Raw genomic sequence first — 288,358 nt, 5'->3', positions numbered from 1 at the left:
ATTGTTCTAGAACAGATGAATATAAAATATCACAATATGTGAAGATACATGCTAATGACTTCAAGAACAAATTTTGCTCAACATTGAAAAGGGACACTTTGCTAGCAACATTAGAAGTGGAAAACCAAAATTGCGGAATGTACAGCAATGGCAAAAATTAAAACAGCATCTAGAACAGAAGTTTGGCTAAAACTTAAGAAAGAATTATTTCCTTATATATTTTATGTCCTGCAATGGGGCAAATTCAGACAGAGTATGATTTTTAAGGAAGAAATAATTGATATAAAGAAAGCAATTTGAATCAATTTCAGCGTTTAGAGATATTTATCAGTCTGGTACAATGGGAAGGAAATTTATAATTATGCAGTTTCTTTTTTTATTGAAAAGTTTTATAGTACATTTTAAGCATAAACTCCTTCCCTCCCCCTCCCCCCACTTCCCCTCCCTCCTCCCCCCCCGACTTCCCAGAGCTGAATACAGGGTATTGCCTCTAACAAACCTAAGCTAAAATATGCTAACCAACTATAAATACACTTTAAATCCTATCACACTTTAACTCCACTTAAGGTAAAGGTAAAGGTTCCCCTGCATATGCGTGCTAGTCGTTTCCAACTGTAGGGGCTGGTGCTCATCTCCGTTTCAAAGCCGAAGAGCCAGCGCTTGTCCGAGGACATCTCCGTGGTCATGTGGCTGGCATGACTAGACGCCAAAGGCGCACGGAACGCTGTTACCTTCCCACCGTAGTGGTCCCTATTTTTCTACTTGCATTTTTTATGTGCTTTCAAACTGCTAGGTTGGCAGAAGCTGGGACGAGTAACAGGCGTTCACTCTGTTACGTGGCACTTGGGATTCGACCTGCCAAACTGCCAACCTTCTGATCGACAAGCTCAGCGTCCTAACCCACTGAGCCACCACGTCCCTAACTCCACTTAAACATAGGTAAATAATAATACATCTTATAACTCTAATACTCATTCATATGCTAAATGAAATTTTTTAGTCCCATATTTATTCTGAATATAATCAATCCATCTTCTCCATTCCAAAATATATCTCTGTTGCGATTGTTCTTTCAAATATGCTGAAATTTTTGCCATTTCTACCAAGTTTGAAACTTAAGTCCACTCTTCTATAGTAGGCAGTTCCTCCTTCTTCCAATATTGCGAAACCAAAAGTCTTGCTGCCGTTATTAAATTCAACATCAATTTAGTTTCTCTAGCAGTACAATCAGTAATAATACCCAGTAGAAATAACTGTGGAGAAAACCTTATCTTTTTCTTAAATATCTTCCGCATATTCCACCAAATTTTAATCCAAAAAGCTTTAACTTTTTTACAAGTCCACCACATATGGTAGTATGTTGCATCCTCACAACCACACCTCCAACATTTAGGCTGATAATTGGGATACATACATGCTAATTTTTTTAGGATCTAAATGCCATCTATAAAACATTTTATAGAAATTCTCTCTTAAATTTTGTGCCTGAGTAAATTTTACATTTCTGACCCAATTTTTCCCCCAAACATCCATCGTTATTGGCTCCTGAATATTCTAGGCCCATTTTATCATACAATCTTTAACAAGTTCCGTTTCTGAATCTATTTCTATCAATGCATTATATATCCTTCTTATATGTGCTTGACTTTGATCTCTGATTTGTTTTACCAAATTTTCATCTGTTGTTGAAATGCTAATTTTCTGATCTTCTTTCCATCTAGCTTGTATATGGCCATACTGGAACCAATTTTGTACTATTTTCCCTTCTTTTAAAATATTAAATGGCTTTAATTGCCATACATTCCTTTCCAGTCTGAGAATATCTTTATATGTAATCACATCATGTTTAAATCCCAGACTTATATTTTCTAATGCATGTTTAGGTATTGCCCAAATTGGTATTTTATAATTTAACTTGTATCGATATTTTTTCCAAACTCGCAACAGGGCATACCTTAATATATGTGTCTTAAAAACATTATCCACCTTTTTATCATACAATAAATATGCATGCCAGCAATATAATAAATCACATCCCTCAATATTCAATAGTCTTCCTTCTGTTAAATTAAACCAATTACTAATTGACGATAAAGCCGCAGCCTCATAATATAATTTAAAGTTGGGCATTTTAAGACCACCTCTTTCACGTATATCTTGCATTATCTTAAGTTTTACTCTCGGTCTTTTCCCTGTCCAAATAAATTTATTAATACCTTTCTGCCATTCCTCCTGATTTGAATCTTTTTTAAGTATAGGTATCATTTGAAACAAAAATAAAAATTTGGGTAACACATTCATTTTCACTGCTGCAATTCTTCCCAATAAAGACAGTTGTAATTTTCTCCATCTAACTCTTTTTCTATTTTTAACCATAACAATTCATAATTATTTTTGTATAATTTCACATTTGAATCTGAAAGATATAGCCCCAAATATTTAAACTTGGTTTAAATATTTGGTTCAGGATGAGCTATGTTCATTTCTGGTCCGAGATGTCTGTTCTATGAAGCAAAGCAAGAAATTCTATAAGTCAAAGTATATAAGTCCCACAGTCAATAGAGCGATTCCTGCATCCAAGACTGAAAATCTTGTATGTCAGTAAAGATGCAGCAATAACAGCTTAAATAATTTTCTGATGTTTTTGTTGACATTCCAAAGCAGCTGCCTTCCTAGCAGTAGAGCCAGCTGTTTAAAATTTGGCAAGAAAGAACTCCTTCCTATATATGTTCAGGTTGTTTTTTTTTAAAAAAATGTCATTTTGTTGCTCAAAGAAGGGGAAGAATTGCAAATTATAAGTTTCAATCTCTACTTTCCAATCTCCACTGCTGGCAGCATTTATAAAATGTGTAATAAATTTTATACTCTTCCTAAGAACTAGCCATACAAAGAATAGGAATATCACCAGATTTCTTGATGTAGATGCATATATAAGAAGCTATGCCCCCTCTTTTTTTTAATCAGCAGAAAACATGGCCTGATGATCCACTGTCTGCCTCTCTGAAGCTGTCTGACTGCATGGTTAAAATACACTCATCTTTTTTTCATTTTTCTTTTGCCAACGTGACACGCAGGGAAAAAGTAATCAAGACTGATGTCAAGAGCACAGAAAGACCAATAACCTGAATTGAATGGAAAAAAGCTAGCAAACAAGGATCCTGACTTGTGAGAAAAACTGAACGCTGATAGGAATGCTTTTTTTTGAGAGCTTTCTTTCCTTCTGCTACCCACAGAGCAGCAGGCATAGTGGGCTTTTGAAGAGTCTTCCTCCTGTAATGGAATCATTGATTAGTCAGTATGTACTCTGATGTCAGTAATGGCCATCAGAAATATTTGTAAAAGCCTGCCTGCAATTCAAACAAAGGAATGACTTCCTGCTTGCTGGAAGAAAGAAGAAAATGACCAAGTGCATATTAACAGACATTACGGAACAGAACAAACTGAGATACCATATCCAGTAGTGAAAGATTATTTCCCTCTGCTGGACATGTTTGGGAACGCATATCTCCAGTAAACAGTGTCTCATAAAAAGCGTATTTCTAAATGGCAATAAGTACTATAAAAATGAGCCCAGTTTTCCTGAGTGTGTGCATTTTGTGAGCCAACATTACAATCAGTCTAACCCATCTTAGGAGAAATCAAAGAGAAAATATAAATATTGCTGATGAACACTAAGAAAACCAATCTAGGGAGCTGAACTATAACTGTGAATACAGCATTGATTTCTCCAAGAGTTTGGTTGTATATGTAGAGAGAAAATCTGTTTTAAAGAGAAAAAGTGAGACTTTGGTCCACTCTATATTGAATTTTCTTTATGAGTACCATCTGGGCCTTTCAGGTAAGCTACTTTAGACAATTGATGGAGAAATCAAATATGAATAAGGAAAATGCATTTACATACAAACATACACTCCATAGGTGTCTGAAATTGGCCATAATTATGTGAAAATAACAAATCATCTGGTAAGACATTATCATCCAAATGAGAGCAGACATCATGTTACAATGACTGAGATAAGCACAGCTGTGTCATTCCCATGTCATGATGCAAATGTTACCATTTGTTTCTTTTGCTCCTGCAGCTGCCTGTTTTACGCATATGTGTATCTGGATGCATACCCACAAAATTGATCTTTCAAAAGGTGCATCAGAGTGCACAGGATTGGGAACATGGAATTTGTCCACATCATTTAATGCAGTGTTTTTCAAACTTGGCACTTTAAGATGTATTTTGGGAATTGAAGTTCACATATTAAAGTTGCTGAGATTGAGATACTGACCTAAATAATTATACTTAACATGGGGAAACATGTCAATATTAAATATCGGTAGCACAGGAGAATTAAACAGGTGAAAATCTGCCTTTGCTAAAAAAATACTTGAAATACATAATTTTAAAAAACTCCACAAAAACAAAAATCAGAATCAGTTTGAAATAGGGTGAACATGGTACTTGAATCTTGTGTATTACCTGGATATGCAAAATATGATACAGACACTGCAATATAGACTCTGTTGTTGCTGCTGTTAAATAAAATGGTCATAGAAACATTTGTGGAAAGTTTTGAATTGTCTATTATAATTCTAAATGTGACTCTATTGAGAGAGTTAAAAGATGTGAAGGAACAGTTTTAAATCAAGAACCTTTTGCCATTTCTGGCTCAGTTTTAGCATTTCTTAACAAAGGGCCAAGATTTCAAAAGTACTTGTTGAGTAGATTAGAATTTTAAGAGGCTTTTGGGGGATGAATGTATGAATTAAACAACTACATTTAAGACAAGGTAGTTCTGACAGGTGACAAACAAATCGATACTAATTTTGCAACAATAATGTAGATTTTTTTCTTCATTTACATCACCTTGGAGCAATTTCCAAATGCCAGGAAGTCAAGAAAATCAGTTGGTAGTTGCTGTCATCTAGGTCAGTTTACCATCCATGCTGACCATAAGGCATGCAATTGATTTGCTCCCTTTCTAAGTGAGTCAGATGCTCTCGTTCATAACACTGTAACCTCTTACTTCCATGGATGGTGCTTGTTCTATTTGTGTTTAACCTGGGACTTATCATATAAAAAGCCAGGAGAAACAAAAAGGGAACAGTGATATTCAGAGCATGTGCAATGCACATAAAAATTGGGGAGAGCTTCAATTGCTGCCATCTAGACATTTTGAAGGGACGCCTTGGCTCAGTGGGTTAGGACACTGAGCTTGTCAATCAGAAGGTCGGCAGTTTGGCGGGTCGAATCCTGAGTGCCGCATAACAGAGTGAGCGCCTGTTACTCGTCCCAGCCTCTGCCAAACTAGCAGTTCGAAAGCACGTAAAAATGCAAGTAGAAAAATAGGGACCACTACTGTGGGAAGGTAACAGCGTTCCTTGCGCCTTTGGCATCTAGTCATGCCGGCCATATGACCAGAGATGTCCTCGGACAAGCGCTGGCTCTTCGGCTTTGAAACGGAGATGAGCATCGGCCCTTAAGAGTTGGAAACGACTAGCACGCATGTGCAGGGGAACCTTTACCTTTACCTTTAGACATTTTAATGGAGGTAGTGACACATTGTATTTTCCTGGGCTCTTAAGATCACTGCAGATGGAGACTGTAGCCAAGAAATTAAAAGACGCTTGCTCCTAGGGAGGAAAGCCATGGCAAATCTAGACAGCACACTAAAAAGCAGAGACATCACCCTGTCAACAAAAGTGCGCATAGTCAAGGCTATGGTCTTCCCAGTTGCAATGTACAGCAGTGAAAGTTGGACTATAAGAAAGGCTGAGTGCCAAAGAATTGAAGCCTTTGAACTATGGTGCTGGAGAAGACTCCTGCGAGTCCCTTGGACTGCAAGGCGATCAAACCGGTCAGTCCTAGAGGAGATCAACCCTGACTGCTCTTTAGAAGGTCAGATCCTGAAGTTGAAACTCAAATACTTTGGCCACCTAATGAGAAGGACTCACTGGAGAAGAACCTAATGCTGGGAAAGATTGAGGGCAATAGAAGGGGACGACAGAGAATGAGGTGGCTGGACGGAGTCACTGAAGCAGTAGGTGTGAGCTTAAATGGATTCTAGAAGATGGTAGAGGACAGGAAGGCCTGGAGGAACATTGTCCATGGGGTTGCGATGGGTCGGACACGACTTTGTAGCTAACAACAACAGACATTTTTTATCATACTCTGTGGACACCTTTGAAAAAGAATATACAAATTAATTATTTGTGACTCATCACAATCATCAATATAATGCTAATAGAAAGTTGATAAATATAGTGAACATCAAAAGGCTGCAGTGAAGATTGTCCTTCTGGAACTTTGTCCAATCTCAACACAGGATCTCTGGAGCTCAGTCGGTGACCATCAGTTTCTTGGTCACCTCTCTTACTAAGGCCCTCCTCCCCCGATTGCTCTATTTGACTGGGTAACCAGCTCTTGGAAGAGTCCTGCTTGTGCCAAACTTCTTCCATTTGAGTATTATGGACACCACTGTGCTCTTAGGAACCTTCAGTGCAGCAGAGATTTTATGTTAGCCTTCCCCAGATCTGTCCCTTGCAAAAATCCTGCCTTTGAGCTCTGCAGGCACTTCCTTAGACCGAATGGCTTTTGCTCTGCTATGGTATGCATTGTTACCTTCTATATAGAGAGGTGTGTTCCTTTCCAAATCATGTCCAATCAATTTAATTTACCACTGATCAACTCCAGTCAAGATATAGAAATAGGTCAGTAACGATCAAGAGAAATGGGAAGCCCCTGAACTAAATTTCAAGTGTTGTTGCAAAGTGTATGAATACTTATGCCAATATAGGGTTTCAATTTTTTCTTTTTAATAAATTTACAGATATTTCTAAAATTCTGTTTTCACTTAGTCATTCTGGGGTACTGAGTGTAGATTAATGAGAAAAAAATGAATTGCAACAACTTTATTTTTTTAATATATTTTATTAATTTTTTTAACACAATAACCATTAATATTTGGTAAACATTGTGTTGTCTGGGCTTATATTTACAAACAATCAATAACAATTGGTTTCTATAATTCCATACTCCACATAGTAGCTTTCCTAGATTTTCTCTTCTTCCAATAATATTCTCTTTTATCATTCTTAAATTAATACATTTCTTAGTATTTTAGTAGATAACAATTGAATATAGACATTTTTCTAGTATTTCTACAAGTAATAACCTCAATATCAAGCTTCTTTTCTAATTATATTAATCACCTTGTTATAGATCCTGTTTTTAAAGTTCTCATTTAAATTTTTTCCCCACAACATTCAAAAACATTTTTACCTGTTAAGATTTTCTTAAGAGTTAATTACAGTTAAGTATTTAAGTCTTTTCCTCATACAAGCCATTCCAGCAATTTTACATTTCTCATATCTTAAAACAAAAACAAAAAAGAGAAGAAAAAAGGAAATAATATACTACTTGAAAAACATGTCCCTCTTAAGCTAAAATATATTTATGTTCAAAAAATTTCTATACTTTTTAAGTATATTCAAACCAATATTTAATCTTTAAGTATTCCGTCTAATAAATCTACAGCTAATATTTTAGGACTATTCAAAACATTCTTATTAATTGAAATTTTCTCAAAATCCATTACACTTAAGTATCTAAAACATTTCCCTCATATAAATCATCCCAACATTTTTATATTTCTCACATCATAAACAAAAAATACTATGTTACTTGAGGAGCCTATCCCACTTAAACTAAAATTCATTTATATCCAAAATTTTATTTCTTTAACCATATTCAAACAAGTGCTTAATCTTTAAATATTCCATCTGTTAAGTCCCATCATCTAATTTCTTTAGCCTTTTTTTTGTGCCAAACATCTTTCCTAATCAGTATGCTCCGCTGGACCAAAAGGTCTTCCCATAGTTTTGTAGATATTGTTATAGGTACAAGAGACAAGTCAAGTAAGGTGTTTTTGTGGGCACGTTTCGCCCCTTCATATTCCTTGGAAATCTTTTTCTTTCTTAGTTTCTCTTTATTATTTTTTCTCTCTCTCAAGTTCTCATAGTTCTCCTGACAGTTCTGTAATCCATTTTGTCGAATCCTTTTTCTTGTCCTTAAACTTATTTTGCAATCTTGAAGTAGAAGTTGTCTTTTCCATGTCCAATATTTCCTGCAAGTTTTTCTCTGCCTGAGTTAAATCATAGTTCCTTCCATTGTTGGATTCCATCCTTGAATCTCTTTCCTCTCATTTATGTTCAGTTATCTGCTTTACTTGATCGCTCTCTTTTTTATTTTCTGAGAGTTTTTTTTGTTGTGAAGTTAAATTGAAGGTGTGTTCATTTAAATTTTCAAAGTTATTTTTAATTTCCTCATGGTTTGAAATCATTGTCATTTGTATTAGTTGCAACATAGCATACATTTCCTCCTGGAAAGTATTTGTTTTTTCTTGATATATTTTTTCTGCAGATCTCTGATGTTCCATGATAGCCAAAAATCAAAGTTTTCCTTTCTCTGCAAAAAGCTTTAAAGTTTCAATTCAATAAGTATTTATAATCCAGGAAGGTTATTTTTTCCCTAAGTTTTATAGTTCTTGCTTTGTAGATAGCTCAAAATGTTTTATTATAGGTGTTCTTTGTTTAGTTAAAACGTTGAAGGTCACAATAACAAGTTACCTTTTCCTTTTCTTGACAGTTTCCATATTTAGAGTAGCCATAATTATATATTTTGATCCACCACTAGATGTCAGCACCAGTTCATTTTTCATTTTCCAAACAACTGCTTTCTGTTTTCATCAATAATCTTATGCCAAGAAAATCTTAACTAATTCCACCAATTTCACACTTATTCAGATTTAAGTCTTATATTCATTTCATTTCATTGTATTTCTGTCCCCCATAAAAATGGTTTCACCGCTTCTGTCTATGGGAGGGTGGAGCAAAAATCCCCCTCCTCTCTCTTTTGGAGGATTTTTACTTCTTGGGCTTTTTCCTTCTTCAGGAAATCAATCAAGTAGAAGAGAGAGAATTGGTATTCTTACCCAGTTCCAAACACATTGTTTATGATTAAACTTAGTGCTTTTTGACTTTGGCTGCTTTTAGCTTGGGCTAGACTCTGGAGTGATGCTAGCCTTTCTTCTGGTGGTTTCTGGAAGGCTTTCCTCCACGGACCGGATCAACCGCCATCTTTCCATGGTCAGGAGGGCTTCCCTCCTTCTTTGCCGCCTCTTTGGGGCAACTTTTGGCCCATTTAGGGTCCCCAGAGAAGAATTGGCCATAGGGTACAGAGCCCTGTGATCCCTCAGCTACTTGCGCTACTGCGCAAAACCAGAAGCCAAATTGCAACAACTTTAGAATCAGGCTGCAGCATAACAAAATTGAGAAAAGTGAAGGGAGTCTGAATACTTTCTGAATGCACTATAGCTGTCACTTTGCTATTGCATTCGACATCACAGCAAGTGTGGTGGTGAGGTGCAGCTGTTTCAGAATTTAACAGACAAAGCACAATGTTTAAAGTTCTTGTTCTAAAGTAGTTCAAGAGGTTGTTTGTCACGTTTCACGAAAGAAAACCATTGGTTACTCTGAGAGTTTAATCTTGGCAGCTAGCTATATCTATAAGGAACAAGTAGATACAGTAGATAAAGAAACTGTTTTCTATCACCCGGTCTGCTGCGTGTCTAGGAAACCATGAACTAAGACAGAACAAAGCATAAGCTTTCTATTCTATTCTACTGCAGCCCAAAAAAGAGAATTCATCTTGATAGAACATATCTAGTCAATCAACTGTATCTACACAGAGTTCTTCAGGAACCAGTGTTAATAGTATTCTCTAATACATGGATTAAGACTATCTTTCATAGTGTAATGCTTTCCAGATTATAGGGGTTAAAATTCCCAGAATTCCTAGCCTAACCACACTGCCTGAGAATTATGGTCCCAACATATGTTTAGGGCAATAGATTGAAAAGATGGATTAAGACACTCTCAGCAGCAGATATTTTTGATATGTATGCTTTTAAATATTGCAGTTACCACAAACAACTATTACTAGTGTTGATTAATAGACCTATTGCTTCTGTTGCCTTAAGATTTAATACATAGCAGTATTACCCCCTGCACTTTCAGACTACCTGATAAGATTTCATTCACCTTGGTGGGAATTATATTGCAAACAGTTGCTGTAATTTGCTTATATAAGATAAATGAGGACAAATGGTCTTCTGGGGAGTCATCATCCCCAGAAACAGCCTGGCCTCTGTCTCCCATCAAAATATCCCATGCCCATCACTAATCAAATATACTGACTTGCCCAAAGCCACCACCCCCAAGAGCATGCATCCCCCAATTATGGCCTCTTAGCTCCTTTATAGGAACCTCTCTGTCCTTTTGTACCAATCAGCAAATCTCCTACCAGAGGCCAGCCCCCACGATGCTTTAGCTCTCACTCAGCACCATCCAGGTGGCCCAAGCTGGCAACCCTATCCACTATTCACTATCCCACTGGCTGGCCTCTCTCATTAACTGGCCAGGTGGTGTCCAACTCACTCCTCTCATTTTACTGTTATTCAAAAAGTGGGAACCTACTGAATCATACTCACACTCATATCCAATAGTTACAAAAAACATACACACACACACACAAATTGTCCCCAACTCTCTCCCTTGCGGGGCACAGCCCTCCTCCCGTATCAGGGAGTCCACAGACTATGCCATGTTACCAAGATTTCATTGCAATTTAATTGTTGCCTACCTCTGGTATAGATGACTCATAGTAAGAATTATTTTGATTAGTTTGCTCAATATATTTATAAAGAAGCTTTATAATTCCAGTCAAAATGGCACATTTCAGCACTCCCTGTGGTTTTGTTATCCTGGTCGTTGCTTAATTCCCATCACTAGGATCTGAAACAGATCGTTATATTTTTTTCCACAAGACAACAACTGCAGGTATTAAGAAAGGGCATCAGATCTATTCTTATAAATATGGAGTTTATAAATAACATAAAAATACTAATTAGATAACAAATTAGATGGTATTTTTATGTTATTTACATAACATAAATATTTAATAATAAATGAGATGTTATTGACAATAGAATTCCCAGAAGATAGTGAGCAGTCTATGCTGTTGTATCAATTTATCTAATGTAACCTAATGAAACCACAGAAAAATGCACAAAGTATATTATTCCAGTGACATAACCTTCAGGGGAAAAGCAGAATATTCTGCTATTCTTCCATACTCTTCAAACCTAGCTGGAATATGGATCCATGTTGGAAAATTGTTGGACCATCCCTGATCTGATAAATTAAGAGATTCAGATATAACACAATTAGTTTTCAGTAATTGTTATTAGTTATTGTATTATGCCAATTATCTTGACACAAATATTTTCTGGAAGAATTTTTTTCAATTTTTTTGAATCTTAAATCTTATTTTGCCAATGATCCAGAGATCTAGTATTTCAAAGCATCTGAAATAAGATCAGTATGTTCAAAATGAACTTCTAAATTCATTTATATATTAAGAGAATTATGACACTTTTAAAAACAGCACAATAACTACTTTTCAAGAATTATATCACATATGCTAAAAAGTTTTATATAAGAAAAAACAGATTCAGTAGTTAATTCATCATTTAAAAGTTAACCAATAAGTTACTGTGTAGACATTTGGTTTACAAACTTCTCAATTTGCCTTTATGTTTACAATTCTGCTTATTTTATTTAACCAGCTTACCTTAGTGTTCTTTTTAAAAAAAGAATCCAGGGCCTAAATAAGCTCTTTAAAATACTGTATTAAAACACTTTTAAAAATTCTGAGGTAAGATAACATTTCCAGATTAATTTCTATTAATTAATTAAATATACCTTTTTCTAAGATACCTAGTTTTGACAAGATTACAGGTGAAACTTGAAAAATTAGAATATCGTGCAAAAGTTCATTTATTTCAGTAATGCAACTTAAAAGGGGAAACTAATATATGAGATACTCATTACATGCAAAGCAAGATAGTTCAAGCCGTGATTTGTCATAATTGTGATGATTATAGCGTACAGCTCATGAAAACCCCAAATCCACAATCTCAGAAAATTAGAATATTACATGCAATCAATAAAACAAGGAGTGTACATAGAACAATATTGGACCTCTGAGAAGTATAAGCATGCATATGTACTCAGTACTTGGTTTGGGCCCTTTCTGCAGCAATTACTGTCTCAATGCGGCGTGGCATGGAAGCTATCAGCCTGTGGCACTGCTGAGGTGTTATGGAAGACCACAATGCTTCAATAGTGGCCTTCAGCTCTTCTGCATTGTTCGGTCTCATGTCTCTCATCTTTCTCTTGGCAATGCCCCATAGATTCTCTATGGGGTTCAGGTCAGGCGAGTTTGCTGGCCAATCAAGCACAGTAATCCCACGGTCATTGAACCAGGTTTTGGTGCTTTTGGCAGTGTGGGCAGGTGCCAAGTCCTGCTGGAGAATGAAGTCAGCATCCCCATAAAGCTCATCTGCGGAAGGAAGCATGAAGTGCTCCAAAATCTCCTGGTAGACGGCTGCGTTGACCCTAGACTTAATGAAGCACAGTGGACCAACACCAGCAGATGACATGGCTCCCCAAATCAACAGACTGTGGAAACTTCACACTGGACTTCAAGCATTTTGCAGTGTGTGCCTCTCCATTCTTCCTCCAGACTCTGGGTCCTTGGTTTCCAAATGAGATGCAAAAGTTGCTCTCATCAGAAAAGAGGACTTTGGACCACTGAGCAACAGACAAGGTCTGTTTTTCTTTAACCCAGGTAAGATGCTTCTGATGTTGTTGTTCAGGAGCGGCTTGACAAGAGGAATACGACATTTGAAGCCCATGTCCAGAATCCGTCTGTGTGTGGCGGCTCTTGATGCACTGACTCCAGCCTCAGTCCACTCCTTGTGAAAGTCCCCAACACTTTTGAATGGCCTTTTCCTGACAATCCTCTCCAGGCTGTGGTCATCCCTGCTACTTGTGCACCTTTTTCTTCCACACTTTCCCCTTCCACATAACTTTCTATTAATGTGCTTTGATACACCACTTTGGGAACATCCAACTTCTTTTGCAATTTATTTATTTATTTATTTATTTATTTATTTATTTATTTATTTATTTCATTTTTATACCGCCCTTCTCCCGAAGGACTCAGGGCGGTGTACAGGGCAATAAATACAAACAGGATATAAAAGTTAAAAACGAATTAAATAAGTGCCCCAGGTTAAAACAATAAAACAGTAATTAAAATATATTAAAACCCCAACCCTAACCCATCAGACCAGGTCAGACTGCTCAAATAGATATGTTTTTAGATCGTGCCGGAAGGAGCGAAGGTCGGGGGCCGTCCGGAGCTCAACCGGCAAGCGGTTCCATAGGTCTGGCGCGCCCACAGAGAACGCTCTCCCCCTGGGGGCCACCAATCGACATTTCATGCTCATATAGAAGAAATGAATGAAAAAACTTTAGAAAAGCTTGATGTGCAACAAACAGAGCTAGAAGCACTTTCATCTGAGTTATCAGATGCTCTGAATAGCCGTCAAAATCTTGAACAATATATTTCTAAGTTAAAAGAGAATGCAAATAAAGCAAAGGTGGAGTTTGAAGCCAAACTTGATCAGCAAAGGAATAATCATAACGAACAAGTTGAAGCTATTTTAAAAGACCAGGAAATAATTGAGAAATCACTTAAAGAAGAAATTATTCAACTCAAACAATTCTTGGAAGCAAAAGAGAAGGGTGAAGAAGAATCAGAGCAGAAAAAAATGAAAGAAACTTTAGGAAAAGCTGAGTCACAATGTAAAAGAATGTCTGCAGAATTAGATGTTTTATGTCAGTCCAGGGAAGATAATGCAAGTATTTATGAAAACAAGTTTAAAAATTTGCAAGAGAAATTGGAAGTTATAAAGGATAAAAAGTCAAAACTTGAAGAACAGGTTGTAAAAACTGAAACCCAGCTACAGGAAGTCAAAACTGAGTTAGATTTTAAGACATCCCAGGTAAATGATCTTAAATGTGAATTAGAAGACGAAAAGAGAAAATATATAGAAAACACCTCATCTCTGACAGAAAAGTATGAATCACAGTTAAGAAACCTTGGAGGAGAGATCAGTCAGTTAAAAAGTCGTTGTTGTACTGGCAAGGAAAGTGAAATTGGACAAATAAAGCATCTCCTGAGTCAAATTGAAAAGTGTAGGCAGCAATTATCAATCACAGATGAAGCAATTAGTGCTTTAAGGGATGCATATGAGCTCAAGTTAAAGCAGCAAGAGACACAAACAGAGGAAGCTATAGAAAAAGTAAAAAATGTGCAGGAAGCATTTAAGCAAAAACTTTCAGAACGAGAAACAAAACTAAAAAGTGAGATTGAGAGCAACCAGTTGGAGTTTAGTCAGAAAGAGAAGCAGCTCACTTCAAAAATGATGGAAATGGCTCACGCCAGTTCACTTGGAATAAATGATGCTGTTTCAAAACTGGAGATGAATCAGGAGGAATGATTAAAAAGCATGGCTGAAGCTCACAAACAAGAAGTGGATGAAGTTGTACTTCTTAGGGGAAAGAAACTAAAACAGGTTGAAAAACTTCAGGAAAAACATGAAATGGAATTGCAAGAACATGAACAGAAAATAAGAGACCTGAAAGAAAGATTGGCCACCTTTGATGCTGAAAGAGAAGGGAATAATGCAGAGATTGCCTGTATAAAGGACGAACATATAAAGAAAGACAAAATTATACATGAACTTCAAGAACAACTGCAACAGACATTAGCACAAGTGAATCTTTTGACACAAAAAGAAAGTGATTTAAAGAAACAACTTGTAAAATTAAAGAATGAAGCAACTTCTAAAATAGCAGATCTGGAAAAAAAGGTTGAACACAAAATTGCTTCTATTAAAAGGCAGTTGACGACTCAGATGGAAGAGAAAGAGCAGCAAAATAAGCTACAGAAAAAATTGCAAGAAAAAGAAAAGAAAATTATGTCTTTAGAAGAAAAGAAGAAAAGATTAAATCAATAGACTCAGATTTAGAAAAAGAATTGATACAGAAAGTAGAAACAATAAAGGTTTCTGCAGAGCAAGATAAAGTCATTGCTTTAGAGAATATGCAAGTCATAATCATCACATGACAAATCACGGCTTGAACTATCTTGCTTTGCATATAATGAGTCATCTCATATATTAGTTTCCACTGTTAAGTTGCATTACTGAAATAAATGAACTTTTGCACGATATTCTAATTTTTCGAGTTTCACCTGTATATTGTTTTATAGTTAGACTGGCTCAAAATTCCAAAAACTTGTAAGAAAATACATATTCATCAAATATTACTACAGTACTTTATCCATGACCTATGTAATGATTGAATTTTAGTAGCATGTAAAAATTGAGAATCAGGCCATCAATATATCTTGCAATAATCAGTGTCAAATCCACTGTATTCTGCAACTTCTCTTTAAAAGCAAATGGAACAATATTGTTAGCTTAGAACTTAGGTGTTCTAAGGTATTAGTACCTTAGAACTTAGGACATGAAGCATTCAATCATTAGCACAGTAAACAATATTTACAAGAGCAAAAAATAAAAATCAGAATCTCCCAACTCTTCTTCCTCCTATTTGTGCTCTTTTTCCTGAGTGATCACTATTATGATTTTGGCAAATTCCACATAAAATACAATGAAATGACATCCTATATGCAGTCTTCTGACTCAATCCTCAGTAAATTTTTCATCTTCTTAAAAGGTTCAAGATAGAAGACTGCAATATATAGGTACTGCAAGAAGTAGCCAAACTGTAATTTTGCTATAGAAATTCCTACATATTAATTTTGCAAAATTCCACTTTTAAAATTCCACTTTTAAAATGTTTTCATATTGAAATATAATATTTCCCCTCAATATACAGAGATAGAATCAAACTAAAATGTACAACTATTTTTAAATCTGTCCATTACAATAAAAGGCACTGCATAGTTTTAAGTGTGAAAACATCTTAAAAGAGTGCATTAAAAAATCAGTTCTATTTTCAGCTTTTCCTTAACATTTTTATAATGTACTATAAAATATTGCTTTGAATTATATCTATAGCCTCTTTTTTCAAAAAGCAGAACCTTTCAGTCCACAAAATTGCAAATCTCATTTATTTTTTGGTTGAATTCTTCAGGTTGATCCGCATATACATAATGACCTGCACCAAGGATAGCCTGAAAATGGAAAAGAGGTGAAAAAAATCAATTTAGCGTTCAAACATCAATGTTTTATAACAATACTCACATTTACAAAAAATACGAGCAAATTTGTGTTTCTAGAGCAGTACACTATGAATTGAATTCCCTATTTTTGTAAGTTCATATTTTTCTTTTTCTCTCTGACTTTTTAAAAAGAAAGATTAAGCCTGCAGGCAAGGAAGTGTTTTGCTTTTTTATTTTCTCTGTGCTTTGAAAAAAGGGATAGTTGTGATGTATTTAGAAATAAAACAAAACGAGTATTTAACCAAGAGATTAATACAAAATTTATTCATTATTTCTTACACATTTAAAGGGTATCCATGCAAAAATAAGATTTCATATTGACTTTTATTTGCATACATTAAGATATACAGATAGTCCTCAACTTACAACAGTTAATTTAGTGACCATTCAAAGTTACAACAGCACTGGAAAAAGTGATTTATGACTGTTTTTTCATTTACAACCACTACAGCGTGTCCATGGTCCTGTAATCAAAATTCAGGTGCTTGGCAACTGACTTACTTCTATGATGGTTGCGGTGTCCTAGGGTCATATGATAACCTTTTGTAAACTTCTGACAAGCTATGTCAATGGGGAAGCCAGATTCACTTAACAATCATGTTACTACTGTATTTTTCGGACCATAAGACGCACTTTTTTCCCCCCAAAGTGGGGGGGAAAACAAGGGTGCGTCTTATGGTCCGAAGGTGATCCGTATGGCCAGCCCCAACCTCCGCAAGTGAAAGCAAGGGAGATTGCAATTGGCTCCTGCAATCTCCCTGCGGCCCAGCTTTCTCTTGCAGAAGGCAGGCTGAAACGGAGCAAGGAATGTGAATCGGCCAATCTCGCGCTCCTGCATTCTCCTCCGCATGGTTTCAGCTTCTCTTGCTACAAGAGAAAGCAGGCTGAAACAAAGCAAGGGAGATTCCCTCGCTCCGTTTCAGCCTGCTTTCTCTTGTAGCAAGAAAAGCTGAAACCGAGCGGAGGAGAATGCAGGAGCGCGAGATCGGCCGATTCGCATTCCTTGCTCTGTTTCATCCTGCCTTCTGCAAGAGAAAGCCGGGCCGCAGGGCTGCCTCCGTAGGTACTTCTCTAACACGGAGAGGGAAGGACAAAGAGGGAGGGAAGGAAGAAAGAAGGAAGGAAGGAAAGAACGAAGGGACAATGGGAGAGGGAGGGAGGGAGAGAGGGAGGGAGAAAGAGAAAAATAGAGAGAGAGAAAGAGGGAGAGAAGGAGAAAGAAAGAGGGAGGGAAACAGAGGAAGAAGGAGAAATAGAGGGAAAGAGAAAAGTAGAGATGGAGAGAAAGAGGGAGAGAGAGAAGCAGAAAGAAAGGGAGGGAAATAGAGGGAGAGAGAGAAAGAGGGAGAGGGAAAGAGGGAGAGAAAGAAAGGGAGAGAGACAAGGAGAAAGAAAGAGGGAGGGAAATAGAGGAAGAGGGAGAAATAGAGGGAAAGAGAAAAAGAGGGAGAAAGAGGGAGAGAGAGAAGGAGAAAGGGAGGGAAATAGAGGGAGAGAGAGAAAGAGGGAGAGAAAGGGAGAGAGAGACAAGGAGAAAGAAAGAGGGAGGGAAATAGAGGAAGAGGGAGAAATAGAGGGAAAGAGAAAAATAGAGAGGGAGAAGGAGAAAGAAAGGGAGGGAAACAGGGAGAGAGAGAAAGAGGGAGAAATAGAGGGAAAGAGAAAAATAGGGAAAGAAGGAAAGGGAAAGAGAGAAAGAAGGAGAGGAGAAAGAAAGAGGGAGGGGGAGAGAGGGAGAGAAAGAGAAGGAGAGAGAGAAATTAAATTAGTAACATGATTGTTAACTGAATCTGGTTTCCCCACTAACTTTGCTTGTCAGAAGGTTGCAAAAGGCAATCACATGACCCTGGAACAATGTGACCATCATAAATATGAATCGATTGCCAAGCATCAGAATGTAAATCACATGACCCTGGGGATGCTGCAACGGTCATAAGTGTGAAAAATGGTCATAAGTCACTTTTTTCAGTGTTGTAACTTTGAACGGTCACTAAGTGAATCATTGTAAGTCGAGGACTACCTGTACTTTATCATTTTTTTCCTTTTTTAGTGGGGGGTGTCAAGTTTTTGACACGTTGCTGGGTGACATTGCCTTGTCCTAAAAGTGGTACAATGGATGAAAAGGTTGAAAAGCCCTGTTTTAGTATACTGGTACTATTTGGTTCAGAATATTTTTTTTCTTGTTTTCCTGCTCTAAAAACTGGGTGCGTCTTATGGTCAGGTGTGTCTTATGGTCCGAAAAATACGGTAATTTAAGAACTGCAGTGATTCATTTAACTGTGGCAAGAAAGGTCCTGAAATGGGGCAAAACTTAATTGACAAATGTCTCACTTAGCAACAGAAATTTTGGGCTCAACTGTGGTCGTAAATCAAGAACTACCTGTATTTAACAGAAAAGCTAAACAGAATAACTGAAAAATCTGGTTTGAGTCCTTGTGAAATTCAATATATCTAAATCTGAAGGGAGAATCGGTATAGCGGATAAGGCATCAGGCTAGAAACCAGAAATTGAATTGTAATCCTGCTTTAGGCACAAATTCAGCTGGATTACCTTGGGCCAATCATTCTTTCTCAGCCATACGAAGCAGGCAATGGCAAACTACTTTCAAAAAACCTTGCCAAGAAAACTGCAGAAACTAGCTGAGGTAGTCATCAGCAGTTAACCCTGACTTGAGGGCACAGAAGAAAAAAATCTGAAGGATATAGGGAAAATCCACCTGAACACAGAACTTCCGGTTTGCTGACGCGGCTGCTATGGACACTTGGAAGATGACTATTGTCTTCCACGTCCAGTTTTGCATCGCTGGGGCCCCCAAAAAGTCACCCCGGAGAGGTGACCAGCAAGGAGTGGCTTTCGCAAGATCGCGGGAGAGCGGCAACTCTCCTTTCAGTGCCTGCGTTCCTTTCAAACCGGTGGACGAAAGACTGTGGACAGCTGAAATCACACTTACCATCAGGCAACATTAAAGCAGTGTGAAAGAGACTGGATGAGATCTACCTCTCTTAAATTCCAACTTTTTTTCCACCTAAGTAAGCTGCTAAAGTACTTTTTCTCCCTGTGGAGAGGGAAGGGGGATTTTAGCCCTTCCTCCAGAAACAGTGGCGATTGAATATACAGGAGAGATTTTAAAAAATTGAAAAAAATAATTAGATCCCAACTAGAACTTTATTTTCTAAAACTTTTGATTATCTACTTTTTACTTCCTAATTTTACTTGAAAGTTTGGGTTTTTCCTACTAAAATAGAACAAATAATTGAAAGGAATTCCCTAAACAGTTGGGGGACATCTTGTGGCCAAACCTGAAATTGCAATGTGTTATTGTTAAAGAAAAGAGTCTAGGCTGACAGTTTAGAAAACAAGATAAGATTCATGTAACTTTGAACACCAGCTGTGAGTCTTAGCTTTGTTTCTTATTTACTGAGGGGGGAAAAACAAAACTGTAAAAGTTTTCAATTCAACTCATCACTATGGAAGACCAGGAACAAGACTTTTACTATGGAAGAAATGCAAAAACAAATCTTTGCTATGATGAAAATAACTTACTAAACTCACCAAATTCTTCTTACAGCTGGTGAGAAAACAAGAGCTTTTGGAGAAAAACTAGAAAGTGTCTTAGATAAGCAAACTCAAACTTTGACTACAACTAATAAACTATCTATACAGAATACAACAGAAAAAAATTGAACAATCAAATATTTTGACAGAAGATCTAATCGCCCAACAAGTATAGACAACGGAAAATTCAGAAAAAAATCTGACAAAATGGATGGAGGAAAAAAGCTGCTATATTAATCAGAAGGAATTTGAAGATCAAAATGAGACACAGATGGAAGAAAAGATAAACAGTCCAGGACAACTACGCCAAGAGGAGAAAATAAAGAGAAGATCTGGTAGTTCTGCCAGACCCCTCAACTTTTCAAAAATGGCGACTGGATGGTCATCCCAATATGATATAATAATACAAGATTTCTTTGATGATCCTGAAACAAGGACACTGAAGATGACTTGGCAAAGGAAAAAAGCCAGAATAAGACTGAAGAAGAATGGAGTGTGGACCGCCATTGTCCAGATTGACGGGAGTGAGTCCCTCCTCTTGAGATGTGGTTCTCGGGTTCAGATGAGCTTGTTGCTTACATACCTGGCACCCAGCTGTGTGGCAACAGCTCTGCCCGAGCTACTCGACAACCTCTCAGGGTTGGCGGTGGAGTTCCCCAGACTTATAGTGCTGGGTGACTTCAACCTGCCTTCCCTGGGAGGGTCTTCGGTGTCAGCCCGGGAGTTCATGGCTTCCATGACGGCCATGGACCTGACCCAGGTAATTCAAAGCCCAACTCATGTGGGGGGTCACACTCTCGACCTGGTGTTCCTATCTGGACAGTGGTTGGATGATTTAGGAGGGGGTTTACCGGATGTTATTCCCCTATCATGGTCCGACCATCATCTCCTGCGGCTGGTCTTCCATTATGCCACCCCCCGCCGCTGGGCGGCAGAACCAACTAAATGGTTCCGCCCCAGGCACCTAATGGACCCTGAACGGTTCCAGATGGCGCTTGGGTCTGTACCTATCGCCCTCACTCACAGCCCAGTTGATGCCTTGGTGGATGCCTGGGAAAAGGCGGCCACTGAGGCACTTGACTGTGTTGTACCCTTGCGACCTCTGACCCGGCGCAGATCCCGTTGGGCTCCGGGAGATGAAGCGTCGGAGACAGGGTCTAGAGAGCGGCTGGAGGTTCCGAATCTGACCGATTGCAGCTAAGAACCTTTATAAGGTTTTATCTTGCTGCGATGAGGACGGCGAGGGCTAATTACTTCGCTGCCCTCATCGCGTCCGCAGATAATCGCCTGGCCGCCCTGTTTAGGGTGACTCGCTCCCTTCTTAACCAGGAGGTGAGGGAGGATCCCTTGCAGGGGCGGGCCGAGGAGTTTAGTCATCATCTGACGGACAAAATCGCTCAGATCCGGGCCGGCTTGGACTCTGACTGGGCAGAGTCTGACGTGGTGGAATCAGACGGTCTTGAGCATGTTATCTGGACTGAGTTTGATCCTGTTTCCCCTGATGATGTGGACAGGATCATGGGGAGGCTGAGCTCCACCACCTGTTTGTTGGATCCGTGCCCCTCCTGGCTGGTTTATGCAGCTAGGGAGGGGACACGAGGCTGGTTCCAGGCAGTAATAACTGCTTCTTTGAAGGAGGGTGTGTCTTCCCCGCCGCCTTGAAGGAGGGGGTGGTGAGACCCCTTCTCAAGAAGCCTGTCCTGGACCCGGCTGTTTTAAATAACTATCGTCCTGTCTCCAACCTTTGCTTTTTGGCGAAGGTTGTTGAGAGTGTGGTGGCGCATCAGCTTCCTCTGTTCCTGGAGGAAACTGATTATCTCGACCCGTACCAATCGGGTTTCAGGCCCGGGTACAGCACGGAGACGGCATTGGTCGCGCTGGTGAATGATCTCTGGCGGGCTCGGGACAGGGGGCATTCCTCTGTTCTGGTCCTATTAGACCTCTCAGCGGCTTTCGATACCATCGACCATGGTATCTTGCTGCGGCGTCTCAGGGGATTGGGAGTGGGTGGCACGGTTTTATGGTGGTTCTCCTCCTATCTCCTGGGCCGCTCGCAGTCGGTGTTGACTGGAGGGCAGAGATCCACCCCGAGGCCTCTTGCTTGTGGAGTTCCTCAGGGGTCAGTTCTCTCTCCCCTCCTGTTCAACATCTACATGAAGCCGCTGGGTGAGGTCATTCGTGGTTTCGGGGTGGGGTATCATCAGTACGCTGATGATACCCAACTGTTTTTCTCCACCCCGAACCAACCCAGCAATGCCCTCGCCGTGATGTCTCGTTACCTGGAGGCGGTTCAGGTCTGGATGGGGAGAAACAGGCTTCGTCTCAATCCCGCCAAGACTGAGTGGCTGTGCGTATCGGCATCTTGGGCTAACCAGATTATTCCACCTTTAACGATGGGGGGTGAGGTGTTACCCCCCGTTGATAGGGCTCGCAACTTGGGCGTCCTCCTGGATTCACGGCTCAATTTTGAAGATCATATAGGAGCCGTGGCCAGGGGGGCTTTTGCCCAGGTTCGCCTGGTGCGCCAGTTGCGACCCTATCTGGACCGAGATGCCCTACGCACAGTCACTCATGCGCTCGTGACCTCCCGTCTAGACTACTGCAACGCTCTCTACATGGGGCTGCCCTTGAGGACCACTCGGAGGCTTCAGCTGGTGCAGAATGCGGCCACGCGAGTTGTGATGGGGATTTCCCGATACTCCCATGTAACACCTCTACTCCGCGAGCTGCATTGGCTTCCGGTTGCCCTCCGGGTGAGATTCAAGGTGCTGGTGATGACCTATAAAGCCCTGAATGGCTTGGGTCCGGGATATCTGAGGGAACACCTGCTGCCGGCATCAAGCTCCTTTCGTCCAGTGCGCTCCCACAGGGTCGGTCTTCTCAGGGTGCCGCCGATAAAAGATTGTCGGCGGATAACACCCAGGGGAAGGGCCTTCTCTGTGGGTGCGCCTGCCCTCTGGAACCAGCTGCCCGTGGAGCTTAGGACTGCCCCCGACCTCCGCACATTTCGCCGGGACTTGAAAACCTGGCTCTTTGAGCTCTCCGGCTCAGGCTGAGAATTTTTAACTGGGGTTTTTAATTCTAGGGATGATTTAATCTTTTTTACTTTGTTTTTAACTTTTGTATTGGTTGTTTTAAATGCCCTGTAAACCGCCCTGAGTCCTTCGGGAAAGGGCGGTATATAAATTTAATAAAATAAATAAATAAATAAATAAATAAATAAATAAATAAATAAATAAATAAATATTTAGGAGGTCTAAAATAGAATATATTTAAGTAGACAAAGAGCCGTATTTTGGATATGAGATATTGTTATGATGTGAAGATAAAGAAAAATGTTGGCTAATTAAACCCTAGATGTATGAATGTCAATAGTTAAATTGAAATATTGAGTTTATAAAGGTTAGATAAAGGTGATTAAGACATATATGAGGAATGATGTAACGTAATTAATATATTTGGATGTAGTGATAAAAATAAAATTAATTATGAGAAAGTGGACATAAAGAAGAAGAATGTATTAAATGCTGAAATGGGAGAAATCTTGGTTATTGAATCTACAATATTTGGAAATTATAATGAAAATAAGAATATTACACTGTATTACTAATCTGTTGATATGGAAGTGAGATAGATATGTATCTGGAACACTAGATGTTGGGGGGAAGTGTGACAAAGGGAATTGGGGTCATTCAAAAATTTGGAAATGATAAATATTAAACATTTAATTTAAATATCAATGCAAAATTAAAGCTGGGAAAATTTATAAGTTATTGATGGTTCAAAAGATGGAATGTCAAAATAAATAAGATATATAAAATTATTGATAAATGTAAGAAAGCTACTAAGTAGCTGATGGATAGAATAAGAATATTAATTTAGACGAGATAGTATGTATTAAAGGAAACAAAGAGAGGAAATATTGGCTGTAATAGTTGGAGATTTGTATTAATACACATTTGTATGTAATGGAATTATTGTAACCCAGATACCACGTTGTTTTTCAAAGATATAATTGTAATATTGGAAAATTAATAAAGTTTTTTTTAACAAAAAACTGAAGTTTTGTAAATAAGTAATTCTCCAGTCCATTTACAATCTTCTTCTCATCTCTTTATCATGGAGAAGTGAGTAAGATCTATTATTATTGGTTATAGATCTGTAGTTAAATGAATGCATCCATACATCAATTCAATTCATGCTGAATTGCTTTGTCTTTCATATATATGCATAGAGGATTAAAACCAAAAATATATATCCAAAACATATTTTAAAAGACTGACAGAACAGTAATTTGAACACTTTTAGGTTTCAGTAACAGTTAGAGAAAAAGTATCTGTTACCAATTGCCAAATGTTCAAAGAAGATAAATTAGAGTGGTCACCTTGCAACAGGATGACTAAAATAAAATAAAATAATGACTAAAATGTCTCACTATTGTTTTCACATAGGAATTTGGTCGCAGGGACTGGATGGTGGCTCCAGAATTGCCATCTATACATGACCTTGCTCCATAAATCACAGTGATAGGAATGTCTTGATGCATATGAGCAATTCTCTGCAGCATTGGCCTTTTTGCCCATCCATAGGGAACTGTCATGTTCTTGAAAGCAGTTTCACCACTTAAAGACATCAATGAAAAAAACAATTTGTATTTGCTAAATATCACAAAATATCATTATTATTCCTTGTTAACATAACGTTAACATAACATCATCTAATATTGCTGGTCATACACACACACACACACACACACACAAATACATCTGTTTAATACAATCACAGATAATTTAACATAAATATCTTTATTTCTTTTTAGTTCTATAGAACGTTAATAGCATAAGCCTGATACAGCCTTTGCCACACATGACTTCATGAACAGAGTGACACCTTTTTAAAAGCCACGCTGTCCTTTGTGAATGTTGGAAGAAAAATGAGGGAATAAAAGAAAAATATTAAAACAGTTATGAAGTTGATACTTTGTTAGCAAAATGTATCAGATTTCAAAGGAACCTCACACCTGTCAGCTCTTTATTCTTCAGGTAATAACTTAAGAGGGCTTTTCTGTCATCTTTACAAACAGCTTATTAAACAATAGTGAAGGCTGAAGATTTATGGTGACTTCACATGTTAAGAAAACACAATGTAAGAAAATGATTTAGTAGAGAATTTACTTGTCCCTTTTATAATGCCCTATGTATTTTATAAAAATGATTTTCTATTTACAGCTATTTCTTTTTTTTTGAGGACTGTAGTTCTGCAAATGACATCGCCTATCTTTGCAGACTATTGTACACTGTTTTGATTATTTAAAGGTCCGTGCTTTAGAGAATAATTAATCAATATAAAGACTTTTAAAATCTTACATTTACCTTGGTGATTGTACATTACAGTGATAGATATATTCGGTGACGGTATCATCATCAAACATAGATGAATATTTTCTCTTAAAGTCTGGCCTTATACGTTGTACCAGGCTCAATCCTATCATATATCAAAATCAAGAGTTTAATACTGCTAATAGCAAACAAAAGACGGAAATTTCAAAATGTGCAGAAAATAACAATTCTATTTTTTCAAGCACTGAAATACATTGCCTGATACTATCATTATCAATCATTCATATGGGAATTAAAGAAACTATTATTTTATTTAAATACTATTTAACTAACAAAAAATAACAGATAGCATTGTAACATTTGTGATTTGACAAGCTACATTTTCTTCTAAATAAAATTATACTATTATGTTAGCATAATATCCAATATGTTATGATGTATTATAATAATTATTATACCTATAAATATTTTCAGCCACCAGTTATTTTATTTCTATTTGGTCCCTAAACATTCAACCAATTTATAAACTCTTCAGTAAAAAATTCCATTTGAAGTGTAGAGTAAAACTTCAAGAGAAAGAGAAAATTAATGCTAAACAGGAAATTTTGGCCATCGTATTCATCCTTGCCAATAAATATCTAAAGCACTTGGTTCCCAAATTACTGGACTGAATCTGGCAGAGCATTTATATTGTCCTGCAGGAGCCTGCTGTCTTTCTATGCTGGATGCAAAGGAAGATCTAAGTCAGGGGTGTCAAACTCCAGGCCCATGGCAGGATGCATCATCCGGAAGCCATGCCCACCCCATTGCCGGCAATGGCAAAACTGTCCCAATACGTTGTGAGATGTCACGTGACATCACGAGTTTGACATGTCTGATCTAAGTGCATCGTTCTTCCTCAATCACTTTGCTTAATGGCCTTAATGGGATTCCACATTCTAACCTAACCAGGTGAGTTCTTAAATATATAGATGACCTAAAGTCCACATTACTGCAATTTCAAAATTGATGTCTTTGGCAGTACAATCAAAATAAGCTAGGTTAGTACTCACCAAAAGGTCCGGCTATTCTGAGACCAGCCAATGGATTAAATGGACTCAAAATGGCTCCAAGTGCTTTGATCCATATTGGAATAGTCCTCTCATGCTCAGCATTGGAAGGCCTTTCTGGAAAACCCCATGGCTCCACTAATAGAAGATGCTTTACTCTGCAGGGATAAAAGTTAAGATATTTTGTCAGTAAGGAAACAATTTAAACAGTGCAAATCTTATTTCAGATTCAACTTTAATCACTTGGTATGTACCCAGGAAATAGATTTATATAGAATAAGAATATGTATTTTATGTTTCAAAGTTCAGTTAGAGAATTATTAACCACTTCAAACTGGATACAGGGTGGAAAATGTATGCTGGCCCTGACCTTTCTCTGTCCACACAATTATTTGAAAGTGAGTTGTCTTCATTTTTAATTAATAGTCATTCACATAATCTGAGAATTTGCTTTATCAGACTCCTGAATTATTTATTGAGCGTACTCAAGTCCAAACAAAAATGGAATTGGGCACAGACTAATTCTTTATCCAGACAGTTGAATACCTACAGAGGGTTTATGATAGTATACGATATATAGTACTATATATATACAATTACAGTGAATTGAATTTCAACCTGGATGGGCAATTCCATCAGAGGAAGAGGAAACTTTTTTTTTTACATGTACCCTCTGAGGCTTAGTCTACTGACAGCAGCCTTACCGATGAAGGAGAGATATTTGGCTCATTTCTTTTTGCTCTTTTCTTAAATTTGAGGTACGGTTTAAATATACAAAACAGATACATTGAATCCCATGGAGGCCTATATCACAACTTTTGTGAGGTAAAAACTGGGGGAAAGAAACCACACTAGTACAAAGTGAAGTTTTTCCATTACATTTAGTACTGCAATCTGGAAATAAGTTGGGCTTTGGGGGAAGTACATGCTGGACAAAGATCATCCATCTATTAAAACCATACTTCATGTTAACCACAGCCCTCAGTAGAGATGAAATAGCAAGTTGGAATCTTGCTTTACCCCAAATGCTTCTCCCAAGAATACTGGACATAGAAGAGGAGAGAGGACATATGGGCCTTTTGCACAATACTGTGATTTAACTTTACAAACAAACTAATCAATAACTGTATCACTGGTTTCCTGCATGGCCAAGGTTGCACTAGATCACAGGTCTGCAACCCGCAGCTCTGGAGCTGCATGCGGCTCTTTCAGCCGTCTCCTGCGGCTCCCAGTCCTCTGCCATGTGCAGTCCAAAAAAAAAAAAAAAGCGGGACTAAAAAAGTTCAACCAATCAATTCAAATATGCAGGGTAGGTGCATATCTCGCCTTGGCTACACTCTTCAGTCAAACCCTGTTCTGCACATGTGCGTGCATGCGCACACATTTTTTTGTGGCTCCCAGTTTTTCCTTTTGTGAGGGAACCGGTTCCGAATGGCTCTTTCACTGTTTCAGGTTGCTGACCCCTGCACTAGATGATCTCTATCCTCCAACCCTCACATTTCATGACAATAAATCACAATAAATCATATACTATTTTTTGTTCCAACTTTGCTATGTAAACTTAGATAATACAGCTTACAAATTGTGCTTTATGATTTAGATTTGGATGAATGCATATTGTAACTTTGTTGATATTATTTCTCTCCAATGTTACGGAGTTATGAAGCTAATCTCTATATTTTCACTCTAGCTGCATAACTATCAAGTCATATATCAGTATCATTCATTTAAAAAAACACTGCCAGAAAATCATTTACATTCCAAGGCAGGGGTCTTCAAACTTGGCCCTTTTATAACTTGTGGACTTCAACTCCCAGAATTCCTCAGCCAGCATGCCTGGCTGAGGAATTCTGGGGGTTGAAGTCCACAAGTCATAAAAGGGCCAAGTTTGAAGACCCCTGTTCCAAGGCATCTCAACAGCTATCTAAACTTTATGGTCTATAGCATTTCAGCATAATACGAACTGATATAACATAGCATTTTTGCATGGTGTTGGATTGCAATCCCCATAATATCTTTCCACTAATAATTCTGACTAGGACTGAGGAATTCTGAAGTTCAGTAATATCTGGGAACTCCACTTTGCCCAATCTTGAAATAAAAATTTATTTTTGTTTTTCTTTAGATATAGGCCAATCTATTCATTTCTCTTAAGGTCATCCAGTTGAAAAGGGTTCATGGGATTCAATAGTCTTGTTTGTCACCATCACCCTCACAAATAGAAAAGGGATGAGCCACAGTTCTCTACCACCTCATTGTGATTAAGATTAAGGTAAATTCTAATTCTGAGATTGTACAAATAGAGAAAACTTCAATCTCCAATTGCAAAATGGACATATCTTACGTCTGCATTCACTGGGTTCTGAATTGCCGTGTGCAGATGAGTAAGCCACCATGCTCTGCCTCGTACTTTCAGTTGAAGTAAGGAGGTGAGCTCTCTGTTCAATGCTTTTCTATCTTTTCTTACAATATTGGATTGAGAAGTAAACTGTCCAAAATTAGAATGCTATATTACCTTTACAAGTTGAGAAGGCCCCACTCTCTGATCTTATACTATATTTTGGAGATATACAAAGTAGTTAAGAACAATATCTTGAGTGAGGAAAGGTTCTGGCAATACTAATTGCTTTGTCAATAAGCCAGCAACATTGGATTTCTTTTTCAACAATGCAACTCATGTTATGAGTATCTGTGTATTTCCATACTCCAATTCTTTATTATTATCAACATTTAAATCTTACATAATTGAGTAGATGCATTTGTTTTCTTACTATATGACAGAAATAAAACATTTATCACTTCTCACTTTAATTTCAAAATAATTGCTTATGTATTAAAATCAGTATTACTAGAAAATGGAACTTTAATCACAGTTCCAATAATTCTATTCGTTTTTAAGTAATAATACCAATCTAAAATTTCTTCGGTAGCTCAGTGAAAGAATGCATGATTTACGTACAAAAATTCTAAAATTCATCTTCTTGCATCTCTGGGATAAATACTGTAATATGCTACTGGATATCTATAGTTGATAAATTATGGCTACTACTGTGCCAGATGAATCAATCAAAAAGATTTTTTGAAGAATAGCTATGTTCACAGAACATAAACTACCATTAAATAAAAATGAATGAAAACCTTTATTTTTTTTTCTAATGCAAATACTATTAGCTTTTTCCTGAAGAATACCATTTCTTCATTACTCATGATTTTCGGTAATTGCATTCCCTCCCACTTTCCTCCCCCCTCCAAGTTTTTGTTCTTTAATTATTCTGAAATCAAATTCATGAATATGACACATGAGGAACAGTATTTTGTGATTCCCTTAAATGTCCTCCATGCATTAGATATTTAAAAGCAACCCAAAAAAGTTGTTCGGTGCAAATTCACTTAGAAGATAACATGGAAGTTAAATGCAACAAAGTCTAAATTCTATATTTAAAACTATTAAATTGAAGCTAAGCAGAGAATTTAGCCATTTGGTTCCAGATTGCACACATACTATATCGTATTATTCTGCCAACCTATCATCTCATAGAAATTATTTTCCTTTATCCATTGCTTGTCAGTTTGGTGTAATAGTTAAGATATAAGACTAGAACCTAGGAGGCCATTATGTTCTAGACTTGCTTTAGACACAAAACCAGCTGGGTAACTTTGAGCTAATCACTTTCTCTCAGCCTGAGGAAGGAAGCAATAGCAAACCACTTCTGAAAAACCTGACAAAGAAAACTGCAGGGATTTTTCTGGGTAGTCTACAAGAATCTGATACAATTGAACAAAAGAAAAAAAAATATTTCATATACCTTGATGGGTATTTTAGTGAATAAGCAGCTGCCAGGAAGCCACCCAAGTTGTGTCCAAGTAAAATCATTCTATCCAATCCTATTTTCCGTCTCCATTCTTCAATAGACTCTACAAATTGATTTTCTGCCACCTCTGCATCAGTGTCAAACTGGGGTCTACTACTGCGACCAAATCCCAAGAAATCAAATGCATATACAGTCCTATTTTCACAAAGATCTTCAAAGTTGAGAGCCCAGAGTCCAATACCACCTCCAAACCCATGAAGAAGAACAAGTGGAGTTTTCTGTGAAAGGTTCTGAGAGAATGTAAGTGTCCATATTTTATTTCCATTGGATAGGTATACATATTGTTTACTGTAGGTACTTGTAATACCTGAAGGAAGAAATACAAGCCTTATTATTGTCTATACTGAAATAATTCTACAAACACAATGAACACATTTTGACATCAGATCCACTGAGAAAACCCTTATTTTCACTATTGTACCTTATAACACAGTCCAGAATGACTTGTGAAATAAGAAAGCAAAACTTTACTTTATTCACTTACATTATTCCCAATTTTCACCTGTGAACTTGTTTGAACCTTCCAGTCTCTGAAATGCAACAAATTATGGTCATGCTATATTCCATTTTGTTTAATATACTAGCTACCCAATTAAAATCTTTCTTTTCTTGGTGGGACCAGTTGCTCAATTGCACCAAAGCTTATTTCTTAATTATTATTGTTCTTCCAACTTTTTTCTCCACTAAAAAAGGGAGGGGGAAAGAGTCAGTCATAAAACCTGAGATGAATGCTGCTGGAGATTTCTTACCACAAAGTGCTTACATTTCAAAATTTTCTCTTCAGCATCTTTAAGGTGTACAAGTGATGTAGGACACCATGCAGGGAGCCAACTAGATAGCCATCCTGACCTAGATGGAATACAAGAGTTTAGAATAATTTAAATAGTATGCTATTATTATAATTATTTAGTGATCAGGTGATAGACGTCTTTGATTAGACATTGGAGATAATAATAATAACCTGAGATGTGGTAATCTTGCATTTAATTATTTCCAATCCAATCATCAAAATATGAAATATTTGTCATGCTGTGAAAAATTGCTGATGCTCAAAATCACTGTAGCCATCCTAACTTTGATCTGTCAATGTAATTTATTCATTAAATATGTAAATGTAACCTTGTTACAAAAATAAAGGGATACTCTGAATCCTAAGAAAAAGTACAGGTCTGATTATTGCAAAATTTGGGGTATACTATATAGTATATTATATGCTAAAATAATACTTTTGAGATTCCAAATTTATTATAGTTTATGCTAACTTTTCAAAAAAGGACAAAAAACCTAGTAAGATGCTGTTTTCTACATACATAGTATCTTGTATGTGCATAGGAGACCAGGAAGAATACATTTATGGCCTAAGTGGACTTTGTTTTTTCTGTTCCAACACGCTAGTTAGTGCATTAAGCATTGCTTTGAGTTTTCTTTGTGTGGTTAAGTGTTGTTACCTATAGTGCATTAAATGATAATATATATAACTTACATAGCATATAAACATTTATACAATTAACACTTTAAGAGTTTAATGACAATTAAGGTCTGAATCTCATCATGTGTGCATGATATACTTGGTTCTATGCAGAATACATTTTTAGTAACATAATTTGCTAAAGGGCTATATATCTAAAGAGGCCATACAATATATCTAAAATGGAAATCTATTCAAAAATGCAATGTCCTGGATTTTTTTTTTAAATAACAGGGTCAAGCAGGTAGTTGTAACTGAGATTTTAGTGTATGTTTAGTTCAAGGAGATATACTTAAAAAAAAGATGAGGTGTGAAATTTTCAGGCTAGAGAACTGAAAACATCTGTATTATCCTCTACAAGCTGAAGATTTGTTTGGCCTAAATATCTTACCACAATCATATAGAACAGTGATGGCAAACCTTTTAGAGACTGAGTGCAAAACCCACCCCCCGCCCCCACTCCACCTCTCGTCCTGCCTGCTCTGCCCCCGCCTGCCTCATGCTCGCAGGGCCACACATCGCCTCCATGGCCTGCTGCAGATTGCCCAGGCAGCCCTGCAGCGCCATGGCAGCCACGCCCTCCGCCCACACCCCGCAGCATCATCTGCATGCTATGGGGTGCGAGAGCAGAGTCTTGGCCCTGCTACCTAACTATCTCGTTGGCTGTGCTGCTCCGTGCGGGCCGCGCCCGGGGGAGACTCTCCTCCAGGGGGCCTGCTGGTGAGGGGGCCACAGGGAAAGGTAGGACTGGGGCGATGGCGCATGTGCCCACAGAGAGGGCTCTGAGTGCTGCCTCTGGCACACGTGCCATAGGTTTGCCACCACTGATATAGAACATTTTGTGTTCAAGTTACTTGGTAATCATGCGGGCCGCATCCAATATATCTAGAGGGTCCATAATTACACTGATTAATCTGCATAATATCTACCACATCAGTGTAGCGTAGACTCTACAAATTAGTAGAGTCCAACAAAGGACTCATGACTCTTCCCAACTCACTAAGATACAGCGTAATATATAACTCAAGTAGAAAACTTCTATTCCAAGTAGAAAAATGTAGTTAATTATTCTATTTATTAGATAGGAAGAATGATAAATAAATATTCTGGGAACTCTGTTTTAGGTCAGTTAATTTCAGGTAATTTATCTGATTGCCTAGAGGAAAAAAATACAACTAATGGATTATTTTTTTGGTACAGGCACTGGATAATTTAAACACAAATTCAGAAAGAAAAACTAAACAACTTTATATAAAATTCTCTAAAGATATCCAGCATTCAGATTAATTTTTAAAGTATGAATAAATAAAGTAGGACTGAAAAATAGGTTAATGTACTGCAAAATATATTTTTTTATTCATTCATATATATTCCAATGAAGAGATTAATTTTGCTTAATATTTGAAAAATAAGCATCTATTTTACAAGAGAATTCTACAATTCAGATCCTATAAAAGAAAATAGCCAGCCATCTAGTCTCTGTACATCATGTTGAAGTGGTCCAAAGAAAGGCCACCAAACAGTAACTAATTGATGGATAAGTACAAGATACAAATACCGATTTTGAGTGATTTACCTGTCCAGATATATGGACTTTTATTTTTTTTCTAAATGGACAGTCTTCCTCCCAAAAATAAGACTGGAATCTGGGTACACTTTTGTCACAAGTAGTTCAGTTGGTACTGTGGCTCAAGGTGCTATCTTATAATCAAACAGCAATGTATTATAATAACATTCACATCTAATCTTATTAATACAAAACAGCTTTGCATTAGTTACACATGTTCTGATAACTTCCCTTTTAAATTATCCCAGTATGTTTTATGATGGCCTGTGTTTGAAAACAGTCCAATAACGTTAACTAGTCCAAAGAGGGCAGCTAAACTGATAAATGGGACTAAATGATAGAAGTATATTAAAAGGATGCTTTGTTATCTGCATATGGTTCCAGTCCACTTCTGAATGCAATTCACCTGTAGTCAGTTTCCTCTCACATTTACCTAAGATTCAGCTAAATCTCTTTCTCATATTTGTCTGCCCAAAAAAAGCAAAGTAGGAAGGAACCAGAGAAAAGGAATAACGATGATGTCCCTCACCCATGAAGTAAGAAGTGAGCACCTGGTGTGTATATATAATGTTTTTTTGGCATCAGGTGAAAATTTTATTTTCCCAAGAACTTTAAGAAATCTTTGTCGTTTAAATTAGAAACATCTACATTGCCTAAGTCATGGCAATATATTGGTTTATTTGCATGAAGAACTAATTAGAAGGAAGTAAATCGAATTTAATTTCCCTTCATTCTGAAGCTTTACCTAATAAAGCTTCCTAATTTCCATACAGAATACAATGACTGCCTTGCCAAAGAAAGGAATTAATAAAATTCATTTTTAAAGCAAACCATTCATTATTGTAAATGGAGGCAGTGATTTACAATGAACTGAGGAGATGACTGTGGTAATCTTCACAATTTATGTGAGAAAATCAAGATTTTAAAATTACAACTTATTTTCTCCAAGAGGGTTGGACTTAATCCATTTGTGGTATGTAGAGACTTGTCCAGGCTGATTCCTTTGCTGAGTCCACTTCCACATTCTGCCACACCTTTTCCTATAATAGTGTAACTAATCACATCACTACAAACAAATTGAAAAATATGGTACCTTAGGAAAAAAAGAATAAGAATGTAACTACAGGTAGTCCTCAATTTACAACAACTGGGACTGGAATTTTGGTCACTAAGCAATGTGGTCATTAAGGAAGTCATATGACTGGACCTGATGTTACAACCATTTTTATTGTCCATTAAGTGAATCACGCAGTAGCTAAGCGAACTGAGTTTCCTCAACTGATTTTGCTTGTCGAAAGCTCACAATTTTTTTTGACAAGCCGCCAAATTGTAACCAGATGACTACAGGGGTGTTGCGATGGTTGTAAATTTGAAGACACATCATAAGTCATTTTTTCCAAGGCCATTGTAACTTTGAACCATTGTTAAATGAATGGTCATAAGTCAAAGACTACCTGTATGCTTTAGATACAATACTGTATTAAATGTTATTGCTGAATTTTTTAAAAAAGAAATATTGCATAAAGCCTCGTATTTTTTAAAAAAAACATGGGCAGCAAGCCTAAGACTCTGAAGAATACAAAGAACACTGTAAAGTACACTTCCAAGGGGCAGAGAACCCTTGGCCATAGAACCTTGTACCTTTTGAACCAGTATCAGGTCACTTCCTAGTTTCAGATTAAAAGTACAAATGAGACACACTGCAGGACAATTTAAACTGCTTTCATTATTTTTTTAGTTATTCAGTCACAAATGGTGCATACATTTAGTATCATAATGGCTTTCAATGCAAGGTAGCTATCTGAAGCTGTCTCAGAATAGTCTTCTTTTCCCGTTTACATGCACTTTCCTTTTTTAAATGTAAAACTATCTCTAATATAAAGTAGTGGGTCATAGTTCCCTGTATTAGAGAGGAAGATCTAGGAGAGGAAGAAAAATCCTACACAATATTTCTAGGAAGCCTACTGTACATCTGTTCCAAGAGGCCTTGGCATTAATACAATTTGTTGCTACATTAGGTGAGAGGGAAAATAACAAGTTCCTTATAGAATTATTGCTTTTTTAAAAAGCATTCAGAAATAAGAATTCAAGAATTAAACTAAAAATAATACAATTTATTCTACTCAGGAGCTACTATGCATAAAACTGGATAGTTACATTGGCCCTTGATTTGCCAAATATGATGGATTATAATAAGTACTTTTCTACACTTTTAAAGCAGTTCTATATGTAACAATGACACTTTAGGTTGAAGGTTGTTATAGAATGTATGTTAAGAATTTTGTTATGCTTTCTTCAAATTCAGGCATTCTGAACGTCACCTTGTAAGAAGGTTAATGTTGAATGCCTGAAAGACTGAAATTATACAATCAATTTGTGAGAAATGCTGACTGAAAGGAATTCTGACTAATAATTCAAATTGGGATTGAGAACTCTTTCTGATTTATCAGACGACACCAATTGTTCTCATGAAATTTCCAGCTGAAATAAATTTTGCATAATTGATTATATATAAATACTATTGGTAAGACTGCATTGAAGGTTTTGGAGATTTTGCATTATTTATTTATTTATTTAATACTATTTCTATACCGCCCTTCTCCCGAAGGACTCAGGGCGGTGAACAGGGCAAGAATAAAAATACAGATTACAAAAGTTAAAACAAGATTAAATAAATGCCCACATACTAAAATACATCTTTAAAACTCAATAAAATAACCATAACAACCCCCCCAATCCCTTCATCAGGCCAGGCCAGCTTGTTCAAAAAAGTATGTTTTTAGCTCGCGGCGAAAGGAGCGAAGGTCGGGCGCCGTCCGGAGCTCAACCGGTACCTGATTCCATAGCTCCGGGGCGCCCACAGAGAAGGCCCTCCCCCTGGGGGCCACCAGTCGACATTCTCTGACCGGTGGCACCCTGAGGAGGCCCTCTCTGTGGGAACGCACAGGGCGGAGGGAAGTCGATGCCGGCAGCAGGTGTTCCCTCAGGTACTCCGGGCCCCTGCCATGTAGGGCTTTGAATACCATTACTAGTACCTTGAATCTCACCCGGAAGGCAACCGGTAACCAATGCAGCTCGCGGAGCAGAGGTGTAACGTGGGAGTATCGGGAGACTCCCAACACAACTCTCGCGGCTGCATTCTGTACCAGTTGGAGCTTCCGGGTGGTCCTCAAGGGCAGCCCCATGTAGAGAGCGTTGCAGTAGTCTAGTCGAGAGGTCACGAGCGCATGAGTGACCGTGCATAGATCATCCCGGCTTAGATAGGGCCGCAACTGGCGCACCAGGCGAACCTGGGCGAAAGCCCCCCTAGTCACAGCTCCTATGTGGTCTTCCAGGGTGAGCCGTGAATATAGGAGGACTCCCAAGTTGCGAGCCCTATCTACGGGGGGTAATAATTCGCCCCCCATAGCGAGAGGTGGAATGTCCGAATAAACCCGGGATGAAGGTATGCAAAGCCACTCGGTCTTGTCGGGGTTGAGTTGAAGTCTGTTCCTCCCCATCCAGACCCGAACCGCCTCCAGGCAACGGGACATCACGGTGAGGGCATCACTGGGGTGGTTTGGGGTCGAAAGGAAAAGCTGGGTATCATCAGCATACTGATGATACCCAACTCCAAAACCACGAATGATCTCACCCAGCGGTTTCATATAGATGTTGAACAGGAGAGGCGAGAGGACCGACCCCTGAGGGACTCCACAAATGAGAGACCTCGCGGTCGACCTCTGCCCTCCTGCCAACACCGACTGCGAGCGTCCCTGGAGATAGGAGGAGAACCACTGTAAAACCGTGCCACCCACTCCCAATCCCCTGAGACGCCGCAGCAAGATACCATGGTCGATGGTATCGAAAGCCGCTGAGAGGTCTAATAGGACCAGAACAGAGGAATGCCCCCTGTCCCGAGCCCTCCAGAGATCATTCACCAGCGCGACCAATGCCGTCTCCGTGCTGTACCCGGGCCTGAAACCCGATTGGTACGGGTCTAGATAATCCGCTTCATCCAGGACCAGAGGGAGCTGATGTGCCACCACACTCTCAACAACCTTCGCAAGTGTTATAGGATTTGGTTACAACTGCGCCTCTTTTCTGTTTTGTCCTAAAAAATAATTAAAAGAGCCTAATAATAATAATAATAATAATAATAATAATAATAATAATAATAACAACAACAACAATAATAATGATAATAATAAAGGGACGCGGTGGCTCAGTGTGTTAGGATGCTGAGCTTGTCGATCAGAAGGTCGGCAGTTTGGCAGGTCGAATCCCGAGTGCCGTGTAACAGAGTGAGCGCCTGTTACTTGTCCCAGCTTCTGCCAACCTAGCAGTTCGAAAGCACGTAAAAATGCAAGTAGAAAAATAGAGACCACTACGGTGGGAAGGTAACAGCGCTCCGTGCGCCTTTGGCGTCTAGTCATGCCGGCCACATGACCACGGAGATGTCCTCGGACAAGCGCTGGCTCTTCGGCTTTGAAACGGAGATGAGCACCAGCCCCTAGAGTCGGAAACGACTAGCATTCTGAACGTCACCTTGTAAGAAGGTTAATGTTGAATGCCTGAAAGACTGAAATTATACAATCAATTTGTGAGAAATGCTGACTGAAAGGAATTCTGACTAATAATTCAAATTGGGATTGAGAACTCTTCCTGATTTATCAGACAACACCAATTGTTCTCATGAAATTTCCAGCTGAAATAAATTTTGCATAATTGATTATATATAAATACTATTGGTAAGACTGCATTGAAGGTTTTGGAGATTTTGCATGAGTTCAGTGTTATAGGATTTGGTTACAACTGCGCCTCTTTTCTGTTTTGTCCTAAAAAATAATTAAAAGAGCCTAATAATAATAATAATAATAATAATAATAATAATAATAATAATAATAATAATAATAAGACGCGGTGGCTCAGTGTGTTAGGATGCTGAGCTTGTCGATCAGAAGGTCGGCAGTTTGGCGGGTCGAATCCCGAGTGCCGTGTAATAAGAGTGAGCGCCTGTTACTCGTCCCAGCTTCTGCCAACCTAGCAGTTCGAAAGCACGTAAAAATGCAAGTAGAAAAATAGGGACCACTACGGTGGGAAGGTAACAACGCTCCGTGCGCCTTTGGCGTCTAGTCATGCTGGCCACATGACCACGGAGACGTCCTCGGACAAGCGCTGGCTCTTCGGCTTTGAAACAGAGATGAGCACCAGCCCCTAGAGTCGGAAACGACTAGCACGCATGTGCGGGGGAACCTTTTACTGATAATAAACAATGTTGTTAGTTATAGAAAGCAGTAGGAAATGATTTTTTTCTTAACAAGTAATATATAGCTGTATACTGTACAGATTTATTGTATGCAACTACATTTACAATTCAATTTCCTTAAGCTTGTTTAAAAATATTTAACTATTTTGGTGTCACTGCATAATACACTTAAAACTTTTAAATGATTTTTCATGAATTTCCTATCATCCAACATTCTTCAAAATTCTGTAAACAAAGATGCCAAAGTGAACCCCTTTGATTCTGAAATGTTTTGTTAATCTCACAGAAAATAGTAAAATCATCATCCAAAAAAATTTGCTGTAAACTTCAGCTAAAAGCTCCTAAAATTTCTGTTTTAAAACAGGGCTTTTCAACCTTTTCACCCACTGTACCACTTTTAGGATATGGCAACATTCGAGTACTACCAGTTGCCTAGCAAGGTGTCAAAAACTTGATGACCCCCAAAAAAAGGAAAAAAGTGATGAAGTACAAGTAGTCCTCGACTTACAACAGTTTGCTTAGTGACTGTTCAAAGTTACAATGGCACCGAAAAAAGTGTCCCCCAAGCCACAGCCGAGCAAGACACCTGCCTGCCTGCCCGGCAGCGCTCTTCCTCCTGTCAGAGGTTTTCATTTTGTAAGCATTTCTGTTGAGGATTGGCAGCAGGGGTGGGGGGGTTGGTTTTTATTCCCCCAATCTGCTGGGTAGTTGCAGCAGGGTTTGGTCACTTCACATGACCCTGGGACACTGTGACCGTCATAAATATGAATCATTTGCCAAGCATCTGAATGTAAATCACAAGACTCTGGAGATGCTGCAACATTCCAGCTGATCGACGCTTCTTCTAGGCTCAGAAACGCCAGGATCAGCGCCAAGCTCCAGCTGGAGCCTGGCGCTCTCACTGAGCCCTGACAGCACTGCAGCTCTAGCTATCTCTCACTCAGGCTTGCGCGGTGCTGCCACTGGTTCAGCTCCTTCCCCGCCCGTTACCACTTTTCTAGGATGGTCGCGTACCACCTGCCAGGTGCCAATGTACCACAGGTGGTACCTGTACCACTGGTTGAAAAGTCCTGCCCTACAAGACTAATTCCAAGTATCACATCTCTACCTAACCTGCTTCACTGATGAAGTGAGAGCAATATACAGAACAGTTGGGTATACTATGAACATCATTAGGAAAAAGTGGACCTCAGAGGACTGCTGCATCTATTTCTTAATTTTTCAAGGCCCAACCTCTGTCTGCTTTCTGTGCCACCTTTTTTTAAAGCCATTTAAGCAATCAATTCATTAAGAAACTATCAGACTTTCACAAAAGCCTAATATTGTTCTTCTGAATAATTTCTGAAGCATATACATTATTTTTCCTCCAAAAGAAGTATAAACATATAGTAGCAGTAGATTTTTCAGTTAAATGCAGTTAAATATAGCAAGACTTCTCTTGCCATTCTGTTGTAAGAGAACTGCAATCTTTGTAATAAAAAAGGAGAGGGAAATTTTCTTAAGAAAACTAGTAGATCTAGAAGGTCATATTAAAAAAGTGTCTTACTCAAAGAGACAAAAGGAAGAAATATGTCTGCTAAATAAAAGACCAAGAACACAAAAGACACATCAGAAAAGTAACAAGAATGGTCAAAGTCTAATCCAGGGGTTGGAAATAGCAGAAGCAGGATAACTATCAAGAACAGCCTAAATGTCTGATTAAGAAAAATTGATCAGATTTTCTAGGTTTGAGGTGTAAAAATTGAGTTTAGCATCACATCTGATATGATCATCGTTATCTGATATCTTTTTGGCATGCTAATATATAAGTAGATTTATGGAAAATCTTTAAATATTAAAGGTATTAATATGATGTTGAATTACTATATATATATATATATATATATATCAAAGCTTCAAAATCTGACTTTTTACTAGAAAAGGTGGTTATACTGAAGGATAAGTGAGTACACGAATTAGGTTAAGGAAAGACTTTCAGAAAAGGTGGTTATACTGAAGCATGGGTGATTAAAAGAATTAGGTTAAGGAAAGACTTTCAGAAATGTGTACCGTTAAATATTGCCTTTAATATTGTTAAAGGCAATATTTATTACTAATCAAAACGAAAGAAATATGTACTACTATGGAAGAGATTTTGTGATATTGTATAATAATTGTACAATAATATTTTGTAATAATCAGAATACAAAAATGATTTATGACCATTTTTCTCACAACCATTGCAGTATCCCCATGATGACATAATTAAAATTCAGATGATTGGCAACTGGTTCATATTTATGAAGGTTGCAGTGTCCTGGGGTCATGTGATCAGCTTTTGTGACTTTTTGACAAGCAAAATCAATTGGGAAGCTAGATCCACTTAACAACCTTGTTACTAACATAACAATTGCAATGTCCACTTAACAACAGTGGCAAGAAAAATAATAAATTGGGGCAAAACTCAATGTTTCACTTAGCAACATAAATTTTGGGCTCAATTGTAAGTTGAGGACTACCTGTTCATAAGTTTTGACTTTTTTCCTGTTTCTATTTTTTTGGAGGATTATAAGTGTCTTTCCATTTCTATTATTTTTTCTCTAAGTTTAAAGTTAGTTAAGTTAATTGTGTGGGGGTTTTTTTAGTGCATTTAGGTGTTTTGTCATTTTTTTATAATTTATGTAAAATGTAAAAATAAGTAAAAAATAAAATTTTACCTGAGTCTGGGCAATTCCATATAAAGAAAAAATATAAATGATGTTGTCTTCAACATTTAATTGTCTTTGCCCAAGACTTTTATGCAAAGGTAGCAATGGACTCCACCCAACTTCAATTGACATTCATTAGGCCTCAGGAAGCAAGGTCTAATTGGAGAAATTCCTGATTCATGAATAAGCCTTTATTCCTAGACCTGGACTTCTGCATTGGTTTGGAGCTGTTCTATCACTCAGTGGTCTGTGAGTTATGGGGTATTTTCAGGACAAATGCTGGGGGTAAAAGTTCTAAATAATGAAAGAAATATAGTTCTATCCCAGTATCACTGGCAGACTCAGATTTCATCAACTGTCATCCCCTAGTCTTATTGTCCCTTCTTCCTGATGAAAATTCATCTAAGAGGATCATAATAAAACTTCACTGAGGTTATAAAAAAAGTGTACATATGGATTGGAATTGCTGTTACCCAGAATATCTTTATAAAGATATTAGACCATTTGCTAGGAATATCTGCCACTTAGGACCCTCTCCTACAAATGTACTTGTCATCTGCCACTGACCTAAAGTCACCCATGTGAAGTACCGAAGTCTAGCTCCCATCTGGAATTTTGGGAATTGCATTCCCAGCGCATTTGGGACCAGTAGATTTGGGAGGCTACACTTTGCTATGAGGGTCTCTGGGACCCAAAATTACTGCCAAGCACCTTGGAAATACTGTTATTTTTATTGTAATACTGTCACCAAAGCAGTTATCATGCACTTGTCACTAAGGCAACATCAGAATTATGCATCCTAGAGAAGGCTACACGCGTGCCGGCGTCGGAAACAGGCAAGTTTCCATTTCTAGGACGGCAAGCCGGGCCAGCGAGCATCTGGGAACACCGGCGCGTCAGACGGAGCAGACGAGGGAGGGCCTCTCAATAGCGCGCTGGGTGACACCGCTGGCCAACCGGCTTGCAGCCTCACTTCCCCCTCCTTAACTCACCGTTCGTCGGAGAACTCGGCGGACTCGTCGTCAACCATGTTAGCACTGCTGCGGCGGCCGAGAACGGCTCTTGAAGCAGTCGCCGGGAGCGCAGCAAGCCACAGAGCAACCGCGGCAGCGGCGCCAACGCCAGCCATCACGGGACCCGCCCGATGGCAATCGCGTCAGCGCCTCACCCTTCAGTCCCGCCCCACTATAGAGCGACCGGCCGGCTGCCTAGAGAGGCTTCATCTCTGAAAACACCGAAAAATGCGTGGCGTCAGTTCGGCGTTCTCCATTGGACGGCTGCAGTTAGTTTTGGTCCGTTGGGGGAGGAGCTGACGCGTGTTCTACTCTTTTCCTTAGGTTTCGCAATCGCTTCTTACACAATTCGAGGGGGCGCCGAGAATTCTTGTGCAAATTGCACAGAAGGAAACTTTCTTGACAGTTTTCTCCAAATCGTGTTTTCTCTCTAGGAGAGGTTCAAATATACGATCGTTCTATCGTCGCCAACTATTAATCGATCGATTTTAGGCTTGCTAATAGCGATAATTCCTAAAATACGGGATCCGCTTTTCTATGTTTACATGTTTTTGCATTTCTGCTCTGGCCAAGGATCAATGTACAAAGGTCGGGTAAGTTCGCATTAGACCGCGGCTTCACACATAAGGTCGCTGGCTCAGTACTCCATCCGTTTGGTACACTGCTCGTCGGGTTTTTTTGCACCTAAAATACCAGTAGTGCACTGAACGTGCAGCTTTGTCCTGGACTGCACCGTCCTCAACCGTTAACGAGATCAGATCAGTTTAAAAGCCGTTCATTTTTTTCAAGGTAACCCGCTTTACAACGAGTTGTGAATACAACTTAGAAAAAACTGGGATTGAAAAACCATGTATTCCTGACCATATGTGTATTTTTATGATTTATTTGTTGTTAGTTGCGAAGTCGTGTCCGACCCATCGCGACTCCATGGACAACGTTCCTCCAGGTCTTCCTGTCCTCTACCATCTTCTGGAGTCCATTTAAGATCACGCCTACTGCTTCAGTGACTCCATCCAGCCACCTCATTCTCTGTCGTCCCTTTCTTCTATTGCCCTCAATCTTTCCCAGCATTAGGTTCTTCTCCAGGGAGTCCTTCCTTCTCATTAGGTGGCCAAAGTATTTGAGTTTCAACTTCAGGATCTGGCCTTCTAAAGAGCAGTCGGTTGATCTCCTCTAGGACTGACCGGTTTGATTGCCTTGTAGTCCAAGGTACTCACAGGAGTCTTCTCCAGCACCATAGTTCAAAGGCTTCAATTCTTTGGCGCTCAGCCTTTCTTATGGCCCAACTTTCACTGCCATACATTGCAACTGGGAAGACCATAGCCTTGACTATACACACTTTTGTTGACAGGGTGATGTCTCTGCTTTTTAGTTTGCTGATTTATACTTTAGGCTAACTGTTTAGCCTTAGATGATTTGCTTCCCATATCACACAAGTTATGAATGATGGTTTAAAAACCATGACGGTTAGAGTCACACCACATGCTAAATCCAAATTATACTTAATTATGTTTTGCAAGATATGGAGAAAAGAAGCTACTGGTTTACAGTCAAAAAGGTATGAAAGAAAAAGAACAGATGAGTATAAAAAGGGAAAAGCAATTTGAGATACAATTTTTAAAATAATTCTGTAAAGATCAGCTGGATACTGTACAGTAGACTAATGGAGCTGGCACTTCAGCAGGAGAGATGGAATGGTCCAGCTTTCCAGCTTTTTTCTTCTGAAATGTGCTGATAAAATTCTGAAAGAACGTTAGCTTTTGTTATTCCAAACATGATAGTTGTTATACTAGTTGTTGTTATAGATCAGTGGCTCCCAACCTTTTCTATACCCCGCATCCCTAGAACGCTTCTGATATATTCTCATACCCCTTACAAAAGTTAAAAATAAGGGTGAATTATGCATATACACTTTAATTTTGAAAATCCAAGTTTTCGCACCCTCTAGAATATCACCTTGCACCTCTAGGGTGCCAGCACCCCTGGTTGGGAATCCCTGTTATAGATGATTCTTATAACCAAAGGCAGATGTTGGGGAGAGAATTTGGTGACAAGCATATAATGTGTCACACATCTTCCAGGATTTTTTTAATATTTCATTTTTATAAAATCTTAGCCCTGAATCTAACTTAGCTGAGCAATGAACATTCTGATAACTTTTCATTTGACATTGTAGTATAAACGTGCTTGGGAGAATAGTAAATGTCATTTTTCTTTTTTTATTGTTTGCTCCCTGTAGCCAGAGGCCTCACAGAAAGAAGCAGCAAGTTCCAGCCTCAGACAATTGAGAAAGCAGAGAAAGAATTTAAAAGTGAACACTTCATTTGTTGCAGTGAACAGACTAATAAACCAAACTTTTAGGAGGTAATAATTGTGACACGTCTATTCTGAAAAAAAAGATGATAAGGTGGAAGGATCTATTGACAAGTGGTGGGCTGAATGTTTTCTTGCCTGAAGACCAAATTTCACAATTCACTGGCAAATTCTAGGATTTTTAAAAATGTATTTGCGTTGTTTTTTAATTAATAAAAAGGAGGGAAAAGCAAAACACAAAGGTAACAGTGATGATGATATACTGTTAGAGAGGAAAAAAGAATATATAAAAAATAACAAAGTGAAATACAAAAAAGAAATAAGATATAGCAAACAGTTCTATATATACTTGTGTAATATTTAAGTGTGTATATATTTCTAATTCATCTATCCAACTTTTTTAACCCACTGTATTCTGTATAAATAAGTCCAATATTTATTTATACTTATCTATACAAAGGTGGTGTCTGTAGGCCAGGGGTGTCAAACTGCTGGCCCGCGGGCCGGACGCATCATCGGGAAGCCACGCCCACCCCATTGCCGGCCATGGCGAAAAAGCTCTGATACATTGTGTGACGTCATGAGTTTGACATGTCTGCTGTAGGCAATCCACTTATTAGTGGCAAGTGCAATCCATTGAATAAATGGAGCCATACACTTATTTTTCCAGTACGTTACCACTATTACTACTACTACTATTGAGCTGTGATGCAGTAGTTAGAATGTAATATTGCTGGCTAATTCTGCCCACTGCCAGGGGTTCGATCCTGGCCAGCTGAAAATTGATTGAGTCTTCCATCCTTCTGAGCTTGTAAAATGAGGAGCCAGTTGTTGGGGGCAATATGCTGACACTGTGTAAACCACTTAGAGAGGGCTGTAAACCACTATAAAGTAGTATATAAGTCTAAGTGCTATTGTTCTATTACTTCTCAATAGTATCAGTCTTTTAGCCTTTGTATATATTACAAAATGCTGTTTTAGACTATGCCTTTCTATACAAGCATAATGGAGTCCAATACATTTTAGATATATTTTTGTTGTGTAAGTCATAATTTGTAGTCCATTGTCACTCTATAGAGATTCATTATGCAAGCACTGTGTTTCTTAAATTCCAGGATATATGAATTGCACAACAGAATCATTTTAATTATGGAGTTCTTGGTCTCTCTAAGTTTGGGTGTTTCCTCCCTGTGGTGTTTTGTTACCCAACTGGGTACTATCGTCAGTTCAAACCTGAGTACATATGTTCTCTTGTATTGTGACTTTAATCAAATAACATCAAATACTAGCAAAGGTGATATTAGCATCTGGCATTTTCAACTGAGTAGGGCCCACTGCTGATGCCTACCCTGCTTCCCTCTTACATTTAACATTTTTCTACAATCTAAGCAATGTCCTTGCTTACTTATTTATTGTCACTTATCCACCCACTCAGATATAGGCACATCATGGTGTGGGAGGCATGATTATCTGATTCATCATTTGATCCAACTCTTATGTGATAAAAAAGGATTGTTAGTAGGCAGACTTGCCAATTTCCACTACTGTTTCTTACTAGATTTTAGAGACTTCAGTAAAATAATTACTGTTTCTTTTTGAATGAATATTTTCAGTAATGCAAATCAGCATAGTGCTGTTTCTATGGTGGTTCACTCAAGCTGGTGAAAACTGGCTTTGGTAGTTGATTGTCAGCACTGTCAACACATGACTGACCCATATCCATCTCCTAGATAGTCACCACTTTACATTTTCTGTGGGCCTCTTCATTTCAAATCATTAATTCGAACTTTGATATTAAGGATGCAAAATAGACAGCAATGATAAAAAGGTTGTAGTTTGTTAACATTCTTCAATTCTAGAAGGTCAGTTTTCATAACCATAGAGAGTTGGTCACACTGTCTAACACAGACATGTCAAACACAAGGCCCGGGGGCCGGATCCGGCCCGCGAAGTGGTTTCATGTGGCCCGCGAAGCCATCCTGGAAACAGTGAGGGAACGGCCCCCTCTGCCTTGGCCCTGGCCCAGAGACCCTCCTTCTGTCAGAGACCCTCAGATCTGTCCCACTCCTGCCCAGGCCCCCATAGGCACCCTTGATGCGAACAATGTAGAGCTGGCCACGCCCACCCAGTAGGCCATACGCACTCTAGCCACACCCACACAGTAGGCCACGCCCACCCTGGCCATACCCACCCGACCCCCTGAGGGCAACCGCAATGCTGATGCGGCCCTCAATGAAATTGAGTTTGACACCCCTGGTCTAACATGTATTCTTATGTTAGATAGCATTAGGTACCTTAACACGAATACAATTGAGCCCAAAATTGTGTAGAATGTATAAAGGTACTACAGTTCAATAGTGAAAATGAGAAATTTGGACAACATAAAAGGATAATTTGTCATGCTTGGTGAACTTGTAAAAAAGTCATAAATTTATGGGTTCAAAAACATAACGATAAAAGAATTTTAAAGAGCAACATTCAATTGAAACCAGAACTTTTCTTGCTGAGATTAATGAACAGTCAATCAGAAAAGAGCCATGGAAGATTTTTTTATGTATTATTTCTGCTTCAAGAATTATATGTGGAAAACTTAAAAAATGGAAAAATTCTGAATTACTCATAATGGAGAAATGATTGGTGAAAATAACAAATACAGAGATGGCAAAAACAACTAGTTTGATTACAGAAAGATCATCAACTATGTCAGTGGCTAGAAACCCCTTATGAAATTTTTGCTAAAAAAAAGAGCAAAATGAACTTGTGATTTATAGGTTTAAGGATTAGAAATTGTAGCTCAGGGGAGTCAAACTGCTGGCAGGATGCGTCAGCGGAAGCTGCGCTCACCCCATTGCCGGCAATGGGAAAATTCCCAATACATTGTGCGATGTCACGTGACATCACGAGTTTGACATGTCTGATGTAGCTTATGGGAAGAAGAAAATTATGATGTAGCATAAGAGAGAGAGGACAAAACATTTTTTAAAAAGTGCAAAAAGTGAACCCCAGGAGATTTGGAACTATTCGCTAGAAATAATATGTGACAAATTCTGGAACAGTTAATCGCGGTAGGTTTGCAAGCACTTAGAAACAATAAGGTTGGATTTTCTCTTTAAAACTTCCACCTATTGGCTCTTATAACAAATGTTATCTAGAACATTGCTAGAAGCCAGCGTGCAGGTATTATAAACAGATTGTGGTAGGAAAATCTTACTATTAATAGTGCTCAACTTACGAATACAATTGAGCCCAAAATTTCCATTGTTAAGTAAGACAGTTGTTAAGTTTTGCCCCATTTTATGACCTTTTCTGCCACAGTCAAGTGAATCACTGAAATTATTAAATTAGTAATATATTTGTTAAGTAAGTTATTCTGGCTTCCCCATTGACTTGTTGCAAATGGTGATTATATGACCCCAGGATACTACAACTGTCATAAATATGAGCCAGTTGCCAAGCATCCGAATTTTGATCGTGTGACTATGAGGATGCTGTTATAAGGGAGAAAACTGATCACAAGTTACTTTTTTCAGTGCCATTGTAACGTAAAATGATCATTAAATAAATCGTTGTAAATCAAAGACCATCTGTATTTTCTTTGACCATTTATTTAAATTAGTGGGCTAAGGGAATGCTGTGGATGTTGTGTACATTGTACCATCACCAGTGGTGAATGGTTGTTAGAGGATGCATTCTACATAGCACATAGACAAGAGCCAATGGGTGAAAGTTTTACAGAGAAAAGACCAAACTGGAAATATGAAGAATCTTCCTGACCCTGAGAACTATTAAGCCGTAGAGCAGCCTGCCTCCTGTATTCATGGGTGTCCAATCATTGAAGTATTAAAGAAAAGATTGGACAGCCATTTGTCTGGGATAATACAATAATTATAGATATTCCTTGAGTTATGACCACAATTGAGCCCAATTTTTTTGCTGCTAAGCAAGGCAGTCATTAAGTGAGTTTTGCTCCACTTTGTGACCTTTTTGCTACAGTTGTTGAGCAAATCACTACAGTTGTTAAGTGAATTGTGGGTGTTAAGCAAATCTGGCTTCTTCCATTGACTGCTTGTCTGAAGCCAGCTGGGCAGGTTACAAATGGTGATCACATGACCCTGATACAGTACAACTATCATAAATACATGTTGCTAAGTGCCCAAATTTTGATCATGTGAGTATGGGATGTTGCAAAGACAGAAATGTGAAAATGGGTCATACATTACTTTTTTCAGTGACATTGTAACTTTGAACGGTCACTAAACAACTGATTGTAAGTCAAGGATTATCTGTAATGCAGTGGACAGGGTGTTGAACTATAAGACTTCTAAGCAACCTTCCAAATCTATTATTCTATAAAATCTCTTTCCAGTTCCATGCAAAACTACGGTAAATTGTTCTCTATATTTTTCAATGCATATTTTTGTTCCTTTGGTAATTTGAAAAACACAAGAAAATATGTCTTACGGGCTAGGAAGCAATGTGAAAAAATATGATTGTAAAATATGTATATAAACAATGGGATCAAATTCCTCCAAATTTATCAACCATCTTGCTACCACTCTCCTAATTCAAATAAAAAATTCCTATAAATCATGAATAAGAAGCAGTAATACATTTCCCATTAACTGTAACCATGGCTGCGTGTTGCTGTGGCAGCTAGATGAGGGAGAAGCAGATATCAGTTTTAACCCATGTATAATATCTAAGAACAGGATTCTATAGAGGGGCAAATAACAACAGTCTTGAATCTGAGAGCCAGAAAATGGGCAAAATGAATTGTCTACAAAGTATACAAACACAGAACAATTAAAGGAAAATATTAGTTTTGCTATTATATCCAGTAAATTACAGCACAATAAAAAAATATCAACTCATTTATCAAAAACAGACAATAATGAGGTCATCTACATGTAGCCGTGATCCTGAATTCCTAATACAGAAGTCTTGACGGTTATGAATTTAGATCTGATACTAAATCACTCTTAGAAAAATATACACTTCATTACTTCTTTTCTTGGCAAGGAAGACTCCATAGTAGCAACAATAATCCCAAGTGGACTTCTCAGTGCTATATGCCAGGCTCAGTACATTTTTGCTTTTACCAAACATCTCTTTCTCTAACTAAAGAAATAGCCAAGAGTAATGAAATGATGCTACTGCTGTTACTGTTCCCTTGTGTCTAACCAGAACAAGTAGTAGTATCAGTGCTTTTTTTGTAAAAGAAAAAGGTGCCGGAACTCACACATGTCATACAACCTGCCTTGCCTACCCTACAAGGTTCCATCCAAAAAAGGTGCCGGAACTCCGTTCTGAGCGTTCTATGAGAAAAAAAGCCCTGAGTAGTATAATTTAGGCATCCCGGAAATATTTTGAGATGGGAAAGCAGTTTACTTTCCTAACTGGCTTTCAGCATTGGCTATTGAACATTCATAGATAATCTGATAAATAGAGAAGTTTGCTTATCCCTTAATTTTGTCAGCACAATATCTAGACGTGTCATTAAATGCATTTGTGATCTACTTAATTTCAGCCTAGAAGTTAGCAATCAAAAGAGCTATTTTTGAAACATGGAAGCAATATTCAAAACAGCAGGAAAACAAAGCAGCTATGTAGTCAGCCTGCAGCTTACTTAAGATTTCAAAAGCTGTTACTGCAAGATGTTCTCTTCTAATTACTTACCCTGACTCAATTAAATTTATTCTCATTGCAAACTGTCTCTTTCTACTGCTTGGTGTCCAAGAAGATTCAAGTGTTGCAAGAAAAAGACTGAACAAGTGAGTAGGTGTTGGCTACAAGAGAAAATTGAAGAATGCTTCATTGAAGTGGCTCTTGATATTCTTAACTGCAATACTCAGTTGATTTCTCATCTAAATGAGTCCATGTGTGGATTCAAGCCACTTTAAAACTATTCCTTTCAAAAATCCTTCCTATGGGAAAATGCTTTTGTTCTGAATTATTTTTTAAAAAAAAGATAAGATGAGGCTTTGAAAGTTGGACACTAGAGGGAACCAGAAAGAAGTAAAGATCACAATTAAGGGAGAACAACAATTTAATTTGACTTACTAATACAGATTGGAGCAACGTATTTTAATATTGGACATACTTTTGAAGTTAATTTTAAGAATGTTTGCCTCTGTTTTATTTATTTGTTAAATTTATTTGCTGCCTGGCTTACCATGGGGCTACTCTAGGCAGCTTATTTTATTTATTTATTTATTTATTTAGTTATATTTATATACCGCCCTATTCCCTGAGGACTCAGGGCGGTTTACAGGAAATTAAAAAATCCCCCATACAAAAGTTAAAAAACCAAATTAAAAAATATTAAATTGAACCCTGTATACTTAAAACCCCAATTAAAAATTTCTCCTCAGCGGGCTTCCGGTGGCTCCGAGGCGCCGGAGACAGCCTTCCCGGGCTGCCCGCCGCCCAGCTGTGTGATTTTTCGCCCGAAACAGCGCCGATCAGCTGTTCGGGCGAATTTGAAGCCCCCTCCTCGGGAGAAGAGGAGGGGGTGAGGCCCCAGGTAGGGGTAGAGTTCTCCGAGGCCGCCTGAGCTTGGAGCTTGGGCGGCTGAAGGATTGAACTCCCCCGTAGCCTGGGCTGCTCCCAGCTGGCTAGCGTCTCTGCTTCGGAATGGAGCAGAGCCAGGCGTCTGCGACCATCCCTGCTTGAAGGAGAGACTATGAAAGGAAAAGAGCAGGCAGAGCAGTACAAGAGGGAAAGATGAAGAGATGAAGAGGATTATTTTATTTTACTCTCGAGCTTGATGGACTTTGCTTAAAACTTAAAGTGAAAGTGCGACACAATTGTAAGTAAAAGATGGCGTCTAAACCTCCCCCTAGAACTTTTCGGAGTGCTGGAAATTCTCCAGTGCAACAACAATCACTACTGCAGGCGTTGCATTCTCCAGATGTAGTGACATCGAAGGATCTTGAAAAACATACCCAGTTAATTTTGGAGTCAATGGGTGTTAAATTTGCACAGATGGAGGAGAAATTGGAGAAATTGGAGCAGAGAATGGAAGAAAGGATGGAACAGAAACTTAGAGAGATAAAGGTAGACATTTTGTCCTCAGTGCATAAAGTAGCTAAATGTGTGGAGGTGCTGGATGACAAAGTGGAAGAACTGACTCAAAAGAATGCTATATTAGAAGCAAAAGTATTGGAAATTGAAGATTTAAAAGACAAAATGGATAGCGAACTGAGTCTGGCTCAATTTTATCAGATGCAGTTTGCTGTTAGAATTAGAGGCCTAAAAGAGAATATTAAGGAAGATTTAAAGCAGCTGGTTTCTGAGGCTTTTGAGGTGGTATTGAACCATCCAGCATCTGAAATAAAACAAGGCATGGACAAAGTGTTTCGTGTGAACTCGTGGATTGCTAAACAGAGAAAGTTGCCTAGAGATGTGGTGGTTTATTTTGTAAAAAGGGAAATTAGAGATGAAGTTATACAAACTGCCTATGATACTAAAGTTGTGATTGCTGGTCAAGAAGTTTTGGTTCTAAAAGAAATTCCTCCAAAGATTTTAAAGAGAAGGAAGGACTTTATATTTCTTGTGCAAGAGCTCAAGCAAAGGGATATAAGGTTCAGATGGGAGATCCCAGCTGGGTTGAGCTTCTTGTATGAAGGCAAAAGGTACTGTTTGGGTACTGTGAAGCAAGCGCATGATTTTTACAACAATGTCTTAAAAGTAACCCCATCAACACTTTTGGAAGCTGCAGAGGGATCTGGAGAAGGAGAACATCAAGAGGATGAAGATGGACAGATAGACGAGAATGGTACAGGAGGAGATCAAGATGCAACTCTTTTGGATGATCCTAGAGAACAGAGGGTGACGCGTGCTGCCTTAAAACGCTCAAAAAAGAAAAGAAAATAGGTCTAGTAGAAATCTATGGAACTTCCACAACATACTGATAGTCAAGTGGTAGTTGTGTTTTTAAGAGTTTTGGGATGATATGTATGGTAACAGAATCTTTAATTTGGAATTAATGGACAATTTATTACAGAGGAAGAGGAAGAAAGTTTTGTGGGTTAATGTGGGTTAATTTGTGTAAGAACTATCTATTATAGCCTATTTTGGCTAGAGAGGTTAATAGGGATAGGTGTTTGTGATGTGTAAATGAGAATATGTTTAGGAAATAGTGAATTGTGGAAGAACATAGATGGGAATGACGCTAGTTTTATTTTAGTTCTTTATACACATTTAGTATTATTAAGGATTGGTTTACTCTATATAAGCTAGAGAGTGATGGATTTTAGAGTTTATAATTGTTAGTATATGATTGTTCATGATTGCTTTTTAGATATATACCTTGTATTTTGCTCTGGGAAGTCGGGGGGGGGGAGGGGGGGAGGAGGGGAAGTAGGGGGGGGGAGGCAGGGGAGGGAGGAGGGAGAGGGGGAGGGGGGGGATAGGGGGGAGGTAGGGAGGGGAGGAGGGAGGGGGAAGGGGGGGGGTTTAAAGGAAAACTGTATTTTAAAACTTTTCAATTAAAAAAAAAAAAAATTTCTCCTCAGCCTGGGCCTGAGAGCTCAAAGAGCCAGGTCTTCAGGCCCCGGCGGAATGATCGGAGGTCGGGGGCAGTCCTCAGCTCCACCGGCAGCTGGTTCCAGAGGGCAGGCGCTCCCACTGAGAAGGCCCTATCCCTGGGTGTCACCCGCCGGCAATCTCTCACCGGCGGCACCCTGAGCAGACCCTCCCTGTGGGAGCGCACTGGGCGAAGGGCGTTTGATGCCGGCAGCAGGTGTTCCCTCAAATAGCCCGGACCCAGGCCATGTAGGGCTTTATAGGTAATAACCAGCACCTTGAATTTCACCCGGAGGGCAACCGGAAGCCAATGCAGCTCGCGGAGTAGAGGTGTTACATGGGAGTATCGGGAGACCCCCATTACAACTCGCGCGGCCGCATTCTGCACCAGTTGAAGCCTCCGAGTGGTCTTCAAGGGCAGCCCCATGTAGAGAGCGTTACAGTAGTCCAAACGGGAGGTAACAAGCGCATGAGTAACTGTGCGTAGGGCGTCTCGGTCCAGATAGGGACGCAACTGGTGCACCAGGCAAACCTGTGCAAAAGCCCCCCTGGTCACGGCTCCTATGTGGTCTTCAAAATTGAGCCGTGAGTCCAGGAGGACGCCCAGGTTGCGAGCCCTATCAACGGGGGGTAACACCTCACCCCCCATCGTTAGAGGTGGAATAAGTTGGTTAACCTGAGATGCCGATATGCACAGCCACTCAGTCTTGGCGGGATTGAGACGAAGCCTGTTTCTCCCCATCCAGACCTGAACCGCCTCCAGGCACCGGGACATCACGGAGAGGGCATCGCTGGGTTGGTTCGGGGTGGAAAGAAAAAGTTGGGTATCATCAGCGTACTGGTGATACCCCACCCCGAAACCACGAATGATCTCGCCCAGCGGCTTCATATAGATGTTGAACAGGAGAGGCGAGAGGACCGACCCCTGAGGAACTCCACAAATGAGAGACCTCGGGGCGGATCTCTGCCCTCCTGTCAACACCGACTGCGAGCGGCCCTGGAGGTAGGAGGAGAACCACCGTAGAACGGTGCCTCCCACTCCCAACCAATGAAAAGTGTAAGAAGAACAGAAGTAAAATAATAAAGCAATAACATAATGAAAAAGAATGCAATGGGAAATACAAATACATGATTACCAAAAAAGAAAGATGGACAGGTAGAGAGGACATATAAATGAAACTGGCTGATGTCTTAATAGTTAAAAGATACAAATAAGAAAACAAAGAATGAACAAAATAACTTTCCTATATTGGATTTACGGAAGAGATCTGTTAAAGCTTTGAAGCACTTTGTGAGAAAGGACAAAGAAAAATTAAAAGAAATCAAATTCTAGGACATTACAATATTTAAAAGGACTAAATACCATGATTTAAAAAATAAAAGAATATATGACCCAGGTTAAAATAGATATACGGTTATCTGATATCATTTGCTTATCAGGACTGAGTAAGCAAATTTCAAAGATTTATTTATAGATAAAGAATGTATATGGGAAGAAAAATTGAATTTTAAAAGAAGGCGATAAACGATTATATTTGTAATGAAGGGAAAAATCATTTCTATTATATATTTGTTTTCTTTTTGTTTACTACCTTATTTTTTTCTGCATTTTTATTTTTTATTCTTTTACTTAGTTTATGTTCTTTGTTATACAAATATACATATTTGGTGACCAGAGTATTTTGTTTTAAAGTACTTAAAATACTTTAGTATTTAAAATAAAATACTTCAAATCTATTCCCAAATGATAGGAATTGACTAGTGATATTTGATATCATCCTTGTATATCTAAGTAATTTTTCTTTTTTAAATAGCAAGTCTACATCTGAATATATTTTAGTCAGATTTGTCTGATTTGATAATTTGCTTTTGGGAAGGTGTTGGTAGAAAATCCTAGATTAAATAAAATGAAATATATTTATTTTGTTTAATGTATGGTCACATTTAGGTCGTTTGGATCCTAATGTGGAGCCTATGGTGGGCCTCCTTGTTTTATTTTCAATATAATATTATTGTAAAGTCAACTGTATGAAGAAATGGCAAGATCAATTAATGAACTCTGTGGTAAAGGATTTATGTAAACCTAGTTCTCCATGAGAACTGAACCCTTTAAACACTTATGTCTCACTGGCTGTTCCTAAGCTTTGCATAGTTTTACTTCTTATTTCTCTGAAAAGGTATATTTATTTATAGTTAAATTATTAAGGCTCACCCAACACACTATTAAATTTACACATTCAATCACAGTGTGATATATTTCACAGATGTGTGTCAAAAATGCTTGTGTGAAGCATAAAACTGTATTTGAATTGGCAGAAACAGAAATATTAAGTAAGTCTTAAAATACTATTGGAGAACTATTATTTTATTTCATGTTTATTTTATTAATCTAATTTATAAGCCCACCTATCTATCAAGCACAACTCTGGGTGGTGAGAAAAACATGGAATAAAACACAAAAACTCAGGTTGACCGTCCTCATTAAAACCTCAAAAAACATCATGCCTTACATCCATGCCAGAGATCCAGTAAAAAATAGTTACTGGCCTAGTACCTAGTCCAGGGGTAGGCAACCTCGGCTCTTTTATGACTCATGGACTTCAACTCCCAGAATTCCTGAGTGAGCTGACTCAGGAATTCTGGGAGTTGAAGTCCCTGAGTCATAAAAGAGCCGAGGTTGCCTACCCCTGACCTAGTCAAACAACCAGGCCTTCATAGCCTTCTCCAAGGCTGGAAGGGTCAGAATCGTCCCTATCTCTGCAGAGGAGGCTGTTACATAGGGAAGGTATAATGACAGAGCAGGGACACTTTCTAGAACTCCTTTCTCAATTAGGGAATCCAGAGTATGCATACTCTGCCAAATCTGGTAGAAAAAATAGAACCCATTGGGGGGAGGCAGGACCACAAGGCAGAATTCAGAAATGCTAAGGGTGGATCTTTCTTCCACTGCCTCGCATGCTATTGTTCCTACTTTTTTGTCTCAAAGTGGTTATGAAGATTGGCATGAATGGTCATTTCATAAAGAAGAGGACGGATAAGGAACTACATGGTCTGCAAATACATTTGGCTATAATTCCAAGAGTCCCCACCAGTAACTGGCTGGGAATTGTAGTCCAAAACATCTGAGGGCATCAGTTTGGAGAAGGATGACCTAAACGTTTTCCAGAAGACTAAGCAGAGACTGCTGACCTTGTCATATTCCCAAAATATGGGAACATCTGCTTCTTGCTGTAGTGATGTAAACCACTACTTGCCATTGCTTTTATAAAGTTTGTCTGTAGGGTAGAGGAAATGGAAATAAAAATCTTACAGGTAAAAGTGGATTCCATTGAAGCCACACTTTTAAATGCAATGTAAATGCAACTTAAATTATTTTGCAAGATGAAATCTGATACTACTCAATAAATTATGCAAGGTTTTTTTTTTCTGTCTCTGAATATAAAACTTATTTTTCCTCTTTCATTTGACCTAAAACTTGTTTGTTTTGAGGCCATCTTCTTTGATCATAGATACTTCCTTTTCTTATCTGTATCTTTCTATTGTTAGTTATGTCAGAACCCTTAACTGTCCTTGTCATTCAGATTAGGTGATTAGCAACCTGCATTAGTTTTCCATCACCTCCTAATCTAGGATGAATTACTTTCCTGATGCTTTGTCTCATTCTATATTTTTTTCTTCTTTTCTGATGTTTTCATCACTACTTGTGACTTCACTTCTTTAATAGTAGCAATCCAGGCAAATAAAAAATCTAAGCAAAATTGAAAAAGTATAAGGCAGAAATAGGTTGTCTCACTCACAGGTTGGGGATCAGATGAAGACAATATCAAGGGGACACAGTAGGAAAAAAGGGCAAGTATGTATCATAGGAAGGGTAAATTCAGCAGAATTTGTTCCCAGGGAATGCTGAAATATTATAGGGAGGATACCAGACTGAGAATGTTTGCTACCATGGGTCTTTCCCTGCTGTGAATTTAAGGAGCTGTCATCATTAAGTTAGCATAATCTTTACTGTCCCCTTTGCTAGTCTTTTATCTTAACTGTCATGGCTGAAAGGCTTCCTGATTTGTTTGTGTACTACAATACTTGTTATAGATAACATGAATTCCTCTGATTTCATTGCTGTTCTCCTTCAGCATGACAGCTGCCAGCTGGAAAAACAACTGGCAATCAAGAGATAGCAGGAAAAGATGGCTCTCTGGTTTCTTTAGGTTGGTTAATACACCCTGCCTCTCAAATCCATTTGGGCGTATCCCAAGTTAAAATAAAATGAAATTAAAAACATATGGGAAGATAATAGGACAGAAATAGACTTAAAAGAAGGGACAGAAGTCTTGCTGTGAAACTTGATAGTTCCTATATTGCTGGTGACTCGAAACTGACTGGGTGTTTCTGGGGCAGGGAGGACTGCCTTCCAAGCTAACTAACAAAAGGCAAACGGACAAATAAATAATAAAAATCCAGTTCCCCAAATTACTGTTTTCTCAGACTAAAAAGAAAAAGTAAAGTTGCTGCATTTTGGAGTATATATAGTTTTCACAAAATATTAAAATCAATTTATTTTTTTTATTTTTTTTCTGAACAATATATAGTAGTGGAACTCTGCTGTACTCTCCCTTTTCGAAAACCTAGAGAAAACATTTTACTGTACGGCTTCAGCTTTTCCACTCATGGTCTAGGGACAATGTGGGAAAATTGGTGATTCTTTTTGCTTCCTCATTCATAAAAAATTCTGATCTATGGAAAACTCAACTGAATCCTTTTTATAGTCTAGCATTCTTTTCTTTTCCCCTTTTTGCTTTTGTCACTTTCTAAAGAGCCCAAAATGAGAACTGCATTTAAGAAAATATAATAATTTTAATATGAGGAAAATGTTTGCATATTTTTGGGAATACTATTTATTTTTTCTTTGTGGGGAAAAAAAAACCAGAGCATTGCTTTTGTAGCCATTAATCTGATATCAGCATTCCTAATGCTGAGTCCTCTGGAAATACAGGATATTATCTTGCATAATTTCTAGTTATAATCCACAAAGATATGGAAACTCCTACATATAAGGTACGGAAAGATCTGGAGAAGAAAATGAAAGAAGTACCACTAAAGAAACAAATTTGAAATAGCTGGAACTGATTATTGATTCTTGTGTTTGCAGAATTGCTGCATTGATATAACCATATTATATCATAATAGGACACATTATAAAACTTGTTATTGTTAATGTCAACATTGTGAATTCTGTGATCTTTGTTGATCATATCACTTTAACTTTGTTTAGTAATGGGATAGCCTTTAATAATGTGTTATTTTTTCATGCAGCTATTGCCTATTTCTGTCTAAAACATGCAAGTTTGCAACATTGTCCAACATTTACAGAATATATGTGTGATGGAAAGAGATTGAAGTTTAAACCGGTTAATCCACACATGTCAAACGTGCGACGTCATGTGACATCACGTAATGTATCGGGACAGTTTTGCCATTGCTGGCAATCGGGTGGGCATGGCTTCTGGATGACTTGTCCGGCCTGCGGGCTGGCAGTTTGACACCCCTGAGTTAATCAATGTTCTTCTAAACTATAATTTAAAGCTTTCCGATCAAAGGTCAGTCAGACAAAAAGCTCTGTGCTTACTTGGTGGAGGCTATGTTTCAAACAAAAAACAGTAAGAGTCCACCTCCACAAGTCTAAGCCAAATTCATCTCCAGCTGTTTCAGGTTTTTATCTTAATGCCAAGGTCAGTCCAAAATGTAAGCAAGCTTGTTTGCCAATAGTATTCACTAGATATCCCCGGAATACCTCAAACCCTTTTCAGACAGTATCTTTTTATTTATTTCTCTTTTTTTGTCCCCTTGTTTAGACTAATAGGTAGAATAGTCAATTTATGTAAATATAGGAACTTTGGGCCAAAAGTAGAAAGGCAGTAAGTCCAATAAATCAGTATAATTTAGTAGAAGGCTGTTTCTTTTCTCTCCCAATGTAGACAAAGGCCGCTTTTAAGGAGGGTGGGGGGGAGAGAAAAACCCCTTCCCTCTGTCCTCACAGGGGAAGCAAATTCAAGAAGCTTTTGACAGGGAAAGTGCACAATTAGGAAAACAAGAAGGCAATTCTCACCCAGTTTGCTTTCAAGTGCTTTGTTGTTTTTTGTCTTCTTCGGCAGGAAACAGCTAAATAATGGACCATGGCAGTGGCTGATCCTTTCTTCTTTGGTTTGGAGAGTAGCCGCCGCCCTTCTACCGCCAACTGGAGAGACCTCTCCCCCGCTCATTGCCTCTCCAGGGCAACTTTTGACGCCTTTACAGGCCCCCCCCCCCGATGAAGAAATCCAGACAACATGAGGAGCGATTCCCTTGCACGTCTGGGAGCACCGAAAATCCGCAACCGGATTTTAAAGGACTATTTATAATTATTACAAAATGGAGAAGGATCAACCACAAACCTTGCTTGATTATAACCTTATACTTGAAACAATCTACAGAGTCACTGAAATGTCTATCTACAGATTTAATAATTTACATGCCAACCGTAAGTCACAAATTGAAACCCAGACTGCAACTAAAAAATTTATACTCCAGAATATAAAAAAATTGGAAGATATTACTATTGAGACAGAAGAATATAAGCAACAACTATCTAAAGAACCGACAACTCTAAAAGTACAAGGAACTATCACTATGGCAAATAACCTTAAGGGCCAACAACAAACTATGAGAAAACTTAATACTCAACTTTTGACTCCATCAAAAGAGCCTATAACTTTAGAAGTATACTATGTACAAGATAGTGATGCTAACATAGAGGATGTGGAAGATCAACAAAGACAGTTTCCTGAAAGCCTGGATAGCCAAGCATTAATTACAAAATTGGATAAGACTCTTTACTTAAAGCAGATGAACCCAGATGGAAGAAGAATCCAGACTGAACTGAAGATAAAGTTTTTAGAGCAAATACAGAGACTAGAACTAACAGGGCAACAACATAATGATTACAAATGGTTTGGTTTTTGTGGATCACTGATGGCTAGATGGCCTCCTTCGATTCAAATAATATGTATTGGAGCGAAGGGAGACCTATCTTGCAATTCAAAGGCCTTGGTTTGGAAACCTGATTGGCAAAAAAAGAAACCCAGAATTAGATTTTAAAAGTGAATTCTTAGAGAACCATTAAAGGTTACCCTTTTAGTAATCAGTGATCTATCAGGATCTAAAATAGATCCTAGGTAGAACTAGAATATGTTTATGTATCTATTGGGCTTATTTTAGACATTATAATTTGTGCACTGACATAATGGAAATTTGGTTTATAGATCCCACTTTTGATGTTAAAAGATGTTTGATTATTCTATTTAAGAATTAGCTAAAATTTAAAACAGAATCTGGTTGTGTATAAATAGTTGTTGACAGTGCTTTTTTTGTAAAAGAAAAAGGTGCCGGAACTCACACATGTCATCAGGGCTTTTTTTCTCATAGAACGCTCAGAACGGAGTTCCAGCACCTTTTTTGGATGGAACCTTGTAGGGTAGGCAAGGCCTGTGTGAGTTCCGGCACCTTTTTCTTTTACAAAAAAAGCACTGCATGTCATACAACCCACCATGCCTACCCTACAAGGTTCCATCCAAAAAAGGTGCCGGAACTCCGTTCTGAGCGTTCTATGAGAAAAAAAGCCCTGGTTGTAGATTGATAAACATAGGCTGTGGTCCTGTCAGTAACGTGTGATGTATTAGGATGTGAAATAGACAATGTTTATTAGGTAGAACATAGCTACTCAGCCACTGTGTACATGTTAGATGCTATAGTTTTTGCTGTAATGAAATAAGGGAAATTTGGGTTGTGAATATTATTTGGGATGTTAAAGGCTAAATTTGAATAATATAATTAAAATTAAAATTAGGTAAACTTTAATAACAGGACATAGATATATCTCAATGAAATTGAATTGACAAATTTTTCAACTGACCATGCTATTTCTAGAAATTTATTAGTTTAAACTGGTTGTATGAAATGTTAAGGGAAATTGAGAAGGATGTTTTGATAATGTAACCTGAATTATGTACTGAAAACTCTTATTGAATCTCTGATTACACAGTCATCATGATGCTTTCTAAATATGTAGATTTTAACTGAAAAACCAATAAAACTTGTTTTGTTTTTTTTAAAAAAAAGCTCTGTGCTTACTTTACTAAAATGAATAGCAGTGTGCTTTAAAAAAAACAATTTTGTGTTTGGCAACTATAATAGTACTACAGCTACCACTATGCAGCAAATTAGTATGGATACATCCATTATATAATGAGGCAGTTATGAATAGTACCATTAATGGATCAGTCACTGAATGTCACTAAATAGTCCTCTGCTGTTTATGCAATACATCAGAGGTCTCCAACCTTTTGGTCACCAGGGACCAGTTACGTGGAGAGAGGTTTTTCCGTGGACCAGAAGGGGCCTGGTTTTGTGTACTGCCTGTGGATGGAGCTTTCCTTGCTTGTGCGGACCAGTTGCTGGCATGCTGCAGCCCAGTAGAGGACAGGAAGGCCTGGAGGAACGTTGTTCATGGGGTCGTGATGGGTCGGACACGACTTTGCAACTAACAACACTGGTCCACGGACTGGGGATTGGGGACCCCTGCAATACATTATAATCTAGCTTTAAATAGCTCTTACCTACCTGTCAATTCTGTTAATCATTAATTTTGGAGGTAATTGTTTGACCAGGTGATCATCTCCAGTATATCTGGATATTGTGTGTATATGTACTTTTATTATTCTGCAATATCTTCCATATGTTTAGAAACTCTTTTACCAGGAATTAATTTATTGGTCTATAAGTATAATATATTATTATCTATAAATAATAGTTGAGTTTTTGTAAACTCTCCTGTCTTGCTAAAATAATATGTTAAAAGCTATTACCAGTTTGATATATACTGTAGTTATTAAATAAAGAATTAAAGAGCCAGTTTGTTGTAGCAGCTATAGCAAACTGGCTCTTTATTTCTTTATTTAATAACTACAGGTAGTCCTTGACTTACAACAATTCATTTAGTGACCGTCCAAAGTTACAATGTCACTGAAAAAAGTGACCTATGACTATTTTTCACACTTATGACCGTTGTAGTGTTTCCATGGTCACATGATCAAAATTCACAGAGTTGGCAACTGCCTTATGTTTAGGATGGTTGCAGTGTTGATTATTGTGATCACCTTTTGCAACTTTCTGATGGGAAAACCAGTTTCATTTAACAATCATGTTACTAACTTATTAACTTTGCTTAACAACTGTGGCAAGAAAGTTTTTAAAATTGGCAAAGCTAACTTAACAAATGTCTCGCTTAGCAACATAAATTTTGGACTCAGTTGTGTCATAAGGACTAACCATATATATCAAACTTGTGATAGCTTTTAACATATTATTTTAGCAGCACAGGAAAGTTTACTACAATATAGCCAGATAAAGATGCTAGACTAAAACTGGGAGACTGTGCTTAGTCCTTTAAGGAAATTGGTTAGATGAATCTGGCCAATTCACTCTGTCTCATACCAGGATTAGGGAGTTAAAAACTTCTATCTACAGTACTAACTCAATAGGTCCACTATGGCAGAAGGTGGCCCATATCCTTCAAAGAAGAGGTTTTCAGCCTGTAATGCATTGATGCCAGCAGATACTGGTAGTAAAAGAGAAAGAAATAGTGCCATAAATTGTTTCCAATTGATAGCAATTTTTAAAAGTGGAGAAAATATGTAGTTCAGGGTTGAATTGTTGCATTCTTGCTTTATCTGAGCTTATTTTTCTCCTTGCATATGTTTCATTACCAGGCTAGACAAGAATATCAAGAATCCAGCAAAGAAAGAAATGTCATATTTTAAATCTAAGCAATGCACTCTATACACATTTATTTAGTACTGGGATACAACATTTGTCACAGATAATGGACAATTGCTAATAGCCAAATTTGTGTTTAATCCATTTCAGGTTTATAGGAAAGATACTTATCTTTCTTATATAACTATTATTGTTTTATTATGTATAAAATTCAAAGAAAAAGAAAAATAGGAAATTAAGGGAAGAAAAAAGAAAGGGGGGGGGAATATGAGGTACAATGGAAGAAAGAAAAAGGCGTTAACTTCCAACTCTTTTTAGCACAGTACAAGAGAACATTACAACCTCAACTTTTTACTTTTACACATTAGTAAAATGTGTGTTGGGGGGAGAGAGCACGGGGGGGGGGGAGGCTCAGCTAATCTCAATGTACACATGTTGTACTTTGACAATAAAGGTTTATTATTATAACTAGCCATTTTTATAACAAATCTAATTGCCAAAAACAAGTTTCATTTTTTTCATCACAAGCACAAAATCTTAAAGTAGTATACAAATTAAAAAACATAAATATATTGTCCTCTTTGAATAGAATAATCAGTTCAACCATTACTGCTTTATCTTCCTTGCTGTTGAAATAATATGTATTTCTATTTGCACTTAATAATCTTTATAAACTACCACCATTTATATTAACAAAATTCACTGTATTCTTTCAGATTCTTTAACCTTAAAGGAAAAAATATTTTTTCATCCATTTTAAAACACTAAGCTTTTTTTAATTTTTTCCCCTAAAATTAAAATATTGTAATACATCTTTTTTAAAACTTCATTTTAGCATACATACTTTAAATTTTCAGATCAATACAACTCTAATTAACTCATTAAATTTAGATCACTCCCTCCAAGTTGCCTTCATAGAATATGTCTAAATGTAGAACCTTACTTTTCTCACCATTAAATTACATTTTGTTAGATCAGGCCCAATATTCAAGTCTATTGAGATCTTCTGTATCTGGAGTGTTGGCTATTCCTGCCATCTTGGTGTAATCCGCAAATTTGATGAGTTCCCTTTCTATCTCTTCATCTAATTCATTGACAAGGATATTGAAAAGTACTGGGCCTAAGTCAGATATCCCAGATGCACCAGGGGTGCCAAACTGCCGGCCCAAGGGCCGGACGCATCACACAGAAACCATGCGCACCCATTGCCGGCAATGGCAAAACTGTCCCGATATGTTGCGCGATGTCACGTGACATCGCGAGTTTGACATGTCTGCACTGCATGCTTCCCTCCATACAGAAGCAGTTCTCTTAAAGAATACACATTGAGTGCAGTTATCAGCCAGTTATAAATCCATCTGGTAGTGATGCTATCTACCTTACATTTTTCTATATAATCAAGTTACTAAGTTGTGGTCTGCTTTATCAAATGCCTTGCTGAGGCCTTACTTTGACAAAACCTTGGAAATCTAAGAGGTAAAAAACTTCTCTCTTTGCTGCCTCTCTTGGATAGCAGGTCAATGTAGGCTTTTTTGATAGATGACTAAACACATTAGTCTAGCTATCTATCAGAACTATCATACCCAGTGCTTTTTTTGTAAAAGAAAAAGGTGCCGGAACTCACACATGTCATACAACCCGCCTTGCCTACCCTACAAGGTTCCATCCAAAAAAGGTGCCGGAACTCCGTTCTGAGCGTTCTATGAGAAAAAAAGCCCTGATCATACCAGATTTTTCCTGCCAGCTGATGAGATATAGAAAGTGTGGGAGGAACGACTTGCCTGAATGAGAAATGAGGTCACCATCCTCCAGGCAGAAGCCAGCACAGAAGTAATTGAGATTACAGAAGGACACAAAGTCCATTCCATTTTAGTTTTCTTTTTTTTTAGTTTCCAGTCTTGTAGAAGAATCTTTGGTAACGACATAAGTCTGATTCACAAGTGGGAACAAAATGAAGCTAAAATACAATCAAAAGGAAAATGGGAAATGTCGGGGCAAAATGGAGGCACAGTAAACTATTAGTGGGGATAGAACTACAGATTCTCTATTTAAAATCTATTCTTTTGGTAACAGTTGTTATTTTATTGAAGAGAGTTTGCCAGTTAGTTTCATTGTTAACCTATAGCTTACCTTTTACTGTTTTAGATTTGCTGCAGTGAAGTGCCTTGAGATTATTGCAAATAGATAAGGCTGAACCCATATGCAAGAATAAAATAACAAACAATAAAACATTTAAATAGCCAAGCTATTTCCAAGGAATGGAAAGCACTGAGGTAACACATTTTCTGTGTAACCACTGATTCCCCCTGGGGGATTGGGGGGTCGATCCAGGCAGAGACAATGAAAGAAAACAGTTTTTTTATATACAATTACGCAGCAGCCAGTTAGTATTAACTTCTGTATTAAAATATAACAAAATGTACAACTGAGTAGGTCAGTCTTCCACTATATTTCATGATTCCAGCCATTAAGGATCAGACTTGTTCCAACTGACATGGTCTTTTCTGGACTGAAGTATCACTGTTACCAAATCACCAAAGTGTTAAGAGGCATGGTAGCTCAGTGGCTTAAAGATGCTAGAGATAGTCTCTGCTTCAGCAGTTTAAGCATCACATGTTGAAGTGAGCTCCCGTCACTTGCCTCAGTTTCTGCCTACCTAGCAGTTTGAAAGCATGCTACCTACAATTAGATAAATAAATACTATTTTAGTGGGAAACAAGGCGGTGTTTCATGAGAACAGTTGGCCCCATGCCAGTGCAGTACCTGCCCAGATGTGATACCAAGGCATCACAATGAGAGGCAACATTGGTGATAAGAGAAGGTCCTGGCTGACACCACAGGATGCTACTCGTCTTTCTGGTATGAAGCTAGTTCGCCTCCTGTGGTGCACCCCAGATATACACAAATGTGAATTAAACAAATTAGCACTCTTCAGCAGCCAAATAACTACCATTGCCATACATTAAATAAACAACCAAAATGTCCTTTTCCCTGATATAAAATGTTACATACCCAAACTGTGGTTCACGATGTTTTTCTTTTGCTTTGTTTATTACAGTTAAATTTGTGCCCTACCTAGTTGCTTTGGCAATTGATGTGGTAAATATATTGTTTTAATTATATTAATTAAAATGTCTGTAATGTTGCATCAATGCTTTGGACATAGGGTTTGGCCAGAACTTTGTTGTCATCTAATCCTATGGATGCCTGCACAGCCTGCTTTACTCTAGAATATTCATCAAAACAATATGTAGCACTCTTATTTTGAAGTGATATAATTCTGCAGCTCTTGGTTGAGTAATTCAACATTATGTTTATCCTTTTGTGTGCCTAGAGTCTTAGTACAGTTTTAATCTGTGTTTCTTCATAGGGAGGTAAAGGCTCTTGAAACAGTAATATCAAGCTTAAGGTGGCCTCGTTCCTTCATTTCTTCAAAGATGGATGACTTAACTTGCATGTTTTATCAAATGCTTGTTCAAATGCTTTGCAGTGACTTACCAATTTTTTTTTAACTTGGTCCCTTTCTTCCTTGTTCAGACATATCTACCAGATTTAGCTTCTATTTTTAAAACTGTATAAACAATTGTAAAGAATATATTGTGTCTATCTTGTCCTTATCAGCTCTATCTCTCTATATCTTTTTGTCCCTATGAATTTGAGAGCTTTTCTGGTAGCATATTAAGCAATGTCTCCAAAGAGTTTGAGTTTTGTTGGACAGAAGTCTCACTTAAATTTTAGTGGAAAACGTTTACTGGAACATTATGAAAATGAGCTGAGCAAGTAATATCATCTAAGTATATAAGGTGAACATTTTTGCACTGATTTGTATAAGATTTGAGGGATTTCATCCCTTTATAATGCCCTAATTTACACTGGAGTACAACAAAATCTTCTGAATGAAAACAGAATGACCAAATATGCTTCCAGGCTTTTGTCATGTAAAGAAAACAAATATTATCAGAATATATATTCAGGAATATCAATTCTGAAGCAACTTTTTACTGCTTGAGAACTAAAGAAGCATCTTGGATGAGAATCGAAAAGTTTTCAAAGAAAAAACCAAGAAAGGTCACTTGCCTTTTGGAAAAGCACCTTTGGGACAACCATTATCTGGATGATTGAGAATCTCCATAGATGACTACAGTTTTATAATTTTTCCTTTCACAAAACAAAAAATGCCCCATCCTTGCACTGTTACATCACTGAGCTTGTAAAAAAGAAAAAGTAAAAAACTTGCAAGCTATTCCACTGACTGATCGTGATAATGAGCCATAATATATATATATATCAGCTCTTAGCAACCATAACCTGCTAACCATAATTGCTAAGCACATTGGTTTGTGCTTAAATTGTAAGCCGCCCTGAGTCTTCGGAGAAAGGCGGGATATAAATGGGATTAAAATAATAAATAAATAAATAACCTGGTCCTTCAAGTCTTGCAATCACTACTGTAATTGAATCCATCCGCTCTGCTGCTAGTTGCCTTCTTCTCTCTTCCCACCCCCTTTCCAGCATTACAGGCTTATCATGAAATCTAGGTCTTCACATAATATGCTTCTAGTGAGAATTCTGGATTAACTTGTTTTATGATTTATTTGTATGTTTTCTTGCCTGTCCATGGTATGGACAGGAGTCTTCTGCAAGCAAAGTTCAAAAACATCAATATTTTCTTTACATTGCTTCTTTATAGATTTAATTGGTGTCACAACTATTATATGTTTGATTCTGATTTTTCTAGATTTAGAGACATTACATCTCAGTATCTTTTCCAAGGTCTTCATTGAATGAAGATGTTCAGTATTTAATATCTTCTAAGTATTTTTCATAGCTTGACAAAATCTATAATTAATAAAGAGCATATCAACTTTTTTGGCTTTTTCAACTATCCTGTGTAGTAATAATATCTTGTGTTCCTTAGCCTTTTCTAAAACCAGCTTGAAACATGGCTTTTCCTTTTCCATGTAGGATTCCAATCTGTGCTGGATACGTAGACAGTATTGCTAGCATGTGAAATTAAGCAATCTATGATAGTTTACAAATTTTGTTATTCTCCTTTTTTATAGACTGACCTCTGTTGGCCACTATGCCATTCTTCAGGTTACTGGCATAGTTTGATTAGAACCTTCACGATTAAGTTGCTTGCTACATTCCTGTAGGCATTCCATTAGTTCTTATAGGCTTCCAACATGGTAATGCCTGGTGTGCTGATTATCTTCATTTTCTAGCACAAGAGGTTCTTGTAACTAGGAAATATTGCCTGAAGTGTATTTCATCTGCACTGTACAGAATTTCAGTTCACCCCTTTCAGTACAGCCCTTTCACCTCTTGTTTGATTTTCTTTGATCAGTTATTATCTGCCAATTGGTGTTCTATGGCCTAACAATTTAAGTTGGAACATTCTTTTGGATTTGGAAATCCTTTGGAAGACTGTCCTTGGTTTTTTTGTATCTATTTCCATCTTTGATGTCTTTACAGAAGACATAATACTGATTTTTGTCTCTTGTAAAATTTCTTTGAATTTTTTTTTTTGTTAATTTGCTTCCTGAGATCTTTGACTTGCTTAGCTTTTGGTTCTCTTCCTGACAATTTCTACAATTAATTGTTTCTCGGTCCTTGAAAAATGTCTTTTCACATTAATCCTTAGAAAATAATAATAATAATAATAATAATAATAATAATAATAATAATAATAATAATAAGTAGTAGTAGTAGTAGTAGTAGTAGTAGTAGTAGTAATAGTAGTTGGAAGGGACCTTGGAGGTCATCTAGTCCAACCCCCTGCTCAGGCAGGAAACCATACCATTTCAGACAAATGGCTGGCCAGTCTCTTCTTAAAAACTTCCAGGAGTATTCATCACTTCTGGAGGCAGATTGTTCCACTGGTTAATTGTTCTAACTGTCAGGAAGTTTCTCCTTAGTTCTAGGTTGCTTCTCTCCTTGACTAGTTTCCATCCGTTGCTTCTTGTCCTGCTTTCAGGTGCTTTGGAGAATAGCTTGAGTCCCTCTTCTTTGTGGCAGCCCCTGAGATATTGGAACACTGCTATCATGTCACCCCACACCTCTTCGTTAAACTACACATACCCAATTCCAGCAACCGTTCCCTATATGTTTTAGCCTCCAGTCCCCCAATCATCTTTGTTGCTCTTCTCTGTACTCTTTCTAGAGTCTCGACATCTGTTTTACATTGTGGTGACCAAAACTGGATACAGTAATCCAGGTGTGGCCTTACCAAGGCCTTGTAAAGTGGTATTAGTACTTCACGTGATCTTGATTCTATCCCTCTGTTAATGCAACCTAGCACTGTGTTGGCTTTTTTGGCAGCTGCAGCACACTGCTGGCTCATATTTAAGTGATTGTCCACTAGGACTCCGAGATCTCTCTCACAGTTACTACTATTGAGCAAGGTACCACCTATACTATACCTGTGCATTTAGATTTTCCCTGCCTAAATGTAGAACCTTACTTTTTTCACAATTGAATTTCATCTTGTTAGATAGTGCCCAGTGTTCGAGTGTGTCCAGATCCTCCTGTATCTTAAGCCTATCTTCTGGAGTATTGGCTATTCCTGCCAGCTTGGTGTAGTCTGCAAATTTGATGATTTCCCCATCTATCCCCTCATCCAAATCGTTGATGAAGATGTTGAAGAGCACTGGGCCTAGAACAGAGCAAGCCCTAGTGCACCCCACTACACACTTCTCTCCATGTAGATGTAGTTCCACTGAGGACCACACGCTGAGTACGGCCGGTCAGCCAGCTATGAATCCATCTGGTGGTGATGCTGTCTAACCCACATTTTTCTATCTTATCAAGTAGTAGGTTGTGATCTACTTTATCAAATGCCTTACTGAAGTCCAAGTAAATTATATGTACAGCATTCCTCTGGTCCACTAGTTTTGTCACTTGGTCAAAGAATGCAATAAGATTTGTCTGGCATGATCTGTTTTTGACAAACTCTGTTGGCTTTTAGTGATAACTTTGTTTGCATCAAGGTGTTCGCTGATTTGTTGTTTGATTATCTTTTCCAGAATCTTCCCAGGTATTGAGTCAGGCTGATAGGTCTGTAGTTTCCTGGATCTATTTTTTCCCCTTTTTTGAAGATGGGAACTACATCAGCTCTCTTCCAGTCCTCTGGTAGTTCCCCAGTGCTCCAGGATCTTTGAAAAATATAGTTCAGTGGTTCTGAGATCACGTCTGCCAATTCCTTGAGAACCTTGGGATGTAATCCATCTGGTCCTGGTGACTTGAATTTGTCTAGGCTGGACAGGTGCTCACTTACCATTTTCTTGCCTATCTTAACTTGCCTATCTATTCTGTTTTTTATGGCACTGGTTTTGGTAGGTTGGACTGTTTTTTCCCTTCTTTGATTTTATTCCACCATTTCTCTGATTCTCTATCAATGACATTATTCTTCCTGTTTTCCTTGAGAGTGATAAGTATATGCTCAAAATCCTATTGAGAAAAGTGGTTAACTTTTTTCTTTCACTTTAGCCTGGCTTGGAATTTGCATATGATTAATTTCTGATGCGTGGGGGTCCTTGGTGCTGTCTGAGCTTGAGGTTGAGGTTGTTTTCTTGCAGACATTAGCAAACTAGGTAACATCATCAGTGCTAGAAGGGAGTGTGGTTTGCTTTCTTTATAGTAGCTTGCTCTGTCATTGTTGGTGGGAGTGTTCTTTGTGATTTCTTGATTAAGCTGTTGTTTATTGTTAGCCTGAGTCGATAGTTCCTTGATTGGGGCATTATCTATTTCTTGATTGTTGGTCTAGTATTAATCCTGGTGTTAATCTTTGTTTATCTAGTGTTGATTGCTGGTGAAGAGGTGTTTTGGTCTTTTGGTTTCCTTTTTGGATTTTTGATTGTTTCTTTTGATGATAGATGTTGTTTATTTATCTTTATGTGCCTGTGGGGATGAGACAGCATATAGGGCGGAGGTACAAAAACTATCCATATGGTGTAGTAACAACAACCTGCACCTAAACATTGGCAAGACGAAAGAGATGGTGTTAGACTTCCGGAGAAAAAAGGAGGAACCTGCCCCACTTTACATCGGGGAGGACTGTGTAGAGAGAGTTTCCTCCTTTAAATTTCTGGGAGTCTACCTCTGTGAAGATCTGACCTGGAAAGTTAACACAACCCAGGTGGCTAGAAAGGCCCAACAGAGGCTTCACTTTCTTAGGGTCTTGCGGAAGAACAGGGTAGAACAACGGCTAATGACCCTCTTTTACTGGTCTACTATAGAGAGCGTCCTCTCGTATGGTATTGTGGTTTGGTATGCTGGTCTGACAGCCGCAGACAGGAAAGTATTACAGAGGGTAGTGAGCACAGCACAAGACATTGTGGGCTGTTCCCTGACACCACTGGATGACCTCGCCAGGGCTCGTTGCCTTGGAAGAGTGAGGAAGATTCTCAGGGATGACTCACACCCTGGACGGTATCTCTTTACTCTCCTACCATCCGGTAGGAGATATAGGAATATAGCCAGCCGTACCAACAGGCTGAAAAATAGCTTTTATCCGTGGGCTGTTAGGCTTTTAAATGGGACATAATCTTATGCAGAATTGACTTGGGAGGCCGGTGTGTGGTGTAGTTGGTTCACATGGTGTGGTAGGATGGAGGGTTTGTTGTCACTGTGTGTTGGGGGGAGAGAGCAGGGGGGGGAGGGAGGCTCAGCTAATCTCAATGTACACATGTTGTACTTTGACAATAAAGGTTTATTATTATTATGACTGGCTGCAGAATATCCAAATATTGTTCTTGCTTGTCCTTCCTGATTAAGAAAATAATCTCATTCCTTTTTAGCTTTTTGTGTCCAGAGTAATAGAGAATGTTATTCTGTATGGAAGTATCCAATTTCAATCCATTTCAATTTGTTGATACCTAATTTAATAATATAAAGTCTAACCTTCCACTGCATTGAGCTTTCTCATATTCATGCTTTTTTACTTTTCATGTTTCAGCTCTAATACTGTTATTGCTGCTTTGTATGTTCTTTTCCTGCATGGCAATATTAGCAACTAGACATCTAAAATTGAGCTATGTCAAAAACACCATTAGTGTTCAAGAAGATCCTTAGCTCTTCCTCAGTAACATGTTGAGTGGTTACCAATTGAGGGGCCCATTGGCAGTACATTGCCTATCCACGTAGTTTTCTTGGTAAAATACATGAGTACTTTACATTGTCTCTTCTGCATAGTAGAAGGGATCATCCACTTCCAGAATGTTCTTGTATTGCTGTTTCTTGTTATATTTAGCTTGCTTACTTGCTTTAGCTGCTGCCTGGGATCATTCGATCTTATACTCTGGGCATGCATTCCTGGCATTTTTTGCTGATCCCTCCCAAGGACAACACCCTTCCTCCGCCACTGAGACAGCCCAGGAGGAGTGGAATGGGATATTGTGAAATTGTTAAAAAAATTAAAAGGGCAGTAAAAAGCAGTGACTAGTTCCCCACACAGGCTATTGCAGCCAATAGGAATGGTGGAGGGGCTTATAGGTTATTAAAACACAGCATACTAACTAGAAGCCAAGGTTTGATCTGTCACATGTCAGAAAACAGCAGTTCTGATATGGAGCTAGAGGTAGAGATTATGTTACTAGCCAATTGAGGGTGAATTGACAATTGACATCATCATCATCAACCATCTAGCATTGTTCCAGGCCTCAAGAAATGATGGGTGTCTTGCATTGAGGTACACTGGAAGTGTAAATGTGCCCTAAGTTACAAAGATATACAGGATCATGTTAGATTTGCAATAATAAAGTATTTACTGTTTGTGATGGGTTATGTACTTATACACAAAGTATAGCTATACTCTCAAATTCTGCCTCAGTAATTATCCAAAAGAAGATAACTGGAACAAGATGGGCTATAAATAATAAATGTTTTTGGTGTTTTATGTATGCAACGGAACATTTCAAAAAACGCCAATTAATTATACATTTGCTCATCATACATTTAAGTGCCCAGGAAAAGGAAGAATAAGTCAGAGCCATTAGACAAGGAAATAGAATACAGATAAATCTAAATCTAAATCCACGCACAAACAACTAACACACACCTCCACGGCCAAAACCATTTCTCCCCTCGCAAGAAATAGAGAGGTGCGCGCGCATCTCCCTACAAGCGCACGGCAGGGTGTTTGCGGAGAAGCTTGCTCTGCTGAGAGAACCAATAAAACTTTCTTTCTCGCCACAGAGGCGGGGCGAGTGAGAGTCCCCGCCCCTCCAAGCAGGCGCAGATCGCCTGGAGTGGTTCCGCCCGTTGGCGGCTGTCATGATGTGTTGCGGAGCCGCGGCGTAGCCTTCCCTCCCCCTGGCGGCCGTTGAGAAGACAGGTTGAGGGTGAGTGAATGGATGAGGGCGTATGCAGGGAAAGAAGCTCCGTTCTTCCTCCGGATGAAAAAGGCCGGAGTCTTCTTCCTCATTCCCTAAAAGAGGGAAGGATAAGTGGTGGTGGTGAGGTCGGGGAAAAGTACGCTCCGGGAAGGGACGCAAAGGTGGGGGTTCTTGTTTGCTGCTCGTGTCACATTCTTCGCTTCACCCGCTATTACTTCTGGGATCTCACACATTTTGCACTTCAGACTTTCCCGAAACTTAGTACCACCATCCTTCTTGCTTGGACCTTGCCCTTTCTCTCTCTTGGCGCGTGTTTTTCCTTTGGCACTCCCTGCTCGCCTCAAGAGGCTCAGCCGGATTGGGGGGGGGGCGGGTAAATTTGCAGGAGGCGAACTCTCTTTACTGTGCCATGGGAAGAAAAGGAACTCTTGCATTTCTCCAGATCAGTCATTTCCCCGTCCGGAGCTCTGCTCCTGCCTTTAAGAGAAGATAGCAGGGCCTGGCGGGGGGAGGGAGGGGAGAGGAGGGTAGGAATAAAATGCAGGTCTCGGTTGCTCCAGCCTAACTTCTCGCACGTGGTATGGGTGTAGAATGACAGCCTTAAATGGGAATCTTTGCTAGAGTGTAAATCTTAAAGAATCCCCAAAGAAGCCAACAGCGCAAAATGAAATCACGGAGGAAGAGAGCAAAATGGATTAAAGAACAAGTTAAACGTTGATAACGTGACAGATTCCTGACTGAACAATACGCTATTTGTGGTATACGAGGCACCCTTGGGATGGTGCCGGGAGGGAGGGGCAAATGGAAACGTTTGCCTAATAACGTCGTTGCAGTGATGCAACTTGTGTATTTGCATCAAACATTATGACGCCAGAATGCAATTACCACGTCACCCTGCATATGTTGTCTTTTGACATAATGGAAGTTTGCTACAGTTGTCACTGTTCCAATGCAGTGCTCTTGAGACATATTATTTTGTACATTTACCTTCAATATTAAAATAAATGTTAATACAGTTTTAAAAGTTTATGAAATATTTCAAATAGTTACAAAAAAATAACTACTGTTATAAACTGTTAAAAAAACTATAATATTATGTATTACTATAAAATATCAAAGGCACTAAATGATTAAAATGCATGGATATAATAAATATATAGTCCAAAAATCAATATAACACAATAAATATTAAAATTAACCTAAAATAGTGGCTAAATTAAATTAGTAATTATATATAATTTTAAAATAGTATCTAACTTTTCCAAACTACTATTAAATAAATTTATTTCTTCAAATTGGTTTGAAGAATCATTGAATTAAATAATAAAAGGCTAAAAATACAAAAATAAAGATTTCTGTTGTAATTAATGCTAACTCTATATTAGATCTATCAAATATTACACGCTACCCTTGAGAACCTGGCTGTTTTATAAATTACAAGTGAATAATTATTTTGAAGTGATAAATATAATAAAATTAGACTTAATGGATAGATAAGAAGATATATGTTCTTTAATAGATAAGATAGATGTACTCTTTATAAAACATAAAAATAATGTAGAAGAACATACACCACAGTTTTAAAATGCCTATTATTTTATGGGCACAGGCATTCTATGTAGGACTCTTCTTTTATCGTTCTTCTAATCCCTCGGGTCTCACCCCTTTTTATTTAGAATAATATGTAAGTGCCTTTGAAGTTTGCATCTATTTTTCAGCTAATATTGGTAGGTGAATTCTGAAGACTCTTAACTTCCTTCATAATTTTATTTGAGAAATAAAATGAAAATGTTGAGCTTAATTCTACAAAATCTACCTTTGGGTTGGTGGATTAATGCAAGGCCGCAAGGAAACAAGCTTTTTTTTAAAAAAAATTATATGTGCCTTCTTATGTGCTCAAAATGAAAAGCTGATTCTTTAACACTGGCCCATTGCGTTGAGAGAAGCATAGAAACTGGAAGGCCAAAATAATCAAACAGTTGGGTTGAAGCATTGCCATTACTAAATTGCAGTGGGAGAGCTATTGTCCAGGGCAGAGTAGAAAGAACAAGAAGAAAAAGTGCCAAGAAAGGGGAAGGACTGTCTGTGAGAACAGCCAGACATTCAGGATATGTGGCAATGATAGCAAAGTGCAGCAATGAGTAGAGATGATAGCTGTAGGCCGAAGATTGATGAGAGTCACAGCAGAGAGAATCCCTTGCTAACACCAACTGGTCTCTGTTGGGCTGAGTTCCTTGAGACTATTGTGAGGGACCAAGTATAGACACTATTCTGTAAACTCAGAAGCTGGCAGCCTGGACACTAGCAGATGCAGACGCTAGCAATTAAGAGGTACAAGTACAGGACATGACCAGTCTGGAAAACAGTGAACAAAGCAGTGGAAGCAGTGGAACAGCCAAAAAGGGCACTTGAATTATCTCAGCAATGCTGCTGTTTGAAGAGGCCAGGGTAGGCCAACAACATCCCACTGCAGCAGACTGGGTGGGGTGAAGCAGGATCTGACTGAACAGTACCAGAGTATAGAAACCTAGATAAAAGAAAGCTCGTAGCAAGGGTTGATGAGAGACCCTAGGAATTGGCAGTAGTCAGAAGTAGCAGAGGTCCATACGAGTTCCAGAGCAAGAAACTGGGAACTCTCAGTGGATAGAAAGAGACTCATTGGCACAGTGGCAGAGCATAATACTGCAGCCTGGCAATGAGTCCTTGTATCAACTCTACCTTTTAGAAACTGTGTTGGATTAAGAGCAAAATCAGCTGAAATGGCCAAATTTACTATAGGCAAGAAACCTCAAATTAAGAAAGAGGAAAATTAAATCTAAGAAAAGGTAGAAAGTAAGGGGGAATGGTATAACCTAAGCAACAAAAAATAAGATAAGCATTATAGTACAGAACTAAATTAAATAATATAGAAATGTTATAACAAGGAAGCTACAGAAAGATAAAGCACTGTAAAGCAATGTAGGGATAATCTTGGGAAAGGAATGGCTAAATGGTTGAAGAGAAACAGCAACTCAGTCCAGGGAAAACGGAGAGCATGAGAAAGAAACACAGAACAATCACATCTTGTTTTGGGGTGGGGAAATATGAGATAGGTCAGAAAGAAATTCTTTTTTTTTATTAAAGAGTTTTACAAAAACAAGATTTTACAATATATCCCCAAATCCCCCCCACCCAAACCCGCCCACTTCCCCCCCCCCACTTCCCAGAGCTAAATACAGGATTATAGTTATAATAATCATATTCTAAATAAAAATTATACATAATATACAATTAACCAAATTCATAATGTGCTTTAACTCCCCTTTAACATAAATACATACAAAGTACCAACAATCAATAACAATATCCCTTTAAAATCTACTCATAAGCTAAATGGAACTTTTTAGTCCCATATTTATTCTGAATATAATCTATCCATCTCCTCCAAACTGAAATATAACTTTCCTGTGAATGATCTTTCAAGTAAGCAGAAATCTTAGACATTTCTGCAAAATTCGAAACTTTAAGCACCCATTCTTCTATAGTAGGCAAACTATCTTTCTTCCAATATTGTCCCACCAGTAACCGTGCTGCTATCATATTCAACATCAAATTGGTTTCTTTAACATCACAATCTACAACAATACCCAATAAAAACAATTGCGGAGAAAACTTTATCTTTCTCTTAAAAATCTTTTGAATGTTCCACCAAATTTTAATCCAAAAAGCTTTTACATTTCTACAAGTCCACCACATATGAAAATAGGTGGCTTCTAAACTACCACATCTCCAACATTTAGACTGTAAGTTAGGATACATGTTAGACAACTTCTTGGGATCCAGATGCCATCTATAAAACATTTTATAAAAATTTTCTCTTAAGTTTTGAGCCTGAGTAAATTTAACATTTCTGACCCAAATTATCTCCCAAGTGTCCAACGAAATTGGTTCCTGAATATTTTGTGCCCACTTTATCATACAATCTTTAACTAATTCCGTTTCCGAATCCAATTCAATTAAAGCATTATATATCCTCTTTATATGTGCACAATTTAAGTCTCTAATTTGTTTTACTAAATTTTGATCTATAATTGTGATGCCAACCTTTTGATCTAACTTCCACCTAGCTTTCAATTGGGTATATTGAAACCAAGAGTGACTTATGTTTTCTTGTCTTAACTCATCTAATGATTTAAGTTGCCAATCATTCCCTTCCAATGTAAGTAATTCCTTATAAGAAACCATATCCAAACTCACTCCCATAGATACACCCTCTATCGCGTGAAAGAAATTCTTGACAGGTTTTCCAATAAAATGGCATGTGTCTTGTTTCTTGACTAGAAACTAAATCATTGAGATAAACTTCTATTTTAACATATCTAACATATTTGATACAAGGATTAACATACATTATGTTTCTCCAGTTAGGTACCTTGCAAATATTTTTATTTCAGGGTAATCTGCTGATAATTAGTGTAAAAATCTCAAAGCCTTAAAAGTCTGTAGCTCAGAGAATACCAGAATGAAGAGGGAAATAGGGTTCTTTGAAACAGCAGAGCTTGACTGAGAATATGTGGATAAACTGGAAGTGTCTTTTTTAAATTGATGGTAAAATTTTGCTGTTGCTGTACCCAAAAAAGAATGAAAGCAGACAAAAAGTAGTTGTTTTGTAGCAGTGTTGCCGTGAATATTACCATCTTTCACAACCACAAAACCTTTTTATTATTTTCTATTTATTTGATAAGTTGGTTGTCAAAAAGATGAAGATAAGCTGGTCTGCATATGATACATTTGAGGATAATTTCAAGCCTTTGGTGGTGGTTGAGCTTGCACAAAATACCAAAGATGAAACCAAAGAGTGGCTGATGCAGAAGATTGTAGGGAAGAAGAAGAATGGAGGTGAGTGCCCTTAGTTTTATAAGACAATTTATAAGCATTTTTTGTGAACATTGATTTATAATACACAATAGAAAAGTATGCATATGTGTAGGCAAAGAGATTTTTCAGGGTACTTTTAAACTTTTTTTTTTTTTTGCAGAGAGACTGTTCTATTTTGGAAATGTGAATCAGAGATGAATAAAAATAGTTTTGTACCTAACAGGAGAAGCAGTCCAAATGTTACAAATATATGGCACATGTGCCAGGATATGTGTTTTAAGTTATTCAGTTTGTCTGTTTCTCTGTAATACAAGAATTTATGCAGTCAAGGAATAAGTTTCAACTCCTGAAAAAATTAACTTCATATTTAGGAATTTACTTACAGTACAAACCCTTAGATTACGCAAGAAGCAACGGATTGAAACTAATCAGGGAGAGAAGCAACCTAGAACTAAGGAGAAATTTCCTGACAGTTGGAACAGTTAATCAGTGGAACAACCTGCCTCCAGAAGTTGTGAATGCTCCAACACTGGAAGTTTTTAAGAAGAGATTGGACAGCTATTTGTTGTCTGAAATGGTATAATTTTTCCTGCCTGAGCAGAGGGGTGGACTAGAAGACCTCCAAAGTCCCTTCCAATTCTGTTATTCTGTATGGCTTGATAAATTGCTTTATTGCAGATGACAGAAGATACATGCATATTGACACACACATACAGACACACACACATACACACACACACACACACACCGATTTAGGCTTTTTAAAAAATTAGAAATTCCACCTTTTGGAATCAAAAGAAATGTTATTTTTTTTCCTGGACCTAAGTTTAGAGATATTTATTAAACAATGCTTCCATCTAGTCTGAGGTTTCCATCTTGCCACCTTTAGACCTTTTTTTAGCTAAATTACATTTTTGAAAACCTTTTAAGAGCAACATCTAATTTTGAATGGTTGCTGAACAGAATTATAAGTCAGGGGCTACCTTCATAGAAACTGTGTGGGGAATCTTAAATGGGGAATGTTTTGCAAATAAGTGAAAATAGGGAAGAAATGGCTATCTTACCCATTTGCCTAGAACTTATATTTTCCTATTTTTTTAATATAATTGCAGCAACCAAATCAAATAAAAGAGTTAGTTTCCCTAATTCAGACCTCCTTTAATCCAAGAATTTCATAACAGAAATGACCCAATAAATGAAATGACTGTGTAATTAGTTTAATTTTATCCAAACATGTCTTGTGAACATAACTGTCATTCCCATTTTTAGGACTTTATATTGGTTAGACTTTAGGTTGGACTTTATATTGTTATCTTAGGTATCAACAAATTGAAATGGATTGAAATTGGATACTTCCATACAGAATATCATTCTCTATTACTCTGGACAGAAAAAGCTAAAAAGGAATGAGATTATTTTCTTAATCAGGAAGGACAAGCAAGAACAATATTTGGATATTCTGCAGCCAGTCATAATAATAATAAACCTTTATTGTCAAAGTACAACATGTGTACATTGAGATTAGCTGAGCCTCCCTCCCCGCCCCCCGTGCTCTCTCCCCCCAACACACAGTGACAACAAACCCTCCATCCTACCACACCATGTGAACCAACTACACCACACACCGGCCTCCCAAGTCAATTCTGCATAAGATTATGTCCCATTTAAAAGCCTAACAGCCCACGGATAAAAGCTATTTTTCAGCCTGTTGGTACGGCTGGCTATATTCCTATATCTCCTACCGGATGGTAGGAGAGTAAAGAGATACCGTCCAGGGTGTGAGTCATCCCTGAGAATCTTCCTCACTCTTCCAAGGCAACGAGCCCTGGCGAGGTCATCCAGTGGTGTCAGGGAACAGCCCACAATGTCTTGTGCTGTGCTCACTACCCTCTGTAATACTTTCCTATCCGCGGCTGTCAGACCAGCATACCAAACCACAATACCATACGAGAGGACGCTCTCTATAGTAGACCAGTAAAAGAGGGTCATTAGCCGTTGTTCTACCCTGTTCTTCCGCAAGACCCTAAGAAAGTGAAGCCTCTGTTGGGCCTTTCTAGCCACCTGGGTTGTGTTAACTTTCCAGGTCAGATCTTCACAGAGGTAGACTCCCAGAAATTTAAAGGAGGAAACTCTCTCTACACAGTTCTCTCCGATGTAAAGTGGGGCAGGTTCCTCCTTTTTTCTCCGGAAGTCTAACACCATCTCTTTCGTCTTGCCAATGTTTAGGTGCAAGTTGTTGTTACTACACCATATGGATAGTTTTTGTACCTCCGCCCTATATGCTGTCTCATCCCCACAGGCACATAAAGATAAACAACATCTATCATCAAAAGAAACAATCAAAAATCCAAAAAGGAAACCAAAAGACCAAAACACCTCTTCACCAGCAATCAACACTAGATAAACAAAGATTAACACCAGGATTAATACTAGACCAACAATCAAGAAATGACTATCTTACCCATTTGCCTAGAACTTATATTTTCCTATTTTTTTTAATATAATTGCAGCAACCAAATCAAATAAAAGAGTTAGTTTCCCTAATTCAGACCTCCTTTAATCCAAGAATTTCATAACAGAAATGACCCAATAAATGAAATGACTGTGTAATTAGTTTAATTTTATCCAAACATGTCTTGTGAACATAACTGTCATTCCCATTTTTAGGACTTAGCATAAGCTGTGTACATAATACACACAGTACATCCTCTTCACTATGACCTTAAATAATTAACTTGACTTGTTTTCCTTTTTTGAAGGAGCCCAACTTTTAGTTAAACCCTTGGTGGAGAAAGGAAAAGAGATTGAAGAAAGCAAGAACATATATCTTGTTGGAGCATCTTATTTAAGGCTGCTTCTAGGAGCGGAAACTGTAGGGTTGGTTAAAGAATGTAATGATAATTCAATGAGAGTGTTTTCATATACATCTAGAAAAAATTTTAAAGATTTTGCAGGTAAAAATAAAACAATTGTGAAATAATTTCAAGTTTCTTGCTATTTAGGAATCACACTGTTAACCATTTCAGGAAATATTGTGAAATAAATAAGCATAATGTTATTGGATAAATTTTGCTCAGAATACTAGCATTTTGTTAATGTTAATAATTAACAGTTTTAGAAAAGTGGAGAATATTTCCATTGCATATAGGATATAAGATTTTAGAATCCTCATGCAATTACTTTTGCTTGGAACTTGTCAAAATAAGAATGTACTTTTCAGCAATGCATTTCTTTTTTGTTTAGAGGACAATCATGATTTCCTTACAATGGCAGAATGTCAATATATTATCAAACATGAACTTGAAAATTTAAGAGCTAAAAATGAAAAGATGATCCCTGGCTATCCTCAGGCAAAGCTTTATCCAGGAAAGTCAATTAGTGAGTAATTTGTTCCTTTTGCATTGCATATATAATTACATTTTAAAATTAGAATATAAAAATCTTTGGTTCTTCATTTTAGAACATTGTATAATGTTGTAATGGTAAATACTGTCTGCACAACTCCCATAGCTTCAGTTATTTATTTATTGATCATCACATAGTCAGTCAGATATTCAGACTAGGTTTGGCATTTTTGTCTATCAAGTCCTTACCAAGGACCTGGGATAGGCAGATGTGGATATTTGATGGTATTATAGATATTGTTGCAGGATGGAAGCTGTTCCCAGGCCACCTTTTGCAGTTGACTTAATGGAGAATTTGTCAATTCCAATAGTGTTCAAGTGGTGCTCCAATTGTTTTGGGATGCAGCCAAGGTTCCTATTACTATGGGTATTACCTTTCCTTGCTTTTGCTACAGTCGTTCTGTTTCTATTTGTGGTCTTTGTATTTTGTTATCTTCTCCAGATTTTCTACTGAATCTACTATCCAGACTTTTTTGTTTTTCTTATTGACAATTGGGATGTTATGGATGTATTATGTATTCAAGATGAACAATGATTAATATTTATATGTTACTTATATGTAAGGTTGTAGGTCTATACATATATTGTATATAGTATGTTTAAATGTGTGTTATGTATGTGTACACTTTGAGAGCAAGCAACTTAATTTCATTTTTAATGTGTGCCATTGTGCCCACAGTAAAAAATGACAATAAAGGTTTATCTATCTATCTATCTATCTATCTATCTATCTATCTATCTATCTATCTATCTATCTATCTATCTATCTACCTACCTACCTACCTACCTACCTACCTACCTACCTACCTACCTATCTGGCAGGTGCCTGTTTGAATTCTAAAATCCCAGAGCAATTTGATTTCTTCATTTTCTATGACTTTCTTTATTTTATGGTCCCACCAGTATTTGCTTTCAGGCAAATGATACGTCTTACAGATCTTCCAATGCACCATTGTTGCTACTTTGTCATGCCGCTGCTATAGTTAGTTTGTGCAATCTTCTTGCAGCAACGTACCAGGTGGTCCACTGTTTCTTCAGCTTCTTTGCATAGATGGCACTTACTGTCTGTTGCTATCTTCTCAATTCTGGCTTTGTATACGTTTGTCCTTAAGGCTTGGTCTTGTGCAGCCAGAATTAGTCCCTCGGTCTCTTTCTTCAACTTTCCTGCTCTTAGCCATTGCCAGGCCTTGTTATTATCTGCTTTCTCTGTTGTTTTTTTTAATGTACTGGCCATATAGTCCTTTGTCTTCTCACGCCTCCATTCTGTTCTGCATTTGGTCTTTCTTGTAGTCCAGTTTGGTCAATAAGCCTTCCTGGCATACTAACATTAGTGCATCTTCTTCATTGTTCTTCAGTTATTCTTCCAAAACCCTTTTTTCTTCTTTTTCAGCTATCTAATGTACTTGCAATATTCCATGCCCACCTATTTGCCTTGGTAGGTAGAGTCTGTCAATGTTGCTGCAAGAATGAAAGGCATGATTCATTGTCGTTATTTTTCTGGTCTTCCTATCCATTGCTTTTAGTTCTGCTTGAGTCCAGTTCACTATTCCAGCTGTGTATCTAATGACTGGAACTGTCCAGGTGTTGATAGCTTTGATGATATTTTCTTCCCTTAGTTTGGACTTTTAACATCTTTATTCTCTTGATATTAAAGATTCACCTTTAATCTTTTTCTTGACTTCAGTGAGGTTGATGTTGTCAGATTGAAGGATTCTGAGGTATTTGTACTAATCATCACGCAGACTCTTAATTTTCATGGGGCATCTTGATTCCTTCAGTTTTTACTATTTTTCATTATTTGATAGTAAGTATGGCACATTTGTCCAATCCAAACTCCATTACAATATTTTGGTTATATATATGGGCAGTGTTGAGCAGCAATTCTATTGCAGGTGATGTTTTTCTATACAGCTTCAAGTTGTCCATATAAAGAAGGTAGGATAGTCTGACAGATGTTTTTGATGTTTGATAGCCATGGCCTGAGTTATTCAGTATTGTTGAGAGAGAAAACAGTGCGGTGACAAATACTAGTGGTGACAGTATATCTCTTTGGAAATATTCCTCTCTTGATATTAACCTCTCCCAGTCACTCACCATTGACCTGCAACAGTATCTTCCATTGTGCCATCGATCTTTGCATAAAGCTTCTGATGTTTTGACTGACTTCTGTTATCTCTAGACACTTGATTATCCAGTCATGTGGCAGAGAGTCGAATGCCTTTTTGTAGTCAATCCATGCTACACTCAGGTTGGTTTTCCTTCTTTTGCAATTTTCCCAAAATCATTTTGTCAATTAGGAGTTGATCTTTTGTTTGTCTGCTATTGGGTGTTTACTTTCTGCTCAGGTGGAAAGAGACTGTTTTCAACTAAATGCTGTTGGACAGAATCAGCTATCACACCAGTTAGCAATTTGAAAATTTTTGGTAAAGAGGTAATTGGCCTGTAGTTGCTTGGTGCTGCCCCTTTTGTTTGATCTTTCGTTATCAGTTAGGTTTTCCCGGAGGTTAGCCACTCTTCAATTTCACCTCCTTGTAGTATGTTGTTAAATTGTTTGGCAGTGAGTGGGTGTAGACTAGTTAGATGTTTCAAACAAAAACTATGCAATTCATCTTCACCTGGTGCTGACCAATTCTTGATCTTCCTTGCTCTTTTCTCTATTGTTTCTGCTGTTATTACTAGTTCTTTCATTTCAGCTTCTTTTTATTCTTATTCATCTCCTTTAACCAGGCTGTATTCTTGTTGTATTTCTTTGGGTTATTCCATACCTGTGCTCAGAACTGTACTACTTCTTCCTTGTCAGGTACTGACTGATTCGCTGCAGTCCCTCGATGGATTGTAGAAACATTTCTGGTTGGACTGAAATTGGAGGTTCTGTCTATAATTTGCAATTCGAGCTTCATATCTGCAGATTGCCTTGGCTATAGCTGTTATTTCTGCTTTATTACTTCCATACCTGCTCTTTCAATAGAATTTGCAGATCTAGGAAAACCCCCAGTTATGCACCAAGTCTCTCTGAGGTAATACTACCCCATCCAGAACTAAAGACGATAAATCTCCAGATCCCAGATCTCCACATCCTCTAAATATTATGAAAGGGAAGCCACAGCAGCACGGGTTATGAGGAATGGAGATGTAAAGCTGATTATCCTCAGCATACTGGTAATATCCTATCTTGTTGGGCCAGATGATATCATATAGTGATTTCATGTAGATATTAAAAAGGAGCAGAGAGAATGCTGTGTTCTGCAGCAGTGGCCATGGGCACCTGTCACACCAATTGGAACTGGCCATGGAGAAAGGAACTGAATTAGTGCAACACTGCACCACCCAATCTCAAATCCTGCAACCATTCCAAAAGGATACCTTGGTTAATGGTATTGAAAGTCACCTAGAAGTCAAGGAGAGCGAGGATGGATGCACTATCTCTATCCTGCTCTTGCCAGAGATCATGAACAAGCATGACAATCCTTTCTGTCCCATAACCTGAAACTCAACTGAAAGGGGTCCAGATAATCCATTTCATCCAGGACCTTCTGAAGCTGCAGCATAACCATTTCCTCCACTATCTTGCCTAGAAAGGGAAGATGGGAAAAATTGACTCAAGGTGGGGATCTAATTATGTCTTTTTAAGGAGGAGAAGCACAGCTTCCTTAAAAAGTGTCAGGTATACCCTGTCCCACAATGATGCATTAATCATTGTATGCAACTACCCAGAAGTCACCTTCCTGGGGGCTTTCAATGACAAGGATCTAATAAGTAATAAACACTACCTCAGGTCCAACAGGATCAAACTATTTCCAGATATCAACAGGGTAAGTCCATTCCCAGGGCTTCTGTAATGGACTTTCACCATGCTTGGACTCAGACCAAATCTGAGTGATTTTATATGTTAGGTATTGCACAAACTCCTTCGTGCAGTTCTGAAGAAAATATCTAAGCCTGCCTTGAGGAGGAATTGGATGACTTTGAACAGGGCCATCAGGTGACACTCTGTGAATGCAATAAGTGTGGAGAACTACTGGCATTTAATGCTCTTACTGCCACAAGTTTGGCCTTAATGGCACCTCTGATCTATGTTCGGTTGGATTTGTTCTTTGTTTTCCTCCAGCAGTGCTCTGGCTTCTGAGGCCATCCCAAAGGACAACAGATTGAAGTCCCTAGGACCATAAGCCTGGAAAACTCTGCTACCAAACCTGAGATGACCTCATGCAGGGAGGTTGCTAAAAAGGAGGATGGTTGGTACAGCAATTAGTCCCAATTGATCCTGCAAAATCCAGTCTCAAAAACATGGTCTTACATGCGGAAACTTGGAAAGCATGGCTCCTCATGGCTAAAAAAAGCTCCTGAATTACAACTGCCACCCCTCTATCCTGTGGCCTCAGTTGGTGCCAAACTAATATGAACAATATTGCCTGAGGCTGGATTAAAGCCCGATAAACTGGGAGCCAGTTTGGTCTAAGACACCAGACTTGAAAGTGGGAGACATTAGCTCTAGTCCCGCCTCACTCATGAAAACTGGTTGGTGAGCTTGGCCCACTTTTTCTCAGCCCAACTCACATCACAGGGTTACTATGGGAAAAAAAAGTAACAGTATTGTGTAACACCATTAATACGTATTCATATGCTTCCCCGTATTTCACTGATAGTATTGATACAATTTTTCTGTTTTTGATGAAATGATAAATGTCATCTGATTTTTGAAAAAAATTGCATCATGGGAGAAACTTTTAAAAATATGAAACATAGAACTTTAAATGCTTGCAGAACTTATTTTGTGAACTAATCAATCACTATAAAGAGACTTCCAATTTAAATTTAGAGGGATAAAATGCAGTACAGATGATCATCAACATATAACCATTTGTTTAGCAACCATTGGAAGTTACAGCAGCACTGAAAAATTACTTACAACCAGTTGAATGCTTGGCAACCAGCATGTATTTATGATGGTTGCAGCCTCTTGGCACCCTTTCCAGTTGGCTTCATGTCAATGTGGGAAGCCAGATTTGCTTAATGACCCCATGAATCACTGAAGAACTACAGTGATTCACTTAACAACCATAGCAAAAATATAAAATTGGGTACGAATTACTTAATTTTCTTCCTTGGGAAAGGAAATTTTAATTCCAACTATAGTTGTAAATTGAGGACTAATTATATACAGTATAAGATCTGACTTGTCAATACGTCATTATGATGCATGACATTTTGGATGTGGTTCTAAAATATTTATGGTTTCTTTACAATCATTGAATTAGAAGAAGTCGTTTAAGTCATCAATCCCCTACACTCCAGTCAATGCAAGAGTTCAAATTAGAACAATCATGACTAATTTCTATATACCATCTCTGTCTGAAGATATTCAATGAAAGGGGAGTTCTTCCCCACTCTCTAATCACTGGGCTAAATGTTATGTTAAGATGATGTGGTGGAATGTAGTCTAGATTCTCAGGAAGGAGTGTGTTCTAGAGAAGCAAAGGGGAAGGTTAGATAGTTTGTGTGGAGGAAGAGAGTTAAAATGGCTCCTCCCTCGGAATTCTCAAAGTATATATTTAATGGTGTGAATGGTCTGCTTTAGTTTGGCAAGATTTCTAACAATACATGAGGATCAATAAAGGAAACTGCTTGGAAGAACTTCAGTGTGTCTTTCTAGGCTTTTGGAGCATGACAGATAACTATTACTGGAATGGGCAGTATTGGGCTTCAGGATTTAGTGATTGTGGTGTAGAGCAGGGCTTTTCAACTTTTCCACCCATTGTACCCCTTTTAGGATATAGCAACATCCGAGTACCACCAGTCACCTAGCAAGGTATCAAAAACTCGATGACCCCCCCAAAAAGTAAAAAAGTGATGAAGTACAGGTAGTCCTCGACTTACAACAGTTCACTTAGTGACTGTTCGAAGTTACAATGGCCCTGAAAAAATTGCCTCCCAAGCCACAGCCGAGCAAGACAACTGCCTGCCTGCCTGCCCGGTGGCGCTCTTCCTCCTGTCCGAGGTTTTCATTGTTGTGAGCATTTTTGTTGCGGATTGGCAGTGTGGGGGGGTGTTTGGTTTTTATTCCCCCCCTCTGCTGGGTGGTTGCAGCAGTTTTTGGTCACTTCACATGACCCTGGGACACTGTGACCGTCATAAATATGAATCAGTTGCCAAGCATCTGAATGTAAATCACAAGACCCTGGAGATGGTGCAACATTCCACCTGATCAGCGCTTCTTCTGGGCTCAGCAGAAGTACCAGGATCAGCACCGAGCTCCAGCTGGAGCCTGGCGCTGATCCTGGTGTGTCCACTCAGCCCTGACAGCCCTGCAGCTCCAGCCGTCTCTCACTCCGGCTTTTGCGGTGTTGCCACTGGTTCAGCTCATTTCCCTCCCCGCTACCACTTTTCTAGGATGGTCGCGTACCACCTGCTACCTGTACCACTGGTTGAAAAGCCCTGGTGTAGAGAACAGTTTTCCTGACATTTCATTGACAATTGTGGCTGGCATTTTCAGAGGCAAAGATAGGCAACAAAATGGAATGACTGGGCTTCTGTCTTTACAGCCACATGTCTAATATCTGATTGGCATTTCAGAACTATACAGAGCACACAGTGGTGACTCTAGACCACAATCACTAAACTCTGAAACCAAACACTGCCTAACAGATAGATACCAACTGTGAAAGCCTACATCTGTATATTACTAGTAGAATCTATAGATTAGAATGTAGAATGTAGAATGTAGAATGTAGAATGTAGAATAGAATAGAATAGAATAGAATAGAATAGAATAGAATAGAATAGAATAGAATAGAGCTGGAAGGGACCATGGAGGTCTTCTATTCAGAAGGCAAGTTGTTCTACTGGTTGATTGTCCTCACTGTCAGGAAGTTTCTCCTTAATTCCAGGTTGCTTCTCGCTTTGATCGGTTTCCAACCATTATTTCTCGTCCTTCCATCTGTTGCTTTGGTGAACAACCTGGCCCTCTCTGCCTTGTGGCAGCCCCTTAGATACTGGAATACTGTTATCATGTCTCCCCTATTTCTTCTTTTTTTTTAGACTAGCCAAACCCAAGTCCTGCAGCCGTCCTTCGTATGTTTTAGTCTCTAGGCCTTTGATCATCTTAGTTGCTCTTCTTTGAATTTTTTTCCAAACTCTCAACATCTTTTTTGTGATATAGTGACTAAAACTGGTTGCAGTAATCCAGGTGTGGTCTTACTAGGGTTTTATAAAGCAGAACAAATACCTCGTGTGATCTTGATTCTATGCCTCTGTTTATATACAATCCAGGATTGTATTAGCTTTTTTGGTTGCTGCTGCACACTGCTAGCTCATAGTCAAGTGATCGGCTACTAGGACTCCAAGGTCCCTCTCACTGTTACTGTTTTTAAGCCAGATCTTACCCAATGTTTGGTTTTTCCTGCCTAAATGTAAAACTTTGCTTTTCTCCACATTGAAACTCATTTTGTTGGATAGGGCCCATTGTTCAAGTTTGTAAAGATCTTTTTGGATCCTGAGTTTCTCTTCTGGGGTATTGGCTACTCCTGTCAGTTTGGTGTCATCTTCAAATTTGATGAGTTTCCCCTTCAAGTTTGTATGTGGTCTTGTATGAGATTGGAAAAATGGGCTTTAATTATAAATAAGATCTTAAAACTCTTCAGAATTTAACAAATTTTTTATTTATTTCAGTGCGAAGGTTAACAACTAGTGGCATTCTGCTTCAGGTTTTTCCACTTCATGACCCAGACCATTTAAAGAAACTTGGACAAATATGGTATGAACAACTGAAAATTAGATACCAACCTTTAGGTAAGTTTACTGATTCTGGAAAAGAACAGACTCAGATTTGCATAGATTATGTAATTGTTAGGGGCTTCAGATTCACAAAGACTGTATGTTGAGTGAAAATTCAAGACCATATACGGCCTGTGTGCAAGAAGCAATATCAGAGAATACTGGCCTTTTTATTTGATTTTATTCTTTTCTGATACCATGTATGGGTATAGATATATTTTTTAGTGTGATGAACTGATACAAAATTGACATTCACAAAGGGAATTGAAGATTTTTTTTTTGCTTCCCAAAGGTGTTTTTTCAAGAGGCAACTGGACTTTCTTGTTTTTCTTTGAAGCCATTTCACTTCTCATCCAAGAAGCTTATTCAGCTCTGACTGGATGGTGGGGAATGGAAGGATTTATATTCCTTGCAGACAGCTGGTCATTTGCATTCTTTTAGAGAGTTGTTGAGACCATTTGGAGGTTTATCTGTGTCCTCAGAGTCACCTGAGTAATGCAAATGGCTGTGAAGCCTTCTTGGAACTGCTGAAAGGACTCTGTTGTAGTCTGGTGATAGATGATATCTTATCTCTCCCCTTTGGGACACCTTTGGGACAACCATGATCTGGATGACTGAGAATCTCCATAGACATTTTGCTATAAATATTAAATAGTTAGAAAATGCTTGAAATTGTATATAGCTGATAACTGCAATACAGTACTTACTAGGAACAGAGCAGTATGTAAAAGGACCCCATTTCCATTTCAGGAGATAAGGGCTTGGCTTGGCTTGACTTGATAAGTTAGGGAAATAGTAAGATGAAGATTTATAAATAGATTCATTATATAATATATTCATTATATAAATCCACTGAAGGCTAACCCCCATTTAGCTTCTGCTTTTGAACCAGGTTACTTAGGTATTGCTACCTAATGAATATGACTTTTTTTTTCCCCTCCCACAGATGAAATTCGCTGTTATTTTGGTGAAACACTTGCTTTCTATTTTGCCTTTTTGGAATATATCACATTTGCTTTAATTCCAATGGCAGTCATTGGGATCCCTTATTATGTTTTTGATTGGGAAGATTATGACAAGTATGTGCTGTTTGCAGCATTCAATCTGCTATGGTCTACCGTTATCCTTGAACTCTGGAAACGATCTTGTGCTGTCATGGCTTACAGATGGGGAACACTGATGATGAAGCGGCAATTTGAGGAACCGAGACCAGGATTTCATGGGGTTTTAGGTATTAATCCTGTCACTGGAAGAGAGGAACCCATATACTCCAGTTTCAAAAGACAGTTACGGATTTATTTTGTTTCACTTCCATTTGTGTGCCTTTGTCTCTGCCTTTCACTTCAAATAATGATGATTTATTTTGACTTGGAATTCCAAGCACGTTTATATTATGAAGAGAACCAAAATGAATTAAGCGCCTTGATATTATACATGCCCAGCATAATTTATGCTGTTGTGATTGAAATTCTAAATCGAATTTATAGATATGCTGCAGAATTCCTGACCTCATGGGGTAAGATTATTCCATCTTTTTCATGTATCTTGTTTACTGTTACTATTATATTAACATGTATTTATAATGCAATTACTTCCACTCTTGTATGATAGTAAAACTATCACAATTTAGATGCCAAGATAAAACCTGCAATGAAATAATTAGCGTGAAGGTATCTTGAAAGCATAACAACAGAGGATTCTCATTATTGGCAGTAGTTATCTTCAATAAAGTCACTGTGAACAATGAATTAGCAACTACTGTAACATCTGCTGGGAATATGTGTGTTGCTCCAAAGATGTTTGTTTTGTTTTGTTTTTGCTGCCCTCTGCATGTCCACGGATGACTGTGAAAGCACAATATCTATTAATTTTTTAGTTACAAATAAAATTTAACAAGTAGGCAAATTCACAAATACAGAATTTGTGAATAAGAAGAATCAACTGTATGGTTTCATGTGTTTTTTTAAAGAGCTGATAAAAAAATTACTAAGCCTAAAACAGGGGTGTCAAACTCAATTTCATTGAAGGCCGCATTAGCATTGCGGTTGCCCTCAAGGGGCCGGGTGGGTATGGCCAGGGTGGGCGTGGCCTACTGGGTGGGTGTGGCTAGAGTGCGTATGGCCTACTGGGTGGGCGTGGCCAGCTCTACATCGTTCGCATCAAGGGTGCCTATGGGGGCCTGGGCAGGAGTGGGACAGATCTGAGGGTCTCTGGCAGAAGGTGGGTCTCTGGGCCAGGGCCAAGGCAGTGGGGGCCGTTCCCTCACTGTTTCCAAGATGGCTTTGCGGGCCACATGAAACCACTTCATGGGCCGGATCCGGCCCCCGGGCCTTGTGTTTGACATGTCTGGCCTAAAACATTGAAATTCAATGTTCTTGTTTTGTGATAGCTAAAATATCCATCTTGTTTGGATTTTTTTTTTTAGGGAGTTGATATCTATGAAACCAACACTGCCCTATTAGTTTCAACAATTTAAAGGCAATACAGACTCTTAATTATCTGGAAATGAAAGTTCTGTTATTTTATAATAATCACTATAAAATAAAATTTGGATAGATTTGTGGGAATTGAAACTTGCCTTATAACGGATGATGCAGAGTTTGAATCTAGAATGGTAGAGAACTGAAGTTCAAATACCTTTTCAGTTATGAAGCAAATTGCCTTTGGCAAGTTACAATTTAATTCTAATCATTCTAGATTGGGCAAGGTAAAAAGTTATTTGAGTCCATTAAAGTTTTGGAATAAAATATAACTTTGAATTTAACAAAGTTGATAGTGAAAGCTTTGCTACCAGGGTAATTGCCCTATTCTTGCTAATTCCCTCCTACCTAATTTTATTTTAAAAGGCTTTTCTTCTAAAATAGCTTGATCTAAAATTATTTTAGTCACACTTTATTTAGTTCAAGGCTCACATATGGATTGTCAGACTATTTTAAAACTCAATGTAGTTTTTCTTTCTAGTAGTATGGACTCTAGATTACCGAAGTTGATAATGCATCTTCTTAAAATCTCATGTTTAAAATCATTCTCTATAATAAGAAAAAGAAGAAGAAGTTTTCTTTATTAGGAAATAGTTATTGCTTCACTATTTTTAGAAAGATTCCTTGATTAAGACTTTCTGGGCTATTGAATAAAAGTCAGATTGTTAATACTCTTTAATAATTGACAGCCTCAGTAAAAAAGATGTTAACTTTGAATGTACTGTTTTTAATGTTTTGTTTAAATATTTAATGCATACTGTAAATTTGTAAACCTCACAGTAATATGAATAGAAAACCTTAGTGAAAAAAACACTCACCTCCTTATTTTGATAGACCTATAGTAACCTTTACTGTATTTAGTTGTACTATTTTATTTTCATGTTTTTGTTTCAGTGTAATCAAGTTGCCTTGGTGTAATCAAGTACACACATGATATAAATATTATATTTTTAATATACATTCTGCAGTTTCTCATACTTTTCATTTTTACATTCATTCTTACCTTTATTTAAAGACAAAATGTTTCACTTACTATAAATAGTCTAATATTTTCACTAATTGCAATTTTTTATTAAATTTCAGAAAACCATAGATTGGAGTCTTCATATCAGAATCATTTAATTTTGAAAGTCTTGGTGGTAAGTATAATTGAGGCATTTTGCTTCTGTTTAATAATACCCCTGAGAAAGCCAACTGAAATGAGTTTGACTCCAGAGATTACTGTTTTTGGTCAGAAAAGGCTTTTGTGTATTGTGGTTACTTGATTGGAGTAGCATTGTAAATCTTGGGAACCACATTTAGTTCATACAAATATTTTCTGCATTAAACTTCTTTCTCCAACTAATTAAAATTAATTATACACAGGGTTATATGTATGTATGTGTTGTCATATGAATCATACATTACTATTTCTGGATAACTGATAGAATGCCTTTTTAATTAATTTTCTATTTTTTTTGCAGTTCAACTTTTTAAATTGCTTTGCCTCTTTATTCTACATTGCATTTATCTTAGTTGACATGAAACTTCTGAGACAGGTAAGTTTTGTGGACAAATGTTCTAAAAATCAACTTAGATGATTTTCCTTTGTAAATATAAACTATTGCTCAATCTTGAATGGTTTGGGTTAAGAAATTCGAAGAACTATTTTCCTGTCATAAAAAAATCTTATGTTTACATTTGCACTGATTTATTTGCTCACTGAAAGAACTACTGAAGTGTGTTGTTATAAAGGCTGTTTTAGTTTGTGTTCGCTTGTATCAAATTTGTAAGAATGCTCTTAATTTACTAAACAATGTTCCATGAAAGTAACACAATTTTGCCAACACTTCTCTTTGTAAATTAAGATTTGCTAAGATCATTTCTGTCATAGAACATTAATCTGCATATAGAACATTTGCAGAGTTCAGTGCCTTCATAAAATATAAACTTTTAAAATATATGCACATGTCAGGCTTCATGAATGGGGGAGAAGCAGTAAAAGTGTTGTAATGGAATTTAAAATAAGCTCTATTTACAATGGAATTTTACAATAATAATAGTTGAACTTGAGGCATTTTTTTAAATTATCTACTAATATATTTTTCTTCAGAGAATGATTAATTCAGTAAGGCTCCTGAAAGGTAATTGATACCAGGTCTGCAAATGAGTTATTTATATTATTATTGCTACACACATCTCTTATATCAACCTCAATACAAAACCTGGATTAATTCAATATATTTTTAAATGTTTATATCAGCACTGTTTGCTGGAATTCACTTGATCCTTTCATTGGCTGTAAATATCGTTGCTAAAAATCAATACATATGGCCACCCACCTGGCAAATGTGATTTTGGGTTGTTAACAACACTATAAAGCAATAGAAAAAGCAGTATCAATCACACAAAAGATGTTGAACACTGTTTAATTTTGATTTTTTAAATTTTCTTAAAGAGCTTGGCAACTTTACTAATAACTTCACAAGTCCTTAATCAGTTTGTGGAAGCTGCACTGCCTTATTGGCTCCAAAAAAGAAGGAATAAAACAGTAGAGAAAAAGGTGAAAGCCCTGGAAATAGATACTGATATGTCTTTATTTGAACAAGTTAATCTGGAAAAGGGGATGGATACTTACTTGGTAAGCTATGCTCTCTCCTTTCTTTGAATCCTATTAGATTTAATTCAAGTTTATTCAGTCAGTGTTTGTCAAAATTGCATAAACATGTAGCTTTATAAAACATTGCTTGGCCATATTTATATTAGTTGTGCCTAAAGCTAATCTGATTTATGAATTGTAGATTATAAAAACACTTGGATTTTGATATGCCAGGAGAATTCAGTTGGAATATAATGTACACTGATTTAATCCAAAATTCCATCTTGTTTACCTGCTTTTGTAAGTTTAGATGTCTATGTCAGAATCCATTTATATCACATTCATAAATGTATGTTTAAAACATTATCCCCGCCCCATGGATTCTGCCATCTCCCGAGGAAGGAGGAGCGCATGTGGATTCAGCCTGCCTTAGGTTATTTCAAAGACCAAGGGAAACCTTTTGAACTGGGGGAACAAAGGGGAGGGTTAGGGAAGAAGGCATCTGGCCTGTGTCTCCATTTGAATCTGTAAAGGAAGAAGGCAATAACCATAAAGATTCGAAGTTCCCTTTTTCCTACGAAAGGGATGACACGAAGTAAAATGATGGGGGGCTGACCAAATGGGGTTGAGGGAAGGAGGGTTGAACCGGGAACTCTTTATAAAGTTTCAATCTGTAAAACAATACCAAGTCCTGTCTTGTATTTCCACAACCAAGCATGTCCTAGTAAAAATTCCTTTTGGACTAGAACTGACTCCAAGAGTTTTTGTTTTCCTAAGACATGGATTGGGGTGGCTCCTGACAGTCTAGTCTATACCTGGCAAGTAAATTTTAATGTTTGCCCTCATGAATCCAGACATGAATATTCCACTAGTAATATTTGGGGTTTTTTTCTTCATTTTTTCCCTTTGGACACAAACAGAGAAAGACTTGTCCCAATGGCTTTCATTAATGGGAAAAGTTAATTTTGGGGGGGGGGGTGTTAGGTCATTTTTGTCACTCACTTTTTAAGAGTGTTTAATTTAGGGTTGTATTTAATAATAATGATAGTAATATAATATAAGAAAAAACCTCAAGGAAACTGTAGGCCCGCTAAAGGGAGAAGATGGTAAGGAAATTACAGGTAACAGGGAGAAAGCAGAGCTGCTTAACTCATATTTTGTATCAGTCTTCACACAAAAAGAAACTACAGCCCAACATATCAAAAAAATCCACTACAAAAGACATATCAGAAACAAAAATTAAAATAAGCAAGAAAATGGTAAGGGAGCACCTATCCAACCTTGATGAATATAAATCACCGGGACTAAACAGGCTACATTCCAGAGTTCTGAAAGAACTGGCAGAAGTTATCTCAGAACCGTTGCATCACATTCTCCATAAATCCTGGAGCACTTTGGAAGTACCAGAGGATTGGAAAAGAGCTGATGTGGTCTCCACCTTCAAGAAAGGAAGGGGAAAAAAACAGACCCAAGAAACTACAGACATCAATACCTGGGAAAATCCTAGAAAAGATGATCAGAAAATAGATCTGCAAACAACTAGAAGCAAACAAAGTCATAACTAGTAGCCAGCACAGGTTTGTCAAAAAAGAGATCATGCCAAACCAATCTCATCTCATTCTTAGATAAACTAGTAGACCAGCGAAACTCAGTGGACACAGTAAACTTAGACTTCAGTAAGGCATTTGACAAGGTAGACCACAACCTACTCCTTGGTAAAGAAAAGGTGGAATAGACAATATCACTACCAGATGGATCTGTAACTGGCTAACAAACTGTACCCAATGAGTAATCCTCAATGGTACTACATCCAGATGGAGAGAAGTAAGTAGTGGTGTACCACAAAGTACCATTCAATATCTTCATCAATGACTTAGATGAGAGAATAGAAGGGCAACTCATCAAATTTGCAGATGATACCAAACTAGCAGGAGTAGCCAACACCCCAGAAGACAAACTCAGTGAGGACAATCAACCATTGGAATAGCTTGCCCCCAGAAATCGTGGGTGTCCCATCACTGGAGATTTTTAAGAAGAGGCTAGACATCCACCTGTCTGAGACATTATAGGTTCTCCTGCTTGAGCAGGGGGCTGGACTAGAAGACCTCCAAGGTCCCTTCCAGCTTTATTCTATTATTATCATTGAATGTTGCTGTACTTTAGGGAAGGAAATTAATTGGATGACTCCTAGTGTTAGATGTAATACATTCTCTCATGCAGCAGTGTCTTGGTACTTTTGTTTCATGTGAAATGAATGCTTAAATAAGATTAATTGGACTTCAAATAGCAGTAATTTAGAATGGATAATCTTTTAATCTTATTCTCCACTTCCATCTTTGTAATTAGTTAGCCATGTACATAAATTTTGCCAAGTGTTATAAAGCTGCTTCTAATCTGAAAATTATTGTCTTTCTTTTCAGGGTACTTTTGATGATTATTTGGAGTTGTTCTTACAGTTTGGTTATGTGAGCCTTTTTTCATGCGTCTATCCTTTGGCTGCTGTTTTTGCTGTGCTAAACAACATCACTGAGATGTATTCTGATGCCTTAAAAATGTGCAGTGTTTTTAAACGCCCATTTTCAGAGCCTGCTGCAAATATAGGTGTATGGCAGGTAATCCATGTAAATAATTATGCTTTCTAGACTTCATAGATGTTATTAGCATCGAGAAGATTAGGTCAAGTATAAGTCAAGGTTGACCATAGTTTGTTTCCCCCAAAGCTAATTTTCTTTCCCTCTTTTTTCCCCTTTAGCTTCTGAGGTCCTGGGGAACTGTGGCAAATAACACAGTGATTTCATTGCATGGGTGGGACAATTTCTCATCCCTTTTTAAAAAATCTGGAGACCTACAAATAAAAGAAAGTAGATAAGCAAATCACTTTTCCATTGCCCTCAGTTGAACAAATGTCTTGGATCTCAGCTGTCATAGTTAGGATATCTCTGTTTCTATTTTGTTTTATTATTTATTCTCTATGTTATAAAATAGAATGTCTCTCTATTACATTTTGATCCCACCCTCTCATCTGCAAAAAAGCTGGAAACCTGATGCTTTAATAAAAAAACAACACTGTAAATAAGATTGAAAAAAGATGCAAATAAATCAGCATTACAGGGCCATGACACGTTTTCATATTTCAGATGCTCTACTAATGACTCAGATCCTCATGGCATTATGGAAAAATAAGACACTAAGAAGACTTAAGATGTTGGGAGGAATATATTTCACAGAATGTGGGCTACCATTGAATAAACCTAGTAACCTGCCAGGGAAGATGAATCTAAAACATTCTTTCGGATCATTTAAATATGAGAAATAGATTCCTTCTGGAGAAAATGGTTCTTTAGCTAATTTAGCTTAGGCTTCATAGGTTATAACCATCACTTCGAATTGCATAGAGAAGCCACCTGGCAACCAAAGCAACACAGACAATATAAGTGTAGCAATGCCGTAATTATGCAGATTCTTATCTAGTTGTAGGTAATTATACCAATATTAAACAAAATATTAAACAAATAATAATTATACAAATATTAAACAAAAGAGTATCAGAAAATAATGTGATCGTAGTTAATACATTCTATTTTTTTTATTTCCTTATTTCTTTTAGATGGCTTTTCAAACTATGACTGTAATCTCAGTTATTACCAACTGTATCCTAATTGGCATGTCACCTCAAGTAAATGCACTCTTCCCAGATTCAAAATCTGAACTTATCATAATTGTAGTTTTGGCAGAGGTAAGTCAAGGTTTAAATATTTCTTATATTTCGGAAAAAGTGACTATGGATTACATATACTTTCTTGATAGGTTATAGGTGACTGCAAAAGCGGTATTATTGAAAACATCATTTCTTGCTGTTTAATATATCCAACTAGGAAAAGACAAGAAAGCAAGGCTGAGAGCAACTGTTGGAAGAGTTAAGAGTTTATATCCACAAATTCACTATAAGTAGTCATCAACTTACTACCAGTCACCTAGCGATTGTTCAAAGTTATGAAAAATTAAGAAAACATTTCTTTACAAGACCATCAATTGTGTAGCCCATGAATAAAAATAAATTATTTTGTTTTGTTTTATTTATATGATTTATATAGCCATCCATTTCTCACAAGTCACTCTTGGCATCTTACAAGATTAAAACCCACCAAATATAACTCTCTGGTTAAAGAAAAGCCACATGAGTATTTATGAAAATAGAAAATAACTAGTTTTCTAGTTCAAGATGGCTGCATAAGATAACTGCCATTACTTGTCCAAACTTGAATCAAAATCATTAATTATATATGCTTCTTGAGTAAAGCCTAATTAAAAGTATTTTGTAAATTCTTCTAAAACTTGTACTGAACTGAATTGTTGATCTGTTATGTTTAGATAACATATGTATAAATTGTTCTTACAAAATGTTTGTTATAAAATGATTAATCTTAACTTCATAATTATTGTTACAATATATTTGCATAAAATAATTTCATAAATGCACTCACTAGCATTGTCCTTGGCTCATTCATTTTAATAAATTGATTGAGTTCTACCATAAGGGGGCGTGTGAATATACTGTACAAGCTGTTACTTAATTGAATTCTTGTTTTCCATGAACTCGTAATACTATGAATGTCAAATGAAAACATTAATAGAATTAGGAAAAATAGTCTCAAGTAAAAGAACTTAATAAAAAATTGAGTAATACAATTCTGTCCATATTTACTCAGAAGTAAACAATGCAATCAGTGAAATGTAACTACTTAGTAAAGTCAAACTTTAAGTACACTAATTAGTCATTAATAAGCTAATTTAATCTACATTTATCATAAATCCCATAGCCTAGAGTAGTGGTTCTCAACTTTTTCTTCACTTTAAATACCTTTTGTGACCGCTGCCATGGACTCCCAAGACTTAACTCAAGATTTAAATCATAACATTTTTTTCAAGCCTTCGTATCCTGCCAGGGGTCTGTGGACCACGGGTTGAGAACCAATGGCCTAGAGATTTCTATAAGTGCCTTTGGAAATGTGATTTTTTTCAAAAAATGTATTGGAATATAATTCATAATATATTCATTATTAAGAAAAGAAAGAATGAAATCAATTCAGCTGTTACTTTTAAAAATGACTAACTGTAGCTCCTTTACTTTTCAGCTCCTATACTTGTAATATTCATTTTCCATTTCTCTAGACCCTTCCCATTCTTACTTCACTTCAAAGCTATTTTCCTTTTCATAATAATTAGAATTTCCACTGGCATTTGATGAGTGTGCTGTCATCACGTATCTCTGTATCATTCCACTAGTTCATTTTGACAAAGAACTATAGATGAAAAATAAATATGAGAGGTTTTCTCTGAAAAAGAAAGCCATATTTAATGTTAACTATAATATCTCATTCTATTACGCTTTAAAAGGGACGTGGTGGCTCAGTGGGTTAGGACGCTGAGCTTGTCGATCAGAAGGTCGGCAGTTTGGCGGGTCGAATCCCGAGTGCCGCGTAGCAGAGTGAGCACCTGTTACTCGTCCCAGCTTCTGCCAACCTAGCAGTTCGAAAGCACATAAAAATGCAAGTAGAAAAATAGGGACCACTGTGGTGGGAAGGTAACAGCGTTCCGTGCGACTTTGGCATCTAGTCATGCCAGCCACATGACCACGGAGACGTCCTCGGACAAGCGCTGGCTCTTTGGCTTTGAAACGAAGATGAGCACCGGCCCCTAGCGTCAGAATTGACTAGCACGTATGTGCGGGGGAACCTTTACCTTTTTATTACGCTTTAGTCTTTCCTATCTTTTATTATACTGGAGACCTTGCAATAAGCAAGGACTTTGAAGGACTTTGCTCCTGCAATGATGAACCATCAGGATTCTCATAAAGAGTTATTTTAATTAATGAAACTGATTTATAGCTGATACGTTTTCTACTTCAAATAGTTTCATGTTTTCCTCTTTTTATACTAATATAACTTCTTGTTTTGTCAAAAGGTTTTGTTTTATTTTTCTGTCCTTTTTCTAACTATCTTACAACTGTCTTAGGCAAAAAAATCTGTGAAATGTTTTCTCTATACATTCTTAAAATATTTTTAGAAGTTGAATGCATTATATTAAAATTTTATGCATCCCCCCACTTTCTTTTTTTTATTCAGGAAATTATTTAGAAAAGCATTGTTTTCCTGGAACTTGTTTTCATGGGCCTTCCTGGAATCAGCATGTTTGATACCAATTACAAATGTAGGATTTCCCTTCTCCATCCATTAGCTAATAGAGAAAGACAATTTGCAGTATATTTAATTCCTCCAGTCATACTAATTAATATTGAAGATGAAATTGGCAAAGCATTTCTTTTGTTGGCAGATCTAGCACAGGATAGAATATAGAAAAATTGATAAGATTAAGAAAAGGATTTTTTGTTGTTTGAGGAGCCACAGTGTACTATTTGCCCCAAAGTGCAGTGTTTTCCGTTAAAATACTTGCTGATATGAAAGTGTAGACTGTAAACATAAGTATTTTGGCTGTCTCTAGCATTAAAGGATTTAAGAAGTCTATAATAAAATTGTTGTAAGAATACACTAAATTAGATATCCAAGGTAATAGAGAAGCATGGAATAAGAGATGTGTGGTATCAAACATTAATAGATGAGCATTTTGGTATTTGTTATATTTCTTCATAAAACAAAAATTGTTGGGTTCAAATAATAGTTGACAATGTGGCACTCAATATAAAGCATTGGCTCAATGATTGTTTATGTGTGGCTTCCTTTGAGGCAGATGTTATTTCATTTATTAATTTTCCCCAGGAATACTGTTGTTGTTTTTTTCAAACATTTAAACCTGAAAATTACCTGGAGGTCAGTAAAAATGGATATTGCATCTATTTATGACTGCAGCAAGGGACGTGGTGGCTCAGTGGGTTAGAACACTGAGCTTGTCCATCAGAAGGTCGGCAGTTTGGCGGGTCGAATCCCGAGTGCTGCATAGCATAGTGAGCGCCTGTTACTCGTCCCAGCTTCTGCCAACCTAGCAGTCCAAAAGCAAGTAGAAAAATAGGGACCACTACGGTGGGAAGGTAACATCATTCCGTGCGCCTTTGGCATCTAGTCATGCCGGCCACATGATCACGGAGATGTCCTCGGACAAGCGCTGGCTCTTTGGCTTTGAAACGGAGATGAACACCGGCCCCTAGAGTTGGAAACGACTAGCACGCATGGGCGGGGGAACCTTTACCTTTACCTTTATGACTGCAGCAGCAGCAGCAACAACAACAATAATAAATACAAATATATAGGAACACATTCTCCATCAGTTATAAAATGCACACATTTTCCAACAATTGTTACGTGATTAAAATAAGCTACTTATACTTCAAGTGCTACTTGTAGTATAATTAGAGATTTAAATTGCATGCACAGTTTACATGCTTAAAGTCACAGTTCACACTAAGTATTCATATGCTGATTTGATTTTAAACAATTTACTGGAAAATAGCAAGTAGTCATACACAAAGGCAAGCTGATTATTCAACAATTGCATACATATTCTGGAAATGCCTTGTTTGAAAACCAGGTTGTTAAAGAACTCAATCCAGAATAAAAAACTGGGTCCAGAGATACAGATAATCCTTGATTTATGACCATAGTGAAGTTTATTCATTACAGTTGGACTTCAGGATGGCCGTTAAGTAAACATGTGGTTCCTCAGGCAGGGGAGACTCTGGGATCCTAGTGCAGGGACAAGCCTACCTGCCTCACTCCTCCCAAGGCCTTTCCCCTACCCCCTGATATATCCCATGTTCTTCTTGTCCCTCGAGATCCCCAGAGCAGCTTGGACCTCCTCTCCACCCCTGTCACAGTCACACATTTACCTTTCAAAGCACCCAGGAAGTAGGAGAGGAAAGGAGGGCAGGCTGTTCCATTGCTAGGCCACATGGCACAATCCCACAAGTGGTTGTCTTTTTCTGAGTGCGGCTGCAAACTCCTGCCACCCAGTGACCCATGCAACCTAGCAACTAAGGAGTTTGTAACTGTGCAGCATGATCATGGAAGCACTGGTTGAAGAAATGACAGTGACTTGTGGAATCCCAGCCACAGAGAGGTTGCTTTGCTTCTCTGAGGTTGGGATCCTACAAGTAGCTGTCATTTTCCAAGCAACAGAGAGCTTTGCTTTTAAAAGCTTTCCAAGCTTATGGAGAACTTTGTTTTTCTTTATGAAAGAAACCAAACCTGTCAACTTTCCAAGCAACAGAAAGCTTTGGTTTTCTTCACAAAGATAACCAAGGCTCTCTGCTTTCCAGAAATGGAGAGCTTTACTTTTTCCTAATTTAATCATATATTTCAGATACAAAGTATATTTCAGAGACTGAATACATATTTTACTAGGTTGACATGCAGTAGTTTGTTTCTATAGACTTTTAAAATGTTTAAATTAAATCCTAATTGATTTACTTGTGAATTTGTTGCTTCTGAATTTCCTGACGGCTCTAGTGATGTTCCTGTTTTAATCATTTTGAGAAATACATACTTATTGCAGGGAAGTATGTATTTTTGTATTTTCCTCTATTGTAATCTGAATTAGAACAGGATTTCATCCAGTTACAAGGAAATGTTAGAGTTAAAAACAACTAACGGTAGTGGAGAAACTACTGAGAATTGCAAAGTGTTCTATATTCTTACATTCATTCTTTTAAGTGCTACAGGAGGGATGAAGATGGACCTGACTTTTCTCCTGGTTTGGGGGCTGAGAGTAGGAAAGAACCCCATTCACATCTGTTGACTGTAATGTTTTCTTGGCTACTGTGAATATTAGTGTTTGTAATTGTTTTTATTTAATATTGCTTGCCATCTAGTGTTATTTGTTGAGAAGGTAACTTTACAAATTAATTAAATACTACTTATTTATTTATACTGTAATTATTCATAATGCTTCCATAGTATCATTACACCATATTTATCTTACTGTAGCTTTATATTCTGGCAATGGTAAGGGGAAATGAAAGCTCAAAATCCTTGACATATGTGAATTGTGTTTCATGCAGCTTGAACCCACAAGCCAGGTCCACCATGCCAGATTTTTACAATTTGATTTTGAATACATATACTTTAAAAGTTGTCTGCTTTTAAGACTACAATTGTAAAATAATTATTTCAAATTTTCTGCCCTTATGTGAAAACTTTGCTATCTTCACAGCCTAATTGAGCAAATTTATTATTTATTATAAATAATTATATTATTTCAGAGCCAGTTTGATGTATCGGTTAAGGATAAAAACTGGGAATGTGTGAGTTCTAATTCTATCTTAAGTCACAAAGACAGCTGGGTAACTTTGGGCTGGTCACTTTCTCAGCCCTGGGGAGGAGGAAAGGCAAACTACTTCTGCAAAAGCCTTGCCAAGAAAATTGCAAGGACTTATCCAGGCAGTCTCCAATTGAACAGACCAATTGAAGAGAAGAAAATAATAAGTATATAGACTTCTATATGAATATCCAGAGGAATCTGCCATAGAGATTTTTTTTCTTCTTTCTGCAAGTAGTTCAGAAACATGGTTCTTCAAATTATGATGGTTCAATTAGGCTTATTATTAGCTGCTGAACTAAAGAGTGAATATTTCAGCACAGTATCAATATACGAAGATCTCAACCCTGAATGCTATTTTATTCTACTTTTTCCCCAGCATTTAGCCTTAGCAGTGAAGTTTCTTATGTCCTATGTGATTGCTGACAAACCCCGAGATATTCAGATAAAGGTGGCAAGGCTAGAATTTGAATCTTTGGAAGCACTGAAACAACAGGTAAGGACTCTAATACGGGCAAGACAAATGCGGAAAACTATATTGCTTTTCTTAACTAATTAATTAATTAAATTATGTGACAATTACTCATTTGTTTAAAAAATGTATGATGGTCGCAGCTGTTCAATTTTTAATTTTTAAATAATAATCTATAATATGTATCTGCATATGTGTCTGTAAGTCTACATGCATATGTCTCTATTATAACCCTTACATGACAGTAACAGGGAATACTAAGAGTGTTAAGGTTAATTAATAGGAGCTGTGGTGACGCAGTGATTAGAATGCAGTATTGCAGGCTGACTGCCCACAGCCACAACCTGTGACGTGCAACTGTTTTAAATACATGCCAGTTGCCAAGTGCTGAATTCTGATCATGTGACCATGGGATACTGCAATAGTTGTAAGTGTAAAAACTGGTCGTAAGTCACTTTTCAGTCATTTAATATTTTTTGTTGAACTAACACTTCCCATTTATTCACTCTTGAAGTACGCTTGAAATAATTAAGGATGTAATATAAAATAATTCTGCATTCTAAACTATGCTAAACCATCCAGGGCCAAACAAGGAGCTTAACAAATGTTTTAACTGAATATAGTCAGCTATTTTAGTTTTCAAAATATCATTACATATTAATTAGCCAATATTTTAATTATTAATTTTCATCTCAAGATTTTAAAAAAAATATCTCGCTTTGGATAAGTAGTTCCTCTGTCAAACAGTTATTATTTCTGAAAAACTTTTTCTAGGATACAATAGGAATCTGTTATTTTGTAACATAAATATGTATTCTTGGATAATATGTAATAATTTAACTTTTCATACATGTGAAATATTGGTTCTGATTGATTCTGATCAGCTTTCTCACCTAGGATTGTAAGATACAACGGCTTCTTAAAAAATATTGGAGAGCTTTGAGGGAATCTGACTTTTTGCTATCTAATCATTTGTTTCAGCCTTTAAAATTTCCTCTTTTCTTTTTTATTACTCTATTGTTGGAAGAGGGAAGGGATTTTTGTTTATTTGTTTGTTTGAAAACAACACTTTTTTAACACATTCATTCACGTGATAAATGATGTGTGGGAATAATATGTGGAACACAGAGCAACAAGAACAATCAATGGAAGTAAAAGGCAACATGGCCCACAACAGGAATCTGGGCAGAGCAAGAGGTTCAGAAGAGATTCTCTCTATTTGGAATGGAGGGGAAGGAGAAGTACTTTTAGATTTGCAAGATTCTGTTAATATAACTTTATAATAAAGTAGAATTAGTTGACCTGTCTTCATATATCAAATTTTATTAATTTTATCAAGATATAAGATACAAAGGAAAATAAAAAGTAATGGAAAACTAGGGGAAAGGAAAAAGGAAAAATGTGGGGTGGAAAGAAAGTAAAAAAAAGTGTTGACTTCCAACACACTTTTGACACAGTAGAAAAAAATAACAATAACCTCAGCTTTTTACTTTTATACAATATATTGGCCATTTCTATACTAACAAATGTGTCTAATCAACAAAAGCAAAAGCAAATTTTCATTTTTCCCCATCACAAGCGCACAGTCCAGAAGCAGTTTCCAAATAGTAACAAAATTAAATATATTCTCTTCTTTGGATAAAAGAATCAATTTAACAATCTCTGCTTTTTCTTGCTGTGGGAAATAATATATATTACTATTTTCTCATTAATAGTTATAGATTGTCATAATTTATATTAATAAAATGTAATATATTCTTTCAAACGTTTTAACCCTAAAGGAAAAAAATACTTTTTCTAAATTTTGAAACATTAATCTTTTCCTTAAAATCATTTCTAAAATCGATAAGTTATAACACATCTTTTTTAATTTTACTCTTTGTTTAGCTTCCGCTTAACATACATACATTAAAATTCATTTTCAATAATATTTTACAAATTTAAAGATAACTCAAACATTATATATAAAGGAGAAAATACGCTTTATTTTTAAACCCACTTTATAAACCCAGAACCCAAATCAAAAAACTAAATTAAAACTTTCTTTGATATATCTATCTATCTCTCTATATATATCTATATCTATCTATATCTATATCTATATCTATATCTATATCTATATCTATATCTATATCTATCTATCTATCTATCTATCTATCTATCTATCTATCTATCTATCTATCTATCTATCTATCTATCTGTATCCAATAAAATCCCAACTAACTACAATTAACTCATTAAGTTTAAACCTCTCCCTCCAATTTATACTCATGCAATAGGATTTTTTTCTTCTCTTTGTTGTTAGTTGCGAAGTCATGTCCGACCCATCGCAACCCCATGGACAACGTTCCTCCAGGCCTTCCTGTCCTCTACCATCTTCTGGAGTCCATTTAGGCTCACGCCTACTGCTTCAGTAACTCCATCCAGCCACCTCATTCTCTGTCGTCCCTTCTTCTCTTGCCCTCAACCTTTCCCAGCATTAGGCTCTTCTCTAGGGAGTCCTTCCTTCTCATTAGGTGGCCAAAGTATTTGAGTTTCAACTTCAGGATCTGGCCTTCTAAAGAGCAGTCAGGGTTGATCTCCTCTAGGACTGACCGGTTTGATTGCTTTGCAGCCCAAGGGACTTGCAGGAGTCTTCTCCAGCACCATAGTTCAAAGGCTTCAATTCTTTGGCGCTCAGCCTTTCTTATGGTCCAACTTTCACAGCCATACGTTGCAACTGGGAAGACCATAGCCTTGACTATGTGCACTTTTGTTGGCAGGGTGATGTCTCTGCTTTTTAGTGTGCTGTCTAGATTTGTCATGGCTTTCCTCCCCAGGAGCACGCGTCTTTTAATTTCTTGGCTGCAGTCCCCATCTGCAGTGATCTTGGAGCCCAGGAAAATAAAATCTGTCACTACCTCCATTTCCTCCCCATCGATTTGCCAGGAATTGAGAGGGCCGGATGCCATGATCTTGGTTTTCTTAATGTTTAGTTTCAACCCAACTTTTGCACTCTCCTTCTTCACCTGCAGCAAGAGGCTCTTTAGTTCCTCTTCACTTTCTGTCATTAGAGTGGTATCTGCATATCTTAGGTTGTTGATATTTCTTAATTTCTTAATCTTAATTCCAACTTTTGATTCATCTAGCCCTGCCTTTCTCATGATGTGCTCTGCATATAAGTTAAACAAGCAGGGTGACAGTATACAGCCTTGCCGGACTCCTTTCCCAATTTTGAACCAATCAGTGGTTCCATGTCCAGTTCTCACTGTTGCTTCTTGACCCACATATAGGTTTCTCAAGAGACAAATTTATTTATTTATTTATTTATTTATTTATTTATTTATTTATTTATTTATTTATTTATTTATTTATTTATTTATTTATTATTGGGATTTATATGCCGCCCTATCTCCCAAAGGACTCAGGGCAGCTAACAACAATAACATATAATAATGCAGAAGTTAAAAGAAAAATTAAATTAATGGCCCTGTAGAATAAATGATGGTCTGGTACTCCCATCTCTTTAAGAACTTGCCACAGTTTGTTGTGATCCACACAATCAAAGACCTTAGCATAGTCAATGAAGCAGAAGTAGATGTTTTTCTGGAACTCCCTAGCTTTCTCCATGATTCAGCGTATGTTGGGAAATTGATCTCTAGTTCCTCTGCCTCTTCGAAATCCTGCCTGTACTTCTGGTAGTTCTCGATCCACATACTACTGGAGTCTAGCTTGTAGGACTTTAAGCATAACTTTAGTAGGATGTGAAATGAGTGTAATGGTGTAATAGTTTGAACATTCTTTGGCACTGCCTTTCTTTGGAATTGGAATGTAAACTGATCTTTTCCAATCCTGTGGCCACTGTTGAGTTTTCCAAATTTGCTGGCAAATTGAGTGTAGCACTTTTACTGCATCGTCTTTTAAGATTTTGAATAGTTCATCTGGAATACTGTCACCTCCACTAGCTTTGTTGTTGCTCAGCTCGAGATCAGTGACCACTTCATCGTGGTTATCAGGGACGTTAAGCTCGTTCTTGTATAGTTCTTCTGTGTAATTTTGCCACCTCTTCTTAATCTCTTCTTCCTCTGTTAGTTCTTCTCTTTAAAAGTATTTAAAGTAGTAACCATTCATATTTTTGAATTTGATTTCAATAATATTTTACAAACTTTGGGATTTATTCATACATATAAAAAGACAGAATACAAACATTTACAAACCCATTTTATAAATAAAATTACATTAAAACGTTCCTTCCATACATATGTCAGACTTGTAAAGATCCATCCTAACTCTGATGAATTCATTTTATTTAAGTCACTCCCTCTAGCTTATCCTTCTCAGGAATGTCTTTTAAGTCCCATTTCCTGAAGAAATTCTCAAGTTTGTTAATATCCAGGAAAAAAAACCCCAAAGTTCTATTAAAAATTGTAGATTAACCTGAAGCTCTTCCACATAGAATAAAAGTTTTTTCTTCTCTGAAATGTCTATAAGATCTCTTTTTCTGAAAGAATTCTCAATTCTCTATGAAGAAAAAGTCTCTAACTTGTCCTCTTAAGAGTTGTAAATTTTCTCGAAAGTCTTATTTCAGTTGTGCTAAGAGGGTTGTATTCAAACCATTGTTGTAATAGAAGTTGGTGTCAGATTTGTATTTCAAAATTGCAGTTAAGTTATTTGTATTGTCAAATATTTGTGAAGTTATCTCATTGGATTGATAATTTTCAACACCTAATTACACCTCTTGCTCTATTTTATATTATCTTTAATACCAATTTGATTTACAAAATAAGTTATTCTTTGTAAAGACATTTGAAAGACTTCCATAAAAACAAACTCAAGCTCAGGTTTAAATATATTCGTAGTGGTCAAAAAGTTATTTTTATTTATTTTTTCTTTTTCTAGCCAATCACAGTTGGCTAGAGCTACAGATTATTTTAAAAGTAGTGTAATAGAACTACAATTTTCTATCCTTATACTTCATCAAAATTAAGAAGAAACTACTCCACACTTCCTTACTTTAGCTTTCATCCAGCAACCCTTTTCCTTGTTCTTTAACAATAAAGAAGTTTTAAAATGATGCAGAGCTTCAAAAGGGAGTAACAGGCTGTGACTAAAGAGAGCTTCTTTTAGCTAATAAAAATAATAGTCTCATAAATTGCTTAAGAAATGAAAGGCATGGCTTATCATCCATTTGAAAAATAAATTTTGAAACAGCTGTTTTGTCCAATAATAAAGTGATCACAGCCCACCCAGCTATTGGCTCACCAGCTGCTTTGAAGCACAACTCCTAAAGCTATTTGCAGACTGTTGCTGTACGGAGGATCTAGTGGGATGATTCTAGGTCTCTCCCTAACCTAGGAGAGTCAAAGACGAAAGGGAAATCTATTCCTTTTGTTAGTGAGTTGAAAAAAAAAAACAATTCAGAGAGAGAGATTCTCTCTGGGTGTGTCATATCACAGGAAATCAAATTAGTTCACCTGTCATATTTCCCATTTGACCTTCCTCATAAGGCTGACATGTATCCATGTTTTTCACATGATCTCCCATGGGGAGAGCATATTCTACTGTTGAAAACTATTAGTTTGGGATAATATCTATTTTTCAAACATAAGTTCATGTTTCCCTTTAATATTTATGATGTTCACCTTAATCAGTGGTGTACAGGCACAGAAATGTCCAACATATACATTGCCTATCAGTTCTAGGCTTTTTTAAAAAAATACATATTTCAATCTGATCCTTCGTTTGTGTTTCTATTTCAAAGTTTTTATTAGTTTCTCAGAATATAAAATACTAAGAAAAATGAAAATAATAGGAAACTAGGGAAGGGAAAAGGGGAGAGGAGAGAGTGTGGAGTAGAGGGGAGAAAAAAAACCTGTTTTCTATTTTTAGCAAACTACAAAATAATAACATTACAGCCTCAATTTTTTACTTTTATAGAGTAATATATACTTCTACAACAGCAAACCTATCTAATCAATAAAACCAAAGTTTCATTTTTTTCCATTTCAAGCACAAAATCCAGAAGCGGTTTCCAAGTGGAAACAAAATTAGATAAAATTGAATAAAACAATCAATTTAACCATCTCTACTTTTTTCCATGCTGTGGGATGTAATATATATTTGTATTTGCACTTATTAATCTTTATAAATTATCATCATTTATATTAATAAAACGCACTATGCTCTTTCAGATCCTTTAACTTTAAAGGAAAAAAACTTTTTAAATCTCCATTTTAAAACTTTAAACCAGGTGTCCCTAACCCCTGTTCCGTGGACCAGTACTGGGCTGTGGCATGCCAGCAATCGGTCCGCACACACAAGCAAAGCCCCGTCTATGGGATGCAAGCAGCACACAAAACCACGCCCCTTCCAGTCCATGGGAAAACATCTCTCCATGGAACCAGTCCCTGGTGCCCAAAAGGTTGGGGATCTCTGCTCTAAACTATTCTTTGAAAATATTTCTAAAATCAATATATTTTAGCACATCCTTTTAACTTCATCTTAGCATATATACTTTCATATTCTCTTTCAATATTATTTTATAAGTTTTAGTAATTACGGTACTCAAACTTTATATATAAAGGGGGAAAAAAGAGAAAAGACCCTTTCCAAAACAATTTTATAAACACAAAACTACATTAGAGCTTTCTTTCAATTACGTATATTAGACCAGTAAAAATCCATCCTAACTGCAATAAGGTCATTAAATTTAAGTCACCCCTTCAGCTTATCCTCATAAAATAAAATTTCTTCTCTGGAATGTTTCTCAAGTAATTATAAACTTCTTTTCTTTTCCAAGAGATTCTCAACCTTATCAGTATCTATAAAGAAAACGTCCCAAACTTGTTCTCTCGAGAGTTGTAGATTTTCTTGGAACTCTTCTTTCAACTGCACTGGAAAGTTTGTATTTAAACCATCGTCATAATAAAGACTGGTATCAGGTTTACATTCCAAAATTGCTGTTAAGTCCTTAAAACCGTTACATACTTATGAAGTTGTCTCAGTGATTTGGTCACTTTTTTACACATAATTGCATCTCTGAATTACTCATCTTTCTTCCAATTACTTAACTAGTTTGTTCCTCTTGCTCTTATTTTATAACATCTTTAGAACATAATTGATCTATAAAGTGAATCATTGGCCCTATCTTATAGAATCCAGGTTTCTTCATTTTCTTAACTCCCTCTTATGGTCAAAGAGTAGATTTTTTAAAAAATAAATCAATTAATCTAGCTAATTCAGAATTCATAAAAATTTGAAAGTTTCAGCCACTCACAAGAAAACAGTCCAGAGCTACAGATTACTTAATAATAATAAAACAATGCCACAACTTTGTATCCTTATGTTTCTCCATCAAAGTTTTAAAAAATGACACTCCACGCTTCCTTATTGTAGCTTGCCTCCAGCAACCCTCTTTCTTGTTGTTTAGCAATAAAGGAAGTCTCAAAAGTGGTGCAGATTTTCAAAAAGGGTCATAGATTATGGCTAAAAAGAGTCTCTTTTAGTTCAATAAAGATAATAATCCCATAAAATGAGTAAGAAATGAAAGGTATGATTTACTGTCCATTTGAAAACTAAATTTCAAAATAGCTGCTTTTTCAATAGCAAAATGATTGCAACCTCCCCCCCCCCCCAGCTGAATGGCTCAATGGCTGCTCTGAAGTACAGCAACCAATACTTCCTGCAGACTGTGGCTGTATGAAGGAGTTGTGGGTGATTCTGTGACTCTCCCTAACCCAAGAAAGTCCTATAAACAAAGGGAACATGCTTTCCTTTTTATTACTTGAAGAAGCTTCAATCCGGAGGAAACTCCCTCCAGATTGGTTGGCCATGTTCATTGGAAGCTGCGCCTCCTTGGTTTATGTTTGTTACTTGCAATAACGTAATGCTCTATGTCTACTTTAGACAATGCTTAAAAAATTATTGTGAAGTGGCTAGGGAATAAAAAAATTACTATTAAAACATCTTAATACTATCAAAAATCTTATTATTAATTTGAAGAATTTAAACCTATTGCAATAGGTAGAAGTAGTGCTCAGTTAACAGTTGTTAAGTAAGACATCAAATGACTCAAACAGGCTTACGACCTTATTTCTGCCACTGTCACTAAGCAAGACATCATGTAACCATGAATTGCAATTTACATGTTTTACTATTAGTTCCTCAGTTGACTGCTTGCAGGAAGTTCCCTCTGAAGTGCACAAGTAGCAATCCTGTGACTGCAAGCTGCGGCAACAGAGATAAATACCTGTAGGTTACAAATCACCCGAATCTTGATCATGTGACTGTGGAGATTCTGTAATGGTTGTAAGTTGAACTGATCAAGAGGTTACTTTTTCAGCACCATTGTAATTTTAAATGGTCACTAAACAAGGCAGTCATTAAATGAACACTATCTCTACACATAAACCCACTTGATTTTGCTTTGGTTTGTAGCATGTTATTTAAAGAATACAATATTTGGATGTTAAATTGTTCCTTGTTAAGATTTAATAACTAATGAATAGAACAGGGCTTTTCAACCAGTGGTACGGGTACCACCTGTGGTACATTGGCACCTGGCAGGTGGTACGCGGCCATCCTAGAAAAGTGGTAATGGGGGAGGGGAATGAGCTGAACCGGTGGCAGGACCGCACAAGCCTGAACAAGAGATGGCTGGAGGTGCAGGGCTATCAGGGCTCAGTGGAAGCGCTAGGATCAGTGCTGCTTTCCAGCTGATTGGCACCTCTTCGGGGCTGTCAGGGCTCAGTGGAAGTGCAAGGATCAGCACCAGGATCCAGCTGGAGATAGGGGCTGATCCTGGCACTTCTGCTGAGCCCAGAAGCTCCAATCAGCTGAAATGTTGCAGCATCTCCAGAGTCTTGTGATTTACATTCAGATGCTTGGCAACTGATTCATATTTATGATGGTCACAGTGTCCCAGGGTCATGTGAAGTGACCAAAACCTGCTGCAATGACCCAGCAGATGAGGGGAAATAAAAACCACCCCACTGTACTCCCGCTGCCAATCCTCAACAGAAATGTTCACAACAATGAAAACCTTGGACAGGAGGAAGAGCATGCCGGGCAGGCAGGCAGGTGTTTTGCTTGGCTGTGGCTTGGGGGGCACTTTTTTCAGTGCCATTGTAACTTCGAACAGTCACTAAGCAAACTGTTGTAAGTTGAGGACTACCTGTAGTTTATCACTTTTTTCTTTTCTTTTTTTGGTCATCAAGTTTTTGACACCTTGTTAGGCAACTGTTGGTACTCAGATATTGCCATATCCTAAAAGTGGTACAGTGGCTGAAAAGGTTGAAAAGCCCTGGAATAGAAGGCATGTAAAAGAATAATATTTGTTCACCACACGTTTGGGACAAACTATCTTACTCCACAATATTAAAGCAAAAATATCCCCAGATATTTTATAATTCTTTTTATAATATTTGAGTACTACATTATCACTTCATTGTCTTTCTGCTATTATTGAATCATCCCACTGATACCAACATTATTTTCACTCATCAAGTAGACTGCACCAGGTATTCGTAATCTTTCATAACAGCTCTCTGACCCAGGCTATTAATATCTATGCCTGAGAGATGAATAAAGTAGCTGAGAATAATAATGGCCAAGGTCATCTGGAAAGTTCTCAGGCTGTTAATAAGATACCACAGTTCTTTATCATTTAAAATGATAAATATTGTGAAAATAATATTGTTAAAAACAAGCAACTCTTCAGTGCAGTTGTAACTTGTTTTTAACTTGCTTAGGTCTTACATTAATACATTACATTTGCAACATTGTACAATAATTTGTGTTAAAGAAACAACCAATATTGACCAGAGGTTTTATAATTGCTTCTTTTTTGATGGAAGGAGAGACATCCTGCATAGAATGAAGTGCTTGCCATAATTTGTATTGTAAAGCTAATAATTAAAATCTGATTTTTAAAAAGATGAAATAATTTGTTGAGGCATGCTTATCATATATAGGGTTGAAGATTCACTCACTAATATTAACTGAAATCTTTGAAAACTTGGTAAACCAATGCAAGTCAAGATTACCAATACTAGGTTTCAGCTATGCTTAACAAAAATAAAATCTTAGCATACAGTCATGTAAAAAAGTCACCCCATCTCCTATAACCACCATCACCAGGGGGTGAGGGGATGAGTTAATTTTCTATGGAAGTCAAAGAGGATTTTTTCCTTGTTTATTATTGGTTTTATGAGGGTATAGTATGTTAGTTTTATGCATAGTATTTTAATCATTAATACGGTTAATACTTTTTGGTACTTACATAGTATTTTTTGTGTATTAGTAAGGTTAATATTACTAATGTATTAGTAAGGTTAATAATGGTCTTAAAGATGGTTTGTTTGTTATGGATTCTATAGGTAAGTATATTATAATAAAACCTTTTAGATGATTAGGTTGAGGATACTGAGCCAATATAAAGGTTAAGGTTATTTAAAGTAATAAATACAAAACTGATGTTATATATGTACAATGCTCTTATTGGAGAGGATGAAAAATCTGTCTGAAATTGGATGGCAGGTTTTCTTACATTAGAGGGAAAAGTTCTAACACAATTATGCTATTGGGAAAGAGATTAATATAGTAACAATGCAAGTGTCAACTCTACAATGAGTGTAGCTCCAGCCATCTTTCTTGTCGCATTCTAGGTTGCCACATGCAAAGGAGGGAGGGAGGTTTCACAGACTCTTCGCGAGGCTAAACAATATTCTGTTCTGTGGGAACCAAGGTCATCTCTTACTCCTGGGACTAGGGACAGGGCGGTGTATTAGAAAGCACGCCAAACATTTCTATTAGGAAACATAGTAAAATACATATTCTCAAGGGTGGCCCATTGTACATTGTAACTGGCTAATTTTTAGTGGGAAATTCAGACATGGTTTCACTTTTGACCGTGCCAATACTTTGTAACCAATAAACATGTTGTTTGAGGAATTCACAAGCCTCAGAGTTCTGCTTTATTCGTCTCTGTCTATTGCAGGGGTTCCCAACCAGGGGTGCGAGATGATATTCCAAGGGGTGCAAAAACTTGGGTTTTCAAAATTATACTGTATATGCATAATTTGTTGCTGTTATTTTGAATTTTTGTAAGGGGTGCGAAAATATATCAGAAGTGTTCTAGGGGTGCGGGGTATAGAAAAGGTTGGGAACTACTGGTCTATCGGAACCATAACAGCAAGTACCATATATACTTGAGTATAAGCCGAATTTTTCAGTCCACTTTTTTGGGCTGAAAACTCCACTTCGGCTTATACTCCAGTCAACAAAAAAAAAGAACTGTCCCTTCGTTTGGAACAGGCTGCTGAGAGAAGGGAGGGCTGGGCTCCGCACGGGCCGTGGGTCCGGCGTTCGCCCGCCGAACAGCTGATGGGCGCGGGCGTGGCCGGGCTGTCTCCGGAGCCGGGTTCCACCGGCGTTCAGCGTTCGCCCGCCAAACAGCTGATGGGCGCGGGCGTGGCCGGGCTGTCTCCGGAGCCGGGCGGGTTCCACCGGCTGGGCTCCCCACGGCTGCCTCAGCAGTTGGCGCGGCCGCGGGTCCGGCGGGCGTGGCCGGGCTGTCCCCAGAGCTGGGCGGGATCCACCGGCATTGGGTGTTCGCCCGCCGAACAGCTGACGGGCGCGGGCGTGGCCGGGCTGTCCCCGGAGCCGGGCGGAATCCACCGGCATTGGGTGTTCGCCCGCCGAACAGCTGACGGGCGCGGGCGTGGCTGGGCTGTCCCCGGAGCCGGGCGCCTTCCACCGGCGTTCAGCGTTCGCCCGCCGAACAGCTGACGGGCGCGGGCGTGGCCGGGCTGTCCCCAGAGCCGGGCGCCTTCCACCGGCATTCGGCGTTCGTCCGCCGAACAGCTGATGGGCGCGGGCGTGGCCGGGCTGTCCCCAGAGGTAAACTTCGTGACCCACCCAGCCCATGCATAAAACAGAAATGAAAAGTCTTAAAAAAGTTTTGCGCGGTTAAATAAACAGCATTTGCATATTGTTTCTCCACGGAGCACCGACAAAATTCGCTCGAATTAAGGAACGTGGGGAGCTAAAGAATCGGGCTATAGGGAATGTCTGGCATGACGGGCAACCCTGGGAAACACGAGGACTGTAGTGCAGTGGCGTAGCGTGGGGGGTGCAGGGGGGGGCCGGCCGCACCGGGCGCAACATCTGGGGGGGCACGACCGGCGGGCTAGGGCAAGGCTGCTCGCGAGCGAGGGGTATCTGTCCCTGCGCCGACACAGAAACGCTTCTCTCTCCGGGTGGGGGAAGGCTCGGCGGCTCCCTGGGTCTATATACGCCTCTGTATGCGCACGCCGCCTCGCGCTCCCGCGAACGAGAAAGAAAGAACGGCAGCGTCTGTGAGCCTCGCCAGCGGCGGCGTTCCTCGGTGTGGGCGTGCCTGCGTCTTTGGGTGTGAGGCTTTTGGAGAGGCTGCCTTTGGCTCCTGGTACTTGCAGCCGGTTTAAAAGAAATGAATTCTCGCCCGCTTTCACAGACTTGTTCTTTTACACCGGCTGCAAGTACCAGGAGCCAAAGGCAGCCTCTCCGAAAGCCTCACACCCAAAGACGCAGGCACGCCCACACCGAGGAACGCCGCAGCTGGCAAGGCTCGCAACATTTGGGGGGGGCGCGACCGGCGGGCTAGGGCAAGGCTGCTCGCGAGCGAGGGGTATCTGTGCCTGCGCCGACACAGAAACACTTCTCTCTCCGGGTGGGGGAAGGCTCGGCGGCTCCCTCTGTATGCGCACGCCGCCTCGCGCTCCCGCGAACGAGAAAGAAAGAACGGCAGCGGCGGCGCCCCCGGAGAAGCCTACCCCGAGGCTGCGGCCGATTTTTCCTTCTCCAGGCCTCTGCCGCCCGTTTCTGTCTGACACACACACACACACACACGCACGCACGAGGGGGAGAAACAACGCTCTGGGCGGCAGAGGCCTGGAGAAGGAAAAATCAGATTACCCCTTCCACACGTAAAACTTCCAGTTTAATTACAAAGGAAGAAGAGAGAAACTTAGATCAACAGCTCACCTTCATTTCCTCTAGGTCGCAAGGGGAAAAATAAAAATCAAAGATCCTTGGAAGTAATGGTTGGAAAAGTTTGCAAGTCTTTGGGAAAGTTCAAGAAGTGAAAGGAATACCCTCCTCTTGAAAGACCAGATAAGGCAGACAGGGAGATGAAGAGTTCAACCGAGTTTCCTCTTTTGTTCAGGCATCTGCACCCGCTGCTTTTAAACTCGCCGGGCGCTGCAACGGCACCCGTTTTCCCCGGCGAGTTTTCCCTACCTGGCCCCTGCAGAATCGCGGCGGCGCCCCCGGAGAAGCCTACCCCGAGGCTGCGGCCGATTTTTCCTTCTCCAGGCCTCTGCCGCCCAGAGCGTTGTTTCTCCCCCTCGTGCGTGCGTGGGATGAGGCGAGAAACCAACAGCCTGCGTCCGTCTCTCTTTATGTATATTTCTGTATATATCTTATCTCGGGATCTAGACCTTTCGAAGGAGAAGGGGCGGCTGGAGTTCGTGAGTTGCTGTGGGACCCAAGGGTTGGGGGAAGAGAGATGGGAGGGAAAAGGGGAGAAACCTGCCGCTGGCTAGTTCTTTGTCTGATCGGGGAGCCTGAACAAAAGAGGAAACTCGGTTGAACTCTTCATCTCCCTGTCTGCCTTATCTGGCTTTTTGAAACGCACCACCGGCTGCTCCGTCCAGAAGCCCAGATTCGGGAGGGCTGCTTGGCTTCCACTTGAGCCCATCTATGTCCGCGAGCCCCCCCCCCACTACCCCTAGACCTCCGCCGCCGCCGGAGGCTGGATCCGCGCTCCGCAGCGGCAGGGCGTGGATCCAGCCGGCGGCAGAGGCTTGTGGAGCACGGATCCAGCCTCCGCCGGCATGCAGGCAAATCCTGCTAAAGGGCTTTCCCCCCCCCACTGGATCCGCGCTCCGCAAGCCTCTGCCGGCGGCAGGGCGCGGATCCAGCCGGCGGCAGAGGCTTGCGGAGCACGGATCCAGCCTCCGCCGGCATGCAGGCAAATCCTGCTAAAGGGCTTTCCCCCCCCCCACTGGATCCGCGCTCCGCAAGCCTCTGCCGGCGGCAGGGCGCGGATCCAGCCGCCGGCGACAGAGGCCTGCCTGCTTCTTTCCGCCGCGGAACGAAGCAGCCTGCCTGCTTCTTTCCGCAGCGGAACGAAGCAGCCTGCCTCCCCAAACCTCCCCAAAAGAAGCAGGCAGGCAAGGCACGGAGATCCGGAGACCTGCCGACGTTTGGGGAGGTTTGGGGAGGTGCCCAAACCTCCCCAAACGTCAGCAGGTCTCCGGATCTCCTCCCCAAACCTCCCCAATCATCAGCAGGTCTCCGGATCTCCGTGCCTTGCCTGCCTGCTTCTTTCCGCAGCGGAAAGAAGCAGGCAGGCAAGGCACGGAGATCCGGAGACCTGCCGACGTTTGGGGAGGTTTGGGGAGGTGCCCAAACCTCCCCAAACGTCAGCAGGTCTCCGGATCTCCTCCCCAAACCTCCCCAAACGTTGGCAGGTCTCCGGATCTCCGTGCCTTGCCTGCCTGCTTCTTTCCGCTGCGGAAAGAAGCAGGCAGGCAGGTCACGGAGATCCGGAGACCTGCCGACATTTGGGGAGGTTTGGGGAGGTGCCCAAACCTCCCCAAACGTCAGCAGGTCTCCGGATCTCCGTGACCTGCCTGCCTGCCTCTTTCCGCAGCGGAAAGAAGCAGGCAGGCAAGGCACGGAGATCCGGAGACCTGCTGACGTTTGGGGAGGTTTGGGGAGGTGCGCGCGCACCTCCCCAAATCTCCCCAAACTTCGGCAGGTCTCCGGACGGCGGCGGCTTGGGAGAGGTGCGCGCGATCCTGGAAGCACCGAAGCCTCGGCCGCGCGCAAGTCCTCGGTAAGCTCCGGGCGGTCACTTGCTTCGCGTCTCCTGAGGGAAGGGGGGGCGACTGGAGCGGGCGTGTTTCCTCGCCTGCTGGGCGCCGCGATTTGCCCGGGGAACGCGCGGGCCCCGAATGGCAGCGTGGAGCAAGGAAGCGGACAGCCAGGGCTTCCCCGAGAGCCGCGGCCACACAGGGTATTCCTGTGTATTCAGGCTTGCAAAATGGCGGATCGAGCCTCTGCTGGCGGCGGAGGCTTGCAGAACGGCGGATCGGCTTATACTCGAGTCACGAACTTTTTCCAGTTTTTGGGGGTGAAAATGGGGGTCTCGGCTTATACTCGAGTCAGCTTATACTCAAGTATATACGGTATATATTTAATGGGCATTTTATTAAATTGAGGATTTTTGAATTTGATATTGCTCTTATTAATTTATATGGGCCTATAAAATGATCTGGAATTATTTGATGTGACTGTGTGTGGCAAGAGGATATGATGTAGCATTTATTCATTTGCTTTTTCGTTTGTTTGTTAAATTTATTTGTCTTTTATCTTGCATTGGGCTACTCTAGGCAGCTTACAATAATAAAAAGGAAGAAAATGAAAGAGTCTAATTGAAAAGTTGTTTTGACAGCATAGAAGATCTTGTCCACTTCCTTAGATTCAACAGGGTCAAATTGCTCCGAAATTGCTGGGCAAGACATCTTTTGATTGATAGGTTATTTAGGAAATTTAGTTTGTATAATGGCCTACCATGTTTTTCCTTAGCTAAATCAGATTACCATTTGAAGAAGGTTGTTTTAAGTATCTGATTTGCAAAAAAAAAACCAAAACATTGGACCAATATTTTATTAGCCACTATTGGCAGAATGAAAACATAATTGAATATTACCTCTTATATGCTAAGTTGGAAAGTTACTATATATTTCCATTGCAATGAGGGCAAGTGCTTGGAACAACATTTAGCAGGAAAGTTATTTTATTTTTTCAGCCATTCCTTAAGGGATTTATTGGAAAATTGAGAGTCATTGCCATGTCCACTTTTGGTTGAGGTTCAATCTTCTGAGATGGTCTCATATTATACTCAAGCTCCTTATAGTACAATTAAGACTAGATAGTAGATTTTAGGATAATTTTTCTACCTAAATCCTGAAGCAGCAAAGCAGGCCCAAACCATAACATTTCCACCATGATGCTTTACCATTGGTATCAGATTCTTCTGGTAACATGTCTCTTGATACTATGGACAAATAACTATTTTTTCCTCATATTTCCCTTATGTTCTTTCTTGGCAGCAGAGGTTTCCTCCTGGCACACTTTCCATGTACTGTAGATTTAATTTGTGCAGCTTTTTTCTAATGGTAGAGTCATGCATTTTGACATCAGTCATAGTGAGAGGTACCTGTAAATAACATGATGAAATTCTGAGGTTTTTAGAGACTCATTTCAGCATCTTGCATTTTGTGCTTAGGCTGACCTTGTTGGGATGGCCAGGGCCTGGGCAACATGACAACTGTTTGAAATCTTCTCCACTTGTAGGTGATCTTCCCAACAGTTGAAAAATTGATGTCCAGTTGCTTGGTGATCTTTTAAATCTCTTCTCAGACTCAAAGGCATCTTTAAACTTTCTGAAGGCCTCAAAGAGGCCATCATACTTTTCTATCTAAACATGATGGTACCACTTCAACAACAAAGAGGCAATCAAACTAAAAGTCTTAATTATAACAGGTTCCTCCCAGGTACTTTCTAGTGATGTCCTAATTATTTGTACATTATCTAGTGCATCTGATTCTAATTTTTGAAGTAGTGATAAATGTATTTATGCATTTATTTTTTCCATATGAGAAATTTGTGTTTATGTTTATTTAACTTGAGCAATAGACTACAAAATGTAAATTATGTATGATATCTATCAATCAATTTGTTGGAACTGAAGATCAAATATCTGCATATCTTGAAGTCAAAAATGTCAATGATTTACTTACTTTTTCACATGATGGTATGTAACCTATTTCTTTTTTGAGCTTTGTGCAACTTGAGAGTAATAACAGGAAATGTGCGATAACACCAAGTGTATTTTTTAGTTATAAATATAGCTTTATAATGAGGGATAATTGAGTATTAACATCATAAGCAAAAGGGTTTCAAATATGTGAGAATGTTACACAATCAGCTATTTGCTCTTGAAGGAAAGAAAGGCTTTAAGGAAATTGGGGTATATTTTTAGATTGTTTGGCTTCTTTTGTTAAGCTGAAGCTGAACAGATCATTGTAGGTATATCCTAAAGCAGATGATCATCTTTGATTGATTAGTATCTGACAGAATTTGATTTTTAAGTTAGTTTAAAATTAATAGCTATCACAAGTTGTAATGCTGTGAAAAACATGAACAGTAAACAACAAAATGATAAAGATGTTACAGTTGGTGAGTCTAGAACTAGTGGGGCTCAGACCAGTTATAATAATTATGTAAACATTCAGTAGATATATCTAACTTTCATAACCAGGAAAAGTAAAGCAGAAGTCTCATTAGACTTTTCAGAGTAATGAGTAATGATATGAGGAAATGAATATTTAAATTCTGGAGCAATCATCTAAATTGGGCACCAGGGACTGCTTCCATGGAGAGAGGTTTTTCCACAGACCGGAGGTGGCGTGGCTTCACCTGCTGCCTGCATCCTGTGGGTGGGGCTCTGCTTGTTTGTGTGGCCTGGTTTCTGGCATGCTGTGGATCGGTGCCAGTCCACGGACCAGGGGTTGAGGACCCCTGATCTAAAGAGAGAGCTTTATGCTGTATTTTGCTGTAGGCAGTTTTTCTTGCTTCTTTACAATAAAGCAAATCCCCATTATAAGCAAGTTTGAATATCTGGTGAGTTGTGGGTTGTTGTATTGTCTGATGTCTGAGCCTTGTCTGAAGGCCTTGTCTGAAAGTCAGAGCCTCTATAACAAGTTGTTTCTATTTCACCAGTACTGGTAATCATTTAGCAGCTTTCACCTAGTGAGCACACTGGGAGAAAGACTGCTGAAGAAAGTTCCATGAGTTTTTGAATGATAAGAAGGATAGGTTTCAAGCTTTCTCTCATAGTGACCAGTTAGATTAGTTATATGACAAACCCGGAGAAGAATCATGCAAAAGGGGAGGATTCTAGATGCTAATTTGTGAATTTGCCATTAATCATATGGAGGAAGTACTGATTCAACATTTTGCTGTTGTGAGAATACTGGAGATGCTTGCAAGGTAACTTAAATGCATCCTGGAAGGTCTGGAAAATACACATGTAGTTACATAGAAGCGTCTTGAAATAATCACTTTTCAGAGAAATTTGTAGTTACTATCAGAATAGCTGTTGATTTGCATTCTGAGCTGTAGAGGTTGATTTTACTATTATTCTCAAGCACTAGACACCACTGTATAAATTACAAATCTCTTCTTTTAAAACATACTGAACATAGGCAGTTGAGGCATCCACTAAAAATACCTCTTTCAACTTGCCTGGATTGAGTTTTATTTTGATTTGACACGTTTTTTTTCAAGGAAGGCAGACCTCTGATTCAATCTGAAGAATAGCATGACTTTCAGTGCTTATTATGTATCCCAATTGGGGAAGAAACAGAGTGAAAGATTTACAAAAAGAGAAAAAAAATAGTGCCTACAACCATTTAGTTCACCTAATCCAGTGAAGTAGTAACTACTGTACTAAATGCTGCCCAGAGCTCTGGTTGTTTAGATTGGAGGAGAGGAATTCAAAACTTAAGGATAACTGCATTGGTGTGTTGGACTGTTGCTGACCTCTAATGGAAACATGCTTAGCTGTTAGCTCCAGCTAAATTCATTTCCACTGAATGATATGCCAATTTATGTGGTAAAATGTAATTCAAAATTTAACAACTTCAGTGTGTGACAGATGGCAAAAGGGATTTTTTGTGGTAGCATTAGATCTCAGATAAATATCTTTAACCTATGTCCATGCCATGAGACTTTTTAAATTTTAAAACCCACAGAGAATCATATGGCCACCTGTTCTGCATGACTAGTAATACATCAAAGTCTTAATTGTAGGATATGCTAGAGAGAAAAGTTATATATCTGTTCAGTTGACACTGCATGACTTTAGCCCTTATATAATGTAATAATATATTCACTGTTGTGGTCACACCGCTGCATCCTACACTGTCTGAATAGTGTTATTTCTTTGTGCGGTTAGAACTGTTTCTTTCAGTACGAAAATATTTCCTTTTTATTCACAGTAAGCTCATCTGACTGTAAACAGCAACTTTGCCTCAGGCAGTCAAAATAATCCACTTGTGTATGCGGTATTTTTAAGCAGATCTTAAATATGTAGGCTAGTTCTCATGTTAAGGATATTCTTGATAACTTGTTTGAAGATAACTTGCCAAGTTTTTTAAGTACTTGGATTTTTGTTGTAAATCAATAATAACATGGGTAAAAAGGACTTACTACTACATGGGTAGAAAGCATCCATGCGTGTTTTTTTGTTAAGCTTAGAAATTTTTGAAAGCTTTTTTACTATAGTTTAGTTCTCTCTCTTTCTGTTTTATACTACTTTTAAACAAACCTGGTTCTTGTGAGAAGACAGGCATTTCTGCTGCTTGATAAGTGTTGACTGTTTGGATAAATTTATGGAACCATCCAACCTGGTGCCCTCCTACTCAAATATTGAATTATGATTTCCATTATCCCTGACCATTTCTCTTTATTTTCTGGGTGTGCTGAGAATTGTTCTAAACAAATGAATTGTTCAAGCCAAATGATTTTAGAAAAGACAGCCTTAATCTTTTCATTTCTTTGCAGCGTTGGCAGTTGAACTGCCACCTTTATATATAAAAAACTAGATAAGGGCTGACACATTTTTTACATATGTATCAGGGAATAAGGCTTTGAAGCTGTCAAAAAAGATTTTTACCTTTGGGATAATATATACAATACTTGAGGAGCAAGCAGTTGCAACCATGCACAGAAATAATTAAAAGAAGTATACAGGGAGTGCAGAATTATTAGGCAAATGAGTATTTTGACCACATCATCCTCTTTATGCATGTTGTCTTACTCCAAGCTGTATAGGCTCGAAAGCCTACTACCAATTAAGCATATTAGGTGATGTGCATCTCTGTAATGAGAAGGGGTGTGGTCCAATGACATCAACACCCTGTATCAGGTGTGCATAATTATTAGGCAACTTCCTTTCCTTTGGCAAAATGGGTCAAAAGAAGGACTTGACAGGCTCAGAAAAGTAAAAAATAGTGAGATATCTTGCAGAGGGATGCAGCACTCTTAAAATTGCAAAGCTTCTAAAGCGTGATCATCGAACAATCAAGCGTTTCATTCAAAATAGTCAACAGGGTCGCAAGAAGCGTGTGGAGAAACCAAGGCGCAAAATAACTGCCCATGAACTGAGAAAAGTCAAGCGTGCAGCTGCCAAGATGCCACTTGCCACCAGTTTGGCCATATTTCAGAGCTGCAACATCACTGGAGTGCCCAAAAGCACAAGGTGTGCAATACTCAGAGACATGGCCAAGGTAAGAAAGGCTGAAAGACGACCACCACTGAACAAGACACACAAGCTGAAACGTCAAGACTGGGCCAAGAAATATCTCAAGACTGATTTTTCTAAGGTTTTATGGACTGATGAAATGAGAGTGAGTCTTGATGGGCCAGATGGATGGGCCCGTGGCTGGATTGGTAAAGGGCAGAGAGCTCCAGTCCGACCCAGACGCCAGCAAGGTGGAGGTGGAGTACTGGTTTGGGCTGGTATCATCAAAGATGAGCTTGTGGGGCCTTTTCGGGTTGAGGATGGAGTCAAGCTCAACTCCCAGTCCTACTGCCAGTTTCTGGAAGACACCTTCTTCAAGCAGTGGTACAGGAAGAAGTCTGCATCCTTCAAGAAAAACATGATTTTCATGCAGGACAATGCTCCATCACACACGTCCAAGTACTCCACAGCGTGGCTGGCAAGAAAGGGTATAAAAGAAGACAATCTAATGACATGGCCTCCTTGTTCACCTGATCTGAACCCCATTGAGAACCTGTGGTCCATCATCAAATGTGAGATTTACAAGGAGGGAAAACAGTACACCTCTCTGAACAGTGTCTGGGAGGCTGTGGTTGCTGCTGCACGCAATGTTGATGGTGAACAGATCAAAACACTGACAGAATCCATGGATGGCAGGCTTTTGAGTGTCCTTGCAAAGAAAGGTGGCTATATTGGTCACTGATTTGTTTTTGTTATGTTTTTGAATGTCAGAAATGTATATTTGTGAATGTTGAGATGTTATATTGGTTTCACTGGTAAAAATAAATACTTGAAATGGGTATATATTTGTTTTTTGTTAAGTTGCCTAATAATTATGCACAGTAATAGTCACCTGCACACACAGATATCCCCCTAAAATAGCTATAACTAAAAACAAACTAAAAACTACTTCCAAAAATATTCAGCTTTGATATTAATGAGTTTTTTGGGTTCATTGAGAACATGGTTGTTGTTCAATAATAAAATTAATCCTCAAAAATACAACTTGCCTAATAATTCTGCACTCCCTGTAATTCCTGATACAAAAGTTTTTCTCATTCTCAAATAAAAGTTGTAACCGGCTATAGCTGCAGTGAAGAAATTCATAAGCTTCCAGTATATTTCAGTTTACTTGGTTATCTTCTCATTTGGAAGATATCTAAGAATGCTCTCCATTAGGTAAAGGTAAAGGTTCCCCCGCACATGTGTGCTAGTCGTTTCCGACTTTAGGGGCCGGTGCTCATCTCCGTTTCAAAGCTGAAGAGCCAGCGCTTGTCCGAGGACGTCTCCGTGGTCATGTGGCCGGCATGACTGGACGCCAAAGGCGCACGGAACGCTGTTACCTTCCCACCGTAGTGGTCCCTATTTTTCTACTTGCATTTTTACGTGCTTTCGAACTGCTAGGTTGGCAGAAGCTGGGACGAGTAACAGGCGCTCACTCTGCTACGCGGCACTCGGGATTCGACCTGCCAAACTGCCGACCTTCTGATCGACAAGCTCAGCGTCCTAACCCACTGAGCCACCGCGTCCCTTGCTCTCCATTATATAAATATAAATACTCTACTTCTGATATAAACTGTAGATTGCAGAATGAAATACGGTATTATGATAATCTCCCATTTTGAAAGAATGGTGCAGAATGCATGTATAAAGGGAACCACAGTATCTGAATATGACAGTGCATTAAAATTCCAGCCAAACCCAGTACACCTCAAATAACTCTTGATAGTATTTTTTTTAAAAAAATATTTCATAATATGCTAAAAGGACTAAACTTAAAAATATTTTGGAAACATATATACACTGAAACATATTTCTGTTATAAATAATATGTCAGCTCTACAAATGAGCATGGCTGCAGCCATTTTCCTTCTCATTCTAGGTTGCCACATAGAATGGAGGGAAGGGGGTTGCCCAGGTGCTTCGTTAGTCAAAATAATATTCAGTCCCGTGGGAAGCAAGGTCATCGGCTGATCTTGAGACTAGGGACTGGGTGTTGCATAAAAAGCTAGCCAAATAATTATATTAGGGAACATAGTTGCTTGCATAGCTTTTATGGGTGGGACATCTAAATTTGTATTGGAAAATTGTTACTTGTGTATCCAGACTTGGTCTCACTCTTGACATGCCCGATACTTTGTAACTAATAAACATGTTCTTTGAGGAATTTGGAAGCCTCAGAGTTCTGTTTTATTTCTCTCTGTCGGAATCATGATATAATATTTAGTATCATGACTAGATTTCTCCAATATGCAAATAGCAATAATTCCCAACTTCAGAGATTAGAATACCGAATCTGTGTACTTCTTACCTTCTTGAATGAAAGCAGATACCCACAGGCAAATCTCATACGTGTATGTGAAATGGGCAGCTATATAAATGGTCCAAACAAAGAAATTGCTATCCACAGGAGTTTGTGAATTCAGTAACAGTTTCAAAACTTAATTTATATGCCACTGTAAGGTACTTTTATTATACACTAGAATATTGGATATAATAAAGGAATTGATTTAACGTGCTCATTCTTATCAGAGAACACATTCAATTTGATTTAATTATACATATATAAAGAATTCAAATTGTTTGGAAATATGCTATTTTTTAATGAACATCATTCTTTAAATAGTCATAGACTTCTAACTAAATTGAATAACTTACATCGCTCATTTTAGTTATAACATTCAAAATGCCTGGCTCTCAGGGATTTTTATGTAATAGGTAGAAAATGTATTGTATTTTAGAGGAACGCCCAAAGCATACTAAAACAAAAAGAGAAAGCTCTCAAAATAGCAAGACTGTTTGGTGAAATGTGTAGGTGAGCTGAATTTAGGGGACCTTTGCTGTTATTTGTACTTATGTTGGATTGATGATAAATTCAGTTTGCACTTGGAGTAAAGAAACTTCTTTCTGTAATATTTTTAATACTCTTTACCTAAGATGATGTTAATATTCTTCCTTATAAAATTGATATTTGACACATTTGTTTCCTATCTTAGCTCTCTGTACAATTGTACGATTAAATTATTTTCCTCTAATTTTTCTAGTCTGTTCAATCAAAATAGGAGTGAAAATGATGTGAAGTCAGAAACCTCCTTTTTTGTTTCTATATTTATACTAGACTAGGCTAGGTTAAGGTAGGCTGGAATGGAATGGAATGGAATGGAATAGAATAGAATAGAATAGAATAGAATAGAATAGAATAGAATAGAATAGAATAGAATAGAATAGAATAGAAGAATAGAATAGAATAGAATAGAATAGAATAGAATAGAATAGAATAGAATAGAATAGAATAGAATAGAATAGAATAGAATAGAATAACAGAGTTGGAAGGGACCTTGGAGATCTTATAGTCCAACCCCTTGCACTGGCAGGAAACTCTACCATTTCAGACAAATGGTTCTCCAATCTCTTCTTAAAAACTTCCAGTGTTGGAGCATTCACAACTTCTGAAGACAAATTGTTCCACTGATTAATTGTTCTAACTGTCAGAATATTTCTCCTAGGTTGCTTCCCCTCCGTCCATTGCTTCTTGTCTTGCCCTCAGGTGCTTTGGAGAATAGCTTGACTCACTCTTCTTTGTGGCAGCCCCTGAGATATTAGAACACTTCTATCATGTCACCCCTCGTCCTTCTCTTCATTAAACTAGACACTTCCAATTCCAGCAACTGTTCCTTGTATGTTTTAGCCTCCAGTCCCCTGATCATCTTTGTTGCTCTTCTCTGCACTCTTTCTTGAGCCTCAACACCTTTTTTACATCATGGTGACCAAAATTGGATGCAGTATTTATGAAGAGAGTTTTACCATACAGGCAATGGAAGCATGCTTTGTATCATACCTAACAGACTTAAAGCCACTGAAGGCTTTTTTATAGCATTACTAGAAGAAACAAGTCTCTGTTCTTTTTTCATACCCATACCACTTTCTATTCCTTGATAAAGTTGAATGAGATGTAGTAAAGCAGTAGCTCTTAAAGGACTGAGCCCATTTAAGCTGCAGTGGGATAATTTTAGTAAAGGCTATCATGACTAGAAAGCATTTACGCTACTGTTTCCTGAAATAATAAAATATAAACAATATCCCGGTAAACACAATATATTTTTATAATTTATTTTATCTCTACTAAATTATGATTTTTATTATTACCAGTCCAAATAAACCCCTGCAGATTGAAGTTTGTATATTGTAATCTACCTTAGTAGTACAGTGTAAGATGGTAGATTGATTTTTTACATTTCCCAGTCTAGCGTGAGATTGGTCCAGAGTTACTCAGATGGCTTACATGCCTAAGGGAGGATTGAATCTGTTCCTAGTCCCATCATTGACTACCACGATTTAGATGCATGGTAGAGTAAAGAGTATGGAATATTAAATTTTCAAAGTAGTTTTTCAGATGATTCAGGTTGTATGAACATGACTCTCCAGGTTAGTGTTGAGCAGGCTCGGTTTCCAAGGAAACAATCTGTTATCATCATGAGAAATTAGAGAGTGTTAAAAAGACAAGATTGCCTTCTGAAAGCACATGATTATATTTAACATTTTATGACCATAGTCATTGAAAAAATTATTTTAGATACAGAAAAGCTCTGAGCTTTGGCAGTATGAAAAGCTCTGAGCTTTGGCAGTATGATGCTGTAATATATGTATGTTCAGAAATAGCTAATTGTAAGAAGTAATACAGAATAAAACTATAATTGAAGATACAACTGTTGCTGTAAAATTGGTTAAAATTAATGAATTCATGTAAACTTTATAATGTGGCAAGATCTCTCACAATTCTGTATAAACCAACAATAATCCTAACTCCAGATTTTTGCTATATATTTTACTATTTTATCATTTATAGTAGAATTTATAGTTATCCCCTATTATTTGGATGTCACTCACTGTCATTAGATGGAGAAAAACGGGTAAAGGAAAACTCCTTGTGTAACAGACAATAGCCTTGAAGGACAGTGGGAAGGCAATGATCAGAAAAAGCAGCTTAAATTCATTTCAAGAAACTAACTGGATAAAATGTCTCAGGCAGACTTCTCTCTAATTCACATGAAGATTAAGGACTACACTTTATTTTCATGTGTACTATAGTTCTTCTAATAAAAGTAGCTCAACACCTATACAGCATTGATTTCTTAGCCTGATTTACTCTATAAATATAATAACTTTAGCCCACCTCAGCGGCAGGCTGCTATCCAACAGAGCCTATTATGAGGAAATATTCTCAGTTGTAAAGAAGTTCAGAGGTGGCCTTGGAGAAGGAATTCAACAATTCCTTAGGTAAACACCGTCATAATCCTGGAAAGAATCAGTAAAATAGAATGATAATAGAAGAGTCAGGGGAATTCCACTGCCAACCCTGAAACAGCATCAAGGAGCTCACGCAGGGAGATTGTTAAATAACAATCAGGCTGGTGTACTATCCAATTCCAATTGATCTGTAGAACCCAACTTAGGGAAAAAGATCTCACATCTATCAATTTGTGGAACAGCATTTCTGAAAGATGTAAGATTTCCAAATGACAATGGTCAGATCCCACCCTTGCCAGGAGTCTCACCTGATGCTAGGCACATTTTTGAGAGGGGAACCCCCTCTCCCTGGTCCAGGCCAGGTCTCAGAAATACATGCCAGACCAGCCCACCCATCTGAGATTAAATCACAGGCTGACTAGCAGTGGCCAACTTGCTGCAACCAACTTGCATCAGGACAACTTGCTGCACAACAAGACTTAAACTAATATCGAACAAATAGAATAGAATGATTAAAGAAAGGATGCCAAGGGAGGGACAAGATAAAATGTGAATGACAAAAATTAAAATACTTTTTAATTATTTTAAATAATTAAATTGAATTGTTGAATTGTCCTGCAGTGAGTTCTCCCTCAGTGAATTGGCAATGGTGAATTGGCTGCAGTGAGTTGTCGCATGCCAGACATAGCAGAGCCTCCAAAAGCCTGATAACTAGATACTGGGATAGAGACCAGAACATAAGTTCAAAACAATGCACCAGCCCCCTGTTCCTCAAAGTGGCGTATCCCTGACCTCCCCTTATATCTTCCATATCCATCACTACTGTGATATTATACCGCATCCCTTTTAATATTATTTTCTGGAGATATAATTGTAAATACTTTTTTCTGTATAATTTTGGTGGATTTCAAACTTACTTATTCTATACATCAGTTTGTTTTCAAATAAAGCTCTTAAAAGTATGCAATACCTTTTTATGAAATGCTCATTCTGTAAAATGGAACAAGAGGATAAGATGCATCATATACGTTTAACTGATTTATATCCATTTGCTTTGTCAATATGTTTTGAACAGCCAATTGTACAATAAGTGTAATATATGAGAGACATAATAATTTTGGATAAGTTAGGAGACTTTTTAATCAAGCATATATTCAATTTATCTTATCAAAAAGCTCATTCAAAGTGTACTAGAAGAGAATTTTGATAAATTGCCATGTCGTATATTATTTTTTGGTCTCCTTTGGTGAGAAGAGAGAGGTAATTAAGAGGTAATTTTATAACAGATCGACTAAATCTTTCAAATATGTGCATATAAAAAACTAGAACCATTAGAAGCTGTACAACAAACCTTCTGTCCTGGTTGTGATAGATAGAACCAAATAAATCAGAACTCTGAGAACATGTTTATTGGATACAAAATATTAGCATGATCAAAAGTCTGAAATTCTCTCCCAAGAGTTACACTATTACAAAGTCAAACTTCCCACCCCAGTGCTATGCAATCATTATGTTCCCCAATAGAATAATTTGGCGAGCTTTCTAACAAAAAGTTTCAACCCAGGTTTTGCACTCTCCTTCTTCACCCGCAACAAGAGGCTCTTTAGTTCTTCTTCACTTTCTGCCATTAGAGTGGTATCATCTGCATATCTTAGATTGTTGATATTTCTTCTGGCAATCTTAATTCCAACTTTTGATTCATCTACCCCTGCCTTTCTCATGATGTGCTCTGCATATAAGTTAAATAGACAGGGTGACACTATACAGGCTTGCCGGACTCCTTTCCCAATTTTGAACCAATCAGTGGTTCCGTGTCCATTTCTCACTGTTGCTTCTTGGCCCACATATAGGTTTCTCAAGAGACAAATAAGATGGTCTGGTACGCCCATCTCTTAAGAACTTTCCACAGTTTGTTATGATCCACACAATCAAAGGCTTTAGCATAGTCAATGAAGCAGAAGTAAATGTTTTTCTGGAACTCTCTAGCTTTCTCCATGATCCAGCGTATGTTGGCAATTTCATCTCTAGTTCCTCTGCCTCTTCAAAATCCTGCCTGTACTTCTGGTAGTTCTTGTTCCACATACTGCTGGAGTCTAGCTTGTAGGATTTTAAGCATAACTTTACTAGCATGAGAAATGAGTGTAATGGTGCGATAATTTGAACATTCTTTGGCACTGCCTTTCTTTGGAATTGGAATGTAAACTGATCTTTTCTAATCCTGTGGCCACTGTTGAGTTTTCCAAATTTGCTGGCAAATTGAGTGTAGCACTTTTACTGCATCGTCTTTTAAGATTTTGAATAGCTCAGCTGGAATACTGTCACCTCCACTAGCTTTGTTGTTACTCAGCTTTTCTAAGGCCCACTTTACTTCACATTCTAGGATGTCTGGCTCGAGGTCAGTGACCATCTCATTGTGATTATCAGGGACATTAAGCTCATTCTTGTATAGTTCTTCTGTGTAATTTTGCCACCCCTTCTTAATCTCTTCTGCCTCTGTTAGGTCCCTGCCATTTTGGTCCTTTATCATGCCCATTTTTGCATTAAACATTTCCTTCATCTCTCCAGTTTTCTTGAAAAGATCTCTGGTCCTTCCTATTCTATTGTTTTCTTCTATTTCTTTGCACTGTTCATTTAAGAAGGCATTCTTATCTCTTCTAGCTATTCTCTGGAATTCTGCATTCAATTGGGCGTATCTTTCTTTTTCTCCCTTGCCTTTCGCTTCCCTCCTTTCCTCAGCTATTTGCAAAGCTTCCTCAGACAGCCATTTTGCTTTCTTGCATTTCTTTTTCTTTGGGATGGTTTTGGTTGCTACCTGTTCTACAATGTTGCGAACCTCTGTCCATAGTTCTTCAGGCACTCTGTCTATCAGATCTAATTCCTTAAATCTATTTGTCACTTGTACTGTATATTCAACAGGGATATGATTTAATTCATACCTGAGTGGCCTAGTGCTTTTCCCTACTTTCTTCAGTTTAAGCCTAAACTTTGCAATGAGAAGTTCATGGTCTGAGCCACAGTCAGCTCCTGGTCTTGTTTTTACTGACTGTATAGAGCTTCTCCATCTTTGGCTGCAGAGCATATAGTCAATCTGAGTTCTGTGTTGACCGTCTGGTGATGTCCATGTGTAGAGCCGTCTCTTGGGTTGTTGGAAAAGAGTGTTTGCTATGACCATCGTATTCTCTTGACAAAATTCTATCAGCCTGTGCCCTGCTTCATTTTGTACTCCAAGGCCAAACTTGCCTGTTATTCCAGTTATCTTTTGGCTTCCTACTTTAGCATTCCAATCCCCCATGATGATAAGGACATCATTTTTTGGTGTTAGTTGTATAAGGTGCTGTAGGGCTTCATAGAACTGGTCAATTTCATCCTCTTCAGCACTGGTGGTTGGGGCATAGACTTGGACTACTGTGATATTGAATGGTTTGCCTTGGATTCGAACTGAGATCATTCTGTCATTTTGAGGATTGTATCCCAGTATTGCTTTTCCTACTCTTTTATTGACTATGAAGGCTACTCCATTTCTTCTGAGAGATTCTTGCCCGCAGTAGTATACCTGATGGTCATCTGAATTAAATTCACCCATTCCTGTCCATTTTAGTTCGCTGATACCTAAGATGTCGATGTTCAGTCTTGTCATCTTTTGTTTGACCACGTCCAGCTTTCTTTGATTCATGGATCTTACATTCCAGGTTCCTATGGAGAAAAAATCTTTACAGCATTGGACTTTCCTTTCACCACGACACATCCACAGCTGAGCGTCCTTTTGGCTTTGGCCCAGTTGTTTCATTGTTTCTGGTGCTAGTAGTACTAGCCCTCTGCTCTTCCCCAGTAGCATATTGGATGCCTTCCAACCTGAGGGGCTCAACTTCCAGCGTCATATCGTTTTGCCTTTCGGTACTGTCCATGGGGTTTTCATGGCAAAGATACTGGAGTGGGTTGCCATTTCCTTCTCCAGTGGATCACGTTTTGTCAGAACTCTCTGCTAGGACCTGTCCGTCTTGGGTGGCCCTGCACAGCATAGCTCATAGCTTCATTGAATTACGCAAGCCCCTTCGCCACGACAGGGCAGTAATCCATGAAGGGTAACCTACTCAGAAACATTTGTAGATTCTTCCACCAATAATTAAAGGCTTTTATTAGGACATGATATTATATAGAACTGGTTACAGATACCATTATTCAAATCTGAGAAAACTACTCTTTAGAACTTGGAACATCCTAACTAAATTAGTTTTCTTTTTCTTCCATGAATTAGTTATTCCATAACAATCAAAAATAAAAGTAAAAGTGTACTTTGGACATTTTGCAATCTCGCAGTCTTCTGAATTTACTTCTAATTGTCTTCTCAGAAATTAAATTGTGTACATACTGTATATGGAAACTTAATTATTTATGTAATAAATTTATATGACCACCTATCTCATATACATGTGTCTGGATGGATAACAATTAAAAACAAAGCAGTAATCAACAGTTTAAATAGCAGCTTAGAACACTCACCACATCTGCTTTCCATCACCATTGTGTTGAGCCCTCTATTATGAAATTTTATTTATTTTATAGCCACCCATTTCACAAGAAGTGACTATGAGCAGTGTACAGCAGATGTGTTCAGTATGTTCAGAGCAAGAACTATGTTGTACCAGTTTCTTAGAAAAATAGAGCATAGAATAATAAGGTTGGAAGGTCTTGAAGATTTTCTAGGCCAACCCGCTGCTCATGTTAGGGGATCCTATACCATTTCAGACAAATGGCTGTCCAGTCTTTTGAACACCGACAACCTCCGGAGGAAAGCTGTTCCACTGATTAAGTCTTCTCACTGTCAGGAAATTACTCCTTAATTCTAGGCTGAATCTCTCTTTAATGATATTCTTCCCATTATTTGTCCTGCCCTTTTTATTAATAGTTGATGGTCCACATGTAGAAAGGAGCATTTATCATTGAAACTGTTTCTGTTTTAAACAAGAAACAGAGATGCCTAGTGATTCAAGCACATATCAGATGATTTCTATACTGGGAAGAGGCTGCTAAGAACTTGTTCTATATACATGAATGATTCCCATATATACCTTAAGATTGGAGATTCACATATTTCAGGCAAGCTGGGAAGTGAGCTGGTAAAAAAAATGTAAATACAATAAAGTGCGCTTGGCTAGCAAAACTATTTCTTAAAATATATGACTTTTACTTTCTTCACTTTTTGTCAATAATGGGAGATTGAGGAGTTAGCTGGGCTTGGTTCCTTTTGAAAAATGTCACAGGTTTATGTTATACAAAAGTTATGAATTATCTAAAATACACAGATGGATCATAAATTATTAGCTTAATCTCACTACACTTGTATGTATGGACTACTTAAGAAAGGCTGGTATACAGCAAATTTTTAGGCTTGATAATTTGAGCTGCATTTGTGAAATTGTGATTTAGAAAATGATATTCATTTCCGGTCTTCCATATCAGAGCAGTTGTGGCACTGTGGTTAAAATGCAGTACTGCAGGCTACTATTGCTGCTTGCCACTGCCAGCAGTTTGGCAGTTCACTTCTCATCAGCTGAAGGTTGGTGAGCCTTCCATCCTTCTGAGGCTGGTAAAATGAGGACCTTGGGGGCAATATGCCGACTCTGTAAACCGCTTAGAGAGGGCTGTAAAGCACTGTGAAGCGGCATATAAGTCTAAGTGCTATTGCTATTCCTGACTATAATGAAATAATAGACAATAACACACATCTGAAAATTGACTAGAAAACTATAACAGAGCAGTTACATTTCAGACGTACAATCAAACATGATTGTCCATATATTAAATATGTAGAAAGCTATTCTGACTGCTTGTCTAATACTGCGTCATGTTCACACTGCTAGCACCCATATATACATTCTTAAATGTGCCATTTACCCTTGTCTCAGCCATCTATGACCTCTCCATTTATATTGGAGCAGAATGGAGAATGATGCATTTTTTTTCATTGATCTCAAAGTATAATTTGTGGCAATATTGATGAAGCAACTCTTTTTTTTTCATTCTGTGCATAAATGGATGATGTTTCTAATGTTTATGTCTTATGATTTCCTTTCAGCAAATGAAACTGGCTGCAGAGTCTCTGAAAGAATCCTAGGATAATAAACTGAACAGTTGCAGAAGTATATTCTATACTCTATACAATAGTAAGAACAAGAAATACATGCTTTTGTATGATTTCAAATTGTGATATCAAGGATTTTATCTTTATTCATCATAAAAATCTCAATGTAACTGTATTGCATATTACAATATACTCCATAGAAACTGATTAAAGCGATTCTTGTTAGAACTCATAGCCGCTACTCTGGTTTGCAATTTCTTAAGATTCTTATGCTAATTCAGTAAGCATAACCATAAATCTGAGCTGTAGCTTTGGAATGTAACAGCAATATGTAAATTCATATTCCTATGGCATCTTCATGTTTTTGTCTCTTTGTAGAAGGCTTACTACACACTCTGCTACTGAAGAAATTTTGTTTTCTGTAAAATATAATACATAAATTTCAAGTTAGGATCCAGAGTTAAGTACTTTGTGTCAATATATTACTGTAAAACATGTATGGTGTTTTAACTTGAATGATTATTCTCAATTAAAATGATTAATAATTGAATCGAATTATTAATTATTAATAATTGAAATTATTAATTTAAAAGAACTGGAAAATATTTTTTGCAGGAAGCTCAGTAAACTTGATTCATTGCCAAGCTACGCCCTGCTTATATAATCTCTCTTCTCAGCATTTATTTTCCTGGATCATTAAAAATAGGCTGTGGGGGAGGATAATTTAATCTACTAGCAGAATTATATTAAACTGTTCATTGTAATTCCCATTTCCCCCTTGTGCATACAGGAACATTTCTGTCTCAAATGCTTTTTTTTAATTTTAGAGTAACTTTTAAACAATGATAGTCTTTATGGCCAACATTTCTTTCCATAGCATTATGACATGGCAAATAATAAAACATTTTGCAGACAAATTGTAGTGCATTAACATTTCCTTCCATTTCTGTTGAACAATGGAAGGCTAAAGTACAAGAGCTCCTCAGGTTATGACCATTTGTTCAGTGACTGTTCAAAGTTATGACAAAGGGAGTTAAGAATGGCATTCAGAGTTCTGGCCATTGCAGCACCCTTGTAGTCACATGAACACAATTTGAGCACTTAGCAACCAGCTCTCACTTATGATCAGTTGCAGTGTCTTATCATCATGTGATTGCAATTGTATATGTCCCTTGGGAAGTTTTCCTGCCTCCTGGCTTTTCCAAACTTGCATGCACATGTCCTTCTTCCTCCTTCACTTACATACACCTTGTGCCCTTTTGGCCTCCCTGCATTTGCCTGCACTCACCTCATGTCCTCTTTTCCTGGTCTCCCTGCACTAGCATACACACATTTTGTGCCCTCTTCCCCTGCACTCAGCAAAGATACACACCTCATGCCTTTTCCTTGGCATCCCTGGGGCTGCACACATGCACACAACCATGTCCACTTTCCTGGCCTCCCTGTACTTGCACACATATACTCACCCCATGCCCCTTTCCCCAGGCTGTGTACTTGGCACTTTTTTCCAGCTTTCCTAAGCTCATATTAAACGGCACCCACCCATCCCAACTCTGGGTGTCCTCCAATTTCCTGTGGCACCTCTGCATTCTTTACCTAGGATTTCTTCCTCTTTCCATCTAATGACCTGCATGTCTGGAGTTATAACAACTAGGAGTGTCTAGATTGTTGCTGCTAAACGATGTAGATGTGATAATGCACTTTATGATCATCTCTTAGTGATGACAGATCTGATTCCAATTACTGTCATAACGACTAACTGTATTAATAATGTCTGAAGTCCAATATATATAGCAATTTCTCCAGCAGTCTTGTATTAGCCACTGTTTTCTTAATGTGGAAAAGAGATTGTGAATTTGTTTAAATTTTGTATTAAGTTGCCAGAAGAGCCCATATGCAGTCACTAGGAATCAAGACTGAATAGAAGATACAAAACTTAAATTAACTTTTAAAGTTAAAAAAATAAGCTGGTGGATATGCATCATGCATTATAAAAAGATTACGTGTGGAAAAACTCAACAACCTAAACTTCATTATGACTATATTGCTGTGAGTTTCAATTATTTTTATGGTAGGACTACTGAAAATACCATCAACATATCACACTGCAAGATGTTTGCATCAATTTTAGCTGATTCCTATTCCCCATGTAAGAATTCCCTTAGGATTTGTCTTCTGCTACACTTGTATCTGCAAAGAAAAAAAAATAGGTTCTCATACTCTTGGAAATATATTCCAGTACAATACAAATACAATTGCTGTTTTATTTATTGAATTTTCTATATTATAATTTGTGCATCCCAAATGTGCTTTTTCAAAAGCAAATTAGATGTTGTTTTTCCTTGAAAACATTTAGTTCTTATCCAAGAAGCTTTTTCAATTCTGATTGAATTGTGGAAAATGGAAGGACTTATATTTATTGGAATTTATATTCCATCCTCTACTATTCAGAATAATTCAGAATGTTATGCAATGTTCTCTGGCAGAATAGGTGTTCTTTCCCTACATTATTTTTTAAAATTAAAATTTCCATGCAGCAAGTTAATACAAATTGGAGATCTAGGGAAACTACAGTATAGGAAGCATACTCATACAAATTAAGTTTTCTAGTGTATCTTAATTTCAAGTCATGTTCCTGTCTGGCTATTTTTTTCATAGTTTGGATTTCATAGTATTAAATAACCTTTTTCAACATTATGGTGATTATAGAGTCTACCTTTACTGCAAAAATCCAAATAACTGCTAGATGGCAATAGCAAGATACAACAAAGTGAATATTTTCCTGTCAACTGATTTTTTGCAGCCAAAATATGGCAATTTTTGTGGAAAGAATCACAGAATAAATATATTGCATGTTTATAGATCACCATGAAAAATTGAAAACTATTTCAACATTTACACATGCTTTCTAAATCTATTCTCAATAGACTTATTTTCTGTTTTCTATTTTAGACATTAAACGAGAACAAGTATATATAGTTACTGTTGCACTTACAGAAGAAACATGTTAAAGAGGGAAAAATGGTACAAGTAAGCTTACAAAGAACTTGGTATATGGTATTACATATGCCTACCTTTATTAGTAAGGTTTTTTTAGAAGTGATTTGCCATTACCTCCTTACAGTTGAGAAAAAGTTACTAGCCCAAGATCACTCAGTTGGCTTTGTGCCTAGGGCACAACTAGAATTTGGTTTCCTCCTTTCCATCAAAGTGCCTTAACCACTATCAAACTGGATCTCAAAATGTAATAAGAAAATTTCCTATATTGTATTTTCAGTTAAATCAATTTATAGAAGTGGTCCATACCAAGAAAAGCAGCCAGTAGTAAGAGAACATAAGTAGAAGACAATTGCTATTTGAGGCTTTCCCCACTAATCTTTATTGAGGATCATCATCAATATGTAACAAATATCAAATTTGGTATATGGTGTTCAGTCTCCCATAGATTCTAGACATCTTTCTACACTAACAAGAACAAATTGTTCTTTACTATATTGTACAATTCAATTCAAAAATTGCATAATAGAATATTTATAGAAGCTGCACCTATTTTAACCCATATATCATGGACAGGGTAGATTTGATTTAAATCGAGTTGATTTAAATCACGATTTAAATCACTATTAAAAAGGCTTGATTTAAATCTACTCGATTTAAATCATAATTTTAAAAGAGCGACTGTCATCTCTGTCCCGCAGCGGCTTCTCCTCTGACCTGCTGTTGACTCATCGACAGTCCCATTCACTTTTAATGGGATGGCTGGTGATGTGGCAGTGACATAACAAGGTGAGGGATGTGGCTGGCAGCAGGTGAGTGGATGCCCTCTAACAGGCAATGCCATGATGGATTTGAAATGACGTGCTTTTTAAATGTTAGAATCTTTAATATTATTATTTGCAAACAAAATGAAGGTTTCCTATTTAGAATAATAAGCTGTCAGGTTAGTAAAACAGCGATATCAGAAGTGATTTTAGGTTAATAGGTTAATCATATATAGTTGGAGAACTACTCAAATTGTTTTATTTAATTAAAACAGTTAGATCCTGGTACATATGCATTTCTCTTCCAATAATCATACAATTTGTAGTGTACGTAGATTTGCAAAACAATAGGATAAAGGAATAATCCTGAACTTTGTTTTATGATTTATCTCATGGTTACTCTGAAATTGTGTGAATGCATCAATGCAGTGCATGTTATCTCAGCTTGCAGAGCTTAGATTCATTGAAAGAGTTGACCAAAAATGTAAATAGTGCAGAATAGTCTCATGCTACATAACTAAGCTCCATTTTATGCTGAATAAACTAAATTATTATCTTAAATAGAAAACTATAGATATTTTTGCTCCAAAAGCATTTTATTAAAATAAATTTGATAAAAATAAAAAAATCCAATTTAAATAAAAAAAATCCATTTTATTATTTTTTTAAAAATCATCTATTATTATCCACCCTGATCATGGACTGCATTTCCTACACGAAGGATTCTTGGGAAGGAATGGGCTGCATCTCACTAAAACAGGGAAAAATGTACATGGAAAAAGACTGGCCCAACTCATCAGGAGGGCTTTAAACTAAAATCTAGGGGGAAGGGTGACCAATCTCTAGAAACTCTAGAACCCAAAACCAATCACAAATCCCAAGAAAACATATCAAATAATAAAGTAGGCATTGATGAGAAAAAAGAAAAACTCAACAATCAGGAGATGCAGGAAACATACTCACAGACAGGCATAAAAGTCTTAAATGCTTAAATACAAATGCTCAAAGCTTGGGGAACAAACAGGGCAAACTAGAAGCAATAGTATATGAGTGAGGGTATGACGTAATTGGCATTACAGAAACCTGGTGGGATGAAACCCATGAATGGAATGGACTGATGGATGGATACAAATTGTTCAAAAGAAACAGGTCTACAAAAAGAGGAGGGAGAGTTGCACTATATGTAAGAGAACACTACATTTTTACAGAAATGCACATGATCAAAGATAAAATCTTTCCAGAATGTATATGGGTCAATATAAAACAGAAAAAAGTGACATTTCCATAGGTGTATATTACAGGCCACCCAACCAATCAGAAGAAATAGATGAATTCTTTGCCAACCAGTTAACAAATATATGTAGGAAGTATACCACAGTAGTAATGAGAGACTTCAACTATCCAGATATCAACTGGGAGACAAACTGCAGTGAGCAGGAGATCAAACAGATTCCTAACCAATCCAGCTGACAACTAGTAGTCCTCAATGGCACCACATCCACATGGAGAGAAGTAAGCAGTGGGGTACCACAAGCTTCTATTTTAGGCCCAGTACTCTTCAATATCTTCATAAATGAATTAGATGAGGGAATTGAAGGGGAACTCATCAAATTTGCAGATGACACCAAACTGACAGGAGTAGCCAACACCCCAGAAGAGAAACTCAGGATCCAAAAAGACCTTGACAAGCTTGAAACAATGGGCCCTATTCAACAAAATAAGTTTCAATGTGGAAAAAAGCAAAGTTTTTCATTTAGGCAGGAAAAACCAGGTACAAGTACAGATTGGGCGAGACCTGGTTTAAAAACAGTACCTGTGACCTTTGAGTCCTAGTGGACGATCACTTGACTATGAGCCAGCAGTGTGCAGCAGCAGCCAAAAAAGCTAACAATCCTGGGTTGTTTAAACAGGCATAGACTCAAGATCACGCGAAGTATTAATACCGCTTTATAAAACGCTAGTAAGACCACACCTGGAATACTGCAGCCAATTTTGATCACCATATCACAAAAAAGATGTTGAGAGTTTGGAAAAAATTCATAGAGCTACTAAGATGATCAAAAGTCTGGAGACTAAAACGTGAGCTGTGGGATTTGAGTTTGGCTAAAGAAAATAGGGGAGACATGATAGCAGTATTCCAGTACTTGAGGGGCTGCTACAAAGAACAGGGGGTCACATTATTCGCCATAGCACCAGAGGAAAGGACGAGAAACAAACTGATCCAAAAGAGAAGCAACCTGGAATTAAGGAGAAACTTCCTAACATTGAGTTCAATTAACCAAGGGAACAGCTTGCCTTTAGAAATCGTGGGCGCTCCATTACTGGAGATTTTTAAGAAGAGACTAGACAGCCACTTGTCTGAGATGGTATAGGTTCTCCTGCTTGAGCAAGGGGCTGGACTAGAAGACCTCCAAGGTCCCTTCCAGTTCTACTCTATTCTATTCTATTTAGTACAGCAAAGTCATAAACAAGTATGGAAGCCAGTTAACTTTTTTCCTGCTCTTGAATTTACCACTGAATCTTCATATAAACAAAGCGTTCATTTTGGGCACATATTTACACTACGCTATAAGGTGGATCCCCTTCATGGATTACTGCCTTGTCGTGGCGAAGGGGCTTGCGTAATTCAATGAAGCTATGAGCTATGCCGTGCAGGGCCACCCAAGACGGACAGGTCATAGCAGAGAGTTCTGACAAAACGTGATCCACTGGAGAAGGAAATGGCAACCCACTCCAGTATCTTTGCCATGAAAACCCTATGGACAGTACCAAAAGGCAAAACGATATGACGCTGGAAGATGAGCCCCTCAGGTCGGAAGGCATCCAATATGCTACTGGGGAAGAGCAGAGGGCTAGTACTAGTAGCGCCAGAAAGAATGAAGCGACTGGGCCAAAGCCGAAAGGACGCTCAGCTGTGGATGTGTCTGGTGGTGAAAGGAAAGTCCAATGCTGTAAAGATTTTTTTCTCCATAGGAACCTGGAATGTAAGATCCATGAATCAAGGAAAGCTGGACGTGGTCAAACAAGAGATGACAAGACTGAACATTGACATCTTAGGTATCAGTGAACTAAAATGGACAGGAATGGGTGAATTTAATTCAGATGACCATCAGGTATACTACTGTGGGCAAGAATCCTTCAGAAGAAATGGAGTAGCCTTCATAGTCAATAAAAGAGTAGGAAAAGCAATACTGGGATACAATCCTCAAAATGACAGAATGATCTCAGTTCGAATCCAAGGCAAACCATTCAATATCACAGTAGTCCAAGTCTATGCCCCAACCACCAGTGCTGAAGAGGATGAAATTGACCAGTTCTATGAAGCACTACAGCACCTTATAGAACTAACACCAAAAAATGATGTTCTTATCATCATGGGGGATTGGAATGCTAAAGTAGGAAGCCAAAAGATAACTGGAATAACAGGCAAGTTTGGCCTTGGAGTGCAAAATGAAGCAGGGCACAGGCTGATAGAATTCTGTCAAGAGAATGCGATGGTCATAGCAAACACTCTTTTCCAACAACCCAAGAGACGGCTCTACACATGGACATCACCAGACGGTCAACACAGAAATCAGATTGACTATATGCTCTGCAGCCAAAGATGGAGAAGCTCTATACAGTCAGTAAAAACAAGACCAGGAGCTGACTGTGGCTCAGACCATGAGCTTCTCCTTGCAAAGTTTAGGCTTAAACTGAAGAAAGTAGGGAAAAGCACTAGGCCACTCAGGTATGAATTAAATCATATCCCTGTTGAATATACAGTTGTTGTTGTTGTTGTTGTTAGCTGCGAAGTCGTGTCCGACCCATCGCGACCCTATGGACAACATTCCTCCAGGCCTTCCTGTCCTCCACCATCTTCTGGAGTCCATTCAAGCTCACGCCCACTGCTTCAGTGACTCCATCCAGCCACCTCATTCTCTGGAATATACAGTAGAGGTGACAAATAGATTTAAGGAATTAGATCTGATAGACAGAGTGCCTGAAGAACTATGGACAGAGGTTTGCGACATTGTACAAGAGGTAGCAACCAAAACCATCCCAAAGAAAAAGAAATGCAAGAAAGCAAAATGGCTGTCTGAGGAAGCTTTGCAAATAGCTGAGGAAAGGAGGGAAGCGAAAGGCAAGGGAGAAAAAGAAAGATACGCCCAATTGAATGCAGAATTCCAGAGAATAGCTAGAAGAGATAAGAATGCCTTCTTAAATGAACAGTGCAAAGAAATAGAAGAAAACAATAGAATAGGGAGGACCAGAGATCTTTTCAAGAAAATTGGAGAAATGAAGGGAACGTTTAATGCAAAAATGGGCATGATAAAGGACCAAAATGGCAGGGACCTAACAGAGGCAGAAGAGATTAAGAAGGGGTGGCAAAATTACACAGAAGAACTATACAAGAATGAGCTTAACGTCCCTGATAATCACAATGAGGTGGTCACTGACCTCGAGCCAGACATCCTAGAATGTGAAGTGAAGTGGGACTTAGAAAAGCTGAGCAACAACAAAGCTAGTGGAAGTGACAGTATTCCAGCTGAGCTATTCAAAATCTTAAAAGACGATGCAGTAAAAGTGCTACACTCAATTTGCCAGCAAATTTGGAAAACTCAACAGTGGCCACAGGATTGGAAAAGATCAGTTTACATTCCAATTCCAAAGAAAGGCAGTGCCAAAGAATGTTCAAACTATCGCACCATTGCACTCATTTCTCATGCTAGTAAAGTCATGCTTAAAATCCTACAAGCTAGACTTCAGCAGTATGTGGATCGAGAACTACCAGAAGTACAGGCAGGATTTCGAAGAGGCAGAGGAACTAGAGATCAAATTGCCAACATACGCTGGATCATGGAGAAAGCTAGGGAGTTCCAGAAAAACATCTACTTCTGCTTCATTGACTATGCTAAAGCCTTTGATTGTGTGGATCACAACAAACTGTGGCAAGTTCTTAAAGAGATGGGAGTACCAGACCATCTTATTTGTCTCTTGAGAAACCTATATGCGGGTCAAGAAGCAACAGTGAGAACTGGACACGGAACCACTGATTGGTTCAAAATTGGTAAAGGAGTCCGGCAAGGCTGTATACTGTCGCCCTGCCTATTTAACTTATATGCAGAGCACATCATGAGAAAGGCAGGGCTAGATGAATCAAAAGTTGGAATTAAGATTGCCGGAAGAAATATCAACAACCTAAGATACGCAGATGATACCACTCTAATGGCAGAAAGTGAAGAAGAACTAAAGAGCCTCTTGTTGCAGGTGAAGAAGGAGAGTGCAAAACTTGGGTTGAAACTTAACATTAAGAAAACCAAGATCATGGCATCTGGCCCTCTCAATTCCTGGCAAATAGATGGGGAAGAAATGGAGGTAGTGACAGATTTTATTTTCCTGGGCTCCAAGATCACTGCAGACGGGGACTGTAGCCAAGAAATTAAAAGACGCTTGCTCCTGGGGAGGAAAGCCATGGCAAATCTAGACAGCACACTAAAAAGCAGAGACATCACCCTGTCAACAAAAGTGCGTATAGTCAAGGCTATGGTCTTCCCAGTTGCAATGTATGGCAGTGAAAGTTGGACTATAAGAAAGGCTGAGCGCCAAAGAATTGAGGCCTTTGAACTGTGGTGCTGGAGAAGACTCCTGCGAGTCCCTTGGACTGCAAGGTGATCAAACCGGTCAGTCCTAGAGGAGATCAATCCTGACTGCTCTTTAGAAGGCCAGATTCTGAAGCTAAAACTCAAGTACTTTGGCCACCTAATGAGAAGGAAGGACTCACTGGAGAAGAGCCTAATGCTGGGAAAGATCGAGGGCAATAGAAGAAGCCTAATGCTGGGAAAGGTTGAGGGCAAGAGAAGAAGGGGATGACAGAGAATGAGGTGGCTGGATGGAGTCACTGAAGCAGTAGGCGCGAGCTTAAATGGACTCCAGAAGATGGTAGAGGACAGGAAGGCCTGGAGGAATGTTGTCCATAGGGTCGCGATGGGTCGGACACGACTTCGCAGCTAACAACAACAAATAAGGTGGATCTGGCAATTCCCCAAACATTGTTAGTGCTATGGCAGCCAAATACTACTAGAGGTGAGGTCTTATAAAAGGAAGGGTTCCCTTGGCATTTAAAACTGCTCTAGACAGCTTTCCAGTGTTGACTCATTTGTACCCTTCTGAAATGCAGATTCTGTGAACATGAATGCTATTCACAATAAATGAAATGAACAATTTTTGATATGTGGAGCCTTACTTTGCCAGTCTTTATTTTCACATGCTGGAATACTGCATGTATTATTCTCATATTGAGGCAGTCTTATCAGAGGACTAATTATATTTATTTTTTTATTCCATTTTATTACCTTATAAATAACTCAAAGCCACAAACACACCTAACACTTTCTCCTATTTTCCCCACAAAAACCACCTTGTCTATTGGGTTGAGAGTGAGTGACTGGTGAAATACCCAACCAGCTTTCAGGGTTAAGGCAGGAGTAGAACGTAATAGTCTTCTGGGTTTCTAGCCTGTTTAACTGTATACAATCAACATTTCTTATGATACATGCATACATAGCCAGCATTTAAGAGTATGATTTCTTCAGTTGTCCATTAATTTATGCCATTAAAAGGGTTCTTTTGTTTTAAGGTGTTTCAAAGGATCAAAAACAAAACAAATGTCCCTGGCTGCTTTTGGAGCTGAGGTCAAAGTCTGAATTGCCAACATACAAGCTTCTGCAGTATTGTTTGAGGTAGTAGACATGTTTTGGAATGCATGCATGCAGACTTCTTTCCTGATTTTAAAGAAGTACATTCTTAATACTAGAGTGCCAGATTGTTTCAACAAGAATCAAAAGGAACTTCAGTCCTGATTTTTTTTTTCCGTAGCAGCCTCAGGATGTTGAGCTGCTTTTCTGATTATGTGACTGTTAATACAGATTGTCTCTCTCAGAACATTTCATAATCTGATCAAACCTGAAGTACATTTTAAATTGTTAGCTTTTTCTTTGCACTTTTTAAAGCTATGATCAATATTTATGAACCACATTTCAAATTTCAGCATTGATATTAATAACTACATTACCAGATGTATTCATCCAACAATTTGGTTTACATGCACTCCTACACATCTGTGGCTATTGTAAAATGGTGGGCTTTGGACATGGTTTGTTAATAAATTGAACACAGATGGTAGGTAAAATGAGGACCCAGATTGTTGCTGACTTTGTAAAAATGCCGCTGGGGGGGGGGGGGGGCGAAAGCCCTATAAGCAGGCATATACATAGAATGAAGGCTATTGTTAAGCACATTGGTTTGTGCTTCTTAAACTGTAAGCCGCCCTGAGTCTTCGGAGAAGGGCGGGATATAAATGGGATAAAAAAACAAAAACAAATGGAATAGTCATTTGTAGTTTTAAACTTATTATTTTGTACTGTTAAAAGACATACAACATATTGAACAGATTAAAAAAAATTCACAAGAGGAATACTTTGCTTTGTATTTTTAGTTCTGCTAAGATACGAATAAATCTCAAAATACAATGTAATTTAAAGAGTGCAGCACTTCTAAAAAAATATTATCTTCATAGTGGATATCTGTACTGAGGTGACATAAGAGCAGAGGGAAGAAGGAAAGCTTAATGCTGCACATGTGTAGCAGGCAGAAAGCAAATGCATAGACCAGACATGTCAAACTGCCAGCCGCAGGCTAGATGCATCATACTGAAACCGCACCCACCCCACTGCTGGCAATGAGGAAAAAGTCGCAACATGTCATGCAATGTCATGTTACGTCACGAGTTTGACATGCCTAGCATAGACAATCACTCATAGAGTAATAGTTATAGATAAATATAATCATAATTTACCTATTACAACAGGGCCAATATGTCAGCTTTTCAGTACTGAAACAGAAGCCACACTAGTGAGTATATAAAGTTGACATAGAAATCTTTTTTTCACTGATCAAGAGAACATTTTATTAATTGAATTTTTGTCACACACCATGAATAGTTACATAGTGAAGAAAGCCAAACATTGCTGGAAGCAATTGACAAAGATCAACTGATATTTCTGTACCCTCTCTTAAAAGGCTTAACTTTTCTGCATTCAGTTTTGCTTAATTTAACTGCTGCTTGCAAAATTAATTCTCTGTCAAGATTGTCACATTTTAAATACAGATAAATTGCTAGAGGTACATTATATATTCATACAGAAAAATACAAGACTAGTTGCTTTCCACAATATTTATATGCTACAGTAACTATAAGCAATTTGTAAAGACAAATTTAAGGGGTACAGAAAACTGTTACTTGTTCTATATAATTTGGTCCAATATATTTTAATGTAGTGGTTATTCTCTCCCTCCTTTAACAGAACATAATACAACATACAATACATGCACAGCCATTCACTTGTGAACAGATGAATAAAAGACAACATTCAAGCAAACATCTGAACACCCAAGTAGTTCACCCAACCATACATAACTAAAGGCTATTTTACAGCTATGCAGCATAATGGTCAACACCGCTGATCTAAAGTGAGCACCATATATATTTACACATATACATATATACACACCATTGTTTATAAAAATGGAAGAAACAAAAACTCCTGGGGTTGGTCAAAAAGGTGCCTTTCCTAGGCTGTACATAATGTGTGATATTTACAGCAACTTGAAAATAAAAGCTGCAACAAAGTTTATTGCCAATGCCCTTTATAAATTTCTCCTACTTTTTATATAGATGCCCTATTTACTGATATCTATGAACTGTCCATATTTCTGGCCTTTATAAGATCCCTGCCCAAGAAAATTTCAAGCAAATATTTTCTATGGCTTCACCCATACATCAGTTCTTTCAGCTCTGTGCATGTATATATATACATACACAATGTTACACAGAGTACTTATGTCATACTGGTAAAGATCCAAGCAGTATAAAATTAGATTGCAACAAGAGTCTGTAAAACAAAAGTGAAATATTTCATTTATAACTTGCTATACTTGGGACATAAAAATTATAAACCCTGAACTAGGCTAGATATTAAAATACACTGCATGATTCAGAACTATAATGAATCCGTATTTATTTGGAAATAACCCATAATGAACTCAAGTGGCTTTCTAATAAAATGTTTTAGACTGTACCTTCAGACAGATTTACCATACTAAAAAAGGAAGCATAAAATCATAATCCAATGTAACAATTCTTTGGTGCTCTACAATCTATAACGTAAATGAAATGCATTGTACTTGACCATTTTGCTAGCGTCACAATACTACTGAGCTATAGAAAGTATTCAGACCCCCTTCACTTTTGTTAATTTTGTTATGCTGCAGCCTGTTTCTTCAGTTGTTTAAATTCATTTTTCTCATTAATCTACACTCAGTACCCCATAATGATGAAGTGAAAACAGAACTTTAGAAATATCTGTAAATTTATTAAAAAGAAAAAATTGAAATATTACATTAGCATAAGTGTTCAGACCCGTTGCAACAATTCTTGAAATTTAGCTCAGATGCTTCTGTTCTCTTGATCATTGCTGACATGTTTCTACACTTTGATTGGAGTCAACCTATGGTAAAGTGGTTGGACATGATTAGAAAAGGCACACACCACTCTATAGGAGGCCTCACAGCTGACAATGCATGCTACCACAGAGCAAAAGTCATGAGGTCAAAGGAAGTGCCTGCAGAGCTCACAGAGGCACAGATCTGAGGAAGGCTACAATAAAATTTCTGCTGCACTGAAGGTTGCAGGGAGTGGCCTCCATAATTCTCAAATGAAAGACATTTTGGCACAAGCAGTACTCTTCCAAGAGCTGGTTACCCAAACTGAGCAAACAGGGGAGAAGGGCCTAAGTAAGAGAGGTGACCAAGAACCTGGCAGTCAGTCTGACTGAGCTCCAGAAATCCTGTGTAGAGAGTCTGAGAGTCCTTCAGGTGCTTTTTTGCAAACTCCCAAGTGGACTTTCATATATTTGTATAGGAGAGGCTTCTGTCTAGCCACTGTGCCATAAAGGCCAGATCAGTAGGGGGCTGCAGTGATAGTTGGCCTTCTGACTGAGCTTGAAAAGATTTGCAAAGAAGAATGGCAAAAAAAAATCCCCCAGTGAGGTGTGCAAAGCTTGTCGTGTCATACCCAAAAAGAGGCTGTAATTGCTGCCAAAGGTGCTTCAACAAAGTACTGAGTGAAGGGTCTGAATACTTGTGCCAATGTGATATTTCCCCTTTTTATTAAATTTACAGACATTTTTAAACTTCTGTTTTTACTTTGTCATTTATGGGGTACTGAATGTAGATTAATGAGAAAAAAATGAATTTCAACAAGCATAGAATCAGTAGCATAATAAAATTGAGAAAAGTGAAGGCGGTCTGAATATTTTCTGAATGCACTGAATGTAAACTCTCTCAGACAACTGTCTGAGTTGCTGCTACATAATACCATCAGTTCTTATAGCATTGCTTTAAAGACCCAGTGCACAGAGCAAGAAAATAATATTCTTACATTTCCCCAAATTGGGTATATTTTATTCTAGATACATATTCAGAAAAGTTAATTCATCTAGTCAAAACTATTTTTAACATAAAAAAGTGCCCAAACATTCATTTGCTGGCATTTCAGTAGTAAGGGATTTTAAAAAAGCAAATACGTCAAGAATGAAAGAAAATTGTTCCATGCCAACTTGTGTTACTGATTTGATTTGGAGAATTTTTAAAGCAAATTAAATACCACATCCAAAACTAAATGTCCATTTAAATTTATTTTCCAGTAAAATAATCTATGGTGCATTTTAAATCCATGGAGAGAACTTGAAGATATATTATTATCAATTTTATTTGCCACCTATCTTGTCATGGGGCATATTAATGTATTCCAATTAGGCTCTGATAATCTGAACAGACTCTTCTTTTATTCAGATTAAAAAAAAATCTTTTACTAGAAATGACTGGCTGAATTGACTATATGCCTTACAGTGTTCTGAAGCATTTCTGATAAAATTAACACTATACAAAAGTGACAATTACCTATTTTGTCTCATTTATCTGCATGCTCAAATTACTTTATTATGTCCTTAGTCAACTCTTTATGACAATTCCATTAATAGTAAAATATTGAAGGGCATAATGGAAAGTACATTTGGAAAAAAACAAACTGCTTTTTCGGTATCAACAGTTACTATTATGAAATGATTTATTGGAAAAGATATCAACTAGAGATCTATTTATTGAAACAGATCTCAGCTACCACAAATTGGTCCATTTTAAATATTTTGCACAATACTTTACAACCAATTATATATACCAGTAATGAATGCTTTCCCCTGGATGGGGGAAAAACTTAAAATTATACTATTCCTTTGTTAGATATTTCTTTTTAAAAAAGATTGTCTGCATTTAATTATGGGGAAAGCTGCCTTAGAGATTTTTTTTTAAAAAAATCTTGTCTATATCAAATCAAGATCTTCGTTTCAGCTATCACTCATGCATTTAAGACAAAGATGTGGGTTAAAAATCAAGATTTCAAGATAACTTTTCAGTGCACTTTTGCTTTGTACAAGCCTTGAAATTCTGAAAGCTCCAGAAGAGATTTAAGTATCAAAGTTTTATTGCTTTGGTTCTGTTGCAAACACAGATAATTATGCCACATCTTATGTATTTTAAGTAACACAGAAGATCCAAACAAAATTTGACGTCTTACAAAGAAACAAAAAAATCTGTTTCTAATTAAGTGCAGAATGTGAAACTACCAAGTGCTTAATTTATACTGGATTTGGACACAAGCCTTACTATAATCCAGATTTTCTAGAGTAAAATTAGAAAGAAAATTATACAAATCTTGGGTTTGTTTGGAACAAAAGAAATTACTGGCTAGCAACATGCACAGTATCATGCATTGTCATAACAAGCAAAACTAAACTGTAATAAATTACTGCTTAAAGCCTATGTTAACATAATAAGACAAAGATAACAAAAGGTTCAGTGAAATAAAGTATTCACAGCTCTGAACAGGAAGATTGGTGATGTCAAGTAGAATGGGTTAAATGTGATTATTGTCAAACAACATGACAACAAGTTGTCTGACCTGATGTACATAATAGTCCCTCCTTCGGGTTTCGCTGAATATTCACAGATATTGTTTTTTCACATAGAGGTAGTTGTAGCACATTATTTTTCAAGTTCTTGTTCTTTATTCGTTCTAATTCATTTGCTGCATCTGACATTTGGTCAGAAAACAATTTTATGCTGCTCAAAGATGAAACTGGATTTACACTCCCAGAACTTATGCACATTTTCCATGTTGATTTCTCCTGCACCTTCACACTGGAAAATGAAATGTTGCTTTGGGGATCAATTATGTACTTAGTGCTACTGTGAATCTGAGAACCTAAACAAATGCTCATCAACTTGAGACTTTCAACCAGATCACCTGCACTTCTTGATGCCAACTGCACTGAATTACCAGATCCTGCACATCTGCGAGTGGAACCTGAATTATTATTCGTGCTTCCACTAGAACTACTGGAAGGACTTCCACCCTCTTTATGATTATCACCAGGACTTGTTTTGTCAATCCCTCCATTTCCATTGCTTGGTTTTCCTTGTCCACTTCCATCTCCTTGATTTCCTGGAGGACCTTCACTACTATCTCTTCTATGCCAGGAATAAGTAAATCCACTGTCTTTATCTAGACGTCGCCTACTTTCTGAGTCATCATCACTTGTTTCTGAGCTACTGCAACTAGATCCACGACCCTGACTTTTCCTTCTGTGATAACGTTTATGCACAGTGCTGGGTGAAGCAATATTCATTTTTAGCCGACTAAGTTTGGGAGGCAAATTCTCATCCATATCAAATTCATCATCAGATTCCCCTTCTTCAAAAATCTGATTAAGAACTGGGGCACTTTTTCGTGAAGTAAGACGATTTGTAACAGAAGACTTACGACGCAGAACAACTTGATTTGACAGAGAAACAGTTTTTTTATCTTCTTCATCCTCCTCCTCATCTTCTTCCACTCTAAACAAGCACTTCCGACTACTAGTTGTAGGTTTTAAATTCACTGACGGAACAACTGAAAGTGCTGGTCCAGCTAATTCAGGAATATCTTCTTTCTTGGCTGACTCATTAAGTGTCTTATTTCTGTGTCCATTAAGAACATTTTCAGCACTACGAGCAGGAGATTGGGGAACAGCTCCATGAGACAATGGAGAAGCTGTAAGATCATCATCTAAATCTTGGGGAACATCAATTTTTGTTGGCCATGATTGTCTAAAATAAACATAAAACAAAGAAAACATGAAAATGCAAATTTATTTAAAAATAAAAAGCAAAAATATTTCAAAGCAAAATCTTTATTTCATGTTAATTGCTTCTCATTTTAATAAATATATTATTACTGAAAGTAATATAAAAAGTGAGAAATAATCAATATACATTTTAAAATTAATCACATTTTTTTCTCATTAGCTTGAGATCAAATATTTGAACAATTAATTCTGTCTGGTTACACTTTAAATTTTAATTTCTTAAATCATTCCAGGCTATCTTTTGAAAAGGAAGAGACAAATTAAGGCATCTTATATCAACATATAAACAAAATGGAAATTCCACTTTATCTCAAACCAATCTTTGGATCCATTTTTTTCTCTTAATGGCTTTAATTGTTTAGTCTTTTTTTAGTAACTAAAGTGATACTAATGTACTGATATGTAGTGCAATTTATTAGAACTTTAAGAATGCCACAAAAGTAATAATGGAAGAGGCAGGTCCAACAGATATTTTGGTACTTCCAGAATAGTCTTTTATAATCTAGCCAATATTGATTCCAATCCTTGTATATTCCTGTGGCTCTCAAAAGAACTGCTGGAACCTTCCCATGTGTAAGTGGGACAGGTGACTGATAATTCATCTTGGAGGCAGGCAAATAAAAGAGAAAAAATTAGACACAAGAGAGCCATCTGTTCACTTTCTCAAAGAAAAAGTTAATGAGGACCATGTTAAAGCAAATAGGTGAAAGAAAAATAATTGTATTGGTTTTCATGGAACCAACAGGTAACCCATAATACCCTCTGAATATTTTTTCATCAATGAGGAATCAGACCAATTTGGAACTAGACTGAGAATGAGACTTCAAGTATCAATTACTTTTTATGACTAGTAGATTTCTAGCCGAAATTTCAGGTACAGAAATATTTTTTATTAACATTTTTATCTCCTCTGCCCTAGTCATGTTTGATATCTATTACAACTCTGGCAGACTTTACTGCTTCAGAGCTAGATAGTTTAGGACTGTTTCCATTGATTGCCTTGGTGCTAATTTTAAATTTGAGTTTTTAGGAAATCCATTCAACCAGTCTTATGCCTATATTTCAGAAGTTCAGTCCTGCTCAGATTAACATATTTCCAAGTGCATGCAGATTTTTACTCTTAAAATACTCCTAATTTTAAGTTTTAATCCCATCCTCAGACTGGGCATCTCCCCATTCCTAATTTTCCCTATGAAAATCACCCTCTCCAAAACCACTAAACCTTTTATATATACGTGGGCCGTATCGTGATATATCGGGGTGTGTTTTGCCCTTGTGGGGCTGGAGTGGGTGTGGCTTGCTTGGGCCACATGTCTGACATACCTGAAATATTGGATTTAATGATATAATTGGACTAGTATCTAACTTGTTAAATTTTTTTAATTTACTAAAATAAGATTTCTTGCTTCATATAGTCTGTTTGACGGAGCTTTTTAAATACAGTGCCATTTTCCTGAACTTGTTTGGGCTTTTTCTATATCGTAATATATAATTTATTTTAGCCTCTATTATAGTGATTTTAAATACACTTCCTGAAGAGACTCTCTTAATTATAACTTCAAGTTGTTTATTCCATTTCTACATTTAAATTAGTTTGATATTTTTAGAGTTTATTTATTTTTCTACCTCCTGCTTTTTCATACAATCGTTCTTTAGAAAAGGCTGCAATAAGATTTAAGCATTATCATTTTACAGTATTTTTAAAATCTACATTTAAAATAAAAAGGTTGTGAGTCCCCATAAAGAATTTAGATACAAGTAATAATAGTTGGGAGGGATAGATAGATAGATAGATAGATAGATAGATAGATAGATAGATAGATAGATATAGAGATAGATAGATAGATAGATAGATAGATAGATAGATAGATAGATAGATAGATAGATAGATAGGAAGAAGGAAGCATAAGCCACCAGCCTGATGATGACGGATGGGATTCCGTCGAAACGTCGCTCCTACACCTTTAGTTCTACGCGGGGAAAAACCCGAATAACCAAAGATCCACATAGATAGACGTATATACTACAGACACACATATATACATATAGAGTGATACATACGCACACTGTCTGTCTGTCTGACTGTCTGTCTGTCTGCCTGCCTGCCTGTCTGTCTCTCTCTCTCTGTCTCTCTCTCTCTCTCTCTCTCTCTTACATTAAATCTTAAATCTTACCTAAACTGCGCTTTTATATTGCTTGGACTTGCTGATCTGGTTTGTATTTCTTTTTCTTGTTTTTCTCTTAAAATCCGCTCTGCTAGTAAAAAATAGGTGGCAGTGATGTGATTGTATTTGTTTGTTTCCAAAGCCCTGAAGAAATAAAATATGTATTAATGGTTTTCTCAAACTGTACATATTGCCAACATATGTACAAGAAAAAAGTTGAAGAGTACCTCATAACAGAAATTTGTACTTTAGACATCTTTACAAATGGCCACTGCATTACAAAAAACTGGGAAATTAATGCAGCACGTTTAATAATTACAAAATACCTGGGGTGGTACAGTGGTTAGAATGCATTATTGCCGGCTGACTCTGCTCGTTGCCAGGAGCTCGATCCTGACTGGCTCAAGGTTGACTCAGCCTTCCATCCTTCCAAGGTTGGTAAAATGAGGACCCAGATTTTTGGGGGCAATATGCTGACTCTGTAAACCACTTAGAGATGGCTGTAAAGCACTATGAAGCAGTATATAAGCCTAAGTGCTATTGCTAGTCCTTGACTTATGATCTATTGCTTACCAATCGTTTGAAGTTACACTGCTCCCCCTACCAGGGTACTTACTTACAACCCGGTTATGAAGTTCAGAAGGATCTCTCTCCCCCCCGCCCCCCAGGGTCACTTGACCATATGTCAGGCGCTCAGCAACCAGCTTGCATTTAGGGCTGTTTGCAGGGTCCTGCAGAAAATGACCACATTTTATGACATTTTTGTCTAAAACCAGCATTTTTACTTCTTCTTTCTTCTCTTTATCTTTTTGCAAAACCAGCCTTTACCAAACCATTCGTTCACTTAATCTCTGTGGCATTTGCTTAACGACCTCCATAACAAAGGTTGGTTTGGTCAAGTGGATGATTCAATTTACAGCTGCCATAATGTACGACTATTAGTCATAAGTTGAGGACTACCTGTATATGGAAAAAAAAATTTAACAGCTGAAAAAATGTTCTGGATGACAACTTATTGAATGTGAGTCAACAGTATTTCCAATTGCCAGATACAGTATATGATCACTTCCCTATATTTCATGCAGGTGCAACAGAATTTCTGACACATATGGCTATACTACTGTAACAAATCTAGTTGTAACTAGGATTACTGAGAACTAGTTTATTTTCAATGACTCCTGAGGATGGTCTATAATTGCTAAAAGAAGCAACTTCAGGGACACACTCCCAGTTTGGAGAAGTGGCACTTCAAGTCCAATGGATGGCCTATTCTTCCACACTCCTTCAGAGTTTGGGTGATTTATCACTATTCAGTAGACACCAGGAAGCAAACTGAAGAAAGAAATCAGTCAAGAAACACACTACATGTTATCTTTAAACTTTCAATACTAAAGAATGCTTCTGTGTCCTCTGCCATCAAATAAAATTAAAAGCTAATTTAAAACAAATGAGCAATACTTTTCCTCATATTGCTTCAACTAACTTGAAGTGAACTTTCTCAGTTCAGAGCCTTCTTTGTAATTGTTCATACAAATATAAACGTCACACGAGCAGCAAATCACTGACTCAATACATGATAGATTATTGTTAGATGTCAAATTCAAGCAACCTACTGCTCAAATGCTTAAAGGGATTTACCAGACACTTGAAACACTTATTACATGAGACCTAAATCAAGCTATTTGATGCTTATTTCATTTGCACTAACAGATATATTTTATCAAAATAAATGTGCATTTACTAACAACAGATTTTATATAGAAAGTGAGCTAATTATTATTAGCTCTAAATTTTAGAGCTAAATATTCTCAAAAGTTCAACAGCTTTTAAATAGATTATTTATTTATTATTTAAACTTGTATACCGCCCTATTCCCATAGGACTCAGGCCGGTTTACAGGGAAAAATTAAAAATACATAACATACAAAGTTAAAATTGATTAAAACTAAGATTAAATTAAGTCCCTGAATTTAAACTAAAACTCCATTAATAAATAATTAAAATCCCTCAGTCTGCGCCAGACAGCTCAAAAAACCAGGTTTTCAAGTCCCTGCGAAATGAGCGAAGGTCGGGGGCAATCCTAAGCTCCGTGGAAAGTTGGTTCCAAAGGGCCGGCGCACCCACAAAGAACGCCCTTCCCCTGGGAATAACCCGCCGGCATTCCTTGACCGGCGGTACGCTAAGAAGGCCCTCCCTGTGGGAGCGCACAGGACGATGGGAAGTTGATGCCGGCAGCAGGTATTCCCTTAGATCAGGGGTCGGCAACCCAAAAAAGGAAAAGAGCCACTGGGAACCGGTTCCATCACACATAAAAAAAAGTGGGAGCCGCGTGCGTGCGTCCATGCACGTGCATACACAAAAAACGGTTTGCGCATGCGCAAAATGGGTTTTTCTTGCGCATGCGCGGACGCCTTTTTTTAAAATGTGTGATGGAACCGGTTCCCGGTTGCGCGACGGCAACGGCCCATCTGCAAAGCTGCCGCTTTCGGCAGCCTGCAAACGTGCCGCGGCAGCTTTCGCAAGAAGCGGGGCCGCTACCCATTCTGAGAGGTGCGCGCGCACCTCTCCGAACGACCGTAGGTGCGCGCGCACCTCCCCAAACCTCCCCAAACGTCGGCAGGTCTCCGTACCTCCGCGCGAACAGGCAGCGGCCTCGCTTCTTGCGAAAGCTGCCGCGGCCCATCTGCAAAGCTGCTGAAAGCGGCAGCTTTGCAGATGGGCCGCGGCAGCTTTCGCAAGAAGCGGGGCCGCTACACATTCCGAGAGGTGCGCATGCACCTCTCCAAACGACCATAGGTGCGCGCGCACCTCCCCAAACCTCGGCAGGTCTCCGGACGGCAGCGGCTTGGGAGAGGTGCGCGCGCACTCTTCAAACCGCCGCCATCCCGTTTGCACAGCTGCCGTGTTTGTCAATGTTTGACGAACGCGGCAGGTCTCCGGACGGGATGGCGGCGGTTTGGCGAGTGCGCGCGCACTCTCCAAACCGCCGCCATCCCGTTTGCACAGCTGCCGTGTTTGTCAATGTTTGACGAACGCGGCAGGTCTCCGGACGGGATGGCGGCGGTTTGGAGAGTGCGCGCGCACTCTCCAAACCGCCGCCATCCCGTTTGCACAGCTGCCGTGTTTGTCAATGTTTGACGAACGCGGCAGGTCTCCGGACGGGATGGCGGCGGTTTGGCGAGTGCGCGCGCACTCTCCAAACCGCCGCCATCCCGTTTGCACAGCTGCCGTGTTCGTCAATGTTTGACGAACGCGGCAGGTCTCCGGACGGGATGGCGGCGGTTTGGCGAGTGCACGCGCACTCTCCAAACCGCCGCCATCCCGTTTGCACAGCTGCCGTGTTCGTCAATGTTTGACGAACGCGGCAGGTCTCCGGACGGGACGGCGGCGGCTTGGAGAGGTGCACGCGCACCTCCGCCCTTCGGAAAGGTGCGCACGCACCTCTTGGAACGGGCGGTGCCACTCTCCATTTGGAGAGGTGCGCGCGCACCACTGCCCGTTCGAAGAGGTGCACACGTACTGGCCGGCTGGGAGCCGCAGGAGACGGCTCAAAGAGCCGCATGCGGCTCCGGAGCCGCGGGTTGCCGACCCGTGCCTTAGATTATAAGCAGATACATAATATAAATACAGGAATTATTTTCATATGAAAAGAATTAGGCGGTCAAATGACAGAACTACCTGCCTTCAAAACCAATCAACAAACACACATGCACAGAGAGGCAGTGAAGAAGGTGTACTACATATCAGGGTATTTTACATGTCTTGAAGTCATTTTAGCTACAGCATCTTGCCTATGCTTTTGCCATCTATCTAATTACAGTTAGAAGAGTATATTAGTATAGCTGCTGTCCCATAGATTCTAGAAGCAATTTTAAAAAAAACCCATAAAACTAAATAGATTACAACTGGTTATATAGTTATGTTTTCTTTATTTATTTAACTAGTCAATTTTTGCTTAAGTTGTAGCTGTCTTACTATGGAATTGTTTTAAGGACCAAATTTTTTAAAAAAATAATAATAAAGAAATAACATATTACTTTATTTGTTCTAAATAACTTCAAATTAAAGTAGAAAAGTGCAAAATAAACATTTGACATGAAGGAATTTCTCTGAAAACCAGAAATTAAGGACATACACAACCTGATTATGATGCCAGAGAAGTTCTTGTGCTTCTGAATGTGCTTTTCCAATTGCATCTTCTGGACTAAATATTTATAATTACCACATAAAATGGCTGTTGACTATGACAGCTGTTAATGCTGGGGCTGAAATCCAAATATCTATGGAGGGCATCAGACTGAGAAACAGTATAAGAACAGCTACATACTGAATTATAAAACTGTATAAAATGTTACTTACTCCACAATAGTATCTCGATCTGCAATATCTCCAAGAACCATGCGCTGTATGATACTATTGTGCTCTTCCTCTGAAAGATTTTTATATGAAACCAAAGGAATATTATATTTTGTTGCAGGTGATGGATCAACTCCTTGTAGCCAAGGGTGATTTTCAATTTCTTCCAAAGATGCCCTTCGTTTCGGATCTCTTTGCAACATTCGTGTAATTAAACTGGCAAGAAAAATACAAGCATATATTACAATCAATCTATAAGGGTATATTCCATAAAGCTGGTTTTCTTTTATAATACAACTGGTTCTTGCCCAGGATATAACTGACTATTTCATTTCTAGAATGCTTCTTATTCAAATTTATTTTACTGAGATACTAGATCTCCTTCAAGTTTTAAAATTATTACACAGGCCTATGAGATATTTTCCAAATCCATCAGCATATAAATTTATTCATTTGAGATTAAAAGATTTTAAGTCACAGCAGATGATAGCACTTATCTAGCCTTATTTTTATCTTGATAGGTAAGCTGGATCTGACTGGTTAGGGTTTCTACGGAAAACAATCAGGAAACCCATCACTGTAACTAAACTAGAAAGCACATAAGCATGTTTTGTTTAATGCTGTGTTTTGCTTTGCCTTTTAGTACATTTTAGAAGGTTTTACACATATATAAGTATAAAAGTAGCTTGAAAACTGAAGATCACAGCATTAAGTGAGAATTCTCTGGGCAGTTTAGAATGTCAGTATATTGCCCCCAACAATCTGGGTCCTCATTTTACCAACCTCAGATGGGTGGAACGTTGAGTCAATCCAGCCCCCATCAGGATTGAACTCCAGACTATGGGCAGACTTTGACTGCAATATTGCATGGAAATAACTGTGCCACCAGGGCTCCATTTATATAAATAGATGATTTAAAACCTACAAGTTCTGATTATATTTGTCTTTATAACATACACATGAGCTGCATTGGTTCCCGGTTTGCTTCTGGGTCCAATTGAAAGTGCGGGTTATCAACTTAAAACTCTTCATGGCATGGGACCAGGTTCTCTTGAGGAACTGTCTCATTCCAATGATTTTATCCAACAAAAGGGATATGCTGTGGGCCCCAAAGGTCAAAGAATTTTGGGGGTCTAGAAGGAAAACCTTTTCTGCTGTGACTCCTGCTCTCTGGAACACCTTGCCACCTGAGGTGAGGTCTGCCTCTACCCTTTTGCTTTCCCAAAGGGAAAATCTAGCTCTACTGATTGGCTTGGGATCCTGATGTGGACACTCCACACTAAAGGTTGCTTGCTGGTGGACAAAGATGCCACCCACTGTACTGACCTTTCCTTTTATTTCTTATCTTTGTGTCTAATGTTTTAAATATTTTTGTATTTATAATTTTAGTTGTAAGTCCCCCAGGTTCGCTTGGCAAAGGGGTGAGCAGCATATAAATGTAATAAATAAATACTGTTATTGAAAAATTCACATTCTCAGTAATTTTTTAAAGCACTCTTTAAAAATAGGCATGGAAATGCAATATGATATCATACTGTCATTAAAAATCAGTTTCTTAAACAAAAGCAGAATAGTTATAACATTACAGCTTAAAATAAAACAACAATAATGTTGGAAGGGACCTTGGAGGTCATCTAGTCCAACCGCTGCTCAGGCAGGAAACCCTATACCATTTAGGACAAATGGTTGTCCAATTTCTTCTTAAAAACTTCCAGTGTTGGGAGTATTTATCGCTTCTGGAGGCAGGATGTTCCACTGATTAGTTGTTCTGTCAGGAAGTTTCTCCTTAGTTCTAGGTTGCTTCTCTCTTTGGTTAATTTCCATCTGTTGCTTCTTGTCCTGCCTTCAGGTGCTTTGGAGAATAGCTTGACTCCCTCTTCTTTGTGGCAATCCCTGAGATATTGGAACACTGCTATCATGCCACCCCTCGTCCTTCTCTTGATTAAACTAGACATACCCAATTGCCAACATACGCTGGATCATGGAGAAAGCTAGAGAGTTCCAGAAAAACATCTACTTCTGCTTCATTGACTATGCTAAAGCCTTTGATTGTGTGGATCATAACAAACTGTGGCAAGTTCTTAAAGAGATGGGAGAACCAGACCATCTTATATGTCTCTTGAGAAACCAATATGTGGGCCAAAAAGCAACAGTAAAAACTGGACACGGAACCACTGATTGGTTCAAAATTGGGAAAGGAGTCCGGCAAGGCTGTATACTGTCGCCTTGCCTACTGTATTTAACTTATATGCAGAGCACATCATGAGAAAGGCAGGGGTAGATGAATCAAAAGTTGGAATTAAGATTGCCGGAAGAAATATCAACAACCTAAGATATTTATTTTTATTTTTTATTTATTTTAATTCCATTTATATCCCACCCTTTTCCGAAGACTCAGGGCGGCTTACAAGCTTAGCAGTAAGCATATGCAGATGATACAACTCTAATGGCAGAAAGTGAAGAAGAACTAAAGAGCCTCTTGCTGCAGGTGAAGAAGGAGAGTGCAAAAGTTGGGTTGAAACTTAACATTAAGAAAACCAAGATCATGGCATCCGGCCCTTTCAATTCCTGGCAAATAGATGGGGAAGAAATGGAGGTAGTGACATTTTATTTCCCTGGGCTCAAAGATCATTGCAGATGGGGACTGTAGCCAAGAAATTAAAAGACGCTTGCTCCTTGGGTGGAAAGCCATGGCAAATCTAGACAGCACACTAAAAAGCAGAGATATCACTCTGTCAACAAAAGTGCATATAGTCAAGGCTATGGTCTTCCCAGTTGCAATGTATGGCAGTGAAAGTTGGACCATAAAAAAGGCTGAGCGCCAAAGAATTGAGGCCTTTGAACTGTGGTGCTGGAGAAGACTCCTGCGAGTCCCTTGGACTGCAAGGTGATCAAACCAGTCAGTCCTAGAGGAGATCAACCCTGACTGCTCTTTAGAAGGCCAGATCCTGAAGCTAAAACTCAAATACTTTGGCCACCTAATGAGAAGGAAGGACTCACTGGAGAAGAGCCTAATGCTGGGAAAGATTGAGGGCAATAGAAGAAGGGGACAACAGAGAATGAGGTGGCTGGATGGAGTCACTGAAGCAGTAGGCGTGAGCTTAAATGGACTCCAGAAGATGGCAGAGGACAGGAAGGCCTGGAGGAACGTTGTCCATAGGGTTGCGATGGGTCGGACACACCTTCGCAGCTAACAACAACAACAACAACCCAATTGCAGCAACCGTTCCTTATATGTTTTAGCCTCCAGTCCCCTAATCGTCTTTGTTGCTCTTCTCTGTACCCTTTCTAGAGTCTCAACATCTTTTTTACATTGTGGTGACCAAAACTGGATGCAGTATTCCAAGTGTGGTGTTACCAAGGCATTGTAAAATGGTATTAATACTTCACGTGATCTTGATTCTATCCCTCCGTTAATGCAGCCTAGCACTGTGTTGGCTTTTTTGGCAGCTGCAGCACACTGCTGGCTCATATTTAAGTGATTGTCCATTAGGACTCCGAGATCCCTCACAGTTACTACTATTGAGCAAAGTACCACCTATGCTATACCTGTACATTTGTTTTTTCTTGCCTAAAGGTAGAACCTTGCTTTTTTCACCACTGAATTTCATTTTGTTAGATAGTGCCCAGTATCCCTGTCTGTCCAGATCCTCCTGTACCTTAAGCCTATCTTCTGGAGTATTGGCTATTCCTGCTTGGTGTCGTATGCAAATTTGATGAGTATCCCCTCGTCCAAATCTTTGATATGTTGAAGAGCACTGGGCCTAGAACAGAGCAAGCCCTAGTGCACCCCACTACACACTTCCCTCCATGTAGATGTAGTTCCACTGAGGACCACATGCTGAGTACGGCCGGTCAGCCAGCTATGAATCCATCTGGTGGTGATGCTGTCTAACCCACATTTTTCTATGTTTTCAAGTAGTAGGTTGTGATCTACTATATCAAATGCCGTATTGAAGTCCAAGTAAAGTATATCCACAGCATTCCTCTGGTCCACTAATTTTGTCACTTGGTCAAAGAATGCAATAAGATTTGTCTGGCATAATCTGTTTTTGACAAACCCATGTTGGCTTTTAGTAATGACTTTGTTTGCATCAAGGTGTTCGCTGATTCATTGTTTGATTATCTTTTCCAGAATCTTCCCAGGTATTGAGGTCAGGCTGATAGGTCTGTAGTTTCCTGGATCTATTTTTTCCCCTTTTTTGAAGATGGGAACTACATCAGCTCTTTTCCAGTCCTCTGGTAGTTCCCCAGTGCTCCAGGATCTTTGAAAAATATAGTTCAGTGGTTCTGAGATCACGTCTGCCAGTTCCTTGAGAATTTTGGGGTGTAATCCATCTGGTCCTGGTGATTTGAACTCATCTAGGCTGGACAGGTGTTCACTTACCATTTTCTTGCCTATCTTAACTTGCCTTTCTATTCTGTTTTTTATGGCACTTTTTTGATAGGTTGGATTGTTTTTCCCTTTGTCTAAAGATAGAGGCAAAAAATGAATTAAATAGTTCTGCTTTCTCCCTGTTGTCACTTTCTTGCCACTTACCACCAGTTATGGACCAATCATTTCTTTAACTTTTTTCTTGTTTTTTACATGTTGAAAGAAGCTTTTGTTGTTGTTGTTTTTATTTTTGACTTTGGTCGCAAGCTTTAGTTCATTTTGAGCTTTAGCTTTCCTCACTTCATCTTTGCAGGCACGGGCTATTTGCTGATATTCTGCCTTAAGCTATGTGCCCCTCTTTCCACTTTTTATACTTGTCCTTTTTATCTTTCAATTTATAAGAGAGTTCTTTATGCAGCCATGCTGGTTTGTTTTGAGAGCTGTTATTTTTCTTCTTTGTTGGTATTGTGCTAGACTGGGCTTTTATTATCTCACTTTTCAAAATTTCCCAAGCTTCTTGAGTTGTTTTCCCCTTTAGGATTCTCATCCATGGAATCCTTTCCAAGGTCTCTCTAAGTTTATTGAAATTAGCTCTTTTAAAGTCCAAGACTCTAGTTTGACTATGTTCTATTGCTTGCACTTCCAGAATTTTGAATTCCAATATTGCACAATCACTTCCCCCCAAGGTTCCTGTGGCTTCAACACTTTCTATCATTTCATCTCTGTTATTGAAGATTAGATCCAATATGGCTAATCTCCTACTTCCCTTCTCTACTTTTTGGGAGACAAAATTGTCTGCTAGGTTTGTCAGGAATCTGTTTGATCTTCCACTTGGTGCAGAGTTTGTCTTCCCATTGATGTCAGGGTAATTAAAGTCCCCCATTACTATTGTGATGTGCTTCCTTCATACCTTAGTTAGCTGACTAGCAAAACGTTCATCTATTTCCTCTGTTTGGTTGGGTGGCCTATAGTATACACCTATGGCAATATCATTCCCCCCTCCTTTTATATTAACCCAAATGCATTCAAGTTCCTCTCCAAGTCATCTTTATTGGGTTATGGTCTGACCAACCATTAGTTTCTATCTCAACTTCTTGTATCATCGTTTTAAGTTCCAAAGATGTCCATATCATATCAATTCTAGACCATGATTTATGTCTATTTGAGTAAGATATATTTTGTAATTTCTTTGAATTTTTCTCTCTCCATATATCTTGGATACAGAGATCTGTCATTTTTAAAAACGCTTTAGGTAATATATTTCCTCCTTTTCTCCCTTGTTTGGCACTTTTGTAGTCCAAAGTTCCATCTATTATTGCATTAAAGTCTCCCATTATACAAAGATTTTGATAGTTTAAATCCCCCCCTTTTATATTAACCCAAATGCATTCAAGATAGTTTTCATCACTGTTGTGCTCTATTTCTGTAGAGATGTAGTTATTTCTTGTATAGAGCAACTCTACCTCCCCTTTTGTTTGGTCTACTTCTTTTAAATAGTTTAAATCCCTCTAGCTCTGTGTTCCATTTGTGTGTTTCATCCCACCATGTTTCCGTAATGGCAATAATATCGTATCTGTCCTCATTTACCTGAATTTCTAGTTCACCCTGCTTACTGTTCATACTCTGTGTATTGGTGTATAGACATTTGACTCCTTTATGACTAACCCTGTGTTTACTTTCTACATAACCTGTGTGGTGCCTGAGTTCCCCTATTTTCTTACTACCTGTTTGGTTAGTGCACTTTGTGTGGCACTAGCTCCTAAAAGCCTGATTTTGCTTGATAGCAAGGTTGATATTCTTGTCCACACACACATCTATGTTACATGCACTCATAATCCTATAATTTTTAGATTGCCGGGGACAGGGATGTTCTGTATCAATTAACTCACTGTCCCCGTTGTTTAAATATTCCTCCAGAAAATCTGTGAATTTATTGCCAAGTAACTCAGTCCCCTTCTTGGATGGATACAAACCATTTCTTTTGTACATTTTTTCATTGGACCAGCTACAGCTGCTCTACAGCTATTCTATGACAGGATTTTAATCTACAATGTCTTCTAGAACCAGAACCAATCACAGAATGCAAACAAAGGGGGGAAAACGTATTAAATAGAAAAAAGGATGTTCAAAAATATGTGGATATTTTGAAGAATGAGGATAAATTACTTCATTCTTTAACATATATATCCTGCCTCTCCTTTAAGAAATTGAACATAGCATATAGAATTCTTCCATATCCTTGAAGAAATCTTGATATAGATTAAATTGAAAGAAAGGAAGGAGGGGTTGTGATTTTTTTCATTGTGGTGAAATGAGAATATAAACTGAGTTGCCCAGTCTTCACCACTATATTTACTGCCCATATATTGAAGAACTGGCATTATGTTTTTAATTATAAGGCATTTTATAGAATAATTTACTTACTCTTTACATTCTTTGGACACCCGAGATGGTACTGTGTATTTACAATCCATTATCATGGTCAAAGTTTCACTATCATTTGCTTCTTGAAAAGGCGGTTGACCACATACCAACATGTAAAGAATAACTCCCAGACTCCATATATCTAGGAAAAGATAATGAATTTTAAACTTCAAGACAGAAAATATTTATATACTATTTGACCAAACATTTTAATTAGTCAGAATTTACAAGATCATAACTAACTAGATAAGGACTGGAACACTTACATGAAATATTTTAATTTTTATACTTCACTTTTTCTTTTTATAATTTTTAACATAATTCACTTTGAATTTTTCAGGTTTGGTGATCCTATCAGTCAAAACAAATAATAAAACAACTGCTCTGACTGCCAAGCAGCTACCAAGCCAAATTTAAGTTTTGCTTATATTTAAATTTCTAAACATCAAGAAACAAAGAAGCCAAAAATGAGGACAGGTAGTCCTCATTTAGCAACTGCAATTGGTTCCAATGACATAATCCCTTAACAAACCATGTGAAAGAAAGAGAAGGAGGGAGGGAGGGAGGGAGAGAGAGAGAGAGAGGTGTTACAAAGACTGCTAGTAGCTACCAGCTTATCTAGATTAAAAACTTCTATCATGCAAAAATGCCACTGTTACTCTCATTACAACATGTGTTCTCAGGTGCAGAAATTTGAGCATAAGATACTCATAACTCAGAAAATTATTTTTATTATTGTTTAGTACTATTGATACCATTATATTTGTGAATGGTTATTTACTGAGACAGTTGCTAAATGAGAACTACATGTTCATTATTTAGTTAAGCATTGACAACAGGGACAGTCTTACTGCATAGAGAACTAGAGATCCTGAAATTGCTTGTGTACGAACTTTTCCTACGGGAGACTACATTTAGGAATGTTTTCTTAAATTCTGTAGATGCCTACAAAACGTTAAATGTTATAGCATTGAAGACCTCTATCAAGCCTTTTTGTATGAATACTGAATAAACACTTCTTGTTTATCTTTGTTTTCCTTTTCCCTTTTTCTGTATTTTCTTAATTGGGTATTTTATATTTTGTAGGCTATGTATTGTGCATTTGAATAGAATTAAAATGCCATTTTTTAAAAAATATCTTCCTGTCATAAAGCACAAGTCAACAGAACCCACATTTGAATAAAAAAGTCTAGGTCAGATGGATTAGCAGTCTAACCTGTTAACAGGCAGGTCCATTTATTCATTAAAATGCAGGGCAAAACTCCTTAAAATATCTAAAGTGAAAGTCTTTCCTATTAATTCAGGGGTCCCCAACACCCAGTCCATCGACCAATACTGGGCCGCAGCATGCTAGCAATCAGTACGCACAAACAAGCAAAGCCCCATCCACGGGATGCAACTAGCACACAAAACCACACATCTCCGGTCTGTGGAAAAACCTCTCTCCACGGAACCGGTCCCTGGTGTCCAAAACATTAAGGACCTCTGTATTAATTGGACCTCTATGATTTTTTTTCAGATTATGATTAAAAAGATAAATGGCAAGAGCTTTGCTGCTGGGCTTTAACTAAAACAATTGTGACCATTTGGAAATACAATTTTACATTAATCAAAGCAATCAAAACTTATACAGAAGAAAAAATATTTGTGTATTTGTTACTAAGTAGGAAACCAAAAATTATTTAACTTAAAAGTTTTCTCAATATTTCTCTACCTCGCTTAGCATTCACTTAAAAAACTTTCACTACCATGATTTTAGTTATTTTTAGATTGGTTGCTCCCATTAGCAAACAGTCAGGCAACAAAACTTCATGAAAACTCTGGAGCAGTATCGGGAATCCAAGTATTTATCAAAAACAAATTAAAAATTCTATTAAATACCCTTAAACAATGGATCTGATTGAGTCTACAAAAATATTAGGAACATCAGTGATTTAAAACATAATGCTTCATTTAAGGAAAGTCTTAACTCTTAAATATATAATTACACAGTATGTAATTTGGAATTGTAATGTATTAAATTTATAGCTTCTGGTTAGCATTTGCTGTTTTTCAAATGCTTCTGAAACACCCCAATTGTGAAAGTTGTTCCAGCCAGATTCTCAAAGCCATGACAACCAGGCAAATACATGCAATTTCCTTACTCCTTACATAACATTAAGTCACTGCTATGGAAACCAAACTTCGTCACTGACTACCTCTTTCATGCTTGTCACAAATCTAGTAAGTAGAGGGCTCCAAAATTTACTGTGGATTTTGTTGTGCAGATTATTAAAAATGCAATTGTTTTATTTTGAAAAGAATGCCAAACAAAACTGACAACTAATGTATTTTACATTGAATCCTTAAAGAATTAATAAATTGTTCTTTAATGAAAGAAAATGTTAATCAGTAAAAAACCCTGTCTTTTTAATATAATTGCATCATGACAAAGGAGGCATACTATACTTTGTTACTAATTTCTAAAAACATATAAATAAAAAACGATTATACATCTTTAGTCATATTAGTGGCCATGAGCAGAATCTTTTAATAGCCTTAGAAATTAATTACCTGTAACATTCATCAGATATACCTGTTGGACTAACTACAAAGATATTTTGTCAGCATAAAGGAGTAAGCATTACTATGATATAATAAGAACTCCAGGTGCCTGGGAGTGGTATTACAGAAACGTTATGTGAATAAATGTTTTGTGGGATTCTCATATTAATCTTTATTTTCATTAAAATATCACAGAAAAATTATTTGTGAATAATTTACTATAACATAATGCAATCTCCAGATGGCAGGGAGTGGTACTGCAGGAAAAATCAGTGAATAACACACTTTCATGGGACTCTCCTGTAAATCCACATTTTTTTAAAAAAATACCATGAAAAAATTATCTGCAAAGTAAGATTAATTATATAAGATACTATTAATATTATGTAGCTTGAAACTATTAGTGCAGGCCAATCTCATCCAAATGATTTATCACCAGATCATCATTTCCTAATGATCTTCCAGAAAAGTAAGATTTTTGACAGTAACAGACATGACAAATACTAAAAAGGAAATTCACATGAAACATTTCAAACAAGTAGCATTTTTTAAATCACTGACAGATATGCATACCACAAATTTATCTTTCCAACTATATACAATTTACTTAGTAATTTATTATTCAAAATGCCTACTTTCCATTTGAATAGGACTTCCTAATAATGTATTACAAAAACTTTAAGCAACTAATTCAAAGACCATATAATTAGTATTATGTTCTAACAAAATTACAGATTTTTAACTTTTTTATATTGCCCTATTTCTGCTTCTAATCATGGGAAAAAATTGGAACTCTTGTGTCCATGAAGATTCTCAATCATCCCAAGTCACGGGGGCCCTAAAGGTTTTTTTTTTCCCCAAAAGGCAACTGGACTTTTTTTTTTACCTAGAAACATTCCAATTCTCATCCAAAAAGCTTCTTCAATTCAGTTTTAGAGCCCTTCAAAGAGGAGCAATTTTGGCCTGATTTATACAATATTTAATAGATTTGGGAAAGATTTGATGAACATTCATTAAATGTTCTGAACCTTTTATTAAATAATACTCCATTCATTTTATTTGAGTTTAATGTATTCTAACATATTTTATGGTTAACATTTATCTTAACTGCTGTATTGTTATGACCTGCAGTCGAAAAGTAGACCAAATTGAAATGGATAGGTTAAGGTAGCTGTATGAAACTGTGTGGATATCCTAATATACATGGTCAAAAAATCTCAAGAACATACCAATTTCTTCACCTCCATATTTATTGCTACCATTAGAAGTGTCAAACAAATTTTTATTTGTTTTACTCAGTATCTTAACTTTTGACTATATTAGTCTCAGACTTTTGTCAGGGCATTTTCAGGACAAATTTATCTTTTTTATGTTACCCTTTAGACCCCAGTTACCTTTCTACTTATAAAAGGAGAACTTTGAAGTCACATATCCAACTGAAATACTTCTCACACAATGGCCACATGAAAGCAAAAAAGACTTTCAATTGTAAATCAATTTCAGTTATTACTAAACTTTCATGTAACATTTTCCCAGCAACTATTTCTTTTCTATCTACTTTGATTATATATACTATGTGCTCACTCTTTCCTGCCCATTTCCTTTTTTGTGTGGGGGAATTACTATTTTAGTAAAGGATTTCCTGTTTAACTGTTGTACAATACTTGGCTTGTAAGAATTAAGCCTAATGTTGTTTCACTGATAATACTACATGTATAATAAAGGAAATTAGCAACATTAGAAAAACCACAGAAATTCAAGAAATCCAAGTATCCAAAATATGTGGTTGAGAGGAAAAAACAATAGATTCATACATTTAGAGAGGAAATATCTGTCACCATAGTGCAATTAAAGTAAGTAAACATTTTAGCTGCCTACTGAAGCAAATTATTATATCCATCCTTTTTTCATGTTCAGTAAATCAAATTTATACAATATGGATTTGAACAATTGTGAACCATAGGCCTTTGATATAAACTTGAAGATGGTCGTAACTGGTTATGTGTTTTGTTATTTGAAACATGGATCCTATCTGGAACCCTTGAATGAAGTTATAATTTCATGAAGCAGTTACAATTCCCAATGGATGAAGGTTTGATAATGAAAAAGTTGCATTACAGCTTTTAAACTAAATTCTGGGGAAAGAAGACAAGAGCTGGGAGCCAACTATTTTAAGATGAATTATCTCAATAGCATATGGATTACAATATTTTTAATTATCAAATAGAAATGTGACCACAACTAGGCTCTGTGTGTTTGTATGTAATAAAATGAAGTACCCCAGGATTTTTAAATTAAATTAAACAAACCAATCCTGATTCATAAAACTGCAGACATGTTTTTTCATGAGAACAAGCCCATTTAACTTTGGAAAGGTAGCTGTATACACCCCTTTTTTGCCTTAGTTTCTCTTGTTCAAAGTTGGGGGCACAATTTGGGGGCACAGTTTGAAAACTCAACAATAGTCAATGACAACGGCAAGAGTCACAATGAAAGAATACATGATTGAAACAACTGAAGATTTTTTGCTGAAAATTAGAGGCTACTTCCACATAAATGCAACTATAAGAGAAGTCAGTAACCAGAACACTTATGTTGTACTCCTAAATCAGAGAGGTAATGCAAGTATTTGAACTGTACTTGTGAGTGCAAAATTGGTTATTTGTTCATAAGTTAAGATCAGTGGTGGGATTCAAATATGTGAACAACTGGTTCTCCGTGTGGATGCTGCTTCCAGAAGTCCATTCTGGGCCTGGTCAACAAAGAAAATTAGCTACCGGTTCTGCCAAAGTGATGTGAACCGGCTGAATTCTACCACTGGTTAAGATGCTATTAAATACATACTGAACTATATTATATATGAAGTGAACATTATCTAGCACCCATTGTAAATTGCACAGTATATTTGAGATAATATAATCATAGAATGTGTCAGCTTTTAACCATGATTACAGGTAGTCCTCGGCTTACAACAGTTTTAGTGACCATTCAAAATTACGACCTTGAAAAAAAATGACTTATGACCATTTTTCTCATGACTGTTGCAGCATCCACATGGTCATGTGATCAAAATTTAGATGGTTGGCAATTGGGTCAAATTTATGACAGCTGCAATGTCCTGGGGTCATGTGAACAGCTTCTGACAAGCAAAGTCAATGGGAAAACCAGATTTACTTAACAACCTTGTTATTAACTTAACAACTGCAGTGATTTACTTAACAACTATGGCTAGAAAGGTCGCAAATGGGGCAAAATTCCCTTTAACAAATGTCTCACTTAACATAAATTTTGGGCTAAATTGTGGTCATAAGTCGAGGACTAACTAACTGTAGTTAACTTTAACTGTACTAGGAGTTAACTGTAGTTAACTTTAGGAGTCACCCTTAAAATAACAGAAATAGGCTATAGTCTCCAGTTGTTTGAAATTTGCTGATCATATAGTTGAAGCTTAAATGAATTTGCAGTTCCAAAATATCTGGAGGATACCTGATTACTTGCCTCTAACACTAGATTAATACAATGAAAGGACACAAATATCTTTTAAAATGTACGCTTCGAATAATTAAATCCACCCCTTTCATAACAAGGTATCCTCAAAATGTCTTAGAATTGCAACTTTCAGAATTCTTTTTTAGCCTATTAGCTGTGAATTCTGGAAACTGCAGTTCTTGGATGACATAAAATTGGGAAACACTGAATAATTTTTCAAGAATAGCTCATCTGAACACAAAAATGTAGCAATTAAGATTTTGTTTAATAGTCCATTAACTTACCTACTGCAGGTGCATCATATTCATCACCAAGTAAAATTTCAGGAGCAGAATATGCAAGAGAGCCACAGCTTGTTGTAAGTTTTTTCCCAGGTTGAAATTTGTTGCTAAACCCAAAATCAGTTAATTTCACAAGTCCTTGTTTTTCAAAAAAGACAACATTTTCTGGTTTTAAGTCTCTGTGAACAACATGCAGTTTATGGCAGTAGGATATAGCATGAACAATCTGAGCAAAATATTTTTTTGCCAGATCTTCATTAAGACCTTCTTCATGTTTCATGATATAATCAAACATATCTCCTCCATCACCAAGTTCTAAGATCAGATAAAGTTTGGTCTGGGTGTCAATAACTTCATACAGACGAACAATATTAGGATGTTGCACTAGTTTCATACATCTGACTTCTTGGAAAAGATGTCCAGTGGCAAGAGTATCTAACTTGGTCTTGTCAATTACTTTTACTGCCACTTTTTCACCTGTAAATACATGTCGGGCAAGCTTCACCACAGCAAAATGCCCTCTGCCTAAGGTTTTATCCAAATCATACAATCCAGCAATTTTTCCATCATATCCTCGTTTAAAACCCGCCATACTCTCCAAGTAGTAATGCCGACACTTTATAAAACTTGTTTTTTTTCATATAAGGATCTCTGAAATAGACATACAAGTCATCTTCGCTGCCAGACACACCTAAAAAATCAGAAATAAAATTATTATAAATGTACATTTAAAAAAACATTTCTGCTATGTATAAGCGTTGTACTTTTTTTAATGAAAGAGCCCAGTATAAAAGAATTTTCTTGAAAGAAATTTGAATAATTTAGATTGGTCAGTTTAGAAATATCATAGACACAGACAAGGTTTATCTAACACTCCAAGTAGTTGAATCATTAAATTATGCAGTTTAGAAGGAAAAAAATGGGGGGGGGGGGGAAAGAAAGCTAATTCCACAAAAATTTTAACAGATGACTGCTATTTCCTGAACTTAAAACATATTAAGAAATCTGAAAACTGCTGAAAAGATTGCCAAATGTTACACCTCTGCTCCGTGAGCTGCATTGGCTTCCAGTTGTCTTCTGGGTGAGATTCAAGGTGTTGGTAATGACCTACAAAGCCCTACATGGCATGTGTCCGGAATACCTTGGGGAGCACCTGCGGCCGGCGTCAACGTCCCTCCGCCCAGTACGCTCCCACAGAGAGGGCCTCCTCAGGGTGCCACCGGTCAAAGAATGCCGACTGGTGGCCCCCAGGGGGAGGGCGTTCTCTGTGGGCGCGCCGGATTTATGGAACCATCTTCCGGTCGAGCTCCAGATGGCACTTGACCTCCGCTCCTTCTGGCGCGATCTCAAAACCTACCTTTTCGAACAAGCTGGCCTGGCCTGATGGGATGGGGTTGGGTTTTATTAATGTGTTTTAACCTATTTTTAATGTGTTTTAACTTATTCGTGGGCATTTTGTTTAATCGTTTTTAATTTTTGTATCTTGTTTTTGATATGTATTGCCCTGTTCACCGCCCTGAGTCCTTCGGGAAAAGGGCGGTATACAAATTTAATAAATAAATAAATAAATAAATAAATAAATAAATAAATAAATACTAGTCAATAAAATTTCAGGATGAATATCTGACATATTTTCTAATAAAATCAGATAATTTTATACTTATCTATTTATTTTATATTACAAAACTCTTTTATAGGAACAGAGTAGAGCGAGAGAATAACAAAGCATCTATCATACAGGTAATTCTCAACTTACAACCACAATTAAGCCCAAATTTCTGTGGCTGAGCAAGACAGTTAAGAGAATTTTGCCCCATTTTATGATCATTCTTGCCACCACTGTTAAGTGAATCACTCCAGTTGTTAAGTAAGTAACACAGTTGTTAAGTGAAGGTTTCCCAATTGACTTTGCTTGTCAGAAGGTTGCAAAAGAAAATCAGATGACCCTGGGACACTGCAATAATTATAAATATGAACCAATTGCCAAATATTCAAATTTTGATTACGTGATCACAGAGATGCTGAAAGGGTTATAAGTGTGAAAAATGTTTTTCCCAGTGCTGTTATAATGTTGAACAGTCACTAAATGAATGGATGTAAATCAAGGATTATCTGTAATTGTCTGTACTTTTTGCTTATTTCTATATTTTCTCTTCACTATAGGTAATTTCTCTAAACCCCAACCATTTGCATGTGTATTCTTGTGTCTCTCTTTGTGCATCTCTCTCTGTGTATACAGAGAGGATGGGGTCATAATATAAAACTATGCAATTTACACAAATTACTAGAAAGACGGATTCATGAGACAAATGTTATATTTAGATTTCAATGCTTATCATAGTCAATTATGTATTAATTATTTTTTTAAAAAATGGAAAAATAAACTATCAGGAATAATACAGTCAAATTGTACAGCCAAGGCCTTTCCAAGAAAAATGTGCAGCATATTATCAACTATGATTAAAGTAAAACAAAATTAAAACATTTTTTTAAAAAAATGTAGATCCTGCTAATCCCAGGTTAGAAAAAGTCATCTCAACAGCTTGACCTGGCCCATCTCTTTTTTCTCACTTTAATCCTGTCCTTCCTAAAAGAGAACTGCAATAGATCATAATCTTTTGTCATTGCATATACATTTGTAATGAGAAGAAAATAAATATTTTAATGGTCCATTGTCAGATGACGATCCATATTAGAATTGTATACATTTTTTTATATCATTGTGACAACTAAGACAAATCTCCAAGTGAAATAAAATCTATATTGAATAAGTTGGGGTCTACTAACCTTGGAAATGCTCTTCTCAAAGGTAACATCTTAGTTATGCTTTGATCATCCAGTTGCAAGGTTTCTTCATATTTTTAGAAGATTCATCTGCTGACATTTCTATATCCAGTACCAAGACCAGTTTCACATCTTCCACTGTTATTTCCTACATAAAAATATTTACTTAGCCGCCATAATTGTTTTATATTTAAAGGAGTTATATAAATCTCACAAAAAACCACTATATGAATATATACATAAACTGTCATCCTAAAATTCATTTGGAAGGACATATAAACTGTCAAGAAAAATATATTGCTTTCTATTAAAAAAAATCTTAAATCATAAACATTACTGTGTAGCCTTAGAGCAGGGGTGTCAAACTGCCGGCCCACAGGCCGGATGCGATATGCTGAAACTGCACCCACCCCATTGCCAGCAATGGAAAAAAAGTCATGATACATCGTGACACATGACGTGACATTGCGAGTTTGATACTCCGCCTTAGAACATATATAAAAACTGAATTGAATACATGGAAGGAAAAAAATGGAGGCTTTTAATACTTCATTCTTTTCTATACCCAAACAGGAACTTTCTCTCTAGTAATCACTATATTTTAATTCTAATAGTTATGTTCTAATTCTACAACAAACTTTCCTTATTTTTAAAAAATATTTGGAGACTGGATGTTTAATTGCATCATCCTGCACATTTGCCATTAGTATATAATGCTCTACAATGAAGGACACACAGGACATATACATTATGGGAATATATTCTTGGAGACTTGGTTTTATCACTGATATCTTTTCCAAATGTACCTTTTTAGGAAATCCTCGAAGCCAAGGGTCACAGATATTTTTGATAATATCTCTGAATGGGACCAATTTCTTTCTTATTCCCAATCTTTTCTATTTCTGATTTTGTCTTTTATATACTTTTTATCAGAATCAAGAAAATATATAACATATTACAAATAAAGAACATATCTGCCAAAGAGAAATTCTGGTATTATCCTCATAGTAACAATTCAGCCTGTACAAATTTTGAAGGTTAAGATCTTCAGAAATTCTTTGTAATGATAACTTCCAGGAAAATTCTAAGTAGTAAAGTTTTAGAATTTCTTGGAGCATGGTCAATTATTTAATTCATTGTTAGTTTTGGGATAAGTTATTTGCCAATATATTAAAATCATGGAAACAGACCAAAAAAAAGAATTCTGCATGAGACTACTTGAAATACTGGAATGCTTGCAGTAAGTTTTATGCTTCCAATCCCCCCCCCCAAAAAAAAAGCTGGTTAGTGGACATTCATTATCTAAAAGATGGGGAATTGTTTTACAGAGTTGTAGGAACCATTAATTAATAAAACACAGATTAATAAATATGTGGTCCAACTATAATTGAAATTACTTACAAATCTGTATTAGAGGTACACTTCACAATCCCTTTACAAATATGCATATCCTTTTTAATTACATTGTTTAAGTTATTTACATAACTATTCCATTATTTTTAATTAATCTTCTAAGCAGTCAAAGATTTAAATATGCCTCTAAGACAATATCAAATCAGCTAAAAGAAGCAATCAACAAATTTAATAATTTCCTCATAGCATATAGTAAGAACTACATGCCTGATGTCCACAGCACATTCCAGTACAGGTGTTTTACCAGAAATCCATGATGCCAAAAATATATATGTATATGTGTCTTTACAGAAACAACACATAGACAAATATACATATGCACACAGAGAGATATAACTGAGGTTAGGGAAGGATATACACTTGGGTCATGATTATGACATTGGCTAGCTAGAGCTTAAGTCCTTCCTGATCTGGCTTTCTTGCACACTTTCCAAAGCTACTTCCCATTAAGGATGAGCAACCCACCCCCATAGGCCAGGACATTAATTACTGCAAAATGACCAATGAAGTTAACCTTTTCAGTGCTACAATTCTGACCCTTCTCCCCATTAATATTTTAAAAATACAAAAATCTAGAGTTGTGGAAACAATGTTCTCTTTTAAAGCAAGATGGAATAGATTATCTATTTACTCAATATTATGGCATTTTCTAGAAAGACTGTGCTATCTCTACTACAAAAACCATTATATTTCTCTATGGCTCGACTCAGTTGAAAGTGTTTTTCATCTATACTGAAAGTGAATTTTCTACATTCAAATTTTTAAAATTTTATTTTGTTAATTAAAATACTGCTACAAACTGCACAGAACATCAATGAAATCATGTTATAATGCATATTATACTCTTGTATATGTAGGAAAATTGTTTGAAGGAGAACAGGAGGCCACTTCAGTGAAACACTGAGTATATTACAAAAAATAAAATACTATATTACTTTACTATTTTATTAAATAGTACTGAACTTTATATTAGTGCTCAGAGAAAAGTGCTCGCACTTGCAAGTTCAAGTGCAAGTGCTCACACTTGCAATAACCTAATAAAACTAAATAAATTCTATTCTAGAACAGGACAATAAAATGGGAAAACAATATTATGAAAGAATTTGTCAAGCAAGAATGATCAAACAATTGCTACATCTATTTGGTATCTGTCTAAATATATTAAATGCAACTGAAATGGCATCCAGAAAATGTTGCCAGTGCACCAGAAGGGCAATTGATGAATTAAATGAAGTTAGACAAACTTGTCATAAAGTGTTCTCTGAATAACAAACTACATAAAAGAGAAATAAATTGTGATTGTTTACACTGAATAATAAAAATGTCTATCCTATTTAACAAACAAAAAAGTATTTTATATCATCTGGTCACCTAGATATTTCAGTAAATACTCTTGACAATCACCATGTATCAAATTAACTCTAATTTTTCTATTTTTAAAAAAAATCCAAAACATTAGTATTATAATTACATATAGTACAGGACAAATGAATAGAAACTTTTCAGCTTTATGGATTTCATTAGAGTACACATATATGCATACACACATTATACACACACATATTCATTACATACTATAGTCTAGAAAATTAAACATTGTAAAAATGTTCAGTTAGGTCTTCTATATAGTCCCTAATTATACTATCTAAATAAGCTAAGCCAAATTGTGTATTTCTGATGAGAAGTTATCAGTGTGAAAGGCCATACAACATAATCACTACAGCTGGCAGTAACAGAAAAAAAAATCAGTTATATTTTTTGGTTCTGAGAGTAAGCCTTACATTCCTAAGAGTATCATTTTCCAAGCAGGTTTATCTGTTTCAGAGACCATATGTACTGTGCCAAATCCTTATTTTGTCCCACTTCCCTACATCAAAATGCTGACTCTTGTGATTCCCCATAAATGATACATAAAAATAATCTTATATAGGTAAGTACAATTGCACTAGAGGGCAGGCTTTAAACAGTTGTCTCATATCTTTCTGAAGGATTCATATTGATATTAGCCAATTGTGGGAGAACAATAGTTAATCAAACTACCTTTTGTTAAAAAAATGTATTTTAACTTCTAAAAGAGTAAGCTTTAAAATCTAAGCTACAAAAATATTTTCAAGAAATATTTCAAGCATTTGTTCAAAGAATGAGACTTTAATATATGCACAATTCATTGTACATTGCACTTTAAAATAAGGATATTAAATAATTATAAACAATAACATTCCAATTAATATAATTTTCTTTTCAATCAATAAGATATAGTCTAAACTATAAAAAAACCTGTTCCATGCTCTTTCATCTGCTTCAATTAAGTAGAAGAAAGTGAATAAACAAATAAAGACGTTCCACAGGTCTGATGCCTGTGTCAAAGATGGCAAATAAAACATAAATTGATGCAGCTTAGAAAAATGGCTGTTTGCCAAAGAAATCATCAAGCCATAATGTGTTTTTGGCATGACAACGCTATGTAAGCACTTTCACAGAAGACAGCTCTGTGCACAAAAAAATAAAGACTGCTATGCTCATTCTGAACAAACCTGTTGGCTCCCTATCCAGCTTGCAGAAATAAGATGCACTGTCATCACCCAAACAGATCTGCAGTTCGAATATACGAATTTCTTATCTGCCACCTAAGCCGGACGAATGCATAGCGGGGTGGGTGGGTGAAGGGGAGCAAGAATGCTGTTCCTCGGACTGCTGAGGATTGGGGGAAGAAAATGGAAACAAAAACGCTAGCGATGCCAAGGGGACAAGAAGAGGTTAAACTCAATTTCACCTTCCCCTTGTAATTGCTGACAATCACAAACAATAAACGAATTGTAACCCACCAGGCGTGCTCTCGGGGACACTATAATTACACGCAAAGAGCCTCCCCATTCCGTCTCTCTCCGTGTCTCGTAGATATACGTATTTCCTCGCCTCGCCCATCTACTGCAAAAGGGGAACGCGAGAGGAGAAGCACATGAACCGTACCTATACGGTTCCTTCTGGGCGCCTTCGGGAATGACGGCGAGAATCTGGGGAACTCATGTCCTCCCATCCCCAATAGCTGCTCGTTCCTTACAGGAACCTGCCCCGGTAGGCCTCAGAAAGAGAAGGCCAAACTGGGTCTGTCTCGTACCCCGCCCTTAGCAACTTACTCTCGCCACTGGTGACGGCGGCAGGCTTTCCTTTTGTCGCGGCCTCGACTTTCTAACCGCCGCTCCCTGCATGGAAAGCGGAGGTTCCACTTCAGCGTTCGCCGCCTACAAACGCACCGGACAGAGGAACGCAGACCGGCCTCTTTAGCGAAGAAGCGCCAACCAGCCACTACGGAGGACAGCCGATCGCTATGCGTCTCGTGGCCCGCACCCCTTTCCTGTAAGTTCCGAAGAATCTGCGCCCAACGGACTAGGCTCGCGCTTCATCCGTCCCACGGCGGGCGACGAAACGTACTGACAACAACAGCCCGTAGTCCGAGGACGACAGCGGGAAAGGAAACGCAGGATAAGGAGGGGCCTCGGCAGAGAAAAGGAAATGCGCGTGCGTCCTAGGAGGGAAGCGCCATCCAAGAGTAGCCAATGGGAGAGTTCGATTTCTGCGGCTTGTCTTCCCGCACCTTCGCCGCGTGAGGTAAGCTGCTGGTCATAAGCGCCTGGGCTGATATAGTTGGTGCAGACCTGTGACTCCCGACTGTTGAAAAATGCTTCATAAGATAACGTCTAGAGTGGCTTAGTTGGTTAATAGCGAAAAGGGTTTCTTTTCTCCTTCATTGAGCTCTTAATTTTTAATGTCTCCGCATCTCATCAGCAAAGCTCAAGATCATAAAGTTTTAAGGCCACGGTCTATTTAGTGTTATGTATGTACTGAGGAAGTTATAGATAGACCAGAAATCAGGCTGCACGATTATCGGTGAAACGTTAAATTTCAGTGTTCATTAATGAGGGATACAGTGTCATCAGTGGCAGTTTATTACGGATTAATTAATTAGATATGGTGTGCCAGAGCTTTTTTGTTTTTTATAAAATGTGGCAGAAGGCTGGTTGCTGGTCCATCCCTTTTAAAACATTTAAATATCTAAAATACTTGTAACCGTAGCATAGTTATATATTAGAATGGTTTTTGTATTTGCTTTTTGTATGTCGTCCAAATATTTTATTTACTTGTTAAATTTATCTCCACTGCAATAAAGACTAGATGGTTTACAGAGCAACATAAAAAGAATATAATAAAATGTCCATGGAACAATTAAATCAATAACTAAAAATAAAAACAAAACTCTCAACATATATAGACCAATAAATCAGTGGCATTACTTCAAACTACATAGTCTTTTTGAAATATTTTAGTTTTTGGCTAACTAATGAGTAGTTTGGAGGTTAAATGAATTTCCAGGAAGAGGCTCAGAGGGATCCCATCTGAAAAACAGAACTTGTAAACTTTCACCTCTCTTGCTCCTGAAAATGGAAATCACAGACCTTTCTTCCATGATATATCTAATATATTAGCTTTTTGCATATGTGTAAGTGTTTGCTTATGTTGCACTGCTTGCTAATTGCTTGAATTCAATTGCTAAGTGCTAGTTCACATGTATGCTTATAACGGTTGCTAGTTGGCCCAGACTGGTTGTCTCTAGCCGGCTAAGTAGGTCTTTGGGCGGGAAACTTCTGCTTCATACCTATTGGTCACCGCTTATTGGCCAACCGTATAAATAGCTGCACAGCAGCTCACTTGTTGCTTCTGTTATGTTTGACCTTCAATAAAGCCTGTTGCTGTTTTGGACCTTCTGTCTCGCTCAATATCTGCAAAGAACCGGCTACACAACACTGGCGATGAGGGAGGGATGTGCTGCTTCATCGTATGAGCCTGAAGTCACTAGGGGGTGGGACAGCAGAGAGTCTGGTAGGGAACAGCGTTCCCCCCCCCTCCGTCTGCCTAGCAAGCCACGCTGGAGACCACCCCACCCTGAGGATCAGTCCCAGGGCCAACACAGAAGCCAGCAGCACAAGGCAACGTGAGACACGAGCCGCAAAGACTTCTTACCATGGCGAAGGTTGGAAAGCTTGAAGAATTTGACGTGACGCACCCAGAGAGATGGTCGTCCTACATTTCCCAGGTAGAGAACTACCTGCGTGCAAATCAAGTCAGTGAAGATGTGTTGAAGGCCGCGACCCTCCTCTGCGTGTGTGGCCCAGTCATCTTCAATATCACTGAGAACTTGGTAACCCCAGCACTTCTAGAAACCATCACGTATGCTGACCTCAAGAAGAAACTCCACAACCATTTTGAGCCTAAGCTATCAGTGATAGCATGGAGGCACGCCTTCGAACAACGCGAACAACAACCCGTCGAGATGGCGACAGAATTCATCGCAGCACTTCATCAAGCTTCGCGACTCGCAATTTCTCCGACCTAGAGGAGCGACTAAGAGACCGTTTAGTCTGTGGAGTCAGGAACAGAGAGCTCCAACAAAAACTTTTTGTGAAGGAGACTCTCACTTCAAGAGGCCTTAAAGGAAGTTATGGTGGACGAAGCCGCTGGAGGAGCCATGAAGGCATTGCGGCCCTCCAAAAGTGTGCCATCTACAGAAACCGTCCACCACGAGGACGGTGAACACACCACGAGGACGGTGAACATGTGGAAGACACCGGCTCCGATCACGAAGTCGACAACATTCAGCGGCATCATGAAAGAGGAAAAAGGCCAGCTGTCAAGGCAGTTCTGTTCCCAAGGTATTTGGGCTGCGGAGGCTGTCATCAACGCGCAGATTGCCGTTTCAGGACAGCCACGTGCCGGGCATGTGGAAAACCAGGCCACATCGCTGTTGAGGTCGCCAGAGGGACCGCCAACCGGACGAGACTTTCAGGAGAGGTACCAGGGCCCGATGGCAACACTGAGTAGGGTTCTGCTCCAGCCGCCGGAGCATTTTTCATACGGGTGCCCATCGACCTCTTAAACAGAAGTTGCAACTGCAGGTCGAACTTCAAGTAGTTCCATGTAAAATGGAACTGGACACAGGCTCTGCTGTGTCCATCATTTCCATCGGAACTTTTTGGCATGTTTACAGCCGTAGTAACTGATGGGTCAAGCTACGACCATCTAATATCCTACTTGCCGACTTCCAGAATTCCAGAGTGGCGGTCAAGGGCAAGGCCACACTTGTGATGAAGTTCAAGGGGTTTTCAGGCCCATTAGATGTTATTGTGGTAGATGGCCAACGTACGAGCCTCATAGGGCTCGATTGGTTCAATACATTGGGCATCCAGGTCACCGGCATTCACCAGACTCAAACAACAGATTTGTCTTCTGGAATTCATAGATGTTTTCAGCCCAAATTTGGGAGAGTACAAGGGCCCTCCGATGGCTTTTAAACTTAATTCCCAGGTTGCGCTAATTCAGGTCAAGCCCCGCTGTGTGCCATTTGCATTAAGGCATAAAATTGATGCAGAGCTGGACAAGCTTGTTAGTCAAGGGGTTTTACAGCCTGTAGTCAGTGGGGAGTGGGAGACCCCCCCCCCATTGTAACACCACTCAAGGCGAATGGAGAGGTACGAATATGTGCTGACTACAAGTGTACCATTAACCGGGCACTGCAGCAGCACACGTACCCCATCCCAGTTGTCAGCCATATTCTGGTGTTGTTGCAAGGAGGCTGCATGTTTGTTAAATTAGATTCATCGCAGGCCTACCAACAGCTGCCAGTGGACGAGGCCACGGCAGCTGCACAAATGATTGTTACGGGGGGGCCTTCAAGGTAAAGCTCCTTCAATTCGCGGTAAGTGTAGCCCAAGGGATTTTTCAGGGGATTATGGAGCGCATGCTCAAGGGCATTCCGGGAGTCTGCCCCTACTTCGATGATGTACTCATCGCCAGGGAGTCCACAGAAGTTCTGGCTGAATGGCTTAGAGCCATCCTTCAGCGGTTCTGCACCATAGGACTTAGATTAAGGAGAGACAAATGTAAGATTGGAGTTCCGTCCACAGAATTCCTTGGGTTTCGAATTGATGCCAAGGGCATGCATCCTGCAGAGTCAAACCTGAAAGCGATTCAGCTGGCACCAAGCACTAGGTCCAAGGGAGAGCTTCAAGCCTTCCTGGGCCTCCTGAATTTTTAACATTCATTCCTCCCCAAAAAGGCACAGTGGCAGAGCCACTACACTGGCTTTTAGACAAAAATTCCCCATGGCAGTGGACCAAGCTCCACAAAAGAGAGTTTTCAGGCAGTCAAGGCGCTGTTGTCCTCGAACTCAGTGCTCACACACTTTAATGAAAAGCTGCTAGTTTGCATCATGTGTGATGCATCCCCATACGGGGTTGGAGCTGTGCTGAGTCACTTGTCAGATGGGAAACAGTCACCCATCGTCTATTACTCGAGGACCTTGTCCTCAGCGGAACGTAATTATGCGCAAATTGACAAAGAGGCCTTGGCCATCGTGGCCAGGGTTAAGAAGTTCCATGACTATTTATATGGGAGGCAGTTCACGGTCTTTACTGACCATAAGCCCTTACTAGGCTTGTTCACAATGGACAAGCAGACACCTCAAATTCTGTCGCCACGAATGTTGAGGTGGTGTATCTTCCTTTTGGCCTACGACTACAGGCTGGTTCACAAACCCAGCAAAGAAATGGGCCACGCAGAAGGCCTTAGTAGATTGCCCTTGTTGCATGTGGAGCCCGATCTGGCTCCAGCTGCATGCATTTTAGCAATTCAAGACTTGCCAGAGTTTCCCCTATATGTGGGAGATGTCGCTGCAGAAACGGCAGCTGACAAAATCCTAGGTTGCGTGTTGGCTTGGATTCACACAGGATGACTGGAAAATAGTGGGCCCCCGAGTTCCAGAGTCTTTTCAGTCGAAAAAATGAACTTTCGGCTCACAAGGGGTGCTGTCGGGCCCGGCACGCCCGACATTCAGTGGGGCCGCGGAGCGACCCGTCGGGCCCCGAAATCTACCGCCGGCGCCCGCGGTCTCTCAGAGGGCCGGGACAGTGCACGGCCTTCGCGACACCCCAGCAACCGCCCGCCCAACGCCCGGGGAGGCCACGGGGCGACCTACCGGCCTCCAGGGACTTCCGCCAGCGTCCTCACCTCTCCAACAAGCTACCGGGCTCCGAAAACGGCCGCCAGCGCCCACGCCGTCCCGACAAACCAGGAAGAAGAGTAGCCGAGGGGACAGCGCAGCGGCGGCCCGCCCGTCAGCTGGGGAGGCCGCGGACCAACCCGCCGGCTCCCGGAAGCAGCCGACGAGCCGGAAAGGAGTGCGGCCGCCGAGTCGGCTTAGCGGCCACCCGCCTGGCACCTGGAGAGGCCACAGGGCGTCTCGCCGGGTCCCGGGAACAAGCCGGAAAAGGGCGCAGACGCCGACGCAGCCCAGCAGCCTCCGGGGCCGACCAGAAGGCCGGGGAGCATCCGTACGGTGGAGCGGCCGGTGGTTGCCCAGCGCCCGAGCGGCAGAACAAGGACGGGCGCCAGGGTGACTCAGGGGGTGGCGGGGACTACCGGCGGGTCGGGGAGGGGCTCAGGACACAACTCGCGGCGGTCTGGGGACCTGAGGGGGAAGACGAAGATATGCGGAGCTCTGGGGGACAGGAGGGTGGTTTGGGCTGGGGGGTGGCTTACCGGCTGCAATGGTGGTGGGACGGGTGCCAAAGGGTGGGAACCATGGGAGGCGGTAGTTAAGTAGGGTGAGGGCGTGGTGGAGCAATTAAGGGTGTGGTGGTGGGTGTCGGCTTTGCCAGCTATTTAACAGCGTTGATTGTGCTGTGGAATCAACGCTGACTTTGTCTGTCTTCGAGCAACTGTTTGTGAGGATAATAAACGTGGCTCAGGAGAACCAGCTCCCGTTCCGGATTCATTCTTTTTGGTGGCTCGTCGGACGGGGGGCTGAAAGGTGCATCCTTTGGGGTAGCAGGGTTGTAGTCCCCAGTTCACTCAGGCCCAGGGTTCTCCAGTCTCTGCACGAATGCCATCCGGGCATCTTTGGGATGAAGGCACTGGCGAGGAGCTACCTCTGGTGGCCAGGGCTAGATAAAGCTATCGAGGCCCAAGTACATGGGTGTTACACATGTCAACAGTCCAGACCAGAGATGCCACAGGCCCCTGTCCACTGATGGGAGGAAATACACACACCGTGGTCAAGAATCCATGTAGATTTTGCAGGGCCCTTTCAGGGACGGTTGTTTTTAATAGTGGTCAATAGCCACTCTAAATAGTTGGAGGTGGTTCCAATTCCCAATATGACTACTGCAAGGACCATCCAGATGTTGCAGTCACTGTTTGCAACGCATGGGCTTCCGGATGTCTTATTCTCCGACAACAGAGCCCGCGTCAGAATTCCAGGCCTTCCTCCAGGCAGTTGTGGGTGGCAGCAGAAGTTATTAAAGTGTCAGGACCACTCTCCTACGAGGTTCACTGCGTCAGAATTCCAGGCCTTCCTCAGGGCCAATCTCATTAGGCACACCACATCGGCTCCTTTTCACCCGTTGTCAAATGGGCAAGCAGAATGGAAGGTTTGCACAACCAAAGAGTCCCTTAAATGCATTACTACAGGGGACTGGCACCACAGGCTGGCCAACTTCTTGTTATGCCACCATACAGCGCCTTGTATGGCTACAGGCAAGAGCCCCGCAAAGCTGCGTTGGGGCAAGAGACTAATAACAAAATTGGACAGACTGCACCCCGATAGTGGCCTCTGACACGGCATGCCCGAAGGCACCTAGGCATTTACAGGTGGGGGACCGGGTTTGGACTCGGAACTACGGGCAAGGGCAGTTGTGGGTGGCAGCAGAAGTTGTTAAAGTGTCAGGACCACTCTCCTACGAGGTGGTCCTGGAAGATGGGTGAGTCATTCACCGACATGTAGGTCAGTTGCGCCGGCGACTAATGGAACAGTCGTTGGCTCTGGACATCCAGGGGGAGTAGACCTGGAGTCCACAACCTCACACATCAGCAGAGCAGTTTGGATGCTCTGAGACATTTTCCGCGAAAGAGAATGGGGACGGGGACGTAACAGTGCTCCCCCGACCGGACCACAGGAGCCAGGCAGTCACCCGACACCCAGCAGCAGCTATGCCAATTTAGTGGCACTGTTAGACTTTGGACTGGGCCAACTGGGACAGGCCAGCCAAAGGGACTCGAGTTGTTTTGACTCCATTGAACCACAGAACCCGGGTCTACCCAGCACAGCAGATGAACCAGGAGATTCCAGCAACCCCTCGACGCTCTGAACGAGCCCGAAGACCCCCCAAATATCTTCAAGATTGTAACCAAATGAATGTGTGTTCCATCCATGTAGAAGCTGAACTGGGCTAGAGAAGTTGGTCCTGCAACTACAACAGTGCCAAACCATATAGGGCATTGTACGTTAAAACCAACCCTTTGAACTGCAATCAGAAGCCTATAAGAAAGCAATGCAGGACTTGGAGCTACATATGTCAGCCAGCAAGCACCTGGGCTGCTTTATTCAAAAATTTAAAAAAATATTAAAATTTTAAATGGTAATAATAAATATACTTAAATGTAAAAACATCAAGTTCAGCTATCTAAAACTTTCCAGAAATAATACACCAGACATAGATGTCTAAGAAAGTGACAATACACTGTAATATTTCACCTACCAAAGTTTGTTTTATTCTTCAAAGAAAATTCAGGAAACAGAAAAAAGACAACAGAACAATGAGATATTGACATCATGTTGATATCTGATAAAATAGAAATAAGCAAAGAAGAGCCATTCCTGAGTAACAATATATTGTGAAATAGATCTGTACCAAGTCCCAAAGTGTTCGCTTCAGGAGAAAGATATAGAACAGGCAATATGTGAACTTAAGGGTTGATTGATAATAACAAAAGGTACTTGGTGTAGCATACTGCTACTGCTTAGTAAAACTTGAAAAAATGTTCATTGATTGCTTTGATTTCAGTGTCTTTTGATTAGCAGGAAGAATATTTTAGTTCCATAATTGCCTTCACCTATAAACAAAGCATCACAAATAAAGATAGAACAATATATTGGATGGATTATTAGGAAACCTGAACTCAAATTTCCCATATGGCCATGAAACTCATTAGAAATCCCTTGTTGTATCAATAACATCAAGGAGGAAAGAAGCACTTCTATTGTCCTGAAAAGTAAGGCAAGATAAAACTGCCTTATGACATAGAAACGGTGATGTAGAAATCAGCTATGTTTCTTTTATATTTTCAAAATATGAAATTTTTTAAAAAGTAGATGGGCTTAAGAAATAAGGACTCAAAACATGTAACTCATAGACATGTAATTGGAATGCACCATCTAATTTGCTTCTGCTAATAGATTTCCTCTTATCCTCTGGACTTACTCAATATGCTAGTTATATTACATGACACTGTTCTGCTATTGAAATATTTTCATTTTTTATTTTTTTTGGTTTGTATTGTTGCAACTGACAGACTATATCTGAAAAATGAGTACGAAGCATATATTGAATGGGCTTGTAACTTTTAATTTGGTTTAGAATCCCAAATATTGTTTCTATTAGCATCTGAATAAGAAAATTTATATTATTCAAGTGTGAAGTTGATATCAACCAATGTTTTCTTTCACCAGAATATTCAAGTTAAGTACTAGAGATAATAGCAGATTGTGAACAGAATAAATATAAACATATAACCAAAAGCCAACATGGGTTTGTTAAAAACAAATCATGCCAGACAAATCTTATTGCATCCTTTGACCAGGTAACAAAATTAGTGGTCCAGAGGAATGCTGTGGAAATAATAATAATAATAATGATGATGATGATGATGATAATGATAATGATAATAATAAGAAGTAGTAGTAGTAGCAGTAGTAGTAGTTGGAAGCAATTTTGGAGGTCATTTAGTCCAACCTCCCTATACCATTTCATACAAATGGCTGTCTAGTCTCTTCTTAAAAACTTCCAGTCTTGGAGCATTCACCGCTTCTGGAGGCAGGTTGTTCCACTGGTGAATTGTTCTAACTGTCAGGAAGTTTCTCTTTAGTTCTAGGTTGCTTCTTTCTTTGATTAGTTTCCATTCGTTGCTTCTTGTCCTGCTTTCAGGACAAGAGAATAGCTTTACTCCCTTTTTTTTTGTGGCAGCCCCTGAGATATTGGAACACTGCTATCATGTCCCCGCTTGTCCTTCTCTTCATTAAACTAGACATATCTAATTCCAGCAATGTTCCTTATATGTTTTAGCTTCCAGACCTCTAATCATCTTTGTTGGTCTTCTCTGTACTCTTTCTAGAGTCTCAACATCTTTTTTACATCGTGGTGACCAAAACTGGATGCAGTATTCCAAGTGTGGCGTTACCAAGGCATTGTAAAGTGGTATTAATACTTCACGTGATCTTGATTCAATCCTTCTGTTAATGCAGCCTAACACTGTGTTGGCTTTTTTGGCAGCCGCAGCACACTGCTGGCTCATAACTAAGTGATTGTCCACTCCAAGATCCCTCTCACAGCTGCTACTATTGAGCAAGGTACCACCTATACTATACCTATACATTTGGTTTTTCTTGCCTAAATGTAGAACTTTACTTTTTTCACCATTGAATCTCATTTTGTTAGATAGCTGCCCAGTCTTCCAGTTTGTTTAGATCCTCCTGTATCTTAAGCCTATCTTCTGGAGTGTTGGCTATTCCTGCCAGCTTGGTGTCATCTGCAAATTTGATGAGTTCCCCATCTATCCCCTCATCCAAATCATTGATGAAGATATGAAGAGCACTGGGCCTAGAACAGCCCTAGTGTACCCCACTACACACTTCTCTCCATGTAGATGTAGTTTTTTTTTCCCCATTTATATCCCGCCCTTCTCCGAAGACTCAGGGCGGCTTACAAGCTTAGCAGTAGTCTTCATTCTATGTATATGCCTGCTTATTAGGGCTTTCACACACACCCCAAGCGGCATTATTACAAAGTCAGCTTAATTGCCCCCAACAATCTGGGTCCTCATTTTACCTACCTCGGAAGGATGGAAGGCTGAGTCAACCTTGAGCCTGGTGGGACGCGAACCTGCACTAATTGCAGGCAGCTGGTGTTACTTAAGGAGGCATTAGCCCACTGCTCCACCAAGGCTCCTTGGTCCATTGAGGACCAAATGCTGAGTACATCCGGTCAGCCAGCTACGAATCCATCTGTTGGTGATGCTGTCTAACCCAGTTTTCTAATTTTTCAAGCAGTAGGTTGTGATCTACTTTATCAAATGCCTTACTGAAGTCCAAGTAAAGTATATCCCCAGCATTCCTCTGGTCCACTAATTTTGTCACTTGGTCAAAGAATGCAATAAGATTTGTCTGGCATGATCTGTTTTTGACAAACCCATGTTGGCTTTTAGTAATGACTTTGTTTGCCTCTAGGTGTTCGCTGATTTGTTGTTTGATTATCTTTTCCAGAATCTTCCCAGGTATTGGCTGATAGGTCTGTAGTTTCCTGGATCTATTTTTTCCCCTTTTTTGAAGATGGGAACTACATCAGCTCTCTTCCAGTCCTCTGGTAGTTCCCCAGTGCTCCAGGATCTTTGAAAAATATAGTTCAGTGGTTCTGAGATCACGTCTGCCAGTTCCTTGAGAATTTTGGGGTGTAATCCATCTGGTCCTGGTGATTTGAACTCGTCTAGGCTGGACAGGTGCTCACTTACCATTTTCTTGCCTATCTTAACTTGTGTTTCTATTCTGTTTTTTATGGCACTGGTTTTGGTAGGTTGGACTGTTTTTTCCCTTTGTGTAAAGACAGATGCAAAAAATGAGTTAAATAGTTCTGCTTTCTCCCTGTTGTTTGTCACCTTGGCAGTTTCCCCCACTAATGGTCCAATCATTTCCTTAACTTTTTTCTTGTTTTTTATATGTTGAAAGAAGCTTTTTTTGTTATTTTTGACTTTGGTCGCAAGCTTTAGTTCATTTTGAGCTTTAGCTTTCCTCACTTCATCTTTGCAGGCACGGGCTATTTGCTGATATTCTGCGTTAAGCTATGTGCCCCTCTTTCCACTTTTTATACTTGTCCTTTTTATCTTTCAATTTATCAGAGAGTTCTTTATGCAGCCATGCTAGTTTCTTTTGAGAGCTGTTACATCATCATCATCATCATGTAAAATTAACAACTGTCAATGACTTTTTAAAAAAAAATAGGTCAAGACTTGGAGAAACAGGGATACATTGACTATTTTCATATAACATGTTAAACAATCATTTACTTAACCATGATATAATTAAACCAGTGTTATGGATCCACACAGTATGTTAGAGTAGTCAACCAGATTTTAATTTGAGTGGTCTTTAGTGCTCTTTGAACTTGGTTGTTTTATTACATAGGTTTCATTACTCATCAATGCTGTTACATCATCAATGCTGTTAAGTTTGGTTTGCTCTCAATTTAAATTCTATAGAATATAATGTATTCTTGCCCTGTCTATGTTGGTGGGGGTCATCTTAGAGATTCTTTGATTGGGCTGTTTACTCTGGGCTTCCTTGACAGTTCCTTGATTGGGATATTGTTTACTTGATTGTTGGTCTGATGTTAATCTCAGAGTTAATCTAGGCTCATCTGTGTACTGATTGCTGGTGGGAAGGTATTTTGATCTTTTTGATCCCTTTTGGCTTGTTGATTGTTTCTTTTGCATAGTATGTAAATATTGTTTAAGTCTGTGTATTAATGACTAATTTGTCAGTGTGCCATGTTTCTAGAAATTCCCTAATGTTTTCAGACTTGGCTTGGTCTAGGATGGTCAGGTTTCCCAAATGAAACTATGGTTAAGTCTCTCCATATATTGTGAAATTAAAGAGGTTTCATCATGCCTTCTGACTGCTAGTGGATATGTTCTACCAGTCTTCTGCCTGTTTGTCCTACACAGTGGCTCATGCAGTCATTACACTGTATGTTGTAGATGACTACTATTTTTTCTTCTGTGGCTGCTGGTCTTTTGGTTTACTTAGGATGTTTTGAAGGGCTTTAGTTAGCTTTGTGCATTGTAGTACTCTGTGGTTGTTATAGTCTCTTGGTGGTTTCTGAGATGTTCTTGAAGTATGGCAGTTCATTGTTTTTAGGGCTTGTGTTGGTTGTGCTGTATTGGGTTGAGTGGTCAGGCACTTTTGTTAAAGTTGCATGCATATCCATTTTGTTAGATATCAAGAGAAAACCCCACTCACTTCTAGCACTGATGATGTTACCTAGTTGGGCAATGAAATGACTGCAAGAAAACATCCAAGCTCAGAAAGCACCAAGGACCCCTAATTTCAACCCTGAGCTACATATATTCTCCATTATTGGTCCTTTTTAGTTTGGCATGTTGTGTCCATCTATTCTTGTGCAAGGTTTGAACATGTTACTTAGAAGGCCACCATTTGCTATATACTACATAAACAAGGTTATAGTTAAGTTTATGGCAACAACCAGCAGCTTTAATCCTAAGTGTAGTTGAGAAACCAGAAATTAAAATCAAAGCAGACAACCATGTCACTTGAGAACTACATTTCACTGTGGTAACTTGTTTACAATTGTATAAGTTGGGCAATGGCCAGAAATGGGTGAGACCAGAGGGCCCGTCTGTTTCCTCCACTTGCATCCATTCACTTCCCCTGCTTTGCTGTGCACGTATATTAGGCGGACAGGCAGAAAAGGAGGGGATGATTTTATCTTTCCTTTTCCTGCTACAAAAGAAGACTGGAACAAAGCCAGTTGGAAGGGGAAATTTGTGGATTTTTTTTTAAATATCCCAATTCCTGCCTTCTGGAATAATACTTTTGTTTTATTAATGTTTTTGTGAAAAAGGGATTATTAGAATCTGAAATTCATTTTGCTTTCATGGGTAGGGTTAGAGTTAGGTAGATTTCAATTTTAAACACGCTCCAAATCATATGACTGACTGATATTTGACTTAGTTCTTGCTGAGCTCCCCCCAAAAAAGGTGACATTCCTTTCTATAAGCATTCATGTTAATCTAGTGTTAGATAATAATGCTTCTTTATTATGTCTGTATGAACTGTATGAATTTTTACATAGAATAATGAAAGGCATTACAAAGCATACTGGAACAGAAATGTGAAGTAGTTTAATTCTTCATAACTATATTCTACTCAAACTCTGATTTCTGAAATCTTTAATTGAGTGAAACAGAACATCATAAAGGAAAATGTTTTGAACCAAGGTACCTCAAATTGATTAATTTACAGAATACATCCAAAACCTGGGACCCATGACTCCCATAAAATTGATTTTGACAAATTTTATGAATCATTTTATGACATAAAAATGATCATAAAACAGTTTATACCAAAGTATAAAATGTCATAAAATAGTTCCTGTGTTATACAGTTTCATGGGCTATTATCGTGACATATATATATATATATCTGAATGTATCCCAAGTTTTCCAGTAAAGACAGTACATTAGAAACTCTGACATTGTTGAAGGCATTGAAGAATCTGGTAAGGAAATATCTCTGAAAGGATGCCTACTCTAAAGGTATACTAGTTGTAATTAATTATATTTTATAATTAAATGTTGCTCCGTAATGTCCTCCTTATTTGTAAATAAGAATAGAAAAGATGATATGTGATGATAGAAGAATGCTATTGGTCTTACTATCAAGGCATTTGGTTTATAAAGTTAGTGACTTAGAGACATGTTACTTGATGTGAACTGGAAGGAAAAATATAATGCTTTCGAACTATGACACTTTTGACCTGATAATTCTGGAGAAATTGGCATTTGTCATTGAATTTAAGATATTTTCTCCCTTCCGTCTCTTACTGAATGTGCTGCTAAAGTTTTTTTATTTGGATTTGTAACATAATATGGTTTTGATGCCACTATACAAATAATAATAATTAAGGAAATTATCTAAGAAAAGAAACTTAAAAAGTATTTCAAAGCATGACATAGTGAAATCTTGTACATGGGAGAATATCTAGTTTATAATCTTATTTAGATGTTCCAGTATTTCAGACTTTGAATTATTTACATTAAACCTTTGTTTACAAAAAAAGCAATATTGCAAATACTAAATAAAAAGTAGAGGATGAAAAAGCTCAAATCTGTAGCATCACATTTTCATAGAAAATACCATATTTGAGTGGCATTATATTCATATAACATAATATAAATTTATCCAAACTCTTTTCCTTAATGTGAAAGGAAGATTATTCTTGATGGCAATTTATCATTCAGACTAAACAACCCAAGAGTAATTAGTCTGACTCTGTCTTTAACTATCTAACATATGTGGTAGTTCCCATTGTAAGCACATTAGTTCAGTCATGGCTCTATGCAATCTTGTTTCTCTTTACATTTTGGAAAAATAGTTTAGCTTCCCTCTATTCAATATAATTTAAAAAAAGAAAAAAATGAGATATTTTTTTTCAAATGCCAGAATATGCAAGTGACCCAGTAGGTACATCAAGGATAGGTTGACTCAGGTTTGCAGGCTGAGGATGTGTGTAGTATTTGGCATAATTTGACTGTCTGATAAATTTAAGATATGGTATTGGCAGATGATGATACGGTAGTAACATCCAAAATATATTTGTGGACCATTGCACTGCTAGAATCATTTTAGTGGCAAGTAACATCAACAACCTTAGCAATATTAATTATTCCCAAGAGGTTACCTGTAGTGTATTAGTGTTTTACTTTCTCACTGTTTCTCTCAAGTTCCCATATTCATTAGTAGGCCATTTCAGAATGTATTCACAACAGAGGTGATTGCTGCCAACAAGGTATGTGGAACAGTTGGGGATTAAGAGTGTTTGGCAGTTGTCAGTGTAGTTACTGAGCAAAATATAGTTAATTTTGCAGCCGCGCGAGTCGTGATGGGGGTCTCCCGATACTCCCATGTAACACCTCTACTCTGCGAGCTGCATTGGTTTCCGGTTGCCCTTCGGGTGAGATTCAAGGTGCTGGTGATGACCTATAAAGCCCTAAATGGCGAGGGTCCGGGATATTTGAGGGAACACCTGCTGCCAGCATCAAGCTCCCTTCGTCCAGTGCGCTCCCACAGGGAGGGTCTCCTCAGGGTGCCGCCGGTTAAAGATTGCCGGCGGGTAACACCCAGGGGTAGGGCCTTCTCAGTGGGTGCGCCTGCCCTGTGGAACCAGCGGCCTGCGGAGCTTAGGACTGCCCCCAACCTCCGTTCATTCCACCGGGACCTGAAGACCTGGCTCTTTGAGCTCTCTGGCCCAGGCTGAGATTTTTTTAAAAAATTTTTTAATTTTAACTGGGTTTTTAATTTTTTCAGGGTTTTATTTAATCTTTTTAAATTTGTTTTTAACATTTGTATTGACTTTCTTTTAAATGCCCTGTAAACCGCCCTGAGTCCTTCGGGAAAGGGCGGTATATAAATCTAAATAAATAAATAAATAAATAAATTGTGTTAATTACAAAAAGGAGTTGTTGATTAGTCTTTTCAGGCTTTTAGATAGTAAGATTTTTTTGAATAGTTCTTTTCCTTTTCTTCATCTGGAAATGTAGGCTATATTCACACCAATTTCCTCTAGTAAAATGGTCTGAATTGTTCCATAAGGGCAACACTGGGAGATATTTCAGAAAAAGAATCGTTTTCTTTCTCCAGCACAATCCTAATTCTTTCTTAACAACAAAACCTCACTAGTTTCTTGAAAGAAATGAAAGAAGTGTGCAAGTAGAGTTTTGGGAAGAGAAAGTAAGTACAAAATACAAAGATCTTTTCTAATGACTGCCAGAATCCTTGAATTTTTAGCATTTATAACTGGCCTTGAGACAAATAGCCCATGATATATGATTTATTGTTGCAAGGGCTAAGTGGTTAAAGAATTCTTATGTGAGTTCTTATCTGAGTTCCATGGATTTTCTATCTTTCTTCCTATAATATGATTCTGTCTATGAATTTTAATTAAAATACAGACTTGTTCTGTAAGTGAGAGAATTACAATAGTAGCTTTCCATTTCTAAAAAAATATACTCTATTCATACTTTCCCTTAGTGCTAAATATGAGCAGTAATAAAAATGTACATTCAAATGTATTTTGTTATTTATTGCATATTATAAAAAACAAAATTTTGATATGGAAAATGATTTCTAAAATTCTGATTTGAAGTACATGTAGATCCAGCTGAGGTTTAGCAAACTAGATGTTAAACAATGTGATATATTTAGATTCATAAAATTCACATTTATCTGAACAGTCAAAAGGAAACTAATGTTTGTGCTTCAAACACTACCAAAGGTCTGGAATGCACTGTTTGCTTCCTGAACAATTACAGAAAACAATGAGTTTGGAAAGCTGTTTAGGTTTGTTGTAAGCTTCTGAGGTTGTTTTTTTTAAGGAACAATAAAACTAGATTAAAAGATATGGCAAAGGAAACTCCATAAATTCTGCTTCTGGCTTTCTAATTGTTTATTATAAATAAACTTAGCTTAACTCAGTATTGATATTTGGAGATTTATATAAAGTCCAAAACTAAAAGTATCAAAATAATCAAATACAATTGATATGGGCATTCATACAGTTAACAGTTAAAATCAATTCCCAAATGGCTGTTCAAACAAGATACAGATAATCCTTAAGATACAACCATAATGGAACCTACCCATTACAGTTTCATGTTGTGACAGCTGTTAAACGAAATGGCTTCACTCAACGACTCTCATCCTCTGTTCTTCCTGATGTTGCCATTAAATGAACGTGTAAGTTTGTTAAGCAGAGAATGGGATGCCTTAGGAATGGGGTGGGGGGGGAGGCTGAGAGGCCTAGCGTTGGCCCAGACCTGTCTGTCCCAATCTCCCAATGTCTCTTTTACCTCTTGAGACACTTCATGCTCTGTACCCAGCCTCTTGGGATTCCCCTAGGCCTCAGTCTGCTCCCAACCTGGCTACTTAGCCACCCAAGCCAACCTAAAATCAGGCAGCAGAAGCTTCTGGCATCCAGGGGTTATTAAATCCTATAGGCCAAGACCTATTTCCCATTTAATCACCCAAAAGACTTGCAGGACTCTGCCTGCTCTTCAATTATCTCCAGGGCCCAACAACAACAATTTACATTTCTGTTTTTTTCAGAGACTCCCATTCTATGTGATGCAAAGCTCAGCTTCCCTATGTATTCTTAGGAGTGTATAAGGAGCTCCATTTTTAAAGAGGATCCATTTGTTTATGAGAATGTTGGCTGAGGAACAGGTCGACTCCTGCAAGTCCTTTAGGTAACTGGTTATGGGAAGTAGGCGGAGGCCTGCAGACTATAACAGCTCCTTAGGCATTGATAGCTTCCACTGCCGGATTTATGTTGCCTTGAGTGGCTGGAGGGCTGGGTTGGGAGCAGGCCAAGGTCCTGCAGGGATCCGTTGGGTAGGTATGGAAGATAGATGTGTGGAGGGATGCTACAGCATCCCTGTGGTCAATTGTGTGAACAACCATGAGGGTGCTATAACAGATATAACTTCAAAACAGGGTTGCAAATAGGTTTCTGGGTATCTGTTGTAAATATGAATAGCCATTAGGTGACCAGTTGTATCTCAAGGACTACCTGCAGTCTTAACTAGATTCTGGAGGACCAATAAGGGATGGACCAATGTTGAGTGCATCTCTGAGGGAAAGATTTTCCATAACATGGGCCCATAAGAGATTATATGCCTTTGTGTTAGGGAAATAGTAATTCCACCTTAATTAACTTTAAATTGGTTTCTACCCATCCAGATCTCACAAATATCAGTTATGACTTCCACAACATCTCAGTCCAGCTTAGAGTAATAATGTAAAGTTGCATATTGCTAGCATAGTGATAATACCTCACTCTAAACCAGTGATTAAATTCTACAAGTGATTTTATATGGATATAAGAAGGTAGTGAAGAAAGAGTTGAGATTTGCAGTATCTCATGCTAGACAATCCACCAGCTTGACTACTACTCTCCAGCCATTTCTGATTTGTTCAGTAGGTAGCAGAACTACTGCAAATGATGCCTCCTCTACCTAACTCCCATAGGCAGTCCACTAAGATACCAAAGAATCAAATCTAGAAGGATGCATTCCTACTCTATCATGCTTGAAGTAGATAATCTACCACAGTACCAAATGTTGTTTCCATCCCATGTCAAGGTCTAAATCCGGATTGTAAAAATCATCCATTGCGTCAAAGATCCTCTGTAGTTGATCTGCCATTATTTTCTCTAGAATCTTCTCCAGAAGTGGAAAAGTGGAGATTAAAGACTAATAGTTCTGTTACAAAAAATTAGAGAGGATTTTCAAAGAGGCTTTGAGAAGTTTTGATACTACCTGCCTTGAAAAAGTGGATAGTGTACTGTTTCTTTTTTTTCTTAATTTATTTTCTTTTATCAACAATAATAAAATACAAAACAGAAAAATGAACATCCAACACTAAGGAGAAAAATATTATATTAAATAAACAAATATTCCAGATGAGGAAATCTCTGCTCAATAATCAAATCAACATAACTTCTAATAATATATATGTAAAAAAAAAATTAAAAGTCAACAGATTAGCCCAAACACTACACTAATCTTCAAATCCTTCTGTTAACATCTGTTATTGTATTTAACAGGTAGAAAGTCCACAAATGGCTTCCAGCTTTTATAAAGTTGTCTAGTATATTGTCCCTTATCAAAACAGTTAATTTTGCCATATCTGCCGATTTAGTCAATTTTAAAATCTACTCTTCAGTAGGCAGTATCTCTTTTTCTTTCCAATGTCTAGCAAGTATACTCCTTGCAGCAGTTACCATGTAAAGAAATAGATCCCAAACTGTTTTTCTCCTCCTCCCCACGCTATGGCAGAGTCTGCATGTCAGCAAAGCCAGCTCCATTTGGGTTGATCCAGGGTGTCTTTCAAGTCCTCCTTGATGCAATCCATCCATCTTTTCTTGGGTCTGCCATGGGGTGGCTGGCTCCAGGGTCCAGAAACATTGCTGTCCTTGCCATCCAGTTTTCTTTATCACGTACAATGTGTCCGTAGTCTTCCTTCCCACATTTTTGCTACAATTGGCACAATTCCCAGTCGACATCAGATGTCGTTAATAGTGTGGTTGAATTGTGTTAGTCCAAGGCACCATCGGAGCATTTCCATCACATGTTGCTCATGGTTTGCCATCACTTGTCAGCACTCTGATCCATACAAGGTGACTAGGTGTACTACTGTTCTGTGAATCTTTGACTTGAGGCGTACGGGTAACTGAGGATTGCACAGGACTCCAGTCAAAAAACTATTTTTCGAGTGGTTTATCCATAATATCTAAAAAAAAGCTTCAGGTTTCATTAATACTTGTATCTTAACTATTTTTGAATTACCATTCTTATGCTTATCCAGTATGATTTAATATGTTTACAAGACCATCACACATGATAAAATTGCCTGAATTTTGTTTACGTTTCCAACATTGTTAAAAATTGCTTTATACATTTTTGCTAGACTGTAAAAATGATAGTACACTGTTTCTTGAAGAAACTTTGAGATTTACATTTATACTACTCCAAATCTTCTCTGATATGATTTACTTGATGTTATGCCTTATAACTGCATTGCTTAGCTACAGAAATGTCGGTTCCAATTTATGTTGTTAATTAGGGACTACCTGTAAAGTGACATGTCTAGAAAAACCCAAGGTGGAATATTGTTACACAGTTAGTCCTTCACTTATAACCACAATTGAGCCCCACATTTCCATTGCTAAGCAAGAAAGTTATTGAGTTTTCCCCCATTTTACAATCTTTCTTCCACAGTTTCGTGCTTAGTACCATTATTTTCCGGTGTATAAGACGACCCCCTACTTTTCCTGTTAAATTACCATATTTTTCGGACCATAAGACGCACCTGACCATAAGACGCACCCAGTTTTTAGAGCAGGAAAATAAGAAAAAAAATATTCTGAACCAAATAGTACCAGTATACTAAAACAGGGCTTTTCAACCTTTTCATCCATTGTACCACTTTTAGGACAAGGCAATGTCCGAGTACCACCAGTCGCCCAGCAAGTTGTCAAAAACTTGACACCCCCCCAAAAAGGAAAAAAAATGATAAAGTACAGGTAGTCCTCGGCTTACAATGATTCACTTAGTGACCATTCAAAGTTATGACGGCACTGAAAAAAGTGACTTATGACCATTTTTCACACTTATGACCCTTACAGCATCCCCAGGGTCATGTGATTTACATTCGGATGCTTGGCAATCGATTCATATTTATGATGGTCACATTGTTCCAGGGTCATGTGATCGCCTTTGGCAACCTTCTGACAAGCAAAGTTAGTGGGGAAACCAGATTCACTTAACAATCATGTTACTAATTTAATTTCTCTCTCTCCTTCTCTTTCTCTCCCTCTCTTCCCCTCCCTCTTTCTTTCTCTCTCCCTTTCTTTCCCTCTCCCTCTTTCTCTCCCTATTTTTCTCTTTCCCTCTATTTCTACCTCTTTCTCTCTCCCTCTATTTCCCTCTCTTTCTTTCTCCTTGTCTCTCTCCCTCTTTCTCTGCCTCTCTATTTTTCTCTTTCCCTCTATTTCTCTCTCTTTCTCTCTCTATTTCCCTCCCTTTCTTTCTCCTTCTCTTTCTCTCCCTCTCCCTCTCTATTTTTCTCTTTCCCTCTATTTCTTCCTTTCTCTCTCTCCCTCTATTTCCCTCCCTCTTTTTCTCCTTGTCTCTCTCCCTCTTTCTCTCCCTCTCTCTTTCACTCTCCCTCTTTCTTTCTCTCCCTCTATTTCCCTCCCTTTCTTTCTCCTCTCTCTCCCTCTTTCTCTCCCTCTCTATTTTTCTCTTTCCCTCTATTTCTCCCTTTCTCTCTCCCCCTCTATTTCCCACCCTTTCTTTCTTCTTGTCTCTCTCTCCCTCTTTCTCTCTCTCCCTTTCTTTCTCTCCCTCTTTCCCTCTCCCTCTTTCTCTCTCTCCCTCTATTTCTCTCCCTTTCTTTCTCCTCTCTCTCTCTCTTTCTCTCCCTATTTCTTTCTCCTTCTCTCTCTCTCTCTTTCTCTCTCTCTTTCTATTTCTCTCCCATTGTCCCTTCTTTCCTTCCTTCCTTTCTTCCTTCCCTCCCTCTTTGTCCTTCCCTCTCCTTGCTTTCCACTTGCGGAGGTTGGGGCTGGCCATACGGATCAGCTTCAGACCAGAAGACGCACCCTCGTTTTCCCCCCCTACTTTTGGGGGGAAAAGTGCATCTTATGGTCCGAAAAATACGGGTATAGGGTTTGGGCTATACTCGCCGTATAAGACTACTGTATTTTCTGGCATATAGGATGACTGGGCATATAAGACGACCCCCGACTTTTGAGATTTTCATGGGTTAAAAAGTCGTCTTATATGCCGGAAAATACGGTAACTGCATTTCACTGCATTTGTTAAGTTAGTAACATGGTTGTTAAGTGAATCTCACTTCCACATTGATTTTGCTTGTCAAAACATCATAAAAGGTGATCACATGACCCTAGGACATTGCCAACTGTCATAAATACATGGCAGTTGCCAAGTGTCTGAATTTTGATCACGAGACCATGGGGATGCTGTAACAGTTGTAAGCATGAAAAATGATCATGTCTCTTTTTTCAGTGTCCTAATTTTAAATGGTCACTAAATGCACGGTTATAAGTCAAATACTATCTGTACTGATGCTAGGCAATAATCTCTCTTACAAGGTAATAAAAAATGGAAATACTTGCTTTTCTGAAATCTATATATCACTGACATCTCAAAAATGATGCTGACATTTGAATGGCCAGGCAGAATCTTGTAAACTCAATCTCATGTTGATGCTCAACCCAAAATCAAAGAAAAATATTTCTTTGAGGGTTTAAATGAACAGGATAAGGCATGAAGAAACTCCTCCTGCCTTTGATCCAGAGAAACTTTAAAACTGGAGGGAGAAAAAAAATCTGCAAATCTTACTTTCTCTTGTAAATTTCGCAGTACACAAGGATGAAGCTTGGCCCTTTGTTTCTAACTTTGATTTCTCTTGGGTAAAGTAGGCTGCTCATTTCAGAAATATTTTATTACAATGCCTTTTTCCTCAGCAGTGCTGCTTGTATTTTTGTTGATAAGAGGCAGTGATAATTTATATAGTAGTAGTAGTAGAGTTGGAAGGGGCCTTGGAGATCATCTAATCCAACCCCCTGCTCAGGCAGGAAACCTAGACCATTTCAGGCAAATTGTTGTCCAGTCTCTTCTTTAAAACTTCCAGTATTGGAGCATTCACAGCTTCTGGAGGCAGGTTGTTCTACTGATTAATTGTTCTAACTGTCAGGAAATTTCTCCTTAGTTCTAGGTTGCTTCTCTCTTTGGTTAGTTTCCATCTGTTGCTTCTTGTCCTGCCTTCAGGTGCTTTGGAGAATAGCTTGGCTCCCTCTTCTTTGTGGCAGCCCCTGAGATATTGGAACACTGCTATGATGTTACCCCTCGTCCTTCTCTTCATTAAGCTACACATACCCAATTCCAGCAACTGTTCCTTGTATGATTTAGCCTCCAGTCCCCTGATCATCTTTGTTGCTCTTCTCTGTACTCTTTCTAGAGTATCAACATCTTTTTTACATTGTGGTGACCAAAACTGGATGCAGTATTCCAAGTGTGGCCTTACCAAGGTCATTGTAAAGTGATATTAACACTTCACGTGATCTTGATTCTGTCCCTCTGTTAATGCAGCCTAGCACTGTGTTGGCTAGTTATTTCAAGGGAGACACTTTTTTATATCACAGTAATTCAACATATTTAAACTGTTTGTAAATCAGTTTAGGAGAGATGAACTTTTGGGAGGCAAGAAAGTTAATTTATTCAATTTTATTCAATTATTCAATTTTTGATATAGGCACGAAGCTACTTTCAAAGTTTTTACTATAAGTCTGAATAGGGAAATATCCTTTCCTTATAGCAACAGACATTATTTGTAACACCACATTTAAAAAAAAGCTTTAGCCTCAATTATAGTTTATCAATACTCAAAAGGAATCCTCTGTCTCATCACTTAGTGCAATCCATATCACTTGAGAAATAATAGACACCAGGGCTTTTTTTCTCATAGAACGCTCAGAACGGAGTTCCGGCACCTTTTTTGGATGGAACCTTGTAGGGTAGGCAAGGCGGGTTGTATGGCATGTGTGAGTTCCGGCACCTTTTTCTTTTACAAAAAAAGCACTGATAGACACATTCCTTCATGCTTATATAGCTATAAATGTCTGAGAAAGGACTCCACCCAATTATAAATGCAAATGCTTTCATTCTGAGTCACACCTTAATGTAGTTGGAAGAGTAGGTTTAGAAATTAAGGGAGTAACTCTTGAAGTAAAAATAAATAGTGGCAATAGTGGCAAGAGTATTTTGTTAATTCTGAAATAAATATCTAATGCATGACTTTTTGAGAAGAACAAATGTGATACAGGAAGCTCTTACTTTGTCCGCTTCAAATGTAGCACTGAAAAGAATTTCAATTAATAATTGTTCTAGATCTTTCTATATGCCAGAGGTATTGAGCTTTGAGATTTTTTCTTTTTTAATTTTCAGCTTATTTCTAGAACATGCAAAATAAGAAGACATGCTTTTTGAGCATGCACAAATTGATGATTCCTTAGATAAACAATTTGAGTACTATTCTAATTTTCTTTTTTAAGATGCTATTATTCCATTAGGAATAATATATCTTCTGACCTCAGAATATGTGTAATACATATTCAAAGTAAACATATAATGCCTTGTCTGACTCTCAGTACACACACTGAGCTTTAATATGGTGGAACATAGCACTTTCTACAGTCTGAAACTTCTAGAAAATACTTGTTGAATGTAATGTGATGAGAATTAAAGTCAAACACGTCTGAATGAAATGTAATTGGAATTGATTTAATAATACTAATACTAATACTACTAATAATGATGATGATGATGATGATGATGATGATGATGATGATGATGATGATGATGATGATGATGATGTTGGAAGGGACCTTGGAGGTCATCTAGTCCAACCCCCTGCTCAGGCAGGAAACCTTATACCATTTCAGGCAAATGGCTGTCCAGTCTCTTCTTAAAAACCTCCAGTGTTGGAGCATTCACCACCTCTGGAGGCAGGTTGTTCCACTGGTTAATTGTTCTAACTGTCAGGGAGTTTCTCCTTAGTTTCTAGGTTGCTTCTCTCCTTGACTACTTTCCATCCATTGCTTCTTGTCCTGCTTTCAGGTGCTTTGGAGAATAGCTTGACTTGATTTATTTAGTACCTCTTAGTAAGACCTCTTATTAAAAGAATCCACTGTGACAAAAAGACTATTGAATATCTGCTCCCATTGCCAGGGTCAAAAAAAGACAAGATCACCTCTGGCAGTCAACACTAATAAACTGCAAGCATGTTGTAGTATTGGGGGGGAGGGGTTGTATTTGTTTTGTTGCACTTTGCTGTTAATTCTGTTTTTATTATGTATGACAATGAGTATAGTAGAGGACATAATGGCTCAGTGGTTAAAGATGCTGAGCTTGACAGCTGAAAAAGTGACAACCCAGGTTCAAAATCTAAGATCTGCAGAAGACTGAGTTCCTGTTACTGGCCCCAGTTCTCTTAACAGTTTGAAAACATGAAAATGCGAATAGAGAAATAGGTACCACTTCAGTGGGAAGGTAACAGCATTCTGGGTGCCTCAGCATATAGTCATGCTGGCCACCTGACTACAAGAAATGTCTTTGGACAATGCTGACTTCCTTGGCTAAGAAACAGAGATGAGCTCCACACCCTAGAATCAGACATGACTGAACAGTGGAAACCTTTACCTTTATCTTTATGGGTATAATGACTTGCTTGCTTCAGTTTTTTTATTTTCTAATATTCAATGTACTTAATTTGTCTGGCTGAGATTCATAACCAAGTTTGCTTTGTTCATACTTGGAGAATAGGAGAATGTCCCTAATGCCTGTTCATGATTTCCAAATTATGGTTTTTAATAATTCATTAACTAATGTATTGTCTTAACAGCAACCCAAATTCAATAAATATTACATAAAGAAAGTAATTGATTATGTTTATATCTGAATAATTGTAATAAGAAGAATTCCTTGAAAATAGATATGAACCTTAGATAGTGAAGAAACTAAAAGCATTTCCTTAATGTAGAAGGGAGAAAAATCTTTCAACACATCTGTAAACTTAAACTTAGCCCTCAAAGCATAAAACTTTTCAGAGGGGATCTATGTATTTCTTCATTTGCTTTGTATTATTTGCTGTGCATATTAATCATTTGTAGCTTGCATTAATATAAGTGTCATCAGCTTTTTAATCATATGTCTTGAAGAAACAAGTATGTACATGTAATAAGATTCTATAGCACATATGTTTTTCATACTACCAGGTAGAATAATCTCTTTTACTAATCAAGCTATTAAATTGTTTTTTATGCTTGAGTTATTTTTATTTAATTAATTAATTAATTAAATTTTTATACTGTCCTATTCCCGAAGGACTCAGGGCGGTTTACAGGGCAACATAAAATACAATATAAAAATAATATAAAATTAAAATAGATTAAATTAATTAAGCCCAACAATTAAAACAATATTAAAAGCTAAAACCCCTTCAGTCCAGGCCTGATAGATCAAAAAACCAGGTTTTCAGGTCCTGGCGAAATGAACGCAGATCAGGGGCGGTCCGAAGTTCCACCAGTAATTCATTCCAAAGGGCAGGCGCGCCCACAGAGAATGCCCTCCCCCTGGGGATCACCCGCCGGCACTCCTTAACCGCCGGCACCCTGAGAAGGCCCTCCCTGTGGGAGCGCACAGGACGATGGGAAGTTGATGCCGGCAGCAGGTGTTCCCTGGAAGTTGATGCAGCAGTCTTATTGATTAGCAACAACTCATGTTCACACATGCACATTCTTCATCTAAGCTGCCATGACTTGGCGGTTGGCAAATCAGTGTATGAATTGCCCTTGGGGTGATTTTTTGGGGATTTTATTGTTATATTTACATTTCTGATTTTGTTTATTATAAAACTATGTGAATCTGTACAATTATGGATACATTTAATTTCAAGGGAATGAAGAAATGAATAATTCTTCCTGCATTTTTTTCAAGTGGGTTCAAATGCAATCCATACAGTAAGAATGGCATAGAAAGAAATTTTATTTATATATTCCCAAGAACAACTCTCCATCTTCTACCTTGCTTTTGAAAAGACACTTCTGTGTGAATTAGGAGTTTGTTTCTAAATGAGAAACCATGTAGGAAGCAAACCATAGAGAATACAGTACAGAAATCCTACTGTCCAAATTGCACACATATATGTTTATATTTGTGGTGTTGGCAGATCTTTATTATAGTATGATTTTAAAACTTCAGCTTTGTCAAATTTCTTGCAGTCTATATTTCCACATATTCCAAAAATTCACTTGGCGTTGAAGCACATTGTCTAGCATCAGTGATACTTACAATTCAAGAAATAGAAGAGCTATCTGTCTATATTCAAGTCAGTACGTGGAACATCATCATCATTTTCCAAACAGAGCAAGCATGTCAAACTGCCGGCCCACGGGCCAGATGCATCACACCAAAACCATGCCCATCCCATTGCCGGCAATGGGGAAAAAGTCCCAATACGTCATGCGACATCACGCAACGTCGTGAATTTAACATGCCTGCCTTAGAAGGAATTTCATCTTTGTGTTCATTTTGAAAACGACTGCCTGTAATCTCAAATGGCACAGTCAATTAACATCGTTGTCTCACTGTTCTTTATATGTAAACCAGATTTGAGTTTGATGATCTTACAGAGAGCTTTTAGGTACTAATTTGGTCTTCCATGGTGTTTATATGGTATTTGTTATATATTATGTATTTATGCTTTGAAGTTGCCTCACATGTGAATTATTAATAAATTATGTTATTACTCTTTCTGCTAAATCCTGTTACGCTATCTTATTGTGGTACGAGATATTCCTGGAAGGGATAAATAAAGAATAAAAGAATGTTGTTCAACAGCACATATTCCTAGCTGGTCATACAAGATGTTAACATTATCTCAGCTGCCCAACTAATGCAAGTAAGCAACATAGGATGCTGAAGGCAGATGCTCACTTTAATGCCAAAAAAGACACCTTTTCATATTGGGTAGGAGAAAGCAATAGTAAACAGCTTCTATATTTTGCCATGAAACATATGGATAGAGAAGATAAAATGATTGATGATATACTGCCAGATGATAAGCCCTACAAGTTGGATAGCACTCACCTTGCAATGGAATAAAAGCTAAGAAATTTTAAACTAATGGCATTTATGACATGGGTAGATTAAAGATTTTAGGGTATCTAGTTACTGATGTGTCACATATGAAAAGTAAATACAACAGTGCAATGATGGAATTATAATGCTAACATGGAATACACAATACAAATATGGGAAAGCTCAACATGGTAAAATAGGAAATGAATCAATTACACACTGACATCTTAGGCATCAGTCAACTGAACATTGAGTCATATTAGTAATTTTCAACTAAAAGATCATACTATTTACTACTATGGATATGAAAAACACAGAACAGCATTGTGTTTGTATTTAGGAAAGTTATAGCAAAGGCGGTACTTGGATACAGTGCAAACAATAACCAAATAATATCAGTTAAACCTCACAGACATTTTATGATGATTATCCAAATGTGTGGTCTAACTGCTGATGCAAAAGTAGAGTTAGACAAGTTCAGTCTTATGGTTGGAGACCGGCATATCAAGGTTAGAAATATAAGGAGAAAATGTAGTTGGACTGTATGGTCTAGGAAATAAAATAGGAGAATGGCTTATCAATTTCTGCTAATCCAATTATTTCTTCATGGCTAGCATATTCTTCAAATAATTAAAATGATGCCAATATAAGTGGGCATCACCAGGCAGAGGACCACAGGAATCAAATTAGCTGTACTATTAATACAAGAAAATGGAAGTTATAATAGGAAAAATCTGGTCAGAAGATGACTGGAACAGATCATAAACTACTTATATTCGAGTTCCAAGTCAAGTTAAAAGTGGAAGTACAATACCAATTAATTTCCATAATATGATCTTGAGCATATACACAACATTTTCAAGGAGAGTGTCAGAAATCTGGAATACTGGAATTCATAAATATGGAAGCAGAGGAACATGGAAACAGAAATGTATTTTAGTTGACTTTAGAAAAAGCTGAGGAATAAGAAATATTATTGCTAGTGTACATTGATTAATTGAGGAATCCAAATAATACTCTTGTCAATATGACCTTCATTAACTCTAAAGAAATTTTAATTGTGCCAAAGATGTCAAGCTGTATAATATTTTTAGAAAAATGGGAGTCCCAGAATATCTCATTATCGTTGTACTGTTTGTATAATGGATGAAACATGGTGAAACAGGCGGGTTCCAGATCAACAGTGGAATGAGAGAAGCTTATACTGTATATATTCTCTTTTGGGATGCCTTGGGATTGGCCTTTCAAGACAACTAACTTGAAATCCATGCAAGCTGGTTCTGCAAATAGGTAGCCTTTCTGAAGCCTAGATATCAGTCCAAATGGCTTATAGTAATAGGACACAGTACTGATTTTAAAGGTTGCGTACAGGGTCTAGAATAGTTTATGCAGAAATTTCTAAATTTCCGTCCTCTCTTCAACTAGTAGGCAGAACAATTCATTTCTAAAAGATGTGTAAATATAATCAGTAAAAATAATTAAGAACTTGATGATTATTTGTTCTCATGAGGTGTTCTCTGATGTGATCAGAATTTCAAAATATGCTTTCCCCATAGGAGGAAGGAATTTTAAATTACCAAGATCGGCAATTGGGAAAAAGTTTTAGCAAGAATCACTTCTCAGATAAATCTCATTAGCTACAGTACTGCCACTGAATAAAGTTAGCTGAGTGTGTAATATTGCATATTGGTTGGATATCTACAAATAAAAGGATGATAGATTTAAGATTTTAAAAAAGAGATTCTTGTTAACTCAGTTACACCAGGTCCCATTGCTTTTCTTTCCATTCTTCTGATTCACGTTTAATGTTTCACAGAAACAATTTAGAATCTCACTATTGATTCCCAAACATCTACAGCAGGGGTGTCAAACTCAATTTCATTGAGGGCCGCATCAGCATTGCGGTTGCCCTCAAGGGGCCGGGTGGGTGTGGCCTGGGTGGGCGTGGCTAGAGTGCGTATGGCCTACTGGGTGGGCGTGGCCAGCTCTACATCGTTGGCATCAAGGGTGCCTATGGGGGCCTGGGCAGGAGTGGGACAGATCTGAGGGTCTCTGGCAGAAGGAGGGTCTCTGGGCCAGGGCCAAGGCAGTGGGGGCCGTTCCCTCACTGTTTCCAGGATGGCTTCGCAGGCCACATGAAACCACTTTGCGGGCCGGATCTGGCCCCCGGGCCTTGTGTTTGAGATGTCTGATCTACAGTATCTTATGGCCTATAATTTTTCTATAATAATTCGGTCCAGTTTTTTAAACTGTGTTTTCATAATTTCAGTAAAATGCCCATTAATTGCAGTGTGTAAAATGATTTACACTTTTCTTTTTATTTTGTGCTGAAAGGAAGCATCATTTTTAAAATAATTTTATTAAAAGTTATCAAAATATAAATTATAAGTGGAAAGGGAAAGGAGAGAGGTGTAGAGTAAAGGGGGAAAAAAGAACAAGAGCATTAACTTCCAACTCTTTTCAACTTAGTAGAATAAAGGTAATATTATAGTCTCCAATTTTTACTTAGCAGACACTAGCCATTTATATAACAACAAACATCTAATAAGCAAAATCCAAAGCCAGAATTTTTTTTTTGTCTCTAGCACAAAATCTAGAAGCGGTTTCCAACTGGAAACTAAACTGAATGTGTTCTTTTCTTTAACTACTGTAGCTAATTTGACTATCTCTATTAGCTCCATCAATTTTACTAGCCATTCTTCATAGGAAATATCTTTTTTTCTACATTGGCAAGTCAGGATGATTGTGTTCTGCCCCAGTTTGTTCTTAAAAGCACAAAAATATATTATTAGAATATCATAAATATGGGACATGGATTGGTAAATGGACACAAAATCCAGAAGTAACACTGTTCATATTTTCATAGAATCATAGACTATAAGGAATGGAAATTATCTGAGAGACCATCTCATCCAGCCCCTTTTCCAATGCCTAATCCATTATTAGACAGCCACCCAGCCTCTTTAAATAACTCCAGTAAAAGAAACTTCAACTTTTCCCTGATATCTACTCAAAATCTACTTCCTTGACATTTCAAATCGTTGTTTTATACCCTAATTTAGCAAAAACTCAGAGCTATTATCCCCCATCTTCTATATGACACTCTCTTATATATTAGAAGAGAGCTATCACTTAACCACAAAGTTTTCTGTTTTCTGGGCAAAACATATCAGCTTTTGACACTTGTTTCTCATAAGTTTTTTTCTTCCAGTCTTTATAACCCTGAGTGTAGTTTGTCTTTCTAAGATGTACCCAGAATTGAATGGAATATTCTAGGTACAGTCTGATCAGTGCAGAATGAATAATGGGCTTTTGATGTTGACTGTATTTCTGTGATGCATTCTAGTATTGCATTTGTGGTTTTTTGCAATTATTGTATATCACACTGTTCACTTGTGTTCAGTTTGTCATCAATCAAGACACCCTGATTGTTTCTACATGTACTGGTGCCCAGAAAGTTGTTCTCCCCAATCCTATACTTAAGCCTTTGATATTTCTATTGAAATGTAGAATATTGCATTTGTTCCTTTGAAATCCATTTTACTGTTTTCTGCCCTGTGTTCCAGCTAGCCAAGATCCTCCTCTTATTCTAATGTTTTGGTACAGTCCTGAAAACAAAAATAGGAGTATAAAAATGTGTAAATTAGATCAAGGTATACACAAAATGCATATATTAGTAAAAATAATATACAAAGGTAGCATGCTATAAAAATATACTTGGAAAATGTGCTTACCAAGATATTTTTATCCCCTCCCCAGCATTAAGTAACTGAAACAGAAGGAGGGTCTCTGGGCCAGGGCCAAGGCAGTGGGGGCCGTTCCCTCACTGTTTCCAGGATGGTTTTGCGGGCCACATGAAACCACTTCACGGGCCGGATCCGGCCCCCGGGCCTTGTGTTTGACGTGTCTGCTCTATATCATGAAGCAGGAGGTAAAGAGAAGTAGCATTTCTGTCCCCTTGCTATCAAAGCATGGTTTTAAGAAGAGTTCTTTCTTTGGGTCATGATTGGAATGTTTATGCCCTTGCTATTTCCTCTGGGTAATGCAGTGGCTTCAGTTTCAATTTATATGAAATTGATTGTCCTCCCCTGCTCCCCAAGAAAATTATTAGAATATCCCTTTTCAGGGTTTTTATTTGCTGTAATAATTTTCCGCCTATATAGACACACAAGGAGACTATTGCTAATAGAAAGCATTACCAGATGGAAAATTCCTTTGCTGCCTCTTATTCTCTACTGCCAACAAGGGGATATTAGAACTGGTTTCAGTTTAGGAATATGCATTTTCAAATCTGGAAATAACAGACTGTTCATGCAAAGTCTTTTCATTTGCACAAAGCAATAACAATGATAGTGAGTGGGTTCACATATACTAATTAATGATTTGCTGAAATATGATCTGTTAACTCACAATTGGCTAGTTTCACACATAACGGTAAACCTTAAACCCTAGTTTACAAACTATGATGGGGTCACATATCACATTATTGTATAACTAAATGAGATGGCCTCAGTCATTTCTTCATTCAAGCATCCACTATTGGAATCTTGAGAAAAGGTAATCTCAATCCTCTCCTAATTGCATATTTGGAAATCTCAATATGCATATGAGTTTAGTGTAGATCTACCATAGTCAATATTGCTTAAAATCAGCTCATCAAGATCAATCATGTCAACACTGTGCATAAATACTCAAGTATGTCTACCATAATATGCCTTACATATCGGGAGCTGGCAATCAGGAGCCTTCCAGATGCTTTGGACTTACAACTCTATTTTCATTGGCATGACTGATGAGAGTTACTGCAAAGTACCAACAGGACATCAAGTTATCTGTGATCAGTGTACCTCTTGATATTCTATAAAATTTAATTCCCTAGTATAATATTTATTTATAACTAATATGAAAAATTTAACTCTACTCCGCGAGCTGCATTGGCTTCCGGTTGCCCTCCGGGTGAGATTCAAGGTGCTGGTGATGACCTATAAAGCCCTAAATGGCTTGGGTCCGGGATATCTGAGGGAACACCTGCTGCCGGCATCAAGTTCCCTTCGTCCAGTGCGCTCCCACAGGGAGGGCCTTCTCAGGGTGCCACCGGTAAGAGATTGCCGGCGGACGACACCCAGGGATAGGGCCTTCTCAGTGGGGGCGCCTGCCCTTTGGAACCAGCTGCCAGTGGAGCTTAGGACTGCCCCCGACCTCCGTTCATTCCGCCGGGACCTGAAGACCTGGCTCTTCGAGCTCTCTGGCCCAGGCTGAGGATTAATCTTATTTTAACTGGGGTTTTATTTATACAGGGACAAATATAATTTTTTTAAATTTGTTTTTAACTTTTGTATCTTGGTTTGTTTTTTTTTTAATTACCCTGTAAACCGCCCTGAGTCCTTCGGGAAAGGGCGGTATATAAATGTAATAAAATAAATAAAAATATCTTTGGAACATACAAAACTAGTATTGTTGATGCTTATGCTTAGCTGCTACACAATTTCCTCTTTCAAATAGTATTACAATCTACATAGATGCAAGGCTATAAGAGACAGCTGGGATGTGCTGATATAACAGTCTTCTCAGCTGTTGGATTTGTGCTGCCAGATTCATTCCTGACACAAGCTGAGACAAACCATTGGTCTGACCCTGAAGATTGATATTGAAACATGTCAAAATTCATGGGAGAATAAAAATAAAAGGAGGTGCCACATGAGATACACATGGACGCTGCTAAGACTGCTGGGTAGCTTAGGGACAGAGTGGACAAAACAGGAACATACAAGGCAGCGTGAAGAGTAAAGGGTTGGTTATGGTCAAGAGCGTGAATGGGCAACAAACAGGGATTAGTCACAATAAAGGGAACATGATAGCAATAGAAAATATTTGCTCGTTCCATTCACTATGAGAGAGAAACAGTAGTTTTAACAAAGAAGATGGAAGGAGAAACTAACCCAAACAGACTTATATTGTTCCATATCCTTAGTCAGCTCAGTATTCTTTCCATCTCATTTTACCCCAAGCAATGAAGTATCACAACCGTCCAGTGTGAGTTCCCACACAAACATGTAATGTTTTGTATGGATCATGGACCCCTTGTGTTAATTCTGTGGTCAGCTAAGGGTTCATGGCTCACAGGATGGGAACCACCACCATACAGAAAATAAAGGGTAAAGTCGGCTGAATATTACTGTTATAAGACAATTTTTATTTACATATGATATGTTTTTAATGGTAAAGATATTGGAGAATTCCATTTGTTTCACATGTTTAAACAATCTATACTAATCTGTCCATCCCAACTATTATGTGGGTCAGAATACCCAGCTATGTTTTAGATCCCATAATTCTCTGGATTTTGTAATGCAATGATTGGCTTAAATGTTCTGTATAGAAAATGCATAGAAAAGCTGTGTGCAAATCATGTTTATGTCAATTACAAAGTACACGTATTGCAGAAAGTTGTATATGAAAATAATTATTTTCTTACCTTTTAAAAATTTTCAGAATGATATTGATACTTGAAGAAACTGACCTATTTCTGATTAACCACACAATAAATTCATATTCATAAATTATAATATCCTTATTGTTACCCCAAGTCAACCTATTCATTTTAAAATGGGGAGATATTAGATCTCTTTCTTGACTTTCCTTGAGACTTCTTGAACATCTGAGCATAAGGGGTGTTTAACAAATCTATAACCGCTTAAATAATAGGGTTGCAGTCACCAAATAAATGTTTGTTTCCATCTGTCAGAATAGCAGAAGAAATATGGGATTTAAAATAAGTGGGCTCTAACACCCCTCCTCAGGGGAAGCATCTACCTCCCAAGAAAAACCAGTATAATTGCCTAATTTTATGGCAGATGTTGTAGATCACAGCATGAGGTCACTCCTCACCCTGTATTTGGCCAGGAGACAACTTCATTTTGCTACCAATTTAATGCTGTTCTATCTTGCCAAATAAATTGTTGCCATCCTCCTCCTTACTAGACAAGTGCTGGCAACAGTGCCAGCCAAACCATCTTGCTTATTTGTGGGCTTTGTCTGAAAGATGCCAAATCCTTCCTTAATCCTTATTAAATGCAGCATAGCTCAAAAGTTCTTATACTGGGTGCCTAACAACAATGGGGGGAAAAAAGCTACGTATTGATTTGCTCCCTAATCCTTTTTCACTCATTATGTGACAAATTATGTTTTCTTCTGATATTACATTTTCCCTTCGTAAAATGCTTTCCATGAAAAAAAAGCAGGTAGCTGAATTTTCAGCATCCAGAAATGCCGAGAAAGGGAAAAATGAGAAGCATATCTTGTCATCCTTATTTTGGGCTAGGGCTTGAGAAACCATGCCTATGGAAAAAAAAACCCTTCAGGTTCTAAATCTTAAATTCCCTAGCTAAGAAAAGTCACCTACACCCCTATAATTTTGAATAATAAACTATGTATTGTTCTTCCTTGCTTTTCATATATGCTAAGTTTTGCTTACATACACTTTTATCTCATAATAGTGAGTTCGACCAAATACCGATATATTATTTCACATACAGAATGGCTTATCCAATCATATTGCATGTTTTTTGGCTTCCCAGTACAGTGAAACGCCCAGGGATAACAGTTCTGGGTTTTATTATTTTGAAGCATGAAGGTGCTACACATTGATGATATTTTCTTTAATTTACAAATACACACCTAGCAAATCTGCTGTTGAGTTATTTATAAGATCTTAGTTAGAGACTTTATCATAAGACAACACAGCTTAAAGGTATCTCAAATTATATACAAAATTGCTTCAGTTTTTCTCTGCTGATTCCTTGATTTGTGGGAGATATTATCTTTCCAGATTACATTGATTGTTACAATCTTAACAGATACAGAGATCCTTCACTACTATGATAATGAGTTATTAAGATTCTATTCGTTTATTGGTTGAAAATGATTAAGGTGGCCAAATCATTCTGGGTAGCAGACGTGTGGATAATTTTCTATGGGAAAAGGCAATTGTATAAACTAATATACATACATTATGACCCACTTAGCTAGGTATGTGTTACAAAAACAATAAATGTCCTTTACAAACAATATATGTAAATCTCAGTAACACAAAACAGTGAAAACTAAACAAAAAAAATCCTATCCTTTTAGACAACTGTATCTGGAAGGCTGCCACTTTTTAGACATTCCACTCACAGGCAAAGCAATCTCATGGTGTGTATTTCTGCTCCATGTTTCCATGTTGTGACAATTTGAATGCTTCTGTCTGGAATATGCGTTTCATTTTGTGCCTGGCCTCAGCAGTTTGTTGGATACTTTGCAAAAGAAGGAATGCTTCTTCAGCTAGGTCAATTTGACTGCAGTTTATCTTCTAAAGATAATACAGTGCATAGCACAATGATTGTAATTTTTGCATTGCAAATAGAACATTACTAGTTGAATGCATGCCAGTTGCAAAGTGCCCAAATTTTGATATTGTGATTGTGAGGATGCTGCTATGGTCATGTGAAAACCTGTCATAAGTCATTTTCAGTGCCATTGTAATTTTGAATGGTCACTATACAAATGAGATACTGAAACATAAACTAACTACTGTGTTTCCCTGAAAATAATACCCAGTCTAATATATTTTTTGCCTCCAAAAGAGGTATTAGGATTTATTTTTGGAAGATGTCTTATTTTTTTTTTCTTCCATGTACGGGAGGCCCACTTCTGCTTGATTGGAACTGCTTGTGGCAGGTGGCCGCACAGCGTGCCGGTGCTGCTGCCAAGAGGTGAGGCGGGTGGGGGGGTGAAGCTGTCCCACACACCCTACACTGACTTACCTCAGGGCCCCTGCAGCCAGGCCTCCCACACCCCAACACTTGCTTCGCCTTGCAGTGGTGGCACCAACAACCCCATCCAGCAGGAGCCTGCATGGCCGCCACTGGCCTACTTCTGCTTACTCACTACTTCTTACTCACTACTTACTACTACTTCTGCTTACTCTTGGCCACTCATGGCAGGTGGCTGTTCAGCATGCCAGTGCTGCTGCCATGAGTTGAGGCAAGTGGGGGTGAAGTTGTCCCACATGACCTGCGCCTGCTCACTTCAGGGCCCCCACTGCCAGGTCTCCCACACCCCAACATCTGCCTTGCCTTGCGGTGGCACACAGCTTATTGCCACAGCGGCCATGAACAAGCAGAAGTGGGTCGATGGCAGCCACGCATGGTACTGCTGGACGGGACTGTCGGTGCCACCATGGTGAGGCAGATGTCAGGATGTGGGAGGCCTGGCTACAGAAGCCCTAAGATAAGTGGGTGCGGGACACATGGGACAGCTACACACACACACACACACACACACACAAACCACCTGCCTCGTCTCATCTTGTGGCAGAGGCACCGTGAGCAACCAGATGTAATGGGTGAGCGGCCAGCTGTGCAGGATCTTAACTAGGGCTTATTTTGGCGGTTGGGTTTATATTAGGTGCAAGCATAAAAATCAAGCTAGGACTTATTTTCTGGGAAACACGGTAGGTAGAAGAATCAGGTTAACCTAACTTATTAAAAATATGGAGACCTTAGATTTTTGTTTAGTTTGTCATGCAAACACAGCCAATGTGGGTTGTAAACTATGATTTATGCCATAACATGTTTGCCAGTTATCTTGTGTGTTTAACAAACCATGGTTAACAAATGATTCAGTATAAAGTTTTACTAGGGTGAATCTCTGGACAAAGATACAGCCTGGCATATTGTTTGTCTTCAAAGCCAGGCAAAGATGTTTTATTCCTTGGCTCTTTCATTATACTAATACATTAATTTTACATTTGTCAGCTCTCTCTCTAAGTGCATTAATGAAGCTTTTTCATTAATCATCTGCTATTATTTTTTTATTGTTTATATATTGTAGCAGGTCTGTTAAAAATATTATAGCTTAAGAAATTAGAAATGCCTGAAAAAGAAATAATTTTTTTAGGAAGAATAATCATTCTAATTGTAGCTGTTCTTCCAAGCAGTGATTTAAAAAAAAGGTGTTGCTATAACATAAAACTTTCAATAGATGGGATGGTAATTCCTTCCTTAATAGCTGCCAATCCTTTGTAATAAAAGTACACCAGAATATCTAAATCCATCTGGGTGTTGTAAAGATTAGTATATTCTTGACAACATTTTTTTCAACTCTTTATTCATGTTGATAGTCAACATGAATAACAGACAGTTTTATCAATCAAAATTGTTTTCTAGGCCTGTTACTGTCCAAAATTTGTTCAGTTGAAATTATTTAAGTATCTTTGCTAAGAGTTCTGTAGAAAAATGTACAGTAAACGATTTATTGCATGATACTTCATTTTTATTTTAACACTTGGAGTATTCATATTCCTCCAAATATTCTATACTAGTCCTCGATTTAACAACCATTCATTTAATCACGATTTAAAGTTACAGCGACATTGGAAAAAGTAACTTATGACTGGTTTTCATACAACCATTGCAGCATCCTTATGGTCATTTGGTCAAAAGTTGGACATTTGGTAACTGGCATGTATCTATGACAGTTGCACTGTCCTGGGTCATGTGATCACTATTTGTAACCTTCGAGCCAGCTTCTGACAAGCAAAGTAAATGAGAGAAGCCAGATTTGCTTAATGGCTCTATAATTCACTTAACAACTGCAGTGATTCGCTTAATCACTGTGACAAAAGTTGTAAAATGGGGCAAAACAATTGCCTTGCTGAGCAACGGAAATCTTGGGCTCCAGTTGAAGACTACCTGTATTAATACTTCCATGATAAAATCAGGTAAATAGGATACTTTCTTACTATAGCTCTTTACTGGAATTTATTATTTGCATCCATTCCATCAATGCTGATTAATCATTATGCTAGTGAGTACCACTAATTGATTATAACAATAAAATCATGTCAAAAATAATTTCCAATAACATACAGTACTTTTTAAAAAATGCATTACATATATTAAATGCTTTAAAACATTAAAGATAACAAAGTTAATGGATTACAATCATTTTTGGAGAGTATGCTAATCAGAAGTATCTTTCTGTAGAGGTCAAAAGATGATGATCAGAGCCCCTAATCTTTTCTTTATGCATAGAGGTCACATGCACAAAAGGGTAGGGCTTCAGTTACATGTCACACCTGCCTGCAACCTTGGCCCTCTTCCCCCATGGGTACTCCTGATAGATTTCACTCAGTAATCCCCTCTATATCAATTTGAAATATGTCAACACCAATATGAATCTGTATTTCATTTGGGTTATGCAATACTTAAAAACTACAGTTGATATATTCAGATTATAAATCATTAGACAAGATGAAGAAATTGTCATAATTGTTGCCTAATCTACAAAGTTTAACAAATGTAGCAATCATAATAAAATTACAACCATACATTAAGGAAAAGTCTGATAAAAATTGACACAATGGCTTTGATATTGTGTTAAATTCTTACCATATTAGTTTTGCAGATATAAAGTTAATTATGATATTGAATCATATTCCCATAACCTGGTTTGCCAGACTACTAGGACAGAAACTGTTCGTCATTTCCATTGGTATCATTAAACATTATTGCAGCTGTTACCATGTACAAAGCCAATTCAGTATATTTTATGGGAACATGATGTTTAGTAATATTTAATTAAAAATGACAGGCTGAAGAAAAAATTGCCTTTAAAATTTGTTTCATGCTATTAGACATAATTTTACAGAATTATTATCCTTTACAATATTTCTACCTTATATGAAAAATTATCCAGATTAATTATTGCATTTCCAACCATTTTTAGAGAATAAATGCATTCAGCTCTGGAGTATTATACTATCTTTGGAACATATTATGACAATTATCTCTAAGTGCAATGTTGATCATAAATTTAATATTTTTTCTTCCATTGACATTTTTATTGTTGCTTATTGATTGTTCAATTTAAATACTGCATTCACTTCACAATCTCTGATTTGTCTACTTACTAAATTATACTTTCACCAACAATTTATAGGTAAACCTCAATTAACTATATTAATTTAGTAGGGTAAATTTTTCAAATTTAGTCAGATCTACTCCATTTTGGAACTTCTTTTCAATAATATATTTGAGAACCTCAAAGAATTTCATCCATATTATCTTAATAATTAGGTTTTATGTCTATACAGATAATTCTTCTAGTGATCAAATTTCTTTGTATATGCTCCTTCTGGAAAATAAATTACTTAAAAATTAGGGGAAAATGATGGGTCTCAACCAATGCTTTTTGTCTTTGTCCTATACTTTTAAGCATGGGGTTTATTATTGAATAATCCCTTATGGATTTTATCTATACACAGCTTGTGTTGGTAACATTGGTATACATCAAAAACATCTCTGAAACAGACTATTACAATCACACTGCATTACCTTAACACAGTAACCATCCATCAACAGGCACATAAACAATATTTACATACCATTCAAAGAAACAATCTAAAAGCTAAAAAGGAAACAAAAAGACTTGCTTACCAGTAATCAGCATCTAGTTAAGCAGAGATTAACTCCAGCATTAACTCTAGATCAGTAATCCAGAAATAATACCACAAACAAAGAACTACAAAAAAACCTCTTCCATTTTATGACCCTGTAATCCAGGAGTGTCCAACCGCCGGCCCACAGGCCGGATGCATCATAATGAAACCGCACCCACCCTATTGCTGGCAATGGCAAAAAAAATCACGACATGTCACGACACATCATGTGACGCGCGTGTGACACCCTTGCTGTAGTCCATTAATCTTGGGTAGACTCAGGAGCTGAGTGTTTACTGGCTGGATGCCCTTCCTGACACCAGCTAGAGTTCAGAGCAGATATATTTTCTTTATGCCCTAAGAGAGAAACATCTGTGCTACCTAGGATTGAATTCTCAACCTTCTGAGTAGGAGGTGAGCATCTTCACCACTAGGCTACCATGCTGCTCCAATCAAAGAAATACTAATCAAAAGTGTAAGAATATTCCCACCAACTCTGGCAGGGCAAGCCACCTGTATATAGAGAGCAAACCCCACTCCCTTTTAACGATGATATTATCTACGTGGGTAATGAAATATCTGCAAAAAAATGAAATTGACACTTACATCTGATGACAACACCCGTTTGGACAACTTATTGGGCTGCAAGTGAAAAACCATGAAGAATGTTCTAACTAGATTATTTTGTTCACATATAGTCTCCATTTGTATCCACAAAGTATTTCCCAAATGCCTTTTTTCTATAAAATTGTTTTATTTATTTTACTATTGAATATGAATACTTTAGCTTTGCACCTCACATTAAGATTTCGGAGGTATTCCCACATCCGTTGATGCTGGGTTTTTAAATTTGGGGTGGGAGGTTTGCTTTTGAATAATTATTGTTTTATGTTTTTTATATTTCCTTTCTTACATATCTCTTTTCAGGGTCTCGTTGATAATTGCATGTTTAAACATTTTGATAGATTTGATTGTATAAACAATTGAACCTGGAATGACTATATTTAAAGGGTGGCATACTTTTTTAAAAAATACATTGAACAAAGTCTGTACCAATTAAAAGTAGAACAAAATTTACATGAATGCATCTACTTAGGGTGACCTCTCTGATTACTCAACTTTACTCTAAATATAAGAATCACCTGGAGAACATGTGATCCAATCATCTATGGTAACTTTGAATTAGCCAATATTATTTCCCTCTTTTCTCTTGCTTCTTGGACCCACAAAAGCCTCTGCAAGAAAAAGTGTTACTCTTCAAAGTACCCTAGGGCTTTGCTTTTACTGCAAAGGATTAAGATATTCTTCTGAAAATGCCAACCCCTAGAAATATCCATGTCTGGTAAAACCTTGCCTTTGTCATTAAGCTACTTAAAAGCTTAAATGCCAGCTCCAGGAAGGACTGTCAAGAGTCTAGTGTGGCAAGATATAAACGTGTTCAGGCTGCAAGATATGTGATATCTTACAAATAAAGGCAAATGTACTTCTGAACTATCCAACAAAAGTGGCCTTGCAATTCCATCCTGACTTCATAGGATGGAATTTCAAACTCCCATTGAAAAACACACTTATTGCATGATTAATGTCAGCTCAACAAGATAAACTAGACTAAAAAACTAATGCCATAAAAAAAGGTGTAATTTTATTGTAATAGTTAGAATATTCCAAGTCTGAATGTGCTTCTCCTCTCCATCACCTTATTTTCTTGTGTACTAGACAGGAGCTTGTCTGAAGTGTTTTCTCAAGTTATTTTCTTGGCATGGCTCCAGCCCCTTTAATCTGGCTACTGCCTTGATCATGGCACTTCCTCCTGTCTTTCAAATCCATTCCTTATGCCTTTTACTGAGAAGCAGAGGCAAACTTCTTTTTACTATCTCCTCCTTTGAAACAGCACCTTCCCTCTCCCCCATACCCCATTTCCAAATGCTCCTGGTGGCGCTGAAAAAGTATAAAAAGACTTGACTGTTCAAATAAGCCCTAGGAGGTTGAATGGAATAGAATGGATAGAAATTGTTTTAATTAATGGTTCGATTGCAGCTGTTCCCATGATTTATACTGTGATTTTACAGTTTGATGTATTGATTGTATTTTATATTGTTATTATGAAATAGAATGGAATCCCCATTATACTGCAACTTAGAATTATCAAATTAAGGTAAATAGTGGGGTTACAGGAATCCCAGATGAACTACTTTTTCAAACAGCACATACTAAATCAGTGTAATTTTATTCCTCATAATAAAGTGATAAAACTTTGAAAGATTTTAAGAGAATTAGATAAAACCATTAGATAATACATTTTAGCAGCTGTTAGTCATTGTGGCTATTTGATATCTCCAAAATCAAGATAGAACGTCTTTGAATAGTGGACTGTCAATGGGAAGTTACTTTAAGTTATAGTTTAATTTATAGACTTTTCATAGGCAAGTTTTAACTACTTGAAAAAATATTATTTAAGATTTAGTCTTCAATTCACAGTCTGGGACTGGTAAAAATTTAAGAGTTCAAGTCCTAACAGGGACCTAAGAGCTCTTATAACATCTGAGTATATAGGAAGTTCCAAGTAAGGTCAGGTTGTTGTTTTTTTTGCAAAGTCAGAATATTTAGGTCTGATAAGTTCAAAATTCCCATGTATCTAGACACCCCTTTGGGTATTGCTCCAAGGGCTCCTATTACTATTGGTACAACCATTGATTTCTTCCTCCACAATTGCTCAACTTCAATTTGTACATCGTGGTATTTTGTTATTTTTTTTAGTTGTTTCTCTTTAATTTGTGCATCACCTGGTACTGCAAAATCAATGAACCAGACTTTTTTTTCCACAATAGTGATGTCAGGCGTGTTGTGGGCAGTTGTCTGTCTGTCTGGATTTGAAAGTCCCACAAGATCTTGACCTGTTCATTTTCAACAACTTTGTCAATTTGGTGTTCCCAGTATTTTTTACTGCCTTTGAACCCAAACTTCTGGCAAAGCTTCCAGTGTATGATTTTGGCAACTTAATCATGACATTGTAGATAATCATTTTGTGAGATTTTGCTGCAGCCACTGATAAGGTGATCCACTGTTTCATTTTTCTTTTTGCATAAGCAACATTTGCTGTTGTTATTGACATGTTGAATTTTTGCTTTCAATGCAATTGGTCTGCAGAGCTTGTTCTTGGTCAGTCAAAATGAAGCCTTCAGTTTCTTTCTTCAGCACCCCTGATCTCAACTATCTCCATGTTAGCTTTGTATCTACCTTTTTTTCAGTGTCCTTCAGGTACTGACTGTGCATAGGCTTCTTTTTCCAATTAGAAACCTGATGCTCAATTGTTTCCTTTCATTATTCTGCTTTCAATCTCATTGTTTTCAAGAGATTTTCATTGTTCACCTCCTTCGGCAAAAGCTCTTTGCTTTTTTCTGTAGACTTTTAAGCCACATTTTTCCTCTTCTGCAGTTTGTTTCACCTGTAAGAGTCCTCTGCCATCCTGAGATATCTTGGTAAGTACAATTGATCAACCTCACTTTTTGGGTACAGAGCATGGTGCATTGTCATTAGTTTTCTTGTCTTTCTATATTATTATTATTATTACTACTACTACTACTATTATTATTATTATTATTATTATTATTATTATTATTATTATTATTATTATTATTTCAGCTTTATGGTGAGAACAAACATTCTTGAGGATATGCAAGAACAAAACCTTATTGAAAGATGGCAAAGGAGACCATCAAGCAAGGAATAACATTAAAGGAACATATGGCTGAAGGATGTGACCTCCCTTATACCACTTGGAGGATCCTGAATAAATTGAAGGAGTGCTTAAATGTAAGACTAATATACTCAAGTGGAAGCTTTTAGTGGATAACAACATGATGTGTGAATGCAGAACAGAGCTAAGCCCATCTGCTGGTATGTCGGCAACTACCAGAAACATGTACTGATAATGACTTATATTTGGCCAACGAAAGAGCCAAGAAGGTGGTTTCATTCTGGAATTCTAAAGTTTGATCAAGACAAAGAAGAAGATTATTTGTTAAATTTATTTGTTGCTTGTCTCATCATGGGGCTACTAAATAGTCCTTGTAGGTTCTTAAAATATTCTGCAATTTACATGATATTGCTAAATATTTTAATTGCAGAGCCCAGAAAAAAAACCAAGAGAGTTGCCAGATGGCCTTCATTTGTGTATTGCTAAACCATAATTATACAATGATGTATTTTGTAGCAATTGTGACAGAGATTGGAGAAATCATGACTCAGCAGCTCTTAAGAAAGGGTTACTAAATGACAAAGCTGTGCAAGACTATCTTCAAAGATTTTAATCATGGTTTGAATCAATGTATACACATTTTAGTATACTCTCTTCTAAGGTCTTTAACATAATAATATAAAGCTGTGGAAACAATTGTCCAAAACAAATACACTTGCATATTCAGGGAATGTGCCAATAACAATGCATTCTGTAATGTCAATATCATGCTTGTAAGAACATGCAGTTTATAGCATTCATGCACTGCAAGATTTGACATGCCTGCTCTGATGACTATTGGAAGATGAATCACAAATGGAAAATTCATAGAGATAAGAGGCTTTCCTTTTTTTCATGAGTACAAAATTATCTCACATTTTGATTACGTGATTGCCTTAAAAATGCTTTATTCTCTTTCCCCTTGGGAATATGTACAATTCAGTAGAAATACAGATGTTTTGCATGCAGTTTTCCAGCATCTCCAAGGAAAATTCCTGTTGGAAATCCTGGAGAGTCATTGTACAGAGAAGAGGGAAGCCTCCTGGTGCCGTCCAAATATTTTAGACTTCAATTCCCAATGGACCTAGCTAACATAATTAGTGAGATAGGATTATGGGAATTATAATCAAAATGCTGGAGGACCCTAGGTTGCTTCCCTTTAGTATCAAATGGAACTAGATGCATCAATGATTTGACTTGGTGTAAGATAATTTCCTACCCTTCTTATATAAATAAACAAGGTCCATGCAAGTTTGCAAATCAGAAGTGTAAATAAGCAAATGATTTTATCAATTAAATATAAGTTAATTTAATTAATTGGATTGGCAGAAGATCTTACCCTGAAAAAATTATTATGCAACAATAGCAGAGCAAAAGAAATGAGCAAGGTGCAAGTCAACTTGTTCCTCTGAGCTACTCTTGTAGAGTAAATCATTTTCTAAGAAAGCAGACAGAATCATAGAAGGAATTCTAGATGCATTTTCTAGTTAGAGGTGTACGACTTATTTTAGATCCTACCATCTTAAATATAGTAGGCTCATAAATGATAAATGTTTTGTTGCCCAAAAGCAAGCAAAAAATTATGGAGTTAACATAAATACTCTTTAATAAGCATGTGTACACACATACAAAGACATACACATCCCAGTTTAGTGACTAAGGCATCAAGCTAGAAAGCTGGAGACTGTGAGTTCAAGTCCCTTGTTAGCCATGAAAGCCAACTGGTTAACTGGGCCAGTCACTGTCTCTCAGCCCAATCCACCTCATAGGGTTGTTATTATGGGGAAAATAGGAGGAGGAAGATGTCTTGAATATGTTTGCTGTCTTGAATTTTATAAAAATAATAAAGGCAGTATACAAGCAAATAAAATAATAAATTTCCATTGCATGGACTGCTTTCTTTAGAAAAATTGTATCCCCAGTAATAGTAATATTATAGAAGGCTCTTTAAATACCATTGTTTTCAGTCGATAAGATATTAAGTACTTGTTCAGCTTGTCATAATTCTGAACCACCTCCAAACCATTTTTATCTGAACATTGGCTGGCATGTATAATTTTCAAAGAAATCTTCAGGCTAACTTTATGCACATTTGCTCTGAAATATTTTCCACAGATTAAGCAACCCTATTTAGATTTGCTGCTATAAAAATGCAAAGTAACATGCTCCAAAGCTACATTGTCTTTCCTCTATACTAACAGGTTAGATCATTTCAAGGATCAAGGCTTTTTGGAGAACAAAAACAATTGCCAATATCTTCCTATACCTGAATCAATAAAGGGACTATTTTTTTCCATTCATTAAAAGCCAGTTGCAATATGGAGAAGAACAAACTGAAATCTATGAAGGGGAGGGATAAAATGTTTTCCTTCATTTCATTTTGCCTGAACTATCTTTTTGCTTGCAATAATAGAAAGGCAACTGTTTTGTTACCTTTCATCTGTTGCATAATTCATTTACTGAGATGGGCTGGAGTCATCCATAGCTCATGGAACATATCTGTTAATGGGACAAACTTTCCACTGCTCACTACAATTCTCACAGAACTGTTTGAAAGTCACCTACCATTGTCTTTCTTTTGGTTGACCTTGAAATGTAGAGAATATTATCTAATCAGCATTCACTCTCTTTCCCTCTAGTTGTCAACAACAAGTTCAAAAAATAACTGAGTTATCAACAGACATGGAATGATAAAAATTCTAACATTCCAATTCCACAAAAACAAAATACGATTGCTAGTATTCCTGTCCTTGTTTGTGTTTTTTTTTAGAATATGTAACTTAGAGGATGTTATGACAGAAAATTATTTAAGGAAAGATAGATTACAAAAATGTGAACAATAATATTGAAATCCTTCAAGGCTTTTCAGTCCATGTCATTTGTGAAGATTAAATGGTACCATGTCAACAACTGTGCAGCAGGCACTTTTCCCATTAGTTTGACCATAGCTGCATGTTATCATGTCAACTAGATTTGGGAGTGGGTAGACTATATTCTAAACAATGCATGTAAGAAAAGACCATTTCTAGAAAGATGATACTAAACTATTAAAGGGAAGAGTATAGAGGGTAGAAAGTAGCCAGGATTGTGAGCAAGAGTTCCCACCATTCAAAATGTAGACGACTCATTAAACTTGTAGAGTTGAAACAATTCAGAGGAAAATACTAGTTTTGTTGTAGTATTTATATACAGAATAAAATGTAGCTCTCCAAAACAGATGATGGGATATGATCAATTAGATCTGGAATCAACTCTTAATCAACTCTGCACTGGCATCGATGTGTTCTTGGTGATATATTCAAAAAACCCACAATTTATTTTTTTAAAAAATAACAGGGTATGCTGAATAATAGAATATTCTGAAGTATTTCATGTGACCTCTTACAAAATGGATCAAAATGAAGGCATAGATGTAGAAAACAAAAAGAGTGTACCTATAAACCACACCTACAGTCTCCAGAAATTGGTTAATTGATACACAGAAATGTATGAATATATACAAGGCTGTGCCTAGAAGTTTACTGCTCAATCTGCATATTCATAAAATAGAAGATAGAAATATTGAATCTAGTATTCAAATTCAGAATTATAACCTTCAATTAACATAGTAGTATATTGTAGTAGAAGTTTGCATATATGTTTTAATATTATTTATTCATCTTAACTCACTATTCTACAAAAGCCATTTTAAACATTTTTTTAATCCCATTTATATTTTTATTTTTTAATCCCATTTATATCCCGCCCTTCTCCGAAGACTCAGGGCGGCTTACAATCTAAGCACAAATCAATGTGCTTAGCAATAGCCTTCATTCTATGTATATGCCTGCTTATTAGGGCTTTCACCCCCCCCAAGCGGCATTATTACAAAGTCAGCTTATTTATTTGTTTGTTTGTTTGTTTGTTTGTTTGTTTGTTTGTTTGTTTGTTTTATATACCGCCCTTCTCCTGAAGGACTCGGGGCGGTGTACAGAGCAAGGTAAATATACAATAAAGCAATAGTAAAACAAATGAAACCCCAAAATCTATCAGGCCAGGACGGCTTGCTGGAATAGGTAGGTTTTTAAGTCACGCCGGAAGGTGCGGAGGTCGGGGGCCATCCGGATTTCGGCTGGCAAGCAATTCCAAAGGGTTGGCGCACCCACCGAGAATGCTCTCCCCCTGGGGGCCACCAGCCGGCATTCTCTGACCGGTGGCACCCTGAGGAGGCCCTCTCTGTGGGAGCGCACAGGACGGAGGGGTGTTGACGCTGGCAGTAGGTGCTCCCGTAGGTAATCCGGACCCATGCCATGTAGGGCTTTGTATGTCATCACTAGCACCTTGAATTTCACTCGGAAGGCAACTGGAAGCCAGTGCAGCTCACGGAGGAGAGGTGTAATATGGGAGTATCGGGAAGCCCCCAAAAGTGTTCGTGCAGCTGCACTCTGTACCAGCTGAAGCTTCCGAGTGGTTCTCAAGGGCAGCCCCATGTAAAGAGCGTTGCAGTAGTCAAGACGAGAGGTCACAAGTGCATGGGTGACTGTACGCAAGGCATCCAGGACCAGATGGGGTCGTAGCTGGCGCACCAGGTGAACCCGAGTGAAAGCCCCCCTGGTCACAGCTCCTATGTGATCTTCTAAGGAGAGCTGTGAATCTAGGAGGACACCCAGGTTGCGGGCCCTATCTATGGGGGGCAATAACTCACCCCCAATATTAAGGGATGGAATACTCTGAATATCCTGGCATGCCGGTATGTACAGCCATTCAGTCTTGTCTGGGTTGAGTTGAAGCCTGTTCCTCCCCATCCATTCCCGGACCGCTTCCAGGCAACGGGACATCACGTCGAGGGCATCACTGATGTGGTTTGGAGTCGAGATGAAAAGCTGGGTGTCATCAGCATACTGATGGTAACCTACTCCAAAACCACGAATGATCTCACCCAGCGGTTTCATGTAGATGTTGAACAGGAGAGGCGAGAGGACTGACCCCTGAGGAACTCCACAAACGAGAGACCTTGGGGTCGACCTTTGTCCCCCTGCCAACACTGACTGCAAGCGTCCCAGGAGAAAGGAGGAGAACCACCGAAGAACTGTGCCTCCCACTCCTGGTCCCCTGAGGCGCCGCAGCAGGATACCATGGTCGATGGTATCGAAAGCCGCCGAGAGATCTAATAAGACTAGGACAGAGGAATATCCCTTGTCCTGGGCCCTCCAGAGATCATTCACCAGAGCGACCAATGCCGTCTCCGTGCTGTAGCTGGGCCTGAAACCCGATTGGCACGGGTCTAGATAATCCGCTTCATCCAGGACCTGAGGAAGCTGATGAGCCACCACACTCTCAACAACCTTTGCAAGAAAGCGAAGGTTGGAGACCGGACGAAAGTTATTCAATGTAGCTGGGTCCAAGGTGGGCTTCTTGAGGAGAGGTCTCACCACCGCCTCCTTCAAGGAGGCGGGGAAGTGACCCTCACTCAAAGAAGCAGATATGACCGCTTGGAACCAGCCTCGTGTCCCCTCCCGAGCTGCATAAACCAGCCAAGAAGGGCACGGGTCCAATAAGCATGTGGAGGAGCTCAACCTCCTCATAATCCTGCCCACTTCCTTCGGAGTCACAGGATCAAACTCCTCCCAGATGACGTCGACAAGACCGCCCGTGTCCTGTTCGTCAGACTCTGCCCAGTTGGAGTCCAGGCCAGTTCGAATTATTGCCTCCAACAATCTGGGTCCTCATTTTACCTACCTCGGAAGGATGGAAGGCTGAGTCAACCTTGACTGGTAGGATGCGAACCTGCACTAATTGCAGGCAGCTGCTGTTACTTAAGGAGGCATTAGCCCACTGCTCCACTAGTTAAAATCCTAACAAACATTTAGAAAAATGTTTATTTTAATTTTATAATAGCCATAAAAAACACTATTCAAAAAGTAAGCCAATCAATGATTCATGAAAACATCCAAACCGGAATAAAGATTATGATTGTTGAAAAGTGATTTATTGAAAGGAATTTACCAGAAGTTTGGGTTAATGGCTGTATAACATATGTTATTCAATATAAGACCATTATAATTAATACAGGTAGTCCTTGACTTATAACCATTCATTTAATGACCATTTGAAGTTATAACAGTACTGAAAAAGTGACTTATGACCGTTTTTCACATTTATGTTTGTTGTAGCATCCACATGCACATGCTTTGCAATTCTTTCAACTTATGATGGTTGCAGTGTCCCAGGATCATATGATCACCTTTTGCAACCTCTGATAAACAAAGTCAATGGAGAAGCTAGATTCACTGAACAATTGTCATAACAACAACAATAATAATAATAAAGTTGGAAGGGACCTTGGAGGTCATCTAGTCCAACTCCCTGCTCAGGCAGGAAACCCTATTACATTTCAGACAAATGGCTGTCCAGTCTCTTCTTAAAAACTTCCAGTGTTGGAGCATTCACAGCTTCTGAAGGCAGGTTAATTGTTCTAACTGTCAGGAAATTTCTCCTTAGTTCTAGGTTGCTTCTCTCTTTGCTTAATTTCCATCCGTTGCTTCTTGTCCTGCCTTCAGGTGCTTTGGAGAATAGAGTACTGGGCCCAGAATAGAGCCCTGGGGCACCCCACTACACACTTCCCTCCATGTAGATGCAGTTCCATTGAGGACCACACGCTGAGTATGGCCAGTCAGCCACCTACAAATCCATTTGGTGGTGATGCTGTCTAACCCACAGTTTTCTATTTTATCAAGTAGTAGGTTGTGATCTACTTTATCAAATGCCTTACTGAAGTCCAAGTAAAGTATATCCACAGCATTCCTCTGGTCCACTAATTTTGTCACTTGGTCAAAGAATGCAATAAGATTTGTCTGACATGATCTGTTTTTGACAAACCCATGTTGGCTGTTAGTAATGGCTTTGTTTGTCTCTAGGTGTTCACTGATTCGTTGCTTGATTATCTTTTCCAAGATCTTCCCAGGTTGAGTTCAGGCTGATAGGTCTGTAGTTTCCTGGATTCACTTTTTCCCCCCTTTTTTGAAGATGGGAACTACATCAGAAATTGAAATAATTTGTCAAATTCACCTGCCACTTTTTCACTAATTTTGTCAGTGAAACCAGAATCAGTTTTAATATTTATTTTTATTATTTGGATTTATATGACAAACATTTGGTTAGTCAAACTTTCATTTTTAAAAAAGAAAAAGACAAAAGCATTTTTGTTGTTGTTGTCTAAACATGGACCACTTTCTGTCTTCAGTCTCCTGGCCAGAAGGAACTTAAGCACTATACTGTTGTAATAGTTTTTGCCTTGGTTTAAGCCAGACCTGTCAAACTCGTGATGTCATATGACGTCGCGAGACATATCGGGAATGTTTTGCCATTGCCAGCAATGGGGTGGGCACAGCTTCTGGATGATGTGTCTGGCCCGTGGGCCAGCAGTTTGACACCACTGGTTTAAGCAAAGCTCAAGCAGCTTCATCATGCCAAAGAGGAGGCCTACAGGAAAAGAGATAATTTCTCAGCTAATAAACCTGCAACTGAGTGGAGAAGCCTGGAAAACATCATTGACTACAGCAGACTTCCCTCCCTTACTGAAGAGAATTGCCAAATGGCAAATCGCCTGAACATGTTCTACTGTAAGTTTGAGAGGAGATCACTGTCATCTACTGCTACCTTCCCCACCTCAGATACATTGACAATAGCTAATCTTCCTACACCTATCTCCACCCCTCTAGGCTCCCCACCTCTGGTGATCTTAGAAAAAGTTGTGCAAGTTCTATTTTAAAGATAACACCATTTCACTACATCTTGCAACGTCTTGAGTCACCAGGGAGCTGTGCATGGATCCTTTTTGTGGACTTCAACTCAGCATTCAATATCATCATTCAGAAATCCTTCACTTCAAACTGATTCAGCTCATTGTAAATGTTCATGCTTGTAGGTGAATCATCAGCTTTTTAACAGATAGAAAGCAACAGCTGAGGCTAGGGAAAATTATATCTAGTATATGCACAATTAGCACAGGCACCCTTCAGGGCTGAGCGCTATCTCCATTGCTCTTATCCTCCTATATCAATGACTGCACCTCAAGGGAACTGTCTGTTAAAATTCTGAAGTTTGGAGATGATAACAACAGTTATTGGTCTCATTCAAAACAGTGATGAGTCTGTATATAGATGGGAGGTTGAACACCCAGCCCTGTGGTGCAGCTGTAACAATCTGGAGCTGAACAGGGTTAAAACTTTAGAGATGAGAGTGGATTTTAGGAGAAGCCCTTCTATTCTACCAACTTACCATATTCAGTAGCATAGTATCCACAGAACAGGTCATCCCTGACTTGTAACAGTTCATTTAATGACCATTTGAAGTTACAATGGCACTGAAGAAAGTGAGTTATGACAGTTTTTCACATTTGCAACCATGGTCCCATGCTCAAAATTTGGACACTTGGCAACTGACTCATATTTATGATGGTTGCAGTGTCACAGGGTCATGTGACACCTTTTGCGACTTTATGACAAATTCAATGGGGAAACCAATTCACTTAACAACCATGGTACTAATTTAACAACTGCAGAGATTCACTTAAGAACTGTGGCAAGAAAGGTCATAAAATGGGGCAAAACTCACTTAACAAATTTCTCACTTAGCAACAGAAATTATAGGCTCAATTGTGGTTATAAATTGAAGACTACCCGTAGAGTCCTTCAAGGTTTTGGATTCTATAAACTCCCAGAACTTGAAATGGATGCTCAATATTAGAACCATCATTTAAAAAGAACAAGAAAGAACATTCTTCCTGTGTCATCACCTCAAGAAGTTCAGACTGCCCCAGGAGCTGTTGATACAGTTTTACAAAGGAATTATTGAGTCTTTGTACCTTGTACTTCTATAACTGTCTGGTTTGGTACAACAACCTGAAGAAATGTACTCTCAGGCTGATAAGATTCTAGTTAATGTAACCTTACAATAGAATAGAATTAGTTCATCAGGGCGTGACACCTGAATGGACTATTTCAGAAATTGGCAATAAGTCTAGTTCTAGTATGCTTGTTCCCAATCCTGGTCCCCAACAATGATCTGAAGAGGGAGTGAGATCATTACCTGCCCCAACGTATTTACCTTGCCATAGATATTGAAAGTCTTCATCTAACATCTGGTCTAGTCTAGTGGACCTAAATATTTCATCGCACCACATTGTCACAGTGATTATAATACTCTTACCAGCCTTGCTGTATGAAGCCAGGTCTATCACTTTTATCGTGAGCATTAATTACCATAAGAAAGTACAATGGGGCCTAGTGACTAGGCCTGTTATAACTTGGGTTGATCTCTTGTATCAACTTTTTGTGGCATAATATTGGAAGTAGGAAAACTCATTATCCTCAAGCTAATACAGTTTCCAGCAGGACAACAGTTGCCACTGCACTTAACATTGGACAGTTATTTTTATTAGAGGCATCTAAAACACACCCAAAGCATGTCAAATGACTAATACAGTCAAGCCCTTAGTTATATACCCGTGGTGGCGAACCTATGGCATGCGTGCCACAGGTGGCACACAGAGTCCTCTCTGTGGGCACACGCGCCATCGCCCCAGTCCTAGGCCTTCAGCTGGGTTTTATAAAACCTTTTTGCTTTAGGCCTCCGCCACTGTGTGCAAAAAAAGAAAAGGTTCATGAAGGAGAGGGTATTTATTTTGAACCCTGCTGATAAAAAAGTGAAAGAAACAATTAACATTGAGAGGGCAGTTCAATATGTTGATGGCAGATGAAGTGGCAACTAACTTACGATACACCAAACATAATACTTTTTATAATGCTAATAAACCAGGTAGATGGTTAGCTTACATGTTAAGGAAAAAAGAAAAATCTCGGATTATAGAGAAAATAGAATATAAAGGTAAAAAGGTGTATCAACAAGATATTATTAAAAAGGTATTTTTAGAATTTTACTCTAAATTATATGCAAGTGATACAATTTAAGGTATAAAAGGTTCCCCCGCACATGCATGCTAGTCGTTTCCGACTCTAGGGGCCGGTGCTCATCTCCGTTTCAAAGCTGAAGAGCCAGCGCTTGTCCGAGGACGTCTCCGTGGTCATGTGGCCGGCATGACTAGATGCCAAAGGCACACGGAACGCTGTTACCTTCCCACCGTAGTGGTCCCTATTTTTCTACTTGCATTTTTACGTGCTTTCGAATTGCTAGGTTGGCAGAAGCTGGGACGAGTAACAGGCGCTCACTCTGCTACACGGCACTCGGGATTCGACCCGCCAAACTGCCGACCTTCCAATCGACAAGCTCAGCGTCCTAACCCACTGAGCCACCGCGGCCCTTAATTCAAGGTATAGATATAGATAAATACTTACAAGAGGTGAATATCCCTAAGATCACCCAAGAGCAACGGGATGGTGTGAATCAGTTAATAACTTCTGAAGAGATTGTCTTAGCAATTAAACAGTTGAAAATGGGTAAATCGCCAGGAATAGATGGACTGACAGCTAGTTATTATAAAAATTTACAGTCAGAAATGGTGGAGTCTTTAAGGGATTTATTTAGAGCAATTCAAATTGGGGGAGTAGTGCCCCCATCATGGAGAACAGCTTTTATAACATTGATTCCAAAGGAAGATCAAGATCTTAGTCAACCAAAGAATTATAGACCAATATCTCTTTTAAATATTGATTACAAGATTTTTGCTAAAATATTGGCAAATAGAGTAATGCACTTAATGCAACAAGTGATACATAATGACCAATCAGGGTTTATAACTGTTAGACAAATGAAATATAATGTAAGACAAATTGTCAACTTACTGGAATATTTGGAAAGAAATAACCAAGTCTCTGCAGCATTGATATTCTTGGATGCAGAGAAGGCTTCTGATCAATTGAACTGGCAATTTTTATTTAAAGTAGTAGAGAAGATGGAATTCAGGGATTATTTTCTACAGACTATCAAAGCAATATATCAAAAACAAATGGCACAAATAATCATTAATGGTAATTTAACAGAAATTTGTAAAATTGAAAAAGGAACAAGGCAGGGGTGTCCCCTATCACCATTATTGTTTGTTTTAACACTGGAAGTATTATTGATTAAAATACGTGAATCAAATAAGATAAAGGGAATTAAAATTAGGCATCAAGATTATAGATTGAGAGCGTTTGCAGATGACTTGGTTGTTACTTTGAGTCAACCTAACCAATTGGTTTTAGAATTATTGGATGTAATAATGCAATATGGGCTAGTTTCTGGATTTAAAATTAATAAGCAAAAAAACCAAAATATTAACAAAAAATATGACTATAAAACAAAGAGAAGTGTTAGAAAAATTAACAGGATTTGAAATAGTTGAGAAGGTTAAATATTGAGGTATATATCACAGCTTCGAATGTGAAATTATATAAAAACAATTATGGATTGTTATGGCAAAATGTACAAAAGGAGATTGACAGCTGGAGAAAATTACAATTGTCTTGTTTGGGGAGAATTGCAGCTGTGAAGATGAATGTTTTACCAAAATTTTTATTTTTGTTTCAAATGATACCAATACTTAAGAAAGATGCAAATTTAAATGAGTGGCAAAAAGGTATTAATAGATTTATTTGGGCAGGGAAAAGACCAAGAGTAAAGCTTAAAATAATGCAAGATGCATGTGAAAGAGGAGGTCTTAAGATGCCCAATTTGAGATTATATTATGATGCAGTTGTATTATCAACAATTAGTGACTGGTTTAATTTAACAGGAGAGAATATTCAATATTGAGGGGTTCGACCTACTGTATGGATGGCATGCGTATTTATTATATGATAAAAAGGAAGATAATGTCTTTAAGACTCATATTTTAAGGAATGCTCTGTTACAAGTTTGGAAAAAATATCAATATTTATTAAACAACAGAATACCTATATGGGCAATACGCAGACATGCAATAGGAAATATAAATGTGGAGCAGAAACAAGATGTGTTTACTTATAAAGAGCTTCTTAGAATGGAAGGGAACATTTTGCAACTGAAACCTTTAAATGTATTAAAAAAAGAAAAGATAGTACAGACTTGGTTTCAGTTCATACAATTACAAGCTAGATGGAAAGAAGATCAGAAAATTGGTATAACAAGAGTTGATGAAAATTTGATAAAACAAATTAGAGATCAAAGTCAATCGCATATAAAAAGGCTATATAATGCATTGATTGAGATTGATTCTGAAACGGAGCTAGTTAAAGATTGTATGATAAAATGGGCTCAGAATATTCAAGAACCTATAATGATGGACACTTGGGAAAAAATCTGGGTTAGAAATGTAAAATTTACACAAGCACAAAACTTAAGAGAGAATTTCTATAAAATGTTTTATAGATGGCATTTAGATCCAAAAAAATAGCATGTATGTATCCAAATCAACCACCTAAGTGTTGGAGATGTGGTAGTGAAGAGGCAACTTATTATCATATATGGTGGACATGTAAAAATGTTAAAGCTTTTTGGATAAAAATATGGTGGATTCTTCAAAAGGTTTTTAAGAAAAAGATAAGATTTACTCCACAATTATTTTTACTGGGTATTATCTTGGACTGTTCTGTTATAGAAACTAAATTGATGTTACATTTAATAACGGCAGCCAGACTTCTGGTGGTGCAATATTGGAAGACAGAAGACTTACCAACAATAGAACAATGGACACTTAAAGTAATGGACATGGCTGAAATGGCAAAATTTTCAGCATACTTGAAAGAGCAATCGCAAGGAAAATATATTTTGGAATGGAGAAGATGGATTGATTATATTCAAAATAAATATGGAACTAAAAAGTTTCAAATAGCTTATGAATAATCTCTAGCAATTAAAAAGATGTGTTATTATAGTTATTATAGTTTTGTTATAAGGGAGTTAAAGAGTGGAAGGTTTGTTAATGTTTTAACAGATATTTAGCATATGTTTGTATAAGATTGTTATACATAATACCCTGTATTCTGCTTTGGGAAGTCGGGGGGGAGGGAAGGGGGGTGGGGTGATGGGGAGGGGGGGTTCAATTTATATGTTTCTTAAACTTTGTAAAACTTTTCAATAAAAAAAAAGTTCAATCAAACAATTTCAACTTCTCGCAGGGAAAAAAAGAATATAATTTTTTTAAATTTGTTTTTAACTTTTGTATCTTGGTTTTTTTAATTACCCTGTAAACCGCCCTGAGTCCTTCGGGAAAGGGCGGTATATAAATGTAATAAAATAAATAAATAAATCTTGCAAAGTTGGAATTGATTGATTGAACTTTTTAGTCCCACCCAGTCTGCCGTTACCATCGCAGCCATGCCCACCCAATGGGCCACACCCACCCAATGGGCTACGCCCACTGGGCACCCAACGATACCGGGGTTTGGGGTTTGGATTGCAGTTTGGGCAGTCTCTAAAAGGTTCACCATCACTGTTATATACCGTATTAATTGAAACTAGATGAGTCACTGAGGGCTTCCCTGGTTTTAATGAACGCTTTGTGGTAGTTCAGTTTTACTTTCACTGGCATTGTCAATTCTCCAAGGTGATCCAGCCTCATTAGAGTCTCCTTAAGGTCTTGATTTCTTCCCCCAGTGGTAATAAGAGAGCACCCTTTCTTTTCAGGCAGAGCTGGGGACATAGGGGACTGATGACATCCCATCTGGAGCCTGTCAATGGCACTACTTTCATCAGCCAAAGAAGTTGCTAAAAATAGAGCTTTCATTTTCATCGGTCTTTACAGGATTTCCCCAGTTACCAAGGTATGGAGTTGTTGTTTTCTCCATAAATGAATTTCACAATCCCAGGAAGACAGAATGCAGGACTTATTTGCTATTTCAAAAAAGTTAGCAAGGCAGTTCTTCCATTTATAGATGCTGAAATCTTTTACATTGTTGAACATTGCCTGACTTTTCTAACAACTTCATGCTTAAGGAAGAGTAATAATTAAACAAAAAACAGAGGACTTCCAGTTCCGTCCTGTAGTGATCCGGCCGAGGGATCACAGAGCTCTGCACCCCATGGCTGATTTTGCCCTGCCAGAAATTAGAATTAGAAAATTTTTCCTACGTTATACATTTGTGTATGTACATTTTGGCAAGTTGCAGGATCACAGGTAGATCTCATGTCTCCTTGAACAAGGAATTGTTTCAAAACAAGCTACATGCACCTTCAGAGGGAATGCTACTATCCTGTAAATAGCCAAGATTGAAAACTGGATCCTCCATCTTATATTGAATCAGCTTCAGTTTTTTTGGCCCTCATCCAGTCATTACTGCTTCCAAGCATCTGTCAAGTACTTTGCACAGCCTCTCCTGAATACTATGGAAAAGAAAGATGTAAATTATTTTTATCTGTGTTGTTAATAATGCAAGTGCCACGGGGCAATACAGAATATTTCACTTGCAATCCTGCAAGTGAGAATAAAATTGACATAACATTGTATCTTCAATTCTTAATATACCAATCTGCTCTAGAGATAACCTAAGACAAGTGTTGTCACAACTAGCCCCTCTCTTGATAAATGATTTGCCCTTGGTTCTGTTTTAGTAACAATAGTAAACATAGTTGGGGAAAAATACTTCCAAGAGAAGTTTGTGTAGAAGTACACAGTAAGCAAAATGTAATGATCCTGCAGGCCTTTTCTTTAGTGCGGATAGCATTCAGTCTGAGCCCTGGATTTGAAAAGATATTTCATTGAAGAGGAAAACTACCTGAGGCTTCATTGTATACCTCTAAATTCAGGATAGGTTTTCTCATCAGGAATCTAATAACAACTTACCTGACCCGACAGCTTTCTAAAACCAGAAACAGGAATTCTAATGATTTATTCTTTATGTGTGTGATGAAAAAAATATGACCATTCCCCATGTGTTTAGTTTTCTGCTGTGTGGCAACACAAAGCATCATCTGCATATGTACACCAATAAGAGAAGGAATTGGATAGCGCAAAATGCTTTCATAAAAATTAAAATAGTCTGGCTCTATATGTGAAGTCTATTCATATACCTAACCAGGAATCTTCAGGCTTCCAGGCAACATTTTCCTAGTGTGTCAGACTACCAACTCCACCATTTCTATCCAGCAGACAATTTGTCTAGAAATGTAGTGATTTCTATATCTCTATCTATCTATCTATCTATCTATCTATCTATCTATCTATCTATCTATCTATCTAGAGACAAAGACAGAGAGAAACAGAGAGGTTAGATAGATAGATGATAGGTAGATAGATAGATAGTTTAAATATATAGATATAGTTAAACATAGTTTAACTCACCTGGAGAACACTGACTAAACGAGACTTCCTTTTTTATAATAATAATTTTATTAAAAATTTACAACAATAAAAGCTAATGCAAATTTAAAAAGAATAGAGAGAGGAAAATAGAAGTTGCCTGCTCCCCAAAAAGAAAACAGAATGAAAAACTAGAAAAAAAATAAAAAATAGAATATAGTAAAGAAAAAGAAAAGAAATATGTAAAGAAATTACTTCACCCTTTGTTACAAGTATAAACAATTTTAGTAATTTAAACAGCTTTTGCTAAATACAAGAAATGATCCCATATCTCATCCTTTATCTATAAACAAACCCTTAAAACCTCATCATTTCAGTCGTAATCAGCAAAAACCCATTAAGGGGTTACCAGAGATTTTTAAAAAATTTAATCTTGGAACAAATAATCCAACATAATATTTCTTCCTTTTACTTTTAACATCCTTGATTTTCTTTAACAACCTTGAGAACCATGGTAGGCAGTGGTTAGAATGCAATATTGCAGGCCTAAAACTTAATTTCTTTTTTTCCCCTTTTCCAAAGCTTTAAGAAGCCTCTTTTATAAATCCAAAGAAAAATTATCCAGGCCACTTTCTTGGTTTATTTGTATATCTCTTTTAATTATTAAGTCAGTTTCTTTTGTATGTCTAGTGTTGCATTTTTTTCTGTATTGTCCTTGCAGCCTGTCATTTTTAATCCAGTTTGAGATCACAATAATTGTCTGGTAAAACTTGTTCTTCTTTCATAACATCTTTTAAACACTGTGTTAAAATATTTTGTTGCATTATGAATTAGCATTAGTATTTAACTGTAATTTTTAGTGCCTTCTAGTTCTCTCTAGTGACCAATTTTTAAGTCTTATTATGTTGTAGAAAGAGAAATCTTTATCAGAGTCCAGTCCAAGCTGGGAATAATCAAAATAGAGACTGCTTTAGAAACAAGGTTACAGTTTATTGAAGAGGAGAGCCAGCTAGAAAGATGTCTCTGGGAAAGCTGACCACATGTAGCACAGAGTGGTGGGCTTTTCTATACCTCCTTTGGGTTTTATATTTGGAGTTTTTTCTGTCTGAGGCTTTGTATTTCCTGTGTCATGTTCTTTGACCTGAATCTGAGTGTGTCCTTTTGGTATTGGTGGGTTAATCCTATTATGTTTCCTGTCCTTAGAATTTGGGTGGGTTATGTAGATTTAAGGGACACGGTGGCTCAGTGGGTTAGGACACTGAGCTTGTTGATCAGAAGGTCGGCAGTTTGGTGGGTCGAATCCCGAGTGCCGCGTAGCAGAGTGAGTGCCTGTTACTCGTCCCAGCTTCTGCCCACCTAGCAGTTCGAAAGCACATAAAAATGCAAGTAGAAAAATAGGGACCACTACGGTGGGAAGGTAACAGCGTTCCATGCGCCTTTGGCATCTAGTCATGCTGTAGAAATTGTGCTTCTTTTCAGATTTGTGCCACTGGCTCAGCCTCTCGGCGCTGTGAGGAGAGGGCCATGTGCTGGCCACTTCCAGGCGATGGTGCATTACTTCATTCCTCATGAAGGATGACACTTCTCCAGCTGCGTTTCTTTCCTCTTTTTCTCCTTCCCTCATCTCAAATATTTTCCCATCACTGTTCTTAGGAAGGAAGGAAGGAAGGAAGGAAGGAAGGAAGGAAGGAAGGAAGGAAGGAAGGAAGGAAGGAAGGAAGGAAGGAAGGAGAGGGAGGGTCTGAGGGAAGTCCTGCCTTAGTCCTTCCCTGCTGCCCTTTCACCATCCCCTTGCCCCCTCCTCCTGGCCTAACCTGGGTGGTCTCCCATCCTATTGCTAAGGAAGCTTTGGAGACAAAGCCAGGTCTCCTCACATGGAGAGGAAGTGGGCCTCCCTCTTGACATTGCTCTCATACCCATCATGAGCAACCTGGCTAAGGAGAGCAAGCACAGCAGCTGGGCACCCTCTTGGGGAAGTGGGGGTGGGCTTAGTGCTGCGGGTGCTTGAGGGCTAGGCTGGGCATTTGACCTCCGCACCACCGTCCAGCCCCCCCCCCACACACGCAAGGCTTGAGAGGATCAGTGAGGCTCCTCCAGTGGACCATGCCTTGGTACTTGCCCCTGTCCCATCTCCTTCTGCCCGAGACCCTCAGATCTGTCCCACTCCTGCCCAGCCCCCATAAGCACCCTTGACACGAACGATGTAGAGCTGGCCATGCCCACCCAGTAGGCCACACCCACTCTAGCCACCCCCACCCAGTAGGCCACACCCACCTGGCCACACCCACCTGGCTCCTCAAGGGTAACTGCAATGCTGATGCGGCCCTCAATGAAATTGAGTTTGACACCCCTGGTCCAAAGGTTCCTTATAGCTGAAAAGGAGTTAACAAGTTATTTCTAAAAGTAATTAAAAATGGAAGTATGAGAATCCAGTGTCCTTTTAAAGGCACTAACTGTGGTTTGAGCAAGATGACTATCTGTTCATCTCCCTGAGTACTAAACCAGCAGTTGGAGACTGCTGTCTTGCTATCTTTCACGAGGGGCAAGTTTTTTGGTGAATTTGTGGGAAATCTCAAGTTTTCTCCTTGTGTGGAGAGAAATTGTGAATAGCCAGTCTATTTCCTGGCTTTTCATTCCACTGTGGTCATTGAGTCTGCTTTTAGCAGAGCTGTTTTCATCTTGCTGTTTCTTCTCTGGAAGTTGAGGCTTCCTTTTGGGAGATTTTAACATTTCAAAAGCAGCAACATGAAAAGTGGACACCTTCAACATTAGTTGGTAAGCTTTGGCAACTGGAGTTATAGAATTAATTCACTCTTATCATAAGGGAGTAGAAGCCAGGCTTTGGAACAACTGTTCCACTCTGTTCTTTTTTTTTTAGCTGGAGAAATTCAGAGCTGATACTTTTCAGAGAATGAAATTGTTGATTCTGTAAATGAGCCAAGAAGGGATTGGAGAATTTATTCTCTTTTCACAAAGCCTAGAACATTCCAAGATAAAAATATCTTGATCTGGGAATTTAGATTGCAACAAACTATTTATTCTCTCCTCTTTTTATGGAGATATGAATTGAAGGGGTAGTTTTGAGAGCAGCAATCTCACTAAAGGCTAACAGACCTTATACTTTGATACCAGTTTGCATTATGGCCTTGTAAAAAGACTAAAGAAGCAAAAAAAATTAAAAAAAAACCTTCTGAGGGGAAATAGATAGTGTACTAGACTCAGTTTACAAGGTGTGCATTCTCGGCAGCTGCCTTTCTCAAAGCTAAAACTCCTGAAATACAACTAGCATGCCTAGAAGCAGTGGCGTAGCGTGGGTTGTCAGCACCCGGGGCAAGGCAAGTAATTTGCGCCCCCTAACCCGTGGATTTTAGCACTCGAGTCTCTTCCACTAGCTCAGGAATTCTGGGAGTTGAAGTCCATGAGTCCTAAAAGAGCCAAGGTTGCCTACCCTTGAGTTAGGTTCAAGGCAAAAAAGGGTCTCTGGAGAAGAGGGAAAATGCTAGTTTAAAACTGAAACAAGGCAACTTTAAGGTGCCTCAGCTGTGATTTAGGATGAGACAAAGAGAGGACATGGCGTTGAAAATGGTTAATGGGGCATGTTTGTTCCACTCTTAGTGGATGTCAAGATAAACCCCACGAGAGAATGACCTTACAACAGATGTGAATAGGCTTGGACTACGTTTGTAGATTGAGTGCATACATCACATGGAGCGATGATGGGCTTCATCAAGATTTATGATCCCACAATTGGCTAGTTTTCTCCATCTTGTCCTAAACCCTGGATACCAACCACGGTTTATGGCTTAGCATGTGGTGTGGGGTGACCCAACATGTTAGGCGACAAACAATGACTTCCAACTTACAATGCCTCAGCTTCCCAAGGTTATTCCAAAGCCGGAAAAGCCAACCAACCCACCCTGCAGCTTTGCCTGCTTAGACTGAACCCCAGGAATTCATACTTGCTGCGGCGCCCGACCTATTTTCTGCCCAGACGCTGCTTATCCAAGCCAAGCCGCCTCCTTCTCTTTGGCACCTCGCCCCAAAGATTCGCCGGACTGGCTCGAAACTCTCGCTGCTGGCGACGTGTGTTGGGGGGGCGTCCTGATCGCCTCCTGCAGGGGCAACCGAGTGGCCACAGAGAGTCAATACGGCAGGAGGAGGAGGAGAAGGAGGAGGAGGAGGAGCAGCAAGCAGCCGCAGGTGCGGCGGCTGCAGTTGTTACCTTTACCTCCGGGAAAGGAGACGGGGGCGGGAGCTGGGTCGGGGGGGGCCGGGCTTGCAGGTTGAGAGCCAAGCGGAGGAGAGCCGCGGCGGGAGAAAGAGAGGGAGGCGAGACGCCGCCAAGCCTCCCCACCCCCACCCGAGAAAGGAGGCGATCCGCAGCCGCGAGAGGACGGGATCCCGCTCTGGCTGGGCGCAGCGAATGCGGTTGCTTTCTATGCTCCGCCCACTCGCTCGCTCCTCCGACCCTCGGTGAAGCAGAATCATCCCCCTCCGGCGAGCTTAATGGGCGCCCCCCCAGATGTTGCGCCCGGTGCGGCCGGCCCCCCCTGCACCCCACACGCTACGCCACTGCCTAGAAGAAACCCAGGCAGAATTTTCTTCCTTAATATCTTAGTGCTGTATCTGGGCTGCCAAAATCTTGATTGGAGCAAAGAGCTGGGATTGCTTACCTGATTGTTTCTCTCTAGTGATCATCTGAATTCATACAACCAAAACCTGGCAGCCTTATTTTAGAGATAGATGTAAAGCCAAAAAGAAATGACTAATACAAAGAGTTAAAATTACACTGTCTTTCTTCTAAGGGTAATCAAATGGATCTTTCAAGACTTGTAGGATATTCTCTCTTTCTAATTATAAGTTCATTTTTCTTATTTGAAAATCAGATAGTGAATAATTAAATCCACAGAATCCAGTTTTTGTGTATACTTTTCTTTGATAGGTCAATTTTTGCAAGCACCTATTCCTAATAAACTTTTTTTATGCCCAACCCCTCGCATTCTTCGATGACAACAATATCTGGAAAATGAGTCTTGATTAGGCAAGTGCGAGTCTGGCATTTCTTCCAGTACTTTTGGATTCAAGCCATGAAATGACTTTGGAGGTCAAAATCAGCATGTTAAGGTTGAAAAAAGACTGGGAGCCACCCTATTGAGAGAGTAATTGTATGAAATCAGTGAAGAGTGAGAATGTTATTCATTTTTAAAAATAATAACTTGCTATATTCATAATTATGAACTATGAAATTGGTGTATTAAAAATGTGGATGTAAAACATGCGAATCCAGCAAATTTGTCAATACTTAGAGCTTAGTTGCAACATATTGGCTAATTATTTTTGGTAGAAGCAAACAAATCAATAATATACAACACTACCACTATCAGACAAGCACATCCAGACTATACAAGGAAATTTAACGAAATATTCCAGATCAGAAATTACCAGGAAATTAAGTCCAAAGAAGCTTTGCAGGCTTTAATTATTTCATTTTTGCTATAGCTACTTAAATAATGAAGCTAGATCAAGCACTCCAGTAGTTTAAAAATGATCTCTTGAAATAATGAGATATCATATGAGGAAAATGTAAATTGTTAAAGAGTGAAATGAAAAATGTTTTCCATGCCTTCCTTTTTTAGAATGCAGTCTATATTTAACATTTGGTGGGAGGAATCATTTTGCCTATTCAGTCATTCATTTCTGAGTAGAACTGAGTACACAGAGCCTCTTGCTATCTGCCTTCATCTCCAACTTTAGTTATCATTTCTTATAATGTAGAACTCTGTTGTCTACTTTAAATCCAATAACTTAATTTCCTTTTTAGAACTAAAAACTATAAATAAAAAAACCATTGACAACCATATCCCTTTGCCACCAGTTCTCTTGATTTTATTTTACAATCCACTTAACAGAATTTTAATATAATAATTTAGTCATTTGTGTTTGCCTATTATTTCTCATCTATTAAATATTGTTGAAAGGCACAAAGGTGTTTTCATCAACAACCTGGGTTGGTATTTATTCAAAATTCTCAGTGTGGCACCTCTAAAATGATGATTTATTTAGCATTTTCAACTTGGTATTCTCACTTATCTTATCACAATTTGAAATTAGCATGCCATTTACATGTTTATTCCTAAAATGAATGGTTGCATATGATTATATGCAGTTATTAATGACAATACTGGAATTATGGAGGGACAAAAATTATTTATTTGTTTGTTTTACAGAAATGATATGGCTGTGCATCTCATATGATTTGCGGCAGCTAACAATAGTCAATAAAAATATATAAAAATCAAATGATCTTTATCCTCAAGTGCCAAATCAGTTTCCCAGCTCAGCACTCATCACCACCCAATGCTTGGAGGAAGAAACAGGTTTTTATGGCAATTAGTCAAATCCTCAAATGGCAAATGGATTTAACTATTTTGCAAAAGTCAATTATTTCCTGGATAGAGTATAGAGACTGGAATATTTTTTCAGGTTTCCCATCTGATTTGTTTTTAAAAAATATTGTTTGTGTTTTTATCCATCTTTAAACTATATACTTCACAAATCAGCTCAATTTGAGGATAACTCTTAAATCGATCTTAGAGTTTTTAGAAAGATTGGACAGAATTCATTTTTCTGTTCCAAAGCAACTTGTTGAGCAATTTTGTATCTAATAAGGCTGAACTACTTTATTATAGAACAGCTTTCTAAAACCAGAAAAAGCTTTTCATAGACTAAGTATGTTGTATGTTCTAAGTACTGCATTCTCTGAAGATATTTGTTCCAACTTCATGCTGACTGCAGAAAAGGGTAATGAAGATAAAAGGCTGAACTTAGTACCCTGGAGGTGTATTAAACCTAGAAAACCTATCCCATGTAGGTTGCTATTTTTTTGTGTATTGCAAGGATAAAACGTATATCTAATCCTGTGCTGATTAAAGCTGGTACTGGTTCAAAAATCCTTGAGTGTCTGGTTTCACTTATCACTTGAAATCTTTCAACTGCTAATATTCAGCATCAGATCTCAGACAATTCATAGAACAAATTTAGGCAGTACTTTCAATCAGATTTTTAACTGACTTCTATCCTGTAACTTTCTGCTGGATTGCCCAAAATGTGGGGGTTCAAGCCAGTTTAGTCAAAGGGAACACGTGTTTTTTGCTCATAGGAAATGGTTCATGTTCCTGACTCAGCGGCAATAATTACTCACAATGAGCTCCTGTACTATATTACTAGACTTTCTACAGACTGGCATCCTCCACATGAATTAAAATTAAGAGTTAATATAATGTAGTAGTTATATTGTTAAGGGACGCGGTGGCTCAGTGGGTTAGGACGCTGAGCTTGTCGATTGGAAGGTCGGCAGTTTGGCGGGTCGAATCCCGAGTGCTGCGTAGCAGAGTGAGCGCCTGTTACTCGTCCCAGCTTCTGCCAACCTAGCAGTTCGAAAGCATGTAAAAATGCGAGTAGAAAAATAGGAACCACTACGGTGGGAAGGTAACAGCGTTCCGTGCGCCTTTGGCGTCTAGTCATGCCGGCCACATGACCACGGAGACGTCCTCGGACAAGCGCTGGCTCTTCGGCTTTGAAACGGAGATGAGCACCGGCCCCTAGAGTCGGAAACGACTAGCACGCATGTGCGGGGGAAACTTTACCTTTACTTTACCTAGTTATATTGTTATGCTGCTAAATGTCCATGTCAGTCCTAATTACTTTTTGAGAGTTCAGAATATCAGTTGGGAAATGAAATAAAGTAAAATAATGAATGTGGACTTTTCTAAATGAGCAGACTTTCTTTCTCTCTTCCTTCTATATCCATTTTAAAATATGAATCATTTTAATTGATAACAGGGCAGTATATTCGGTTATTGCTGTTACTGATTGAATTCACACACAAAAATCCTGTATGTGGCTTACTTATCGTCACCAGCTTCTGTAAGTTGTAATCCTGACAGCACCCAAATGTCTTTTCTCTAGATAGGAAGCAATCAATGTCTGCTTTTTCTAGCTAGAGGTCATGCCTGGAGAACTGTCAGTCAATCAGTGCTTACTTGCCATCTATGATAGTATTTTATCTCTTCATCTCTGCTTAGCTCACCCATCCATTCCTCCATTTCTTTTTTTTTAAAAAAAGAATGAACTGTTGACTTTCCCAAGGATTCCTCTCTATTGTTTTTCCAAATTTTATTGCTGATCTGTTGGCACTGCTGCACGTGGACTCCATCATCTAATTACAGTCCTATACTATTGTGACAGGATCCCAGGAGCTAAAAGACGAGCAAACCAGAAGTATTTTCCAATAAAATACTCATTCTCTTTCAGACTTATGGCAATGGCACATACTTGTTTCTCAGGAACCATTTACTGCCTTGTATCAAGGCCATAGCAAAATTGCTACTCTTGTAACCCTCCAGTTTTGACATGGTTGATCACTCATGGGACAAGAGGAGGGGCTTACCTCAGCCCAATACTGGAACTTTATCAGCAAGTCATCAGCAAGAAGCCATGTGCCTTGGGAACATTATGGAACGATCCACAGTAACAAAAATAACAGCCAGTCTTTGAGTGTGAAACTATTCTGCCATAACTAATTTAAGACTTCTAATATAGATCCATGAATGAGGCCTCTACCAGGTTCCAGGAACAACTTTTAAATGCATGAAGGAAATTGACACTGTGAATATTGGCTGCTGGACTATACCATTACTATCTCCTCCAGCCTAGGGGAGGCAAACTGGCCAAAGCTGGTTAAGTTCAGGGTTCCAATATGTCTGTGCAACATTCCCAGGAAGTGGCAACAAGTCTATATCCTTCTGTGTGCAGTTCTGCCTTCCCTCACATACAGATAATTTGCTTGCCTACCACTTTATTGCTGCAGCTGCCACTGCTAACTGTCTACCTGCTGTTGAATTCCTGATATAAAATGTCCCAGCCTTAGAAAACATGCTTCAGAACATCTAGAATATGAAGTGAACATCCTGCTATTAACCAGTCAAGATCCATGACTTTGTGGAATTTTGAACACAAGTAGAACATCATTCTATTAAGGAATGTTTTTGTGCTAAATCCTGCTGCAGGTGAAGGTTGGAGCCTATGCCTTTTGCTTTCACATATAGCTTACTAATGATTCAGTGACCTGATGAAGGAGGAATAACTATTCTCAGCTCCAGCTCATGTAATTCTGTTTCAATGTTCAGCCTCTGATTTGCATTCCTATCACCCATATTGGGTATGCATCTCCATCAAGAGTTCCTTGAATGCTTTTTATAGACTGTTCTGGATCACATTCTCATTACATTTGTTTTCTCTATGGGGTAATATTTTCCATTAAGTATATCCCCAAAAATATGAACTGATGCAACCAAAAAGAATTTAGCTGCTAATTTATTTAATGCTAAACACTTGAGTTCAATTATGATTAATGCTTGCTGTTTTAGTTGTGACATGAGGACTCAATAACACATTAGTGTCATAATTATGCAATTGCCCTGCATAGCTTTTAATGACTGTTTTATATTTTGTTTTTTATTTTGTTTTTGTTTTGCATAAATGGACTTATAGGCCTGTATTTTCTCAACCTCAGCAACTTTAAGATGTGTGGCCTTCAACTCCCATGTTATCTGAAGAATTTGGAGACCTTATTATTCCTAGGAGTTCTGATCCTACAAGAAAATGACACTCCAGTAGAACTGGAGGTCAGGCACTTGTAATAATAAATCAGATATAGGCCCTTCTGTATTCAGTGGGTATTATCATACCCCAATACAAATTTACAGAAACCAAATCTTATCCAGAGAATCTTATGCTAGGAGAAATAATGAATAGGATTATACCAGCAATCATCTGTTAGGACAACAGCAAAATATCCATCATAGACCAATTGTGAATAGTTCTGTAGCATTTAATATTTGCCCCTTCAGCTATGAAAGAAATATTCCCTGCTTCTACATTTTTATTTAATGAAGAATAGGAACGTTGCAAACCATATGTCTGCTTTTCTCCATTGCTGTATTAGTTTGCAGAGTCAAAGAAGAATGGTTTTTTTTCATATGATTTCATATCCTAGGTTCTTATGAACATGTCCATGTAGTTTTCTTGTCAATAAATTTGCCATTGCTTGTATGAGGGTACTAATCTTTTGATACTTAGGACATTGGCTGGCATAGGTTTTTGATGTTTGCCTGCTCAAATGAAAGATGGGCTATGCTTTGAGGGCAATGGATATGGTTCACACATTCTGTTGACTTCTCAGTTGGAACATCAACTGCAAAGGAGGGATCCTGGTGAATTGTTACTCCTTCCACAGAAGAAGCCACTGCACATATTTCCATAGAGAGAAAGGAAATTCGTGGTTGCCTCATGACCCTTCACAATGGATCATTTTGATCTTGTCTAATTTATTGTATTTCATATTAACTGTGAACTCAAGGTGGTTTAGAAGAATTCTTTTTTAGTTTTATCTCCAAAATATTGTCTGTTGATTGGGCTATAAGAGTATAACAAATTGCCATAGCATAAAGAGTAGAAGAGTGAAGATTTGCACCTGGGATTTTCTGGTCAAGGCCCTTCCCATTGCTGGCTCATATACTTAATCGACTCAGCCACTAACACCCATAGCTTCTTATCTCTGGATTTGATAAAAGGATCATTTATTGCATGCAGTAGATGCTGACTGAGCACACAGTGCAAAAGGGCAATTGAACATGTATTAAACTTAGGGATTTTGGAAGATAATGTTTTGGTAGATTGGGACATGCATAAAAAAGGGCTGGGGCTTTGGTTTTACAGAAATGAACCATTGTGACTTTTTTGTTCCCTCCTCTGCAGACACTATAATTGGGTGTTGTCAACGGGGTTGGTTCAACCTTCTTGTACCTACTCCATGATATATCATAATGCAAAGTCCAGATCTGAGTGTTTGAGAAACTAATTGAACATCTGTCTGATTCCCACCTAAGGTCCACATTCCACTTTATTACATGAAGGCAATAGTATGTATACATGTATCAATGAGAAAAAGAAAGAAACTCAGAAGCAGAGGACAGCTTTAAACTCATTAGAGGAAATGCTACTTTGCACAATTTACTGGGAGATATCAGTGAAGCAATGAGCAAAGGAGGATTCAAGAAATGACTAAACACGTGGATGGCTATTAGCTACAATCTAAGTTATCATGATTTTTTTTTTAAAAAAATACATTTTTGCAAAACTAGGAAGCTGTCATGTGTGGCATTGTCAAGTTAAGAAGCTTTTAAATCTGTCTTTGTGGTAAAAATCCATTAACTTCTAGAATTATACCTTCTGACCCAGACAAAAACTGAAGCTAATAGTAGTATAAAATAATAATTTTTGCATGGATATCCTCCACATGAACATAAATCTGATTCAGGCTAGATCTGCAATCTTCTCCTTTGTTTCTAGAGTAGATTTCACCAACCAGACTTTTTATTGCTTCTAGCTACTTCACTTTATCTTCTTGCAAAACTTGGTTTAGATATGTAGGAGCCAAAAAGCATAGTAAGGAGATACATTGGCTGTCAATTTCAGCCCTTTTAACTGTGGGAGAGAATAGAAATAATTTCTTCTGTGACAGAATATTGGCTACATATTTCTGTGCAGTTGTATAAAGTATAAACTGATGATGGAACTTCAAAAGGTGACAAAGATTAGAATGGCTGCGGAAGTGAATGGACATGATATTTGAAAACATTACGGCAGACTAGCACTCAAGAGACGCCTTGGGAATATTTGCAGAGTACACTGGATATACATGTAAAGCAATTGCTATACCTTTCCTGTCTGTCATCAGCATGAAAAGAAAGGAGTAATTTAAAGGCAGTATCATGAGGTCACCCACTCAAAAATAACATTTTGATCTAATTAATACTGTATTTTCTGTTTGATGTTTGTTCCCATGATCACAACTACAATTGCATATAGTAAATATTAATCTATCTTGCAACTACAATTGCATATAGTAAATATTAATCTATCTTGCATTAGCCCATCTTGTTAAGTCTATTTTAAATTGACAACAGCGTTCCCAGATTTTATATAGAAATCTCTCCCAGCCCAGTATTTGAGAAGATGTAGTGTCAGGTATAAAATCTGAATGCAGAGATCATTGTCATCCTTATTGCTAATGGTCACTTCATAGAACAAGAAAAATTAAAAAGATAGATAAATCTGAACTGCATATGAAGTTATGTTCTGGAGATGACCACCTGATTGCTAACGTCTATAAAATGTTACTTAAGATGAATCTGGAAGATAAATATGTTAAAGATTATATGATAAATTAGGCAGTTATAACATAATGTTAGATCAATGAGAGAATGCATGGACCAATGGTCTAAAATTTACTTTAAATTACAGTTTTAAAGAAAACTTGAATAAGTATCGCTGGTATTGGACTCTGGACAAACTGGTGAAAATATATACAAGATTTCCAACAAGCACTGGAAATGCAATCAGATTCCAGGTACATTTTACTATCTGTAGTATGCTAAATCATATTAGGTAAATATAATAATGACAATGCAAAAAATATTTAAAATACAAATACTGGTGAAATCTGAAGCCTGTCTTTTAGGTGGATAAATCAACAGAAAAATAATTTAGGACATAATTTCTTCACATGGTAACTGCTGCAGGGATTATGCTAAATATTGGAAAGAAAAATGGATGCTCAGTATTGAAGAATGGACTTAAAATGGACTGAATTGGCAGAAATGGCGAAATTAACTGGATTGATAAAAGTCAATGGATTAGATAAGTTTATAAGAGATTGGAAGTTGTTTGTCGACATTCTCTATGTTAAATAGAATAACAGATAACCGAGGGCTTAGAAGATTAGTTTTATTCTTAGGATTATACTTATTTACTACTTATTTTATACACGCACGCGCGCACACACACACACACACACACACACTGAACAGATGGTGAGTCCATGGATTGATAAATACATTGATTTTCACATTGGTGCCATTTTTATGCAACATAGTATTTTTGTTAAATATTGATGGCAAAGTTTCTAATTACTTGTAGTGCTGTATAGGTGGGGGGAGAAAGTACCAGATATTTTAGGTAATATTGTCCAGCATTCAACCAGGGTGGATAATTTATCTTTAATGTTAGTGCTAATGATATACTTATTATTTGTTACATCCTGTACATGTTTTTTATTTTTATTGTCAGCGTTTGATGGTTGTTTTTTCTTCATTTTTCTTTTTTTTTCTTTTTCCCAATTTTATATTTTAACTTTGAAGATAAGTAAGAAAATTAAAATGGTGATTCAGGAAGGAGGAATAGAAAAAGCTAAAAAAGCAGCAGTCCCTAATAGAACGTCTGTTGAGCATGCAAAAAAAAATTTGTCAAATCTCACCCCACAGGGCACAATCAAGGAAGAAAGAATCACATGGACTTTAGTAGGCCTGCAAGTATTGGGGGTAAAGTACATATTCTTGGAAGCTTTGCCCTGTTTTTATTAATGGACTCTAATATTAAAGTGGAGTCTCTGATATTTTGAGTATCTTCTACCCAGGCTCTTTGCAGCCAAACTGAGTGGCTGTTTATGAACTAATAACAAATTCCTCTCCCAGTGGTTGTTTATCTCTAGGATTCATAGTTTATTTCTCAGCCTCACAATCTTGCAGACTCAATCTAAACTTTCAATAGCAGTGTGTGAGAAAATAGTGGCCTTCATGGGACCCACAATGTAATTTCATATTTTGGCAGAGAGGAAGAGATTCAGAACTATGCCATGCTGCTCTGTCCAATTTAGCTACAATTCATCAACCCTTCATTTTAAAAAAGGAAAACAACATCATTGGTATAAATTGTACTAAATGGACCAACAATCTGACTTAGTGTAAAGCAGCTTCCACAATTGCTATGTACTGGAAGCTCTTCTTTTTAGAGACCATCTTTTTCACGATCAGGTGGTGTTCTGCAATCACATATTAAAGAAGATAGGGATGTACGTGTTGCATTTATAATGTGATCAAATGCCATTACAAATGCACAGTGTTGTGTTGTCTGCTATATTTACAGAGGGAATTATAGTATCATTCTGTGACTTGAAGCAGAAGACATGATCACCGAAGCTGTTTAGGGATCCTTTTTTTAAAGGTCACCACATGTCTTAAAAACATGTAGCTGAACAGCTGTGGCAGGAGTACAAGTATCAAAAGCAGAGGCTTTTGTTGATATTTGCAGCTGTATAAATCTGCAGTCGGGGTGCAATGGCTCAGCAGTTAAAGATGCTGAGCTTGTCAGCTGGAGAGCTAACAGCGTGAGTTCAAGACCTGAGCTCTGCACAACAGGGTGAGCTCCCGTTACTTGCTCCAGCTCCTGCCCATCTAGCAGTTCGAAATCTACATGCAAATACAAATAGATCAATAGGTACCACTTCAGTGGAAAAGTAACAGCATCCATGCACTTTTTGCATATAGCCATGGTGACCACATAATCACAGAAATTTTCTTCAGACAGTGCTGGCTCCCCCAACCAAGGAACAGAGATGAGCACTGTGCCCTAGAATCAGACATGATTGATAGGATAATTTTTATCTTTATATCTGCAGTGTGAATTAAGCTTTGTCCCATCCACTGCCTAGGAAGGTCATTCTGCTCGAAGTCAAAGGTGAAAGATGGGGAAAACGTGGCAACTCTAGCTTTATAGTTTTTAAGACATTTTCACCTCACAGGTAAGACTGGAGCTAACAAAAGCCAATGGATTGGAATACCCATAACTGCTGGATTAGAATACCAATAACAAAAGCTACCACTAGCAAATGGATTGGATTGGAACACCCATAACAGAAGCTGCCACCAACAAATGGCCTCAAAGAAATCTAGCACAGCCATTACAGGAGAAATTTATTTATTTATTTATTTATTTATTTTATTGGATTTGTATACCGCCCTATTCCCGTAGGACTCAGGGCAGTTATAATACAAAAAATTAAAAACAAATAAAACAATTAAATTAAATTCAAGCCCCAAGAGTAAATCTAAAACCCAGTTAAATTAACAATCCCACAGTCTGGACCAAACAGATCGAAGAGCCAAGTTTTCAGGTCCCGGCGAAATGAGCGAAGGTCGGGGGCAGTCCTAAGTTCTGTGGGTAGTTGGTTCCATAGGGCAGGCGCACCCACAGAGAACGCCCTTCCCCTGGGAATAACCCGCCGGCATTCATTAACCGGCGGTACCCTGAGAAGGCCCTCCCTGTGGGGGCGCACAGGACGATGGGAAGATGATGCCGGCAGCAGGTGTTCCCTTAGATAGTCCGGACCCAAGCCATTTAGGGCTTTATAGGTCATTACCAGCACCTTGAATCTCACCCGGAGGGCAACCGGAAGCCAATGCAGCTCATGGAGAAGAGGTGTTACACGGGAGTATTGGGAAGCTCCCATCAAAACTCGCGCGGCTGAATTCTGCACCAGTTGAAGCCTTCGGGTGGTCCTCAAGGGCAGCCCCATGTAGAGGGCATTGCAGTAGTCTAACCGGGAGGTCACGAGCGCATGAGTGACTGTACGTAGAGCATCTCGGTCCAGATAGGGACGCAATTGGCGCACCAGGCGAATCTGGGCAAAAGCCCCCCTGGTCACGGCTCCTATATGATCTTCCAAACTGAGCCGTGAATCCAGGAAGACTCCCAAGTTGCGAGCCCTATCAACGGGGGGGGGGTAATACCTCATCCCCTATTGTTAATGATGGAGAAGGCTGGTCAGCCTGAGATGCCAGTATGAACAGCCACTCAGTCTTCTCAGGATTGAGACGAAGCCTCAATAGCATCAGGCAAGAGATCAGAATGGATGCCACTTGCTGTACTAGCGAAGCAAATGTTTTATATCATGAAAACGTCTCAAGTGGGTTTTTTTCAGGTAATATAAAGCAGAGTTGGCATCTCAAGGTGGCACCTTTGGAACCCATCTATGTGACACTATAGTCATACTTGCCCCATTGCAATGCTTTTTTAAGTGCCAGCCAATTGCTGTTTTAATTTGCCCTAAGAGCTATGCTTGTTTTTCCAAGGTATTCTGGGCAGCATAAATGCAGATGCTTGGAACATCCCAATTTTCACTAAAAGGCTTGTTCAGCCATTTCTTCATCGTATTATGCTGTGCATAATACAAGAGCCTACAGGAACCCATAAATGTATTACAATGATGCATGTTCAGAAAAGTACATTCTGTGCTGTTTAAAACTAAGTGGGAGGGAATTCTTTGAACAAATCTCTAAAAGAGATCTTCATCTAACTCCTCAGTGTGCAGATCAGATCAGCAAGTTACTTAGAATAGCTTGACCAGAATGTCCTGCATCTGCTGCTGACCAGTGATGGACTGCACAGTGGAAAACTTTCAGCGGATGCCAAAGACAGTTTGGGCAATAGAATGAGGGAGACTTTTGGATTTTAGCTGATTAAAAAAGGAAAATCCAGCATCACTGTCGCTTTTCCTCATCATTTTTCAATTAGCTTTCTGCAGAGGGTGGAATCTCAGATTGCTTATGCTTGCATCTTCCTTATATTTAAAGAATGTTCAAAGTCATTTGTGCAGAATGATACCTTGTCTAAGGGGGATGTTAACAGTACTGTCCATTCAAACTGAATCCCAGCTAGCAACTTAGTTTAGGATTGCAGTGTTAACTGTATTTGCATGTATCTGCAACATTGTCTAGCCTCATCACACTACAGTACTGAGGCTGATTGGGGTAGCTTAGAGTTGTAAGGAGGATAGTAGTAAGATATTATATATTTTTTGTCTAATTTCTCCTGGGGGGTGGAAATGATTCCAGAAATGTTTAAGCCCATGATAAGCTTATCACACTTGTACTATGTTTCATAATTTCTCATCAAATCCCAGCATGCGTGGCCTTTATTTGATAATTTGGTGCTGAATTTTAACAGTGAGTTTCTTGGGGAAATTGTGAGGCTGGAAAGGGTGCTCTAAGGACAACCAAAAATGCTTAGGGCAGAGGAAGAGAGAACAGCTGTATTTGCATGGCTTGTTTATCCATGACTTTTTCATTTAACCCAATTTTTCAAGTTCTAAGCACATGAGTTGGATTTACACAACAGGCAAGACTTTAAAAAAATAAGATTGGTTAGGTTGTGTCTCAAAGTGTCACATAACCATAATAAAGGATGTGACCTATAACTGCAAAGAGAATATCAGTTCAAAGAATCAAGGACTCTACACAGAAGCATAATTTACTTAGAATTTTCCACTTCATTAGTAATTTTTCTTACTCTGTAATTTAAAAAGTTTAGAAAACTGACTATATTTCTGAGGGTGAGATGGGAAAACCAAAGAAATATTTCTTTTAACATTTATGTGATTTGGTTGATAAATAGCTGGAAAACATTGTTTTGCTGGGAATCTTAAAATGAATAAATTTGCTTTTAAAAAAACTACTGAATTGATAATAGCTTTAAATATAGGACCCTACAGATCTAGTATAACACCACTACATTGCACACAATTTTCCGCTTCCAAGCACTTCCCACCACCTGCTTTTCATATCCCCTCTGTGAATGTTGTCAGTAATGTTTTATCTCATTTTTATTACAGTTGCTCACACAGTTAGCCAGATTTTAGACTAAATGTTGCTTTTTTAAATAATATTTTATTAATTTTCCAATTTTGCATTTATGTATTTAAAAAGCAACGTGGTGGCTGGGTTAATCAATAGTTCAATATAAAATATATAAAAATATAAAATATAAAAATCTTTAGTACAAATCCCAAGATACAACATCAAATATTTCCTCTCTTTTTTCCTTAATATCTACTATCTCATGTTTAAGCTAATCAGTTCTTATTATATCAACTCAGTAAAAATATCATTATTACATTTATCAATAAATTTTTAGCTTATACATATCTTAATTACATTTACATTCAATCTTCATAAACAATCCATGTCCTGTTATTATTTTTTTCCAATTTTTAATTTCCCATCAATATTCCAATTTAACATTTGATAGTTATAATTTTCAGGCTTTGGGTAACCAAAATTTCCCTTATCTCAATTCATAACAGGATCTAATATTCAAAATACACATTTTATCTATTTGAATATAGTCTTGTTCTATTTCCTACTAAACAGATAAAATCCTTATTTTCAACTAATTTCCAAATATTTTAAATCTAATGACCAAAATTCCCTTTATCTCAACTTTCTCCTTTAACCCTCTAATTAATAATATGAAATCCCCTCTAATAAATCAAAACCCCAATTTTCTTCAGCCTTATTCTGGCTTTCTTCATTTGCCATCTAGCCTTCCATATCAGTGCTTTTAAATCATCAAATAGATCTCCCTCTATTATTATACATGTTATTTGAAATAAGAGAGAGCATTTAGTTGCCATTTTTTTTGGAAGGGCTAGCCCATTTGTATTCATTAAATTGTCTCCCTATTATTCCAATTCCCCATAATTGCCTTGATATGTTTATCTTCCATTCAATCTGTTCTTCTTCTTCTTTTTCTGATTTATATAGAAAGTCTTTTCCATTTTTTTTATTGAAAAGTTTTAACATACAATTTTCCTTTAAAAACCCCCCTCCCCCTCCCTTCTCCCTCCCCCCCTACCTCTCCCCCCTCCCCCCCTCCCCCCCCCGACTTCCCAGAGCTAAATACAAGGTATATATAAAAAAACAATCATAAACAACCATATACTAACAACTATAAATTCTAAAATCCATCACTCTCTAGCTTATATAGGATAAAACAAACCTTAGTAATATTGAATATATATAAAAAAACTAAAAGAAAAAAAGAAAAAAAGAAAGAAGACTTATTCAAATGCTACATAAAACCTCTTAACCCTATACTTGTTCTGGATAAACTCAATCCATTTTCTCCATTCCATAATATAGCGTTCTTGCGAGTGATCTTTCAAATAGGCCGAAATCTTCGCCATTTCTGCCAGGTCGGAAACCTTTAAAGTCCACTCTTCTATGGTCGGCAGTTCCTCTTTCTTCCAATACTGACCTATCAAAAGTCTTGCTGCCGTAATAAAATTCAACATCAACTTAGTGTCCACAACTGTAGCATCTGTAATTATTCCCAACAAAAAAAGTTGCGGACAAAACTTTATCCTCTGTTTAAAAATCTTCTGCATGTTCCACCAGACTTTTATCCAAAAAGCCTTAACCTTTTTACAAGTCCACCATATGTGAAAATATGTTGCGTCTTCATCACCGCACCTCCAACATTTAGGCTGATAATTCGGATACATACTTGCAAGCTTTTTAGGATCTAGATGCCATCTATAAAACATTTTGTAAAAGTTCTCTCTTAAATTTTGAGCTTGTGTGAATTTTACGTTCCTCACCCAAATCTTTTCCCACGTGTCCATTGTGATAACTTCCTGGATGTTTTGGGCCCATTTTATCATACAATCCTTAACAAGTTCTGTTTCCGAATCAATCTCTATCAACGCAAGATATATCCGTTTAATATGTGCGGGTCCCTGATTTCTAATTTGCTTTATCAAATTTTCATCAGTCATTGTAAAACCATTTTTCTGGTCTTCTTTCCACCTGGCCCGTAACTGAGTATATTGAAACCAGTTTTGAACAACCTTCTCTTCTCGCAAGAGGCTATATGATTTCAAACACCAAACATTTCTTTCCAAACTTAGGATCTCCTTGTACGTAGTCACATCATGTTTGAAACCAGCATGTATATTTTCTATTGCGTGTTTTGGAATTGCCCACAGTGGTATCTTGCAATCTAATTTATGTCTATACTTCTTCCAGACTCTCAGCAATGCCTGTCTTAAAATATGCACTCTAAACACATTGTCTACCTTCTTATCATACAACAAATATGCATGCCAGCCAAACAACAAGTCATGGCCCTCAAGATTTAATAATCTCTCTTGTGTCAAATTAATCCAATCACTTATTCCTACTAATGCAGCAGCTTCATAATATAATTTAAAATTGGGCATTTTAAGCCCACCTCTCTCACGAGTATCCTGCATAATCTTAAGTTTAACTCGTGGCTTTTTCCCTGCCCACACAAATTTATTGATACCTCGCTGCCATTCCTCCAAATTAGAATCTTTCTTAAGAATCGGTATCATTTGAAATAAAAATAAAAATTTAGGCAGGACATTCATTTTCACTGCTGCAATCCGTCCCAACAAAGACAATTGCAATTTTTCCCAACTCTCCAATTCTTTTTGAATTCTCCCCCATAGTTTTTCATAATTATTTTTATATAACTTTGTATTAGAGGGCGACAAAAGCACCCCCAAATATTTAACCCTTTTAACAATCTCAAATCCAGTTAGTCCTTCTAAGAGAGCCTTTTGCGAAACTGTCATATTTCTGGCCAAAATCTTGGTTTTCTGTATATTAACTTTAAATCCAGAAAGTCTTTTCCATTTTCAGTGTTGTCACTCCCTCTTCTGGATTTTCCATTAACTGTATTTGTTGGTCAATTGAGTCCTCTGTCTTAATATTTGATTGTTCCACTTCTTCTGTTATCTTCTGTATTGTTAGTTCTTTGGTTGTAGTCAAAGTTTGGGTTTGTGAATCTAAGCTGGCATCTTGTTCTTTTATGTTAGGTCTTATTTTATCATAAGCTGAAATAATTGTTTCATGTATTACTTTCAACATGGAAAGGATCTTTTCCTGGTCTTCATCCATATTCCTTTAATAATGTGTTAAGTTGAGGACTTTAAAATCAGACGTTAAATTTTTTTAACTAGGTATGGGACCTCTCTTTCACGTGTTTATAGATAGTCTTTATAATAGAGTTCGTTTGTCAAGCAAGATTTTATAGTCCAAGGTCTTTCATCATATAGTAACCAATGTTCCTAAATAAAGAGATAGGAAGGCAATTCCCCACATATAACTCTACAAGTCAGTAAAGGTTTACATTCATAGTTCAAGTAGGCCAGTTATGTCACCCTGCCATTCTCTTTACAGCTGAGTTTCTCACAGGTGGCACCAAGGGCAAAAGAGTCTTATCTAAAGTCTGGGCTTCGAGCCAAGTCTCTTTTAAGAAATAACAAGTTGTAATACCAAACATCACCACAAGATGTCACCAATGCCAATTAAAGTTTTTTAAGTCCAAAATTTTTATAATCCTTTTTCCAATTTTGTTTCTTTTTTGTAGATAAAAACAAAAGTCTCCAATAAAAATAAGTGCTTTAATTCCCCTGGGTAGTCAGTCGCCGCTATTCTTAGAGGGTGAGATAGAAATTCCATTACCTCTCTCCTTACAGGGGGAAAATACTTTGGGCAGCTTTTACAGGAAAAGAAAATACTTTGGATAAAGAGAAGATTGGATCACACCCAGTTTCATCTGCGTTGTTTTAGAAGTGCTTGGTGGTGAGTTTGACTTCGGCTGTCTGCAGCTTTGTGACGAGCCATATTGCTATGGCCGATCTTTCCTTTGCCAGTTTGGAGGGCTACCCTGGATTGAGAGAAAGAGCTGTCACCTTCCCGTGATCAAGCGGGGGTCCCCTCCTTGCTTGTTGCCCCTACAGGGCGATTTTCGACCCTTTCCAGGATCCTCCAGCAGAACGAAACCAAACATGGAAGACAGAGCTCACCTTCTAGCGTCCGCAGTGGTAATTTTGTCAACTCTATGGCATTCCAGTGGTGCTCCAATTGTTTTGTGATTGCACCAAAGGTGTCCATTACTTACTGGTACTATCTGCCTTTTTTTTGCCAAAATCATTCTGTTTCTATTTGCAGGTCTTTGTATTTTGTTCTCTTCTCCAGTTCTTTTTTTTCTATGCTGCTGTCTCCACTGGCCTGGCCACTATTCAGACTTTAACAATTGTTAAATCTGGGATATTATGTGGAAGGTGCCTGTCAGTTTGAATTCTAAAATCCCAGAGCATCTTAGCTTCTTCATTTTCTATGACTTTCTCTATTTTATGGTCCCTTATTTGCAGGCAAATTGTATTTCTTGCAGATCTTCCAATGCACCATTGTTGCTAGTTTATCATGCTGTTTGTAGTCAGTTTGTAGTCTGTGCAGTCTTCTTGCAGCTGCTAACCAGATGATCCACTTTTTGTCTATTGATTTCTTCTCAATTCTGGCTTTGTATGCATTACTTATAAAGCTTGGTCTTGTGCAGCCACAATTAGCCCATCTGTCTCTTATTATTAAATGTATTTGCTACTCATCTAAGGTTCAAGGAAATTCTGAGCATCTTACGGTATGATAAATATACAGATATCAAAATAATTATAAATGTAAAAACAGATCAGAATTACAAAAAATTAAAATAAACTAAAAAAATCATGGGTTTGGAGCAGGGAAATGGGGGCATGTTCTCTGTTACTGCATCAGCTACCTTCAACCAACAGCTTCACCTTCAGGACTCCAAGCCAACCTACATAGCCACGTTTTAAGGCTTTTCCTGAAGGCTAAAGGCTAAAAGCAATGGGGGGTGGGGGGAATCTTACAAGATGTTCTGAAAAGGCTCTTCTCCTAGATTCCACCAGGCAAAATTCCTTGGCTGATGGGTGCACAGTAGGCCTCTTTTGCCAGCGTAAGGAATGTAGGCCAGTTCCACTGAGGAAAGATGGTTTCACCCATATCTTGTACTCATGCCGTACAGAGTTTTAAAGACAATGACCAACATGTTGAATTGCACTTGGAAGCAGATCTGCAGCCAGTGCAGCTTGCATGACAGTGATATTACATGTGCCACCCTAGGGACCTCCAAAACTGTCAACACTGCTACAGTCTGGACCAATTTATAGCTTCTGAATACTTTCCAAGAATAGCCCCAGGTACAAGCACATTGCAATAATTCAAGCAGGAGATGACCAGGGTGTGAGTGAGTTCAGGGCCTCATGATCCAGAAAAGGGCACAGTTAACACACAATGCAAGGTTGTGCAAAAGCTCTTCTAGCCACAACTGCCACCTGCTCTTTGAGCAGAAGTCATGAATCTAGGAGAACCTCCAAGTTGAGCACTAGGTCTGTCTGAGATATTGCAATCCCATCCAAGCTAAAGGTAGTAAGTGTCTGGATTCTGAAAGCTCTGCGTACCCACAGCCACTCCATCTTACCAGAGTTCAGCTGAAATCTGGTATCCCCATCCAGGTTCCTCAGCCTCTACAGCCTTTTTAACACAATAGGTAGCAGAGTTTCTCTTTCAAGAAAAATATTGTATCTTCTTCCATTTTTCTGAGAATTAAAAACGCTAGTGGGTTCAAAGGCAGGACTGGGCCTGATACTTTCCATACAGCTTTGGAGGAGGTAGCAAAGTGATAAAATAAGTGGTGGATTCAGCCGGTTCGCACCACTTTGGCAGAACCGATAGCTATTTTTTTGTTGCTCAGGCCCAGAATGGACTTCTGGAAGCAGCATCCACACAGAGAATCGGTTGTTCACATATTTGAATCCCACCACTGGATAAAATAATACCTTGAAGTAAGACTATAGGTCTGAATAAATCCATAATTCCCCAGTTTGTAATACTAATAAATATAAGTAGAGTTTCTGTTTCTTCTTTCCTGGGAGATCATGTTTGCAACTGAGCTCCTACCACCACCACCTGCTATTTAGATGTTTGCAAATTATTACCAGGTTAACATCTGCAGCAAGCTAAGTCCACCATCTTAATAATTCAAAAGCTGTAACAACATTTATTGGAAAACAAGCACGTTTCCTTTGTGCAAACAGGTTATTTCTTCCTATGAGATTTGTTTACCCTACAGACTACATCTTCATATTATAGTCTTTGTTAACTATAATGCCTGTCCTCATTACTATTACACTAGTACAGTATATATTAGCACTATGGCAATAGTTGGATGACTTTAGAAGTTGTTACAAGTTGCTTATGGAGAAATCACCTATTAGGCCTAAGTTCATACTATGATTACCTATTATAGAGTGTGATAGTATTTTTTACACACTTTGACCTTTTATCTATAAAGCAAAACAACATAGTTCAGATAGCACCAAGGTTGGGTGAGATGAGGAGTTTTAACTCCTTTGGTAACCGTCCTCTGAAGAATGGCTTGGATTATAATTCTGGACAATAAGGATTCTGGCTCATATATCCTCATTTGGGCTGGTGTTTTTTTTCTTCCTGCCAGAACTAGCAATAGACAATGACAAGATTGGCTATTCCTCAGAATCAATCCTTGACAATCCTGCTATTTGTATTTTGCAGTGTTCCAAATTAAAAAGATATTCATTTCAATGTTGCCATTCTGCAGTCTTTTACAGGAGATGGATGAAGAGGGTGCATCAATCTCCCTGGTTTCTTTATAAGGTCAGAGTTACTATCACTGGTAACTTAACCGGCCGCCTTATGGTGATGCAAAAAGCAGTTCGGCAAAAGCTCTTGGAAACAGATGGCTATTTCTTCAGTTAATATGATAAAATAATGTGGCTTATGTATCATTATCAACATACAGTTAAATGTTTATGTAGAAATTACAAGGCAAAATAAGAAGGACAAGTAGAGAAGGAATATTGTGCTGTGCTGTTTTTAGGCAATCTGGTTCTATATTGGGTGTGTTCTCATCAAGATACGAGAGGGATAAGGAGACTGGATCTGCTTCCTAGGCAGTTCATAACAATTTGGGGAAAAAATGTTGACAGCACGTAATTATTAAACAGCACTTCTTTGTCTTTTATTAAAGCAGGAAGTTCTTTTTCAGGTTTACATGAGAGTTTGAACAATTATGTCTCTGCTTGAGGAAGTTACCTCATTAAATTTAGTGTGATTATTAAAGCAGCTGCAATTTCTAAAAAGTTGTGTGCAGATTAGTCTGGCCACCTTAATGAAAAGCAGAGAGGCATTATATTCACACTCATGCAAATTCTGCAGCCCAATGCTTTGTTGCTTACTACGCAATATTTCAATCCAGAGATTTATGATGGTGATGCACTGTGCTACTAGGGCTCCTATGCAAGTAATTACCTGGATCCAACTATTTTTCAGCTACTGCTGGTGATATTCAGGGAACATATAGCACCAGTAGTCAGCTTCAGAATTTAGAATATCAGTTTTCAATTTCTTGATAATACTGAATTTTTCCTGGGGTTCAAAATAAAAAAGATACAGGCTTGCAAATGGTTTGGCTATAGGAAGTAATCTAAGCTTTTCCTGAAGCACTGAAATAATGAAGTCATTTCAATGGGCTTTGTGTCACATTCTATCCACTTATTCTTATATGTAAGATATGCCCCCCCATCAATAATATTACATGGCTATATTGACATTATAGATGGAGGATGATACATGACTCACTATGAATGTTTTTTTTAGAATTCAACATAACCTTTGTTGTCATCACTTAATGTTTCCAGATAGGTGATTCCTAGCATTACTAATCAAAAGGCATTAAGCAATTATGCTGCCTTTGCTGCTATAACAGTTTTATTAAATAAGGAGAGAAGGGGAGGAAGTTACAAAGAAATTGTAAGAGTTTTTTAAATAGAGGTACTCAAAAATTACTATGAATTTCTGAGGGAGTAGATTTGCAAACCTATGAAATTGGGTTCCTTGAGGGTACCAACCTCTTTAGCATTTGTTCTTCTCTGATCAAAAACTGATATTTTTAAAAGAATAGTGGAATAAATCTATATTAAATATGCTTGCACTGGAGAAATTTATGGAGTGATGTCTGGAAAAGCTGCATTCAGGAGAACTACCAAAATAAAGAGTGCTGGGTAAGCTATAAGAGAAAGTTCCTAAGTACTCAGTTCTCTCCCCCCCCCCCCCGCCACCCACACATATTCTCATTTTCCCATTTTCCTCTCTCCTTAGTTGCTTGTGCCATTCACAAAATTTTATCACAAATACAAATTATTATGAACATGCAGATCAGCTGTTAAGGTTTGTTGTTGGTAGATACTGGTCTCCCTCCCCCATGTGTATATACTGTGTGTGTGTGTGTGTGTGTGTGTGTGTGTGTGTGTGTGTGTAGAGTGTAGTGTACATAGGCACAAATTTACATGTCCACATTTTATTCATTATTTTCTCTAACATATGGAGCTTTTAAGTGTGACTATGCAGAAACACTTAAAAGCTCCATATGTTAGAGAAAATAATTTGTATTTGTGATAAAATTTTGTGAATGGCACAAGCAACTAAAAGATAAAAACCTCTCCTGCAAGTACATCCCAAGTCAGTTTAGTAAAACCAAGAATACTTTCTGTGCTGCATTTTAAAGGAAAATATGACGTGGGTAGTTGAGCCTTTTTGCTGCTTTCTATGTCCTTATTTGCATCCTGTATTCAATGGAATCTCTAAACTGGTCTGTTTAGAGTCACTGTTGCACAATGGATTGGTGGACTTGATGATACTTGTGTAAGGCATGCAGAGGTCATATCAGAGGAAGACTTTAAAAAGAAAATACACCAAGTAGCTTTATTATGCTTCTTGAACACTGAGTCAGTGAATAACATCTTTGAATGTTGAGCAGTTCTGTTATTTTGTTTAATGTAAAAAAATATCTCTGCTATTTTTCTTTGCCAACAGCTCAAAATAACAGTTTATTAACATGAGTAAAGCCAGAAATTGATGTTAGGTCAAAAAAGGATAAGGGAAGTCACTGGCAAAGATGAACTAAAAGTTGCTAACTTTCAAAATATTTGGGTTTTTGCCTCAGATATTACACATGAGAGAACACTACCCAAGACATTTCTGGTGCTTAGTAAGAAAGATATGTAAGAGAGAGGGGGGCAGAAGGAGGGAGAGGGGGAGGGAGGGAGGGAGGGAGGGAGAGAGAGATAACTGGGTGGAGAATTTGTTGCAGTACCTTTATGAATGCATATACTTCTGTTGTTAATACATAACAAATCAGTACAATTAATAGCTTTCAACCTGGCATGACAACCAACAAATCATTATTAAAGTAAACATTATAAAGACTGAAGAGATAAAGATGTATTGCTTTAATATAAAAGGTACTGACAAAACATTATTTGTAAAGTACAACACAGTGGGGTTTTTTTAAAAAAAATCCCAAATGAACTTTAAAAGCCAGTTTGGTAAGATTTTGGCAAATTCATCTTCAGTCAGAGAAAAAATATCTGTGGAGAACACCAATCAGCAGATGCTTGTGATATCTCTAGCATACCTTTTTCCCACTTAATCTCTTGCTCTTGTGAATACATTTTATAAGGTGTTGAAAGAAATGTAACTTAATTTCATATTCATCTGATGATTGAAACAAGTGTTCTATTTCTGGGATCTCACTGTGCTTGATTTTAAATGGAAATAGGTTCCATTCAAAAAAGTAAAGACTGAATCTGGACATTGAATCAGGAAAAATCTTGGTCCAGCTGACAAAATGAGGGGGAAAAGCTGTATTAGGTCTGTTCACACCAACATTGTATTGTTGTTGTTACCTGCGAAGTCATGTCCGACCCATCGCGACCATATGGGCAATGTTCCTCCAGGCCTTCCTGTCCTCTACCATCTTCTGGAGTCCATTTAAGCTCACGCCTACTGCTTCAGTGACTCCATCCAGCCACCTCATTCTCTGTCGTCCCCTTCTTCTATTGCCCTCAGTCTTTCCCAGCATTAGGCTCTTCTCCAGTGAGTCCATCCTTCTCATTAGGTGGCCAAAGTATTTGAGTTTTAGCTTCAGGATCTGGCCTTCTAAAGAGCAGTCAGGGTTGATCTCCTCTAGGACTGACTGGTTTGATCACCTTGCAGTCCAAGGGACTTGCAGAAGTCTTCTCCAGCACCATAGTTCAAAGGCCTCAATTCTTTGGCACTCGGCCGTTTCTTATGGTCCAACTTTCACTGCCATACATTGCAACTGGGAAGACCATAGCCTTGACTATACACACTTTTGTTGACAGGGTGATGTCTCTGCTTTTTAGTGTGCTGTCTAGATTTGCCATGGCTTTCCTCCCGAGGAGCAAGCGTCTTTTAATTTCTTGGCTACAGTCCCCATCTGCAGTGATCTTGGAGCCCAGAAAAATAAAATCTGTCACTACCTCTATTTCTTCCCCATCTATTTGCCAGGAATTGAGAGGGCCAGATGCCATGATCTTGGTTTTCTTAATGTTAAGTTTCAACCCAACTTTTGCACTCTCCTTCTTCACCCGCAACAAGAGGCTCTTTAGTTCTTCTTCACTTTCTGCCATTAGAGTGGTATCATCTATATATCTTAGGTTGTTGATATTTCTCCCGGCAATCTTAATTCCAACTTTTGATTGATCTAGCCCTGCTTTTCTCATGATGTGCTCTGCATATAAGTTAAATAGGCAGGGCGACAGTATACAGCCTTGCCGGACTCCTTTCCCAATTTTGAACCAATCAGTGGTTCCGTGTCCAGTTCTCACTGTTGCTTCTTGGACCACATATAGGTTTCTCAAGAGACAAATAAGATGGTCTGGTACTCCCATCTCTTTAAGAACTTGCCACAGTTTGTTATGGTCCACACAATCAAAGGCTTTAGCATAGTCAATGAAGCAGAAGTAGATGTTTTTCTGGAACTCCCTAGCTTTCTCCATGATCCAGCGTATGTTGGCAATTTGATCTCTAGTTCCTCTGCCTCTTCGAAATCCTGCCTGTACTTATAGTAGTTCTCGATCCACATACTGCTGGAGTCTAGCTTGTAGGATTTTAAGCATAACTTTACTAGCATGAGAAATGAGTGCAATGGTGCGATAGTTTGAACATTCTTTGGCACTGCCTTTCTTTGGAATTGGAATGTAAACTGATCTTTTCCAATCCTGTGGCCACTGTTGAGTTTTCCAAATTTGCTGGCAAATTGAGTGTAGCACTTTTACTGCATCGTCTTTTAAGATTTTCAATAGCTCAGCTGGAATACTGTCACCTCCACTAGCTTTGTTGTTGCTCAGCTTTTCTAAGGCCCACTTCACTTCACATTCTAGGATGTCTAGCTTGAGGTTGGTGACCACCTCATTGTGATTATCAGGGACATTAAGCTCATTCTTGTATAGTTCCTCTGTGTAATTTTGCCACCTCTTCTTAATCTCTTGTGCCTCTGTTAGGTCCCTGCCATTTTGGTCCTTTATCATGCCCATTTTTGCATTAAACATTCCCTTCATCTCTCCAATTTTCTTGAAAAGATCTCTGGTCCTCCCTATTCTATTGTTTTCTTCTATTTCTTTGCACTGTTCATTTAAGAAGGCATTCTTATCTCTTCTAGCTATTCTCTGGAATTCTGCATTCAATTGGGTGTATCTTTCTTTTTCTCCCTTGCCTTTCACTTCCCTCCTTTCGTCAGCTATTTGCAAAGCTTCCTCAGACAGCCATTTTGCTTTCTTGCATTTCTTTTTCTTTGGGATGGTTTTGGTTGCTACCTGTTGTACAATGTTGTGAACCTCTGTCCATAGTTCTTCGGGCACTCTGTCTATTAGATCTAATTCCTTACATCTATTTGTCACCTCTACTGTATATTCAACAGGGATATGATTTAATTCATACCTGAGTGGCCTAGTGCTTTTCCCTACTTTCTTCAGTTTAAGCCTAAACTTTGCAAGGAGAAGCTCATGGTCTGAGCCACAGTCAGCTCCTGGTCTTGTTTTTACTGACTGTATAGAGCTTCTCCATCTTTGGCTGCAGAGCATATAGTCAATCTGATTTCTGTGTTGACCATCTGGTGATGTCCATGTGTAGAACCGTCTCTTGGGTTGTTGGAAAAGAGTGTTTGCTATGACCATCGTATCCTCTTGACAGAATTCTATCAGCCTGTGCCCTGCTTCATTTTGTACTCCAAGGCCAAACTTGCCTGTTATTCCGGTTATCTTTTGGCTTCCTACTTTAGCATTCCAATCCCCCATGATCATAAGAACATCATTTTTTTGGTGTTAGTTCTATAAGGTGCTGTAGGGCTTCATAGAACCGGTCAATTTCATCCTCTTCAGCACTGGTGGTTGGGGCATAGACTTGGACTACTGTGATATTGAATGGTATTAACATTGTATAGTTAAGAAATAATCTACATGATAGTTTGTTTAGATCAAATTAGTTTCCATGAATCTCTCTGGTATTTCTTTTTTTGTTTTCCTGCATATTGGGCAACACCTTGTTTGTTTGCCATAGATATAACACATGAGAGAACAGTGCCCAAGACATTTCTGGTGCTTAGTAAGAAAGATGTAAAAGGTGAAGAGAAGGAAGGAGACATATGGGGGAGAATTTAGGAAAGTATCCATTTCATAGACAGTCAGATTGTATAAATGTATACTGATAAGGCTTAAATTGTACTTGTCAACATTTACTAATTTTAAACTCTTTTTAGTAATAATTTTTGTCTTTATTTGAATTTAAATTTTTAGAATGGTTTAAACTGTTACTAGATACCCTGAATGATGGGAATGTACCAGAAGGGTGAGATAGACTTTTTATCTAAATAAAACTTATTTTATACATCTTATAACTTATTTTATACAGCCAAACCCAAATATGCTAAGCCAATTTAAAACCCAGATTGCCATACATCAGACAGACCTTCGACAGACTATTTTCCTTGAGTGACTGATTTTTGGGCGGTAACTTCTTCCTTGAGACAGAGGGGAAAATAAAAAATATTCAACCTCTGAAGTATGCAATCCATATAAATGAAGGATCCTTAAACATTTCAGACTGGGAGGAATATAAATACTTGAATATGACATTCCCTAGTTGGAAAATAAAACACAATTTTCAATGTCCATCAAAGATGCCAACATTTTGCAAGAAATCAATCTCAAAATGTTATTTGCTTGTAAGCTGTCAACATTCTTTCCCTGTCTGAAATTATGGCAGGATTCTCTTCCATCTCCACTCATTAAAGTATCTCAAAGCAAAACATAATTTATAAATAAATCCTACACACTTGTCAATACATATTATATTCATTTTTTATTAAGATAGCCAGCTAACTAGATCACCATGGTTTATTTACCATTTTCTGACTGTTTTGAGGCTACAAAATGGATCTGAAAGCCATCTAAAATTCAAGGATTAATCACTTTGGCTATTTGGCTAAAAACTTAACACAGCTTCGCCAACCTGGTATGCATCAGTTGCAGTGGACTATTAACTGAAGCTGGGGAAATGTGTGGTCATTCATGATAGCCATTCTGTGAATGGACTGTCTTCTTTGGTGTAGCCATTTAGCAGGAAAACATCACAGATATTAAGCTGTAGAAGACTGGGTTTCTCTTCAGTAGGTAATACACCAAATTAAAATTTATTGGTGTGCTTAGGAAAATTAAGATTCTGGACTTAATAGTCTTGGTATATTGATTTTAAAGTAGGGGCAGCTATAGAAAGGAAAAATTTCTTGCACTTCTAAATAAGCAAAATAGGTGTTGCTTATTTGTCCATGACCTCTGAGAGAGAGAGAGAGAGAGAGAGAGAGAGAGAGAGAGAGAGAGACAGAGAGAGAGAGAGACAGAGAGAGAGAGAGACAGAGAGAGAGAGAGACAGAGAGAGAGAGACAGAGAGAGAGAGACAGAGAGAGACAGAGAGAGAGAGACGGAGAGAGGGAGAGAGAGAGAGCAGTTTGATTATAATCTTGAGCCATTCCCTTTCCCACCAATCCTGCTCAAAATGTCTTTTGTTGACATGCATTCTTTCAATACGATGGGAAATAGGAGAGAGGTTGCTTTTCTAAAAGTCAAGTGACAGTCCAATATCATTGATTTTTCCATTGACATCTGCTAGGATTTGGGTTAAACAATCATATGTTTGTTTGGTGGTGATTTTTTTTAACCAACACCAAACAAAACAAGCCATTATTAATTATTTGAAATAAAGTATAGTTCAAGGCCATACTAATATTTTAGCATTGCATTTCTTTGGAGAGCATATTTTGTTCCAAACTTTCTCCTACAAGGCTATGCTCACCCCAAATGCTCTTCTCATAGATAGAGTCAGTCTTGTTCCCTCCCCCCTTGCTTTTGCTTTTATTCTTGGCTTTATCCATTCAGATCTTTATGGTACATCAATTTTTCCATTGCTCTGATGATGTAATGCTGGATCAAGTAACCTCAAGAGACCATTTGTTACGTTTGTGAAGTGACGGGAAGGGGGTATCACTTTCATTAAAAAGGCAAAGAGCTTTCTATCCCCACAGTGACCTTGCTCCCTCTCTGTAGTCTCTCACAGCTGGGGAATAAAGGATTTAGTTTTCATGTCAAACTCAAATTTCATACTAACAGCTGATCAAACAATATCAGTTGAAAGGGAAAATCCCCAAACTAGCCCTTAGGCATTCTTGCCTATTTACCCTCATCTGGGATGGTGACAAAGGTTGTTTGAAACAGATTCATGGTTAATCACTGCATTACAGAATAGCTTTCTGACATAAATCTAGAAAGAGTAGGGCAAGCATAGCTAAAAACTGTGTGTTTTCTTTGTTTCTTTCTCAGGAATATTAAACATTTAGTTCCACTAACCTCTATGTAGCCTTGCCAGATGAATTACTTCCATGTGCAGTAGCTACTGCGGTCATCCTCTTCCCATCATTGTTATCATTTTATATTTGCCTTGATAGGATTACCACACATTCTGTAGCCTTCCATAACTCGATGCTTTCCAGATATATTGGGATTACAACACCCAAAATTCCGGGAGTATCTGAAAGCCACCAGATTATGCTAAGGGCTGCATCAGCTTGTTACAAAAACTTATGAACAGTCATCTCCATCTCTAAGGGAGAGAGAGTCTGTATTTAAAAAGGCATCATTGGCTTCCTCTGTATCTATGGCATAGCTGCACTTATCCATCAGTAGTTATGACAATGGCATTGTAGTCTAGGGTGGCATCAGGATAGGATTTGGGGGCAGATATCCAGATTCACACTTAGAAGAAAGAGCAGGAAACTTCCCAACGCAGAGGATTTTGCTTTCTCTGAATAATATGACCATAGAGTCCCACCCACTTTGCTGAATATAGGAATTCAGATGAAAACATTCCTAACAGGCAGCTGTCCAGTTTCATCTTGAGGTGAACCCACAGCACTCTGCATAACTGGTTTCATTAGCAAATTGTTCTTACTGTTTCTAACATTCCACCATGATCTGCCTTGCTGTAATTTAAATCTGTTTTTCCATATTATGCCTACTGGGATGAAAGCAAACCTGGCTTTCTTCCATATAACATTCTTTCAGGTACTTGAAAAGTTTTATCATATATCCCTCAGTCTTCTCTTTCCATTTCTTTAATCTCTCTTTATAAGGATTCAATTTCTGGTCAATTCTACAATTTTTCTGGGAACTGTAGTTCAACAATATACATGCAGACCAATTCAGGTACTAGCATGTAATAACCATTTGCAAAACTGGGGAAATCACTCACGAGTTTCTTTTAATTGGAGTAAAGAGAAGAGAGTGAAAGTGTCAAAGCATGTCTGCATACCACTACCAGTATTACATTGTCATCTCAAACTGAGGCAAACTGAAGACAGTTTTAGATGCTCTACTTTGGAAATGATATTTTCCTTCTTTTCACTTTTCCAAATGCTGCTTCTGAGCAATGTTGCTGGGCATGGAGGAAGGTGCTTGAAACAACATTATCTGCATTGGGAAATGTGACTCCACTTGTTTCTTCTGACTGTTCACCCACTCCTTAATATTCTTTAGTTGTGTGGGTAACAGAATCCCAGCTTCCACAACATTTTTGCCCCTTTCCTTTTTTAAATAGTTATGTCTGTCAGATAAAACTAGCAAATATGAAAGCTTGGAATTGACTAGTTTATACCTGACTTAAATCATATAATTGGAAGTCTAATTGAAAGAACCATCTCTTCTCTAGTAAAAAAAAAAATCCTGTCTCAGTGGCTGCTGCACTCTGAAGACATGGCTTTTCACTTCCTTTCCTCATTATGGTGTTGTTAATGTACTTTTTCAACATCAATCCCACAGCTCAGCCCTTTTCTCCAAGTCTAGTTCTTTAAAGAGGAGGTGGAGTTGCTCTCTATATGAGAAATAACTACATCTCTACAGCAATAGAGCACAACAAAGATGAAAACTGTCTTGAATGCATTTGGGTCAAACTGCTGGTTTCGGCCTGTCAAGGGACTGTAAATGGGTCTAAAGTCGCTCCGGAGAGGCAACGAAGAAGGAAGGGCCCCTGATGATCACAGAATGATGGCGTTTGATACATTAGATCTGGGGAAAGCCCTCCAAACTGACAAGAGAAAGGCTAGCTGCACCTCGGTGACTAGCCCAAGCTACTGGCAGCTGGTCCAAAAGCACTAACCAGAATAATTGTGAACAGTGTGCTTGGAACTGGGTGAGAATATCAATCTTCTCTCTTTTATTTTGTAACTGATTTCCTGGAAAAGATCCCCCAAAAGCAAAAAAATCCTCTGAAAGTGAGGAGGGAGGGCACCGTATATCTACCCTTCCATAGATGGAAGCAGAAATTTAATTTTTATGGGGGACAGAAATATATTGAAATGAAATTAATAACACTACAGTCTGGATAAATCTGAAAATTATGAAAACTGTTAAGATTCCACATCTGAAAGAGTACTGATGAAATTACAAGAAAATATTTTTTTTGTTTTAAAAGTTGGAAAATGAAAAGTTACTGACATCTAGTGGAGGATTAGAGCATAGAACAACAGCTACATTGACTCAGAAATTGGCAGGGTGCCCAGAAATAAAGAACAACTTGTACCTTGAAACCTCAGTGACTTCTAGCCAAATAGAAAACAGCTGAGAACAGAGGAAAGAAAATACACTGGGCCACCTACTACAGAGTTAGAACTATATTTGTTATAAAAACTGCTGACCTTCTGGGATTATAAACACTTACCGAGCTGTGATTTCTAATCTTAAGAATTGTTTGCAGAGAAAGAAAAACCTTGACTTTTGGCTAATCTTCTAAGGGGGAATTTACTGGAAAGTTCTCAGGCGGTTAAACATTCTGGACTGCAATTTTGGCTGGCTGATAATTGTAAGACCCCTGAAGAAGAACCATTATAAAATACTGCTTTTAGTGGTGCTTTGACAATTGGAAATGCATTGGATTATAAAAACCATATATAAAGATAAGAACTATGTAAGATTTGGTTGTTTGGATTTTAAGATTGGCTGGTTTGACAAGGCTAATCACAGAGACTATGGTACCGATGAAAGACTATCTGGTGGGGGGGGGGAGACAAAATGGATGTTGCATACCTATCTAAAAGTAGCAGGAAACCACACCAAATATTTCCTTCTGAAGATCCCAGCCTGGAACATCAGAGATCTGCAGGAGCAATACTCCAAGACATGGCAAATATTTTCCAGGAGGAAATGTATGCAATGCTGCAACAAATTCAGATGACAATTGTCTCAAATCATGATGAGATTAAAAACAACTTTGATGACATAAATGAGCACATTTTAATCTAAACTTACAATTAAAAAACTCTCAGAAAACAAAGACAAAGAATGAACAAACAAATGAGATAACAGAACATAAACCAGAGGACAGTGACCCAAAGAGGGAAGCTACAAATGAAAAGAAGCTTAATACAAACAAAAGAAAACTTGCAAGATTTTGCTACAACAATGGAAATGGTAAAGGTATTTTATTTTTCAGGGCTTCAAAACAAACTTGAAGACAAGAAAGATGATCTAATAAAATGGATTATAGAGCAGCCAGGAGACTTATTAAAGTTCAGGAGACAGAAAAACCCACACATCCTACCTAACTTGTCTTTCCTATTCCCAACAACATTCACAAAAATACAGGAAGAATCCTCTGGCAAGCTGAACACACTGACTTGGAAAGTTACTTGGCAAAAGAAGAAGGGTAGAGTTAGATTTAAGAGATTTGATGCGACTTACCAGATCGAGTACTATATGATTAAACACTTGTTTGAATATGGTTAAAAGAATAGATAAATTATGGATATAAAGGGATCCTACAGTGAGAGGGATAAGATATATAAGTAGTATAGTACTTTTATGAATATATGAAATGTAAAAATATTGGGATGGTGTATATGAATGAAAAGTTTGGATATTTAAAGGTAATTAATTGAAAAAAATATGACTGATAAGAATGGTTTGAATAAAGAGAGGAAATTAAACTTAATTAAGAATCTTGAAAACAGGACATATAGTGACTTAATAAGATGACTTTTATAAATACAATTGAAACATAAGCTGATTAGAAAAGATGTTATATGTTGATGTTACTGTTATTTGTACAAACACAAGAAAAATGTTTATATCCAACCTTGTATGTATCAAAAGTATTAAGAACTATATTTGTTTAAAAGGAGAATACTACTGGAAGAGGAGAAGATCAAGGAAATATATCATTAATTAACATATTGATTATGGAATTATAAAAATTAATTATTATTCTTTTTTAAATATATTAACCCAGACAACATGCTGCTTACTAAGCACTAAAGATTGTTAATATAAAAAAATCAATAAAATATTTTTTTAAAAGTCCAGTTGGTAGGAAAGGAAAGGAAAAAAATGGGGTGCAAGGGGTAATCAGAGTGTTGTGCGTACAAATTGGAGGAAGTATTTCACAAGGTGGATAATATTGGGCAGAGTTGGAATCTCAGTCATTCAGGATGGCTCACACTTTCAAGCTGTATAGGCCACAGGTCGGCAACCCGCGGCTCTGGAGCCGAATATTGCTCTTACAGCCTTCCACTGCAGCTCCCAGTCCTCCTCCGCCATTTGCAGAGAGAGAGAGAGACAGAGAGAGGCACTTGCGCTTCCCTTCTCTCTCTCTCTCTCTCTCTCTCTCTCTCTCTCTCTCTCTCTCTCTCTCTCTCTCTCTCTCTCTCTCTCCAATCTTCTGCTCACCTGGCCAGCTGGCACCTGGGCGCCCCACCCCCTGGGAGAAGCATGACCAGGAAGTCTCTTTCCCAGGCCCAGGCTGGCCCCGTCTGAGGCGCACGTGGGAGCGGTCTGCCGGAGCCTCTGCTGAGCAGGCCAGCATTCTCACAAGCCATGGCCCCAAGGAAACGTAGCCCCTGTGATCCCCAGCCAGCGCTACTGTTGGCCCCGCTGGCTGGGAAGGTGTGCCGGAGTCCTGGCTGCCAGGAAGGAAGAGGGAGACGCAGCAAGGGCAGGAGAGGAGCGCTGATTTAAAGGTAGCCCAATCAGAATGTCTGTGGTGTGTCAGCTTGTCGAAGAAGAGTGTGAGGTGAGCAGAAGATCAGAGAGAGACACACAGAGAGAGAGACGGCTGGATTATCATCCCAACCCCCAAAATAACTCTCTCTCTCTCTCTCTCTCTCTCTCTCTCTCTCTCTCTCTCTCTCTCTCTCTCTCTCTCTCTCTTTCTCCCCCCTCTCCCTCTCCCTCTCCGTCTCTTTCCTCTGCCTTGAGAACAAACTGATTCAAAGGCCACACTTGGAATACTGTATCCAGTTTTGGTCACCATGACCAAAGGGGACTGGAGGCTAAAACATATAAGGAACAGTTGCTGGAATTGGGTATGTCTAGTTTAATGAAGAGAAGGACGAGGGGGGACATGATAGCAGTGTTCAAATATCTCAGGGGCTGCCACAAAGAAGAGGGAGTCAAGCTATTCTACAAAGCACCCGAACTCAGGACAAGAAGCAACGGATGGAAACTAATCAAGGAGAGAAGCAACCTAGAACTAAGGAGAAACTTCCTGACAGTTAGAACAATTAACCAGTGGAACAACCTGCCTCCAGAGGTGGTGAATGCTCCATCACTGGAGGTTTTTAAGAAGAGACTGGCCAGCCATTTGTCTGAAATGGTATAGGGTTTCCTGCCTGAGCAAGGGGTTGGACTAGATGATCTACAAGGTCCCTTCCAACTTTATGATTATTTTTATTATTTATAATGTCTCCCATGATTTAGGCAAATCTGCATTCTTTAAACTCAGTTTTGCAACTGTGTACTTTCGAGTCAAATCTATTCCACTTCCACATGAATTGTTTTGGGGGTTTTTTAAAGCATAAAATTGTGTTTAAACTGACATTTTGAATAAATTTTTATAAAACACCATAAACATATGCTATTTCATAGGATGCATTCTTAAATAATATTGTGTCTTAAAATATGTGTTTGGTTGTATTTTTAGAACCTAGAAATGTCTTATTTGGGTGATAATTGAGTTCTGATTCTCTCATTGGGTTAGAATATATATACTAGATCAGTTCATACCAAAACTTTTAACCATCTGTTACCACCATGATAATAATTTATACCATACACTGCTTTCTTCTGGTTCCAATTCACAATGCCACTAAGGAAGCCTTGACTTTTTTTTTACACAATGGCCATCCTTTTCCACGACCTAAGTAAGAACAGCTTATCTATTTTTCTTTTATCTATGGGTGCAATCTAGAAAATATCTGTTTTATATTACTCTGAAAGCCATGATCAGCTCTGAAATTAGGAGGATTCTAAGCAGACCCTATTCCTCTGCAGGTCTACTTAGAATTAGATTCTGTGAAGTCCAATGGAACTGGACTTTCAGAAATAATGTCCGGGGAGCCAGTACTGATTCCTGGAATATCAGGTGCCCACACCAATCATGACATAACGTGGAATGTGTCATGGCTCATTTGCTTTGCTTTCATCTATTGCTATATGTTCTCCTGGATTCACGGCTCAGTTTGGAAGATCATATAGGAGCCGTGACCAGGGGGGCTTTTGCCCAGGTTTGCCTGGTGCGCCAGTTGCACCCCTATTTGGACTGAGATGCCCTACGCACAATCACTCATGCGCTCGTGACCTCCCGGTTAGACTACTGCAACGCTCTCTAGATGGGGCTGCCCTTGAGGACCACTCGGAGGCTTCAGCTGGTGCAGAATGCGGCCGCGCGAGTTGTGATGGGAGTCTCCCGATACTCCCGTGTAACACCTCTTCTCCGCGAGCTGCATTGGCTTCCAGTTGCCCTCCGAGTGAGATTCAAGGTGCTGGTGATGACCTATGAAGCCCTAAATGGCTTGGGTCCGGACTATCTAAGGGAACACCTGCTGCCGGCATCAACTTCCCATCATCCTGTGCGCTCTCATAGGGAGGGCCTCCTTAGGGTGCTGCCGGTCAGGGAATGCCGGCGGGTGATCCCCAGAGGGAGGGCATTCTCTGTGGGCGTGCCTGTTCTTTGGAATGATTTACCTGTGGAACTCCAGACTGCCCCCGACCTGCGCTCGTTTCGCTGGGACCTGAAAACCTGGCTTTTCGATTTATCCGGCCTGGACTGAGGGGGGGGTTAGTTTTAACATTGTTTTATTGTTGGGTTATTATTAATTTAATTCTTTTTAATTCTATTTTTATCTTAATTTATATTGTCTTTTAAATATTGCCCTGTAAACCACCCTGAGTCCTTCGGGAATAGGGCGGTATAGAAAACTAAATAAATAAATAAATAATAACTTTAATTGAAGAACTATTACAGAAAGTAACATGACTGCATCCAATTGAGCCATACAAAACTATTTGCACTGTGTAAATATATACAATGAAAGTATAAGTATTCAATAGGTGTGCAAAGAGCTTCTTAGGTTAATGGAAATGATGGCCATTTTTTGTCCAAGGCAGCCAATAGCGTAAGATTATGCTTCAGCTCCAGCAGTAGAAGGCCTACCTTTGCCCCTGCAGAGTAAAGCTACGAATTAAGCCACTGGATTTATTAATATGCCGTTTTAAGGCCAAACCTCATTCACTAAATTGTAACAGGGTCAACTTCTTAGATACTGCATTTCAACTGCAATGAAAATCTTTCAGCTGAGTAATGAGTTCTTACATATATCCAAAGCTTTCCTCCAAATTAACTCCTGTATTTTAAAATTGGAAGCATGGTTTTTCTACTGCTTTGAATATGGATGACTTTGGGGACATAGTGGCTAATGATTTAATTAATGATTTACATTAAAATAAAGGTGATCTTGCTTGATTAAAATCCTACTTCTCTCCCTCTCTTCCCCTCTCTATGTGTATCTTTATTTATTTCTAGCAGCCCTTTTATTAAAGAGCCTGAATATTTTTACTGTGAAAATAAACTAAACACTGCCCTCTGTCAGAAACTGAATAAAACTATTCTTTTAAATCCTTTTATTGATTTCTTCACAGCCTTCTCACTGCTTCAGTTTTTCTGCCTGTAATCCTACTATTAATATCCCTCTCATCATTTACTTCTTAGACTGACCTCAGTGGGCTAGCCCCAGATTAAGCCACAATGGGGTAAGCTCATAAAAATCTGTTAATTATAATTAATTTATATTGCATTGATTTCTGGGGGGGGAATTCAGTTCAATTCAACTTGAACTCAGGTAAGTATATATTGGATATAAGTACAAAATAGTAGTAGTAGTAGTAGTAGTAGTAGTAGTAGTAGTAGTAGTAGTTGTTGTTGTTGTAGTTGTAATAGGTGCCTTGTGTGCAATCCCAAAACAACTGGAGCATCATTTGAACACCATTGGCATTCACAAAGTCACCAGTTAATTGGAAAAGGGAACTGGGAACAGCTTCCATGCTGTGACGTTATCTGTAACACCATCAAACATCCAGATCTGCCTATTCCATAATAACCCTCCCCCTCCCCCAGTGAGACATTATCTTGATATGATTGTGGGGCTTGAATGCTCTGAGGAGGATGAGAGCTATGTCAGAAGTTCAACTATGGATGGATAGCTCTCATCAGAACATGCCTAGCAAAGAGTGTCTCTCTTATAAACAATATGCCGGTAGTAAAATGTAACAACTGTCAATAAGTGCAAAAGCATCTGGGTAGTAGACATAGCAGCACCTGGAGACAGCAGAAGAGAATAGAAACAACTGGAGAAAATCACAAAATACAAAGATTAATTAATAATCTACAAAGATGTAGAATTACTATAGCAGAAGAAAGAAGATAGTACCAATGGTAACAGGTGCCTTGGGTTTAATACCAAAATATCTCTAGAGCACGGGTGTCAAACTGCCGGCCCGCGGGCCGGAGCGTCACAGAGAAACCGCGCCCATCCCATTGCTGGCAATGGGGAAAAGTTCCGATACGTCGCGCGACGTCACGTGACGTCGTGAGAGCACCACTTGAACAACATCAGCATTGACAAAATCAATTGCAAAAGGGAGTTTTACTCGGAACACCTCATATCATGTGATGATACTTTTAACACCATCAAACGAGCAACATCTGCCTATCCCAGATTCTTGGAAGGAATTGAGAGGTGGACAAAAATTGTCAAATCCAATTTCAACATCTGACTGACTGCAACCAACCATAATCACTAGGAACGTTGTTTAACTGTGCTTCAGTCAATCAAGAGACCATTTCCAGAACTCTTTATCACCCTATCCCCCCAAATAATGCAAGCAAATCAAGTTACAAGACCACTGCAGAAGGACACAGGCCTAAAAACAGGGTTTATCAAGGGAGCAGGTATGATCTGCAAATTTCAACCAATGAGAGATTAGAGCTGCAAGGGAGAAGCACATTTTGTATATTGATGGTTTCATATTTAATTTCTCTTCGATCCCCAGCTAGAAAAGTTCTGCCTAAAACTTTGGCAAGTGACTAAACAATTTGGGACAAGGCTGTGAGTCTGGATTGGGCAGAGTCCCCTGCTCCTCTCTTTTCTTTGTCCTGAATATGTGAAATGTTTTATTATAAGTAATTTTGGAAAAAGTAAATGTAGCCTAGGATGGCAAGCAGAAAATGACCAGTGTATTGTGCAAAACACCTCAAACTATAGGCCTACTAGGGGCCTCTGCAGATTTTAGAGTAACAGCTATCGAGGAAATCCACAGTCAGGTGGAAGGTAAGGGCAGAAGATGTGTATGGAGTGGGATGTGGAAAGGGTGAATGAGCAGAGTTCCTCTAGCTGAGAATTAAATCAGAGAGAGTGGGACAAAATGGGCTTATTTGTGATGAGAGCCGATTTAGTGAAGTGGTGAAGGTGCCCGAGTAAAAATCAGGAGACATGGAACATGGAAGTCAGCTGGGTGACTTTGGGCCGGTGACCCTGTCTCAGCCTGACCCACCTTGAAAAGATGCTGTTGTGAGGAAAATAGGGGGGGGGGGAGATTATGCTTTCTTGAGTTGGGCGAAATAAAAACAGACTATAAATCTAACAATTTAATAATACTTAATACTAGAAGAGACTGTTATGAGCCTCTCACATTTATATTTCAAAATTAGGAAATATAGCTATCACACCTTTAAAAATAACGAGAGTGAGTATTCAGCATCATAAAGATAAGTGTTTCTATTGCTGAAGACAAGAGTATTTTATAAAAGCCAGTTAGGGGTTATGAGCACAATAAAAAACAATGGAGCCATTGAGACTTTAAGGTTGGCTGATTCAGTGTTGTGCTTAACAATTACATATAACGGGTCAAGAATTCAGATTTTATCTTGGTCAGGCAATTCATATCTGAAAAGAAATCTAGCCTGATGAATGAACTCAAGGGACCTAACCAACAAAGTAGTTTAGCCATTTTACTTCCAGAATAAATGGGTACCTCCAAAAATAATTTAGCATAAATTGTCCAGCAACTTTAATTTCTACCATTTGACTAAAAGAAACGGCAGATTTATCTCAGTGTCCAATGAGCCATTCAACTTACAGAAAAGCAACTTACCAGAGAAGAAGCTGCAGTAGTAATTAAATGAACACAGTAATTAAAAATGTGTTCCAAGATATCCAAGACTTGACATGCCCACCAGCTCTGTGCTGATTTTTCCCCTCTTTTTTTAATCCCAAGTCAGCAGCATCTCCAGAGTTGCCATGGTTACAGGTGCACTGAAAAAGGAAAGCTGCGATGAGTCTTGTCATTGCACAGTGACCTTGTGCTGTTGAAAAATGTTGTACTGAAAGGAACATAGGGTATATTATTTACATACCAAAAAGAAACAATGCTGGTAGGATATTTGGATTGCAGGGTCTCTCCACAATAAATGCCTGCATGGCCACAGCTCAGACTTGAGTGGATATAACTTTAGCTGTGATATATACAGGTTGTTGTGATTCATAAAGATGTATTGCATAGGCTGAAATTGGAAGGGACCACAAAAGCCATTTTGTCCAACTCACTACTGTGTTTCTCCAAAAGTAAGGTCTATCCCAAAAATAAGCCCTAGCTTGATTGGGGGGGCTAATATAAGCCCTACTCCAAAAATAAGCCCTAGTTTTGGGGCGAGGCACACATCTAAAAATCAAGCTAGGGCAGGGGTGGGGGGGCTGGAGCTGCCCCACAAGCCCCAAACCCACTTACCTTGCAGCCAGGCCTCTCTTCACCAGCCCACTTCTTCTGCGGTGTCCACAAGCCTGCATTTTGCCATCAGAGGCCTTTCTGGAAGGGCACTGCAGCCGAGAACTGAGCTATGGATTGAATCCATAGCTCAGCAGTCGGTACTTGGCTGCATAGGCTTTCTGGAAAGGCCTGACTGCCAAATTCAGGCCAGAATGCAGCTGCAGAATGAAGCTGCTCCATTAGCCCCAGAAGAAGTAGGCTGTCTTGGCAGGGCTGTCGGTGCTGGAGGTGAGTATAAAAGACATTCCTCGAAAATAAGACCTGGTACCTCTTTTGGAGGGGAAAAAAGACCCAGTCTTATTTTCGGGGAAACACGGTGTATACTGGAAAACCAATTAAACCATTCCTGAGAAGTGGTTGAAGGACAGAACTTTTAGCTAAGTGATGGTGATGCTTTAAAAAAACAGCAGAACAGCAGCCATGTTTTCCCAAAACATAATGCCTACTTCAATCACAAATTGCCCAACTGCAGAAAGGACTGCCATATATTTGAGTAAGGAGTAATGCTGGTTAATTAATTACAACTGCTGTGTTGTAAGGCTATGCTTTAATAGTAAAATCTACTATATTACTAGATAAATAATTATGCCATTGTAGTACTGTTATAGCAATAAGATTTTGTTTCTTTAAGGGCTGCTTTAAGGTCATTGCTTTATTAAATCTTGTCCAGCTCCACATTTTGGAAAGATGTGTCACAGCAACCTCTTAATGATTTTTCTGTTTAGCTTCTCTTGTGTTGTCTTGAATCACAGCCATACTCAGCTGTCAGCAGGGGGTATCATTGCCTGTTATAATTATGTTTTGCAGTTTTGCCATTATTAGAATAAGAATAGGAGTTAACTGCAGAGCAATTAAAAGAACCAATTTGATAATCTGAAATATTGCTGGCTTTCCCAAGGAAGGCTTTTCAAATGTTGGGAAATTAAATGTGGTTAATACACATAGCTCTCAGTCCTACTATAAAAAAATACAGCTCAATGTTTACTTATTAAACATTCCCCCTCCTCCCAAAAAATTAAATGGCAAACCAGGTGGAAAGGCAGGCAAAAAAGAGAGGAAGGAAGAGAAGGGGAAAAAGAAAGAGATGGAAGAAAGAGAGAAAGAGAAAGATAACAACAGTTCATCTGGACAGCTATGTAAGTTAATGTACAATATAATACATAAAGAAATTTTACATAAAGAAAGTTTATTACATACATAAACCTTTGTTGAGGAAACTATATTAATCCTATAATTGGGCAATACTCCCACCAAGAGTATGTTCCTCTGATGTCCCAACAGGGTGTACTTGAACTCCAAAAGGTCTTCCAGCAGTTAATACAGCCTCCTCCATGTTATTGCCCAGGGAATCATAAGTCAATCTCTGAAGGGGTGTATCACCCTTTTTACTTTTTTTTCTTTTTGCTCAACAGAGGTGGAGGGTTTTCCTCCAAAGATTTCATTCACCCTCTGCCTTTGGCTGTTGTGGGGAAGGCTTTCCTGCCTCACCTGGAGGCTCTATGCGAACCTTTTCCTGTTCTTGGTCATAAGACACAAATTCAGAGGTCTCCAGCCTAAGAGTCCCTAAAGAAATATTTGTGTCAGACATGGATGTGTGGCCTAACTAGGCTTGGATGGCCACATCCAGTCCATACAGCTTCCTTCTTCATCACTGTCATCCTCCTCCTCTTCTCTTTCCACAGGAAGTTGTGATCAGATTGCTGGGCCCTTCCATGCTGGGCAGGGTTAGTGAGTTGTGGCTTGGGCTGCTGGGGCTCTCATATTGTTTCATGCAGAGGTAAGTAATGGTTTTGATGCCAAACTTTGAGGGGATTCATGCTTCCATCTGGGCAAATCTGGTACACTGGCAGCCCAGCCACCTTCTCACAGACAATGTAAGGCTGGGAACCCCACCAATCAACTAATTTATGCTTCTGGAAATACTGTATTCCTCAGCAGCACCTAAGTCCTGAGCATCTGCAAGTCCTGAACCCTTACTCATGGTTCTTTTTCTTGAAACCCTGAAGCAGCTTGAGTTTTCTCCTATGCAGTCTTCAGGTCCTTCCTCAGTTGAGGAAGAGTGTAGTTAAACCCCTAAGGCTGCAAGTCACCTTGTGAATGATAGGAAGTGGTTCATGACTTCTGAACATCTAAGAGATCAAGCAATTGTTTGAAAAGCTTGCTCTCAAAGTCTTTGCCTTGCTCAGAATGTATTCATTGGGGCAGTCCATAATGGACAAAAAAAATCTCCACTAAGACCCTGGCCACCATGGCAGCCCTTTGATCTTTAGTTGGAAAAGACTGGGCATAGTAGATGGATGACCTGTTAATACCAGAATATTTTCCTGCCCACTTGTATTGGATTCCAAACACAGGAAGTCATGATAGTTCAATAGGTCCTTGACTTTGTAGGTAGCCCTGGGTGGGGTAACGTCTTTCGTGGATGTTGTGTCTGTAAATAGTTGCAAACAAGGGGAATAGCAGATTGCAATATAGCTGGGTTTAGAGCGGGAGATTCCGGTGCATTCATTGGTTACCACAAACAAGAAGCGGGAAAATAGACTCTGCTGATTGGTTACAGTTCAAACAGTTCCACTATAAAAGCTTGCAACATTTGACAGTTGACAGTTGACTTATGTGTATTCAATAAACTCGTTCATTGCAAAACCACTCTGAGTCCTCGTCTATCAGAACCAAACAATTGGCGACGAAGGTGGGATAGACAGAAGACCAGAGAATCGGCGGAATTGCTGCGCAAAGGGCGGCAAATTCGAAAGCGTGTCACAGTCAACCGAGCGGCCGCGGCGGAATAAGAAAAATTCTCCGAATGGCGCAAATAGGGTCATTGAAAGAATTCGACCCAAACTTTCCAGAGGATTGGGAAGAATACATCGGACAAGTCGAAGGGTTCCTGCTAGTGAATGGAATCACTGACGACCGGAAAAAGGCGGCAGCATTATTGACAATTTGTGGCACACCGGTTTACCGAATCGCTGTCGGACTGTGTCAACCGCAGCCGGTCTCAAGCGTGCCATATGCTGACCTCCTAGCCAAATTAAAGGTCCACTTCACACCCAGGAGATCCGAACTCTTCTGGCGGCGCATTTTTGAGAAAAGGAACCAGAGACCGGGAGAATCCATACAAAAATTCGTTGCTGCCGTCAGGGAAGCCGCAGTACGTTGTAAATACGACAATTTAGAAATTAGAATTCGGGACCGAGTTGTACTGGGCTTGAGAGACGAGCAGCTGCAAAACAGAATAATCGCCAAACCCACCGGCGATTTGCAAGAAGTGTTGGACGAACTTTTAACATACGAGTCCACCGGGTATCGCGACCCCCCCCGCAGTAGCATGGCCGTGTCTGCCGAGATCAACCAAGAAGGCTATGTGGACTGCGGGGTGGTGGACCAGCAGTGGGAAGAAGATATTGCTGAAGTCTCCAGACGATTCGGAAAAATGGCGCCAAACTCATCCCGAAGTGAGGGGCCTGAACCGAACCGCCGTCACCAAACCGCAACGCCGCAACGACCAACGATAGGGGCCCAACGACCCTGGAGAGACGCCACAACGAGACCGCGCGACAATGACAACCGGTGCGGCAGCTGCGGAGGCAACCATCCCCGCGCCTCTTGCCGTTTCCGTACCGCAAAATGCAGAGCGTGTGGGAAGACCGGCCACATCCAGGCCATCTGTAGAAACCGTGCTCGTGACAACCGCATTCATGAAGTCGATGTGTGGGCCGAAGGTAAGGTAACCCCTTACTTTAGTGGCAAAGAGACCCCTAGACCCAGGGTTGAAATTTCAAATCTAGGGGATGTGGCGCGTGTCAATCGCAGTAGGAAAGGGAAAAATAGCAATTTTCCAGATGGAAAATTAAAAATCATAGTCCACCTGCAAGGGGTTCCTTGCAGAATGGAAATAGACTCAGGGGCTTCAGTGTCAATAATATCTAGTGAAACCCTTGAAAGGATTGAACAAATAAGTGGAAGGGAACTTCCACTTAGTTCAACAAACATTCAATTAACCGATTTCCAAAAAACCCCAATAAAAATAAAAGGAAAGATTAGTCTTAGCGTTAAATTTAAGGGGTTTCAGGGGGTTTTAGATTTAATAGTCACTGAGGGACAAAGGACTAGTTTAATTGGCCTTAACTGGTTCCCAGCCCTGGGCATTTGGATTGGGGGAATAAATTCAGTAATTAAAAATAAGACCCTCGAATCAGTCTGCAATGATTTTGCAGACGTATTCGATGGATCTCTTGGTAAATACAAAGGTCCCCCAATTAAATTTAATCTAGACCCCTCAGTAAAACCTATCAGGCTTAAGGCCCGAAGGGTACCTTTCGCCCTGAAGGAAAAAATCGAGGCCGAGCTCGACCGGCTTGTAGGCCAGGGCGTCCTGGAACCTGTTGAGGGTGGTTTGTGGGAAACGCCGATTGTCACACCCCTCAAACCCAATGGGGATGTGAGAATCTGCGCTGACTACAAGGCCACCCTGAACATTGGAATGAAAAAACATGCTTACCCGGTTCCGACGGTGAAGCAGGTCCTCGCCACGATCCAGGACGGCGCCATGTTTGCCAAGCTAGACTTGGCGCATGCGTACTTACAATTGACTGTTTCTGAAGAGGCTGCAGAAGCACAGACGATTGTTACCAACAAGGGGGCGTTCCGAGTCCACAGACTGCAATTTGGTATTGCAGCAGCTCCAGGCATCTTTCTAGAAGTGATGGAGAGGACCTTAAAGGGCATACCTGGTGTATGCCCTTACTTTGATGATGTCTTGATAGCTGGAAAAAATGAGGAAATGTTAGTGGAGCGGCTTCAACAGGTATTGGAAAGATTTAGGAGGGCTGGTTTGAAACTAAAAAAGGAAAAATGTTGCATTGGGGTTAAGTCCACTGATTTCTTGGGGTTCAGGATAGACAAACATGGAATACATCCTACCCCTGACAAAATTAAAGCAATTAAATGGGCTCCTGAACCAAAGAACAAGGCTGAATTACAAGCCTTCCTTGGCTTAGTGAACTTTTACCATACATTTGTGCCACACAAGGCTGCCATTGCAGAACCCCTCCATAGACTCTTAGATAAAAAGACTCCTTGGCAGTGGCTGAATAAACATAGAGTTAGTTTCCAAACTTTAAAGGACATTCTTTCCAGCCAATCAACAGTAACCCATTTTATCGAAAATAAACCAATTTACCTAGCGTGTGATGCTTCACCTTATGGGGTGGGGGCTGTTATCAGCCACTTAGACAACCAAGGTATACAAAGACCAATCGCTTATTATTCCCGGACGCTAACCAAAGCTGAGCGGAATTATGCTCAGATAGACAGGGAAGCCTTAGCAATCGTGGCAGGAGTAAAAAAGTTCCATGACTACCTTTATGGTAGGAACTTTACCATACTGACTGACCACAAACCCCTATTGGGACTGTTTACCACGGATAAACAGACTCCCCAAATCATGTCACCCAGAATGCTGAGGTGGTCCATTTTCCTCTCGGCATATTCATTTTCTCTCCAATACAGACCGGGCAAGGACATGGGACATGCTGACGCCCTTAGCAGACTGCCATTAAACATTACTGAGGAAGACCCTGCCCCGGTGGGACAAATAATGTCCCTACAGGACATTCCTGACTGGCCTTTAACTGCTAAAGATATAGCTGTGGCAACAAATAATGACCAAACTTTAAAGAGAATAATGGCCTGGGTCCTGAGCGGGTGGCCTAATGCCAACCCTGATGCCAAGTACATTCCCTATTTTAGAAGGAAAGGTGAACTGTCAGTTCATTTGGGATGCTTATTGTGGGGAAACCGTGTGGTCATTCCCGAAATCCACAGACCAGCTATTCTATTAGAGTTACATGAAGGGCACCCAGGAATAGTTCGTATGAAGGCGTTGGCTAGGAGCCACTTGTGGTGGCCAGGACTGGACAATGACATTGGGGAATGTGTTGCCAATTGCCATTTGTGCCAACGTTCTAGGCCAGAACAACAACACACTCGTACGCATAAGTGGGAATTAGCTAGGAATCCTTGGTCCAGGATTCATATTGACTTCGCTGGACCTTTCCAAGGGTTAACATTCCTGGTAGTAGTGGACAGTTTCTCTAGATGGCTAGAGGTAGTTCCAGTCAGTTCATTAACTTCAGGTAGAACAATACAGGTATTAAGGGGCCTCTTTGCCACTCATGGGTTACCGGATGTAATTGTGTCTGATAACGGGCCCCAATTCACCTCTGTTGAATTCCAGGATTTCCTCAAGGCCAACTCGATTAAACACAAGACATCAGCACCCTTCCACCCATCCACCAATGGCTTGGCTGAACGAAATGTGAGGACCACGAAAGACGCCTTAAAGAGAATCATTCGGGGCGACTGGCATCAAAGACTGGCCGAATTTTTGCTGACCCAACATACGACCCCATGTACAGCTACCGGCAAAAGTCCAGCTGAAATGAGGTGGGGAAGGAGACTAACCACCAAATTGGACAGATTACACCCTGACAGACTTCTACCAAGTGCTGAACTGGACCTTCCAAATAGAACATTTAAAGTGGGGGATTTAATCTGGGCCAGGAACTATGCACAAGGGGACAAATGGATCCCAGGGGTGGTTACTGAAATATTGGGGCCCCTGTCTTACACTATTGAGGGGGAAGGGAATTGGATCAGCAAAAGACACATAGATCAGCTGAGGAAGAGAACTAGTGGATGTGTGCCAGTAGATGGGGATCAAAGCATATTTGGGGGGAACTTTACATCCAGGTTCAGTGATAACAACACGCCAGATAGTGGGGTAGCAGAAACGCAAAATAACTCATCCCCTGGTAACCAACAACAACAATTTAGTCAAATTGACTGGGAAATACCCCTGCGGAGTAGGCCAGCGATAGCTGATCTTCAAACGCAAACAAATCCACAAAACAGCAACAGGGAAGTGTCAGAGTCAGGTAGCCAAGAGTCCAGGTCCAACAGAGGCAATCAGCCAAGCAGACAATCAGGAAGAAGTGACTCTAGCAGCCAGAGAAATAGATACCCTTCAAGAGTCCATAGGCCACCAAAATATTTAAAGGATTTTGTACAATAATAACAACAACTGGGGGGTAAGGGGTGTTGTGTCTGTAAATAGTTGCAAACAAGGGGAATAGCAGATTGCAATATAGCTGGGTTTAGAGCGGGAGATTCCGGTGCATTCATTGGTTACCACAAACAAGAAGCGGGAAAATAGACTCTGCTGATTGGTTACAGTTCAAACAGTTCCACTA

General features: G+C 38.5%; 3 protein-coding genes across 11 annotated transcripts; 1 reads left to right on the top strand and 2 right to left on the bottom strand.

Annotated features, from left to right (window-relative positions):
- Positions 1-15,937: 15,937 nt before the first annotated feature.
- Positions 15,938-42,213, bottom strand: ABHD5 (abhydrolase domain containing 5, lysophosphatidic acid acyltransferase). The gene is made up of 7 exons (XM_081346508.1): positions 41,992-42,213; positions 30,793-30,878; positions 29,964-30,336; positions 26,161-26,315; positions 25,142-25,253; positions 24,205-24,391; positions 15,938-16,165 (listed from the first exon to the last, which is right to left on the bottom strand). Exons 1-7 carry the CDS (start codon positions 42,126-42,128, stop codon positions 16,076-16,078), a joined length of 1,140 nt encoding a protein of 379 aa, XP_081202634.1. The 5' UTR covers positions 42,129-42,213; the 3' UTR covers positions 15,938-16,075.
- Positions 42,214-72,914: 30,701 nt separating this feature from the next.
- ANO10 (anoctamin 10) lies at positions 72,915-135,744 on the top strand. The gene is made up of 13 exons (XM_081345076.1): positions 72,915-73,001; positions 77,720-77,873; positions 80,612-80,806; positions 81,096-81,230; positions 88,925-89,044; positions 89,976-90,545; positions 92,593-92,648; positions 92,973-93,047; positions 93,947-94,129; positions 96,508-96,699; positions 97,695-97,823; positions 103,734-103,850; positions 135,524-135,744. The coding sequence occupies exons 2-13, from the start codon at positions 77,735-77,737 to the stop codon at positions 135,560-135,562; spliced, it is 1,950 nt and encodes a 649-aa protein (XP_081201202.1). The 5' UTR covers positions 72,915-73,001; positions 77,720-77,734; the 3' UTR covers positions 135,563-135,744.
- SNRK (SNF related kinase) lies at positions 135,574-179,808 on the bottom strand. Of its 9 annotated transcripts, none has more exons than XM_081345071.1 (9): positions 179,542-179,808; positions 174,995-175,139; positions 172,211-172,898; positions 165,894-166,035; positions 159,098-159,310; positions 154,748-154,882; positions 151,349-152,535; positions 137,620-137,719; positions 135,574-135,948 (listed from the first exon to the last, which is right to left on the bottom strand). In XM_081345071.1, the coding sequence occupies exons 3-8, from the start codon at positions 172,797-172,799 to the stop codon at positions 137,691-137,693; spliced, it is 2,295 nt and encodes a 764-aa protein (XP_081201197.1). In that variant the 5' UTR covers positions 172,800-172,898; positions 174,995-175,139; positions 179,542-179,808; the 3' UTR covers positions 135,574-135,948; positions 137,620-137,690. The 9 variants fall into 9 exon arrangements, with proteins under 9 accessions (XP_081201197.1, XP_081201194.1, XP_081201196.1 ...); XM_081345068.1 differs by having other exon boundaries at positions 135,575-135,948; positions 148,731-152,535; XM_081345073.1 differs by lacking the exons at positions 135,574-135,948; positions 137,620-137,719 and adding exons at positions 147,148-147,163; positions 148,731-148,838.
- Positions 179,809-288,358: the final 108,550 nt, after the last annotated feature.

This window comes from Vipera berus, assembly GCF_964194415.1.
Source record: "Vipera berus genome assembly, chromosome: Z".
Lineage (NCBI taxonomy): Eukaryota > Metazoa > Chordata > Lepidosauria > Squamata > Viperidae > Vipera > Vipera berus.
Note: the sequence above shows the minus strand (reverse complement) of the source record. Positions and strands in the feature narration are given on the sequence as shown.

What these genes read in the sequence shown, in the direction of transcription:
- ANO10 (XM_081345076.1), top strand. Translation starts at nt 77,735, where the DNA reads ATGAAGATAAGCTGGTCTGCATATGATACATTTGAGGATAATTTCAAG. An exon ending in AAATTTTAAAGATTTTGCAG is followed by an intron (nt 80,807 to 81,095) that starts GTAAAAATAAAA and finishes TTTTTTGTTTAG; the next exon opens with AGGACAATCATGATTTCCTT. An exon ending in TGGAAGCACTGAAACAACAG is followed by an intron (nt 103,851 to 135,523) that starts GTAAGGACTCTA and finishes ATTTCCTTTCAG; the next exon opens with CAAATGAAACTGGCTGCAGA.
- SNRK (XM_081345066.1), bottom strand. Translation starts at nt 172,799, where the DNA reads ATGGCGGGTTTTAAACGAGGATATGATGGAAAAATTGCTGGATTGTAT. An exon ending in ATATGATGCACCTGCAGTAG is followed by an intron (nt 166,036 to 172,210) that starts GTAAGTTAATGG and finishes ATCTTTTCCTAG; the next exon opens with ATATATGGAGTCTGGGAGTT. An exon ending in GATCGAGATACTATTGTGGA is followed by an intron (nt 154,883 to 159,097) that starts GTAAGTAACATT and finishes TTATTTCTTCAG; the next exon opens with GGCTTTGGAAACAAACAAAT.
- ABHD5 (XM_081346508.1), bottom strand. Translation starts at nt 42,128, where the DNA reads ATGGCTGGCGTTGGCGCCGCTGCCGCGGTTGCTCTGTGGCTTGCTGCG. An exon ending in TGAAGAGAAAATTTTGAAAT is followed by an intron (nt 30,337 to 30,792) that starts GTAAGCACTTTG and finishes TTCTTCCTTCAG; the next exon opens with GTATTACAAGTACCTACAGT. An exon ending in TGTAATGTACAATCACCAAG is followed by an intron (nt 24,392 to 25,141) that starts GTAAATGTAAGA and finishes GATGTCTTTAAG; the next exon opens with TGGTGAAACTGCTTTCAAGA.